General features: G+C 35.1%; 1 long non-coding RNA gene across 3 annotated transcripts; it reads left to right on the forward strand.

Annotated features, from left to right (window-relative positions):
- The first annotated feature begins 83937 nt into the window (after positions 1 to 83937).
- Positions 83938 to 243466, forward strand: LOC103097436 (uncharacterized). Of its 3 annotated transcripts, XR_008912938.1 has the most exons (6): positions 83938 to 86341; positions 87714 to 87797; positions 107549 to 107604; positions 188790 to 188844; positions 213500 to 213601; positions 243407 to 243466. It is a non-coding gene; the product is annotated as an uncharacterized LOC103097436 (long non-coding RNA). The 3 variants fall into 3 exon arrangements; XR_008912940.1 differs by lacking the exon at positions 188790 to 188844; XR_008912939.1 differs by lacking the exon at positions 87714 to 87797.
- Positions 243467 to 243793: the final 327 nt, after the last annotated feature.

Consider the following 243793-nt stretch of genomic DNA (forward strand, 5'->3'; position numbering starts at 1 on the left):
GGAAAATAAAATAAATTTGTTGACTATGGAACAGACATTCCAGGAGTACAGTAAAAGAGACTTGTAGCTTTAGAGTGGGACATTCCAGTTGAGAGGAACAGAAACAAGGGATTGGGGCAGTAAGTTATAAGAAATGGGATTTGAGTGATGAAACTGGGAAATGGGGTGATGAAACTGCAATGTGGGGGTATGACCAGGGTAGAGGTTATTATAGAGGTTATGTAATTTCTTTAAAGCCACACAGTTAGTAACTAAAATAGTAAAAATGAAGAAACTACCACTGGAACAAAGGACTAGAGCACTGTATTCACTCCCTCACCATAATAAACTCAACTTTTCTGTAAACTTAATATATAATCCACATTCGATAGTAGTAGAGTCTGGCCTCTAATGAGATAAGGATTTCTTTCCTCACACTCTTCAGCTCCTTAAACCACAACAAACCACCATCCTAGAAAAAAAATAATTAAAGCTTAGTTTGTGACTCGTGTGTATTCCGTTAGTCATTTCAGTTGTGTCTCTCCTGGCCCCATTTGGAGTTTTCATGGCAAAAGCCCTGTAATAGTTTGCCATTTTCTTCTCCTGCTCATCATGAAGAACTGATGGAAACAGAGTTAAGTGACTTTCCCAGGGTCACACACTTACTAAATGTCTGAGGCTGGATTTAAACTCAGCAATATGAATTCTTAACTCCAGGTCGTCGGCTTTATCTACTACACCAACTAGCTGCCATCTAAAGAAAATTGTACTCAATGAATGACATGAACCAAGTGTGGCGTAGGTATTGTATCCTTCCATTAAAGAAACACTAAAGGACACAAGCAACTTAGAAGGCACATTGATAGAATAACTTTAAACAGAAGGCCAATATGCCAATATCGACAGATGACAAAGCAGGTAGTAGGGCTACCAAAGAGACATTCCAAATTTCATTTCATAGCATCTTATACCATCCATTCAATTTCCATTCCATGACTTATGGTGAAATGTGCCACATACTTTGACCAGTCCTCTTGTTCACGGCTTTCTTCTCCAAGAATACGAAAGAAGTCTGCAGACACTTCTCTCCTTCCTGCCTACTAGCTCTTAGCAAAAAGGAACCAGAACATCCACAATTCAGAAATTTACAAGATCATCAACAAGTCTAAAAAAATCCGTCTTGGAATAAGATGCTCATTCACCTAAAATCAATAAAGATCTGTAAAATATCAGCAAAAAAAGAGGCAACCCAGAACCCAGGCCCAGAGTTACCTAGAAAGGACATGCCACTCATCTCCCAAGCATCCTTGGCTGCTTAGTAGCTACAGTGAGGGATAGGGCATGCACCTGCCCCTGTTCTCTGAGAAAAGCAGCTAAAAATCATCCTGACAGGATCTGAAATGGAACGGGAAGAAATCATTGAAGGTGGCTACACTCACTTTTAAATACCCACTGAGTTATCTTCTTCCTGTATAGAGTTCAATAACATGACTGCTTCATCATCTCAAAACATGAGACCATTTCATCCCTGAGCCACCACATAATCAGAAATAGCCAAAACTTACCCGGATGGCCCACACTGAGTCATTTTTCCATAAGTCAAAACCCTATAGACACTGAAAATCTATCTAAAATCTATCCTTAGTGATTAACAAGCTCTCCGTAGCATACTCCCCTCAGCCCAATGATTCTAAAGCTCTAAAAGTCATTATTCAAAACCTATTATCCATTTCTCATGGACAAAACTCTTATTCTCACTTCCTTGAATCTCTTCCCCAAACATATCACAACCCAAAGTTACTCACTCTTTCCAATGTGTTCTCTGGATTATCTGTTCCAACCAATTTACATTCATCTTTTAAAATGTTCCTTTTTCGCTCCTTCCTGACTCTCACTCAGTGGTTCCCTCATGATGCAACAAATTCCTAGCTGCCCATTCTAGGAATAGCTGTACTTTCATTCATTCTTCCTAATTCATTGGTTAAGGAGTTGGAATAATCCTTATTCCTCATTGCCATTTTCAGTATCTCAATCAAAATTTCAGTAACCTACAATAATGCATTGCTGATGGAGTTGTGAATTAATACAGCCATTCTGGAAGGCATTTTGTAATTATACCCAAAGGGCTTTAAAAAAATGCATACTCTTCAATCCAGCTGTAATACTCCTCAGTTTGTACCTCAAAGAGATAATAAGGAAAATACTTGTACAAAAATATTTTAGTCATACTCTTTTTCTGTTAGTTTTAAAATTTTTATTTAATTAATTTAGAATATTTTCCCATGGCTACATGATTCAGGTTCTTTCTCTATCCTCCTCCCTCCTACCCCCTCCCATAGCCATCAAGCAACTCTGCTGGATTTTATATGTGTCATTGATCAAGAATTATTTCCATATTATTAATATTTGCACTAGAATAATTATTTAGAGTCTACATCCCCATTCATGTCCCCATTGAACCATGTGTTCAAGCAGTTGTTTTTCTTCTTTGTCATTTCATTTTGTGGTGGCAAAAGACTGGAAAATGAGGGAGTGTCGCTTCGATTGGGGAATCACTGAACAGATTGTGGTATCTGATGGTGATGGAGTACTATTGTGCTATAAGAATTGATGATATGCAAGATTTCTATATGAACTGAGAGAACCTCAATAAACTAAAGCAGAGTGAAATAAGCAAAACCAGGAGAACATCGTACAGAGAAAGCAAAACATGCGAACAATCCAGTGTAATGGACTTTGCTACTAGTAGCAATGCAATAAGCCAGGACCGCCCTGAAGGACTTAGGTAAAAGAATGCTATCCACATTGAGAGAAAGAACTATGGGAGTAGAAATGCAAAAGCAAAACATAGGACAAAAAAAAAAGTTTCAGTTACCTGTCCTTCTCTGAGGTTTATTCATTATATATCTATCACCGTAACAAAATTCCAGTAGTTATTGTCTACCTATATTCAGGATATCGTCCTTCTTTCTTTACCTAGCATGTTGTTTGGCTCATAGCCTTTCTCTCCTCCCCATCTCCTGTTTTCATACTAGAGAATTTCAATATAAAGCAGCTGGTTTAGGCAGTGGGTAATCCCATTTGCCTCAGCTTCCTCATTTATAACATAAACTGGAGAAGTAAATGACAAACCACTCAGTATCTTTGCCAAGAAAACCCAAAAAAGACTTAGTTGTGCCAGATCTCAAACTATATTGTAACATGGCAACCATCAAAATAATCTGGCACTGTCTAAGAAATAAAGTAGTGGACCAATAGAATAGATTAGACATTTAATATGAAGTAGTAAATGACACAGTAACCTAAAGTTTGACTGACCCAAAGAGCTAAGCTTTTAGAAGAATTCACTATCTGGCAAAAACTGATGAAAAAACTGGAAAATGAAAGTAAGTATTGCCCAACATCTCACACCATATACAAATATTAAGTCAAAATGGATTTATAATGTTAGAAATAAAGGATAAAGCCATAAACAAATTAGAAGAGCATGGAACATATTTAATTTTTCACATCTATGGATAAGGGAAGAATTTATGATTTAAAAAAAGGCATAGAGAACATTATGAGACATAAAATAGGTATCCTTGACTACGTTAAAAGATTTGTGCAGAAACAAAACCAATACAACCAAGATTAGAGAGAAACAACAAACTAAGGGGGAAAAAACTTTATAGCAAGTGTCTCTGACAAAAGTCTCATTTCTTAAACATATAGAGAACTGAGTCAAATTTATAATTATATATAATGATGCATTCCCCAATTGACAAATGAACAGACAACAATTCTCAGATGAAGAAATTAAGACTTTGTTTAGTCATATGAAAAACTGCTCCAAATCACTACTAATTAGAGAAATGCAGGACTTGCTTTGGCAATATATATATACTAAAGTTAGAGAAATTGAAATTAAAATGCTCAGATACCACCTCATACCTATAAGACTGGCTAATATGACAAAGTATGTTAAATATTGGAGGGGATATTAAAATTAGAACACTAATACACTGTTGGTAGAGTTGTGAACTGATACAGCCATTATGGAGAGTAATTTGGCACCATAAAACTGGGTATACCTTTTTACCCAGCAGTGTCACTACTAGGTCTATATCTGAAAGAGATCAAAGATATAGTGGAAAGACCTACTTTACAAAAATATTTACAGCAGTTCTTTTTTTTTTTTTTGGTGGCAAAGACCTGGGAACCAAAGGGATGCCCATTGATTGAGGAATGGCTAAATAAGTTGTAGTATATTATTGTAATACAATAGTATTGTACCATAATCATAAAAAATCCTGAAAAAGCTTATATGAAATGAGGCAAAGTGAAGTGAGCAGAACCAGAAGACCATTGTATATATCAACAAGAAATAAAGTATGATGATCAACTTTGAATGATTTTAAATATTATCAGCAATCCCAGGATCCAGGATGACTCCAAGGGACCCATGATGAAAAAATACTATCCACTGCCATAAAAGGAACTGATGGAGTCTGAATGCAGATTGAAATGTGCCATTCTTCACTTTATTTCTTCCATTAATTTTTCTCTAGTGTAAGTGATATGCGTCTTCTTTAACAACATAAAGAACATGGAATAACACATGTACAGTCTACATCACAATACCTGTCATCTTGGAGAGGGAAGGAAAATGGATTTCAAAATATGTCAGAAAAGAACTATTGAGACTTCCGAGTCTAGATGGCGGCTTAGAGAAAGCTAAAGTTCAGATCTCCAGAAACCCTTCCCTACTGATCTCAAACTATAGGCTCCTAGGGCGCCGCAATTCAAAACGATCAACAGCATAGACCCTGGGAATCCTCCTCCTGGACCTGGACCTGGATCAAAAGGTACAGCCCCCCTCAAAAGCCAGAACCCGAGATCACTCAGACCTAAGGGATAGGAGCATAGAGTCCAAGGATCCGGGAAGCCGCAGCCCGGCCCGGCTCAGAGAGCAGGGTCCTCTGAAACAACAGTAACCCTCAGGACCGGCAAGACAGCCTCAGGGCCAGCTATTCTGAAGGTAACTTCCGGAAAGCAACCCGACCCAGTCGAGGGGGCACCCAAACAGCAGGGAAACAGAGAGAGCTGGGGGCAAGTGTAACCCCCTGGCCAGATCCTTCCATTCCAGTTCCAGTGAAAGTCACTGCCTTAAGGCATACTCAGTTTAACCCAGGGAAAGCTCATAGAATGGACAATGTACCCAGGACTAAAGCCTCTGAACACCAGACAGAGATAAGAAAAGCTAATCCTCCCCATTCAGAGATGGCAAACTCCACAGAAGCACAGAAGCCCCAAAATCCCAAGAAAAATAAGAAGAAAGAGGCAACTTTGGACACATTCTACGGAGCCAAAATACAAAATACAGAGGAGATAGAAGACGATACACAAGAAAATGCTCCGAAACCTTCCAAAGGAAATGGAAACTCTCCACAAACCCATGAAGAATTTGAATCAGAAATGACCAAAAAGATGGAAGCCTTCTGGGAGGAAAAGTGGGAAATAATGCAAAAGAAATTCACACATCTACAAAACCGGTGTGACCAAACTGAAAAGGAAAACCAGGCTTTAAAGGCCAGAATCAGGCAACTGGAAGACAACGATTGGGTAAAAGAGCAAGAATTAATAAAGCAAAGCCAAAATACCAAGAAATTAGAAGAGAACATAAAATATCTCACTGACAAGGTGACAGATCTGGAAAATAGAGGGAGAAGAGATAATTTAAGAATAATTGGACTTCCAGAAAAGCCAGAAATGAACCCCAAACTCGACATCGTGATACAAGATATAATCAAAGAAAATTGCCCAGAGATTCTAGAACAAGGGGGTTATACAGCCACTGACAGAGCTCACAGAACATCTTCTACACTAAACCCCCAAAAGACAACTCCCAGGAATGTAATTGCCAAATTACAAAGCTATCAAACAAAAGAAAAAATCCTACAGGAAGCCAGATAAAGACAATTTAGATATAAAGGAATGCCAATCAGGGTCACATAAGACCTTGCAAGTTCTACTCTGAATGATCGTAAGTCATGGAACATGATCTTCAGAAAGGCAAGAGAGCTGGGTCTTCAACCAAGAATCAGCTACCCAGCAAAACTGACTATATACTTCCAAGGGAAAGTATGGGCATTCAACAAAATAGAAGATTTCCAACTTTTTGCAAAGAAAAGACCAGAGCTCTGTGGAAAGTTTGATACTGAAAAACAAAGAGCAAGGAATACCTGAAAAGGTAAATATTAAGGAAAGGGAAAAAATGTTATCTTCTTCTTTTATTCAAACTCTCTTCTATAAGGACTACATTTATATCAATCTATGTATACTAACATGTGGGGAAAATATAATGTATAAATAGGGGGTAAAGAAAGACCAAATAGAATAATCTTTCTCACACAAAGATTCACATGGGAAGGGGAGGGGAAGAAAACTCCTATAAGAAGGAGATGAAGAGAGGGTTTTTTACTTAAACCTTAATCTCAGGGAAATCAACTCTGAGAGGGAAAAACATCCAGATCCATTGGGATCTTGAATTCTATCTTACCCAACAAGGGTAGGGAGAAGGGAAAACCAAGGGGGGTAAGGGGAGAGGGAGAACAAAAAGGGAGGGAAAGAGAGGGGGGAGAGGGAGGGAAAAAGGGAGGGACTAAAAAGGGAAACATCAAGGGAAGGGACAAGGGGGACTGACTCAAAGTAAATCACTGGACTAAAAGGTAGAGCCGAAGAAGAAAAGGTTAGAATTAGGGAAGGATATCAAAATGCCAAGGAGTCCACAAATGACAATCATAACTTTGAACGTGAATGGGATGAACTCACCCATAAAACGTAGACAAATAGCAGAATGGATTAGAATCCAAAACCCTACCATATGTTGTCTTCAAGAAACACACATGAGGCGGGTTGACACCCACAAGGTCAGAATTAAAGGATGGAGTAAGACCTTCTGGGCCTCAACTGACAGAAAGAAGGCAGGAGTGGTAATCATGATATCTGATAAAGCCAAAGCAAAAATAGACCAGATCAAAAGGGACAGGGAAGGTAATTATATTTTGTTAAAAGGGACTTTAGACAATGAGGAAATATCATTAATCAACATGTATGCACCAAATAATATAGCACCCAAATTTCTAATGGAGAAACTAGGCGAATTGAAGGAAGAAATAGACAGTAAAACCATATCAGTGGGAGACTTAAACCAACCATTATCAAATTTAGATAAATCAAATCAAAAAATAAATAAGAAAGAGGTAAAAGAAGTGAATGAAATCTTAGAAAAATTAGAATTAATAGACATATGGAGAAAAATAAATAGGGATAAAAAGGAATACACCTTCTTCTCAGCACCACATGGCACATTCACAAAGATTGACCATACATTATGTCACAGAAACATAGCACACAAATGCAGAAAAGCAGAAATAATGAATGCAGCCTTCTCAGATCACAAGGCAATAAAAATAATGATTAGTAATGGTACATGGAAAACCAAATCAAAAACTAATTGGAATTTAAACAATATGATACTCCAAAATAGTTTAGTTAAAGAAGAAATCATAGAAACAATTAATAATTTCATCGAGGAAAATGACAATGGCGAGACATCCTTTCAAACCTTTTGGGATGCAGCCAAAGCAGTAATCAGAGGTAAATTCATATCCATGAATGCTTATATTAACAAACTAGGGAGAGCAGAGATCAATCAATTGGAAATGCAAATGAAAAAACTCAAAAATGATCAAATTAAAAACCCCAGCAGAAAACCAAACTAGAAATTAAGGGAGAAATTAATAAAATCAAAAGTGATAGAACTATTGATTTAATAAATAAGACAAGAAGTTAGTACTTTGAAAAAACAAACAAAATAGACAAAGTACTGGTCAATCTAAAAAAAAGGAAGGAAGAAAAGCAAATTAACAGCATCAAAGATGAAAAGGGGGACATCACCTTCAATGAAGACGAAATTAAGGCAATCATTAAAAATTACTTTGCCCAATTATATGGCAATAAATACACCAATTTAGGTGACATTGATGAATATATACAAAAATACAAACTGCCTAGACTAACAGAAGAGGAAATAGAATTCTTAAATAATCCCATATCAGAAAATGAAATCCAACAAGCCATCAAAGAACTTCCTAAGAAAAATGCCCAGGGCCTGATGGATTCACCAGTGAATTCTATCAAACATTCAGAGAACAGTTAATCCCAATAATATACAAACTATTTGACATAATAAGCAAAGAGGGGGTTCTACCAAACTCCATTTATGACACAAACATGGTACTGATTCCAAAACCAGGCATGTCAAAAACAGAGAAAGAAAACTATAGACCAATCTCCCTAATGAATATAGATGCAAAAATCTTAAATAGGATACTAGCAAAAATACTCCAGCAAGTGATCAGAAGGGTCATCCACCATGATCAAGTAGGATTTATACTAGAGATGCAGGGCTGGTTCAATATTAGGAAAACCATCCACATAATTGACCACATCAACAAGCAAACCAACAAGAACCACATGATTATCTCAATAGACTCAGAAAAAGCCTTTGATAAAATACAACACCCATTCCTATTAAAAACACTAGAAAGCATAGGAATAGAAGGGTCATTCCTAAAAATAATAAACAGTATATATCTAAAACCATCAGCTAATATCATCTGCAATGGGGATAAAGTAGATGCATTCCCAATAAGATCAGGAGTGAAACAAGGATGCCCATTATCACCTCTACTATTTGACATTGTACTAGAAACACTAGCAGTAGCAATTAGGGAAGAAAAAGAAATTGAAGGCATCAAAATAGGCAAGGAGGAGACCAAGTTATCACTCTTTGCAGATGACATGATGGTCTACTTAAAGAATCCTAGAGATTCAACCAAAAAACTAATTGAAATAATCAACAACTTTAGCAAAGTTGCAGGATACAAAATAAACCCATATAAGTAATCAGCATTTCTATATATCTCCAACACAGCCCAGCAGCAAAAACTAGAAAGAGAAATCCCATTCAAAATTACCTTAGACAAAATAAAATACCTAGGAATCTACCTCCCGAGACAAACACAGGAACTATATGAACACAACTACAAAACACTCTCCACACAACTAAAACTAGACTTCATCAATTGGAAAAACATTAACTGCTCATGGATAGGACGAGCCAATATAATAAAAATGACCATCCTACCCAAACTTATTTATCTAGTTAGTGCCATACCCATTGAACTACCAAAATACTTCTTTACTGATTTAGAAAAAAACCATAACAAAATTCATTTGGAACAACAAAAGATCAAGATATCCAGGGAAATAATGAAAAAAAACCACATATGATGGGGGGCCTTGCTGTCCCTGACCTTAAACTATATTACAAAGCAGCAGTCATCAAAACAATTTGGTACTGGCTAAGAAACAGAAAGGAAGATCAGTGGAATAGACTGGGGGAAAGCAACCTCAGCAAGACAGTATACAATAAACCCAAAGATCCCAGCTTTTGGGACAAAAATCCACTATTCGATAAAAACTGCTGGGAAAATTGGTAGACAGTGTGGGAGAGACTAGGAATTGATCAATACCTCACACCCTACACCAAGATAAATTCAAAATGGGTGAGTGACTTAAACATAAAGAAGGAAACCATAAGTAAATTGGGTAAACACAGAATAGTATACAGGTCAGACCTTTGGGAGGGGAAAGACTTTAAAACCAAGCAAGACATAGAAAGAATCACAAAATGTAAAATAAATAATTTTGACTACATCAAATTAAAAAGCTTTTGCACAAACAAAACCAATTTAACTAAAATCAGAAGGGAAACAACAAACTGGGAAAAAATCTTCATAGAAACCTCTGACAAAGGTTTAATTACTCAAATTTAGAAAGAGCTAAATCAACTATACAAAAAATCAAGCCATTCTCCTATTGATAAATGAGCAAGGGACATGGATAGGCAGTTCTCAAATAAAGAAATCAAAACTATTAATAAGTACATGAAGAAGTGTTCTAAATCACTGATAATCAGAGAGATGCAAATAAAAACAACTCTGAGGTATCACCTCACACCTAGCAGATTGGCTAACATGATAGCAAAGGAAAGTAATGAATGCTGGAGGGGATGTGGCAAAGTAGGGACATTGATTCATTGCTGGTGGAGTTGTGAACTGATCCAACCATTCTGGAGGGCAATTTGGAACTATGCCCAAAGGGCGACAAAAGAATATCTACCCTTTGATCCAGCCATAGCACTGCTGGGTCTGTACCCCAAAGAGATAATGGACAAAAAGACTTGTACAAAAATATTCATAGCTGCGCTCTTTGTGGTGGCCAAAAACTGGAAAACGAGGGTATGCCCATCAATTGGGGAATGGCTGAACAAATTGTGGTATATGTTGGTGATGGAATACTATTGTGCTAAAAGGAATAATAAAATGGAGGAGTTCCATGGAGACTGGAACAACCTCCAGGAAGTGATGCAGAGCGAGAGGAGCAGAACCAGGAGAACATTGTACACAGAGACTAATACACTGTGGTATAATCGAACGTAATGGACTTCTCCATTAGTGGCGGTGTAATGTCCCTGAACAATCTGCAGGGATCTAGGAGAAAAAAAACACCATTCATAAGCAGAGGATAAACTGTGGGAGTAGAAACATCGAGGAAAAGCAACTGCCTGAATACAGCGGTTGAGGGGATATGACAGAGGAGAGACTCTAAATGAACACTCTAATGCAAATATTATCAACATAGCAATGAGTTCAAATCAAGAAAACATGTAATGCCCAGTGGATGTATGGGGGAGGGGGGAGAAAATGATCTATGTCTTTAATGAATAATGCTTGGAAATGATCAAATAAAATATTAAAAAAAGAACTATTGAAAAAGATTATAATCTTGAAAAAATATAATTAATAGAAAAAGAAGAAATAAAACAGAAAACTCAAAAAAGGATTCATGAAGTTAGCTATAGCAGAAAAATTACTAAATGACAAAACTCCTTCAAATGCCCTAAATTCCCAATTTCTTCAATGTATTCATTTCCTACTACCTATTCCTCCGCTCCACTTCAGTCAGACACACAGTAATATCATTGATCATGCCATCACACACTAATGCATCACTTCCATGTTCATGTACTTTGAAATTTATCATTATTGTCAACCTAACTTTCCTTCCTCTTCTGATCCTAAAACTGTTCTTCATCTTCAATATAACCCTCAATATTTCTTTCTAACTTTCCATTCTCTCCTAGTCCATTACCTCTACATTAATTACACTCTCCTCTCCATATCTTGACCTCTTGGTGAAGCAATTCAACTCTACATTGTCTGCTCTTTTAGTCCTTTGCCTCCTGACAACCTAATCTTAAACCTCAGGATGGGATCACTCCCAAGATCTGCTGCCTTTACTCCTTCATTCCTATGTATGTGCTGCTGAATAAAGCTGAGGAAAACCACAAAACTGTGCTGACTAGATCCACTATAAATTTGTTACATAAATTCAAATGGGTCCTTATTACTACTTCCCTGATTAATTCTGATTCCCACTCAGCACAGCATCTTTTCTAACCCTTTTCATCCTTTATCAAACCTCCAAAGGCTTGCCTCTCCCATCATTCTGTCAGCAGGAGACCTTGCCTCATATTTTACTGAAATAAAAAAAATCACAATGCTCACAACCTGGACATTTTCCTGGATTCCTCACTGACTCTCACCTCTCATATTCAAGCTGTTGCCAAAGCCTGTTGATTTTACTTTTTTAATGTCTCCCATGTATGTTCCTTCCTTTTCTTTGATACTGCCACACACTCCCCTCCCCACTTCCAGTTCAGGACCCCTTCATCTCATATTTGGAATATTAGTCTGACGGTTTGTCTGTCTGCAACAAGTCCAGTCCATCTTCCACCCAATTGTCAAAGTCATTTTCCAATAGTACAAGTCTAAACATGTCACCCGGATATTCAATAAACACCCATGGTTTGCTATCATCTGGAGGATCAAATAAAAAAATCCCCTGCTTGACTTGTAGAGTCTTTAATAACCTGCTCCCCCTGTTTTCTTGCACCTACACAGTAATGTTCCAGTGTTATTGCACCTACCCCACCTCCTCTATCCCTTTGTCCCTATGCAATCTGTGATAGGTAACACTGGCCTTTGTACTGTTCCTTAAACAAGACTCCAATCTTCCAATTCTAGGCATTTTCTCTGGCTATCTCACATATATGGAATGCTTTCATTCTTCATCTCTGCCTCCTGGCTTACTTCAAGTTCCACCTAAAATTCCATCTTCTATAGCAAGCCTTTCCCAATCCCTCTTTTAAAATCAATCCAATTATGTTTGTTACCTTAAAATACCAAGTTAAGTCCCTCCCTTCTCTCCCTCCATTACAAAAGGCATTATTTGACAAAAAAAAAAGAGATCTATGTATATATAAAACTATATCTTGCTTGCTTTTATTTATCACTTCTTTTCATTCTTTAAACAATATTTCTGTTGCTATATATTATGTTATCTTGGTTCTGCTCATTTCATTCTTTATCATTTCGTGAAGGTTTTTTCTATTTTTCCCAAAAATTAACCTGTTCCTCATTTCTTAAGTAGCAGTAGTATTCCATACAAACTATATGCAACAACTTGTTTACCCATTCCCCAATTGATAGACATCTTTTCAGTGTCTAGTTCTTTGCCACCATAAAGAGAGCTACTATAAATATTTTAGAACATAGATTATTTCCTCTTTCCTTTTAATTCTAGTGCCTTCTCTTTGTTGATTATTTACTATTTACCCTATATCTATTTTATTTATATATAGCTATTTGCATGATGACTTCCCAATTAGAGGATAACAACAACAATTTTTTTAAATCTTTCTTTATAAAAGTACTTAACCTGGCACATATTAGGTGCTTGTAAATATTTATTGACCAATGATTGGCCAAACATTTCCCTAAAATACCTGGAAGTCTCTAGGAAAGCTCCATGTATGTAGCTCCATGCATATACTTCTTGAAATTATATCTATATACCAATTCAAACCAGGTGTTGATAATGACAGTGAGGTTTATAAAATGCTTTAAAGTTCATAATGCAGTTAATATTCTATATCCTATTTGAATTTCATAATAACTCTGTGAGATTGGTACTAAAAGTATTATTATCGCACCTTTACAGATGAGAAAGCTGAAGTTCTGATATAATCAATTGATCAGTAAAAAAGTAAACACTTTACAAATATTATCTCATTGGATTCTAACAACTACCCTGTAAGATCAGGGTAGCAATTTTCCTGGTACACTGGAGGAAACTGAGACGAACAGATAGTTACTGACTTGTCCAAGGTCATATAACCAGTAAGTGTCAGAGTATGGATTTGAGCTCAGGTCTTGCAGACTCTCTCCATAGTGCCATACAGCTGTTTCAAATAATGTAATTTGCCTGAAGTCATTTGCCAATAATTACAAAACTCATATGTGCTGGTAGTAGAATTTGATCTTATTGGAAAGGTTTCTAGCTCATCCCTGTTATTTATTACAATTTATCATTTTATGGGACAGATTTTACTTTACTACTGGGATTTCTAGTGTTTTTAGGAGGAATGAGTGCCACATTTTGCCCCAAGTCTTTTCTTCCTGTATTGAGATAATCATATTTTTGGGGTGGTGGGTTGTTATTGTTATAGTCATTTATTGAGGCGAGAGATTGGCCAGCAGCCCTCGCCCACAAGAGGAAAGATTGATAGAGGTTTATCTCTGGGGGAAACAAGGATCTGAAGCTGGAGGGATGGCGAGAGAGAGAACCAGACATGGAATCATATAAATCGAGCTCCTCAGACTTAAGCTCCGGCCTTCCACTTCATAGATACATGAGACAGTGAGAAGACCACCACATAACATCATGGGCATCAGAAGTGAGCTTAGAGATCAGGAGAGACAAGCCACAGTCCTTAAACCCGTGCTATTAGCACGGACTGTTGCGGCTTAATGATAGGGATAGAGCAGCAGAGGTGAAAGATGGAGCATGGCCAGAGGTCTGATCCCTGAGAGAGAGAGAGAGATAGTAGTCAGGAAGAAAGATGAGTGGGTAAAGCTGGGCTGGGCCTGTGGGCTCCTCTATTTATTGATTGTCATATGCAAAGATACATAATGCATAATAATTAATGACATAGGGGATTATCATTGGTAGAAAGGTAAATTGTCATAAGATAAGGGTGGATCCTTCTTCAGCCTGGGGAGAACAAAGAAACCTACTTTTGGGCCCAAACTAGTTGGGATCAAAGTTCATTGCCTTACTGACCATGCGCAGGGCAGAGAATGCGCTCTTCTCAGGTCTAACTTTATGACTTAATTATCTGTCTTGAGTAAACACAGCTGTGGACTGCTACATTTATACTAATAGTTTTCCTATAATTGAATCAGCCCTGTATTCCTGGTATGAATTCCATATAGTAATAAGGTATGATCTTTGTGATATATTGCTGTAATCTCATATTTTATTTAAAATTTGCATCAATATTCATTACAAATATTGGTCTGTAGTTTTCTTTCTCTGTTTTCATTCTTCCTGTTTAAGGCATTAGCACTATATTTCTATCAGAAAAAGAATCTGGTAGGACCTCTTATTTGCCTATATTTTTTCTGAATAGTTTATGTAGTATTGGATATGATTACACTTTAAATGTTTGGTAGAATTTCCTTGTAAATCCATCTGGCCCCTGGGGATTTTTTCTTAAGGAATTCATTGATGCTTTGTTCAGTTTCCTTTTCAGAGGTGTGGTTAAGTATTCTATTTTCCCTTCTGTTAATCTGGGCAATTTTAATTTTTAAATATATTTATTTATTTTGCTTAGATTTTCAGATTTATTGGCATATAATCGTGTAAAAGAGCTCCTAATGACTTTTTAAATTTCCTCTTCATTGGTGATGCATTCACCCTTTTCACTTTTGATACTGATAATTTGGTTTACTTCTTTCTGTAAAAATCAAATTAAAGAATGGTTTATCTACTTTATTAGTTTTTTAAATAAAATCATATCCTAACCTTATTGATTTAATGTTTTTCTTACTCTCAATTTTAGTAATCTCTCCTTTGATTTTCAAGATTTCCATTTTGATGTTAAATTGGGGATTTTTAATTTTTTAGTTGCACCCCCATTTCATTAATCTGCTCTTTCTCTTTTATACTGATGTGTTTAGAGGCATTAATTTTCACCTAGGTACTGCTTAACTTGCATCTCCTAAATTTTGGTATGTTGTCTCTTTGTTTTCATTCTCTTTAATGAAGTTATTAATTGTTCCTTTGATTTGTTCTTTGATTCACTCATATTTTAAGGACTAGTTTATTTCATTTGCAATTGATTTTTAATCTTTCCACAGTTTTTATTTATTAAATGTAATTTTATTACATTTAATAATAAAGAAATTCATTTAATATTTCTATTTTCTGAATTTGGTTGTGAGGATTTCATGACATAATACACAGTCATTTTTTGTTTGGTGCCATAAAGGCTGAGGAAAAAAAAAAGGTATATTTCTTTCTATTCCCTTTCATTTTCCTGCAGAGGTCTAGCATTTCTAACCTTTCTAAAATTCCATTTACATCCTTAACTTATTTTTTGGTTAAAGTTATCTACTTCTAAGAAAGAAAGAGTGAGATCCTATCACTAATATAGTTGTACTTTTTATTTTCTCCTGTAACTCATCTACCTTCTCCTTTAAAAATATGGGTACCTCAAAAATATTTATAACTGCTCTTTTTGTGGTGCCAGAGAATTGGAAACTAAAGGAATGTCCCTCAATTAGGGAACAAATTACGGTACTTAGTAATGATGTAATATTATTGTGCTATAAGGAATGATAAACAGGATGATTTCAAAAAAGACCTGGAAATGCCTACATGAAATGATGCAGAGTGAAATAAACAGAACCAGGAGAACATTATACACAATAACTACAATATCATGAAATGATCAAATTTAATAGCCTTTGCTACTAATAGCAATACAATGATGCAAGACAATTATGAGGATTTATGAAAAAGAATGCTATCCACCTCCAGAGAAAGAACTATTGGAGTAGAAATGCAGATGCTAACATATGATTTATCACTTGTTTTGGGGGGTATATGTTTGGGGGGTTATTTTATAAGATCATTTGCTTACAAAAATGAATAATATGGAAATATATTTTGTGTGATAATACATGTATGTTCGGGATTGAATTCCTTTTCAGCTCTGGGAGGTGGGGAGGAAAGAAGAGAAGGAAACAATATGGATAATATAACTTTGGAAAACATGTGAAAATTCTATTAAAATATAAAATAAAATAAAATGTAAGTACCATACTATTTGGTGCATACATATTTAGTATTGATTTTACTTTATTATCTATGATACTTTTTATCAAGATGTAGTTTCTTTCTTATACATTTTCATCATATCTATTTTTGCTTTTGCTTTGTTTGAGATTATGATTGCTATGTTTTGTCCTAATTTCAGTATTTTAGATTCTTCTCCAGCCTCTAACATTTACTCTTTATGTGTCTTTCTGCTTCAATGTGTTTCTAATTAACAGCATATTGTAGGAGTCTGATTTTTAATCCATTCTGATATTCATTTCTGTTTTGTGAGTGAATTCATTCCATTCATATTCACAGTTAGGATTGCTGATTATTTCACTATAGCCTATTTTCCTTGTTTTTATCCTTTTCTTTTCCTCTCCTTTCACCACAAGCCTTTTGCTCATCACTACCACCTCCCCAGATACACTCACTTCTTTTCCACTCCCTTCTCTTATCCTCTTTCTCTCCTATTTCCCTGCAAGGTAAGATAGATTTCTATACTGAACCAAATATGTATATTATTCCCTCTTTAAGCAAATTCCATTGAGAGAAAGTTTTAAGCATTTGTTGCCAGACCCCCATCATCCCACCTACTGTAAAAGCTCTTTTGTGGATCTTTTAATTGACAAATTTATCCTATTTTACTTCTCCCTTCCGTGTCCCTCCCAGTATGTCACTTTTTCAACCTTCTTTTTTTTTTGTTTTGTGGATATCATCCAGTCATAGTCAATTCACAACCACACCCTATATATTTGTATACTCCTTCTAATTGTCCTAAGAGAGATTAAGTTCTTAAGGGTTACAAATATTGTCTTCCCATGTAAGAATGTAAATAATTTAAGCTTATTGGATCTTTATGCTTTCTCTTTCCTGTTTGTCTTTTTATGCTTCTCTTAAGACATATTTGAGAATCAAATTTTGTTTAGTTCTGGTTTTTTCTTCAGAAATTCTAAGTCTTCCATTTCTTTGAATATTCATTTTTTCCTTTGAAGGATTATGCTCAATTTTTCTGGGTAGGTAATTCTAGATTATAATCCTAGCTCCTTTACCTTCTGGAATATCATATTTCAAGCCTTCAAATTCCTTAATATAGTAGGTAATAAATCTTTTGTAATTCTGACTATGACTCCATAATATTTGAATTGTTTCTTTCTGGATATTTTCAATATTTTCTCCTTGGCCAAGAAGCTATGAAATTTGACTATAATATTTCTGGGAGTTTATTTGGGGATCTTTTTCAGGATGTGATTGGTGAAGTCTTACATTTTCTATTTTACCCTAAGTTTCTAAGGCCTCAAGACAGTTTTCTTTGATAATTTATTGAAATGTGATAGCTAGACTTTTTTAATCATAGCTTTCAGATATCCAAATAATTTTTAATTTTCTCTCCTCAACCTATTTCTCAGGTCAGTTATTTTTCCATTTAAATATTTTATCTTTTCCTCTTTTTCCATTATTTTGTTTTTTGTTTTGTTTCTTGATGTCTCATATAATAATTAGTTTTCACTTATTCAATTCTAATTTTGAAGGAATTATTTTGTTTGGTGGGTGGTTAACTTCTTTTCTATTTGGCCAATTCTAATTTTTAAGAAGTTATTTTCTTCTGTGAATTTTTTTACATCTTTTCCCATTTTTTGTGATTACTATTGACTCTTTTTGTAAATTATTCTCTTGCATTGCTCATTTATGTATTCCCTACCTCCCCTATTTGATTTTTTAATTTTTTTTGAGCTCATCCAGCTCTTCTTTTTGTGCTTGAGACAAACTTACATTTTGTGAGGTAGCAGTAGCATTTTGACATTGTTGTTCTCTTCTGAGTTTCTCTTTTGATATTCCCTGACACCATAATAACTTTATATGGTTAAGTTCTTTTCTTTTCTTTGTTTTAGATTCATTTTCCTTAGTCTTTTTCTTAACTTTTAACTTTATGTTAAAGTAGGGCTCTGCTTCTTGGGTTGATGGGACACTGTCCTAAGCTTTAGAAATTAGATACGATGCTTTTTTCAGAACTAATGTTAGCAACCTGTAATTTTTAGTTCTTTTAAAGTGGTATAATCTAAGTGGCTGCTGCTATCCTGCCCTGTGCTCTGGTCTGTGAGCAATCACAAGCATTCTTTTCTTCCCTAGATTAGCCACAAGTGCTGGTGTGCGAATGTTCCACTTCACCCTTGTACCACAATCTGGGCCTGTGACCCAAATCCACACATTGAAAGTATAACAGATTCTTATACCCAGTTCCTTCAGAGTGTCCCCTGTAATCTTCTGACCAGTCATCAGGCCCTTTTTCTTTGAGTTGAGAGTTCCAGAAGTTTTTGGTGCTAATTCAGTTGCCCCAAAGTCTGAACTGGTTTGGGTTCACACTGATGGGTTGCACTGGGACTCAGGGCCTTACTGCTGGTTTTCTCAGGTACTGCTTCCATTGGACTATACTCCATTCTCACCCTAGTGAGACATAACTATCCTACTGACCTTATAAGTTTTTTGAGGATATAAAATTATTTCATCCTAACCTTTTCTTGGTTTTACTACTCCATAATTTACTTTAAAGCGTTAAAGTTGCTTGAACCACCATTTGGCAGAGCTTGGGTGAGTTCCTCCCTTTACCCCACCACCTTATCTCCCCATCCCTAGGCAGTAGACTTTGAATGCCTAACTCTGATACCTCCTAATATAAAAATTAAAATTAGCCATCACTGTAAAATTAAAATTTTATATTTTAAGAAATTTATTAATAATCACTAGAAATAAAGGAATAAAAAGGTAACAAAATAAAACCACATGCCCATGGCTAATCTCAAAAACCCCACACTCCACCACAATTTCAACCTAGGAAGCAAAGAGAGTAAGACTAGGAACCCCACCAAATACATCCCCTGTCTATGTCAGCACATAAGGATAGGGAGTCAGTGGGTTCTGGGAAATGTAGTTTTTAGGATAAGAGGTTTCCAATTATACACAAATCTAAAATACTATCCAAAGTATTATTGATGAAGTAAATTTTCTCTGTTTTTTTTTCATTAAATACATATTTTTGAGCTATGATAAAAAGTAAACTCTCCATCCCCTTTGTGATCCCATAATCACATTTTCTCTTTTTCTTAACCAAAAATTGCCTTGGGGGGGGATTCTTTATTCCTTTTTCTAGAAGGGAAAAAATATCTACTTTCTCAAGGAAGTTCCTTCCTCTAGTAACCAACCCACTCCTCCACCAACCCATCCTAACTACCCCAACCCCTCTACCCAAAACCCTACCCCCACCCATGCCTCCTACCCCACCCTCTCTGCATCCTTCCCCATAGCCCCTGCACCTTCTTCCTTTGTTCCTCCATCCCACCCTGCCCAATTCATTCCCCATATTGCTCCTACCTCTCATCCTTCTGGCACTATGGACCAACAACCTCTCCCCCTCAGCTTGCCTACCCCTTCCCCTCCTCTTACCTACCCCATTGAAAATGGAGCAAGAAGACTAGGAACAGAAACAAGAGAAAATTCACAAAGAAGTTTATTCTTTTTAAGGGAAATTCCAACTTTCAATAAAAATGGGAACTTGGTATCTATAAGACACCTTTCAGTCCTGAGGATTTAAATAAATTCAAGGAAAACCTTCCCTCATTTGAGGAAGAGCCGATATTAATTATAAAAAAGATTGGAGAACATATGCAAAACTTTTGACCCCACTTAGATAGATGTGGAAAATTTATTAGAAAATTTCTGACAAACAGGGAGAAAAATGAAATCATCTCTTTGGCTAATCAGAAGTGAAGTAAGGGAGAAAATTATTGACCAACTGAAAATCCACATTGAAATCCCAATGTTGAACCAAATTATACAAAATTAAACCAGACCAGAGAAGCATTATTGACAGCCATGAGAACGTGTTCTGATAGACCAGATTCATGGTCTACATTCAAAAGCACCAAACAAGAAATAGATGAGACTCTATCCCAGTTTATGGACAGACTTATTGATGTGGGGGAACATATATATGGACTTTGATCTATCCAGAGTAAAAGACTTTAGATAAATGCATAGACAATTCATTAAGAATTGTTGTTCAGTGGTAAAAGACTACTTTAAAACTAGCTGCCCAAACTGGGACTCTATGAACCTAGAAGAATTGAGGAGAATAGCAGTCTATGTTTATAAAAGCCATACAAAAAGATGTGAGGAAAACAATAAATCAGAAGACATACATATATACATACATACAAAGACATACATACATACAAAGACATACATACATACAAACAATAAATGGAAGACATACAGAAAGAAATTGAATTTTTAAAAAGAAAACTGAAAAATCATGGAGAGACCATAACCCCTTTGTTGGAATCAACAGATAAATCAATAACATGCCTTTACTATGGAAAAAGAGGCCATGGTCTATAAGAACTGGCTACGGGAAAAAAGAAATTATAAAACTTTAGAAATAATAACTATAGAAATGACTATAATAATTATCATAGAAGTCACAATTTTAGAACTGATAGAAATAACTATAATGACTATAGGAATCAAAACTTTAGAAATCAAAATTAGAGAAATAGAAATTGGGAAAATGATAACTCAGACCAACTAACTCCACAGTAGTATAACTTAAGTGGAGCTCGTCCAAAAAATACTCAGGGTGCTACTATACCAGCACATGGAGCAGAAGATGGTGCCCCTTAGACTCTATTGTTTTTGTTGATATTAACCATTTTCAGTTTTGTCTCCCTCCAAATAGTAGCAAAAAAGAAAAAATGGACTTTTTTTAATACAATACCTCTGTGACTGATTATACCCTCTGTTGATAATGAATAATTGACTATATTGATTGTATTTAACTATTTGATTATGATAACACTTCCCTATTGATGAATCTGTTCTATTGTATTGCACTTTATTTGTGCCATACAGTATTTTATTTTTTCTTTCTCATTTTTTTGCATTTAAAGCACATATAATTGTATTGAAAAGAATTTCTTTTAACTATTTTTTATTTTTGCAATAAGCTAAGATATCCATTTGCTTAGCATAAAAGTGCATACCCAAAAAAGCTTTAGACTATGGATACCTGCCATTTATTGATACATGTTATGGGACTGTGATTTATGATTGTGTCTGATTCTAGGGGAAAAAAAGAAGCACAGATTTTATATACATATTGCCATAATAGTAGTCTCTCGGTAACCGAGAATGACGATCAAAGACACTTGTGCGTGAAGGAGATTTAAGTGGAAGAGTCAATGCACAGAGACAGTTCCACTCTCTAGGCGTTGGGAGCCTGGATCCAGTGGCACGAAAAGTCATTACACCTGGAGACTTCCTCAGCTGCATTGGATGGCCGTGTTGTCTTTTGTGCTCCAACATGCCCTAAGCACTCCACAGTGCTTTGCTGAGTCGCCATCTCAGCCATTGAACCTGCTTATTGGTTTCTTCTGCCTGTTCCGCCAAAGCAGTTTTCACATGCTGGGTGAGCACAGCCCTAGTTTGCCAGGGGTCAATGAAGACCCGATGGCTACCCTCACAAGGTTTAACCAGCTTGTCAAAGCTGTTGCCTGGGGTGTGGCCGCTGCCGCATGCTAGCAGCTACTAGGAGCCACAAGTGAGAGCTGGGTGTCAGGTGAGGGTCAGAGGCTGGAGAGCTGCCCTAGGAGGGCACAACAAGCCCTCCATACCAAAGGTACTACCCCTCTCTGAACATCCCATAAACCGCACATATTGCCATAGAAGCACAGATTTAACATGAAAAGTACCAAAAGACTTGAGCCTAGTGTGAGAGGAGGTTGCAGCGCTAGATATATGTTAAGATGCAGGACTCCTTGAACCACACTCCTTGTACAATACTTTCTATGAAAGTACCTAAAAATTGGCTAGTCTGGTTCCCCTATCCCTGAGAAATGATCAAATAATCAGACCAAGCAATGACACTTCCCTTTTTACTTTCCCTTTTTTCCTCTCAAGATATGGCAATTTCCTGTAGTACTGACTTAAAAATGGGTAAATACAACATTACTGCAATTTTTTCCCCTACAGATTTGTGGGATAAAATTACTTTAATTGGACCCTAATAGAGGGTCTGTTGTGAAGTTATTCTTTTATTCAGAAATTATATATACATATATATATATATATAGTTTTTGATATTTTGATTCTAAATTTTGAATTTTTCTTTCACTCAAAAGTTTAATTTTTTCTTCCATTTATTTATTTTTCTTTTATGTTTTTGTTTTTTTTTCCCTTTTGATAATTGATTCATGCATCCATTACTCAACCACTTTGAGTTGATATGGGTGTTGGCGAACATGCTCTTCAGGGGGGATTGTATTGTATTTTTATTTTTAAATATTAAAGATTTAAATTTTTGTTTGAGAAGATTTTCGGAAAAGAAGTTTGCTAACTCCTTGAATCCAGAGAATGAACTCTTTGAAGAAAGATCCTTGCAGAAACCTAAACTACATCAAGAAGATACGGAATGAACTTTTGGATGCAATCGATTGAATAGAAGGGAATTGAACATTTATTGTAAATGTACACTTTTATGCCAAAGGGGTCTTCCCCCTAATTTGACTTTTTGTCAATGCGCCTAGCTTTTGCTTTCTCTATTTTCTCTTTCCCTCTTATCTCTAATTATTGTAATTTCCTCTTAGAAAGCAAAATATTGTATACATCAGTAGTTAGAAGTTTTTAGGGCAACAAGATGATTATGTTAAATGATCAATGGGGAGACTAGTCTCCCAATGATCATCAGGGGGGATTGTGAAGATTGGATTTAGCTCTCACCTGATTGTAACAATGAAGGTACTTAGGTCTTCCTTTATTGTGAAGATTAAATTGTAATCCCCTGTCTATTTTTAGATTTAAATCCCCCAAAGTGTAAACCCAGTATTTAAAGTAGATCTACCAACTTTAACCACATAAAGGTATGAACCAAACACAAAAAGGTATGAACACCCATTTCATACATTAAGTGGGAGGTCTGTGACCCACATGCGAGTGGGTAGTCCTGGAGAAAAGTGTCTGCTGTGATTGGTAGATGTAAAATTTAGGGGAGGTGACACAAAAGAAAATGTCTTTAAATAGTGGAAACAGAGACACACAGGGTCAATCAGTCACCTGGATGTGGACTGGGGGACAGTCACTTGGACTTGGAATGAATTCAGTCACTCAGAGCAGGAGGGAAGACAGATATTTGAGGAGAGACTGAATGAAAGACACTTAGACTTGGAGTGAATACACTTGGCTGTGGAACTGGATCCCTGGAAGAGCTCCTGCAGGAGACCTCAGACTTCTCTCCTTTTAAAGGGTCACCATGGTGTCCCCTGACTGGTGCCTTAGAAATTCCAACTGGTTCAGAGGAAACAGGAGCTTGCTCTCTCTCTGTCTCTCTCTCTGTCTCTCTCTCTCTCTTTCTCTCTGTCTGTCTCTCTCTGTCTCTCTGTCTCTCCAATATTCTCTCTTCCTTAATATCTTCCCTCTATTGTAAAAATAAACTGCCATAAATTCCATTTTACTTTAGTAATTCATTTGGGGATTTAGAAATTAAATCTCTGGTGACCACCAATTAAATATTCAGTCCAACCATAAAATTTAACAATCATGATGATGTTCTTCAAATGTTCAACATTACAAATAAGATTCCATGGTCAGTCTTTGACACCATATTCTAATTATCCCCTCTATGTTCCTTTTTTCTGACTTACTTATTCCATTATGAATAGGTGACAGAATTAGATAACAGTGAAAATAATCAATCATGGAAAGAAACAAGTAGGACATAATTCTGAACAGAAACATCTATGAAAAATATATTACACTTTCCAAAGATTTAGAAGGCTAAAATGAATACTTTACTTCATTTGGTTCCCAAAATTTCTTATGTGAATTTTAACACTTTTCTTTTCCTTCCTGAACTAGTGGACCAGTCATTGTGAATAGTTTGTTAGTGGATTATTCCTAAACCTATAGTAGTGCTTGGGCTTATTTCTTTTTTCTTTTTTTTTATCCATGTAGGAAGCTTTGAGTGAATTATCTTCCACCACCAATGCAAATGGGAACTAAGGTACATAACTGAGGATCCAAGAGAGTTGCCTGCAGCATTGATAAGTAAAGGGATTTGTCAAGAACCAAATAGCCAGTATATGTCAGAGGCAGGACTTCACTCACATCTTCCTGACTCTGAAGGCAGCTCTCTATCTATGATGCCATCAATGAAAATGTATAGCAGCATTTTCTCACTTATATCATTTGAAAAGAAAAAAAATCCTCTAATAAAGCACCCGGTATTTATTAAAAGACAACATTCAAATATTTCCTAACATTTTAATCACTTGTCCCTTCTTCAATGCAGATGGAAGAAAGAATCTTTTCCATAAATGAGAATGTATTTTTATGATCCAAGCTTGAAATGTAACTCAGCCTATTTCTTTTCGTTCCAATAGTGCAGAAAATGGATTGAGGTTGCTGGAAATCCCATAAGAAAGTGTTGATGGAGGGCAAATTGACAAGTACATGGTTTTCTGAGTCACATTTGCTTCATAACTTACTGTTCCTTTCCCCCATACTATTTCAGAGGGGAAGGACTGAAGACTGACAAAAAAAAAATTATCAGACCCTTTTGGGAATGCTTCCTAATTGACAATTAATGAACAGTTTTCTTTAATGGCTTTTTTATAAGTGTGGCATGCTGTAGGAAAACATCCACAAAGGGAACACCATGTTTTTCTGTTTATAATTAATTTTGACTTGGTTTAGCAAATGTTTTCAGGGAACTGAAATGACCTGCTTAATTTGTGTTTGTAAACAATGAAGATAATTGCTTTATTCAGTACTGTCCAAAAGTTATTAGGAATTGCATGGCCACAGTGAAAATATGTGGTCAAATAAATAGGAATCTTGAACAAGGAAGAATTCATTGATGGTTTTAACATTCTTTTTAATTCATTACTTCTTTTTTTATTAGCCAGTATTCCATCTAATAAAAAACTAATAATTTAACCTTCTCCTAAATATATTTGATTCTTTCTCTGAACATTCTTTCAAGGGTTTCCATGGAGTAATCAAAGGGACTTTCTCCCTGATCAATACCCTAATTCCTTCAGTAAATGGGAAAGATGCCCTTTAATAATGTTGCCCTTATGGAGTTAATAACTCCCATCCATTAAGAGGATGGAGGAAGGTTATGATCTTAAATACACAAGAGGTAATTTTTGTTCTAGGCTTGGTTATCATCCTTAATCCATTTTCCTCAGGGTTTTACCCTGTTCTTGACCTTTTATACAGTTTCCTAAAGTGAAAAAGCAAGCAGACTTTTAAACAACAGAAGTATTTCTTTCTTTTTTAAATTAAATTTTTTGCTTATTTGTTTACATTAAAGTGTCCGGTTAATTCCTCCCTCCCTCCTCAGCCTTGTAACAGAAGGCATAATTTGACAAATATATATGTGTGTGTGTGTGTGTGTGTGTGTGTGTGTGTGTGTGTAACTACATCTTATGTATTTCTATATATAATTTATTTTTCTGGGGATGGAATGCACAAGTCTTTCTTTAAGCAATGTCTCTATTGCTGTATATGATATTCGATTAGTTCTACTTATTTCATTCCTCAGAGCTTCATGTTTCTCTAAAATTAATCTACTTGTCATTCCTTAAAAGTTGTGGCAAATGATTGTGATACACTATTTATTTTTTTCATTTTAACTGAAGAGTTTTAATGTGTTTCAAGTAGAGAGTAGTTTAGAATAAGGAGAACTTATTAGATAAAGATAATGAAATACAGAGTAGAGACATGATTTATCCAAGATAATACAGACAAGTGCTATAGTATACTGAGAAAAAGTAAGTTAAATTACTTGCATAACTAACACCATTTTGATTTAAACCTTTTCCTTATTTTTTTATATTCTGATTGAGTTATTTTTTGTTATTTGAAATTTTGTTTAGTAGTTTGTTTTTTTCTTTTTTAAACCCTTACTGTCTTAGTAACCACTATAAGACAGAAGGTCAATGGGTAAGCAATTAGAGTTAAGTGACTTGCCAAGGGTCACACAACTAGGAAGTGTCTGTGGTCTTATTTGAACCCAAGTCCTCCTGACTATAGGACTAGTGTTCTACTCACTGAGCCACCTCCCTATCCCTCCTAGATAATTTTTCAAAATGAAAATAAGCATTTTTGTGGTATAGTTTGGTAAACAAATCATATATGTGTGTGTTTCAAAAATATACATGATAAACATGTGTGAAAGACCAGATGAGACAGACCATGAATGAGAATATCTTATGAATAGATTAGGTTTTTTATTAAAACATATTAGGTAATTGATCATCACACCCATTAAAATCATAAAGCCAGCCAGGAGGCTCAGTCATTAGCCTGCTCCTAGCTTTCAGTCAGGACAGACTCCAGCGTTCACTTGAGGGCAGTGCTGTTTCATGGAGATTTTCCAGACAACCACTCTGGAGGGAGGTGCACAGCCTCTGGCTGGACAGACAGGACACCTAATTATGAGCACCAGAATGAAACAAACTCACTGAGACCTCTAGGAAGCATGTTGGTGGTTTGATGTATGTATTGTCAAATAAATAATTGCATGCTCTGAATTTATAAAGTTTGAAGGTATGCACTGATGAGTGTAAGTCTGACTTAGTGTTTCCATCACTCAGGTCAGCATACCCACAGGTCACTGGATTTAGCATATTCCCTTCACATTACATGTGGGCATCAGGGGAGACAATGGATAGACAACTGGACCTTCCTGGAATACAGAGGATCTGATCCAATTCAGTTTCAGACACTCACTAGCTCTGTAAATGTGGGCAAGTCACTTAACTTCTGTCTGTCTCGGTTTTTTAAAACTTTAAAATGGGGATCAATCACCCACCTTAAAAAGTCATTGTAAGAATTCAGTGATAATATTTGTAAAGCACTTAGTACATATTAGGCACTTAATCATCTTTTTTTCTTTGTTCTTCCCCTTCAACTTCCATCCAAATCTCATTCCCACATGCTCTGCCCTCTGGCCCAGACCAGAAAGCATTCTAAGAAAACCACAAAGCTTTCTGGAATCTTGGAGCACTGGCTACTTCCCAGGGTGACTGGATGGATAAGATGAGATCATATCTGTAAAGTTCTTTGCAAACCTTGAAGCTCTATATAAATACTAACTATTATTAATAGTGTTATTAAGTACTTAGAAAGCCTGGAGATGAACCCTAGTCTCCTGTCTTTCTAGTAATATAGATGAAAGTTTCAATAAGATAAATATAGGTTTGAGGCAAAGAAAATCTGAACAATTTGTTGTTGCTCAGTCATTTTTCAGATGTGTCTGCCTCTTTTTGACTCCACATGAGGTTTTCTTGTCAAAGATACTGAAGTGGTTTGCTATTTCCTTTTGCAGCTCATTTTACAGGTGAGGAAACTGAGGCAAACAGGGGCAAGTGACTTTCCCAGGTTCACAAAGCTAGGAAGTGCCTGAGGCCAGAATTGAGCTCAGGATGAGGCATCTTCTCAACTGCAGACTTTAATAGTTTTCCAAATGTGTAAATGGGGTTACCTCAGCATATACTGGGCTCCTCCTATTCACTTTAAGGGATCAGAAATCAGCCAGATGACCTCTTGGCAGGAGTGTTGTAGAGGAAATCCATTTTAAGCTAAAGGGACTCAGAGATGTTTCACTACTTTGCAATGGTGTTCTTTCTTCAGGACTCCTAAACCAACCAACATACTCTCTATATGCCCTTAATCCCATCCATTCTTGATTCCTCTTAGAGCTGGCCAATGCAATCATTCTCTTTGTCTCTCCATATCTCTGTCTCATTCCATCCCTCTCTGTGTCTCGGTCTCTATCTCCTCCTTCTCCCTTCCTTTTTCATAGCCAAACTTCCAGGAAGCAGCTGTCTGCATTGCTCACTGCCATTTCATCTCTATCTCACAAACTCCACAACCCTTTGCAATCTAGCTTTTGGCTGCATGGCTCAAGTGGACGTACTCTCTTCAAAGTTACCGATGATCTTTCCCCGAAGTGCCAAAGCTGAGGTTGTTCTTCCATTCGTCATGCTTCTCACTCTGACTGACACTGTGGACTACTACTGGATTCTCTCTTCTCTGGGTTTTTTGTGGCATTGCTTTCCCCTGGCTCTCCTGTCTTTCCTTCCTAGTCTTCTTCATTAGACCGTTATGTCCCCTAATTGTAGGAGGAACACAAGGCTCTATTCCAGGACCTCTTCTGTTCTCTATACTCTCTTGGTAACTAATTAGCAAACACACATGAATTTAATTAGCTCCAAGCAAGTAACTCATCTCTCTTCTGCTCCCTCTTACCCTACCCTCTCTCTCTGCATATACACACATATATGTATACATGAATATAAATATCTATATAGTGATTCATGTATGCACATATACATATATTAAAGTGTATATAAATAGGCATATTTATGTATATATAATAAATCTCATTTAAGCCCCAAATTATGAATGTATTTTATCCCTTTGTATATTAATTATATTAATTAAATTAAATTATGTTGTTATGTTATATTATAGTATAATATATTGTATTGTATTGTATTATATTATATTGTATTATATCATATCATATTATGTTATATTTTTATATTATCTTGTATTACATAATATTATACCATGTTATGTTATATAGTATTGTATTATATTGTCATGTCATATTAATCATATCATATATTATTTTGCTATTATATTATAGTGTATGAAACTGATAAGATATATTGTTATTTGATGTTATATTTGTTATATTATATTGATATGATATTATGTTACTTTATTTTATGTTATATCATATTACATTTGCTATATTATATTTCTATTACATTATGTTACATATTGCTGTATAATTTAGAGAAATGTTTACTGACAAATGTCTGAATTGAAAGAGGAAGGAAAAAGCAAAAATCCTTTAACTACTCAAATACACAGTCTTTATTCAAATTGGTGCAATAATAGACATTAATTCATGATCCTTCCCTCCCAACCTACCTCTCTTCCAAACCACGATTTCTTTCAAAGATAGCAACATCCTTCTACTGTAGTCACCCGGATTTATAGCCATAGACTCATCCTCGACTCTTTACTCTCCCTCCCCCAGTGAAATGCCATTTTCAAGCTGGGTAGAAGATAGATCATAGCGGGAGACTTTAGGTGGAGGATTCATTATAAAGCTGTTACAAAAGTGAGAGATGATGATCAACTAGGGTAGTGGTCATGTGAATAGAAAGAAAAGGAGGAATGTAAAAATGTGTTATGGAGTCAGCTGCCAAGTCCTGCTCATTCTAACCCATAATATGTTTTGCTTCTATCCTTTTCTTTCCACTCACAAGGCCCCCATACTAGTTGGCCTTCATCATCTCTCACTTTTGCAATAGCTTTATAATTGGTCTTCCACCTCCAGTCCTTGCTCTAAGATCCATCCTCTACACAGCTGCTAAAGTGATATTCCTAATGTATAAGTATGAAGATGTCATTTTTTTTCCTGGACAAATACCAGTATTTCCCTTTTGCCTTAGAAACAAATACAAACTTCTCTGTTTGGTTTTTAAATTACTTTACAGCCTGGTTGTAACATATTTTCTGTGCATATTCTCTTATTTTCCTTCATGTACACAAAGTCCAAAAACACTAACTTTTTATTGCTTCTGAATCATAACAATCTGTCCTCTCCACCTTGTCTTTCCATAGGCTATTTTCCTTTCTGGAATATATTCCTTCTTCACCTCTGCCTTATTAATTTCCTTCAACTCAATAGCTAAATCTTATGAAAGACTTTTCATATACTCCCCCCATTACCTACTAGAGCTTCTCATTCCTCTCAGTTACCTTGTATTTATTTATATGTTCCTATAGGTGTGCATATAAGAAGAATGGAATGAAATCGTTCCATTTCTGGTTCTTTTTATTTGTTGATCTTTAAAAAACATCGTATTAGAAAGTTCAAATAGCAGCTGAAACCATAGTTATTTACTCAACTGGTCCAAATGTTTGAAGGTCAGGCACCATAATATGAATCAGATTATAAAAGAATTAATGTGATTTAGTTGTTAGCACTACTGAATAAATGGACCAGTAAGTGCTAAGCATTTGTCATAATAGTTAGAAATAATAGATTCAGCTAGAAAATGGTCAAATCAGTGTTCCATATAGATGCATAGCAATTTACAAATGATAGATATTGAGACTGCCTACAGAGGCAAGTAAAGCTTATCAGTAAGACCCAAGTATAATTTATGAGTAAATCAGAAATTCCAGTGGCCTCTGAAGGACACGCGCCTTTCTGACTACATGATTTACTGATGGCTGAGAGATCATAGAGAGAAAGAGGTAATGTTGACATAAAGAACTTTCACAGGATACATGGAACAAATATGTGGCTTTGTGAAAATAGTCTAATTTAGAGCCAAAAGACATGTTTAAAATCTGACCCAACCTACCATTCACTACCCTCGGTCACCTTAAGGCAAATAACAACATCTCTAGGTCGATGCTTCTTTATCTTAATTTTTCTTAACTGCCCTTAATGGCACAAGATTCCTTCCAGCTAAAGATGGATATATTGCCTTGGGAATATTTATGATTATATCTTTTCATTGTTCACTCACTCATATTGTCTCACCGGTCTGGAATGGCTACCTCCTTTTCATTCCTTCTGTCTAAAGTTTTCTCATCTTTTCAGGTGCAAATTGTATTACTCCTCCAGTAACTTTTTACAATATTGATTTCACCCATTCTTTACTGTCTAGAGCACTTATTGTTTGAACTAGTGACTCGAACTTTTTTCAATGATGGAACATATTTATTTTTAATTTTAAAAACTCTCTTACTAATAACTCTCTCCACCACCACAGTCATAGGACAATCTTCTGCTTTCTCTGAGAATTATGATGTTACTGTCCAGAGCACTTATTGTTTGAACTCGTGACTCAAACTTTTTGTATTGATGGAGCATATCACTTTATTTTTTAATTTAAAAAAATAACTCTTTTACTAATAACTCTCTCCACCACCAACAGCCATAGGATAATCCCCTTCTTTCTCCAAGAATGATGATGTTAAGGGAATATAATACCTATTTCAAATCCCGTTGGTATAGGACTCTTTTTTTATTTGTAGAGATGAACATCTTGCCCTGCATACCCTTTAACAAACTCCTTTGGAACTCTCAGGGCCAGTCATCTTTGGGACCTTTAGAACTTCTTACAAGTCTTCTTCCAGACTTGTAAAGTGTTGAGCCTCTTCAGTTCAAGAGAAGATGGAAGAAGCCAACTCCCTTCCGAGTTGCTTAAGGAAAAGACTGGAAAAACATGAGAGGAGTCAGAAGTCTCCATCATTTGTTTTTTTTTTAAGTTTTGAACATTTTATTTAATTAATTAATTTAGAATATTTTCCCATGGTTACAAGATTCATGTTCTTTTCCTGCCTCCTCCCAAACCCCCTCCCATAACCAATGCACAATTCCTCTGGGTTTTACATGTATCGTTGAGAAGTCTCCATCATTTGGGGAATTTTCTCCTGGGTAAAATTCAGGACTCTTTGTGGTTTGAGCTGAGTTGCTCCCAATGGGTGTGTATTGTATTGTCTAGTACATATTCTCCTACATATACCTTCTCTGATTTCTTGTTTTGCTATGATTTGGATGAATGGTTTCTTTTTTTTTTTACTAAAGGAGTTTATTTGCCTATTTATAACACTCTAATAGTTTGATGTCCCTCCATTTTTTTACTTTATTCCATTAAAGGAAGAAATCAATAGTGTTTCACATCTCTCCTCCCCTTTAGGTCTTTAAAAATGGGAAGGTAGTTAAAATGCTTTCTTTAATAATAGTATTAACTGACATTTATTTAGCACTTATTATGTGCCAAGCACTCTAGTAAGTGTTTTAATATTATTATCTCATTCAATCTTCATGATAACCTTGAGAGATAGATGCTATTATTGGCCCTATTTTTTGCTAAATGAGGAAACTGAGGTAAATGGAGTGACTTACCCTGAGACACAAAGCAAATAGATGTCTGGGGACAAATTTTAACTCTTTTCTCCAGGATCAGAACTCTACCTAATATGTGACCTAGATGTCCCTATTTTGCTGTTTATGTTTATTGTGGAATAGTTATTTGGTTGGAAAGGGATCAAATATTCGATAGATCTTGGGATCCTCCTCCCTCAAAATGGCAAAACAATAAAAAATTAGCTTGAACCTGATCATATCCCCTATAAAAATAATATTTAAGTGAAAACATAGATAATTTCTATTCTGATAGGCCCTCTCTCTCTGGTGAGTAGAGGGCAACCTCCAGCCCCAACTCTTTTCTTTCCCTCTTGCCAGGAATGAAAATCTACCTTGGAGAAGGGGATCCTTCATTCCTTTGAGCCACATGATGACAGCTCCTTCCTATGCATGAGCTTCTCTCTATGCATGAGGTTTACCCTTTCTTTCACCCTACAGAAATATTCCTCCTTCTGGGAAGCTGGAGTTTAACTCTCCAGTTGTGGAATTCTCAAAATCAGGATTTCCCATGAGATATCATCTGGGACCCAATCAAAGAAATTCCCTGTGTTCTCTCAGGAGGGGATGTCATACATGTCCCTTTCTTTTTAAAAATAATTTCATTGTATCTTTGGGAGTTTTTTCCTATCACCAGACCAGAATTATTTCTCATATATAATCTATAAACACCTACAATATGAGCTTTATTAACAATGAAAACTAACATTTACATTTCATCTTGAGGTTTACCAAGTGATTTACATATTTCATCTCATTTAATCCTCACAACAATACTAATAGATAGGTACTATTATTATCCTTTGGGGGGGGGGAAACTAAGGCCATCACATGTTAAGTGACTTGCCCAGATTCACAAAGCTATTAAGTGTTTAAGGCATGATTTAAACTCAATGTCTTCTCAATTTCAAGTGTAATACTCCACTCATTTTACCACCTAACAACATTAACATGGAAAGTGTTAACAAATAATATCGTAAAGGGTAAAAAAAAGAAAATGAACAGGATAAAGAATGAGAAAAACTGACCAATCCATCAAAAAAAGCCCCCAAAATGTATTCAATATATCACACCTTTGGACACCCTCACCTCTGCAAAGGAGTGGAGTGGTGGTGGCTTCTCATATTTCTTCTTTAGAGCCATGCTCTTTTTCTATCTAATTTGGGGGCTGTGGTTCTTGTTTACATTGTTAAATAATTGTGTATCTTGTTTTCTTGGATTTGCCACTTCACTATGCATGCGCGCACACACACACACACACACACACACACACAGAGTTATCCCTTCCATGTTGTAGAGTTAAGGGCATGGTGTCTGCCTGAATTTTTTTCTTTTTTATGGGATATTTAGAGTATCTTGTTGTTAATTTGGGGTCAAATATGTTTTTCTGAGTTTCTAAGTTTTTTCTATGTCCTCTTCTGGCCTTCATGTGTCATCTGCAACTACCACAAAATTACTCCAAAATTCCCATTTCTTTAGACTGACTTGCGATATATTGAAACTACAATGGGGAAAGTCACAATGTGGAAGGGAGATAGATAGATAGATAGATAGATAGATAGATAGATAGATAGATAGATAGATAGATAGATAGATAGATGGATGGATGGATGGATATACCTATATATAGTGACAGAGAAAAAGTTTATATCTCTAGATAAACATTTCAGTTATTTTGTTTGTATAATTTCAAGCTGCTTTCCAAAATGCTTGTACTGATTCACAGTTCCACTGACAATGAATTAGAAGGCTTATTTTCCTATAACTTTCCCCCACCCCACCATTGACTATCCCTCTTGTAATCAGTGGGTGTTTGGTTTATTCCTGGACCATCTAGGATGGCATACCCTCATGGAAAACAATGAAGACCAGTTTGGGGGAGAATGGGAATATGTGAACATTATGTATTTGGTCCACCAAAAGACTGGAAACAGCTTTTTCCATTGGTTACGAAGCTACAACTACTTATCTTTAAAATTGCCTGACTGAGCATTTTGTGAATTCTCCTCTGAGTATGAAGGACACTTTCACTCATAGCTAATAATACCATGTAGCCAAAGAAGAGGATCTGAGGGCTACCTTACCCCACTCCCAAATAGTCCATGTGGCCGGAGACATGGGTTGGAAGTTTGGGGCTTTTTCCTTTTTTTTTTTTTTATTTTCCATTCCATTAGTCACTTGAGCCACAGGGATCAGTGAATCCAAGAATAAAACTGACAAGTTGCAGCCAGTAAAGCAGCAAAGCCCTGAGATTGAAGTATGCAAAGCACTAATTAAATTCAGAAAGGCTCTAGAATTAAGTTAATCTGAGAGACTAATCCCAATTTTGTCCCTAGAGATCAAGTTGCGCTGTGTGTGTGTGTGTGTGTGTGTGTGTGTGTGTGTGTGTGTGTGTGTGTGTGTGAATACCTGAGGTGTTGGGAAAAATGTTTACATGTTTGTTTTTGTTGTATATTTGAAGTGATTATCCTCTGTAAAAGCTAATTCATTGTTAAATGTCTAAAAGGTAGTAAGTAGGTTGTTTGTCACTCAAGAATGGGTGAGGAGGGAACATAACACTATCTGTAGGGGTTTGGTCCAACCAAGGTCTTACTCAAGTGCCAGATAAGGGGCTTACATATAAATGGCATGGTTGTCAGGAAGTGAGGCCAGGGAAAACCATGTTACACCATATTTTGTTATAATTGCCAACCTGCAGGGTGTACAGGGGAAACTTCAGGGCTGTTTTTATTCACATTTTACTTATAATTGGAAATTTAGAGAATTTATTCATAAAGTTGATAATAGTTTGCTATTCTTCATTATAATTGTAAATTCTACAGATGATTTCCAGAACCAATATATCCAGTTCCAATATCTTTCCTGAACTCCAGAAATTGCCTTTTGGAAATATAGAACTGGACATCCTATGAGCATCACAAAATCAAAATGTACAAAAAAGAATTAATTATTTTCCCAAAAAAACCTTCCTCTATTTCAAAACATTTCTATTACTATCAAGGGCACTACCAGCCTCCCTGTCAAGCTGGCTCACAATCTTAGTGTCATCCTCAATTCATCACATAAACCCTATCCCTGTATATCCAATCTGTTGTCAGTGACAGGGGCAACTCATTCCTCTTTCCTACCTAGATGCTTAAAGAAGGCAAGATATCCTAGATGCCTTTACCTAGGGAAATGCCTTAGCTGTTCCAGGTCAAGCCGTGACCTATTAATAAAAAGTCTCTTAGCATTTGTTCTTTCCTGCTCATAGGTAAAGGTATATTCGAAGTTGCTATGATATTCTGAGTTTTGAAAGGTCAAGACAGTGAGCGTCCATAAATTCAGAAGCTGCAATCTATGTCAAAGTTTGTAATCCTTTAGCACATCACCAAGCAATGGCTAGCTAGACCTAGCCATTAGTAGACTGACCTTATGGCCAAAATAGCAGTTCCTATAAGCAAAGGGAACAACTTTAGACAACAATATGGCACAGTCAGAAGTAAATTTTTTTGATGAGACAAATGGCCTGTGTCATTTCAACCCATTCTCCCTAAAGACAGAGGTAGCATGGGAAAGAGTACGCCCCACAGATGTTGCATGGAATGGTTTTACTTCTGTTCTTTGCTCTGTCTTTTCAGTAAATGTTGCTTTTGTAAAAGTTAATTGGGTAAATGATACTGGGGCTCTAACTAAGGAAAATTAACTTTAGAAAGAGTAACTGAAATGGGAGATCCAGTCAATGTTAGGAGAGAAGAAATCTACTATCCCTTAGAGGTACCCCTAGAAGTCTTAGGAGAAGATATAGCCAGCAGCCCTTTGGGAAACTCCTTGCCACTGAGTGCAGTTGTTGGTTTAAAGATCTCCAGAGACTTTAAAAGTTATTGTATGTTGCTCCTTTCCCTCTCCCCATTAGAATGTGAACTCCTAGAGAACAGGATGTTTTTGCTTTCCTTTGTTACCCCAGCACTTAGCACAGTGCGTGAACATGTAATAAAAGCTTATTGATTAATAAATTATGAAACTTGGAATCAGGAAACACTGAGTTCAAATTCTGCCTCCAACCACTTCCTAGCTGTGTGAACCTAGACAAGTCATATAACCTGTCTCAGGTTCAGCTTCCTTATCTGCAAAATGAAGGGATTAGACTAAATGGTTTCTCATATTCCTTTCAGCTCTAAATCTATATTCTAATGATCCCATGAGAAATGTACACGGAGCCAGCCCAACAATAATCTGCTGTCTTATTTTCACTGGATCACAGATTCAGGAATCCTCATCTCTTACAGCCAGCCAACCTCCAGCTTATGACCATGACAAGTGCTTAGCTAGAATGAGAATTTTGCCATTATTTGTACTGCTACCAGCCTCTCATCACTGGGGCTAATAATCCTAGTCTCAAGGAAACATGTTCCCACTTGGAGTTCTGATTAACTCAAATTTCAGATCTGGATATGGGGAAGGGCTGACCTGGCTATTGACTGAGGCAATATAAATCAATCCCACCTTAACATTCCATAATCAGGTTGGGCACACACCACAGCCCCATTTTTTTTAATTAAAAATTTTCAGTATTATTTATGTCTTGTTTTTTATATCAGAATTGTTTCTGAATCTAGCCTTCCCTACTCTGTTTTCCAGGGAGTCATCTCATCACAAAAAAATGTTGAAGATATGGGAAAAAACACTAAATAAGAATAACAAAATCACAAAACTAATCAACTCACTGAATGTGTTTGACAGTGTCCCACTTTTGCAAATGAAGGAAAATGGCTTCATTTCTGCAACTTTTCTCTAGTGCCAAGCTTGTCCATTATAATTAGAGTATTCAGTTTCTTTTTTCTATTTCCATTTATATTGTGATAATCATGGTCTACAAGTTACTGACATAGCAATTTATTACAAACTCATAAATATAAGAGCCAGTACCCCTTCTCCCACACCCTGAGGCCATTTTCCTCTAATCCACCTCCTGATCCCCTACAAGCTTGCTTTAGACAGCAATCGTGCTGTGTCTCAGAGGTGATATCTCACCTAGCATCTCTTCCCTACTAGGTGTTTCCAGGGACAACATACACATTCTTGATTGAATCAGTTGATTTCACCTTCAGCAATCTCTTTCTCACAGGCACCTGCATACTCTATTTGCAACCCCCTCCTACTTTCTTTTCCAGCTCTTCTCCAATATTTCCCAAAAAGTCTCCCTTTTTTCTCTTACTTTGTTGTTTCCTACTAAATTTCTTCCTTTTTAAAATCAAATAATAATAATATGTATATAGCATTTTATAGAGCATCTATATAGCACTGTAAGGGTTACAAAACATTTTACAAATACATCTCATTTGATCCCCATTCAAACACTGAGAGGTGAGTGTCATTATTATTCCTGTTTTACAAATGAGGAAACTGAGAGATGTTGACTCCTATGTCTAGGGTTAGTTACACTGTTAGTAAATGTTCCAGACTGAATTTGAACTTAAGCTTTCCTGACTCCAGGTCCAATTCTTAATCTACTATACTACCTAGTTGCTTAGGAGAAGATAAAAAACAAACAAACATGTATATGCATTTTACACACACATTTTGTGCTTATGAACAGACATAGCCTTCAGTAGAACTTTAAAACTAAATGGTAGAGATTCAACTTTATTAAGAAAAAGAAAAACGAAAAGATCTACACTGAAATTACACATAATAAAGCTCTTGAAAGTCCCTAGAATTCCTTTTATAAGTTCTCTGACATCTTCATCCACTCTCTTAATGTCTGCTAATTAAAAGAGCATTTCATGAAGTGCAAGCATTCAAGAGAAATTTTTAAAGAAAAAAACTTGTTTTTCAATGTTTTTGATTAGATTAATCATCAGTTTGATTAGTTTAATTAATATAGCAGTTATTAAATTCATTATATACATACAGTTATTTTTACTGCATCATTGGCTAAAGGAGCTCCTGCTGATTAGCTAATTCAACATTCAGATCTATGTTTTTAAAGAAAAAGCTATTCCTACTTGGAAAAAATTATTTATAAATCCACTTTTCAAACTTAATCCATCTCTACCTTAGGAACTGCTATTTTTAATGACACATTACCTACTCTCAATAACTTCATAGTCTAGCTATGACTGTTACTTCCTATTCATCAGTAGATGATGATTCCTCTTGAAAATATCTTGTCCCTATTTATAGCTATATATGAAAGAAAGTCACTAGCAGTGGGGAAGATCTGAAAGAGATTAATGTATTAGATGGTGCTTGAGCTTCATCTTTCTTTACATATTGATACAATTTTTAATAATAGTTTTCTGATATTTTGTAACCCATGTTCTCGCCTTCCTTCCTCCCCAAGACTGCAAGTTATACATGCGTTACCATATAATTCATATTTCCATGTTCATCATACTGTGAAAGAAGACACATATCACTTACACTAGGGAAAAGTCATGGAGGAAAAAAAGTGAAGAATATATGCTTCAAGCTGCATCCAGCTTCCATCAGTTCCCTCTATGGCGGTGGATAGACTTTTTTTTTTTTGGCATGAGTCCCAGATCCTTGCATTTCAGATAACATCCTTGAGATTCATCTTGAAGGAAGAAAGGCATTCTGAGTTTGAAATGGAGAGGGATTTCACAGGAAGTGTTCAGCACAAAGGGAGTGTGGGAGATAGAATGTTATACATGAAGAACAGAATGAAGTTCATTTGAGTGTGGGAAGAGGATTAATATATATGGTAAATCTAAAAAAAAGAAAGGTTGTTTCAAATTATTTGGGTTTTAGAAGTCAAAATTAGTAGTTAGATTGTATCTTAGGAGAAAGGTAGGTGATATAATAAATAGAACACTGGGCCTGGAGCCAGGAAAATCTGAATTCAAATCCAGTCTCAGATACTTACTAGCTATGTTACCAAGAGCACTCAACTCTTTCTACCTCAGTTTATTCTCTGTAAGATGGGAATAATAATAGCACCTTACTTCTGTCAGGTTTATACAAATAAAAAATTGTAAAACATTTTGCAGCCATTTAAATATACTAAAATTTAGTGTTTGAGAATTTTCTCATTGGAAGAGAAATGGGATCCCATTACCAAGGGTCTGGTGCCTGTGGGTAGGACAGAGGAGGCCAAACTGAAAGCAAAAAAAAAAATACATATTAATGTGTGGCCAAAGTAACTGTCATTGCAACTTCAACTTCCTGGGGTACAAATTTGTTTGTTTTAGTTTTTTTTAGTCCTGCTTAGAGGACACAACCAATCTTCTGTCACAGATGAGGATAGAAAAGAAATGCCTTTCACAGGAAAAAGAGTGGTAGAGAAAGGGGGAAATTCTTCAAGGGAGAAAATCAAGGCTTCTCGAAGAAAAATGTATAACAAAAATTTACCATGCAACTGCCAGAGTTTGTAAGAAATATGAGAAGATAGTCTCTTTTCAAGGGCAGGAGACAAGAGGAGGTGACTATATACTTTTATAATAGAGATGGAAGTCCATTTAAAGAACTCCGGAGCTGAGGTAACCATTTAAAATGAATGCAGGGGTTTCCTATTCAAGGACAGCAAATAGTTATAACAACAGTGAATGAGACCATTCACTTTCTTTTTTTTTAAACCCTTACCTTCCATCTTAGAATCAATACTGTGTATTGGCTCCAAGGCAGAAGAACAGTAAGGGCTAGGCAATGGGGGTTAAGTGACTTGCCCAGGATCTCACAACTATTTATCAGATTTGAACCTAGGACCTCCCATCTCTAGGCCTGGCTCTCAATCCATTGAGCCACCTAGTTGCCCTAAACCATTCACTTTATATCGTTCACTATATTTATTTCTCCTCACTTTCCACCATCAGACCTCCAGATGGTTTGATGATGTCTATGTTGGTAATTCATCAAGATATCATGAAATGATTGTGGTTCCTATTTCTGTGGAGTGGAGAGTTGCTTGAAGCAGTGAAACCAATTAGGAAGCCACTGGAATAGTCAAGATAAAAGGTTATGATGTACTAAAATAAGTTGGTAGCTGTATGAGAGGACAAAGGTGTCTAATACAAATAATAATGTTGAACTAGAAATGGAAACCTTTGGCAACTGATTGGATATGTATGATAAGGGAGAAGGAGTATTTGAGAAAAATCCCAAGGTTTAAAACCAGAGAGACTGGAAGGATAATGATGCCTTCAATAGAAATAAAGAAGCTTAAGTGATAGGTGGGTTTTGAAAAGAATCAATAATGAACTATGTTTCAGAAGAGAACTCTGTTGTCTTTGATATATTTCTAGGATATTAAGTTTGAAACATCCAACAGGTAGTTTAGGATTTATATCAGAAACTCAGGGAGGAAAGCAAGGATGGAAATATAGATCTTCTAGTCACATGAATAGAGATGATAACTAAATCCAAATGAGCTGATGAGGTCACTCTGAGACTATATAGAGAAAAGGTCCACCACAGAGCCGTGGATAACACCTAAATGAGGGAACATGATCTCACAAAGGAGACTAAGTAGGGTAGTCAGGTAGATTGGAAGAGAAAATGAAAGACAGTAAATTATTCAAAAAAGAAGAAAGGAGAAGAAGGAGGAGAAGGACAAGGCAAAAGAGAAGAGTATCAAGAAGGGATAGGATAAAAGGAAAGAAGAAAGCAAGGAGAATTATTTTAACTAATTTTTTAATCAAGAAAATCTGATTTCTCTTCCTCTCTTCCTCAAAATGAGAACAAAAAAAAAAACAACAAAAGCTCTATTACAAATATCTATAGTTAAGCAAGACAAATTTATCAAATGACCATGTCCAAAAGAGATAGATAGATAGATAGATAGATAGATAGATAGATAGATAGATAGATAGATAGATAGATACACATACATTTATATTGTTCAATTTATGGATGGACTGAACTTATTTAATTGGTGGTTGCCAGGGATTTAATTTCTAAATCCCAAAATGAATTACTTAAGTAAATGGAATTTATGGTAGTTTATTTTTACAATAAGAGGAAGATATAAAGGAAGAGAAAAAAGGGGAGAAAGAGAGGAAGAAATCTCTGGCTTCCTCTGAACCAGGTAGAAATTCTAAGGCACCAGTCAGGAGAAAGGAGTCTGGAGAAAAATGGGCCTTTCTCGGGGGTTCATACTTGCAGAAAGGGCAAGGAAAGAAGCCAGTCTTATTACCATGGTGACCATCTAAAAGGAAAGCAGTCTGAGGTCTCCTGCAGGAGCTTCTCCAGGGGTCCAATTCCACAGCCAACTGTCTTCACTCCAAGTCTGAGTGTCTGTCTTCCAAACTCTTCTCAAGTGTCTGTCTTCCCTCCTGTTCTGAGTGACTGAATTCACTCCAAGTCTGAGTGACTGTCCTCCAGTACAACTCCAAGTGACTGAATCATCCCTGTGTCTCTGTTTCCACTATTTAAAGACCTTTCTCTCTTGTGTCACCTCCCTTAATTTTTACGTCTACCAATCACAGCAGACACTCCTCTCCAGGACTGCCCACTCTTTCATTCCTGGGTCACAGACCTCCCACTCAATGTATGAAATGGTTGTTCATACCTTTGTGGTTAGTTCACACCTTTTTGTGCTTAAAATGGGTAGATCTACTTTAAGTACTGGCTTTACACTTAAGGGATTAAAATCTAAAAATAAACAGGGGATTACAGTTTAATCTTCACAATAAAGGAAGACCTAAGTACATTCATTGTTAAAATCAGGGTAGAGCCCAAGTCCAATCTTCACAATATGCATATACATATATGTCTGTAGATCAAAAGAGATGATATAGATGGAGAGATAATAGAGATAGAAACAGAAATTAAGACCAAGATAGAAACAGAGATAGATTTAGAGAGAGATACATGTCTCATTCTGACTCTTCTTTCACCTCTTTTTCAGAAGATTAGTAGCATGTTTCATCTTTATTCCTCTGGAATCAAGGTTGGCCAGTATGTCAACTAGAATTCCTAATTCTTTCAAAGTTGTTTACCTATACAATATTTTTGTCATTGAATAAATTGTTCTCCTTATTCTACTCAGTTCATTCTACACCCTTCCCAGATTTCTCTGAAATCATCTTTTTCATCATTTTTAAGCAGAATAGTATTCAGTAACATTTCTGTACCATGACTCATACCATCTCCAGTTGAGAGAACCCCCCCATAGATTCCCATTCTTTACCATCTTAAAAAGAGATAAAAATTATTACCTATTTGACAATAAATTCTAAGTGGATACACAACTTTAATATTATGTATCATACTTTAAAAATTCAATGAGAAATAGATAATATACTTCTCAAAGTTATTGATAGGTGATTTTAAATATATTTTAAACCCTTAAGTGTTTTAGAATTAATGCTGTGTATTGATTCCAAGGCATAAGAGTTATAAAAGCTAGGAGTTAAGTGACTTACCCCAGGTCACATAGATAGGAAGTGTCTGAGGTCATATTTGAACTCAGATCCTCCCAACTCCAGGACTGGATCTCTATCCACTGAGTCACTTAGCTACCCTCTAGGTGATGTATTTTCATCTAAACAAGATATAGAGGCCATTATGAAAGATAAAACAGATAAATTTGCTTATTTGAAACTGAAAAAATGCTTTGTAAACAAGATTAATGCAATTGACGAAGGAAGTAGCTGAATAAGAAAAATAAATCTTTATATCCAATTTCCTTTGAAAAAGAGAAAGAAAAACAGAAAACCTGTTTTTGCTTTCAGATAGTTTGAAGATTTTTATTTCTATCTTTTCTTCAATCCATTTTCCAGACCAGTTGTTTCTGCTTTTTGATACTTTAAATTGGCTCCTATTTTTCAACCTTCACTTTAAAAAAATATTTCTTGCCTCAGTCATTGTCTACAATTTGGTTTCTGATTCTCAGGGAGTTCAATGCTTGAACAAGGCTTTATACTCCTTTTGCTAAGCTATTAGTTCTCTTTCCAAAAGGTTTTATTTTCTTCCAATTTTTTTTTGTTTAAAGTTTTCATATCATGGATAAAGATATTTTAAAATGTATTTTAAAAAAACTTCTTGCCTTATTTCTACTCTTCTAGAAATTCTTGTTCAATCTATGTCTAAGCTATGGTTTTCTTTTTTTTTTTTAATTAATTAATTTAAGTTCCCAGGTATCTCCCTCCCTTCCTTCCCCACAATAGAGAAGGCATCATTTACATATATATGTGTGCCCTGCTTGTTTATATACATATATGTGTATCATATAATTATGTCATTTATTTCTATTTATCAATTCTTTCTCTAAAAGTGGACATAGAGAAGTTATTTTTCAAACAATGTTTCTATTGCTATATTGCTATATATTGCTATTCTGTTGGTTCTACTTTTTTACCCTTCATATTTTCATGTAAATGTTTGTTTTTTAAACTAACTTGCTCATAATTTTTAGAGTATAGTAATATTCCATCACAATCATATGTCAAAATTTGTCTAGCCATTCCCAAATTGATAAACACTCCCTCAATTTCCAGTTATCTGACACCACTAAGAGAGATGCTGCAATATTTTAGAACATATAGATTCTTTTTCTTCTCCCTGACCACCTTGGAAAACAGACCTAATAATGGTATTGCTATACACAGTTTTATAAGTCTTTGGGTATAATTCCAGATTGTTCTCCAAAACGGTTGGATCAGTTCACAGTTCCACCAATATTGTATATCTCTGTTCCCATTTTTCCACATCCTCTCCAATGTTTGTCATTTTGCACTATTATATTTTTTAGCCAATCTGATAAATATGAGATATCTGAGTTGTTTTTTGATTTGCACTTGTCTAATCAATAGTGATTTAGAGAATTTTTTCATATACTCATATATAGCTTTGATTTTTTTCATTCAAAAACTGTCTGTTCATATATTTTGACAATTTATCAATTGGGGAATGGTTCATATTCTTATAAATTTGACATATTTTCTACATATTTAATATAAGAGACCTCTATCAGAGAAACTATTTAAATTTTTCTCCCAATTTTCTGTTTTCCTTCTATAGCACTCCACCTCTAGCTATGGGCTAGGGGAACAGTTGGTATGTACAGATTGCCTTAGAAGAGAACATGCTCAGTCTTGAGCATGCTCAGTATTGCACATGGCTGGGAAAGCCTCTGACCCTTGACCCCAGCTTCCCCCAGGTTAGGTGGGAACACAGGTTTCTTTGTGCTCACCTGGTTAAGAGAAACCACACCTATACCTTGTCATTAACCAATGGTAATCATCCCTATGTACTGTGTATATTTGCATATAAATAGGGCCCAGCCAGCTCCGCCTCTCTCTTTTCTGCTCTTCCTCCCTTCCAGCTCACACTGATGGCTGTCCTTGCTGGAGCCTGGCCTTTCTCTAATCTTTCTCTATCATCTCTCTGACCTGTGTGGTATTAAATCTGGATCTCTGGACTGGTAAAAGCCTTCGGAAGGGTCCTTTGATCAGAGCTTGGCTGTGGCTCATTGATAATTAATAAAGACTCATTCCTGCCACCTCATATCTCTACTTCAACTCCATCATCCCCCTCGTGGTATCTAAAACTTCTATCCTTTCTCTATCTTCCTACCTTAAAGCTCCTCTCTCCCCTCTGAGGAAGCTTTACCTTCTTATCTTGGCAATATTGGTTTCATTTGTACATAAACTTTTTTCCAAACTATGTTTTTTTCTTTGCGGTTTTGCTTATAGATAGTCCTCTTACTTGTATTTTGAGTATACTTATTATCATAATAGTTTTTGTTGGAAGAATTGTCTGATTGTTTATTTTTTCCATATTCTTCTACATTTCAGAATGTTGCTTGCTTTCTTGCAATATTGAGTGTTGTGTTGTTCCAAGATCTCAGGTACAGCTAGAATCCTGTGAACCTTCAAAAGTCTTCCAAAATTTGAGGTGAAAGTCTGATTTTTCTTTCATCACTGTTCTGAGCTCTTCTAGTACCAGATGTGGGTCTAAGACTGAACAATAATAGACTAATTCTAGACTTAGCCACTAACAGATTGCCCTGGTTATTCCTTTATAGGATTTAGTTTGGGCTGGAAGGTATAACAAACTTTGCTCTCCTCCTGGGGTTTGAGACATACTAGGGCTTGAACTTGCTCCTAAATTAATGCACAGAGTAGAGCCACAGACACTTCCTTAACCCAGAATGGCACCCCATGGTCCAAGTCCCATCCTCTATCTGCACTGGATCTGTAAACTCAGAACTGGGTAGTAAAGCAAAAAGAGTTGCCAATTTGTGCCTGTTTCAGCCACTTCCTTGCTAATTCATGGAGTCCTCTTTTATGTTTGAGATTTTCTCTTGCCCTGCTGCACAGGTTTTCACAACCCTAGAATTCTCCTGGTCTATACTGTGCTCCTGACAAGACATTCATCCTCAGAATTCTCTGACTACCTTTGCAAATCTAGTTGAAAAATGTCTTGCTGTTATTTTTTTTCTCCCATCAGATTTGGTCTTGTGTGTTTTTTAAGATCTTTCTGGAAAAGGTTTTTCTGTTTTGTTTTTGGCAGAGGGGAGGGTGGTGTGAATGTACCTCAACCACTCTTTTTTTTCTATTATTCCCCAATCTTAAGCTCTGCCCCCTTGAAATGCTTTTTAAGAAAAGGGTACATTAAGCACGCCCAGGTTCAGTGATAAACTCTTAACAAATACTATCTCATTTGTTCAACACTATCAGATGCTGCAGAGAGAACTAGATGCTTAGATAAGAATGAAGGAAAGACCATCAGATATGGCAATTAAAGAATAATTGCTCACTCTGGGGAGATCAGTTTCAATTGAGTGATAAAGGTGGAATCAGATTGCAAAGAGTTCAGTGAGTGAGAGGAGAGGAAGTGAAAACAGCAAGTGTGGACAGCTTTTTCTAAGAGTTTGACTGATAAAAAGAGAAGAGATATAGTGTGGGAGTTCCAGGGGATGTTAAAATTTTATGTGTTATTTAAGAAAAGGGGAGATTAGAAATGTTTGAAGGCAGTAGGGGAGGAAGATTGACAATTAGATGGAAGGATAACTGAAAGGACAAATCCTTTGAGGAACATGGGAATGGAAGGGATCAAGGGGACCTGTAAACCTGTAGCTTTTGCAAGGATAAGGGTCACTGTCATCAGACAATGTAAGAAATGAGTTTTCAGATAAAGAGGAGGAAAAGGAACAACACAGCAAATGGCCACAATTTTCTCCAGCATTGACTTTATCCACCTTTAGTAATCTTTGTCAATTTTCTGGCTATGAGGTAAAACCTGAGAGTTGTTTTGATTCTAAATTCTCTTATTAGTGATCTGGAACAGCATTTCTTGTAAGTGATAATATGTGTGTGTGTGTGTGTGTGTATAAATATAGATATAGATGAGCTTTAGAAAGCATATTCATTTCCAAGATCTTATCCTATAATTGATAGTTTCTGTTTATATCCTAGCTGTATTAATGTTTATCATTCTAGATGATGTGGTAGATAGAATACCTGGCCTGGAGTCAGGAAAGCCTGAATTCAAATCTGGCCTTAGACACTCACTAGATGTGTGACCATGGACAAGACACTTAACTTCTTTTTTGCCTTATTTTCATCTATTAAATAAATAAAATAATGGCATCTACCAACTAGGGCTGCTGTGAGGGTCAAATGAAACAATGACTGTAAAGCTTTTAACACAGTGCTTGGCACATAGTAAGCATTATATCAATGTTACTTTTATTGCTATTAATTAAAGTGATCTTTTTTACTTTTTGTTGTTGTGATCTCCTCTGTCTCTTGTTTCATTAATAGTTCTCAATTTAACACTGTTGGTGGAGTTGTAAATTGATACAACCATTCTGGAGAACAATTTGGAACTCTACCCAAAGGGCTATAAAAACTATGCATATTCTCTCTTCTGGCAATACCACTCCTAGGCTTATATCCCAAAGAGATCTTTAAAAAGTGTGTGGGGGGAAGGATCTAAGTGTACAAAAATACCGATAGCAGCTCTTTTTGTAATGGCAAAAAAGTTGGAAATGGGAAGGATGCCCATTTTGGGGAGGAAGAGCTAAACAAGCTAAACAAGGAAGAGCTATGATTGTGATAGAATATTATTACGCTATAGGAAAGGATGAGCAGGATGTTTCACAAAGAGACTTTTTGGTGTCATTGCCCTTCCCATTTGGCATCACTGTGTATATTGTATCTATGGTCAAAACCTAATTTTTACCAAATTGGTTTCTAGTCTCCAACATTTTCTTCTCAGGGCAGTTTTTTGGCATTATTTTCTGCACTCTGGTATTTGTGTGTGTGTGTGTGTGTGTGTGTGTGTGTGTGTGTGTGAGTATTTTTTAATTTGTCCTATTTTTCTGAGAGAGAGCCATGAGCCTTAAGTTATCACAGTATATCCTTTCTTCAAGGTCAACTTCTTTGGCTTAAAAAGAATTCACATATTCTTTTAACGTTGTTGCCCAAGTGAATGTGATCAGCAAGATGTCGAAATAATTATTTTCCACAAACCTCTCCAGTATAAAATCAATACATCGACTTCCCACTCAGAGACTGCACTCACCAACTCACTGCACACTGGGAAACCTTAAGGATCTGTGCTTTAGGATTTTGCCCCCATCCCTGCCCATCCTCACCATAACACTGACTGGACTGAAGCCCCAGCCAACCCCACAAGAAATGGAAGACACTGAATATGCGAGGCCACGACACAGCTGTATACACACATATATATTCACACACAACTGTGTGAGTTTTTGATCATTCAAGGCATGCGATTCGAATGTTAATATTATGTCTTAGCTACCTACAGGTTATTGTAGTAGGAGGTTTGGAAAATTACCTGTAACTGTGTTGTTTGTCAATTTATTTGGCTTATTATGTCTATTTGTTCACTAAAAAAGCATCTGATTTAAAAGAGCAAAGCACATAAAGGTTCTCCTCCAACAAAGTGTCTCTCATGAATATTTCAAAATTATACAAGATTCCATGAAAAATGCAACAAAAGAAGTTTCAAAGGCACTCTAATCACTAATACCAAGTGAAGCGTAAAACGGAGACAAGCTAGGCAGCGGTATTTGCTACTGTCATGGAGGAGATTCAGTGGAAAATCTAAATTGAGAGAGGATTCTCTATGGATTCTGAGGTCCTCCAGAGGCTTATGTTTATAGATGACATTGTGCTGATTACATCAAGCCACAGAACATTGCAGAGCCTCCTAAAAGAGATGCATAGTCACTCCTAAGAGTGTTTTTCCCCCTCAGGAAAAATCAAGTGGATGAAGAATGTTTATTGTCCAAACCCTGATATGCAATTGAATTTATAATCTATAGAACTCATCTATCAGGGGTTGGGGTAGAGATGGGGGTTGGGTGAGGGCAGCCTGGCTTAGTGAATAATGAGCCAGTTTTGAAGCCTGGAAAAGAAAGACTCAAGTCCAGCCTCTTGCAGGTGTCACGTAGATGACTCTGGGTAAGTCCTTTAACCTCTTTCAGTGCCCAAGACCAGAGGTATCAAATGCCCAGAAAGAACCTGAGGCAAGCACATAATACTCTGAGACAAAATGTATTTGGGGAAATATTTAACAAAATACATCAAAAGGCAATAGACTATAGATAATATTAATATGCATTTTTTCTGTCAATATGCATCTGAGGAATCTCTATATATAGTTTCATGAACCCTGTTTTTATTTGAGTAGGAAACCTCCCTCAAACCACTCTCTAAGACAACTTGCAGAGAAGATGCTGATCTGGTTTAGTGACGGGAGTTAATTCACCTGGATATTTCTAATACCAATGAAATCATAGGTCCAGTACCTATCACAGTCCTCTATAACATACACACATATACTCTACACATCTATCTATGAAGCTATATTTGATGTTATAGGAATATATACATAAATGACTAGAGAATCAAATTAAAATTTAGGATGGAATCCATGTATATGTAAATAATAGATGAGTGTTATTCTAGCCCAGTTTTAATTTTTTTCTGAGGCTCTAGTGTTCTATGACTCAGTGTCACACAGCATTGGTGAACTATTATCACTAAAAAGTATGTCTTTGTTCTGGGGAAAACATTAGGATTACTAAAAAAACACATTTATAAATCATAAAGGCAGTTTAGGTCATTTTTGTATTCTTATTTAATTTAGGGCTCAATTTTCCCATTTGGAGTGGAAATCCTAAATCTGCTTTTCATCTGTCTAATATGTTCATACCTATAATATGGAGAGAGAAACAGAAACAGAGACACAAAGACAGAGAGACAAAGAGATTTCAATGCATGACCGAGTGCTTCACTTGCTTCCATTTATAGAATGAATCATTCTGATTATGATAAACTTCTGGAAACCTGAAGTGTTTCCTAATGAGATCTTTAGTGATTCAAAAGGGTTTTATACACAAGAAAAAGCAAGTTAGTGAAGACCTGATCAACAAAGTTCATAGGCTAAAGAGAAGCAGAACCAAAATCCTTCCGTGAAACCACTTGCTGTCCCACCATTACTTACCCAAAAGGGAAAAAAAAGAGTTATTTGCAGGAAAAGCAGCAGGAGACATTAGCAGAGCAATACCACAACAGAACTGTTTAGTAGGGAAAGAGGTATGATACAAAGGGAACTAAAACTCAGGAAAGGCCAGCTCTCTCCTATGGAGTTTATTCTGGGGAAAGATTAAGCCAAGGGTAGGCTTATCTTAAAGAGGGACCAAGACTCCGCAGACACAAATAGCTCTAGAGGGCCTCTGAAGTATTTGAGAAAGTCAAGGAGTGAGGAAAGAAGCCAAGGACCTGTGTCTGGGAATACAAAAAAAAAGGTTGAAAACATCAGAAGGTCAAAGGAGAAAGCCTGAATGAAAACTTTGGAAACAAGCAGAAAAACTAACAGAAATGCTCATAAAGACAGAGGAAAAATGAGTAAACATGCAAAAAGAGAGCTGGGAACAATGAACAGGTATAATAAATACTATGAAGAGAAATGAACCAAAATTCCCTGATTAAGGGGGAAAAAAAAAGAATCCTGCAGACTCCCCAGGGATTATGTAATAGTAGCCACAAATTGCAGAATACTTTAAAGGAGAAATAAAACTGTTAAAATAGGATAATAGGATTAAAATTAGGTCAGCAATCAGAGCTCTCAATGCATAATTTAAAAAAGACAAGCAGCAGGGTAGAAAAAAAAATTGAATACACAATGGAGAATCTGTCCCAAGAAGCAGTCGCTAAGAGATACAATAACAGATCTGGAACACAAAAATATAGAGTTGGGAGAACATTTGGCAAAGAAAATACAGTTTCATTTTCACTAGATAGGGATTCTGAGGTCTTCATTCCATCCATCAATGCTGACTCCAGCTGCTGACCAGAGGAGAAACCTAGCCAATTTGGTCATCTTGCCATGGGCACCACCATCTGCCCCTCACCACTAGGACCAGTCATTCTTCAAAGCCTCTAGAAATCCAAATCCCTATCTGAGAAATAATAAATTCAGTTTTGGAACAGGTCCTGGGGCAGAGATGCCCTAGTAGTTCATAGAGCTTGGGCCCCAGACTAAACCAATCCCCATCAGCTATCCAGTCATGAGTCCCTGACCAGGACAGAGATCTAGTATGAACATGTGAACATTTTGCCATCTTCCTTGATATCACCTAGTTGCACCTTTTTTTCCCACTGCAGGTGATTTATTCAACTCATGGGGAAGAACTACTCTGGACTGATTGGATGAAGAGTAAATTACCTGTAGTTCAACACTATAATGAGTTAGACCTCAGCCTGGATCCACAAGCTTGTTGATTTTCTCCCTACCAACAGACCCTTTCTCTCCTATGACATTGCTATCGCTCTAGTATAGGTTCCTAGATCCTCATACCTGGACTATTGTAATAATTGCCTGGTGGATCTGCCTGACTCAGGTCTCTCCCTACTTTAGTCCATTCTCCATGCAGCCACTAAATTCTCATCATGCCAACCTCTTATTCATTAAACTCCATTGGCTTTCATTTGCCCTCAGGCTCAAATGCAAAATCATCTTTTTGCTATTCAAAGACCCTCTTAACATAGCCCCTTCCTACCTGTCCAATTTTCTTCACACCTTACTCCCAGACAAATATTCTTCCATTCAGAGAAACTGTCCTCCTGGCTGTTCCACAAGCAAGAAATTCCATGTCTTGGCTTTAAGAATTTCCTTGAGCTATCCCTCAAGCTTGGAATGTTCTCCCTACTCAGTTCTGCCAACTGACTTCCCTTGTTTTCTTTAAGTCCCAACTAAAGTCTCATCCTCTATAGGAAGCCTTTTTCAATCTCTCTTAATTCCATGCCTTTGCTCTGTTAATTTCCTAATACTATCTAGAACTTTTGTTGTTGTTCCTGAGTCATTTCAGTGGTGATTTTCTTGACAAAGATACTTGAATAGTTTGTCATTTCCTTCTGTGGCTCATTTTACAAAATGAGGAAACTGAGGCAAACAGGGTAAAGTGACTTGCCTAGGATCACATAGTGTCTGAAACCAGATTTGAATTCAGGATGGTAAGTCTTTCTGTCCTCACTATCCCTCTAAAGCTTGTTTTGTATATTTGCATATTGCCTCTCCCATTAAATAGTAAGTTCCTTGAGGGAAGGGATAGTCTTTTGACTTTTTGGATCCCCTAGTACTTAGCCTGGCACAAAACAGGTGCTTAGCATATGTTTTTTGATTGATAATAATTCTAATAGTATCCGCATACTTCCTTAAGACTTGCAAAGTATTTTCCATTTATTTTAATAATAATTTTTCCTCTTATTACCTGTAAAAACAACTTTAACTTTTTTTAAGTTTTGAGCTTTAAATTCTCTCCCTTCTTCTGCCTTCATTCACTTCAGGCCCTCCTCACAATGGTAAGCAATCTGAGAGTAGATTTTCCATGTTTAATCACAAAACATTTTTTCCATATTAGTAATTTTTACAGAAGAGATCCCATATTTTTAAAAGAAGAAAGAAAATGTTTTAATCTGCCTTCAGACTCCATCAGTTCCGTCTCAGAGGGCAGATGGTATTTTTTATCATGAGTCCCAGGGATTGTCTTGAATTATTGCATTGCTAAGAATAACTAAGTCATTCACAGTTTCATTGAGAAATATTGCAGTCACATGTACAGTTCTTCTGGTTCTGCTCACCTCACTTTGTAGCAGTTCATTGAAACCTTTACAGATTTTCTGAAATTATCACAGTTGTCATTTCTTATAGTGCAATATCATTCCATCACTATCATATAACACAACTTATTTAACCTTTCCCCAATTAATGTTCAATCCCTCAATTTCCAATTCCTTACTACCACAAAAAAGTGCTACTATAAATATTTTTGCACTAATAGGTCCTTTACTCTTTAAAAAAATTTTTTTTGGATATAGACCTAGTAATAATATTGATAGATTAAAGGTCATGTACAGTTTTAGAGTCTTTTGAGCACAGTTTCAAATTGCTCTCCAGAATGCTTGGATCAGATCAGATCAAAACTCCACCAAAAGTATTCTATATATTATTTTATTTTATCTTCATATTCTAGATCTTGGAATCTAGGTGCTGTTGTTATTCTCATTTTATAAATAAGGAAACAGAAGCTAAGATAGAGTAAAATGACTTGCCATCATTAAACAGCTTGTCCAAGTGATATCATCCTGACTCAAAATCTAGGTCCCTATTCACTCCTCATCCTTGAGGCTTTCAATTGAGCTTCATTTTCATTGGATCAGAGTTTTAGTCATCTTCATGGCATCCAGTAATCCAGCCTCTAACAGTATAATAGTTGTTTTTGCACTAAGATTTTTCACATTCTCTTCTATTTTTTCCATTCTTTTGCTTTTGTTTTATTATTTCTTGCTGTTTTATGAAGTCATTAGCTTCCCCTTACCCTCACCCAATTCTAATTTTTAAGAATGGTCAGATTAAGAACTGAGAGGGCAAGAAGAGTTGTGGTTAGAGGGTGAGGGGTAATAGCCAGAGTAAATTAGACTTCTGAGAAGTGAAAATGTAAAAAGAGAGGGAGAGAAGGATAAACAATAAGGAAAGATAGAATGGAAGGAAATCTATGATTATTAATTATAACTTTGAAAGTGAATGGGATAAACTCACCCAAAAAAATGAAATGGATAGCAGCATGGATCAAAAACCAGAATCTGATAATATGTTGTTTAGAAATACATTTAAAATGAGAGATACACATAGATTAAAAATAAAGAATTGTAATTTATTACACTTTAGCTAATGTACACATAAAAAGAAACAGGGGTGATAATCATTATCTCAGACAACATTAAAGTTAAAATAGATTTAATTAAAAGAGATAAAGAGGGAAATTGCATTATGTTAAATGATATCATAGATAATGAAGTAATATCAATACTAAAACCTACATGCACCAAACACCATAGCATCCAGATTTTTAAAGGAAAAGCTAAATGAAATATAGGTGGAAATATATAGCAAAGCTATAAGAGTGGGGGACTTCAATTTTCCCCTCTCAAATTTAGATAAATCTAACCAAAAAAATTAATAAGAAAGAAGTCAAGGAGATGACTAGAATCTTAGGTAACCTAGATAATATAGGTATCTGGAGAAAACTGAATGGAAGTAGAAAAGAATATACCTTTTTCTCAGTAGTACATACCACCTTTACAAAAAATTGACCACCTATTTGGCCATAAAAAAAAACTTTACAGTTAGACACAGAAAAGTAGATATATTAAGTAAATCCTTTTCATGTCATAATAAAATAAAAATCATATTTAATAAGGAACAAAGAAACATAGACTAAAAACTAATTAGAGACTAAATAACCTAATCTTACAGAATGAGTAATGAAAACAATAAGTAATTTTATTAAAGAGAATAATATTAAAGAGAATAATAATGACATAATATACCAAAACCTATGAGATGAAGCAAAAGTAGTAATCTGAGGAAAATTTATATACCTAAATATTTATATCAACAAAATAGAGGAAGAAAAGGTCAATTAATTGAGTGTACAATTAAAAAAACCTAGAAAAATTATAAATTAAAAATCTGCAATTAAACAATAAATTAAAAATCCTAAAAATTGCAGCCAAAAGTGATAAAATTGATATAAGAAAACTAGTGAATTAATAATTAAAGGTAGGCATTTTATTAAAAAATAGTAAACTATCAGTTAATATGGTTTTTTAAAAAGATAAGAAAAAATCACTAGAATCAAAAATTAAAAGCATGACTATACCACTAATAAAGATTAAATCAAAAGTTATTAGAAGTTATTTTACCCAATTGTATGCCAATAAATTTAATAACTTAGATGAAATTGAAGAATATTTATAGAAATATAAACTGCCAAGATTAACATAAGAGGAAATAGAATATCTAAATAAACCTGTTTTAGAAAAAGAAGTAAAACAGGTCATAAATCTGCTTCCTAAGGAGGAAAAAAAGAATCAGTACCAGATGGTTTCATAAGTGAATTATATCAAACATTTATTTTATTATTAATAATTTTCCAGATTACATGTTGATAGAATTTTTAACATCCTTTTTCTGACATTTTAAAAGCCATGTTCTCTCCCTTCCTCCCACCCACTCCTACCTTCATATCCTCCCTACTCCCCAAGAAAGCAGCTAATATGATCTAGGTTGTACAATATGTATTTCCATGTTCATCATGCTGTAAAAGAAAACACATATCACTTACATTACATAAAAATTCATGAAGGAAATAAAAGTGAAGAATGATATTGCTTCACTCTGCATTGACTGCCATTTCCTTCTATGGTATTTATCAAACATTTAAAAAGTAAATAATTACAATATAAAATAAACTATTTTGAATAATAAACAAAGGAATCCTAATAAACTCATTTTTATGAAACAAATATGGTGCTGATACCTAAAATTATAGACCAATTTCACTAATGAATGTGTCCAAAAATCCTAAATAAACACTAGCCAGGAGATTTCAGCAATATACTACAAATATTATACATTGTGGTCAAGTGGGACTTATACCCTGAATGCAGGGATGGTTTAATATAAGAAAACAATGAGCATGATTGATTATATCAGTAACAAAATTAAAAATATCACATGATCATATCAATAGATGCAGAAAAAGTTTTTGACAAAATATAATATACATTCATATTAAAAACATTTGAAAGCAAACATATATATATATGTATGTATATATATATATATATACATACATATATATATACACCCCAAACCATCCTTAAGCCTTAGTTGTAATGGAAATAAGCAAGAAGCCTCCCCAATAAGCCTAGTCTCACTACCTCCTAGCAGCCAGGTCTCCAGTCTTTGACAAATTTTAGGACATAGCCAGTGTGGGACTCACCCTCTATCTAACCACCATCCAAAGTTCACATCCAAGGGAGTTCTCAAAACTAACAATAGGACCTGCTTTCTCATACTTGGGAGAGTTAACTTAGATTTGGAACTGTCCCTGGGGTGGTGCTATTCTAGAGTCAGGGCTAGACCCTAAATTGCCCCCTTAACCAATCCAAAAGTCCAGTGGCAAGCCACCAGGAATAACACTAAAATAACTTGGAATGACTTTTTACTAACAGCCCTGCCACCATCTGACCTTTGCCAGCAGGTCTTTTGATACAACTGATCCTAATGAAAACTTCACACCCTTCTCCAACCCTCATTCACCCAATCCTGGAATATTTAATCAAATCAGCTTTGGAGGGGCCTTTGGGACACTGCTACTCTGGAATTATAGATGAACTAGGGTTCTTAGTCTTTCTTATGTTATGGACTCTTATGTTATTGGCAGTCTGGTAACCCATCACAGAATAATATTTTTAATATTATTATTTTAATGTTATTTAATATTTTTAAATGCATAAAATAAAATAAAAATATTTCAAAGGGGAAAATATCATACAATTACAATTATAAAAATACTTTAAAAAAAAACAAGTTTCATTTCATTAATGATATTAACTATACCTTAACCTTCTGTGAACATATGAGCCTCCATCTAAAACCTAATTTCAACCAAATGCCCAGGAATGGTTTAGAAAACAAGAGCCTTGGTCCTGCTCTTCTGAGCTGGACCATCTTATAGACTTTGTGTATCAGGTCTTCACTCACTTGCTTTTTCCCGTGTGGAAAACTCTTTTAGAGTCACTATGGATCTCATTTAGGAGACACTTTAGTGTTCCAGGAGTTTGATGCAATCGGAACAATGTAACTGGCAAATGGGGACATCTGAAGCACCTCAGCATGTATTGAAGTGTTTGTTTTCTATAGAGAGATATAGGACAGACACTCCAAATGGACAATGAATAGAGTCCAGAATTGAACACATAGATGAAAGCGGACTGAATTGTTTTTGGTAAATTATAAAAATTCTTTCAATGACCCCCCCAACCTTCTACCTGAAACAAAAGCTCATCTTTTTAATGCCAACATTTTTTCAGGGTTATTGTATAACGGTGAGTCATAGAACACTACAGCTTCTGAAGAATTAAAATTGAGGACAGAATAGAACTCATCCATCCATTTTATAAACAGAGTGTCCCAGAAGTCTTAGTGCGGTTTTTAAGCCATTAAAGCTTATTAAAGGCAAATTAACACGAGTGAAAAATAATGATGAAGTGATTTCAGTGATTTTTAAGCTACTAAAGCTTAAAATTGCATTACATTAAAATCTGCACACACATGTATGGCTAACTGGCTATAAACTGGTACTGATTTCATAGGTATTGGGAAATTGCCACAGGGCAGAAACACTGCTTTATCTGCAACTGATAGTCTTAAATAGTTACCTGGAACATAAGTGACTTGTCCAGGGACAAACACTCCGTACGTGTCAGAGACAAAGCTTAAATGTATGTCTTCCTGCTTTTGAAGTGAACTATCTCTTCCCTTGGTGAGGCAGTTTATATATGCACACTGACTGATGAGCTCCAAAGCACTGTAGCACATAATGAAGTGTCAGTTTTATAGAGAGAGATATGGGACAGATAATTCCACTGTGTGTCATATCTTTTGTAGCTTGGAAGACAGGAATTCACTCTCTTGGTTTTTCCTCTGTAGAAAAAAAAAAATCTTTTGAGTACTATGCCTCTCTTTAGAAAAGTTCCGCATTGATTTCTGATGATGCAAATGGCACAATGACTTCTGTAAACACGGAGGATCTCACCACCCACAGAGTGTCCTCTCTACACTTATTCTTCCCCTGATTCTCCTCCAGCAAAGTTGAAAATACCTCTGGCTAGCTCATCTCCCTGTTTTATGCTCCACTGGATATTAATGATCAGAGTGCCTTTAAACCTTCTCTTGTTATATTTTTCAAGGAATCTCACATAATTTTGAAATATTCATGAGACACTTTGTTGGAGGTGGCCTTTTGTGGCAAGACTTTGTTTTTTTTTAATCAAATGCTTTTTAAAAAAGTCAGCAGATGTACATGAGATGAAACATAAATCGACAAATAAAATCTAAGATAATCATACAAACTTCCTAGGGCAATACACTGTGTAGGCACCAAATTTATAGCATTCATATGACAAGTGCCTATATCAAATGATTTATAGTATACATGAAAACACATACATAAAAATTCTAAGGACACAGATTTCATACATTACAAAATACAAAGCTTAAACAAGTTATGTATAGTGAAAAATAAATAATGGATAGAAAAATAGAAAAATATAGATATAGGATGTGTATCTCATGACTTTTTGTCATATATACCAAAGCACATAACAATAAGGAAAACACAAAAAAAGATACAGGTCATATTTACAATATAATAGCATATGCTATATAAAAACATATTTCCATCTGACCAGAACCATCATATGGCTAAATGAGCAACAACTTTTCAATTTCTCCAAAAGCATTTGGAGTAAGTTTGGCCACTTGCCTAATAGGTCTCTGACTTTTCCTGTGACTTTCTTAGTTTGTGGAAGGCCTAGACTCATTCTCACTGTCTCTAGACATTCTGGGTGAAACCTGTTCCTTTGGTGTCTTTAAAACCATTAGGTTTAAAAGAGATCAGTTGGAGTTGGTCTTTTCCTCTTATCTGAACAGAAACACCCTGGGTACTGAGATAGACTTCCCAATCTCAAACTCCATTTTCCTCTCATCTGAATCATTGCCTTCTGAGCTCTAGTTTCTCTGCAACTGGTTTTTTCTCAGTATGCCTAGCTAACTGCCAATTGGCCCTCATATTTATTGGGAATCCTGGTATTTTCTTAATAGGCAATAGGAAGTTGCACTGTACTGATACTTATTAAGCTTTTGATCCTCATTCATTCTCTTAAATTATTAAATCTTAAATATTCATTTTAACATTTTAATATTTATTATTTATTTATTTTGTTATACTATTCCTTAAAATTAAATATTAAATTAAATTATTAAATCATCTTCCTCACCTGTAATTTGAGGAGAATAATGGTTATACTTGCCTCTCTTATCTTACCCTTTTCCCAAATACTTATTTAATTACTGATTGAATTCCCTTAACTCTATGATTTATACTAACTTCCCAGTCACCCAGACTCTATCTCCCAACTCCATCATGTCTTTTCACTTGGAGAGTCAAAAACAGAGAGAAACAAATAGAGATTATTAAGTACTATGTTCCAGGTACTATGCTACTAAGTAGAGATGGAGATACAAATAAAAACAAACAAGACAGTCCTTCCCCTCAAGAACTGTAATTTTAATGGATGGAAGACAACTTATAAAAGGGAATTAGAAGTGGAACAGCAACATTATGTAGAGATGGTCAGGAAAGTGGCGTGGAGTCCTGGTTCTCTGTAAGATAAGGTAGATGTTTATGTATCACAACCCAGTGTCCCAGCAGCAGAATCCAAGGTTGCAGTGGAAGAAATATAGGGATGATGGCCAGATTGCAGGAGACATGATAGGGAGATGTCTGGGAATGAGGAATATAATAAGTCTTCTGTTCAGCCCACAGGCTATGGCTATCCTTGAAAGTAGTAAGATGTGGTTCTAATTTCTGTGATGTTTGCCAAAGTCAACACTTCCTTGAATAGTTTCCTCTCAAAGTCTCCATCTTAGTCAAAATATAGGCTGACCAGAGAGCCATATTCTGAGCCATATTTTTTTCTACAGCACCTAAGCAAATTAAGAAACTTTCTCTTTCTTTGATATATATGCTTGTGAGTACCAGATTAAATGATTTGTTACTGATGAGAAATTGCTGCTTACGTTTGTTTTAATTTGGTTTTGGTTTTTTTGCTGTCTCCTTTCAGAAACAAACTCCCCCCCCAAAAAAATCTATACACTGAAACTCAGACTTGCTAGCATTTATAGCCTCTGAATATTCAGATGAATTGGTAGCACTTTCCTCTGAACTCATTAGGCATAGCTTTCACACTTTTTGACATCTGCTATCATTTTTGGCCAGTAAAATGTGTTTTTACTGGTTCATGTGTCCTCTCTTGAACCAGATGTCCAATGTCATTGCATAGTCCTTTCGTGGCCATAAAGAAAATGCCTCAAGTAGCACCAAATGTTTCTTAGTACCACATGTGGATAAGTAACTATCCAATAGAGCATTCCATTGCACATCTCTAACTTCTACCATTGTCCCAACAGTAAGATGACCTCTGAGGATCAAAGCTTGAAGTCTAGAAAGTCATCCTCTATTTCTTGGCTTATATCACTTCTCTATTGACCCTCCTGGACACCCAAAGGCAACTGAGGCAAAAAATATTTGGTTTAATGCAACAGCTGTCATGATAATGGCCTATTCTCTAGTGGATATCCCAGATTCTCAGATTCCCTTTTCTGTGACAAATGACTAGGTCTTAGCTTTCTACTTATTATCTTCATAAATCTATGGGCATTACCATAACTCAACTTGCATAATTAAAAAGACAGGGTATATTCATACCCATTAATTTTCCCTTGTGATTCTAAAATCACAGTTGGATAGTTCTGCTGCCCGTGTTTGATGGGCGGTGTTCAATTTAGCTCTGGTTAATAATATGTCAGTGAATTGTTGTGGTTTATATTTGAAATTGAGTTTCATACAGATAGTCTGTAATGGCCAGCTTCAAAGTCAAGAAATCCAATTTGTGTTATGGGATAACAAGGTTTGCTGTAAATAAGTTTTTTACTATCAGGCTCAATATGTTTCTGGTGACTATTACTATCTTAATACAATATTTCTTATAAATCTTCCTGGCTAGCAGGAAGCAAAATGGGCTCTCCCGAGTTTGTATAAGTATGCTGACAGGTCCTTAAATGTTCACACTTCTCATTCCAGTAATATCCAAATGATGTTAAAGAGATTGGACTGGATTAGCCTTTCTTATTCTTCTGTTTTCTGGAAGTTGGGTTTTTTTTTTTTTGGTTTGTTTGTTTTTTCAGGTCCATAAAGCCAGGAGTGATATTATTATATGACCTAGTAAGGAGAGAGATGGGGACTGGAACTGTGATTTCTTTGGCATAGAGAACTCTCAGATGTTGCCATTCCTATCAATATGGGATAGCACATTCTGTGAAACTTAGAATATTAGAGACTTACTTAGAACACTGAGAGTCTAAAATGAATGTATGTAAAAAGCAGGACTTGAATCTTGGGCTTCCTAGTTCTAACACTGACTCCCCGTCCATTCCACAAAATTGCCTCTCAATTATTCACAAACTTTTTTTAATGCTGTCACCAAATCTTTGAAAAGACTTCAGTTCAAAAAAATGACTCAAATTTGTTGAGTTACTAAGTTCCTACATCTTACCAGGATTCATACTCACCCTCTTATGAAATATAACATGACTCATATTCTTGGAAGAAGTTCTACACAATTTAGAGATCTAAGATTTCCATCTTTCTTTTCTCCTGTTCTTCCAACAATTTCTGAAACATGATGTCACCCAGATACACCTCCAAGTACCCTGGAATGTTCCTAACAATTTTCTCCTTAAGTAATAAAAAGTAGAAGTTTCTCTCAAGGATGCATTGGGGCAGGTGTTCAAACTGGTAGAATATATCTGGGGATATGAAAGTTGTCTTCTCTTTGTCTTCATCTGTCATGAAGACTGGATAATATCAACTATGTAGGTCTAAGAATGGAAACATGGTATCTTTGTGGCACAGCCTACTTGTTGACATGGTCTAAGAACATCCAAATCTTCCTACTTTACTTTTGTACCATCAGTAGGGGCAATCTAGAGAGACTGACAATCTGAGAGGGATGTTGTTGACCAATTGGTCCTTCATATGTTTTGGAGGTTTATAAAGATAATTTTCCTGAGACAAGTTTTCAAATGCAGTCAGAACACAAATTCCTATGATGAACATCTTCCTCAAAGGATCCATTCTTCAGGTCCTAGAGAAATATTCACCTAAGTTTAATATATTTTATCCATTGTCAAGGTAGAAGTGACAGTGAATCTCTGATGCTCTCTGGGTTTGATCTTCCCATAAGAATCCACTTAGGAGGCACAAATTGTCAGGCCATCCAAGTACTGAACCCCTCCGTTTGCTGCCTATATATATTTTTGCCAATACTCTGAACAGACCGAGACCAATCAATACTGAAACACCAGGGATTCTTCCTAGGTGTGGATATACCACAGTCATCTGGTAATGATCTTGTTGATACCTATGCCTTTCTTCAAAAACTTTAAACTCACATTTTTTTTAGTCCAACTATGGATAATCATTATTTTACCTATCCTGGCCTGAGCCCTTCTGTAAGGTATCTTTGGAAAGGGTCTTCCACAGTGTAATTTGAAAGCAATTACTGCTTGAGATGCACAGGATATTCTATATCTTTAATCTTCATGGATGCCTGGCAATGAAGTCCTATGAGTTCAAAGGAAAAGGATTCTGTCTCATTGGGGCATACCTTACGGTTTTATTGTTTGTTTCTTTTTCTTTTCTGAATCTGAGGACAACTCCCTTTCTTACCCTATCCTTGTTCTCAAAGTTGGTTCAGTCTCATTCAGGTTTTGGTATACCAACTCCACATTCATCTTTGGAGTGACCTAAGGATATTTGTGACCATTTAGCTTCCAGGTGTAATAGAAAAGGTTCCTGCCTCTAAGGATATGCACAGCTGATTTCCTCCTTTCACCAACCTACTGTGAACTCTGGTTAACTAATCAATAAACAGTTCTTGAGTACCTATTGTACCAAGGTACCTTGAGTACCTTGAGTACCACAGTGCCAGGCACTGTGGTAAACACTAGGGTTTCAAAATAAGGCCAAAAAAATTCCTTTTCCCAAGGAGATTATAATATGATGGAATCTTTGGTCTTTCTGGGAAGAATAGTTCTTTAGAGCTCTCTTGATTTGCTCCTATAGCCCATATATAAAATTTTGTCTTTTATAGGGCAATAAGTCTTTCCCCCAAATAATTTGGTTGAATTAAATAGTATGCCATATCTAACCCATGGTTTGGAATCTTTCAAGTTTAATTAGGTGGTCTTTTGACTGTGTCTACCCATCATCTCACCATCACCCAGATTATTATTGTCATCAAATAACAGCATCTGCATTCCTTTCCAATCTAGAATTCACTGTAGACTCATTTCCACAGGACTTTTGTTAACTATGCCATAGAAATCTCTTCACTCTGGAAACTCACTTCATCTCTGGATTCCTTATGACATTAGGAATGCCCTCTAACCCTACAGCCTCTCCTTGTGACTTACTTCTTTCTCCCAGAACCTCACTTGTAAGAAAGAGGACCAGGTCAGCCATGTCTTCATTCCTCTCCAGACTGTATTCTTAACATAGCTCACCAGGTTTTTGTCTTCCATGCCTCTCTTTTCAAATTACTTTCTTCTTGCCTTCCCTTCCAGCTCCCCTTTATGTGTTATCTTTCATTCAACATTAGAATGTAAGCTTCCTGTCTTTATTTCTGTAATTGGAACATAAAGTATCTAAAAAAATTCTTGTTGACTGACAAAATGATTTCTAGTTTTCCTAGTTTCTTTGCATCTCTGACTACAAGTTTCCACAAAGGTTGATCCACATGCAAAATGAAAACTTAATGTTTCTCTATTTTATTCATTAAAAATATTGATGTATTTTCTCTCTGCATTAGAAACGTTTATATAAAACCCTGACTCAGGGAGGAGTATAAGGAGGCAGAGTAGAATCCTGTCAGTGGCTTACATTTGGTTCTTTCTTCATCTCCAAGGTCGTTAACTTCTTGCTATATCCATGTTTCACCAGGTCTTCTGGCAATTTCTCCTTCTGAAAGAAAATCTTCAGTTTAATTTGTCTTAATTTATTTTTTTTTTGGTTGGGGCAGGAGGTCTATTGTCTAGATTTCTACTATTGTTCTCAACTTTTATCTTTATAGAAATTTTAGAATCTATATGGTGATTTGGATAACATACAGGCCATATTCAGGGATCTTTTGGTCTCCAGTAATTAATATTTAATAATGCTTTCATATCCTTCCTCCCCTAACCCCAATCATTCATAATGCCACAAAGGATGCCCTTGATGACTCTCTCCTCACTGTCAGGAAGCACTCTTAATATTAAAAGTCCTTCATGGGAATTTAATTCTAAAACCTTGTGTCAATGCTCTAAAGACTTAATATTCATTTTGTTTATTTTAGCTTATATCATTACCACAGTGTACATAGGAATGAAAGAGATATCAATACTTAAGCTCACAACCATGCAAAGTAATAAGCAAGATGGCACAGCATTAGAATGAAATTAGAAGGATAATCCGAGGAGTAGAACTCAAAGATACCATAGAGGTCATCAGCATTAACACTTTCATTTTAAAAATAAATAAATTTGATACCCATAGAGGCTGAGTGGTTTGACCAAGGCTCTTAGGTAAAAAGGAATAAAGTGAAGATTTGAACCCAGGCTTTCAGACTGGCAAGGCCACCATTTCGCCACCATGATATACTACTTTTCTTTATGATAATATGGGAAATATAAATCTTAAAAATAGAATTATGCAAGATAATAAGGAAAAATGCATGGTTTTGTCCCAAAACTAAGGCATGATGAAACACAACTGTTATAGATAAAGAGGATGCCCAGTAGGAAACAAAGCAAAACATAAAAAAATTAAAAATTAAAAAAATGAATCACAAATTCATAATTTTATTAAGTTTTAAAATTAATTAATAAAGCACACTGTCAATAGTGTAATAAAGAGGAAGAACTTAAATAAGATAGTGAGTTTCTCTCTCTATCTATAATGATACCAGTGTGACTACTCACAAAGGAAAAAGGTAATGGAAAATGGGATTTACATTTACATCAGACATAGTCCTCTCTTGTAGCTACTTGGAGAAGTTGTGAGCACAGCCTATCCCTATTCAAAAGTAAACACCTGACTGCTCTTGGAATCCATTAAATGGCACCATAGGGCACCTAGCAGTTTTATCCTGGATAAGTCCCTTATTTCTGTTTGACTCAGATTCCTGAGCTGTGGAGAATACTAGCACCAAAAGGTTGTGAGAATGAAAAAAGATAATATTTATAACACATTTAGCACAGAGCCTGGCACAGAGTAGACAATTTCTAATACATGTTCTTTTGTTGCTTTGCCACCCTCCTCTATCCAAATCTCATTCTTATATTGTATATAAACCAAGCTATATCATTGAGAACTCTGCAGAATGATAACTACAAAGCTTTCTCTGTCTTTTAGAGAACTACTTATTACCTTCTTCCTTTTTGTGTAGCCTCTTTAGTATCACTATAGATAAGAGAGAGAGGGAAGGGGAAGGAGAGAGAGAAAGGGAACGAGGGAGACAGGCAGACAGACAAACAGAAAGAGAGAGAGAGAGAGAGAGAGAGAGAGAGAGAGAGAGAGAGAGAGAGAGAGAGAGAGAGAGAGAGAGGCAGAGAGACAGAGACAGAGACAGAGACAGAGACAGAGACAGAGAGAGAAGAGAGACAGAGAGAGAGGGAGCAGGAGAGGGAGAGGACAGGAGAGGGATAGAGAAAGATTGGAGGTGGTGGAATTCACTATCCTACTTAGGTTCCTCCCTTTTGTTACACCATTGACAATGTGATTTATTAATTAATACACCTATAAAGAATATGAAAGAGAATCTTAATAAAAAAACTGCTAGATCTGAAAAAAAAGCAATAAATATTAATGCACCCAAGATGGGTGCCTCCACCAGACTTGGATCATCTTCAGACCAGGGAATTTAATAGACAGAGTATTGAATTTGTAGTCAGCAAAAGCTAGTTGTGAATTTTATCTTTCTCCTTTACCTCATATTGTTATACTTGACTTCGCTGAACTTCAATTTCCTTAGATATTAAATATGGACAGTACCTATAATATGTTGTCATGAGGATCAAATGAAATAATGAATGTAATGTGCTTCGAAGTGATATAGAAATAAATTAATATTGGTATAAATATTAACCTGATCAAAGTCTTTTCCCCTTTCTATCTTCTTCCAACCCAGCCCCAAATCATTCATTATCTTTCTTTTCTTTTAATATTGTAATTGGAATTCTGTAAAACTGTACTTATTTTGCTTGAGATAATCACCTCTTGTTCTACTTTCCCTCTCAAATCCCCACCTCCTTCAATCTGTCCTTTCCCAATTTTATGTTTACATCATGTCCTTCTCCTATTCTGACTTTTTTAAACTGCCATTACCAAGTTGACATAAGGATGATATATATGAGATCTATCTAACTCCCAATTTTATGTTGAATAATTTTCTTGCATAGCAACTTAATTATAAAACACACACACATGTGCACATATACAGGTGTATGGGGTGCTCAGGGAGGAGTAGTATCTCTGGTATGGAGGGCTTGTCGTACCCTCCTAGGACAGCTCTCTAGCCTCTGACCCTCACCTGACACCCAGCTCTCACTTGTGGCTCCCAGTAGCTGTTAGCATGCAGCAGCGGCCACACCCCGGGCAACGACAGGCCAGCTAAACCTTGTAAGGGTAGCCATCGGGTCATCGTCGACCCCTGGTGAACCAGGGCTTTGCTCACCCAGCATGTGAAGACTGCTTCGGCTAAACAGACAGAAGAAACCAATAAGAAGGTTCAACGGCTGAGATGGCGACGCAGCAAGGCACTGTGGAGTGCTTAGGGCATGTTGGAGCACAAAAGACAACATGGCCATCCAATGCAGCTGAGGAAGTCTCCAGGTGTAACGACTTTTCGTGCCACTGGACCCAGGCTTCCAACGCCGAGAGAGTGGGACTGTCTCTGTGCATCGTCTTTTCCACTTAAATCTTCATGCACAGGTGTCTTTGTGCACACTCATCTACATCACAGATGAAAGCGCACAAAGACAATCGTCATCCTCCGTTACCTAGAGACTACTACTATATACATACATAAATATATACATCTATATATATAATCTAAATTTGTTCATCTTCTCTTAGTCTTTTTTGGTTATGTTTGTTTGTGAACATTCAAACTTTTCTCTTTTTCCTAATTGTCCATTAGAAATGATGAAATTCTGAAGGAAAAATAGTCTCTTCTTCCCCTTTTTAATGTAAACAATTATAATTTAGCCCATTTAAGAACTTCAACCATATTTACTTCTATTAAATTCTTTTTTCTCAATTTTATGGGGCAGTGAGGTGGCTCAGTGAATAAAATGAAGATAGGAGGACCCAGGTTCAAATTTAATCTCAGATACTAGTTATGTGACCCTGGGAAAATGACTTAATCCCAATTGTCTATAGCTTTTATTACTCTCCTGCCTAAGAACAGATACTCAGAATCAAATCTAAAACAGAAGGTAAGGATTTTTCAAATGTTTATCTTGACCACTATAATTTGCCATTAAAAGGCTCTTTATGCCTCAACAGGAATGTTCAGAAGTCAATGATTCTATTATCATTTCCCCCTGAAATATTAGGCTTAACATTTCAGGATATGTTATTCTACTATACAAATCATTTCTTTTTGCTTTTCAGTAAATCATGTCAAGCTTTTCCTTCCTTTTTTGTGATTGATGATTAGTACTATTTGATTCTGACTGGGGTTCCTGAATACTTGTACTATGTCTCTTTAATAGCTTGTACTATTTATTTTTCCCTTTGACTTGAGAATTTGGGGTTTGAAGACAACTTTTTTTGGTATTTAATATTTTATTTTTCTCCCTTATGATGATGTGTGTTTTCCATCTATAATCTATACTCTACTTCTAATATTTATGGGCACTTTTATTTTGTAACCTTTAAAAATATGATGTTAAGTTGTGAGGTGTTTTTTTTTTTTCCTGTGTCACCAGTCTCTGTTTTCCTGGTCAAATGTTTTTTGATGATAGATTCACTCCCATCCTCAATGTTGCAGTCATTGACTGCTATATTTCTTTTTTAGATAGTTGATTATTTGAGTTTCGTTTCCTCCATGATTTTTAAAAATTTATTTGTTCATTGATTTGCTAAAGTTTCTCAGATTTTATTTTAGACTGCTTTTTTCAGTACTTATATGTTCTTTATTTCTTTTATTTGACCTTCTATGCATTTTGTGAGTCTTATGGCTATTCTCTTCTCTTTTCTGTATTTCTTCTGAATTTTTCTCTTCCACTAGAGTTTGATCCAAGGTCTCCCCTAGATCTCTTCTCCTCACCTCTCATTTCTTTTGGAGTGGATTTTTCTGCTACTTTTAAAAATTTACATTTGATTTATTCTCTGCTTCTCACTTCCTCAAAGAGCTAAACTTCTTTCTTGTGAAAAAGTGTAAAGGTTTGGTTGAATTTGCTGCTGAGGGAATATTTTGCTAGATTACAGTAAGATATCTCATAGAGGTTTTAAGTACTATCTAGTCCTATCTTCATCTTACACTTATTTTAGGTCTACTCCTCCCTTGTCTCTGGGGTCATTGCTACAATATGGACCCCACAATCCATATCTAGAGTTAGAGGAGAGGCAGGTTTCCATAGCACTAAATGTTGTAAAAGGCCAATAGTGAAGTCTTGTTTTACTTAGTTATTTTTCTTTTGGGCACTTAGTTTTATTTCTTTCTCTTTTCTTAATTGTTTGGTAACTTCTTTGGTGTGCTTAATATTCTTTTAAAATGCTGAGGGCTTGTTACATTAAGAGATACCCTTAAACTCTTCTATCTTGCCCAATGTGAAACTCTGTTTTAAACAAAACTTTAATGAAAATATTTGGTCTTTTTTTTTCAAAAATCTTTAAATTTTAAAAAATGAATGTGAAAAAAATGACTATTAATGCTATAAATGTCTTGACATATTTTTCTTTTTAAATAATATATTTTTGGGTTAATTCTTTCAAAAGTTTAATAACATTGCCAATAATTTAGAGTGAAGGATATGTTTTATTATTTTGATTATATTTTATAATTCCAACCACCTCAATGGAAGGAGTAATGTCTTATATCTCTTCCTCCTCCCCCTACCATGGACAATATGCCTTGAGAACTTCCCTAAAGTGCTATTATTGGACTTCTAAATATTAATGAAAATGATGGAAATGAAGGCATTTTCCATGAACTTTTTTCAAAAGAAAATATATTGATTTATTCAGTTGAAGAAAAAAAATTCTACATAGTTACTGTATAAGTCAGAAGAAAAACTATAATAAATGTATGATTGGTTTCTATTGCTTTTAGCATCATGATTTCCATACTTGTACTAAAGGGCTTGGCAGAGTCAACTACAGCTATAGCCCCAGAAATAACATGGTTCCACCTAAATTCCTGTAGAACTCTCTCTTCACCCCACACACAACCACCCTTGCTAGCAGGATGATTTACTTGTCATCATGCCAGTAACATACCCTTTAGAAGTATAACAGTTATACTTTATGATAAACAGTGAGGAGAATAACTACACACATTCACAATTACAAACAGGTTGGGTTCCAAAACTTTGCAAATTGGTTGTTTGGAACTGGGAATTCATTTTTGAACAGAAACACTGTTATAAACATTGGGCAGGTTCCCAGGATTGCTCACAGAGGTCTATTTTAGCTGTACAAAGCTGAGCTATAGTATTCATAGGGTAGAGCACCTCGATGGCATTTCTAACATTGTTTCCCTAGGAAATCACCTTCTGAATTGCCCCTTTATAAAGAGCAGTCCTTCTCTAGGACCCTCTCTGCCCCAGTCCCTTGGAATGGGACTCTGCAGGTTCCAGAAACAACAGAGGTGGGTGAAAATAAAGGTCTATTTGATTCATGCCTCTGCATCTTTGTAACCTTTCCAATTACTATTTAAACTTCAACAGTAGGCTCAGCTATTATTTCTCTCCCTATGCCACACCTCTCCCCACATATATACACACACAAAAATGAAAATCTGAAATTTTCTGACTCACTAGGCAGGTAGACTATAATCATGATGTTAATAATAGTAGTAGAAATGGTAGGAAAATAATGATAATAACTCATATTTCTATAGCATACATTTTGTTTTACAAAGTACTTTCCACAACAAACCTATGAGTTATGTAGACGAAACAGAATGTCAGAAGAGAGAAATTGACTTTGTTACACAGTTAGTTAATGTCAGAACTCAGAATCAAATCCAGATTTCCCAATTCTAAATCCAGGACCTGGAATCATAGAATCTGAGAACTCAAAATGACCTCAAGGATCATCTCTAATCTACCCTGTCTCCTCAAATGAATATCCACTACCAGTCATGGGGTTTTCTTGGCAAAGATACTGGAGTAGTTTGCTCTATCTTTCTCTAGCTCATTTTACACATGAGAAAACTGTGGCAAACAGGGTCAAGTTACTTGCCCAGGTTTGCATGGCAGTGTCTAAGGTCAAATTTGAACTTACATATTCCTGTCTCCCAGTGCTCTATCAGCTGTACCACCTCGTCATGCATAAGGCACCCAATCCCACACATAGATAATCGGGGGAGAATGAATAGGCATAAGCATGTTGTACGAGGTAATATAAGAAGCCCATTCACAAAGGATCCCTTTGGAAGGACAATTCACATTTTCTAAGGATGTTATCATTATCCCCTTAGTAAGCCTTATCCTCATTAGATACAAGATGTTTCCAATAAGCCTTAATTTTTGCCTTGTTTGGCTTTTAATCTGCTAATATCTGATGGCCACAACCTGGCCTGATTAAGGAAAAGTAAAAATTATTTCAGTGTTTCTACCTCATGGAACTGACATAGCTAGTCAGGCTGATCTATGGAGAAGATTAGTTCTAGTTTTTTGTTGTTGTTGTTTGGTTGCTTTTTTACCCCATCTGGTCTGGAGAGCATATCTTTCCATAATAGCTACCTTAGAATTAGGGTTAGTCACTCTCATCTATCCCTGAAATCCTGTCTAGCTTGACACAAATGGATTTAAAACATGACAAAATGTAATCCAGAGAGGAAAGGTTAGTAATCACCATCCAAATAACCCACATTTTTGTCTTCATTATTCTTATCTGTCAACAATGTCTAAGTGCTTTAAAGCTATATTTTGACCAAAAAAGGTTCATTTCACCATATATAATGTCTGGTCAAAAGTAAGGAAGTGATGATGATGATAATGGTTCAGTAATTACAACAATGTCACCTCCCTACTCAATAAACTCCATTAGCTTCCTTTGCCTCCAGGATCAAATAAAAAATACTCAGGCATTCATAAACCCTTCCGGATATTTGTGTTGTTTTTCAGTCATTTCAGTTGTATCCAACCCTTCATGACCCCATTTGGAGTTTTCTTGGCAAAGATCCTGGAGTGGTTTGTCATTTCTTTCTCCAAAGCGTAGCCCTTTTCTAACTTTCTAGTTTTCTCAGTCCTTTTTCCTCTCCATGTGTTTATTCTTTGATGCAGTAATATGGGCATTCTGACTGTTCCATGAACAAGACATTTAATCTCAAATCTCTGGACATTTTCTCTGTCTCCATGTCTGGAATGCTCTCTCTCCTTAACTCTGCCTACTGAATTCCCTAATTTCTTTAAGTCTCAACTAACATCCCATCTTTTACAGGAAGCTTTTCCCAATCCCTCTTAATTCTATTGCCTTCCCTCTATTAATTACTTTCTATTTATCCTATATGAAGAAAGCTAGCTTTGTATGTATTTGTTTGTTTGTTGTCTCCCTCATTAAACTATGAGCTCCTTGAAGGTAGGGACTATCTTTTGCCTGCTTTCATGTCTCCAGCACTTTTCACAATGCCTAGCATACAATAAATGTTTTTTTGGTAATTTATTGATTGACATCACACAAATATCTCTTTACTGAAGCTTGCCTCAATTTACTGCCCCCTAAATTCAGTCACTAATTTTAGTCTTCTTCATACTTTTTCTGTTTCAAAACATATTCTTGGTTCCTTTATCTTTTTCCTTCCTACCCCCAAATACTTGGTCTTCCTTGGCTCATACTTAGAAGTATTAAGCATTTTTTCTCAATACAAAGAGCCATCAATTTCTATTTTTTTCTCTTAAAAAAGAGGAAAAAAATATCTCTCTGATAAATTCTTGGCTTTACAAATTGGTCTCCCATGTTTAGAATGCACTCCTTCCCTTCCTCCACCTTCAAAGCACAGCCCTGATCCCAGGTCTTAGAAGAAACTTTTTACCATTTGTTAACACTCATGTAACTCTATCTCACCCCTTGACATTACTTTATCTTGCTTTGTATATACTTTGTATTTGCTTACATGTGTTTATGTTGTATTCTTCTAATAAAATACATAACTTTCAAAAATAAGGATTGTATTTTGTTTTGTCTTGTCTTGTCTTTTTCTTTCCAAGTTTCTGGTGACAGAGTAGATAGAATGTTGGACCTAGAGTGAGGAAGACTTGAGCTCACATCTGACCACAGATACTTTACTAGTTGTGTAAACCAGCGGAAGTTGGTTAACCTTTGTCTCAGTTTCCTCAACTGTAAAATGGAGACAATAAAAGCACCTAACTCAAAAGGCACTGGAGATTCCAAGCACCTAGTACAGACCTTTGCATATTGAAAATGCTCCCTAAATGTTTATTGTATTTAACTGAACTCTCTTTTAAATTAAACTACAATCTCTTAAAAAATCATCAATGTATCTGGATATAAGGAATATTACATTTCAGGAATACCTCATAGGTCAATTCACCAGACAATGTGTTGATGAGGGATTATGGGGAGATATCCATTTCCCTTGCCAGTTGAAATTAATAAAAATGAGTAACGAAAATAATTAAAGCACATTTGAACATCAAAGGGAACAAATAATAGCGTTTCTAATAAGCAAGACTTGAAGAAGAATATGATAAATAGGAAAATAATCAATCAGAATGTCTTCATTAATTCACAGAAAAGCCAAAATCTTAGCCTTGATAACTCAAAGCAAGAGTATATTTAACATGTCAAATACTGATGGATCTCTTAATCATGAGAGTTTATGAGTTCAGATTTATTGCCTTCTCATATTTTCAAAAATATGCTCAGAAATATCAGTAAAGTGCATGTGCCACCTTTGTGAATAAATCAAAAGGAGGATCTTACAAAAGTTGATTTGCAATAGCACATCTCGATCATATAAGCAAGATAATCTGACCAAATCAATACATAGGACAAAAAGACTAGTGAAGAAATCATTCTTTGATTTTTCAGATCACAAGAGAATAACTTTGACTTATACCACTTGGCCCTAGCTCTTCCCAAATGTATTTCAAATCCCTTCCTCAGTAACACTATTTTCAACAATACAAAAAAGGATTAGAGCCTTCAAATCTCCACTAGAGGTCCCAATCCATAAGCCTATTGAATTCCTCCTGATACTGCAGTTGCAGGGTAATGAAATGTGAGCGACAGGCTATAAGGGGGTAGGGGGAAGGAAAAGAAAAATAAACAGGAAATGGAACAAGTTTTTGAAATGGAAAACTTTTACTATGCCTCAGTTTTCATGAATTTGCTACTCAGATGGCACATATGGCATATAGATATCACTGTCCCCCTTGTGTGCACTTACTGTCGTCCTTCGTGTTTCAGGGTGACACGGTTGATGCTGCCTCTGTTAGTTGACTGTTCATATGTACATATGGTACATAAACATATTTGTTCCCCTGGTGTACACTTACAATTGTCCTTCATGCTTAAGGGTGACACTCTTGATGCTGCCTCATCCGTGTGCCAGTGTAAGTGAAACAAGGAATATTGAAACACACATTAGTTCCTTTTTATTTCCATATTGAGTAGCTGAAATTTTCTGGCATTTCTCCTCACTTTCCTCCATCCCAGTAGCTATCATCAGCTTTATTTGTTCCTTTGTTGTTGTTGCTATTTTTTTTTGGTTTGGTTTTGTGTGTGTGTGTGTGTGTGTGTGTGTAGATGGGGGTGGGGGTTGTATGTATATGAGTATACATGTGTTTGGTCCAGATCTTCTGTGATTTCATCACGGTAGTAATTCTCTATGTGGAAATTCCTTCTATCAATACAGCTCTCCATTTATTCAGGAACTCAATAGTTTAAGAAAGTTACACCGGGCATTGAGAGATTAATTGACTTGTTCATAATCCCACAACTAATATTTGCTGGTCTTGGACCTCTAGCTTCCTGACTAACTCTGCTGTATCATGCTGCCCCTTTTATTGGTTATGCAGGTTTATACTATCACAATAACAAGATTACCACCAGGTTTACCAGCAGGTCATGAGATTTTTGGTGCCAGTCATTTATTAAATAGACAAAAGCATAGATAGGTTGTTTTTTGCATTGTTGGATCAAGTACCCTCAATGACATAATCTAGGAGTCACTGAAGGACCAGTAAGGACAATGAATATCTATATGGAATTCTAAAGCATACTATGTGTTTGTTTGTTTTTTTATCCCCATTTAATAGATGATAGATGAGACTCAGAGAAGTCACTCAGCTAACAGAGCAGTGAAATTAGAAACCAGGGTCCTACTGTCTCCAAGTCCAGTGCTCTATCATGCAAATTTATATTTATCATTTTAAATACATAAAGAATGTTCATAGGTGATAAGTGTTAGTGGATAGAGTCAGGGAGACCTTAATTCAAGTCCTGCCTCAGACACTTATGAACTGTATAATTTTGAACAAGTCATTTAAGCTCTCAGCCTTAGTTTCCTAGTTTCCTCATTTGAAAAATGGGGACAATAATAACTTCTTTCTTTCTGAGTTGCCATGAGAATAAAATGAGAGATGACACTTGCAAATTGTTTTGCAAACCTTAAAAGTGCTATATCAATGTTAACTATTATTGCTATTTTCACATTCATTATATAATTTCCTCCTCACTGCAACATACATGGCAAATAGTTCAAGCCAAGCAAAATCAATCAATTAATAAGCATTTATTAAATGCCTACTTTTTGCCAGGCACTGTGCTAGGTTCAGAGGAGATTTTTTTAAGAAAAAAAAATGAAGCCTCTGTCTTAAGGAGCTTATATTATATTGAGAGGATAATATGAACACATACAGGCATTATGAAAATTTTATACAAAAAAGATTCAAGGTGATTTTGGGAGGAGAGCACTAGCAGCTGAGAAGTTAGGAGAAAATCCCTCAGTAAGGTAAAGACACAAGCAGAGCCCTGAAGAAAACTACACATTCTAAGAGGTGGAGGTAAGCAAGGAATACATTCCAGACACTGGGGATATTCAATAGAAAGACATAAGGTAGAGGATAGAGTGCCAAGACTGAGGATCAGAGGACATGAAACATAAAAAAAGCCCAGTTGTTGGCTGGACCACAGGGAGACTAAAGAAGAGATGCATGAAACCTTTCCCATAGTTCTCTCAATTCCTCATTTTTGTCATTTCTTACTGTAATCTTTCATCACATTCACATATCATAGTTGCTGGGGATTTTTTTAGCCATTCCAACATTTCTCCTTGATTTAATAAAATATTTTCATTCTAGTATTATTAAAAAGATGATGATAATTAGGTATTTGGAACTGGTTGTATTCTTAATTTCTCTAGTAATGTTGGACATAGCATCACCCTCCTGTTCACCCATGTTCACAACCTAAGTGTTATCCCCACAAACTAGGTGTCATGCCACAAATTTGATCTGTTGCCAAGGTCTGTCAATTCTACCTTCTTAATATGTCTTATATATATATACTTTTTGGTCTCCTCTGAAGCTGCCATTATCCTGGCGCAGATATTCTTCACTTCACAACTGTACTTTCGCTCTCCTTCCTATTGGTGTTCTTGCTTCCTCCCCATATTGCTCCTTTCTCCACTCAGCTGTCAAACTGATCTTCCTAAAACACAGGTCTTACTATTCCCCCCTCCCCTGTCAGTAAACCCCAATCATTGTTATCTCCAGAAAAATTTTTGCTTGACCTTGTAAATCCTTCATAACCTGACTCTTCCCTATTTTTTCAGGGTTTTTACATTTTATTGGATCCCACCCAAACCTCCTATTCTCTTCTATCCAGTGACATTGGCTTCCTTGTTCCTCCTCTAAGATAATCCATCTCCCAGCTCTGGGTATTGTCCCTAGATATACCCTATGCCTGAAGTTCTCTCCTTTACTCCCCTCCCTATTCTCTTCTCTTCTCTCCTCCTCTCTGTTCTCTCTCCTCTCTTTTTCTTTTCCCCCATCCTCTTTTCTTTTCTTCTCTCTTCTATTTTCTCTCCCCTGTTCTGTCCTATTCTCCCTTCCTCTTCTCTTCTCCTTTGTTCTTTCTTCTGTTATTCTCTCCACTGTTCTTGGTTCTGTTCTATTCTCCCTCTTCTCTCTTCTCTTCTTTGTTCTCCTCTCTTCTGTTTTCCTTTTCTGCTATCTCCTCTCTTCTTCCCTTATTTCCTTTTCTCTTTCTCTTGTCCTGTTTTGATCTCCTTTCTTCTGTTTTCCACTTCTCTGTTCTCCTTTCCTCTCTTTTTTCTCTTCTTCTTTCCTCTCCTTTATTCTCCTCTCCTCTGTGCTCCTTTCCTTAGTTCTCTTCTCTTCTTCTTTCCTCTCTTCTATTCTTGCCTTTTCCCCTCTTTTCTCCTCTCATTTTCTCTTCCCTCTTCTATCTCCCTTTCCTCTGTTCTCTCCTTTTTTCCCTCTCTTCTCCTTTGTTTTCCCGTGTTTCCTCGCCTCTTATTTCTTCTCTCCTTTCCTCTTTGTTCTTTCCTCCATTCTCCCTTCCCTCTATTCTTCTTTCCTCCCTTTGTTGTCCTTCCTGGCTTCCCTAACTTTTTTTTTTTCAATGCTCAGCTAAAATCCCACTTCCTGAGAAAAAAACCCTTTTCCTATTCAATCTTAAAGCTAATGATTTTCTCCTTCACTATCTGCAGGTCATTCTGCACTCAGTTTGTTTGTACATAATTGTTTGCATATTGTCTCCTCATTAGACTTGGAGCTGGATAGCAGAGACTGTTTCATCCCCCACCCCCTTTTATGCCCCCAATGCTTAACACAGTGCCTAGCACATAGTAGGCACTTAATCAAATCAAAGCTTGTTGACTAAGTAAACAGTATCAGCATCAACTAAGAGACTGCCCTTCCAACAAAATACCAAGGGCTCCTGGGGTCCAGGTCCCTATCCTTTTTTTTTTTTCAGTCTACAAATCATTTTGTTCTACCAGGCAAATGAATGAAAGTGGGAAAGGCTTTGGAACAAAAGCTAAGTCCAGGGGCAAGCAAGGTCATCTCTTTCTCCCAATTTAGGCACATTCCTGCCTTTGGTATGTATATGTGGTAATTGAAAAGTCCTTCTTACAATGAGCTTTGAAAAGAGTCCAGTCCCCTCCTCTTACAATGAAGAAAGTGTGACCCATAGAGGTCATAACTTTTGGGCAAAGCCCGGTTGCTTTCTTAGTAACCGGGACTGAAGGAGAGCTCCCCTTTCCTGCTTTGAGTCCAAGGTTTTAAAAACTATTTTACTCCCATTTCGGAAAGTGTAGAAGTTTAACCTAGAATTAAGTATTTCATATTAATGCACAGATTTGTGATATCCTCTGGGTTTATATTGATGTCCTCTGTTGCATCAGCAGAACCTTTGAGAAGATGGGAAATTCTTCCCTAAGAACTTTCCACAGAGGCTTAGGGCACAACTAACCCTTGGTGGGGGGCTTCCTGAGCCATTGTTCTTGTTAGCCTTTGTGTTTAATTTCCTGATAGCAAAGGAAGAGGCTTTTGCCCTTTTTAAAAATTTTATAGAGGTGAGGAAATAGAAATAAAAAATAATATCTCCAAAGAGCTATGAAAAATCAGTATGAATATGACATATTGGTATCCTCCCTTGTTCCTGGTAACTCCTCTCCTTGTATCCTGAATTTAATAAGAATTGATGAAAAGAGGAGCAAGGTGATAGCAATCTGACCATTTTAAATGAAAAGTCAGAAAGCTCCATCAGCCTAATCCCAGAATTGTATCTATAACATTACATGGGCTTCAAGTTGTCTGCTTGTGTTTTTATAAATAAATTCTGTAGAGATTTCTGATGGACCGTTTTTTCCTTAAATCGAGGAATGAAGGGGTTGTTATATGTTCACAATTTTAATAAAGGGATATTGTAAGGAATTTCACAGATGATGAATGTTTCATGATTCTGGTCATCATTCTCACTTTTTTTAGAGGGGTTCCGGTGGAGGGGAAGCATTTTTAAAATGTGATTTACAGAAGAATTTTAACTCCTTTAAGTCAAAAGTAAAAAAAAAAATTTTTTTCTTCCATATTTGAATATGTTCAGATATGAAGCCTTTTGCCTGAGTAAGAAAGCCATTATTTTTCACATTTTTCAACAACTGACTATTCCTCATTTTCTACATGCTTAGTTTTCACCAGCATATGTTTTTATCCATGAAAAGAAACTGGTCATGAATTGTTAAAAGCATATGAACAAGAAATTATAATGCCTTGGAAAAGAGAAAACATCTTGGAGAATTGTCTTTGGTTAGGCTTATATTGGTCTGTATTATTACTTATGAAGCCAAAATAGCTATTGAAGATTCTTTCCCTACTTAATTGGATTATATCTTTGCCGCAGCAGGAAAGCTTCAAGGGTCTATTTTGTCGTGACAAATCCAGGCTAACCAGTGTTCTCTCAAGCATGAATTTCTCCATGTAAGTTTTCCCTTCTGGTACATCAGAACTCTCATCGGATTTATACACAGGTGTCAGAAACAAATGGAATCACATCAATTTTAAGTTGTAGCTTAAAAGAAGGGGGGAGAAATCCCTGACACAAAAATCAAATCTCTTAAAGCATTGAGAAGATGGAGGTTCTTTTTCAGACCGGAGTGTGAAATCGTTCTTTTAAAATGTCTGCCTTCTGCTTTTTTTTCCCATCCTTTCACTGGGGAAGGTGGAGGGGGGAGCCATCAATGATTAGATTAAAAGAATTGTATTAGAGTACCCAAGACAAGACATGGACATACAGGTGTCATACGCCAAGCTTCCATGTAATTATTAAGGCCTTTGAAAATAAGTAAGTTTCATAAAACAAATCTATATCACAATGATGGTGTTTTAAAATCAAATACAAACAAGCTCACAAAACTCCACTGAAATTACCTTTGCAATATGAATTTTGGCCTCTTGGTGGCGAAATTGTATTGCTGTGAATATAAAGGGAAAAAAAAAATCAAACTTAAACTTAAACTAGGCAGGATGGATGAGTCATAGAACACACTGGGGAGCCGCATTGTTGGCCTCCAGACTGCAGCTGATTGGATAGAAGTACACAGAGCTGTCTCCAGAGGAGTTAGAAGAGTACTTGGGGGCTGCAGGTCTCCATCTTCAAACAGTGGAGGGAGAATTGGGAGGGGGTGAGAGCACAAACGGAAAGTTACCAACTCTCCACCTCCGCACTGCTCTTCCCTCCTCCCTTCAGCCAATGTTCTCACAAAACTTTTAGTTAGCTGTTGTTGAAATGCCCAGAAATATGGAAAGGATGTCGGGAAAGAAATGGCTGTCTCTCTTTTGTAACTAGGATTTTTGCATCAACCCTCTTTATATACTTTAAAAGGGCTACAGATTTCAGAACATACAATGGCATTTCATTTATAGCCCTTTCAAATGACAATGGCTCAATACCGTAGATACATTACCTTTGAGTAGAAAAACAGCTAATGTTATAGAGATTTTACTTTTCAGTCATTTTGTCAAACAGTTGATTTTTTTATTTCAGCCTTCACAATTGTTTTTTTATACAAGGCAGAAAATCTTTCCAAACTGGAAGGTAATATTGTTTTCAAGAAAATATGGTGGGTTCCTCTCTACCCCTACCCTAGTTTTCTATTCTGAACCCTGTTTTCTGAACTAGACACAGAAGGAACTGACAATGTACCTTTCAGAGAGATGAAGATGGCACATACAGGGTCTCCACAGAAAATGAGCCACACTCTTTTATAAGGATTATAAGTTTCTCTATCCAGTCCAGACTGAAATAGTGCCACACAAACATCTCCTAGGGTGATGTGGCTACAATGGTTATTGATCATAATTCACATTTATACAGTGCTTTAAGATGGACCAAACACTTTGCTCAGCAAGAGTGGAGCTGTTCACTAATTAACTTTCTAGGTATTCAAGACTCTGGTGGCCAACTCTAATCTTTAATAGATATAGATAATTAGCATCTTTCTGAGTCCCTCTCCTCAATCACCCCTTATTCTCTTCACTCAGGATAAGACTTAATGTGCATCATTGCCAGTCATTCAGTTTCTACTATCTGCCTTTTTTTTTCCCTGAAGGATTTTTGGCATAAACATCATCCACCTACTTTAAAAGAAATAAACATTTCAGAATAAAAAGGGCATACCCATTCACTGTCATCTTAAATGACGTTAATAATATGCTAAGTCTTTGAACCACATACATTAACTTTTAATAAGAAGCTGAGTTAATTTTACAAAATGATATGCTTTTCACTGTTGTTTAGCAAATAGCTTGATGTAACAGGTCTGCTCGACAGCCGTGATGAAGAAACTGCCGTTGAATAGTGCAGAAAGCAACCTTTTGAAAACCATCTATCAAACAGTATTGATTGACTATAACAAGAACATGTATGTGTCAGTTAATTCCTTCCTAAAATGTTTGTTTGCAGAGATGTGGCCAAGGACATTTGTACTCCCTGGCACAATAGCTCTATGAAGAAAGTCAAATAATTCCTATAATCCTTGTTTGCAGAGCAACGGAGAAAGGACCCCAGCAACAGAGAGTCGATGGCAAGCAGTAACAGGATCATACTGAATTTGCCCAGCCAATGGAAACTGAATGTATTGGAGGGGAAATGAACACAAGCAACAACCATTGCATTTGAATCAGTTTCTCTCTCTAGTCTAAAATGCTCAGCAGAGATGTGATCCATCATCCACCACTTGATGCTCATCTAAATAGAGGGACCTTCTCAAAGGGTAGCTGTCAAGGGTCAGTGTCACCTTGAAGAAGGTCTGCTAGATAGAATGTCGACACTTGTAATAATTTGGATAATGGAATGGAAAATATGCTCATTAAATTTATTGATGATACCACATATGCGTGGGATGTCTAGCAACAGGATGGACTCGATAGAAATGAGAAATGACTATGACAAATTAGAGAAGTGGGTGAATGTAATCAGTAAAAACCGGAACAGGGATAAACAAGGGATAATTCACATAAAGTTTGCCATCATCTTATAGTTTAAGTTTCTAAAACTCTTTCAGCTGTTCAGGGAAAACCTTAATCAAACTCTCTAAGGTAATACTAGTTACCTGAGGGAGAGATAAGAGGATCAGAAGGAATCAAAGCCCAACTCCAAATCTTTGGAGTGGAAGTATGAAGAGGGCAATCAAGCTTAAACTTAACAAATAGAGAACAGGAATGGGACACTAAAGGAATCTTAGGGATATCAAGGTAACGTTCAAGAAATATTACAGTCAAACCAGTGGAGGGGTTGCTCACTAGATGCCTTTTTAGCTCCCTGCTTTCTTTTCAAAGTGTGCCTGCTGCCACTATTTTGTGGGGTTTGCTGCAGGAACCTTACAAAAGCTAGCCTTTCAAAGACTGCTTTTCCCCTCTAGGTACAATGTATGCCTGCATTTCTGAGTAAATCAATTTCTCAGTTTTAACTCATCAAAAAGCACCTTGGTTTACTATAGGTGAAAAAATATTTGTAAGAGGTTATTACATTTTTCTATTAAATTGCCCCTCCCAATTAAACTGTAGCTATTAGAAGAGTTAAGGGTAAGATTTTGAAGAAGAAAAGAAACAGTGCTCATGGCATTATCAGATACTGTAGAATTCTTTTTCAGATATGTTGGATTTCAGAATGAAATTCAGATCTGATTACATCTGAGTAAGAGGAAGAATGCCCCACCTTGAGAAGGGTATAGCTGTACCCTGATTTAGGTGAATCTCTCCTTTTCTTTTTTTGGTGGGGTGACCCAAAAGAAAGGCAGTGAGGAGAATTATGTCTTCTGTCTGCATTTTCCTTCCCTTTAATGAGTCTTATGTAGTATAGCTAAGCTAACAGCATTTCTTAAGTACTACTAAGTATAAAAACACTGTCCTAGGCACTGGAGATGCCATTATCTAAGATGGCAAGTATTTGTTTTCAAGGAGTTATGTTCTACTGAGAGGGATATATATATATATATATATAGCGTTATTAGTATATGATTAGTATAATTCAGATATGATAAAAGAGCAAATCAGACAAATTATTCTAGGAAAATTGAAAGAAGGCTAGAACACTTATGGCTGATTGAGCTCATGGAAATGAGTTGTCACCTGAAATGAAGCTTAAAGAGGACAAGTGTTCTGATAGAGATGAAGATAATATAAGTTCCAAGTGGGGATGATGGTTTATGCAAATACACTGAGTTGGGAAAATGTATGTTGAGATCACAGAACAAAAAGTAGTTTGACCAAAACCTAGAGTGAATTAGGGAAGAAGTATGAAATAAAGTTGGAAAGAGGAAACATATTGTTTTCTTTTAATTTTTTAATTTTTAATGGGTTTTTAATTGCCAGGTTAAAGAGGGAATCTAAAGGAAATAGAGTGTCAATGATATGGTCCCATGCATGTCTTAAAGCTAACTATGAGCATTATGAATTGGGTTGTGTATGGGGTTGGAGGAGCACAATTAAAAGGAGGGAAAGTAGTCATTGCAATAGTCCAGGGGATAGATGACTCCTATAACCTTGAGAGTTCTGAGTGTGCTCCTTTGCATAAATTCCTGACCCCCCTTCTGTTCTTTGGTTTGAAGAATGGGGAGCACATATATCTGCATATAGAGATCTATATTAGTGTTCACATACATACAAATTGGTTTGAGGAATGGGGAGCATCTATATCTGTATATAGAGATCTATATTAGTATTCACATGCATACAGATTGTTTTGAAAAATGGGGAGCATCTCTATCTGTGTATAGAGTTCTATATTAGTATTCAGAAACATACTGAGAGACAGACACACAAGGGTAGATGGGTTTAGGGAAAAGAATAACCACATTCCAATTACTTACCAATCATTATTTCTTGACATAGGAGCCAAAAAAAAAAAGAAAAAAATCATATCTATTTTATTTCAACCGAGAAAGCATTACGCAGGAAAAGGGTTTGACGCCCAAGGTTAAAAAAAAAAAATTTATTTGCGTCAATGCAAGAGAGGGGAAAAAAAAGCAAGAAAAGTAAAACTTTTCGTGTTGTTCTCATTGGCAGCCGCAGGGGAGCAGCAGAGACTAAGAGCGAGACAAGAGCCATCATCCATCAGTGAAACTTTTCCACTTGTGTCCTCAGGCGAGGCGGGAAAAGTTTAGAGAGTGAAAAATCAGGTCCCTGTAGAGTTTCAATCATTTATCTTCGATCTGACTTACAAATAATGCCAGAGCTCAACTCGAATTGAAGTTTTAAACTACGGATTTAGTTTTCTTCCTTTTTTTTTTCCTAACAAAGTAAACTTTTAACAGTCTCTGGCTTCTCGGCTTCTAGTTGGTTCTTTTCCTAACTCTTGGCCCTGTCTTTTCAATACAGGGATTTAGAAACGTTTTCCTGGCCATCTCTCCCACCCAAGCCCCTTACCCTCTTAAAGTATCTTCAATTGCATATCTACCGCGCCCCACCTGCCACTATCAACACTTAACTCTTTGTAGTCTGTCCATATTGTTTGCCCCTCTGTCTTCTCTCTTCTTTGCGGGGGGGAGAGAAGCGATTTTCCTCTACCTACCCTTTTAGTGTTATTAAACTTCATGTTTTCAACCAAGTAATGTGTGTTTTGAGCCTCTTCCTCCGATAGCGAGGCTGGGGGTGGGGTGGGGATTGCTCCCGCTCTCGCTCTTTGGTTCCAATGAGGCTGGGGTCTCTCTCCTGCTCGGTCGCTCTCGCTCTTTGTGTCAATGAGGCCAGGGATTTTCCCCACATTTTCGATCTTTTTCTGTATCTAGGAGACTGGGGTCTTTCACTCGCTCTCCTTTTCTCTCGGGGAAGGGGGGTGAGGTTGGGGTCTCTCCCCTGATCTCGCCGGCTTTTTCTCCCTGCCTGGGAGGCTGGGGGCTCTGCCCTCTCGCTAGATAGCTCTTGGTGCTTGAGAGGCCGGGGTCTCTCTCTATTTCCCTTTGCAAATGAGGCTGGGGTCTCTCTCCTGCTCTTGGGTTCTGTGTGACAGAGGCCGGGGTCTCTCGCTCGTTCGCTCTCGCTTTTTGTGCGTGAGGCTGGGGGTCTTCTGATTTTGTTTATTTATTTTTTTACTGCGCGTGTGAGTCTGGGGTCTCTCTTATTTTCCCGCTTTTCCTCTTTGTCCGTGTGAGATTGGGGTCTTTTTTTTTTTACCTTCTTCACCCTTTTTCGCGCTCCCGCTCCCGCTCTTTGTGCCTGTGAGGCTGGGGTCCCCTGCTTTGGCTCTTTCTCTGTGCGTGTGAGTCTGGGGTCTCTTCTTCCTGCCGTGCAGCCGTCGCTTTTTGTGCGTGAGGCTAGGGTCTCTCCTGCCAGCTCGCTCTCGCTCTTTGTGTGGGAGACTGGGGTCTTTCCTGTGCTCTCGCTTTGGCTCTTTGTTCGTGTGAGGCTGGGGTCTCTCCGAGTGAGGTTAGGGTCGCTTTCCTGCTTTTTTGCTGTTTCTCCGTGCGTGAGAGTCTGGGGTCTTTCCTGTTTTCTTGTTTTCGCGCTTTGTTCGTTTGAGGCTGGGGTCTCTCTTACTCTCGATTCTTATCTGTGCTTGTGGGGATGGGGTCTCTTGGTTTCTCGGTTTTTCTGGGCATGTGGGGTTGGGGTCTCTTGTTTTCTCTATTTCTCTCGGCGTGTGGGGATGGGGGTCTCTGCTGATCGATTTCGCTGGGTGCATGAGACTGGGGTCTTTCTCCTACTTCCCTTCTTTCTCTGAGTGTGAGTCTGGGGTCTCTGTTTTCACTCTTTACCTGGGCGTGTGAGGCTGGGGTCTCTCTCTTGCTAATTTTATGCGCCAGAGGTGGGGGCTTTCCCGGGCGCGCGTGTTTAGCGCTAGCTTTCCGTGTTTGTGAGGCTGGGGGCTCTCTCCCTGCATGTTTATGAGGTGGGGGGTCTCTCACCCTCTGTGTGTGGTGAAGCTGGGGTCTCTCTTATTTTTGTTCTTTATCTGTGTGTATGACTCTGGGGTCTTTTTGCCCGTTCTTGCGCTTTATTTTTTTGTAGCGGCTGAAGCTGAGGTGTCTTCTGTTTAAATATATGTATAATATATATATGTGTGTGTGTTTGTTTTTTTTTTCTCTTTGCTTGTGAATCTGGGGGTCTTTTCCGTTTTTAATTTTTATTTTTCCCGGTGCGTGTGAAGCTGGGGTCTCTCTCCAGTTCTCGATCTTTATCTGGACAAACGAGTCAGGGGTCTTTTCCGCTGTTTTTTCTTCCTTTCTCTGTGTGTGAGGCTAGGGTCTCTTCTGGTGCCCCCAACCCCCTCCCATCCCGTATGTGTGAAGCTGGGGTCTCCCTATTTTTCTCCCCTCTGCGTGTGAGAACGGGGTCTGTTCACTCCAGTCTTTCCCAGGGCGTGAGATTGAGGTCTCCTATATATATATTTTTTTCCTCTGTGGGTGAGGCTGGGGTCTCTCCTGCTTGCACTCTCCGTGTGTGTGTGTGCGCGCGCGGCGGGGTTGGGGTCTGTTTACCTATACATTTTTTTTTCCTTCTGTGCTTGTGAAGCCGGGGTCTGTCTCTTGCTCTCGCTCTCGTTTTTATTAGATTGTGAGGCTGGGGTCTACATCTCCTGCTTGCGTTCTTAATCTATGTGCATCAGGCTTGTGGTCTCTACTGGTTTCCTTATTTGTTTATTTTCTGTGCTTGTGAGGCCGGGGTCTCTCTTGCTTTCAACCTTTTTATTAGCTTGTGAGGTTGGGACATTTCTCCTATTTTGGATCTTTTATCTTTTCCCGTGAGGCTGGGGTCTCTTGTCAGCATACTCAATGAGCTTGAAGCTAGGGGCTCTCTCGGGGGCGCGCGCTACCTCTATGAATTTGTGAGGCCGGGACCTTTTCCCGAGTTTGTTTATGAAGCGGGGCCCTCAACCTCTTTGAGGACGGGGGCTCCGTTTCGCTTTTTCTTTGTGAGCCTAGGGGTGGGGGGATGTCTCCTTCTCTTACTCTCGCCTTTGAGCGTGCGCGTGTGCGTGCGTGCGTGCGTGCGTGAGTCTGGGGTCTCTGGCTCGTACCTTCTTTGTAATCGAGGCCCGGGACTTTCTTGGCTATGACTTTACTTTCTTTGAGTGTGAGAGCCTGGGGTCTTCTTTGATTCACTTTTCCTCACTCCTTTGGGGTGTGCGCGGGCTTGTGAAGCTGGTTGGTCCCTTCCACGCACGCTTTCCTTGGCTCTCAGTTCAAGTGAGGCTGGGGGCACCCGTGAATGTTTGGATACAGCCGCGGACTGAAAAAACCCTAGCGGGTTTTGCTAGCTGGTCTGGGTTCAACACCCTTTGAAAGTTTAATCAGAAGTGGCCATTAGACTCGCGTAACCCATTGGTTCCTTATAGAAAATGTAAAAGACCCCCAGAGAGCGGGAACAGATACTTTATAATCTTTAAATGAAGGAATCCTTTAGGAGACCGAGAAAACAAGCCTAATATGTGATCAGTGGTGGGTCCGAAGACTTCCCAAAATATAGGGGGGCAATTTTCAGGATCCCAAGTGCACTTGGGCAAACTTTCCAGTTGCCTCCCTTCTCCCCCTCAGAGAAAGTGCAAAGAAATGCAGATTAGCCCGCAGACCACCGGGACAATGCCCAATTGCCTACTGCTGCTGTCCCAACCCAAGCACTGCCCTACCTCCAAAGGTGAGTACAGGAGGCTCTTTTTTCTTTCTTTTTTTTTTTTTTTGGAGCCATTTCCTTTGTGTTTTTAGCAAGTGTATCATCCCACCAAAGAGGATGGACACTGCACTGTAATTGTTTAATGTTGTTCCATAAACATTCACTGTGTTTCCATGAATCATTTTGTCCTGAAAGTTCCATTTCCACCCTAACTACTCTGTTTTGTCTCCCCTATAAAAGTTTCTCTGAGTCCAAGCAATACTCAGAGAACTTTTGGGGTGACCAAGCATACATACATTCACATTTCACAAATGCTCATATCCTTTTTAATTCATCACATTAGTATGCATATATAATTGGAATATAAAATATCTTAGAAAACTGAGTGGGAGTCTGGTTTTGTAACCCTGAAGAAAAAAATACAAAGGATTTTTGTACTTTGATATTACTGAACCCCAATTTTCAGACAGTTGGGAGCTTTACAATTCTTGGAGGCTGCTCAGTTGTCTATTAAAATCACACACACACACAAAACAACAACTACTTTTAAGCAATATTTTTCTAATCAAAGAATACAAGTTAGTTTTATTTTTATAAAATCCCCTTTATTTTTCAGGGGCTATATGAACACATTGAGGATGAAATCTGGTCATCATAATTATTATTGTTGTTTTTTACTGCTTTAATGCAAAATATATCTTGCACAGGAAATAGAGGATCAAGGGCTGGTGAAATTCCTGAGAATTTATCAGAGGCAAAGAGAGATGCCTAGATAACAGGGATGGCCAGTGGAGAGACCATCAAGTCCAATTCATCTACACTTTTTAATTAATTTAAAGGTTTTTTTGTTTGTTTGTTTGTTTGTTTTGGAGGGGTTTTATTTCTGTAATAGTGATTTTATCAGATTCATCACTCTACCAATGCAGATGTGTAATTTCTCTGCATCTCAGTCTTAGAGAGTTGCCCCAGCTCCCTTAGAGGTGAAGCTCCTAGCAAAGTCATTTAGGCAAGTGTTGAAGCCAAGTCTTACCAACTATAAGTTGTTTTTCTAAGATGACCAATTAGATGAATGATTTCAGTTCACCTTCCTATCTTTGAGAATTAGCCAGTTTGCTTGTATACAACATCACCCTAAGACACTTATCAGTCCAGTCTAGAAGTAAAGTTTACTTCCTAGAAGTTAACAAAAAAGTCATCTTCATTTAGTGCCCAATGTAATGGTGACTCACCAAAGCTGGACTCTAACCTCAGGGGAGTCAATTGCTAGTCTTGAGCCTTACATTATTGTGTTATTACTATGTTCAGCACTTCGTGCTATTCATCAAACATTAATCTTTGGAATTAGTCTGTGAGGTTTTATTTGTTTTTAAAAGTATACCCTTCATTTGTTTCACAGACATGAAAATCAATGCTTCTACATGACATTTCTAATAGCTCAGAAGGGATCACTAAAATGGCCAGAACATGGTGACTGAGCTGGGTATGTGCTATGTTATTGTTTCCAGCAGATTTTTAAAGGACTAGTTCTCTCCAAAATACCCCAGAACTTTGGTACCTGCTGGAGAAATGAATAACTTGGGGGTGGGTGGGTGGGGGGCTTCCCCTTAGAAAACTTCTTTTACATACTTTGTATTGTCATGGATTGTGTGAGTGTGTGTGTGTGCAGACAAGAAAGTTTGAGATCCAAGCTATGTTCTGAATAGGGACAAGAAATGTGGAAGAGAAAAACACATTTTATAAAGGATAGAGGATAACAACTACCTAGATTTTAATCTTACTGAGGGCAAGGGATGGGTCATAAAAAGGCAATTCCAAGCTACAAATGAGCTGTGTTTTAAAATATTCAATTATAAATCTGTTATTTTGATAAAGAGACAGATTTTTCACCGGAAAAAAATGATGAATTGGTGTTCAAGGGCTAATCAACAAAATCCCTTTAGTCATGATGTAATGGAAATATGATATATTTATATGTGTGTGTGTATCAACTACCTGATTACCTCAAACATCAACTCTCAAAACATGTTTAACTTTGGCTTTCATGTGATATTTTAATTTAGTATAACTTTGTTATATATATATATATATGTATGTGTTTTAATATATTTATGTGTTTGATATACAAAAATCAGTTTGTCATACACTGTAAGATCTTAGAGAACAAATTTTGTAAACAGCAACAACTTGCTTATATCAAGATTACTTTTCTAATAATTTCTATTATTCAGAAATATTTCTATTATTCAGAAATATATTCTATTATTCAGGAAAATAAACAAGAAAAGGCTTATAACCAGCCCAAACAAATGAAATAGAGTTCATGCACCTTATCATGAGGAGAGTTTCAGTCCCTCTGATTAGGAACATAGAATGATAGTATAGTAAAAAAATATAGATAATCTGGCTATTCTAATAATTGAACTAATAAAAATGGAAAAAAAATTTTTATTTAAAAATTTTCCTTTCACTATACTTACACAGAAGCTTTTTCAAATGAATATATATTTAAAAATAAATGAAGATTTTTGAGGGTCTTCTTGTCAAGGACTAATAGACCATTTTAAGGGCTTTAGAAGTTGATAACTCTGGCTCTTTATCAGATCTAATTTCACTTCAGAACTGAATATTTTTTTCTTTTCTTTTTCTTAGTAAAGTAGCACTGCTGCCACTTAGTTCAGCATTTATGATTAGGACTGTGGACATGTTTACATGTGCATGCTTTTTGTTTGTTTTTGAATCACAAAAAAACAAAAGTTTGTTAACTGAGAAAAGAGGATAAAATATTTTCTGGAGATTACTGGAGCAGATTTAGTTGTAAAAGAAAGAAGGAGAAAGGTTACAAAAGTCTCCATGTGTCTCTGTGAAAAAGAAATAACTGAAGGTGAGATCAACCAAGTTATCAAGGAGAGAATGCCAGTTGTCTCAGAAAAAAAGATAGTAGGGAAAAGATGCTGGATGAGATAGTTCCTTGGTGGCTTGAAGGGGTAGGTTAGAGGAAAATGACTGCATCATGGGGTTATGGAGGCAGTATGCAACTAACTCTCCTAATACAGGAGAGTTACATATTAAAGTATGTATATCTTTTGGACCTCAATACCCCATGGTTTAATAGAAAAGAACACAATAGCTGGAGTCTGAGGCTTTTGAGTTCAATTCTCAGTTTTACCCTACTGGGTTTCATATCAAATAATTTACTCCCTTTAATACAATTTTTCCTTATTTGTAAATTGTGTTTGAAGTGGATTATTTCTAATTTCTCATCTCATCATTGTGATCCTGTAATTCCTTCAGCATTTATTTTACCTCTAAGTTTTTTCCAAAATAATATGTCTAAAACACCATTCTCCCTTATCTAACCTGATAAGGAATTTGCTGTCCATATTTTAGACCAGGAGTTCTTAGGCTAGGGTCCTAGAACATTTTTTTAATTGATGACTGGATTTCAATAAAATTAATTTTATTTGTAATTCTATATGTTTTATTTTATGCTTTTCTGAACATTTTTCTGCAAAGAGGTGCTGTTCATTAAACTGCCAAAGGGATCCCCAATACCAAAAAGATGAAAAAGCTCTGTTTTAAACAATTACACATCATCCAGGAAAATTTCTCAGATAAATTAAAGAACCAGAAGCTTCCTCTTTATCAGTATAAACCCAAGTTCCCAGAATTATTCTATCTGATTACTTCAACTATTCACTCTCAAGATATGCTTAACTTTCATATACTTTAATTTAACTTTATGTTATTATAGGTATACATGTTTTATGTATATTTCTATATGTTTGAAATATATGAATCAGTTTGTCATGAATTGTAAGATCTAAGAACAGCTTCTGGAAAGAACAACACTTTGCTCATCTCAAGATTATTTTTCCAATAATTTCTATTATCCAGGACACTGGAAAATAAACCAGAAAAGGCTTATAACCAGCCAAAACAAATGAAATAGAGTTCATACACCTTATTCATGAAGAGAGTCTCAGAGTCCCTCTGTTATAATCTTTTTAGACTTATTTAAAACATAGATCTAACAAGCTTCAGTATCTGTTTTTCCACTGTACAATATATCAGGAGCAGCAAATGAGAAGGGGGACTAGAGGGAGGCATACACCAAGAACTAATGTCTCACAATTTGACATGGTGAGAAGAGACAGAAAAACTATAAATTCAGAAGCAAGAGCTCAAAAGAAAAAACAGACTGGGGGCTATCCGGTTGGTGTAGGGGCAAGCAACCTTTCACAATTCAATTGCCCCTGAGGGCATTACTGCCTTCCTACACTGGACAACTCAATCTAATTCATTTTAACAAACATGCATGAAGTTACTGGATTCTATGCAAGGCTCTGGGTTAAGGGATGGGGAAATAAAGTGTGTGTATGTGGGAAAGTCCCCAATCCCCAAGGGGCTTATACTTAAGTAGTAGGCACTGAGAACAGTAATAATAATTTTTTAAAAATCATTACATTTAGAAAATTATTAAAGGCTATGGGAGGACAGAGTGCTCTGAGGCTTTCAAGGAAGAGGAGAACTTTTTCTATTTTGTCAAATATAGGAAGACTTCATAGAAGAAGTAGCATTTGAATTGGACCTTGAAAGAAAAGAGAGATTTTAGTAGGTAATAATGAGAGAGTCTGTTCTAGGCATGGGGAAAGCCTGTAGAAGGGATATATGCAGGACAGTTCAAAATTACATAGGAAAGCTGGAAATAGACATGATAGAATTACAGAATCACAGAATTGGAAATTTAGAAGGGATTTTTTTAGTGGCCATCTAGTCCAACTCAAATATGAAATAAATTTGTTGCTATTACTAATAGTTAACATTTATTTAGAAGCATTTAGCCTTGCAAAGCATTTCATCCAGCTTCTACTTAAAGACTTCCAAGGACTACCTAAAGACTTCCAAGCCATTATTAATGCTGCTGTTCCACTTTTTGCTCCCACACTGATTATTTGGAAATTTTCTCTCATATCAAATCTAATTGTGCCTTTGTACCTTCTACCTATTGCTCCTAATTCTGCACTTGAGGCCAATGAGAATGTCAATCTTTCCTCCAAATGATAACTTGTCATATATCTTAAGGTAGTTATCATATTTCTTCTTTTTTATGTCTTTTACTTGCTGAATATCTCCAGTTAGTTGAACTAAGCCTCATAATGAATGCTTCATCATTTTGGTTGCCTTTCTTTGGACTCTCTCAAACTTATCAATATTTTTCTTAATTTGTTGCTCACAGAAGAGAGCCCAGTACTCCAGATCAAATCTGACTAGGACATAGTACAGTGGAACTATAATCTCCCAGTCCTTGGAATTTATGCCATCATTAATGAAGACTGTTCTTGTATTAATTTTTTTGGCTACCATATCTCACTGCTGACTGACTTGTAGCTCATAGTTCACTAAAATCTAGACTTTTTTTTTTAATAAAAGGACAGTTTGCACCATGTAATCCACTAAAATCCTAGACATTTTTTAAAGGACAATTTGTACCTTATAGTCCACTAAAATCTTAAAACCTTTTTTTTAAAGAACAATTTATATATTGTAGTCCACTAAAATCACAGACTTTTTTTTTAGGACAGTTTGCACCTTGTAGTCCACTAAAATCCTAAACCTTTCCTTTTTTTTTTAAAGGACAATTTGTACTTTGTAGCCCACTAAAATCCTAGCCTTTTTTTTTTTAAGAGAACATTATGCACCTTGTAGTCCACTAAAATTTTTGACTTTTTTTAAAATGACAATTTGTACTTTGTTGTCCACTAAAATCTGAGACTTTTTTTTTTAGGACAGTTTGCACCATGTAGTCCTCTAAAATCCTAAACCTTTCCTTTTTTTTTTTTTAAGGACAATTTGTACCTTGTAGCCCACTAAAAACCTAGACCTTCCTTTTTATTTTTTTTAGGACAATTTATATATTGTAGTCCACTACCATCTGAGACTTTTTTTTTTTTTAGGACAGTTTGCACCTTGTAGTCCACTAAAATCCTAAACCTTTCCTTTTTTATTTTTAAAGGACAATTTGTACCTTATAGTCCACTAAAATCTTAAACCTTTTTAAAGAACAATTTATATATTGTAGTCCACTAAAATCTGGGACCTTTTTTTTTTTTAAAGGACAACCTGTACCTTGTATTTTACAAAAAATCTTAGACCTTTTTTTTTTTTTTAGGACAGTTTGCACCATGTAGTCCACTAAAATCCTAAACCTTTCCTTTTTTTTTTTTTAAGGACAATTTGTACCTTGTAGCCCACTAAAAACCTAGACCTTCCTTTTTTTTTTTTTAGGACAATTTATATATTGTAGTCCACTACCATCTGAGACTTTTTTTTTTTTTAGGACAGTTTGCACCTTGTAGTCCACTAAAATCCTAAACCTTTCCTTTTTTATTTTTAAAGGACAATTTGTACCTTATAGTCCACTAAAATCTTAAACCTTTTTAAAGAACAATTTATATATTGTAGTCCACTAAAATCTGGGACCTTTTTTTTTTTTTAAAGGACAACCTGTACCTTGTATTTTACAAAAAATCTTAGACCTTTTTTTTTTAAGACAATTTTCACCATGTAGTCCACTAAAATCCTAAACCTTTCCTTTTTTTTTTAAGGACAATTTGTACCTTGTAGCCCACTAAAAACCTAGACCTTTTTTTTTTTTAAGGACAATTTATATATTGTAGTCCACTACCATCTGAGACTTTTTTTTTAGGACAGTTTGCACCTTATAGTCCACTAAAATCTTAAACCTTTTTAAAGAACAATTTATATATTGTAGTAGACTAAAATCTGGGACCTTTTTAAAGGACAACCTATACCTTGTATTTTACAAAAATCTTAGACCTTTTTTTTTTTTAGGACAATTTGCACCTTGTAGTATACAAAAATCTTAGCCCTTTTTTTCCTTGTAGTCCACTAAAATCTTAGCCCCTTTTTTAAAAGGAAAATTTGCACCTTGTAGTCCACTAAAATATTAGACTTTTTTTAGAATAATTTGTACTGCAGCCTGTAGTAAACTAAAATCCTACAACTTTATTTTTAACAGCTCTTAATCAACTAAAATTCTAAACCCTTTCCCCCTCAGAACAGCTTACAGCTTGTAGTCCACCAAAATCCTCTTTTTTCTAACATGTTATTAGAATAATTTGTAGATTGAAGAGAATTAAGATGTTAGTTTTTTTTTTAAATAGCTGGAAGTCCAACAAAATATTAGAACTTTTTAATTTTGAAAACAACTTGTAGATTGTAGTCCTCTAAAATCCAAGATATTTTTTTTTCTTTTCAGAACAATTTGTAGATTCTAGTTCAATAAAATTCTAAACTGTTTTTTCAAGTAATTTTTAGTTTGTAGTTCACCAAAATCCTAGACTCATTTTCCTCCCCAAAACAACTTGTAACTTGTAATGCCTTAAATTTAAGATCATTTTCCCCCCTGAACAGTTTCAAAATACCAGACAGTTTTGTGGACTACTGTCCACAAACAAAATCCTAAACATTTTTTTAATCTTTTTTTTTTAGAATAACTTGAAAAAACACTAAAACCCTAAGTCTTTTTTATTTTCAGAACAGCTTTGCAATCCACTAGAGCTTTTATCTCCAGATCAACTTGTAGTTTATAGTCCACCAAAACTTTATAGATCTTTTTTAGAAGAATTTATGGTTTATAGTCCAAAAAAAAATCTATTTTTTTTAGAACTTGTAGCTTTCAGTCCACTAAAATCCTAGACCTAGACCCTAACTGTAGCTTGTAGTCTACTAAAATCCTAGACTTTTTAAAACCTCTTATTAGAAAAACTTGTAACTTGAAGTGTTTTTAAAATGTTAGATTTTTTAAATAGCTGATAGTCCTATAAGATCTTTGATACTTTTGTTTTGAAAACACCTTGTATCTTTTAGTGCACTGAAATCCAAGACTTTTTTTTAGAACAATTTGTAGGTTGTCGTCCACCAAAATTCTAGTCTTTTTTTTTCTCATTCAATTTGTAGATTGTAGTCCACCAAATCCTAGACCTATTTTTTTTCTTTCCAGAACAACTTGTAGGTGATAGTACATTAAAATCCTAGATATTTTTTTTACTGAACAGCTCAAAGTCCATCAAAATCCTAAACCTTTTTTTAAGAATAATTTATAATGCCCTAAAATCCTAGACTTTTTTCCCCTTCAGAATAGTTTGCAATCCACAAGACCTTTTCTCTCCAGATCAACTTATAGTTTATAGTTCACCAAAACTCTAGACCTTTTGTTCCCTAAGAACAACTTGTAGCTAGTTGTACACTAAAATCTAAAGCCATTTTTAATTTTTTTTTCAGAACAACTTGTAGCTTTTAGTCCCCTAAAATAGTAAACCTTCACCCCCTTTTTAAAGACAACCTGTAGCCACTGAATTGTCCACTGAAGACTTTTTATCACTCAGAACAATTTGTATCTTGTAGCCTCTAAAATTGGAGACTATTTTTTTTGTAGTTTGTAGATTGCAATCTACTATAATCCTAGTCTTTATTTTTTTAGGCAATTTGTTAATTTGTCTTTTAGTCCACCAAAACCACTCCCCCACCCCACCCCACTCCAGAACAATTTGTAGCTTGTAATTCAGTATAATCCTACTTTTCTTTCCCCGCAAACAACATATAACTTGGTACTAAATTAAAATCCTAGAATTTTCCCCACAACTTTATTTTTACCTTTTATTAGAATAATCTGTAGCTTGAAGTGCATTCAAATTTTAGATTTTTTTAAAATAGCTTGTAGACCAGCAATATCTTAGACCTTTGTATTTTGAAAACACCTTTTCCTTGTAGTCTACTGAAATCCAAGACATTTTTTTCTTTTCAGAACAGTTTCTAGATTGTAGTCCACCAAAATCCTAGACCTATTTTTTTTTACCAGAACAGTTTATTGCTTGTAGTGCATTAAAATCCTGCATCTGTTTTTTTTTTTTTCCTGAATAGTTTGTAGTCCAACAAAAGCCTAGATTTTTTTCCCACTAATATCTTAGACAGTTTTTTTTTTTTGGCAATTTTAGATTGTAATCCAAAAAATTCCTGGACTTTTTTCATCTTTTTTAATTAGGATAATTTATAATGCCCTAAAATCCTACACCTTTTTTTCAGAACAGTTTGAAATCTACTAGACCTTTTTTCTCCAGAACAACTTGTAGTTTATAGTTCACAAAAACTCTAGACCTTTTGTTCCCTCAGAACCACTTGTAGCTAGTTGTCCACTAGAGTCCAAAGCCATTTTTAATTTTTTTTTCAGAACAACTTGTAGCTTTTAGTCCACTAAAATCTTAGACTCTTTTTTTAAGACAACCTGTAGCCACTTAATTGCCCACCAAAATCCTAGACTTTTTATCACTCAGAACAGTTTGTAGCTTGTAGTCCACTAAAACTGGAGACAATTTTTTTCAGAACAATGTGTAGGTTATAGTCCACCATAATCCTAGACTATTTTTTTTTAACTTTTTACTTGAATTTATTTTGAAAACAACTTGTAGCTTATAGTTCACTGAAATCCAATGCTTTTTTTTTTCTTTTCAGAACTATTTGTAGATTGTAGTCCACTAAAATTCTAGTTTTTTTTTTTTTTTTTCAGGCAGTTTGTAGATTGTAGTCCACCAAAATCCTAGACCTATTTTTTTTCCAGAACAACTTGTAGCTTTACATTAAAATCCTGTGTCTGTTTTGTTTTTGTTTTTTTACTATTGTTGTAGTTCAACAAAATCCTTGACCTTTTCTCACCTTTTTTTTTTTAAATTAGAATCACTTGTAATGCACTAAGATGTTAGACTTTTTTTTTCTTTCTCAGGAAGGTTGCAATTCACTAGACCTTTTCCCACCAGAACAAATTGTAGCTTGCAGTCTACTAAAGCTCTAGAAGTTTCAATAGAAGAATTTATGGCTTATAGTCTATTACAATCCTAATTTTTTCCCCACCAAACAACTTGTAACTTGCCATCCACTATAATTCTAGATCTTTTTAATTGTTTTGAACAGTTTCTAGTCTAAAAAATCCTAGACTTAATTTTTTTTAGAATAACATATACTGCATTAAAATCCTAGACTTTCCCCCCTTCAGAATAGTTTGCAATGCAATAGACCTTTTGTTCCCTCAGAACAACTTGTTGTCCACTGAAATACTAGACTTTTTATGACTCAGAACAAGATGAAGAATACAGTCCACTAAAATTGGAGCCTTTTTTTCCCCCCAGAACAATTTGTAGGTTCAAGTCCCCTACAATCCTAGACTTTTTAAAAGGCAAATTTTTAACTTGGCTTTTAGTTCACCCAAACCACCTTTTTTTCTTTTTTTTTTCTTTCCAGAAAAACTTGTAGATTATAGTTTGGTACAATCCTAGAGCTTTTCTTTCTCCCAAACAGCATATAACTTGTAGAACATTAAAATCCTGAGTTGTTTTCCAGGACAACTTTTTTTTTACCTTTTATTATAATAACTTTTTTTACTTGAAGTGCATTAAAATGTTAGATCTTTTTTTTTTTTTCAAAATAGTTGGTACTCCAAGAAGATTTTAGACATTTTTATTTTGAAAATATCTTGTAACTTGTAGTTCACTGAAATGCAAGACATTTTTTTTTCTTTTCAGAACGATTTCTAGGTTGTAGTCCACTAAAATTCTAGACTTTTTTTTTTAGGCAATTTGTAGATTGTAGTCCACCAAACTCCTAGACCTATTTTTTTTTTTTTTGCCTTGGAACAGCTTGTAGCTTGTAGTGCATTAAAATCCTGAATCTCTTTTTATTACTGGAGAGTTTGTAGTCTAACAAAATCCTAGACCCTTTTTCATCCTTTTTAAAAAGAATAACTTGTAATGCATGAAAATTATAGACCTTTATTTTTCCCAGAAGAGCTTGCAATTCACTAGACCTTTTCTCCTCACAACTTGTAGTAGTTTGTACAATTGGATCCAATTTTTTTTTCCTGAATAACTTATAGGTTGTAGTCCACTATTATTTTATAAGCAATTTGTAACTTGGATTTTATTCCCCACAAACAACCTTTTCTTTTTTTCCTCCCCAGAACAACCTATAGCTTGTAAAGCATTAAAATCCTGGGTCTAGTTTTTTTTTAATTTGTTTGTTTGTTTGTTTTTACTGTTGTAGTCCAACAAAATCCTTGACCCTTTTTCGCTTTTTTTTTTTTAAGAATCACTAAAATACTAGACCTTTTTCTTTTTTCCCCCTCAGAACAGGTTGCAATTCACTAGACCTTTTTCACCAGAACAACTTGTAGCTTGTAGTCTACTAAAACTCTAGACCTTTTAATAGAAGAATTTATGGCTTATAGTCTATTACAATCCTAAATTTTTTCCCCACCAAACAACTTGTAGCTTGCCATCCATTACAATTCTAGATCTTTTTTTATTTTTCTGAAAATCTTCTAGTCTAAAAAATCCTTAGACTTAAAAAAAAAATTTAGAATAACTTGCAATGCATTAAAATCCTAGATTTTTTCCCCTTCAGAATAGCTTGCAATGCACTAGACCTTTTGTTCCCTCAGAACAACTTGTAGCCTGTTGTCCACTAAAATCTTAAACAATTTTTTTTTTAATTTTTCAAAACAACTTATAGCTTTTAGTCCACTAAAATCTTAGACTGCCCCTCTTTTTAAATACAACCTCTAGCCACTGAACTGTCCACTGAAATACTACACTTTTTTATGACTCAGAACAAGATGAAGATTGCAGTCCACTAAAATTGGAGCCCCTTGTTTTTCTAGAACAATTTGTAGGTTGAAGTCTCCTACAATCCTAGACTTTTTGAAGGAAATTTTTATTTTGGCTTTTAGTCCACCAAATCTACCTTTTCTTTACTTTTTTTTTCTTTTCCAGAAAAGCATGTAGGTTGTAGTTTAGTACAATCCTAGAGCTTTTCTTTTCCCCCAAACAGTATATAACTTGTAGAACATTAAAATCTGAATTATTTTCCAGGACAACTTTTTTTTTACCTTTTATTAGAATAACTTTTTTGCTTGAAGTGCATTACAATGTTAGATCTTTTTTTCCCCCCAAAATAGTTGGTACTCCAAGATCTTAGATATTTTTATTTTAAAAATATCTTGTAACTTGTAGTCCACTGAAATGCAAGACAAGTTTTTTTTTTTCTTTTCAGAACAATTTCTAGGTTGAAGTTCACTAAAATTCTAGACTTTTTTTTTCCAGGCAATTTGTAGATTATAGTCCACCAAACTCCTAGACCTATTTTTTTTTTTTCTTAGAACAACTTGTAGCTTGCAGTGCATTAAAGTCCTGAATCTCTTTTTATTATTAAACAATTTGTAGTCTAACAAAATCCTAGACCCTTTTTCATCTTTTTTAAAAAATAACTTGTAATGAACTAAAATTCTAGACTTTTTTTTTAGAAGAGCTTGCAATTCACTAAACCTTTTCTCCCCAGAACAACTTGTAGTAGTTTGTAGTCCACTTCAATTGGAGCCAAATTTGTTTTTTTTTTTTTTTCAGAATAATTTATAGATTGTAGTCCACTATTATCCTAGGCTATTTTTAGGCAATTTATACTTGGATTTTAGTTCCCCAAAATAACCTTTTTTTCTCCTCAGAATGTGTAGCTTGTAGTTCAGTACAATCCTAGAGCTTTTCTTTCCCCCCCAAACAGCATATAAGTTGTAGTACATTAAAATCCTGGAATTGTTTTGCAGGACTCCTTCCTTCCTTCCTTCCTTCCTTCCTTCCTTCCTTCCTTCCTTCCTTCCTTCCTTCCTTCCTTCCTTCCTTCCTTCCTTCCTTCCTTCCTTCCTTCCTTCCTTCCTTCCTTCCTTCCTTCCTTCCTTCCTTCCTTCCTTCCTTCCTTCCTTCCTTCCTTCCTTCCTTCCTTCCTTCCTTCCTTCCTTCCTTCCTTCCTTCCTTCCTTCCTTCCTTCCTTCCTTCCTTCCTTCCTTCCTTCCTTCCTTCCTTTCCTTTCTTTCCTTTCTTTTCCTTCAGAATAGCTTGCATTCAACTAGAACTTTTTCCCCCAGAACAATTTGGAGTTTGTAATCTACCAAAACTCTTAACCTTTTGTTTCCTCAGAACAAATTGTACCTTTTTGTTCACTAAAATCAAAGGACCTCCCCACCCTTTTAAAGACATTCTGTAGCCACTGAATAGTCCACTGAAATTCTAGGCTTTTTTTTTTAATCACCCAGAACATGTAGATTGCAGTACTCTACATTTGTAGACTATCCCCCCCCCCAAACAATGAATAGTATAGTTTGTAGTTCAGTACAATACTAGACTTTTTCTTTCCCCTCAAGGAGTATATAGCTTGTAGTACATTAAAATTCTGGAATTTTTTTCTACAACAACTTTTTTTTTTAACCTCTTATTAGAGTAACTTGTAGCTTGAAGTATATTAAAATGTTAGATTTTTTAAATAGCTGGTAGTCCAGCAAGATCTTAGACTTTTTTATTTTGCAACAGTTTGTAACCTGTAGTCCACTGAAATCCAAGACAATTTTTTTTTCTTTGCAGAACAATTTGTAGGTTGTAGTCCACTAAAATTTTAGACTTTTTTTTTTCCAGGCAGATTGTAGATTGTAGTCCACCAAAATCCTAGACCTATCCCCCTTCCCCCTCAACATCTTTTAGCTTGTAGTGCATTAAAATCTTGAATCTTTTTTTTCTGAACAGTTTGTAGTCCAACAAAATTCTATACTTTTTTTTTCGTATTTTTTTTAAAGAATCCATTGTAATGCACTAAAATGCTAGACCTTTTTTTTTCTCTCAGAACAGGTTGCAATTCACTAGACCTTTTCTCCCCATAACAACAGTCTACTACAATTAGAGCCACTTTTTTTCCAGAATAATTTATAGGTTGTAGTCCATTATAATCCTAGACTTTTAAAAAGCAATTCATAACTTGGGTTTTAGTTTCCCCCAAAACCACCTTTTTTTTTTTCCTTCCCAGAACAACTTGTAGCTTGTAGTTCAGTGCAATTCTAGAGCTTTTATTTTACCCCCCAAAATATGTAACTTGTACATTAAAATTCTGGAATTGTTTTTCAGGACAACTTTTTTTTTTTTACTTCCTAGGAAAACTTGTGGCTTAAAGTGCATTAAAATGTTAAAATCTTTTTTTTCCCCCAAAATAGCTGGTAGTCCAAGAAGATCTTAGACCTTTTTTATTTTGAAAATGCATTATAACTTGTAGTCCACTGAAATCCAAGACATTTTTTTTCTTTTCAGAACCATGTAATCTACCAAAATCCTAGACCTATTTTCCCCCCAGAACAATTTGTTGCTTGTAGTGCATTAAAATCCTGCATCTGGGTTTTTTTGTGGTTGTTGTTTTTGTTTTTACTGTTGTAGTCCAACAAAATCCTTGACCTTTTTTCATTTTTTTTTTTAGAATCACTTATAATGCACTAAAATGCTAGACCTTTTTTTTTTCTTCTCAGAACAGGTTGTAATTCACTAGACCTTTTCTCTCCAGAACAACTTGTAGCTTGTAGTCTACTAAAACTCTAGACCTTTTATAGAACTTGTGACTTTTAATTAGAATGTTTTCACCCAAACAACTTGTAGCTTGTTATTAATTAAGATTTTAAATCTTTTTTCATTTTTCTGAACAGCTTCTAGACCAACAAAATCCTAGACCTTTTTTCATCATTTTTAAGAATAACTTTTCGTGAATTAAAATCCTAGACTTTTTTTCCCTCTTCAGAATAGCTTGCAATCCACTAGACCTTTTGTTCCTTCAGAACAACTTGTAGCTTTTTGTTCACAAAATGGAAGAACCTCCCCACCCTTTTAAAGACATTCTGTAGCCACTGAATTGTCCACTGAAATTCTAGACCTTTTATCACCTAGCACAGCATGTAGATTTCAGTACACTAAATCTGTAGACTTTTTTTTTTTTCAGAACAATTAGTAGGTTGTAGTCCAGTACAATCCTAGACTTTTGCTTTTCCTCCAAGCAATATGTAGCTTGTAAGTACATTAAAATCCTGGAATTTTTTTCTACAACACCTTTTTTTTGTTTAACCTCTTATTAGAAAAACTTGTAGCTTGAAGTGCATTAAAATGTTAGATCTTTTTTTTTTTTTAATTGGCTGGTAGTCCAACAGGATCTTAGACCTTTTTATTTTGAAACTGTTTGTAACTTGTAGTCCACTGAAATCCAAGATATCTTGTTTGTTTGTTTTTAGACCAATTTGTAGGTTGTAACTGACTAAAATTCTAGACTCTTAAAAAAGACAATTTGTAGATTGTAGACAACCAAAATCCTAGACTTATTTTTCCTGTAGTTTGTAGAGTATTAAAATCCTGGCTCTCTATTTATAACTTAACAGTTTGTAGTCAAAGTCCTAGACCTTTTTTCATCTTTTTTAAAGATAACTTTTCACCCACTAAAATCCTAGACCTTTTATAAAACTTTTATTCGAATAACATGTAGTTTGAAGTGGATTAAAATGTTATTTTTTTTCCAAAATAGCTAGTAGTGCAACAAAATCTCAAACATCTTTAGTTTGAAAACAGCTTGTAGCTTATAGTCCAAATGAAATCCTTGGTCTTCCCCCAGCCCCCCACCCCCCAACAACTTGTAATTTATAGCCAACTAATACCTAGACTTTTCCCAGGCAATTTATAGTTTATGGTCCACCAAAATCCTAGACCTATTCCCCCTCCCCCCCACAACAACTTGTGAATTGTAATACACTAAAATCTTAGATCTTTTTTTTTTTAAAGAACAACTTGTAGTCCAACAAAATCCTAGACTTTTTTCATCTTTTTTTTTTAAAGAATAACTTGTAATGCATTAAAATTCTAGACTTTTTTCTTCAGAATAGCTTGCAATCCACTAGACCTTTTCTCTCCAGAACAACTTGGAACTTGTAGTCCCCTAATACCTAGACTGTCTTTTTCAGGCAATTTAGCTTATAGTCCCCCAACATTCTAGACCACTGATGGTGAACCTATGGCATGGATGCCAAAGATGGTACCCAGAGCTCTCTCTGTGGGCATGTGGCCCCCCACTACCCTCCACCCTCCCCCACAGTTCATTTTTAGAAAAGCCAAAGGACTTGAGTGGACCTGCTCCCCTCCCCCTCAACTGTGCCTGGTGACATTTTTTCACATCCCCACCCCTTGCTTAGCAGCCCAGTAGGAGTACTTTCTCCCTCCCCTGTGTGTGCAGTAAGTTTGGGGGTATGGCAGTTGGTCTGGGGGGGTGGGAGGTGGGGTCTGGCACTCGATCTCTGAAAGGTTCACCATCACCCTCCTAGACCTATTTTTTTTTTCCCCCACAAGAACTTGTGGCTTATAGTACATAAATTCCTAGATCTTTTTTTTTTTTCTGAATAGTTGGTATTCCGAAACACCCCTAGCCCTTTTTTCATCATTAAAAAAAAATAACTTGTAATGCCCTAAAATCCTAGACATTATTTTTCAGAATAGCCTCCAATCCACTAGACCTTTTCCCCCCAGAACATCTTGTAGGTTATATAGTCCACCAAAACTCTAGATTTCTTGTTCCCTCAGAACAATTTGCAGTTTGTTGTCCACTAAAACCCTAAGCTATTTTTTTTTCAGAACAACTTCTAGATTTTAGTCCACTAAAATCTTAGACTGTCTCCCTTTTTAAAGACAACTTGTAGCCACTGAATTGTCCACTGAAATTCTGGATTTTTTTTTATCATCCAGAACAACTTGTAGCTTGAAGTCCACTAAAATTGGAGACTTTTTTTTTTCAAAAATGTTTCCACCACCACCATCACCACCCCCAGCAATTTGTAGCTTGGTTTTTAGTTCACCAAAACCACCTATTTTTTTTCCAGAACAACTTATAGTTTATAGCCCACTTAACTCCTTGACCTTTTTTTCCCCAAGAATAAGTTGCAGTTTGTAGTCCACTTAAATCATAGACTCCCTCCCCAGCAATTTGTAGTTTAGAGTTCAGTTAAATCCTAGAACTTTTCTTTTCTCCAAAACAATATGTTCATTTGTAGTCCATTAAAATCCTGGAATCCCCCCCACTCCCAGAACAACTTGTAGTTTGTCCCCGAAATTCCTAGCACTTCTTTTACAGAATAACTTGCAGCTTGTAATGCACTAAAGTCCTAGATCTTTTTTTTAAGAACAATTTGTAGTCCACCAAAATTCTAGACCAATTTTTCCAGATCAACTTGTAGCTTTTAGTCCACTAAAATCCTAGACTTTTTTTTTTCATAACAACTATTCCATAAAATTCTTTCTTTTATCCTATACTGGTACAGTTGAGTTTTTGTTCCTCTTTGTGACTTTTTATTCATTGCTATTGAATTTCATATTATGTAATTCACCTTAGTTCTCTAGTTTGCAAAGATCCTTTTAAATCTTTATCTTCTACCATTATATGTTAGCTGTACCAGCTTTGTGCTATCTGCAAATTTAATGAGTTTAACATTAATCCATTTATCCAAGTCTTTGATAAAGATGTTAAATATAACAGACCAAATACAGATCCCTCAAGTACTCAGTGGAGACCTTCTACTTTAAAATTAAACTATTAACTGCTCCTTGAGTCTGACTATTCAGCAAGGTCTGAATTAATCAAATTGTACTATCATCTAATATTTATTTGTGTCTTCCCCACATAATTCTATAAACTAGCATAGAAAAGAAATTGTTCTAAAATCTAGTATTATTCCCTCCTCTATTTTGCTTAGTAATCCTGTCGAATAAGGAAGGGAGATTGGCCTGGCATAATGAATTCTTGGTAGAGCTGTGTTGGCCCTTTTGTAATCATGATTTCCTTTTCTAGATATTCACCAACCATCTATTTAATAACTCTCTTTAGAACTTTCCCCAGGAATTGAAGTCTGTAGTTTATTGGCCCTTATTTCGTATGCCATTCTCTTCCCTTTTTTGAAAATGAGGAACACATTTGCACTTTTCCTATTTTCTGGTACTTCCCTTATTTCCCAAGATTATTCAGATATCACTGGCAGTATTTTAGCCCCACCTCACCTTGGCTTTTCAGTCCTGCATTATAGAGTTCATTTGGACCAAGAGAATTTAATTCATCCAGGGCATCTAGGTATGTTCTTATCTCCCCATTTACCTTAGCTATCTACTCCTTGTTAGTCATTTTTTATTTTATCACTCCCAGCAAAAAATGATTTTCTTTGACAGAAAACATAGAAGCAAAATGACAATTGGACTGATTAGCTTTTTTTCCCCCTTTGGTTATTCTGCTATTTACCCTAGATAGTTCAAAATAACCCACTCTTATTTTTGTTGTACTTAATTTCTATTCCTTCACTATACAATGTATATATATATATATATATATATATATATATATATATATATAAATAGATAGAGATAGAGATAGAGATAGAGAAATATATAGTGCAATATAGGTAACTAGATCTGCAGGGATATATATTTATAAGGATATGTGGATGTAGAATATAAGTATATACAGAGATATACATATCTTTCTACATATAAAGTGAGAATAGAAAATGAGGTTTTCTAAGAATTTAGGATAAATGGGACAATGCTAATTGATAACAAAAAGTATACAGGGCTGGTGAGTTGCTATTTTGTTTTTATTTCCTCTGCCAAGGAAAATGACTTTTGTATTTAAAATAATTTTAAAAATAAAACCAAGCCCAGTTATTTTGTATATATACATATCTATGCTCTTGTGATATTTCCAAATCCTTTTCTGTTCCTTTTCCTGTCTAGGTGGTTGGTAGTATACTCCAATGGAAAAAAAAAAGCCACTTCTTTTTCTCCTTTCATTAACCTTCAATTAAATATTGTTATACTTTTTCTTTTCTTTCCTTGTTGAATTTCTCCAAGTGAATATACCTTATTAATAATATAATTTTCTTTTCCCTTTACCCAATTTTTCCTTATTTTTTTTCTTTTGACTCAACTATACCCATTTAGTCATCATCCAGTAATGGGATTTATCCCACAAAGTTTCAGTAGTACTTGTGGTGTCAAGTTTACCTCCTTCCATTAAGACTTCTATGTCCTCTTCTTTTTTTTTTGCCTAAACATTGGGTATTCATTTATGGATATCTGAATTCATAGTTTTTGCTCCCACCTCTTTTTTGGAATGTTTCTCCTATAAACTTTTGTGGTTCTCAGCTTGTTCCTTTTTCCTTCTTTTAGCTAGTCTCTATGGTATCTAACTGGAGGTACCTACAGAGTACTATTCTCTCTCCCCTTTATTTTTCAGTTTAAAGCCATTTTGATTTGATTTTCAGGATTTGTGGCAAATACATTATTTATTGTGTGTACTCTATTTGTGGCCAGGAATCTGTCATCCCTGCATTTTGAGTCAGGCTTCAGAAGTCCAAATCCCTTTCTCAAAGAATGGATTTTTAGCCAGCTGTTCACTTCTCAGATTAATTCTTCTCTTCTGCATCTCTTGTCTTCAGTGGGCAACAGTAAGAGAAATACAACCTCCAGCAGTCTAGTTTCTTGCCCAAGACTTTCTGATCGTTGGCAGTGTCTTTGAGATTTCTTTTGGCCGGGTCATTTTCCCTAAGTGACTAGTTGCCATCCATTTTGAGGTTCTCCGTGATGTCTTAGACTCATGCCCTGAAAAGAAAAAAAACTCTCAGTTCTTGTTATCAGGTTGAGAAATAGTTGTCTTAAGTTTCCCTGCGCAGTGAATCAGTGACTTCTGATTCTCTTTTCTTCCTTCTCTGACCCTTAGTGAATGATCTCTTATCTGATAACTTCTAGGACTGTACCATCCTTCTTTGGAGGCCAAGCAACCCTTCCTCAGAACATGTAGCTACCTCTTCTCCAGACAGAAACTGCTTTAAAGCTCTGTTTTTTTCCTTCCCTTTCTCTTCTGCACAACAGTTTTCTCTGTCTAGCATCTACACAAGGATCATCCTCATCAACCATCTCACAGCCCCCCCCCCCTTGATGTTTCCTCTCTGATTCATTTAGGAACACCTTAGCAATAGAACATGTATAAAGAGACCTTCTTTCAGTACTTTCACCTTCTTTTCTGAGAGGGTGATGAACTTAGAATGCAAAAAAATAATCATTTGTCTGTGGATAGAAAAAAAATATTGCAGAGTAGATGTGAGTTATTTCCCATATTCTCCTTAATGGTTTGAGTCTTCCAGACCTTAAAAAAAACCTTTTTAACCACATGTGGTTATTTACATCTCAACCCTAAGAACTGAGTTAGAATTTTAGAACCAATTATCACCTTTTAATAACTTGAGAGCTCCACTAAGCTTCTTTTCATTGGTTTCAATTACATATCTACCTACTCTCCTTCCCTTTAGCCTTGTGCTCAAATCAGATTTCACCCATTGAGTCTATTCACAAGCCCATTTCCTCATTTTGTTTTCCCTTGAATTATTTGATTTTTCCTTCCTTCCTTTGCCTAATTTTGCTAATTGACATCAAATTTTCTCCTTTAATCTCCCTTTTCAGGTTCTGCTTTCTAATTCTTTGTGATCTCCCATAATCCTTTTAATAACTTCTAATTTTCTTTGATCTTGTTTTTTTTTCTACACTGAAGTAGAATCCAAATCATTACTTAGGATATTAAATTTTCCTCAATTTCTCTCAGATTTCTACTCTTCAAATTCAACTTCTTACCTATCTGATCAGTCAAAATCCTTGAAGTTATCTATATAATTTTCTTTTTTCTTATTAGGCTCACATCCTTACTTATTTTGTTTCTCATTCCTTTTCTCACAACTTTCTCCCATAACATCTTATATTAGAAGGATTTTGTTTTTGGATGTCACAGAGGAGAAAGCTAAGAGCAGTGTGAATAAAGGTGAAGAATAGCCAACTAAGGATTCATGTAAGGGAAAATGGTCTGTGAGTTAGACGTATCCAAGACAGATTGCTTAATAAAATCTTGGGATCTCTGTCTTCAGAGGTCTTCAAGCAAAGTCTTGAAGTGGTCACCTTTAGAGGACAATGCTTCAGTTGTGGGATTGTACTAAATGAGGGACTTCCCCAAATCTGTGACTTTGTGAAGAAAATAGTTCTGCAATGTAGTTTGAAAAAAATATCTATATATCTTGAATGTATACATTTGAAGAAAAGTATTTTAATTAGTAGAGAAAAAAATAAATGGAGGAACTTCTGTAGGAGACTTCCACTCACTTTCACTTGTTTTATAAGCAGATAGAACTAGCTCTTTATGATGTCTACTTTCAGTTCTGATTTTATAATGCTGCTTCTTATTAATAAAGCTGTATCTAGAATAATTAGCCTCAGTCTTTAATAGCACCTTTTTTTTTAGGAGGAAGAGGAAGAGAAAGAGGAAGAGACACCAAACAAGAAAGAAACAGCACGGAGGTAAAAGATTAATGAGGGGGAAAATTGGAAGAGATATAAAGAGGTGTGAGGAGTGAACAGAAAGTTTTCATATGTCTCTGAGATGAAGTTGTTGATGATGGAAGTGAATTGAATTGTCAAAGTCAAGAGAAAAGGGGAAAGAGAAGCATCTATATGATAAAGCTAAGGAGAAAGGAAGGTTTTGGTGGAGGGATGTTGGATGAGATAGCTCCTTAAGAGGACTAGTTTGATTCATGCCCAGAGAATATGTTTCAGGAAAATTGCCTCAGGAGTAAGGGTGTGAAAGGCATGGGCAAATGTCCTTTATATCAAAGAGAAGATTACTAGCTGGCTTAATTTATATGTGGACTCTGATGCAACAGGGTTCATCTATAAAGAGCATTGAAATTGAGTTAGAGGACCTTTGTTAAATACCTAATTCAACTAATTATAAATTATGGGGCTTTGGGGAAGTTATTTAACCTTTCTGGTTTTTAATTTGCGTATCTGAAAGTGAGGACTTTGTATTAGAGGATGTCTAAAGATCCTTCCAGCTCTTAATCCATAATCTTTTGACTTCCTATTGGCACTGTCTTCACTGGAGACATTTAATAGATAATGTTGTTTTGAACCCTTGAAATGAGACCAGGCTATCAAAATATTTTCTGTGTCTTCTTTGGGTATTGTTCCAAGCTGCTCATTTTCCTTCAAAAGTTGGAATAATACTTCTGATTAAATAAAAAATTCCTTTTTTAATTTGTTAAGCATTTATATAATATTTATATGATTTGCCAACACTTGACATATGTTAAATTATAAGTACCATTAATATAACCATTTTAATAGATGAAGAAACTGAGGTCCATAGAAATTAAATGACTTCTTCGGACACATAGCTAATAAGTTTCTGTGACATGATTTGAATTCAAATCTATCTTAACTCCAGGTACAACATTCCATCCATTTCATTATCTAGCTACTTTTAATATTCCTGCTCCATATTTCAAACCTATGTTGCTTATGATACAGTCCTTCTTCATATGTTACACTTGTTTGGGATGTTATTAATTAATTAATTAATAATTAATAAAAAATTAATTAATAAAAACAGATTCTTGTTTAATCTGACTTCATGCCAGATCAGTAGTATAATACTCAAATAGAAATGAACTTCTGAGGCTGTATATCAACTTGGAGAAGCACAAATTAATATTATATGTTTTGTAATGTATTCTATTTATTTCATTAAATATTTTCCAGTTACATTTCAAGTGGTTCTGGTGGCCCTTGCCATGAATTTGAAATTTCTGTACTAGATGACTTCTGAAGTTCCTTCAAACTTCTTATTCCTGTGACTAAGAAAAAGTTGTGCATTATTTTTAAAAATAGATTTCAAATGTTCCAAGAGAAACTACTTTAATCAAGCATTAAGAGGGGAATGAAAATTAAGACATTCATGGCATTTTCAAAGGATTAGAAGTTAATGGCCCTGGCTTTTATTATTATTAGTAGTAATTTTTTCCAGATTACATGGCAATTCATAACATTACAATGTTGAATATTTTTTTCTGACAATTTGCAATGCATGTTCCAAGAAGGCAGGTAATAAAAATTGTACATATATCATCATATAATACATATTTCTCTGTTTATCATGTTGTGAAACAAGATCTCTTTCTTATACTAGAGAAAAATTCATGAAGGAAATAAAATTTCAAATTGCATTTGAACTGTTTACTGATATTCTTTTTCATCATGACTCCCTTGGAGTTGTCCTGGATCCTTGCCTTGTTAATAATAGTTGTCATTCATATTTGATCATCATATATTATTGTTGTTCCTGTGTACAACATTCTCCTGGTTCTTCTTACTTCACTTTGCAACACTTCATAGATTTTTTGATAATCATCTTGTCATTTCTTATGGCACAGGAGTATTCCATTACAATTATATACCACAAATAGTTCAACTATTCTCCAACTAATGGTCATCCTTTCAGGTCCTACTTCTTTGCTACCACCAAAAGAGCTGCTCTATTTAAGAACCTATAGTTTGTTTTCCTTTTCCCTTGATCACATTAGGAAATAAACCTAATAGTGCTATTTCTGGGTCAAAAGGTATACATAGTTTTATAACTCTTTGAATATAACTCTTAATAGCTGTCCAGAATGGTTGGATTAGCTCACAGGTCCACCAACAATGTATTAGTGTACCCATTTTTACACCCCCTCCAACATTTGTAATTTTGCTCTTTTATCATTTTAACCAATCTAATAGGTATGAAATTATATCATAGTTGTTTTGATTTGCATTCGATTCAGAACAGTCTTCATATAGTTATGTATAGCTTTGATTTCTTCTTCCATGTCTTCTCTATGATAAATTTCATCTCACAGACTTTGTTTATCACTACTCATTTGCACTGCTAATCTGCTTTATAAATGGAAGGGGAGAAATCCTTAAAGGCAGAGAACAAGGGGAAGGGAAGGGAAGAGGTTTTTGTATGTTTGTTTTTTAAACCCTTACCTTCCTTCTTAGAATTAACACTGTGTATTAGTTCCAAGGCAGAAGAGGGGTAAAGGTTAGGTACAGTGATTAAATGACTTGCCCAGGGTCACACAGCCAGGAAGTATTTGAGGTCAAATTTGAATCCAACACTTCCCATTTCTAAGTTTGACTCTCAATTCACTGAGCCACCTAGCTGCCTTGTTTGTTTACTTTTTTAGGGAACTAAAGCAAAAGAAAGACTTTTCATATGCCCACATGATAGTGTGTTTTCTGTACATTAAATTAAAGGAATTATTGAAAACTTATGCTTATGCATAATGTGCCAGTCCATAAGGGAAAGAAGGATAGTGAGGAAGAGATATTGGGGGTTTAGAGAGACAGTTTTATTCATATTCAGAGCAGCCTGGAGGAAGTAGGTTGTCAAACTTGAATTCTCAACTTTTTTGGTATTATATGCTCTTTTGACAGTCTATTAAAGCCTATGAATTATTTCTCAGAATAATGTTTTTAAAGGCAAAATCCAAAAAATAGGATTACAAATAAAAATAATGTTGAAAAAGTATCAAAATGTTAAAAACAAACAAACAAAAATCTTGTTCTTAGATCTTGGATTAAGGATCTTTCTTATAGAGGAATCATATTGAGGTTCTAAGGCAGTGTGCACTTGATTCTTTGGATTTAGGGAGACATTTAGTTGAAGACTACAGCTTTTGGACTTTACAATAAATTGATGTTGTAGCAAAAATCATTGAAACCAGAGACAGATTTGGGTTCATTTCTCAATTTGCAAATTATAGGTCTTGGAACAAATCACTTAACTTCTTTGGTTTTTATTTTCTGTGTCTATTATCTTAGGTCTTTGAAAAAGATGATTTCTAAAGTTTTTTTTTTTCACTTAAAATCAATGACCCTCTGACTCTATGTAGGAACTACTCCTTTGGGAGGTATACAATAAAGATTTGATTGAAATCATGCTAATTCTTCAATCTATCTAACATGTCTTCTCTGTTGTGATTTGTCCATGAAATTATGCTTCAAAATTTCTTGGAACTTTTTTGATTAAGTACATGCATACCTAATCTTTGAAAGTGTGTTTTTTAAAAAAAATTCTCATCAGATGTTTATATATGAAAAAGGGATTTTAAATTACCAGTCATTAAGAGGTAGATGAAGACTTTAGGGATCTTATGAAGAGGACTTATATCTTTTTTAAAATATTTTTTTCATGCCTGATTTCACTTCAGCTTTTCTTAAGTGTTCTATCTGTGACAAAATTACATCTTTAGTTCTTGGTTCAAGGGTCTCAAATATAACTACTTATTTTCCTTACAAATGAAACAAATCAAGAAGAGGGGGAAAAGTGAAGAAAAAGGATTTGATTATAGAAGAATAAAAAAAAAGAAAGAAGATTGAGATAAATGAAGTGTTTTAATATGTTCAGGAGAAAAAGGAGTTTGCTGCAATTGCAATTAACTGATTTACAAAAACAAATTATATAGAAAATGAAAAGGTAAGTTTTCACATAAAGTCTCTGAGGGGAGTCTGAAATTGTTGGGGAAAAGACTGGCATTACAGTAAGACAAAGTACCTCTGGGATAGTTTGATAATTTTCTTCTTATAATGGGAGCATAGAAACAGTGTGCAACTGGCTCTTTGTGTATTTGAGAAAATTACTAGTTGGTGAATGTAACTTGTACACCGTGTTGGAAATGAGTCCTAAAAGTCAAGGGGGAGGGAATAGAGGGAGCCGTGATGAAGTTAAAAGAGCATTTCATCAGGACTTCTTAGTCTTTGGCATTTGTTCCCATTATGGTAGAGTGGTAGAACTTGTGGGAAATCACAGAGTACCATTGACCTTCAAATTGCATATCTTAAAGAAAGAAAGAGAGAGAGAAAGTCTTTGGATGTTATTTCTAACATCTCTTATAACTATGAATTTATGATCCTGTGGTCTCTTCTGGTGCTATACACATGGGAAACATTCAGTAAATACTAGCTGAATTTAGTTGTTAATGGTGAAATTTAATCTGTCAAGATAACTTCTACATCTTATACGTGTTTTGCTTCAACATGTCATTCTCCTTTAAAACTTCCCCAAACTCCAATCCTTCAGAGCTCTGTCTGAGAACATTCTCTATTTTCCTTTTGTTGCCTACTCTTATATGACATTTTTGGGGAGTGTTTGTGGGTTTTCTATTTAGAAAGGGTTTGGATTAAATGGTCTTTGAGTTCTGTTAGGAAACTGCGAGTCTATAAAGAACAGAAAGGTGTGTGCTATTTCCCCCTAAATCTCCTATGTATTTATTTGTACTTAATGTGAATCTCTTTTAATTAACTGACCTGAAGAGGTAGCTGAAGACTAGGAAACTTCTGAAGAGGGCTTCTGTTTACTTTCAAGGACTTCTGAGATTGATGATTCTAGCTAGCTCTTTGTCATGTCTAATTTCAATTAACAAATTATGGTGTGTCTTTTCCTTGAGAGTTTCATCTCTAGTTCTGGGACTGATAGTTTTGATTACCACCACTTTTTTTTTTTCTGTGAAAAGGAACAAATTTTGAGGTAGGGATGGAGAAAAAAATTTAAAGGTAATAATTATGGAAGAGTTACAAAGAGGAAGTGAGAAATTTCCATATATGCATTGGAGAAAGATTTTTGACAGTAGAGTTAAAGAGAAGAAAAATAGAAAAGAATTCATGTTTTGATCATCCCTGAGGAAAAATGATAAGGAAGAGAATGACAAAAACAGATCCTTGAATGTTTTTTTTTTAAATCATGTCCAAAGCTAACTGGAGGGAATGGGTTAGAAGGGAACATGTATGGGTGCAGGGCAGAGCTTATATGGACCTTTGTATCTAACAACATATTATTTGGTGAGAACTTGTGAATTATGAGGAAACATGGTAAAAGGGAAAGAATGCTTTGTCTTGAACTAGAAGGAATTCAGTCCCCAGTCTCAGCACTTCTTTGTTCAATCACCTTGATCTTCAGGAAAACTGAGTTTAAATATCCATAATATGAGAAATTTGAAATTGAAGATTTTAATATTTTTTCAACTCTGTATCAACAGTCCTGTGACTCCTGATTGAATTGCCTCCAAATGGAGACATTAAAAAATCCATGTTGAATACTAATAAATATAGTTTCAACATTTTTAATATATGGTGCTTCAACCACCCATGTCATAATAAACAGTAATCTTCATAATTATTGAGTCCTTGTCCCATCGTCAAAGCTCTTCACCTGGGTATAGCTTACATTAATTTCTTTGCCTTCTCATATATTAAATTTTGGGGGTATTTTGTAGGAAGAAATCTTTTTTTAGATGGTGATTGTGCTAGATGGCATCTCTGGTTCCATTGGCTTCTGATTCTTTAAAGAAGAAAAAAGTTGCATTTTTATTGTTGTTCCTGTTGCTATTGTTGTTTTCAAAATTCCCCTTGAATATTACCACTTGAATAGCAGCTTTTTTGAATCAGCTTTATCTGAAGAGTTACACTGAGAATTGGGAAACTTCTCAAGGAGAAGTCATTTGGTAATTTTCAAGGGCTTTATACCCAAGCTTTTTATCAGATGTGTTTTCACTCAAAAACTTCTCACTATAAGCAGTTTTCTTCTATTACTCTTAATTTGTTCCATTTGTAAGGCAAATAAGTGACTCTAATCAGTACTGATAAATCAATTTATAGAAATTCATTATTATGAAAGAGAACCTGAATTAAATTATTTTAAAAATCCATTTCAAATATAAATTTATTGCTCTTTTGATCACTTTTGGTATTAGATATAAGGAAACAATTAGTAAGCACCCATGATCTGGCTTTAAATGGTGATAACACCATTTACATATCTTTCAAGATATTTTACATATATATATATATATATATATATATATATATATATAAAACATGTCTGTTTACTTTTAACATGTCATTCCATAAAACTTTCTATATCTCTCGATTAAGTACAGTTTTCTAGCACCATGCTTAAAATTTCATTATGATATTAATTTCTACTTTATATTAGTTGTCCTCTATTGGATTATAATTTTGGGGAAATGTGGAGAAGATTCTTGTTCAGGTTGGGGCTATATTAGATGGACTCTGTAGTCACTTCTCTAATTCATGAGTTTTTTAATAAAAATAGTTGTCTGTGATTTTTAAAAATTTCCCTAAATGCTTGTGTTTGGAGAAAAGCTCTTAATGACAGTAATGAAGAGGTAGGTGAAAACATTATGAAACTTCTGAAGGGAATATCTGAGAACTTTCAAAGGCTTTAGAAGTTGATGACCTTTGTCATGTCGAATTTCACCTAAAAATTAGAGTGTATCATCTCATTAATAAAGTTTAATCTCTACCATGTGGCATCAAAATCGTGATTGGGACTGCTAATTTGCTTTACAAATGGAATAAATTTAAAAAAAGAGAAAATTGTAGTTGAAGGAAGGAAATTCTATTTTTCCAAAGCTATCTATAAGAGTTAGAAAGGATAGAAAAAGAAGGAAATTGAATAAATTGTGTATCCTTCATAGAAAGGAGTTTTCTGAAGGTGGAATTAAATTATGAAAGTAAAGGGAAAAATAAAGGTGTGGAATATGCTTGTTGACTTAATGAGAGAGGAATATAGTGGGGAAGAATTTTTGCATGTCAAAAGTTGATTACATACATAGTTTTGTTGGCTTTTATAAGCAAATTATGAGGTATAGGCTTGAGTTAAGTTAGTATGTTAGTAAGTTGGATTATGGATTCCAAGTTAGTATGCAACTGTTTAATTGTCTGTATGTAAAGATTGATGAGTATGATTTTATAGACCATAGAGAAGCAAGTGTTGGATTATTTTTAGAGGCTATGGTTTCAGTTACTAGGTGTATCATTGATAATCTATTAGACTATGAGCCTCACCCCTTTTATATTTGTTACAACATATATTTATATATTTATATTTTTTAAATGAGAGTTTTGAATTAGACAATTTCTAAAGTCCATTTAAGCAATAAATTTCCTATTTTATGATGGCATACTGGTGTTATATTCACTGGAAGCCTTCATTAAATATTGGCTGAATAGAACTATTAATAATGAAATCAAACTAATCCATCAAGATATCTTTTGAATATTTTTATAGGTGTTGTTTCAGACATGCCAAATGCTCTTTCAAAACTTCTGATTAAATTTCAAAACTTCCTGATTAAAAACAGATTTCTTGCAGTGTCTTTCAAAGCTCCTCACAAGGGGGTTTCCTAAATTGTTTTACTTCCCTCTTCCTGCAGTATACTTGTTATGGATGTTGGATAGAAAATTTGTTTTTTCATACAGCAAATTGCAACCTAGCCTCTGAGGTCCACTCCAGTTAGTTCTATGTATCAGAAGATAAAGTTTTGATTTTTAAAAATTTAAATTCAATTTAATGCTTGTGCTTGAAAAGTTCATTTAAGTACCAGACAAGAATAGATAGATGGAAGAATTCAGAAAACTTCTGATGGAGATTTCTGGGTATTTTCAAGGACTTTATAGGTTAACAGACTAGGTTCTCTATCTAATTTCATTTAAGAATATATTATATGTCTTCTTGTTTATAAAAGAGCATCTTTTCTTTCAAGGAGCATATTTAACATTTGTTCTTGCAGTTCTGATAAAAACCATTTGTTTCCCTAAAAGTGGCAAAAAATTAAAGGGGAGAAAAATTGAAAGAGGGAAGAACATTTTTCCTGTTATTTCCCCCCATAAGTGTGTAGAAGAGATGGGAGAAAGAAAGAAAATGGTAGATCTAGAACATTCTGTTGTCCAGATGACAAAATCATTGATGGAGGTGAAATGGACAGAATTGTGAAAGTAACCTGAAATGAGGGAAAGGACTTCTTTACAAATTTTCCTAAAGAGAAACACAGGATTATGGATGAAGTAGAGAAGAAACATTTTCTGAGATCCTTTTAAAAGAATTTTATTTTTCATTTCCTTTCCAGAACAAGCTGGAATGAGGTAGATTTAAAAGCAATGGCCTTAATGTGTGAGGGTACAGGTACTTAGTATTCAGTTGATTTTTTTTAATATAAGAAATTTATTAATTGATGAGTGAAATTAGCATACTTTGCATATGGCAGCATGATATCGTTGGTAGAGCTTTGGATCTATAATTTTAGGGGCATTTAAGTGGCATAGTGGATAGAATGCTGGACCTGGAGTCTGGAATACCTGAGTTCAAATCCACTGCCAGACACTTACTAGCTGTGTGAAACTGGTTAGGTGACTTAACCACTGGATGCCTCAGTTTCCTCATCTGCAAAATGAAGATAATAATAGCACCTCCATCCCAGCATGGTTGTGAGCATAAAATAAGATAATAATGGTAAAGCACTTAATATAGTTCCTGACATATTTTAATTTTTTATAATCATTTTCTATGATAATCTAAGTCATTGGGTTAAAATTCTGAGCTCAATAAAATGTTAACAGCTTTGGAAAGTGACCTAACATCTTTGAACTTTATTTTTTATTTTTAAGAAGTGAAATTTTAGATGGTATCAGTTTTTATCCCCTTCTAATTACAAATTCTCTATCCTTTCATCCCTCTTGGTATTATCCACATGGGAAAAGCTAGGTAAATATTCTTTGGATTTAGCTCTCAGTAATGAAACATGTATAAACTGCCAAAGTATCTTTTATATATTATGTGTTTGCTTCAACATATCATTCTCTTGCAGCTTCCAATAACTCTCTTGATTTAATATAGAATTAATGTTTGCCCCATCCTTCAAAGTTCTATATAATATTAGTCTCTATTTCAGTTTTGTTGTCTCCTATTATATAAAGGATTCAGGAAATGTTTTAGAAGATTTTCTTGTTCAGGTGGGCATTGCACTAACAAAGTATTCTTAATGTGTGTTTGTGTGTGGGTGTGTGTATGTCCTGGACCACTTTGATAGTATGGTCAAGCCAATGGAGTCTCCTAAAAATAATATTTTCAAAATATATAAAACAAGGGGGCAGCTAAGTGTCTTAGTGGTTTGAGAGTCAAGCCAAGAGATGGCAGGTCCTGGGCTCAAATCTGGCCTCAGACACTTCCTACATATGTGACCCTGAGGAAGTCACTTAACTCCCATTGCCAAGCCCTTACCACCCTTCTGCTTTGGAACTGATTCAGAGTATTGACTCTAAGATGGAAGGTAAGGACGGTTTTTTTAATGCATAAAACAAAATATATTGGATAACATAGGAGGACAATTAAAGTACAGTTATAAAAATATGAACACCTCAGAATTTGTGAACCCCATGTTAAGAATCCAGGCTTTAGGTAGATTTGGAGGTATTATAATTTTGTAATTCTGTAAAGAAGAAAAATGTTTCTTTACATTTTTTTAAATTCTCTTAAATGGTAGCACTTGAAATACTTATTTAATTAGTAGACATTAAGAGGTAGATGAAGACGTTAAGAAACTTTTGAAGTGGACTTCTGGGCACTTTGAAGGACTCTAATGGTTGATGGACCTGGCTCTTTGTCATGTATAATTTCACTGAAGATATTATCGTGGTCATTTTCCTTGATGAAGTTTCATCTTTACCACTTGATGTCACAATCCTGATTAAGATAATTTTTCCTTCCATAGAAAGTTTGGAGGGAAAGAACCAGAGACATGTAACAGAAGAAGAATTTTAAATATTTTTTTCTAATGCTAACTGTAAAGAATTGAAAAAGAATAATATGTAGACATGAAGAAGTAGATGAAGAATTTAAGAAACTTTTTTATTATTTGAACTACTTTAGTCATTTTAGAACATTATTTCTTGGTTACAATAATTAAATTATTTCCCTCTCTACTCTCAATCCACCCTTCCTGTAGTCGACTCATAATTCCATTGGGTATTACTTGTGTCCTTGATCACAACCTATTTCCATGATGTTGGTGTTTTCATTAGAAAGTTCATTTAGAGTCTAAATCCCCAACCATATCTCTTAAAGAAGTGTAATGAAGCAGTAGTTTTTCTGTGTTTCTACTACCACTGTTTTCCTTCTGAATGTGGGTAGTATTATTTACCATAGATTCCTACAAGTTGTTCAGGATCACTGCATTGACACTAATGGAGAAGTCCATTAAGTTCGATTGTACCACAGTGTATTAGTCTCTGTGTACAATGTTCTCCTTGTTCTGCTCCTTTCACTCTACATCACTTCCTGGAGGTTGTTCCAGTCTCCATGGAATTCCTCCACTTTATTATTCCTTTGAGCAAAATAGTATTCCATCACCAACATATACCAAAATTTGTTCAGCCATTTCCCAACTGGAGGGCATCCCCTCATTTTCCAATTTTTTGCCACCATAATTAGAGCAGCTATGAGTATTTTTGTACATGTCTTTTTCCTATTATCTCTTTGGAGTACAAACCCAGCAGTGCTAAGGTTGGATCAAAGGGTAGAAAGTTTTTTACGGCCCTTTGGCCTTATTCCAGATTGCCCTCCAGAATGGTTGGATCAATTCATAACTCCACCAGCAATGAATTAATGTCCCAACTATGCCACATCCCCTCCAGCATTCCTTACTTTCCAATGCTGTCATGTTAGCCAATCTGTTAGGTGTGAGGTGATACCTTGCTTTGATTTACATCTCTCTGATTGTAATAAATTTAAAACACTTTTTCATGTGCTTATTAAGAGTTTTGATTCTTTAACTGAAAATTGCCTATTCATGTCCCTTCCCCATTTATCTATTGGAAAATGGCTTGATTTTTGGTACAATTCATTTAGTTCTTTATAAATTTGAGTAATTAGGCCTTTGTTAGAGGTTTTTGTTCTAGATATTCTTTCCCAATTTCTTCTTTCCCTTCTAGTTATGGATTCATTAGTTTTGTTTGTTCGAAATCTATTTAATTTAATGTAAACAAAATTATATATTTTACATTTCGTGATTTTTTTTCTAGCCCTTTCTTGTGTCTAAAGTCTTTCCTTTCCCAAAGATCTGACATATCTATGATTCTGTAAGAAACTTTTGAAGTGGACTTCTGGGCACATTGAAGGACTCTAAAGGTTGATGGACCTGGCTCTTTATCATGTATAATTTCACTGAAGATATTATCTTAGTCATTTTCCTTGATAAAGTTTCATCTTTACCACTTGATGTCACAATCCTGATTAAGATAATTTTTCCTTCCATAGAAAAGTTTGGAGGGAAAGAACCAGAGACATGTAAGAGAAGAAGAAATTTTAATACTTTTTCTAATGCTAACTGTGAAGAATTGAAAAAGAATATTAAAGAAGAAGGTTAATAAGGGTAATTTAATTAATAGACATGAAGAGGTAGATGAGGACTTTAGGAAACTTTTGAAGTGGACTTCTGGGCACTTTCAAGGACTCTAATGGTTGATGGACATGGCTCTTTGTCATGAATAAATTCACTGAAGTTATTATCATGGTCATTTTACTTGATGAATTTTCATCTTTACCACTTGATGTCACAATTTTGAATAAGATAATTTTATCCTTCCATAGAAATGTTTGGAGAGAAAGGACCAGAAATATGTAACAGAAGAAGAAACTTTAATATTTTTTCTAATGCTATCTGTAAAGAACTGAAAAGGAATAATATAGATGAATGTTAATAAAGTTAATGTAATTAATAGACATGAAGTGGTAGATGAAAACTTTTTAAAACTTTTTTATTATTTGAATTTATTTAGTCAACTTAGAATGTTATTTCTTGGTTACAATAATTAAACTATTTCCCTCTCTATTCTTCATCCACCCTTCCTGTAGTCTAAGCACAATTCCTTTGGGTATTACTTGTGTCCTTGATCAGAACCTATTTCCATGTTGTTGGTCTTTTCATTAGGATATTCATTTAGAGTCTACATCCCCAAGCATATCCCCACAACAAGGGTAATGAAGCAATAGTTTTTCTACTGTGTTTCTACTTCCACTGTTTTCCTTCTGAATGTGGGTAGTGTTCTTTCCCATAGATTCCTCCAAGTTGTTCAGGATCACTACTTTGCCACTAATGGAGAAGTGCATTCCATTCTATTGTACCACAGTGTATCAGTCTCTGTGTACCATGTTCTCCTGGCTCTGCTCCTCTCATTCTGCATCACTTCCTCGAGGTTGTTCCAGTCCTCATGGAATTCCTCCACTTTATTATTCCTTTGAGCACAATAGTATTCCATCATCAACATATGCCACAATTTGTTCAGCCATTCCCCAAATGAAGGGCATCCCCTCATTTTCCAATTTTTGGCCACCACAAAGAGAGCAGCTATGAATATTCTTGTACCTGTCTTTTTCCTCATTATCTCTTTGGGGTACAAACCCAGCAGTGCTATGGCTGGATCAAAGGGCAGACAGTCTTTTATCACCCTTTGGGCATAGTTCCAAATTGCCCTCCAGAATGGTTGGATCAATTCACAAGTCCACCGACAATGCATAAATGCACCAACTTTGCCACATCTCTTCCAGCATTCATTACTTTCCAATGCTGTCATGTTAGCCAATCTGCTAGGTGTGAGGTGATTGCATCTCTCTGATTGTAATAAATTTAAAACACATTTTCATGTGCTTATTAAGAGTTTTGATTTTCTTAACTGAAAATTACCTATTCATGTCCCTTCCCCATTTATCTATTGGAGAATGGCTTGATTTTTTGTACAATTCTTTTAGTTCTTTATAAATTTGAGTAATTAGACATTTGTTAGCGCATTTTGTTCTAGAGATTCTTTCCCAATTTGTTGTTTCCCTTCTAGTTTTGGATTCATTAGTTTTGTTTGTACAAAATCTTTTTAATTTAATGTAAACAAAATTATATATTTTACATTTTGTGATTTTTTTCTATCTGTTGTTTGGTTTTAAAGTCTTTCCTTTCCCAAAGATCTGACATGTGTATTATTAGGTAAAATACTTTTGAACTGGACTTCTGGGCACTTTCAAGGACTTTAAGGTTGATGGACTTGGCTCTTTGTCATGTATAATTTCACTGAAGATATTATCATGGTCATTTTCCTTGATAAAGTTTCATCTTTACCACTTGATGTCACAATCCTGATTGAGATAATTTTTCCTTCCATAGAAAAGTTTGGAAGGAAAAAACAAGAGACATGTAACAGAAGAAGAAACTTTAATATTTTTTTCTAATGCTAACTGTGAAGAATTGAAAAAAAGAATAATATAGAAGAAGGTTAATCAGGGTAATTTAACTAGTAGACATGAAGAAGTAGATGAAGATACTAAGAAACATTTGAAGTGGACTTCTGGACATTTTCAAGGACTCTAATGGTTGATGGACCTGGCTCTTTGTCATGTATAATTTCACTGAAGATATTATCATGGTCATTTTCCTTGATGAAGTTTCATCTTTACCACTTGATGTCACAATCCTGATTAAGATAATTTTTCCTTCCATAGAAAAGTTTGGAGGGAAAGAACCAGAGACACATAAGAGAAGAAGAAATTTTAATATTTTTTCTAATGCTAACTGTGAAGAATTGAAAAAGAATATAATAGAGGAAGGTTAATAAGGGTAATTAAATTAATAGACATGAAGAGGTAAATGAGGACTTTAGGAAACTTTTGAAGTGGACTTCTGGGCACTTTCAAGGACTCTAATGGTTGATGGACCTGGCTCTTTGTCATCTATAATTTCACTGAAGATATTATCATGGTCATTTTCCTTGATTAATTTTCATCTTTACCACTTGATGTCACAATCCTGAATAAGATAATTTTTTCCCTCCATAGAAAAGTTTGGAGGGAAAGAAGGAGAGATATGTATCAGAAGAAGAAACTTTAATATTTTTTCTAATGCTAACTGTAAAGAACTAAAAAAGTATAATATAGATGAAGGTTAATAAAGTTAATTTAATTAGTAGACATGAAGAGGTAGATGAAAACCTTAAGAAACTTTTTTATTATTTGAATTAATTTAGTCAATTTAGAATATTATTTTTTGGTTACAATAATTAAATTATTTCCTTCTCTACTCTTGATACCCCCTTCCTGTAGCCACACTATTTCATTGGGTGTTACTTGTGTCCTTAATCAGAACTTATTTCCATGTTGTTGGTGTTTGCCTTAGGATGTTCATTTAGAGTCTATATCCCCAACCTTGTCACCTCAACCAATGTAATCAAGCAGTTGTTTTTCTTCTGTGTTTCTATTCCCATAGTTTTCCCTCTGAATGTGGGTAGTGTTCTTTCCCATAGATTCCTCCAAGTTGTTCAGGATCACTGCATTGCCACTAATGGAGAAGTGCATTCCATTCCATTGTACCACAGTGTATCAGTCTCTGTGTACCATGTTCTCCTGGCTCTGCTCCTCTCATTCTGCATCACTTCCTGGAGGTTGTTCCAGTCTTCATGGAATTCCTCCATTTTATTATTCCTTTGAGCACAATAGTATTCCATTACCAACATATACCACAATTTGTTCAGCCATTCCCCAATTGAAGGTCATCCCCTCATTTTGCAATTTTTGGCCACCACAAAGGGAGCAGCTATGAATATTCTTGTATCTGTCTTTTTCCTCATTATCTCTTTGGGGTACAAACCCAGCAGTGCTATCTATGGCTTGATCAAAGGGCAGGCAGTCTTTTATCAGCCTTTGGACATAGTTCCAAATTGCCCTCCAGAATGGTTGGATCAATTCACAACTGCATCAGCAATGAATTAATGTCCCAACTTTGCCACATCCCCTCCAGCATTCATTAATTTCCAATGCTGTCATGTTAGACAATCTGCTAGGTTTGAGGTTATACCTCAGAATTGCTTTGATTTGTATCTCTCTGATTGTAAGAAATTTAAAACACTTATTCATGTGCTGATTAAGAATTTTGATTTTTTTAACTGAAAATTGCCTATTCATGACCCTTCCCCATTTATCTATTGGAGAATGGCTTGATTTTTTGTACAATTCTTTTAGTTCTTTATTCATTTGAGTAATTAGACATTTGTTAGAGTTTTTGTTCCTGAGATTCTTTCCCAATTTTTTTTGTTACCTTCTAGTTTTGGATTCATTAGTTTAGTTGGTACAAAATCTTTTAATTTAATGTAAACAAAATTATATATTTTATATTTCTTGATTTTTTTTCCAGCCCTTTCTTGGTTTTAAAGAATTTCCTTTCCCAAATATCTGACATGTCTATTATTCTGTAAGAAACTTTTGAAGTGGACTTCTGGGCACTTTCAAGGACTCTAATGTTTGATGGACCTGGCTCTTTGTCATGTATAATTTCACTGAAGATATTATCATGGTCATTTTCCTTGATGAAGTTTCATCTTTACCAGTTGATGTCAGAATCCTGATTAAGATAATTTTTCCTTCCATAGAAAATTTTGGAAGGAAAAAACAAGAGACATGTAACAGAAGAAGAAACTTTAATATTTTTTTCTAATGCTAACTGCGAAGAATTGAAAAAAGAATATTATAGAAGAAGGTTAATCAGGGTAATTTAACTAGTAGACATGAAGAAGTAGATGAAGATACTAAGAAACTTTTGAAGTGGACTTCTGGACATTTTCAAGGACTCTAATGGTTGATGGACCTGGCTCTTTGTCATGTATAATTTCACTGAAGATATTATCATGGTCATTTTCCTTGATGAAGTTTCATCTTTACCACTTGATGTCACAATCCTGATTAAGATAATTTTTCCTTCCATAGAAAAGTTTGGAGGGAAAGAACCAGAGACACATAAGAGAAGAAGAAATTTTAATATTTTTTCTAATGCTAACTGTGAAGAATTGAAAAAGAATATAATAGAGGAAGGTTAATAAGGGTAATTAAATTAATAGACATGAAGAGGTAAATGAGGACTTTAGGAAACTTTTGAAGTGGACTTCTGGGCACTTTCAAGGACTCTAATGGTTGATGGACCTGGCTCTTTGTCATCTATAATTTCACTGAAGATATTATCATGGTCATTTTCCTTGATTAATTTTCATCTTTACCACTTGATGTCACAATCCTGAATAAGATAATTTTTTCCCTCCATAGAAAAGTTTGGAGGGAAAGAAGGAGAGATATGTATCAGAAGAAGAAACTTTAATATTTTTTCTAATGCTAACTGTAAAGAACTAAAAATGTATAATACAGATGAAGGATAATAAAGTTAATTTAATTAGTAGACATGAAGAGGTAGATGAAAACCTTAAGAAACTTTTTTATTATTTGAATTAATTTAGTAAATTTAGAATATTATTTTTTGGTTTCAATAATTAAATTATTTCCTTCTCTACTCTTGATACCCCCTTCCTGTAACCACACTATTTCATTGGGTATTACTTGTGTCCTTAATCAGAACTTATTTCCATGTTGTTGGTGTTTGCCTTAGGATGTTCATTTAGAGTCTATATCCCCAACCTTGTCCCCTCAACCAATGTAATCAAGCAGTTGTTTTTCTTCTGTGTTTCTATTCCCATAGTTTTCCCTCTGAATGTGGGTAGTGTTCTTTCCCATAGATTCCTCCAAGTTGTTCAGGATCACTGCATTGCCACTAATGGAGAAGTGCATTCCATTCCATTGTACCACAGTGTATCAGTTTCTATGTACCATGTTCTACTGGCTCTGCTCCTCTCAGGCTTCATCACTTCCTGGAGGTTATTCCAGACTCCATGGAATTCCTGCACTTTATTATTCTTTTGAGCACAATAGTATTCCATCATCAACATATACCACAATTTGTTCAGCCATTCTCCAATTGAAGAGCATACCCTAATTTTCCAATTTTAGGCCACCATAGGGAGAGTAGCTATGAATATTCTTGTACCTGTCTTTTTCCTCATTATCTCTTTGGGGTACAAACCCAGCAGTGCTATCTATGGCTTGATCAAAGGGCAGGCAGTCTTTTATCAGCCTTTGGGCATAGTTCCAAATTGCCCTCCAGAATGGTTGGATCAATTCACAACTGCATCAGCAATGAATTAATGTCCCAACTTTGCCACATCCCCTCCAGCATTCATTACTTTCCAAGGCTGTCATGTTAGCCAATCTGCTAGGTGTGAGATGATACCTTAGAATTGCTTTGATTTGCATCACTTTGTAAGAAATTTAAAACACTTTTTAATGAGCTTATTAAGAGTTTTGATTTTCTTAACTGAAAATTACCTATTCATGTCCCTTCCCCATTTATCTATTGGAGAATGGCTTGATTTTTTGTACAAATCTTTTAGTTCTTTATAAATTTGAGTAAAAAGCATTTGTTAGAGGTTTTTGTTCTAGATATTCTTTCCCAATTTTTTGTTTCCCTTCTAGTTTTGGATTCATTAGTTTTGTTTGTACAAAATCTTTTTAATTTAATATAAACAAAATTATATATTTTTCATTTTTGATTTTTTTCTATCTGTTCCTTTGTTTTAAAGTCTTTTCTTTCCCAATGATCTATCATGTCTATTATTCTGTAAGAAACTTTGGAAGTGGACTTCTGGGCACTTTCAAGGACTCTAATGGTTGATGGATATGGCTCTTTTTCATGTATAATTTCACTGAAGATATTATCATGGTCATTTTCCTTCATGAAGTTTCATCTTTACCACTGGATATCACAATCCTAATTAAGATAATTTTTCCTTCCGTAGAAAAGTTGGGAGGGAAAAAACAAGAGACATGTAACAGAAGAAGAAACTTTAATATTTTTTTTCTAATGCTATGAAGAATTGAAAAAAGAATAATATAGAAGAAGGTTAATAAGGGTAATTTAATTAGTAGACATGAAGAGGTAGATGAAGACACTAAGAAACATTTGAAGTGGACTTCTGGACACTTTGAAGGACTCTAATGTTTGATGGACCTGGCTCTTTCTCTTGTATAATTTCACTGAAGATATTATCATGGTCATTTTCCTTGATGAAGTTTCATCTTTACCACTTGATGTCACAATTCTGATTAAGATAATTTTTCCTTCCATAGAAAAGCGTGGAAAGAACCAGAGACATGTTAGAGAAGAAGAAATTTTAATATTTTTTATAATGCTAACTGTGAAGAATTGAAAAGGAATATTATAGAAGAAGGTTAATGAGGGTACTTTAATTAATAGACATGGAGAGGTAGATGAGGACTTTAGGAAACTTTAGAAGTGGACTTCTGGGCACTTTCAAGGACTGTAATGGTTGATGGACCCAGCTCTTTGTCATCTATAATTTCATTGAAGATATTATCATGGTCATTTTTCTCGATGAATTTTCGTCTTTACCACTTGATGTCACAATCCTGAATAAGATAATTTTTTCCCTCCATAGAAAAGTTTGGAGGGAAAGAACGAGAGATATGTAACAGAAGAAGAAACATTAATATTTTTTCTAATGCTAACTGTAAAGAATTGAAATGGAATAATATAGATGAATGTTAAATTTAAGTTAATTTAATTTAAATTTAATTTAAAGTTAAATTAAAGTTAATTTAATTAGTAGAAATGTAGAGGTAGATGAAAACTTAAAAATTTTTTTATTATTTGAATTTATTTAGTTAACTTAAAATATTATTTCTTGGTTACAATAATTAAATTATTTCCCTCTTTACTCTTGATCCACCCTTCCTGTAGTTGAAGCACAATTTCATTGGGTATTACTTGTGTCCTTGATCAGAACCAATTTCCATGTTGTTGGTGTTTTCATTAGGATGTTCATTTAGAGTCTACATCCCCAACCATAACCCCTCAACAAGGGTAATGAAGCAGTAGTTTTACTACTGAGTTTCTACTTCCACTGTTTTTCTTCCGAATGTGGGTAGTGTTCTATCCCATAGATTTCTCCAAGTTGTTCAGGATCACTGCTTTGCCACTAAAGGAGAAGTGCATTCCATTCTATTGTACCACAGTGTATCAGTTTCTGTGTACCATGTTCTCCTGGCTCTGCTCCTCTCACTCTGCATCCCTTCCTGGAGGTTGTTCCAGTCTTCATGGAATTCCTCCATTTTATTATTCCTTTGAGCACAATAGTATTCCATCACCAACATATACCACAATTTGTTCAGCCACTCCCCAATTGAAGGGCATCCCCTCATTTTCCAATTTTTGGCCACCACAGGGAGAGTAGCTATGAATATTCTTGTACCTGTCTTTTTCCTCATTATCTCTTTGGGGTACAAACCAGCAGTGCTATGGCTGGATCAAAGGGCAGGCAGTCTTTTATCAGCCTTTGAACATAGTTCCAAATTGCCCTCCAGAATGGTTGGATCAATTCACAACTGCACCAGCAATGAATTAATGTTCCAACTTTGCCACATCCCCTCTAGCATTCATTACTTTCCAATGCTGTCATGTTAGACAATCTGCTAGGTGTGAGGTGATACCTCAGAATTGCTTTGATTTGTATCTCTCTGATTGTAAGAAATTTAAAACAATTTTTCATATGCTGATTAAGAGTTTTGATTTTTTTAACTGAAAATTGCCTATTCATGACCCTTCCCCATTTATCTATTGGAGAATGGCTTGATTTTTTGTACAATTCTTTTAGTTCTTTATAAATTTGAGTAGTTAGACATTTGTTAGAGGTTTTTGTTCCTGAGATTCTTTCCCAATTTTTTGTTACCTTCTAGTTTTGGATTCGTTAGTTTTTTTGGTACAAAATCTTTTTAATTTTATGTAAACAAAATTATATATTTTATATTTCTTGATTTTTTCTAGCCATTTCTTTGTTTTAAAGTCTTTCCTTTCCCAAAGATCTGACATGTCTATTATTCTGTAAGAAACTTTTGAAGTAGACTTCTGGGCACTTTCAAGGACTCTAATGTTTGATGGACCTGGCTCTTTGTCACGTATAATTTCACTGAAGATATTTTCGTGGTCATTTTCCTTGATGAAGTTTCATCTTTACCACTTGATGTCACAATCCTGATTAAGATAATTTTTCCTTCCATAAAAAAGTGTGGAAAGAACCAGAGACATGTAAGAGAAGAAGAAATTTTAATATTTTTTTCTAATGCTAACTGTGAAGAGTTGAAAAAGAATATTATAGAAGAAGGTTAATAAGGGTAATTTAATTAATAGACATGGAGAGGTAGATGAGGACTTTAGGAAACTTTTGAAGTGGACTTCTGGGCACTTTCAAGGACTCTAATGGTTGATGGACCTGGCTCTTTGTCATCTATAATTTCACTGAAGATATTATCATGGTCATTTTCCTTGATTAATTTTCATCTTTACCACTTGATGTCACAATCCTGAATAAGATAATTTTTCCCTCCATAGAAAAGTTTGGAGGGAAAGAACCAGAGTTATGTAACAGAAGAAGAAACTTAAATATTTTTTCTATTGCTAACTGTAAGGAACTAAAAAAGGATAATATAGATGAAGGTTAATAAAGTTAATTTAATTAGTAGACATAAAGAGGTAGGTGAAAACCTTAAGAAACTTTTTTATTATTTGAATTAATTTAGTCAATTTAGAATATTATTTTTTGGTTACAATAATTAAATTATTTCCTTCTCTATTCTTGATACCCCCTTCCTGTAGCCACACTATTTCATTGGGTGTTACTTGTGTCCTTAATCAGAACTTATTTCCATGTTGTTGGTGTTTGCCTTAGTATTTTCATTTAGAGTCTATATCCCCAACCATGTCCCCTCAACCAATGTAATCAAGCAGTTGTTTTTCTTCTGTGTTTCTATTCCCATAGTTTTCCCTCTGAATGTGGGTAGTGTTCTTTCCCATAGATTCCTCCAAGTTGTTCAGGATCACTGCATTGCCACTAATGGAGAAGTGCATTCCATTCCATTGTACCACAGTGTATCAGTTTCTGTGTACCATGTTCTCCTGGCTCTGCTCCTCTCACTCTGCATCACTTCCTGCAGGTTATTCCAGTCCTCATGGAATTCCTCCATTTTATTATTCCTTTGAGCACAATAGTATTCCATCATCAACATATGCCACAATTTGTTCAGCCATTCCCCAATTGAAGGGCATCCCCTCTTTTTCCAATTTTTGGCCACCACAGGGAGAGCAGCTATGAATATTCTTGTACCTGTCTTTTTCCTCATTATCTCTTTGGGGTACAAACCCAGCTGTTCTATGGCAGGATCAAAGGGTAGACAGTCTTTTATCAGCCTTTGAACATAGTTCCAAATTGCCCTCCAGAATGGTTGGATCAATTCACAACTCCACCAGCAATGCATTAATGTCCCAAGTTTGCCACATCCCCTCCAGCATTCATTACTTTCTAATGCTGTCATGTTAGACAATCTGCTAGGTTTGAGTTGATACCTCAGAATTCCTTTATTTGCATCTCTCTTATTGTAAGAAATTTAAAACACTTATTCATGTGCTGATTAAGAGTTTTGATTTTTTTAACTGAAAATTGCCTATTCATGACCCTTCCCCATTTATCTATTGGAGAATGGCTTGATTTTTTGTACAATTCTTTTAGTTCTTTATAAATTTGAGTAGTTAGACATTTGTTAGAGGTTTTTGTTCCTGAGATTCTTTCCCAATTTTTTGTTACCTTCTAGTTTTGGATTTGTTAGTTTTGTTGGTACAAAATCTTTTTAATTTAATGTAAACAAAATTATATATTTTATATTTCTTGATTTTTTCTAGCCATTTCTTGGTCTTAAAGTCTTTCCTTTCCCAAAGATCTGACATGTCTATTATTCTGTAAGAAACTTTTGTAGTGGACTTCTGGGCACTTTCAAGGACTCTAATGTTTGATGGACCTGGCTCTTTGTCACGTATAATTTCACTGAAGATATTATCATGGTCATTTTCCTTGATGAAGTTTCATCTTTACCACTTGATGTCACAATCCTGATTAAGATAATTTTTCCTTCCATAGAAAAGTGTGGAAAGAACCAGAGACATGCAAGAGAAGAAGAAATTTTAATATTTTTTTCTAATGCTAACTGTGAAGAGTTGAAAAAGAATATTATAGAAGAAGGTTAATAAGGGTAATTTAATTAATAGACATGGAGAGGTAGATGAGGACTTTAGGAAACTTTTGAAGTGGACTTCTGAGCACTTTCAAGGACTCTAATGGTTGATGGACCTGGCTCTTTGTCATCTATAATTTCACTGAAGATATTATCATGGTCATTTTCCTTGATTAATTTTCATCTTTACCACTTGATGTCACAATCCTGAATAAGATAATTTTTCCCTCCATAGAAAAGTTTGGAGGGAAAGAACCAGAGTTATGTAACAGAAGAAGAAACTTTAATTTTTTTCAATGCTATCTGTAAAGAACTGAAAAGGAATAATATAGATGAGTGTTAATAAAGTTAATGTTATTAGTAGACATGAAGTGGTAGATGAAAACTTTAAAAAACTTTTTTATTAGTTGAATTTATTTAGTCAACTTAGAATGTTATTTCTTGGTTACAATAATTAAATTATTTCCCTCCCTACTCTTGATCCACCCTTCCTGTAGCTGCAGAATTTCATTGGGTATTACTTGTGTCCTTGATCAGAACCTATTTCCATGTTGTTGGTCTTTTCATTAGGATGTTGATTTAGAATCTATATACCCAACCATGTCCCCTCAAACAATGTAATCAAGTAGTTGTTTTTCTTCTGTGTTTCTATTCCCATAATTTTCCTTATGAATGTGGGTAGTGTTCTTTCCCATAGATTCCTCCAAGTTGTTCAGGATCACTGCATTGCCACTAATGGAGAAGTGTATTCCATTCCATTTTACCACAGTGTATCAGTTTCTGTGTACTATGTTCTCCTGGTTCTGCTCCTCTCACTCTGCATCACTTCCTGGAGGTTATTCCAGTCCTCATGGAATTCCTCCATTTTATTATTCTTTTGAGCACAATAGTATTCCATCATCAACACATGCCACAATTTGTTCAGCCTTTTCCCCAATTGAAGGGCATCCCCTCATTTTAAAATTTTTTGCTATTATAGGGAGAGGAGCTATGAATATTTTTGTATATGTCTTTTTCCTTATTATCTCTTTTAGGTACAAACCCAGCAGTGCTATGGCTGGATCAAAGGGCAGACAGTCTTTTATCAGTCTTTGGGCATGATTCCAAATTGCCCTCCAGAATGGTTGGATCAATTCACAACTCTACTAGCAATGCATTATTGTACCAACTTTGGATATCCTCTCCAGCATTCATTAATTTCCAATGCTGTCAGCCAATCTTCTAGGTGTGTGGTTATACTTCAGATTTGCTTTGATTTGCATCTCTCTCATTGTAAGAAATTTAAAACACTTTTTCCCGTGCTTATTAATAGTTTTGATTTCTTTAACTGAAAATTGCCTATTTATGTCACTTCCTCATTCATCTATTGCAGATTTGCTTGGTTTTTGAGTAATTAAACCTTTGTTAGCGCATTTTGTTCTAGAGATTCTTTCCCAATTTGTTGTTTCCCTTCTAATTTTGGATTCATTAGTTTTGTTTGTACAAAACGTTTTAATTTATGGTTATTAAAATTATTGATTTTATAATTTTTATTTTTTTTGTAGCTCTTTCTTGGTTTTAAAGTCTTTCCTTTTCCAAAGATCTGACATGTATATTATTTTGTAAGAAACTTTTTCAGTGGACTTCTGGGCACTTTCAAGGACTCTAATAGTTGATGGACCTGACTCTTTAACATGTATACTTTTACTGACGATAATATCGTGGTCATTTTCCTTGATGAACTTTCATCTTCACCCCTTGGCGTCCCAATCCTGATGAAGATAATTTTTCCTTCCATGGAAATGTTTGGAGGGAAAGAACCAGAGAGATGTAACCGAAGGACCTTGAATTTTTTTTCTAAACTCACTGTGAAGAATTAAAAAAGAATCATATATAGGGAAGTTAATATGGTTAACCTAATAAATATTTTTTTGCCATTTTTAAGAAAGATTCCTGAAATAAGAATTAATTGATTTATGAAAAGAAACAATAAAGAGAGGGAAGTATACAATGTCCCTGAAGGAAAATAAGTATAATGGGGAAGATAAATTGTTAAAAAAAATGCTTCTTATATGGCCTCTTTTGTCCATATCCCAAGATAAAACAAAAGGCATAGATTAGAGAGGATTCCTCTCAGGGTGTACCTTTGGCACCTTTTTATATGTGGTTCTTTTTATTTGAGAAGGCTATTTGGTAGGTGCAACCTATGGACCATCAACCAGATAGTGTAGTGGAAAAAATTGAATTTTTCAGTGAAATCCTCTGAGATCAATCCCCAGCTGTTCAATTTTCAACCAATTGGCCATGTAGGATTCAATACCTTTGTTCTTCAATATGCCTAGGTAAAATCATGAGTTTTGGAGTAGTAGTATCCACATAGGAGGCAGAGAATAAACAAATTCAACTTTTAAAATTGAAAACTTATTTTAACATATAACATTGCAATTAGACTAATTCATCCTATCTTCAGTATTTATTTCTTCAATCATGTTATTCTCCTTCCAAATTTTTATTAACTTTCTATATTAAAGACAATATTCTTGATCTCTACTTTAAGGATAATCACAGATTCCCTACCTAGTTAGTGATACCTTTTCTGACATTACACTTGATGTGGGCAATGTATCGAGAATTTGTGTTCAAATAGCAGGCAGTTGTAGTAGATGGCATAATCAGATTTTTTTCAACAGTGCAAATTGATCCAAAGGAAATTTAAAAGTTATTCGTAGTTGTTTTTCCCCCTAAGAGTTTCTCAAATGTAGGTGTTTAAAGAGTACTTAAAATATTTTTATCTTCTGCTTTCACATTCCCAATATATTCCCCTGTTTCTCTTTTCCCCAGAACCATGCTATATAACAAAGGTTTTTTAAGGAAAAGAATAGGGATAATAGTGTAAAATCAGTAAAACTAATCAATACATTACAAAAATCTCATAGTATTTACATTAGTCCCAAACTGTGGATCTCTCCTACCTTCAAAAGTGTAGAGGAAAATATAAGGAAGGGAATTTGAGACTTTAAGAAACTTTTGAAGGAGAATTCTGGGCCACTTCTTAACCAGCTCTATTTCCTTTAGATATTGATAACACTAGCTCTTGGTCAGGTTTTAATTCACTTAGCTGTTAATCACTAATGAGTAGAACCACTTATGTGAAATGAACCTGGTTAAGAAGGGAGAGAAGTAGGTTAGTGGGAGGAATGAAGAATTTTGTTTATTTTGGTAAATTATGTATAAATGAATTTAAAAAGAGCAGAATATGAGAGTGCACATGGTAAATGAAGAGCACTGATTTATCTGTGTGTTTAAGATGTTGCTGAAAGCGTAATTGGCTGAATTCTGAAAGTCAAGAACAAAGTGTCAGGGGGAACCTATATGCATTGTTCCTGAAAGGAAAGATATAAAGGAGATATTTTGATTGAGACAGATCTTGAGAACAATTTAGTTGCTTTCCATACCAATAATGCAACAACCTTTATTGGTTCTGAAAGGCAGATTAATCTTTTTGGTTGTCAGTTTGTATATATTAAAAATGCAGACCTTCAAAACATAACTGTAAAGCCCAATCTGAGTCAATAGTTTAACATGACAACAAAGGACCAGAAAGACCCTGAGATGGAACAGGGTTTATTTACCTTTATTCTGTTTGACTCCAGAGAGCAGAAAGAAGAATTTACAGAAATGATTTAGACTTGATCTAAGGGAAAATTTTCTGGCATTTGACCCCCTGAGTATCGAATGAGCTACCTTGGTTTCTTCATCATTGAAAACTTAGAAGAATCTAGAAGACTGTGTGTCCAGCACACTTTAGCGAGAATTCTTTTAAGGGTATGGATTACCCTCAATGACCATTAAGGTCTCTGTCAGCACAGAAATTCTCAGATTAGGGATTAACTGATTTTAGAGATCTTGAAATCTACATTTAAGTTCATTTTGATCCCTGTTTGAAAACATTCATTAACAACTATCTGAATTTAGCTCTTAATGGTTAAATCAGCAACACTTTCTAACAACATATCATGGACATCTTATCTATGTATGGTTCCAAAATGGCATTCTCCTTCCAAACTTCCAATAATTTCTGGTTCTCATTAGGAGGATCAGCCCCTAAATACACATAAAACTTTATTTGACACTTCAAGTAATTCTTAAATTCCAGTTCCTTTAATTATATGATTCTTGTCTAAAGCTTAAATTCTCATCATGAGAATATTTTCTACCTACCTTTAGTTGTCTTCTCTTGGATTACATTTTTGGGGAATGTTGTAAAGAAGATTTTTGTTTTGACAAGGGTTATACTGAATGGAATCTAAGATTCTAACAACTCCATGAATCTGTGAGGAAGAAAAAGTTATGCTGGATTAAAATAATTCTTAGAAATGCTTATATTTGAAGAGAAGCCATTATTTATATATGAAGAGGTAGATGAAGACAATAGGAAACTTCTGAAGGAAACTTAACTTTTTAGGACTTTACAGGCTCACTACCCTGACTTTTTCATAGCTAATTTCACTTAAGAAATGATGGCATGTTTTTTTCTTTAATCTCAGTTGGTGTCAAAATCCTGATTAGGACCACTAATTTAGAATGGGAATAAATTAGAAAAGAGGAAGTCAAGTTAAAGGGTGAAAATACTTTTGTTCCAAAGGTATCTGTTGGAGAAAAAGAAAGAAGGTGAATTTATCCTTGATAGAAAGTTTTCTAAAAGAAGAATCATGCATTAGGAAAGAAGAAGAAGAAAAAAAAAGAGAACATGGAATGCAGCTGATGATTGCAAATAAATGATTGGTCAAAAATCATGGGAAATGATTGGGAAGAATGTCCAAAGTTCTTCACAAGTACAGTTTTATTGTCTTTTCTGATAATTTATTAGTTAATGGACATTGACTCCTTTGGTGTTCACTCTTCACATGGCTTACAGGGGCAAATTCTAAAAATATGGGTTTGGGGTCACATGACAATGTTATTAGTTGGTGAACACAACTTTTGGACCAGGTAAAAGCAAGTGTTGGATATTTTTTCAAAAGCTCTGTTTTCATTTCCTCACTATCTCACTGATAATCTTTTAGACTCTAGTCTTTCACCTCTTTGGTCCTCACTATTCATATTTTTAAAATGATGGTTTTTTATTAGACAATTTCTGAAGCCATTTCTAGTACTAAATCTTTGATTATCTGATGTCTTTTTGATACTGTGTGAATTTGAGGCATGAATTACTTTCTGAATAGAACTATTGGTATTGAAATCAGACCCATCCATCAAGACAGTTTTTGAGTTTTGAGTTGTTGTTTCAGTCGTATTATCTTTCTTCATATCTTCCAATAACTCTCCTGACTTGACAAATAATTCTTACTCCATCTGCAGTGCTTTGTATAAGAATATTCTCTATCCTAATATGGTTTCCACATCTTTGATGATACCTTCAGGAAATGTTTTAGAGGTTTTTCTTATTCAGGTGGCCGTTGTCCCAGATCAGAGTTTCATAGTTTTCTTTGTATAATAAACCCCTTTGGCAATATGTTAAATTCATGTGCTCCTTTATAGAATAATGATTTTAAATGCATAATGTAAGATACCTATGATTTCAAAAGAAAATAGTTATATTGAAATATATTTATCAAAACATGAGAAATATCTCTCCAGGTTAAGAATTTTAGCCTTAGGTGGCACCTGAGGCATATTCTGCCTATGAGTCTGCGAAGAAGAAAAAATAAATTTCTTTCTATTAAAATATTATCTTAAATATTATCACTTGAGGAGATGTTCTTTGAATTAGCAGACATGAAGAGGTAGATAAAGGCTTTAGGAAACTTTTGAAGTGGACTTGTGGACACTTTCAACAACTTTTGTGGATGATGACTGTGGCTCTTTGTCATGTCTAATTTCACTTAAGAAATTATGGTGTCTGTTTTTTCTTGATAAGGTTTCATCTCTACCACTTGGTGTCAGAGTTCTGATTAGTACTACTAATTGGCTTCGCAAATGGAACAATTTTAAAATGAGACAAGAAATAGAGTTAAAGGGACAAATACTTTTGCTTCAAAGTTATCTGTCAAAAAGTTGGGAACTAGAGAAAAGAAGGAAAGTGAATAGTGTGTGTTCTTATTAAAAAGTTTTCTGAAAGTACAATTAAATTATATGAAAAAGGAGTAAAAAGGTGAAAGTATAGTGTTGTCCCTGACATCCTGATGAGATAGATATGATGAGGGGAAAGAGATTTGATTTGAAAAACACCTCACAGGTCACTTTATTATTTTCCTGAGAAAACTATCAGGGATGGGTTAGAGTGGCATATTCTAAGGATATGCATTTGGAGCTAATATGCAGTGAGTTCATTGTTTGCATGGTTGGGTTATTTGCCACTGAATATAACTTGATGAAGCATGATTTAATGCTAGGGGTCTTACTCTGGTCTCTGGGGACTTTTATATCTATCTCTGTCTTTCTATCTATCTATCTATCTGTCTGTCTGTCTGTCTGTCTGTCTATCTATCTATCTATCTATCTATCTGTCTGTCTGTCTGTCTATCTATTATCTACTTATATGTCTTTCAGCTCTCTCTCTTTCTGTATACACATATATGTTAATATGCCATGTTGTTGTTTTTTAATCATTTCATATTTGTTATGACTTGGAGATATTCTTGGCAAAAAAAAACACAACTGGAATGGTTTGCATTTTTCTCTAGCTCACAGGTGAAGAAACTGAGGCAAACAAGGTTAAATGGTTTACCTAGGGTCACACAGCTAATAAGTGTCAGTGGTCATATTTGAATGGTTTTCCTGAGTCCAGGCTCAGCATTCTATCCATGATGCTACCTAGCTACTCTGTTGATACTTCTGGGTCAATATAATTAGTTTTCTGTGTGTTCCTCTATTTTTATTTTATGAATTAAAAACTACTATTTGGACAATTGAACCTTAGATTTCACCAATATGCCAAAGGGAACTATGACACAAAGAAATTTCAAAATCCTTGCTGTAGTGGAATTAGAATTGTACCTTTGATCAGAGAACCTGCTTTCATTTGCTAACTCTGAAATCTCTGGGACCATTAAGTTTCTCTTTGGTCTCTACTATTAGTTGTAGAAAAAAATGAGGGCTTTGGACTAACTAATTTCCCAATTAGTTCTCCATTTTAAATCTCTAATCTTGCAACTTCTAATTGGTGCTATTGACATGATAATTATTCAATAAATAATTTCTGAATTGAATCTTTAATATTTAAATCAGATTTATTCACCCAGATTTATTTTAGATCTTCTTCATGTCTTGCTTCAGTCATGCAATTCTTTTGCCCAACATCCAACATCCCTTTGAGTTTTTTCTCTATCCATCAAAGCTGTTTTCAGAGGTGTTGCCCACATTGTTGATTCTCCTTAAAAGTTTATATACACACACACACACATATATACAAATATACATATATAAATATATATATATATATATATATATATATAGAGAGAGAGAGAGAGAGAGAGAGAGAGGTAGGAGAGAAAGACTGGTTTAGACAGGATTATTGTACAGTTAGAGGTTAGATTAAATGGATTTTGAGGTCACTTTTTTTTGAGGTCACTTTCAACTTCTCAGTTATATGAAGAAGAAAAAAAAAGGTATGCATTTTTTAAAAGTTCCCTGAATTATTGTACTTGAAAAGAAGCTGTTAATTAATAGACATGAAGAGGTAGATGAAGGGTTTAAGAAACTTCTGAAGGGGACTTCTGAGAACTTTCAAGGACATTAGCGGTTGATGGCTGTGGCTCTTTGTCATGTCTGATATCAATTAAGCAATTATGGTGTGTGTTTTCCTTGATAAAGTTTCATCTCTACCACTTGGTGTCATAGTTTTTTTTAGGACTACTAATTTGCTTTGTAAATGAATAAATGGAAAAAAAAAGAGAGAAGAGTGGAATTAGAAGGGGAAAATACTTTTTTTGTTCCAGAGGTATTTATGGAAAAGTTAAAAAGGATAGTAAAAAAAATACCCAAGTGAATAAATTCTAATAATCTACCCTTCATAGCAATAGTTTTTCAACAGTGGAAATGAACTATTAATGTGAAGAGAAAAGTTGAAGTTGGAAAAGTTGAAGTTGTGGCATGTGCTGGATGTTCTAATGACAAAGGAATACTGTGGGGAAGAAGTTTGGTATGCCTTAAGTTCCTCACAGGCGCAACTTTGGTGGCTTCCTATAGGGGCTAAGTTCTGAGAGTTTGGATTTGGTGTCATTGTATAACCAGTTAATTCTCTGTATGGGAAGGTTATTTGTCAGTGACTGCAATTTACCATGAAGAAATGTGTTGGATATTTTGTCAGAGATGATAACTGGTAATTGGTTAGGCCACAATCAGTCACCTCTTTTCTTTATGCTATTCATAATTTTTTAAATGAAGGCTTTGGATTAGATAATTTCTAAATCCTTTCAAACAGTAAAATCCTCAATTCTATGATATGTTCTTAATGCTATCCACATTTAAGGCATGCATGTAGTACTCACTGAATAGAAATATTAGTTCTGAAATCAGACCTATCCATCAAAATATTTTTGACTCTTCTATTGATATTGCTTCAGTTATTCTACTTGAAAACTTTCAATAACTCTCCTAATTAAAAATATAATTTTTGCCCCTTCATGAAAGCTCTGCATGAGATCATTCTCTATTTTCTATGGTTGACACTTCTAAGATGACACTTATAGGGAATATTTTAGAGTTTTTTTTTTCTTGTTCAAATGGAATAATACTAGCTCAAATGTTCTTAATCTTTTTGTTATAGACCCTTTTGGCAATTTGATGAAGCTCATATAACCCTTCTCAGAATAGCAGTTTTTTAGAAATGCATGGAAGTACAATATTACAAAAGGCAGGAAATATAGTGAAAACGAATATGCTGAAAAAACAATTTATGAACCCCAAGTTAAAAACCCAAGTATTAAGTGGCCTCTGAGGTATCTTCTAGCTGTGAGTCTGTGAAAAAATACTTTGTAATTATTTTTTTTGAAATTCTGTTGTATGGTAACACTTGAGCAGATGCTCTTTTAATTAGCAGACATGAAGAGGACAGATGAAGACTTTAGGAAACTTCTGAAGTGGACTTGTGGGCACTTTCAAGGACTTTAGTGGTTGATGGACCTGGCTCTTTGTCATGTCTAATTTCACTTAAGAAATTATGATGTGTGTTTTCCTTGATAAAGTTTCATCTCTACCACTTGGTGTCAGAATTCTGATTAGGTCTACTAATTTGCTTTGCAAATGGAACAAATTAAAAATGAGAGAAGAAAATGGAATTAAAGGGGAAAATACTTCAGTTTCCAAGATACCTGTGGAAGAGTTGGAAGGGAAAGAAAAGAAGGAAAGTGAATAGGGTATAGTTATGTTTTTGATAGAAATTTTCTAAAAGTAGAATAAAATTAAATAAAAGAGAACTAAAGAGGCACTAATGAGAAAGATGATTGTAGGAAAGAGATTTGGTTTGAAAAATGTCCTTATAGGCTATTTTGTTGTTTTCCTGAACAAGTTGAAACGGATAGGTTAGAGTGGCAGATTCTAAGGATGAGGATTTGGATTTAGTGTTTAAAAAGCTCATTGTCTGCAGATTGGGTTATCAGTTGCTGAATAAAATTAGAATACACATGATGTAATGTTTCTGGGGTCTAAAGATCTCTCTCTCTCTCTCTCTCTCTCTCTCTCTCTCTCTCTCTCTCTCTCTCTCTCTCTCTCTCTCTCTCTCTCTCTCTCCCTAATTATGCCTTTATATGCTTGCAACTAGTTCAATATGATTGGTTTCCTGGGCATTCTATATTTTTTATTTTATTAATTAAAGGATATTATTCTCAGAAAAATGTGTTTAGGTTTCACCAGAGTGCCAAAGGGATCCATGACATAAAATATTTCAAAATTGCTGGTATAATACGATCAGAATTGTACATTTGATCAGAAGCCTTGATTTTTTTTTGCTAGGTTTAAATTTGAAAAGTGTGGGATCATGGGGAAATCATTTATCCTCTTCCATATACATTATGCAGTTCTAGACTAAGGACTAAATAATTTCCCTATTAGTTCTTTGTTCTAAATCTCTAATCTTGAAACTATTTATTGGTATAAGCCACATAAGAATCATTAAGTAATTACTAAATTAAATCTTTAATATTGAAATCAGATTTATTCATCAATAGATATATTGAGTCTTCTACTTGTGTTACTCTAGTTGTGCAATTCTCCTGCCGAACAACTAACATCCCTGTGATTTAGGACATGTTTTTTGCTTCTGTACATCAAAAACTATTCCCAAGGATGCTCCCCACATTGTTCATTGCCTTTCTTAATCTGTACTTAATGGGTCTATGTCAGCAGGGATTATTAGATAGGTAGAGATTGGAGTAGATGAACTTTAAGGTCACTTTCTACACGCTTCTTTTTAAAACTTCCCTTAAATGTTTAAACTTGAAAAGAAAGTGTTAATTATATAGGCATTGGTAGGTAAAGATGCTAGGAAACTTCTGAAGGAGACTTCTCAAAACTTTCAAGGGCTTTAGAGGTTGATGACCCTGGCTCTTTGTCATGTCTAATTTCTCTTAAGAAATTATGGCATTTTTTCATCTCTACCACTTAATGTCAAAGTCCTGATTACGACTACTAATTTGCTGTGCAAATGGAATAAATTAAAAGGGAAAGAAGAAATAGAGTTGAAAGAGAAAAATACTTTTGTTCCAAAGGTATCCATGGAGGAATTGCACAAGATAGAAAAAGAAAGTAAATGAAGTATAATATGTGTGTTTATCTTGTCAAAATTGTTTTCTGAAAGTGAAAATTAATTATTAAATGAAATGGAAAAGTGAAGATGTAGGATACACCTTCATAAGAAAGGATATGATATTGGAGAAAAAGTTTAGGATGTCAAAATTTCTCACAGGACAATTCTTTATTGCTTTCCTGAGCAAACTGTAGGATGTGGGTTAGAGGGGAAAATACTAAAGGTATGAATTTGAAGTCAGTTTTTCACTAGTTAATTATCTGTATAGGAAGGTTTTTACTTGAGGTGTGCAAATTGTGGACTCTGAAGAAACCAGTATTAGATACTTTATCAAATGTTCTAATGAGTTTCCTGGTGGTTTCACTAATAATCTATTAGATATGGTCATTAACCCCTTTGGTGTTCACTATTCATATGTTTAAGATGAAGATTTTTTTATTAGACAATTTCTAAGTTCTTTTTTAAAACAAAATCTCTGATTCTATGATGCTTTTTAGACCAGTACACATTGGATGCATTCCTACTTCCTGAATAAAATGATTATATTTTATAAGTCAAATTCATTAAAATATTTTTGAGTTTTCTACATGTGTGCCTTCAGTCATATAATTTAGTTATCTCCTTTACAATTTCCAATAATTTTCCTGATTAAAAACAGAATTTTTGTCTCATCCTATAAAACTCCACATGTGATCATTCTCTATAGAGAGCTTCCTATTATTAACACTATGTAAACCTTGCAATTTTGGTATGATTGCCTAATCTTAGATGACACTTTTAGGAATGTTTTAGTGTTTTCTTGTTTAGTTGCACTAGGGTAGGGTTTCTTAACCTTTTTATCATGGACCCTTTTTGCATTTGGTGAAGCCTATGGATAGACAAATAGTGTCTTAAAGTTCATAAAATAAAACATATAATATTATAAAGGAAATTATTTGTAAAAAACATGCTTTTCAAAATATGAAAAAAAATTGGAGACACTAAGTTAAGAACCTCACCATTAGGTGGCCTCCAAGGTATCTTTTGAATCTCTGAGTCTGTAAAGAAGGGAAAAAAAGTTCATTATTCAAAAAAAAATTCTCTTGAAGAGTAGCCCTTGAGGAGATGCTCTTTTAATTAATAGGCATGGAAGGTAGATGAAGACTTTAAGAAACTTCTGAAGGGGACTTTGGGGAACTTTCAAGGGTTTTAGAAGTTGATGGATCTGGCTCTTTGTCATGTTTAATTTCGCTTAAGAAATTATGGTGCACATTTTTCTTGATAAAAGTTTTCTCTTTACCACTCAGTATGACAGCCCTGATTAAGACCACTAATTTGTTTTGCAAATGGAAATAATTAAAAAATGAGAGAAGATGTGGACTTGAAAGAGGAAAATACTTTTGTCTCCAAGGTATTTATTGAAGATTTGAGAATGTAGGAAAAAAGTAGGAAGACAAATAAAGTACATTAAAATGTTCTTTATAGAATTAAGTTTTTCAAAATTGGAGTTTAATTATGAACGGAAAGTGAAAAGGTGAAGGTGTAGCATTGGTCCCAATGCAGTAATTGGAAATAATGTTGGTAGGGAAGATATTTGGGATGGAATAAACTCTTCACAGGTCACATCATTCTTACTTTCATAAGGAAGTTGTAGGAGATGAATTAAAAGAGAAAGTCCTAAGGTATAGATTTGGAAGTTATATGTAACTAGTTTGTTGTTTGTGGAAAGGTTATTAAATGATAGGTACAACATGAAGAAGGAATAAATCAGGGGTACTTAGTTGAGGAGATAGGGACTCATTAAAAATTTGAGTTTAATTGAGTTTAAGTTGTAGTTTTTGAGTAATTGAGTTTAAAAAAAGTTTAATTCATTATAATTTGTTTCCTTTGTTATCTTATATATTTTATGCATTAAAAACCATTATTCTTAGAAGGAGTCCATAAATGTCACCAGACTGGGAAACAAAGTTTTAGAATCCTTGATATAGTAGAAGGAGAGTTGTATCTTCCACCAGGGGCCTTGATTTCATTTATTAGTTCTACACCTTAAAAGGCAATGGGACTATCTTGAAATCTTACCTTTTTTCCTCCTTCACTTAGCAGTTCTAGAAAATTGGACTAGATAATTTCTCAAGTTCTTCTCAGCTCTAAACCTTAAGTTTAACTCTCTATGTGTGTGAAGGTGAAAAGTGTACATTTTTAACAAATTACTCTTGAATGCATGTGATTGAAGAGAAAGACTTTCATTTGACTGACATAAATAAGTAGGTGAAGATTTCATGCAACTTCTGATGGAGACTTCAGAAAACTTTCTAGGACTTAATAAGTGGATGGTCTTATCTCTTTAAAAATTTGATTTCATTTGAGAACTTGTTTTTTTTCTTCTCTTTGATAAAGATACATTTATTGATACTTGTTTTGAAGACTTGATCAGGACCAGTTATTTGCTTTTTAAATGATATTAATTAATTAGCTAATTAGTTAACAGAATATTTTTATAAGCCAGATAAAAGGAGAGAGACCAGAAGACAGTTTTTTTTTTCTTTTTAAAACACCACTATATGTGGAGTTTAGGGTTTTGCACATGATTTTTTATATATTTATTTAGTTAAAAGTGTTTTGTTGGTATTGGTTGTTATGAAGCACATAATTAAAAAAATTAAAACATCACTATAATTCTTTATTAGATAAGTGGCCAAAGGTAATAAACATGAAGATTTCTGAGGAAAACACTCCAAGCTATTAAGAGTCAGATTTTTAAAAAAACTGCTAAAAATCACTGATAATTAGCAAAATCTCAATTAAAGCAACTTTGAATCTGTCTTGTACTCATTATATTGGCAAAAGTGACAATTATAGAAAAATTATCAGTGCTGAAGGGGCTGTGGAAAAGCAGTTACATTAACAAACTATTAATTCATCTGTAAACCTGACCAGCAGCTTTGGAAAGCAATTTGAAACTGTGTCCCAAAAGTTATTATACTGTTCTCACCCTTTTACCCAGTGATGGCATTACTACATGTACACCCAGAAATATCAAAAAGAAGAAACAGACTCATGTGTACAAAAAAATTATAGCAATTCTGTTTGTGGTAGCAAAGGATGAGAAATTAAGAGGACACACACATCATTTGGGGAATGGATGAACAAATTATGATATATGAATGTTATGTAATGTTTTGGGGTTATAAAATAATGAAAATGTCAATTTCAGAGAAGCCTAGGTAGATTTTTTTAATGAAGGGACAGAGAATGACGTGAATAAAAGCAGTATAATAATTTATGCCAAAGTAACAAAATTGCATAGTGAATTTTGAATGATTTAAGATCTCTGATCACACTGACTAACCACAATTCCATAGGACACAGAATGAAGAATACTACTCACCTCTCCTGACAGAAGTAGTAGACTTATGGTACATATTGAAACATATTTTTTAGACATTGCTAATATGGAAATATATTTTTCTTCATTATATTTACTTGTTACAAGGATAGGTGTGGGAGATGGAGAAAGTGAATTTTCATTAATTAAAACAAAATATAAAAATAATATAAAATTTTGAAAAATAAAGTAAACGTGGAAGAGTTTAAAAAGAGAAAAGTAGAAAGATGTTGATGTAAAAATGTGAGAAACAGGCTGACAAAGGTAGAATCGAAAGTTTTGGAAGTTGAGGAGAAAAAGGAAAAAGGGTGGCTTGAATATGAAGTGTTCCTGAAAGGAAAGGTAAATTTTGGGCAAGAAAACCTGGTGAAATAGCTCTTCGCAGGGACAGTCTGGTTGCTTTGCAGAAAAATTAGAGAAGTTGGGATTTTTATATTATATTATATTATATTATATTATATTATATTATATTATATTATATTATATTATTATATTATATTAATTAGAGAAGTTGGCCTTATGGTGTAGAGGAATGGTCAGCAATATACAACTAGATTATTCCAATATATAGGAGGACTGTGATTGTTTTAGAAGAAAGAGCTACTGTCAAAGAAAATGGTTTCAATTCTAATCTCTGTCACTTGTAACCTGTGAGACATTGGGAAGTCACAGCATCTTAAGGCTTTCTTTGAGTGACTAAATAATGAAGTTTTTGTACTCCATGACTTCTATGTTCCATTTCAATTTAAAATTTATGATCCTTTAGTTACTGTTGTGGTATTCAAAAAGGGAACATTTAGGGAAAATTTGTTGAATTTAGCTGTTCAGGGCAAAATCTGGCTAACATATTAATATATTTTCTAATCTTCTGTGTCTTTAATATTATGTTCTTGTTCTTTAAAACTTCCATTAGTTCTTCCAATTAAGCATCAAGTTTTCATCACATCTTTGAAAATTTTGTGAACATTTCCCATCTTACTTTTGTTACCTACTCATAAGTAATACTTTTGGGGGATATTTTAGGCAAATCATTCCAAACTTAAATAAAACATGGACTGCATTTTGACTGAAAACTCGCAAATTAACATTTTCTGTGTTGTACTTAAAAAAAATATTTTTCAATTACATTTTAATCTGGTTGGGTTTCCCTGGCCAAGTCTGACATCTGTGTTGTCCAGTTTTCTTGTTCAGATAGGCATTGCCTAGATACCTGACAAGGTATTTTCTGGCAAGGTGAGTTGGTGAGCAAAATCATTGTTCATTAAAAGAAAAAAATTTATTTTGAATGCTTACACTTAAGGAGTGAGGTTAGAGGCACCAGGTATTGCCCCATCCGCTTCCCTCTCCATATCACTTTTAAGTGTACACCCATGCATGTATATCTGTAGCTATATAAATATAGATTTGGATATTTGGTGAAGGTAACATCTAGATCAAGAGGTAATATATATATAATTTTTAAAGGGTTGAGTCTAGAGCCAGAGATAATGAATTCCTTTCAAAGGGTTTTCATTCAGAACATTTTGAAATGTAGGGAACATCTTTGTTCATTAGTATTCATAGTTTAAATTAAATTAAATTAAAGTCCTTTCCAGGTCTAAATCTCAGATAATTTTTTTAATTCATGCTAGTTAAGTAAGACATTTAGTAAACTGAGTTCTTAGTTTTAAAATCATCTCAAGATGTCTTCTAAATTTTAGGTATCTAGGAAGTGTGAGTACAGGAGTTAGAGTCAGAAAGACCAGAATTCAAATTCTTCCTCATATTCCTTACTATCTGTGTGATTCTAGGCAAGTCACTTTAACTTCTCCGTGGCTCAGCTCCCTCATCTATAAAATGGGTGCAAGAATAGAACTTTACAGAGTTTTTGTATCAAATGAGCTAACATATGTGAAGCTCTTTGGATACTTTATATACTTTAAAACTGCTAAATACTTATGATATTAATAATGATGGTGATAATCATGATCATGATGGTCATCATCATTATTTTTCTGAGTTCTACATCTTCATTTTATGTTGCTTCAATAATGTCTTTTTCAAAATTTCTATTTATTTACAGGATTTTTGATTCAGTATTCAATGCTCTTTAGAGGGGTGTTCAATCAATTTCTGGTTTTGCCTCTTTTCCTTTCATTCCTCTTTTTTGTGGATATTGAAGAAGAGATAATTTTTTTCATGTAGGACTTGGAGTAGATGGACTCTCAAGTCTATTTCATTGCTCTGTGAAGAAGAAAAAGTTGGTCATTATAAAAGTTTGTTTTGATTGTTCTTTAAAAGTAGCTCTTTTAATTAGCAGGCATAAAGAAATAAATAAAAACCTTGGGGAACTTCTCAAGAAGACCTCTGGGCACTTTCAAGGGTTTGAAAAATTGATGGCTCTGGTCCTTGATCAAGTCTAATTTAATTTATGAACTTAAAGTATGCCATGTCTTTGATGAAGATGCATCTCTATTACTTAGTTAGGCAATGCTGATTAGAATATACATTTCTTTTACAAATGGAACAAATTAGAATAGAGAAGAAAAGTAGTTGGATGGGGAATTAAAGATTTTTTTTTTGAGAAATATCTATGGAAGAGTTAGAAGAAAGAAGAAGGGGTAGAATGGCTAAAGAGCCAATGGAAAAAAGAAGTTGCAGAAGGTGGAACTCATTGAATTCTGAAAATTGATAAACAAAGGAAAAAGGCTACATGACAATTTTGTCCCTTAGAGAAAAAGCAGGTTTTGGGGAAGAGATAGTGACTTAGATAACTTTTCACATGCACAATTTGATTTCTTTCCCAAGTAAGTGAGAGTTTTGAGTAGGAAGATTCTGGGATTCAGATGGAGGTAGTGTGCAATTGACTATCTCTAGATAAGGGAACCTTCTTGAATGATGAGTTCAATTTGCAGACTCAGAACATAGCATTGTAGACTGGGAAGAGTTAGTTCTTCTAAGTTGAATTCCCATCTCTGCCTCTTACAGACTGTGAGACCTCTGAGAAGTTATGTGACTGCTTTGCTGATCTATTTGCATATTTTAAAAATGTTTTATACTAAATACTTTCTAAAATCCCTTTCAGTTTTAAATTTGTGACCTATTTCCACTATCCCCATGGAAGACCTTCCATAATTTCTGGCTGAATTTAACTTTTAATAGTGATTTCAAATGAATTCATCAAGATAGTACCTGTTTCTTATATGTGCCATGTTTCACTTTGTCATTCTCTTTTGAAAGATGAGAGAGTGTCATTTTCTTAAATGTCCTGGAAATATGAAAAGAAAGTGGTGTGGGGTAGGGAGAGTGGCTTCAATTGCTTTATTTCTTCACATCAATGATCTTGAGCTGGAAAGAACTACAAAATCACAGTTGAATATCACAGGAGAATGCAGTCCTATCCTCTCATTTTATACTGGGAGAAAACAGAAGCTTAAAAGAATAAAAGTGACTTGCCTAAGGTCATATGGATAATAATAATCAGAAGGCCTTCTGACTCCAAAATCTGAATTTTTTCTACCATTCTACAAATAGCTCATATGTCCTGAACAATTTTGGGGACTTGCTTTAGAATGGAATGATCTTGGGCTAAAGAGGTTGAAGCAGTGTGTTTGCTTGCTTTTATATATAAGGGAAAGCTAGTGGTGCCTGGACTGGGGTGCCTCAGAGGTTTTCTTCAACTAGCTGATACTGTGAATTCCTTTTTAAAAAAATGTTTGGAGTTTTTTTTTTAATTTTCTTAAATGCTGGCTGGCACTAGAAGAATAGCTATCTTAATCTTTGAAATGAAGAAGTAGGAAACGTCTGAGGGGAACTTCAGGGCACTTTTGAAGTCCTTACTGTCATTTAGGAAATATCCACTGAATTTAATTCTAGATATTCCAATCAAACAAATTCATCAATTGTTCTTTTCTATTCTTATGGTTTCAACCATGTCTTTCCTGAGCTTCTTATAGTTCTGAAAAAAATACAAGATTCTTGTCCAGAGTTTTCACAAAGGTTTTCCCTATGTTACTTCTGCTATTTCTATGTATATTTACAATTTGGGGGAGTGGTTAGATAAGTGAAATTCTTGTCGAAACTGATATTCTTAGTGTCTTCTAAGGTCCCTTCTACTGCTGTTTTAGAGAAAAAAATGTGAAATGTGTGGCTTATTTTTCCTTTATTTTTTTTCTTCATACTTGAAAAATCTTTACTTTTCAGAACACACAAGATTAAGGATGTAATGACTTCTGACCACCCCAAGTAGATGAAATAAAGATCATGCATCATAGTGGAGAAGTTGATTACTCCTCTCATAGTCTCTTTACTCTGATTTTAAATATAGATCAAACAATATATCGCCTATCTGGTTTTTTCCAATAAATTTTCCCAATAGATTAGAATCAGCAAATTAGAGGTTGAACTACTGGCAGGCATATAGCAAGAAATAACATCTCAGAGTTGATATGGCGGGGAGAAGCAGACAAACTATTAATTTAGAAATAAGAACTCAAATAGAATAGCAATCTTGGGGCATCTAGTACAGACAGTAAGCAGATTTTCTTTCTCTTTTGGGCCCAGAGACCCTCATCATGTGGAACTCTTTATTATTTAGAATTAGAACCATTAAATAAAAGTGTATTAAGTCCCTCTTGTATGCCACACTTTGTGCTAAATTCTAGAGACAAATGGATGGGGGAAAAGCTTCTTGGCACCAAGGAGGTGACAATTTAGTAGGTGCCATGGAAACAATTACCAAATAACCCTATAACATAAGAAAAACTGATTTTTGTGCCTAGGAAAAGTCAAACTGACTGCTGAGATTTTGAAGACAGAGAGGGTTATTTCCAGCTGGGTGAATAGGAAAGGTTCAGAGATGAGTAGCATTTGAAGTGAGCCTTGAAGGATAAGAAGCATTTTAATAGGAAGATATATGTATGGGGTAAAAAGGAAGTATTGATTACCTGGAAGATCACATACTGTCTGAAGATGTCAGAATGATATGGAGGATCAGCAATTAGAATTGTTTTGGTTGTTCCCAGTGGACAAAGCTAGAAACAATGTTTAGAAGTTGTAGTGAGGCTTATTTATGCTTCATTTAAGGAAACAAAAATTCTCCTCGGATTACCTTGGGAAGTAGTAAGATCTCCTTTGTAAAGCCTTGAAGAGCACATTGTTTGTTGAGAATGTTGTAGAAAGGATTTATGTTCCCAAATGATTCAAAATAGAAGGCTTCTCAGGGTCCTCCCAACTCTGAGATTTTGAGAGTCTCTGACACAATGAATACAATAAAGTTTCATATTGTCTCATAAATTGCCTAAACTTCAAGAAAACCTCTTTTAATGAATAGATAGAAAGAGGTAGATGAAGATGAAGGAATCAGGAAATATTTGATGGGCACTTACAGAGGCTTTACAGATTAATGTCTTTGGCATATTGTCATGTGTAATGTTGCTTCAAAATTTGTAGTTTCTCTTGTCCCTGTTAATTGCTATAATTTGGTTTTGCATTCCAGATTTGAATCACATTTTTATTGTTCTCCTAATAGTTAGTGCCATCATGTAATTTGGTATTTTTGCAATATTTACTTTCATGCAAACATGATGTAATTCCATTTCTACCCCAAATCCATAGTAGAATTTAAGGGCCTTTAGGGCAGGATCAGTCTCACTTTTCTTTATTTGTATCCCTAGTGCCTTATTAAGTACTTGTCTGTTGACAGATTGAAAAATTGGGAGGCAGATATGTAGGTTAGGGAAAGAAGAAAGATTTTGCAGAGATAATTGGTGAAGTGTTGGAATAGAGAAGAGGATGGAGAGAGGGGTTACAGACTTCTGCAGTGTCCATGTAAGAAAGCTTACTGAAGATAGGATTAATTGAATTTTGAAAGATAAGGCAAAAAAAAAGGAAAGAAAAGAATACATGGTAACACTGAAGGGAAAAATGTGGTGGGGAAATTATTTGGACTTAAAACATTCACATGTACCATGGTGTTCCTATCTTAAATTAAACTAGAATGAATGGGTTAGAAGACTGACCCCAAGGTATAGAAATGGAAACAGTATGTCACTGGCTCTTTGTATAGAAAGGATTTGTTAGTTGATATGCATATAACTGACAGGATAATGAGATTAATCATGGGGACCATGAGGCAGTATGGGGTAGCTGAACAAATACTGGATATAGAATCAGAGAACCTGGGAGCAATTTCCTGCCTCTTGAATTTACACTATTTCAATCTTGAAGTATGAATGAATGAAAGCAGCATTTTAAAAGTATTTATTACATGTCATGATGTTTTTAGTCATGTAGTTAGATTCCTTTAATGAGAATGAAAATGGCATCAAGGTCGGCTACCGTACTGGTAGTAAATTATTCAACTTGAAAAGGCTACACACCAAGACTAAAGTGGAGGGAGAGTTGGTACACAATTTTCTGTTCACAGAAAGTTTTCTGCATTCAATGCAGCCTCTGTGATTGAGACGCAACAGAGTAGCTGCCTGTAAGAATTTTGGACTGATATATGCACTCAGGGATATGAATTTTCCTCTGAGTACTGCTTTGGCTGCATCCCATAAGATTTGAAAGGATGGACTGATGGTTCCACCCCCCCCCCAACAAAAAAACAAAAACAAACAGCTTCTCCACTAGCCAGGACTGCACCATCCCTGTGTGGAACCATTGGTTACAACAAATGGAGAAATTTCTAAAGCTGTGAAAAAGTTCACTTAACTCAGCACTATACTTTTCCTGGGATGTTCACACAAATGATGAGATTGATGCATGCATTGCAAGAACCAACTCAGTCTTTGGGAGCCTTTGAAGGAATCTGTGGGACAGAAAAGAAATTAGACTACCTATTGCCCTGAAGATCTTTGAGATCCTTGTGCTGACCTTATTGTTGTATGCCTTGAAACCTGGATGGTATATCATGCCATGGCAGAAAACTGAATCCCTTCTATTTGAATGATCTTAAGAAGATTCTAAAGATGACCTGGCAAGATAAGATACTGGACACCCAGGTCCTTTATTGTGCTGAATTGCCAAGCTTTTAGATTCTACTGCAGAGAGTACAGCTCTGACCAGCTGGCCATCTTTGCCAAATGTATTCTGGCCTAAAAGTCTTTTGTAGAGAAGCTTCACAAGGCAAGAGTTCATGTGGTAGTTGAAATAAATGATACAGGGGTGCTCTTGAGGTATCTTCAAAGAGCTTTTGTATTTTGTGAGACATGGGAAATCCTGGCACAGGACCATCCTGCATGATGTACCTATATCAAAGAAGTCTCTGTGCTCTATGAGCAAAGTAGAAATTGCAGTAGCTCTAAAAAAATGGGAGATGTGCAAATTTAGAGAATCTCTAGTCCACATATTCATGTGAACTTTTTATATCTGACCTGTGGTAGAGTCTTCTGAGCTTGTATTGCTTGACACCAACATAGTAATATCATTTTGGTCCTTTTCAAACACAAAGGGCAATAGCCAACGAACTCTAAGTCAAGCACTGGACTGAGTCCTAAGGATATAAATACAAAAGAAAGACAGTTCCTGACTTTAAAAGTTAAAAGAACTTGATTGACATGCTTTTTCCAGGATCAATGATAGTATCAATCAGAATACTGCTCACAGAGCATGAGGTGCGAAACACACGAAGGATGGAATAGTGTCAGATGTGTGTGAGATCACAAAAGATCAAAAGATGTGGATGAAGTGTGCCCCTTGTCTGGCCAGGCAGATATAGTCAGTTTTTGTCAGTGAACAACAAATGCCAGTCAGGGTGCTGAGTGAAGGTTTAGTTAAAACATTGGTGGCATCCTAGATTCCTCACTTGCCTTCATCTCACATATCCAGTCTCAATCCTTTTGCCTTTCCCATCAGGGATAAAACTGGATTGCCCTTTTGCTAAATAAGACAGTGAAAAGTATATTGAATTTAGAGTCAAGATTCTGGGTACGAATCACTACTTAGCTGTGACCTTGAGCCTTGGTTTTTGTTGAGTTAAATGATTGTTAAACCCATTTTTATGATTTTATGATTCTATGACTTTATGATCCTGCTAGTCCCTTAATAAGCATTCAATTAATATTTGTGGAAATGAACTCAATGTTGAGATCAGGCTAATATATAAAGTGTTTTCTGTATGTCTGATATCAATCATATAATTCTCCTTCCTTCCATTACTCTTATATGTACAAACTTCTTGCCCTGAATTCATATATGACTTAACTAATAAAAAAATTAGCCCTTACTACATGGCAAGTGCTGTGCTAAACACTAGGGAGCATAAATGGAAAAACCAACAAATAAAAACAAACAACACAGTCCAGTTGCGGGGGAGACAAGGCATAAAAGAAATTTTAGCTGCAGAAATTTTAGAAAAACTTGGAAATACTAAGGGTACAGAGGTGGTGTGGATGACAAGGCTAATGCCTATGTAAGTAGATCATATAATAGTGCCAGGGTATAGTAGTACCCAGAGGTAGGGTGGATGGCAAGGTCCAGGGCAATTGAGGAGGATATGTTAAGGTAGATGGTCTGGTGATGCTCTGTTTTAAGTTGGGTAGGTATTCAGTCAGCACAGTCAGAGGGGGAAGAATACATCTAGTGGTAGCAAGCTTATTTTCTTGCACAAAACCCAATATCTCATGGTGAACTGCCTATTTTTCAAGCAGGATGTCCTACAGGCATCCCAAAATCAACGTGTCTAAAACAGAAGTAGTTATATTTGTCTCCAAGCAAATTCCTCAACCCTATTTCCTTTTTCTTGCTAAGGGCTCCACAATTCTTTCAGTCAACTGTGGAATTATCGGCAACTCTTCACTTTTACTCATCCCAGATATCCAATGAGTTGACAAATATTGTAATTTTTTTCCCACATCTTGTCTGAAATATGTCTCCTCTTCACTCATACAACTATAAGCATAGTTCATGCTTGTATGTCACCCCTATCTTAGAGATTTTAAAATTTATTTATGTTCTTTCCTGTGGTTATTTAGAGTGAGTTTCCCCCATTGTTTTCCCTAATTTTCCATTTCTTTTTTTACTTCTTACATAACAAGGAAAAATATGAGAAAGATGGAAGGAAATTGTTCTGGCACGACTTAAGGAATGCATCTTTATAATTGGAACTAAAATTCAGACTACCTATTTCACAAGTTAGTTTTTAAGTGATTTGCAGCATTGCTACTTGTTAGGGATGTTTAGAACACTTCTCTCCTTCCTGTTGCTCTGGTTCAGAATCTTAGAGTCATCCTCAAAAATCTTCTTTTGCTTTCCAGCCCAATCCTATCTGTGCCTTTCCCACCACTTTTCACTAAGCTATTGCACACTATGTCTTGCTTGGATCAGTTAACTTCTCCATTCATTTGGCCACCACTTGAGTTTAGAGCTCCATTACCTCTTTCCTTGACCATTGATGACAATTACTTGTTAATTGGATTCCCTAGTTTTATTTTTTTTTCTAATTGATCCTCAATACAGCTACCAAATAATCTTTCTAAAGCTCAAATTTGACCATAGTGCTTCTCATCTGAAGATTGAAAGGCTCTCTAAGTTTGACTCTAGGATGGAGTACAAATGTATCAGATTGTCATTTAATGCTCTTAATCTTCCTCTAGTTTATCTTTCAAGAGTGATTTTAAATTATACATTTCCAACTAATATTCTAGCACAATTGTCCTACTCACTATTCTCCAAACTTGGTATTTCATATCCTGTTTTTATTGTTATAAGCCATCCTGCATGGCTACAATGAACTTCCTCTTCATTTCTTAGACTTTTTAGCTTTTTTTCAGGGCTCAATTCAGGTACCAGTTTCGATTGGAAGACTTTCCTTGTCCAAATTAGGTCATATTTATCTCTCTATTCACATGCTATTTCCCCCCACTATCTACAAAAATTCTTAACTTTTTTTGTGTTATGGACTTCTTTTGCAATCTGGTAAAGTCTATGAATGGACCTCTTATCAGCCATTTTTTGAATGCATAAAATGAAATATATAGAATTTCAAAAGGAAACAAATTATATTGAAATTAAGTTATCAAAATGTACATTTAAAAAAAATTCACAGTCTCAAGGTTAAGAATTCCTTATAGGAGAATGTAATCACCTTGAAGTCAAAGATATGTTTATGTTGGCAGGCTTTTTGTTCTTATATGCCTAATACCTAATCCTGTGCCTTGCAGAAAATAAGTGTTTAATTAATGGTTATTAAATAAGTAATTATGTTATGATAATTTCTATTTAGGTAAACATTGGAATAGATTTATTTTTGAGATCTTTTATTTTTATTACAATGCTCCCAAGTATATTTATTTCTTGTCCACCTCCCCAGCTGCCAGAAACTTTTTACTTCGGACATAATAACAGAGCACTAGAGGTAAGACCCAACTTATGGTAGTGGCAGCTTTTCACACTTGCAGAAGAACACTCAACTTCGTATCAATGAAGTGGGAAGCAAGAAAGTAACTAAGTAGACCAGGGGTGAAATATTGACCAAGTATGGGATAATAGGTAGTGATGATGAACCCAAGTGTCTGAGGAGCTATTATATGGAAGATGGATTAGATTTATTCTGATTGGTTTTAGAGAGCTATACTAAGAGTAATGGTAGAAGTTTCAGAGAGGTAGATTTCAGTTTTTTGTAAGAAAAAATCCTAAACATTAAAGTTCTCAAGAAGTATAAAGATTTACCATTTAAACTTCTTTACTTGTTTTTTTATTCTGCATAACAAACACCAAATAAAACAAACATATCCCCAAGCAGAGTAGAATAAAAAAAATGATAGAATATGAAACATCTAGTGTCTATTCTATTATGTGCAGCTTGCTTTTCCTTTTACATATGTAATAATAATAAACTTGACTTTCAAAGCTCTCCTGCTTGTCTGTGATTTCTCCTTGCTTTCTTTTTGCTCTATTTTGCATCTTGAAAGAATGCTTAAATTACACACTTTTCTAACTTTTCTTTTCCTTCCTTCCTTCCTTCCTTCCTTCCTTCCTTCCTTCCTTCCTTCCTTCCTTCCTTCCTTCCTTCATTCCTTCCTTCCTTCCTTTCTTCCTTTCTTCCTTTCTTCCCTTGTTCCTATTCCCCATGTACCACTCCCCCAAAGGAAAAAAAGTGAATTGCAAACAAAGCTCTTTTAACCAATATGCCCAGTCAAAACATTTCTAGATTGGTAGTGTCTGAAAATGTATATCTCTTTCTTCTTACTTAATTCTTCACCTTTCTATTAGTGGTTGGCAAGGATCAATATTCTTAAATCTTTTAAAGTGGTTTGTCTTTATATTGTTATTTTATTTAATTATTTTCCTGAGTCTACTCACTTCACTCAAATCTCCAAGTTGAAACTTTGGTATTTTCCTTTTCATTGAATTTATTTAAGCAGAGTCTGGGTGACCTCTTGTCAGGTGGATTAAAGTGGACATTTTTGGTTGTGAACTGAGATAGCCACTGAGATCTCTTCCTAAAATTCTTGAATTCTTTGAATTTTCACTACGTCATCTGGCAAATTATTCCATTTTGGAATAGCACTTATTAGAAGGTATTTTTTCTCCATTAGCTAAGGACAAAATCCATTTCTCTGTAATTTTCACCATCACTACTAGGAAAAAATTAGGTTCAGATGTCTGACTATGCTGTCTTTGTGAATCTGGGCGACTCAAGCATTATAAAGTAGTAAGCAATCATTTGACATTTGGGATATTTAAATGAAGGACAAACAGATAGACTAATTAGCATAATTCCCTCCATCCCTTTAAGAAACTGAAAAATTATATATAACTACACATTTAATATTTGAGATAATTTGTGAATGTTCATATCCAGAGAATGAATTAAAAATGGAAACATAAAAGACATAATCTATAGACATTATTTGTTTGCTGCATGATGCCTTCTGTGGTATGGAAAGGAAAAAAGGGATTCAGATACCCAGAAATAAATTCTAAAAGAAAACAAAAATAAACTGAAAATATAAGAGGAGATAGATAAGAGTAACAAACTGGAAATAAATAGAAATAATCTCAAAAATGATTTTTGGTGTACAAGAGTAGGTCCAAAGATTGTCCTGTCTCATGTCAAACTTGTAGAATCCCAAATTTCTTTCAAAACATGGCTCTAGGGTCAACTCTCATTGGTCTTTTCCTGATTCTCTTCTTTGTATCTCTCTCTCTCTCTCTCTCTCTCTCTCTCTCTCTCTCTCTCTCTCTCTCTCTCTCTCTCTCTCTCTCTCTCTCTCTCTCTCTCCCCTTCTCTCTCCCTTCCCAAATTACTTTTGATACATTCTATATTTACTTATATATGTCTATGTTGCAGTCTTCCTATAGGAGTTATACAAATTGAGGGCAGAATCTGCTTCTGGTTTTTTTTCCTATGTTTGCATCCCTAGTAGGTAGCACAGTTTCATTCCCCAAATATGGGCTTACCAAATGTTTATTGAATTAAATTGAAATAGTATGTGAAGTATGGGCTTGTGTGTATTCATGAGCAACAAACACTCTTCAATGATCCTTATCCATTCATAAAGTTTTAAACTATATTTTTTACTCAATACATTTTTGAACTATTGTGACATGCAAAGCATTATACTAGGCTTTTGGTAGGATGTAAGGTCCTTGAGAACAGGGACTAATTGATGTTGTTTCTTTAAGTCCCTAGTGTTTATCACATAGTAAACCCTTAAATGCTTGCATTACTAATATATATCATAAAAAGTATATAGAATGAATATACTAATATGTGCATATATATTCTAATAAACTATTATATTATTTTCTAAACTGAATTGGATACAGAAAAACCAACATCATAATCTTTGGCCTTTGGGAACTTGTAGTCTAGCAAAAATTAATATATATCAGTTTTCTCACTGACGACAAAGTTTTCTTCTTCCTCAACTTTTTTATGTGCTTTGCACCTTGATTCAATCTTCTGAGTAAGTGGCTCTGATGAATGGTGTCTATAGAGACAGAGCCCCGCAGACAATTATCAGCTATCTGAAGGAGTGTCTGTTCTCATTCTTTATAACTAGGAACAACAGCTTAATAAAACAGTGCCCAAAGATGACACCTACAATCCTTTCATAGTCAATAATGGATTAGACTCCCAATCCATCATTTCTAAAAGTGCATCTTTATATTCTCTTCCTTTGATATTTTCCAGGTGAAACATGGCTCTTAGAAGTCATTTCTCTTATTTTTTTTCCTTTCTGCATAGTTGAGAGAAAACTTTCACAAATAAATTGAATAGCTGGGCCCTCATATCAGTAATCAGTTCATAACTGTGAACTTGAAAAGCTTCTTTTATATGATGTTGGATATTAATTCCCAAAACTTATTTACGGTTCATAGCACTAGAGATGCCAGTTCTATTCATCATCCTTGTTCCTCCTGTTGGTTTGCATACTGCCAATCACTCAAATGGCTAGGCATATGAACAGGAGCTTCGTTGATATCAGACTGGGCTGGGAGATAGTAGGATGAGGGCTTATATCCAGTTGCGAACTTTAGGGGACTACAAATTATTGTCTAGGTGGATGGATAGGTCTAATAGAGAGATAATCTTAAAGCATCCACAGCACTCCAAATCTGAATTGGCTCCAGCCCCTCAGAGGTTCACGCCGTCAGGTGAAATCAGTCAAAAGGGCATCCTGTTTTGATATCTTCTCTCATACTTACTAGGGCTTACATTAAACTCAAGCTGACTTGCCGTAAGGATCGCGATAATTTTACCTCTGAAAGGGTTGGGAGCAAGGTCAGCTTCAGAGGTTAGAGAATGGGCCTGATGCCCACAGTTTTCCTGTGGTTTTAGGCACAGAAAGAAACCTTCACATTCATTTAGTTCCAGCTGTAAATTGCAATGAAATCTTGTAGGTAATCCAGGCAACTTTAGCCCTATCACCATTCATTCATTGATCCAGTGAACATTTATTAAGCCCTTAGTATGTGCTAAGCATTGGGAAAGATACAAAGGTTAGATCAGCTGTAATCTCTGCACTCACATAGCTTGCAGTCCCGAAAAGCAGCTTGGAAAAATGGATAGCAAGGCTGGATCTGTGGTGAAGAAAACCTTGTTTTGAATCTTTCTCTGACACCTGCTCTGTGATCATGGCCAACTTACCTTCTTGGAGTTGGTTTCCCAGTTTCAACTCTAAGGAGTTCTGAGACGGAAATGAGATAATGCACTAAAGTGGTAGGCGCTTTTAGGTGGTATGTGTCAGTTATTTTATTATTACTTCTGGGTTTGCATATTTTACCTGAAGATTGTTGTTTTGGTATTAAATCTTTCATTTGGGGAAATGGGATAAGGAAGGATCTAACGGAGATGGATCAAATACCAATTGATGAAAAATCACTGAGTCAACCAGCATTTTGTAAGTTCTTACCATGTACCAGACACTATGTTAGGCTCTGGGGATAAAATGACAAAAAATTTTAAAAATATAGATGCAAAGTTTTAAAAAAAGTACAGATATAGATTACACAGTAAAAGGAGAGATGTCATGTATAAAAATACATACATACAGAATAGAAGGAAAATAATAGTAGAAGGGCACTTCAGTTAGTGTTCCAGGGCCTAGAAGAGAATGTGAGAGAAACCTTCTATGCCTGGGAGTCACAATAATTGACTGCAGGTATCCTATAAAAGTAAGAAAAAGAGGGGCAGGTCGGTGGCTCAGTGGATAGGAAACCAGACCCTGAGGGAGGAGATCTTCAGTTCAAATTTGGCTTCAGTCATATCTTGGCTTTGTGATACTGGGCAAGTCAGTTAACCCCAGTTGCCTAATCCTTACCGCTATAATTTCTTTCTTTTTTTTTTTTTTTGAACCCTTACCTTCCATCTTGGAGTCAATATTGTATATTGGCTCCCAGGCAGAAGAGTGGTGGCAATGGGGGTCAAGTGACTTGCCCAGGGTCACACAGCTGGGAAGTGTCTGAGTCCAGATTAGAACCTTGGACCTCCCATCTCTATGCCAGGCTCTCAACACACTGAGCTACCAAGCTGCCCCCACCACTATCATTTCTAAGAGAGAAGGTAAGTATTTTTATAAAAACAAAATAGGGAAGAGTTCAGAGTTGTTGTCAAAAATACAACTGTTAATATTTTTGTGACATCAAATCACCATTGCCTAGCCTTCAGGTCCTCTTTGTGCTTAAGACCTTAACAGATCTATTAGGCTGAAAATGAACAAGGATTAATGTACACTAATACCTTGGGGTCAGGTACTTTCAACTACAAAAAGACAGGATGTGAGAGATCATAGAGTTAAATAAAGTTCATGTTCACAAGATCTGGGGATTTAGTATAATTCAAACTGAAAATCATCAACTCTTGATTTATTTTGTACTCTAAGGTGAAGATGAAATACACGAAAAGAACCTTGTCATTCAGAGGGAAGGAGATAATAGTTCTGTTGTATTTAATGGGTAGATCACACCAGAAGTACTGTTTTCAGTTTCAGGGGCTTCATTGTTAGAAAGACATTGACAAGACGGAGATTAGATGGGTAACTACATGTTTGAAACCATAACTTAAAAAAAATTAGCTGAAGGAAGTAAGGAAATTTAGCCTGAAGAAGTAAACACTTGAGGAGGAAGGTTTACACTTCAACCAACTGGTATTTTCATATCATATGTTAAAAATAGGTAGATATCGACTCATTTCCTCCCCTTCATTACTGTGCAGTGCTATGACAGCAGAAACCCCCTCTCTCAAATGATAGATCTTGGCTTCTCCAGGTGTAAGTACAGTATATTATCTTGAACTAGGCTTAAAAATAGTGTAAACTTAAGCCTGACTACCTACTTATCAGTTATATTGTAGATGGACTTTATGCTTAAGTCAGGATTGGGTTAGTTTGCCTCTCATTTCCCTCTGAAGTCTGATTTTATGAACCTTTTGTTAAACTTGAATGCAAGTGTTTGTGGTGTATTATAAAGACTTTAAGGTGAGTCTCTACTCACGAGTTTCACTAATTTAATGGATCTGTGATTGGGCATTCTTTCTAATGATAGTAAGACTATGCTTTTTCCATCCTGTTCAATTTTAGTCTATGTTCTCCCACAGATCCTCTGTGGTGACTCTCTGCAACATCTGGAGACCTTTCTTTTGGGTCTGCACACTTCCTCCCTTATTGTTTGCACTCACTGCAGTGATTGGTCCACTTCCTTTTTCAGTCATACATTGCTTACATGATATTTTTTTATGCGACTTTTTGCATGCAAGTCATTTTTGGTAATGTACTGCATCCCACTGTGAATACAGCCTAACTAACTGCATAAATGAAAAGCTATCTGGTTTGGGTAGTTTTCCTATGTATAATAGCATACCATTAGGATCTGGTGCTAATTTGGGCTCAGGAATTTCTGGGGCTCTTACTTTACCTCATATAGCATTCCTTGAAATTCTTAAAACTTTGTTTTCTATTCATACTTGGTAATAGCAGAATTTCAGGTGATCATCTTTGACTTAGGAAATACTATTTTCCTCCTAATCCCTCAAAGGCTAAATGTTTTAAAGGCACAATGCAAGTCTTATGCTCTATGAGGCAAAGAAAGAAAGAAACAGCCATTTTGTTGAAGGATGATACATAGAGAAAATTAACATCACCAGGGATGATATTATTCTACAATTTTACATTTAAAGGATTTTTACTTTGCAAATGTGCTTACAGGCTTTAGTGATGCAAGCATAATTATGCATTGAAATACATGGAAATTAAATGAGCTTTCACAAACTATAATAATGAAGTTATTTCACTTTTGAGAATAGAATTTGTAACCCATGACCCATTACCAGATCTTTGGGCTTATAGGGACTGGATTTAGTCTTGAATGTTTCTCATTAATAAGCCTATGGCCCATGCCTTCAACAAAGTTTTCTGCCAGAAACACTGAAATTTGTCTTCTATTTTTGTCCATTCAGGATTTTCAAGGAAACAAAAACATCAATCGATAAATCATTCAACAAGTGTTTATTAAATATCTACTCAGTTACTTAAGATTTAAAGACAAAAGTGAAACAATCCTTGTCTACATCATAGATGCTCAAACCATAATGGGGAAAGTAGTGTATCTACAATCTATAAATATATACAAAACATATGCAAAGCAGATACTAGGTATCTTTGGATTGGGGGGTGGTAAGGAAAGTCCTCATGCTGTAGGAGATGCTTGAGCTGAGTCTTTAAGGAAATAAAAAGTTTCTAAGATGTGGGAGTATAGTGGGAGAACATTCTGAGCCTGAGGGCAAACTAAAGCAAAAGCAGGGACTTTGGAGATGAAGTATTATTCGTGATGAATACAAAGCATGCCACTTTGACCATACCATAGAGTCTCTGAATTGTGGGGAATAATACATAATGAGTCTGGAAAGGTAGAAATGGGATATGTGAGGAAGAATTTTAAATGCCAAACAGAGGAATAAGAAAGTGGAGGCAACAGATTTAGACAACTGCTTTCTACAATTTGAGCCATAAAAGAAGGGATGTATAGGATAATAATTTGAGAAATGGCAGTCCTTTTTTTTTAAGAATGGAAGGGATCTTGACTGGCATGTTGCATGGTATATATAGATCCAGAGCCTTATTCACTGAGGCTCCTGGTTGCCTATAGATTTTAGGACCAACCAAAAAAGCTTTGTTATCCTCTCCTACCCACTGTGCAAGAACTTTCTTGTTCAGCTTCCATTTTTATGTATCTTTAATGGATTGACTAATATTCAGTTCCCATCAGGATATATATATATATATATACATATATATATATATATATGTGTGTGCATATATATATATATATAATATTGAGGTAGAAGGGTGCTATCATATTCATTAAAATGTCCCACAAATTCCAAGTTTCCTTTTAATACAATTGTAGTCTCTAATAATTTCAACAACCTCCGAGTTGTTATTTTGTACTTCCCCTCTACTAGTTTTGCCACCAGGAAAAACTAGGGAAATTTTCTCCAATGACCAAGGAGGAAATGGACATATTTCATTTCTTCAAACACCTACATTCAGGTTTTCTTATCGAAGTTCAATTAACAGGTGTACAACTGGGGTCTATTAAAAAAAAAGTTTGAGTCTAACTGTCTAAATGATGTAAGATGCCTATTAACCTGTGGTATGTAAGTGAAAAAAGAAGTCTAGATTCTCTTATAGTGTCTCCTCTAGTCTCCCCATAACCTCCTAAAGGTCATTTTCCATGGCAGGGGAAATATTCTGCCTTGCAGGTAGTGCTCCTGGATTGCTGACTTGCTCTTTGATGACTAGAGCAGTCCAACTAATTACCTCTCTTGGTAGTGCTGTAGGAGGTAAGAACAGTGAGAGGAATTATTCCCCATCTCAAGTACCCTTTTTTCCCCTCTCTGTTATGCCTTTCCTTCTTCTTCCCTCCAGACAATGAAGTTAGAAGGAAAAGATGAATGAGTATCTTCTATAGACCAGGTCTTCCCATCCAAGTGGAGAGTATTGAAAATTCTCTGAGTGAAATTAACTTCAGCAACCCCTTCCTCTCCAAAGTTTCTGGGGGCTAAGTGATTTAGGAAGTTAGAATGCATCTGAATCCTCCAGAAAGTTGCAGAGTCTTTCAAAGGATTTCCACCGTGGAACTTAGCCGTGGGTGCTTAAGAGGTTTATACTCCAGATGAGCCTATAAAACTCAAAAGTTTAAAGAAGAAGAAGTAGTGGCAGAAAGAAAGTGACTGCTGATATAGACATAGATGGGTCTGCAGAGGAAGAGCTGCACTGTGGATTATATCCTTTTAAACCCTCAATGCCCCTTTATTCTATGGATGTAATTTGCCAGAGTTAAGGGAGAAAATTTGAGAGAGAAGTGAATGACTTTCACCGCACAGGCAAAATTGCTTTTCATTTAAGTAAGCATACACGTAGAAGTGCTTCTGAACTTAAAGTCCCCCAAACCTCATTTGGGGCAATTTTGGATAATGCTTTTTACATCAGGCTAGGGATGCCACTCCTGGGCTAACATTGTATCTATGTGGTATGCTATTGATTCTGGCAGCAGAATGCAAATGGAGCTTTCTATCTTTATGGAGGTTAAATATACATGTTAAATACAACTCCCAGAACTTCTGGGAATGCTGTTAGATAATGTTCCCAGTAATAAGTAGAACTCAGTACATTTTAAAAGAGAAGTATCATGTAGTTTGAGAATAAATGCATTAGTAAATTTAATGTACATATGTGTGTGTGTGTGTGTGTGTGTGTTGCAGTGGAAAGCAGAATGTCTGAAACCCTCGTAACCGAAGGGGAAAAAAATAGGAAAAGTTATGGTCGTGTGTGTTTTTCTGGTCAAAGTATGGACCCATGAGAAATATTTCTCCTGACTATGTGACTTGCTGTAGCAACATCAAACATTTATTACCTTTATTTATTTATTAATTAATTAATTCATTTATTTATTTATTACATTTATTACAAACAGCATCCACAAACATTTATTACCTCTTAAGGGATTGATGCTATGGGAAAATTGAAAAAAGTATGGAATTTCTGCATTCCTTCCTGAAACTTTGTCTAGTTGGACTTACTCTTTCAGGCTGGCATAGTGAAGACATATTTTACTTCTCTTTTTCTGAAGACATGTTTTACCTTTTTCTTAGTGGCCTATGCAGAAACTAGCATGTAGGTCTTGGTGAGTCTACAGAATCAGAAGCTTCCTGAAATTGCTGATTTTTAGGATTGAATGAGACTTAAGTAGTCAGTCATCTAGGCCACTTAATCCCTACAAAATAAGACCCCACACTATGACCTACCCAAGAAGTGGACATTCATTTTCTTGGAAGATCTCCAACAAAAGGGAAATCTACCTGCCTCCCCAGGTGGCAGCATATTTATTCCACTTGGGCTACCTCTAATTGTTAAAAGAACAATTCTGACTTTCTCCTTGCCAGCCAGTTTTTTGCTTGGCTTGATGAAAGAATTTCTGGGGCAGCTGATTCTGTCTCATCCTCAGAAAGTGCATTCTTGTGGAGAAAAGAAAGAATTGGAGGTCATATATGGTGCTAATGAAAAATGTGAGATGCCAGATAATGAAAAGAGAATGAAAGACAAGTCAGAGTTTTGTCAAAAATAATAAGTAACATTTATATATCATTTTAAAGTTTGAAAAGCACTTTATATGTATTATGGTTTTTGATCTTCACAACAATCTTATGAGGTAAATATTTCAGATATTATCTCTACTTTAAAGATAAGGAAAATAAACCTTATAGAGGAGAATGACTTGCTCTTAGACACAGTTCATATCAGAAAGAGGATATGAATTCCTATCTTTCTGACTACAATTTTGATATTCTTTCTTTTCCAGTGCTTCTATTCTCACATCTGGCAATATAATTTTGGGGGCAGTTAGGTGGTACAGTGGATAGAATGTCAGACTTGGAGTCAGGAGGAATAATCTTCCTGAGTTAAAATCTGACTTCAGACACTAACTAGCTTTGTGACCCTAAACAAATCACCGAACTATGTTTGCCTCAATTTCCTCATCTGCATACTGAACTGGAGAAGGAAATGGCAAACTATTCCAGTATTCTTGCCTTGAAAACCCCACCTGGGGTCACAAAGAACTGGACACGACCCAAGAAAAACAATATTATTTTTGCTTAGTTTATAGTCAAAAAGGAGGAAATATGTATTTTTTAAAGCTGGAATGATTTGAAATGAATAGCATCACCTTTTTGTGGCAAACAAAAAACTCAGTGAAAAAAGACACCTAAGATTTGAATTAATTACGCTTATGTTGACAGAGAGTGATGTTTATAAAGCATGAGTTTTGGTGGTAAACACATTTCTGTTTATGGTTTCAACTTAGAGACTTTTCCTTATAAAGTTCTTGCTTCTCAGTCCTGAGCTCATTCCCCAGTGTAGTGCTCCAGATGGCTTCAAATATGCGACAAAGTAATTGAAACACTTGCATAAGGAAAGTATCATTTGAGAATTGCATATTAGCTTCTACTTCCCAGTAAAAAATATACCATGAGGGTATTGTATCTTCCCTAGTTGGTCTGGCTACTGCTATTCTTATGGGGTTTCAGTAATATGCTCTCAGACACGAATCTATAGATTAGCCTGAAGTGAACTGTCATCTGTGACCACCAATCCCAGTATCTTGCCCCGCTGAGAACCCAACTGAAATCTCTCCCCTTAACATACATACACAATGACAAGCAGAGACCTGCAAAAAGAATTCTAACTTCCTAGAGGCTTAAAAAGGCTAGACTCATTTTCCGTGCACCAGTGCTCAGGACGCTGTCATAAGACTAGGAAAATAGGGAGAAGCTATCAGATTATTCAGGGATTGAGTCCTAGGTTAGAATGCATACAAAAATGAAATCCTTAGCACATTTTCATCAGTCACGGCTTCGTCAATAACCTTCTAACAAACTAGAGAGAAATCACGTTCTATAGTCGGCTTTTTGTGCTAAGTTTCACAGTTATTGCCACATAGCTACTTATGGATGTAAAGGGTATTTCCGTTGTGGAATAGCTACAGATGTGAAATGTGCAGATATTGGGTGACCAATTCCCCAGATCCAACACTGGGACTGCTGAATACCTGAATCTAATCTGCAGCCATTTGAGATCAACAGCAGATGTGACACTTCTTACTTTTAGTAGGATACCTTTGTTTTGTTTTGCTTTGTTTTCAATTAAAAGGAGAATGTCTTTCTTACTAGAAATAAATTCCAAAATAGTCCTATGTTTCTTTATTAGTTTCTTGCTACAATTTTCTGAGACTAAATAATTCTATTAATTTGTTAGTTATTGGCATGGCTAAAATTAGGGGAAATGTTTAGCAAAAAATTAGGAATAGAAACCCCCTTCTATACAAAATGTGAAATGGCTTCAATGTTGTTCTTCTCTGATGTGGAGTTCTACATTTCATTTAGCCTGTGAACAATTTAGTAAAAATAAATTTTAATCTAGAGTGAACCTTTTCCATCATAACTTCAAAATGAAATATTTAAGAAATCTACATTTTCATGAAGCATATGACAGTAACCCATAGTGATTAATTTCTATTAGTCTCTGGCATACAAAAATCTCATTGTGTACCAAGAGTTGTACTAATCTCATGGAAATCAGCAAATGTCACCTACTGCTTTAAAGTTCACTAAGCACTTTACTTAAATATTTTCTCATAAGTCTCATAACCAGAAAAAAATTGTATATTTGCCATAATTTAAAAGAACTCCTATTGCTCATGGGAGAATTCTTTGTTTCTGATGAGCCTTTTACCTTCTGGGAATTAATGTGCTTTCACATACTATCTTGAAACTAATTTTTTTTTCCTCATTGGGAATTTATGTTTTCAGAGACACTTTCAGGGAAGAAAAAAATCTGGAAGTATGAAAACAAGCTCTCTACTCTTTACCTCACTGGAAATATGAATATGGTTAAAAATACTGGCTTTGAAGTCAGAGAACCTAGGTTTTAACCTGTCTCTGATACTTAGTACCAGTGTATCCTTGACAAGTCACCTAAACTATGTGTGGTCTCAGTTTCCATATTTGTAAAATGAAGGTGTGGAACTGATAGATTTTGAGGTACCATTGATTTCTAGATCTATGATCCTAAGAGACTATGGCCATAGAGAGAACAATTATTTTGAAAACATGTATGAAAAACATATGAAAATATATAATACTTCTTTATTTAACCAAAATTTTAAATGACTAAACTCTTTTCACTTCCACCCAAATAAATTTTATTTTGCTTTAATTGTTTTTTAATAAATTTTTTAAAATTTTCAGATAAATTTTGCCATCTCTCTCTCTCTCATCTGTCCTCTAATGAGAAAGTAAGGAAAAACAAAACACATTTACAAATATGTATCCTCATAGCCTGCACTGTTAAAGTGATTTTATTTTATGAGACTTGGCATCTGGGAATAATTTAAGACTCTAGCTTGAGCCTTTTATACTATGGCAATGGAGGAAGCAGTGCCATTTTGAGGAAGAATAAAAACTTTATATATATATATATATATATATATTTATTTATTTATTTTTTCAGTATTTTTCTACTCTTTCATATGGAACAATTTTTGCTGAATTGTCTGTTCAGAGATTTAAGTGGTTACTTAGAAAGTTCTGAAATACTTTTTGACTATGTTTTGAATATGAATAATTGTAGAATGCCAGAATAATATGCATATCACAATTGTTTATGGAATGGAACATATTTTCTGATTATAGGCAGAAAATGAGAATTCAGTTACTAGCCATAAGCTAAGGTAGGATTGATTGCAGAGGGTTCCCAGAGTTGAATCAGAAAGATAAGGGGAGAGAGGAGAAAGGACAGCTTTCAGAACTGCATCAACTAAGCTTGAAATTGGAAGTGATGAATATTGGAGTTGCTGTTGAGTAGCAAGGATAAGTCCAGCTGAACAGAGGAACAGCTTGCAAGCAGGGAACCAGTACATTGACAAGTTTGTTTAAAACATCGGTCTGGTAAGGTGGTGGTCAGGCACAGCATGGATGGACTCAACTTAGCAGTGAAAGCACCTGTTCATCACAGAAGCTACATTCATTCAGGAACTTTATAGACAGAAATGACACATCAAAACCTGCAGTTCAGAGTTTTGTGTTACCCTGAGCACATGGCTCTCCCTCTTCCACTTTACCTCTCTTGTGCTATATAAGGTTGGTGTAAATATGTCTTCACTCTTCCTCACATATAATGAGTACATTGGTGGGAGAAAGTGACTCTGGTCTACGTGTAAATATTTGTGTATTTTATAATTCCTGAACTTGTTTTTATCAAAGGAATACCTGTATGATATTATTTCTTTTCCTTAAGTGTTGAGAAAATGATTATATGTAAGATGTAAAATATCATTTTTTTTTATCAACAGCACATTAGATTGTGGAATGATGACCCTACTTTAGGATATAGAAGACCTTAGCTCTTCTTCTCTCCCCATGCAACCTACTAAAGATCTAAAAATTTACTAAAAGAATAATTATGAAGAAAAAAATTATGGAAAAAGAGCAATGAGAATCAACAGTTTAGGACTACCTGCACGCATATTCATACACAAAAAACACATACACACATACACAAAAAACCAAGACTACCAAAATCCTGTGGAAGTAAGAAGTAGAGATGAATATACAGTAGATGGAAGGTAAAGTGAAATATATTCCATAGCAGGTAAAAGGGCAAGGCCAGAGACCAGTAGTACAAGGGGGCAAGCCAGGGGACTCATCCCCATCTGAGGCAGGAAATGAGGTAAAAATAGCATTTAGAAACCCTGTGTTCAACTTAGCAAACAAGAAACCATGGCCACTGCAGCATTTAAGTAGCCCAGGATTAAACCAGAGCATGTAACAAGGCAAAACATTTCCTGTAGAAGAGATGGTCCTAGTTTTATCCATCAAACTCAGGATCAAGTAGGGCTCAGCTGTGTATGACCAAATCGCAGATTCCTAATCCAGACAGAGAGGTTGCAGAGTGAGTAAATAAACAACAATGTTGAACACTATGAAGAAATACCTTACAATGAAACACACCCAAGGAATAGACCCATAAGAATAGAATTAATCCATAATAATACAACTGAAGTCTAAAGAAAAAGGATGTCTTAGTTGTCAAAACTACAAGAATACCTTAAAGAAATGAAACAAACAAAAAACAACAACATAAAATAGCTAGGAAGGAAATAAATGACAATTAATACTTTGGAACAGATGGTAGTAAACCTTACCTAAGAATTGAGCTCTCTTAAAAAATTAGAACAAGATAAATAGAAAGCATATTCTAAGAAATAGCAATGGAAAATTAAAACAAAATCAAAAGATTTTTTAAAAAGAAGAAAATAATAAGATTTATAGTATTAAAAATAAGTGATCTAGAAAATAGTTCAAGGAGAGATTTAAGAATTATCAGATTGTCTTAAATCATGACAGAAAAATGCTTAATTGCTATATTTCATGAAATTTCATTCCATATTTCAAAAGTCATGGATGAAAATTACTCAAATTTCTTAGAAACTGAAGGCAAAATGAGAAGAGTCCCCTAGTCACCTCCTAAAAGAAATATCCCTCAACAGAAAAGAAAGCCCATCAGTAGGGACTTAAGATCTAGTGGTAGGTAAGGGGAATATATTCTTCCTCAGTTTTATTATTGAGAACCTGACAGAGTTTGAGTGTCACCTTGTGATAGTAATCTTTCTTTGGAGACTAGAACTCAGAATGTGAAAATCAGTGCACAAAAACTTGAAAATCGAGCTACTACTGTGTGCCTGGTTACTCCATGTCACAGATAAATGCCACAGATCTAAATACCAAGATTTTCATTGAGGATGTTACCTGAAGCAATAGTTTACTCTTGAACTTTCTTTAAAATATGAAGGAAAACCAATTGTGTTTTAAAAATAATAGCCTCTTTTACGTAGAAGGGAGATTTGAGATGAGCAAGTCCATTTTACAGATGGGAAAGGTTACAAGATAAAGTTATTTTTCAGTAACATAATTTTGATGGGAATGCAAGTCCTCACAACAACCCAAAGCCCTTTTTATTGTACTGAGATAATTTTTTAATTGGACCATTACAAATTGGGCCATAGAAAACAAAGTCATTGTGTAACCCCTTTCTAAATGGGCAATTTTTTATGCTGATTATTTGCTAGGTGATCTTTCCTACAACAACAAAAAAAAAGAAAACTGATGAAACATCATATCACAGCCTTTCTGTTTGAATTCTATCACATAAGTTTGGAGGAAAGCCATGAAAATGAAAAAAAAATGTTAATCCAAACTTGGTGTTGACCCTATGGTTCTTTATTAAAAAACATATTCTTAAAATTTGATTTTATAGCTGTCCTACAGAAGCCAGGCTTTTACCCATTTTTGCTCTGGGTAGAATTAGAGAATAGACATTTGCTAAAAGCATAAGCCTATTTTCTGGAAATTTCCTTTGAATGTAACTAATGCATCCACTTACTCTAATGCTATGTTTAGTTGTTCCCTGCCACCATCCAGATGTTATTCTCGTTTTTATTTGGTATGTGCTCACCCTTTCAGAGCTAGACTGTTCCAGGAAACTGCTCGTCAGCCTCTCGGTGTCTACTTCTCAAAGCAAGGAGCGTATATTTCCATGGTATTAGTTCATTTTTGATGGAAAGTTATATTTTTCCTTCATAATGGTTCAAATGAAAGATTTTAAATATTGACTTTTAAACTAAATAAGGGGAGGGGGTGAAGATGAAGCCCAGAAGAATCTTATAGAACTAGGGTTTAAAAAAGAAACTGAGAAGTTAAGATAACCACTTAGCACCAGCAAAGAGGCAAGGAAAGAAAAATGTATTATTTCATAGGATTTTATAAGTGAAGGAACATTTTCTGGTCTTCTGGTCCAGTTCCGTCATTTTATATATTGGGAAACTGAGTCTGAGAAATTCTTGCATGTCACACCTGACTCAGTCTGACTTGTAGGACATGTTTAAGATTGGAATAAAGGGAACCACTTATAGACCATGTTAAGAGTTAACCAAAGGAGAAATACTTAGTCACAACATTGAAAGGAGACCTAGTCTAGGAACATACAGCTACCCTTTTCTCAATCCAGAACTTGATCTGGTCAGCACAGCATGGTGACTCACAGAGTGCTGGTACATCTATCAAATTGAAAGGTCTCTGACTTTTTGTGCACTAGCTTTTTTTCATGCTCTTAAGACTTCTGGGAAGCCACAGCAAAGACTTAATTAAGCTTTCGGACAGGACCAATGGAGCCTCTAGGAAAGTGTTCCTACCTTTTAGGTAGATATTGCTTCTGCCATAAAGAGGTTAAGGCACTTGCCCAATATCACACAAATTATTAAAAGCACAAACAGGACTAGATTGTTCTGAAGCTGCTTTCATTTTTTCCCCTCGTATTTATTTGTTTTTGTCCCCCACACCCATATTCTATTTGATGGGATCAATCCAGGATAAGACCTTCACTCAAACAAGCCTGGCTTATTGCTATTTACCAGGGTTTTAGCTCCAATTTTTTTTACTATGCCTTAAAGTGGTTACTTCGTAAATGTTTCTTGAATAAATGGAAAAATTAATGAATAAATGTTCTTCTTTTCATTTTTTGTTCCTATAGGCTCAAACTGGTCAAAGTAGAAATAGATGTTTAAAGGTATAGGATTTCTATGGATTTTTGAGGCAGAGAAAAAGGGAGTTCTTCAGCTTTTCAGATCTCAGCATCAATGAAATAGATGGACATTGTCTAGTCTCATCTAGGCTACATAGGAATAAGGGCACATTTTAAAACATCTAGAAGTCTTCCAACCCGTACTTCAGGATTCCTGTGATGAGGAAATAATTGAAAGAGCCCTTTTAACTATTTAGTAGCTTTACTTTGTAGTCATGGAATTTTCCATTGCTACAACTTCTAAAAAAATGTTCTTAATCTTGTGCTGGAATTAGTTTCCATGTAACTTCTACCCTTTGGATCTAGTTATGGAACTGCCAAACAAATCTAGATCCTCTTTATATTCATATACTCCAAGGACCCTTTGAAATCATTGTTTTGAAAGTTCCCTCCATGCCTTCCTATCCATTTTGTTTGATTCTTGACTATAATTTTGCAAAAGTTTAGTGAGGGCCAACCAACATGCTAGATAGAGGCAGCTCAGTCAGAAAAAACCCGAGTTCAAATCTGGTTTCAGACACTTAACTAGCTGTGTGACCCTGTATAATTCACTTAACCCTATCTGTCTCCATTTCCTCATGAGTAAAGTGAGCTGGAGAAGGAAATAGTCAACTACTTTCAGTATCTTTGCCAACAAAACCCGAAATAAGGTAACAAAGATTTAGGTACAACTGAACAACAACAAAAAAGTAGAACAAAGAAGATCATATAAGAATTTCATAATGTTAAGAGAAGATGGGCTGGTCACATGATGAAGATAAGGAATAGCATGTGAATTAACCAGCTGCTTAGAGGAAGTAACAAGTATTTATCAGTCATCTCCTATGTATAAAGCACTGTGCTACATGTTTTACAAATTTCTCATTTGATCCTCACAACAACTCTGAGAAGCAAATATGATTATTATCCCCATTTTATAGATGAGTAAACTGAGTCTAGCAGAAGCTAAGTGACTTGTCCAGGGCTACACAGCCATTAAGTATGTGAGACTGGATTTGAACTAAAATCCTCCTTATTCTAGGCTCAGTGCTCTATCCACTACAACATCTAGCTGCCCAGTTTGGCAAGCATACATATTTCTATTGTGCGTCTTGCCTGATGCTTATTGTCAGAGGGTCACTGGACAGGATTATTTCTGTTATGTCTTTCAGAGTATCTTGAATGAACAGATGAGAAACACTGTGCTGTAGAATAGAGTGTTAAGTAGCATTTTATTTTCCTGAATAAAATGCTTTTTTCATAGTCGACAAACAAGAAAACTTAGATTTTATATTTTTTATGTATTTCTGTTAATTGTGAGGTAATAAGAATGTGGTTCATTGGTGAATGAAGGCTTGAAAAATCCTGCATGTTTCCTGAATGTTATTGCCCGTATTGAGCATGACCTCAGTTTCTGTATACATGCCCTGTATACATATAAAAAATAAGGATTTTTTTAAATATGGGAGAATAGATACATAAGCTGATAATTGTCAATGTTCTTTTAATCTGCCTAATCAAGTACTTCCATTAATGATGGAAACTTCATTCCTTCTTCCCAAATCTTCTCTTTAATAAATTTAACATCTCTAGTTTCCCCAACCTATCTTTCTAACACACTGGGATAATTGCAGATCTCACTATGCTTGTTGCCTTTCCCTGGATATATGCCAATGAACCACCATCCTTCCTAAAATGTGGCACTTAGGACTAAACATAATAAAGAAGATATGTTTAGACCAGGACACAATATCGTGTGATAATCACCTCTCTCAATGCAGATATTCCATCTCATTGAATGAAACCTTAAATTATATTAGCTTTTGGAGTAGCTACCTAACAATTTTGATTCTTATTGAGCTTTCAGGCCTTTAACATCATTTTCCTCAAAATACTAATTAGATATATAGTTCTTAGTTATACCTGACTAATGGGGCCAGTTTCTACCAGTTTTCCCTCCATTATACCCTAACTGCAATATGGGATAGGCTATTTTTTCTGAGCTGAATAAATAGTCAGAAGTCATCTACTCCAAACCCTTCATTTATAAATAAAGAAATTGAAGCCCCCAAAGATTAAGTGATTTGCTAAAGGTCAGACAGATATAAGTGGTGGAGATGAGATTCAGACCTAGTCCCTTTGACTCCAAATCTCAAGGATTTTCTCACTGTACTATATTAGCTTTATGAGCTTTCTCTTTGGAATAAAAGCAAAGAGGAGAAAGTCTGTGCCCAGAGATAATTTGTAGTGAAGTTAGTGGAAAACAGTCAAATGAAGTTGAGTAGACCCAGGTTAAATGTACCCATTGCACAATAGAATTCATATCACATGAGAATTATTAATAATTTCATGAAACAGGGCCATATCTATATTTTATTGGGAAAGCATCATTTGTTAGCTTAAGTAAAATCCCATGCCTTCATTTCAGCTTTCATTTTGTGAAGCTACTTATTAAGCCTTAATCAATATTCAAAGCATAAAATTTATACTTTTTTTCACTTGTTGGCAGGCGCTAATGACTTTAATGAAAGCAGAAGACTGCCTAAATAAACAAATGGTTAGCGCCAACACTAAAAGTTTACTTCAGGATCCCTGTTGAATCTATAATAATTTTCCCAGGACTGTTGATATTTTCCTATATTTAGTGTTTGGTTATGAAACATCAGATGCAGAGAAATTGTATCAGAAATTGAGTCTTAGTGGTATGTAGAAATTCTTTTAAGAGTTAAGGAAATATTTCTGGATGGAAAAATCAGTTACACAGGACAGATTAGAACTTAAACCTTTGAGGTACACTTTTTATATACCTATTAGTGATTAGATAGGAGAAAAGGATGATAAATAACTGAAATTTTAAAAAAGAAAATTAAATGGTAAACTGTCAATTTTAAAGCACTACATGTTGAGCTTTCTCACTAACAATGGACAAATTCAAGTTGCCTTCAATATTTCTATAAAATATTATTAAAGAAGTAGTAGTACCTTTGGAGGACTCAGTGAGGTATAGATGTGTTCCCTAAAGATAGAATAAAATGATGAAAATTAAGCCCCAAGCATATAATCGCCATGTATATCATGTAGCAGTAATGGCATGGTAGAAAAGAAATCATTTATAATCTTCTTTCTGTGCTTAGGTGTTTTATGTAACATGTTACTATGACAACAAGTCCTGAAAGAAAGAAAAAAAGAAAGAAAAGGAAAAAAAGGTGGGGTGAATCCTACCTCCACGTGAACTGAGAGGAAATAGATTAATTACTTAACTTAAATTCTACTTAGTTCTATCTATAATAGGGAAGTATGCTGCATATTAGTGTCTAGCCTTCTTACCCACAATTAATGTATGTGTCATGGCTTGGCAATGAGTCACTCAGTTGCAAATACATTTGTGGTGGTTCTTTCAGGTAACAAATGAAGTCTATTGATTTTTATTCTTCTTGACATTTGGATTAATTTAATTACACTGTCCTAGCATGACTCTAAATTCTTTTCATTAAAAAAAAGTCTCAATAATTCTAGATAGTTTTGTGTATACCATGCCTATCTAGCCTTTCTTGGAGAGGCTGCATGATGCAGGGGGAAAGATGCTGAATTTGAAGTAAAAAAAATTGGGGCTTGAATCCCAGCTCCTTATTTGACCTTGTGAAAGACACATTATTTCTCTAACCCTTAGCATCCTCCCTTGTAAAATGAGAGGGTGGAGACAGGTGACCTCTAATGTCCCTTTCAGTTTGACATCTTAACATTGATACAATACAATACTATCTTAGTAGTAAGATACAATACTATCTTAATAGTAACCCTTGAATAGATAAAAAAGGGATACAGTGGACTTATTCTTTTGCTTGTTACCCTCAATGCTTTGGCATTAGAGAAGCAGAAATGATGTGTGTAAAGAATTATGAGAGAGAGTTAAGAATCGAGCAAATATAGGCATCCAGAGAACCATAACCCTCAAATGTAAATTATATTTTGACAAATCCAATGAAACTCTTCACAACCTTTCATCACTGGTAAATGAATAAACTAGAGTGAAGAAAACAAAAAAGGAAAAGGAATTTGAAAGAGAAAAAATAAAGCTTATCTTCTCTCTCTCTCTCTCTCTCTCTCTCTCTCTCTCTCTCTCTCTCTCTCTCTCTCTCTCAGCTTTCTCTCACCCCTTCTTTTTCTCTGTCCCCACATCTAGATATTTTCCTCTTAAGGCTAAATACTCTAGTCATTTACAGAAAAGGAGTTCACTGATCTTTTCAAATATCTGTTTGCTTGCTAATCAGCAAATATAATTGGTGTATATATGACTAAGAGTCTTCCCTTTCTATCCAGTCTTTGCCCAGATATTAATCCTGGTTCTAACCACAGGTGAGGTAGTATAGTGAGAAAGAAATTGCTTCAGAATCAAAGGACATATTTTTGAATCCTGACTATGCTACTTATTACTTAGTTAAATTTGGAATAGGCCCTTCACATTCTTAGACCTGTTTTCTCATTCTAAAATGGGATATTTGGGTTAAATGATTTCTAAGATCTTTGCTAGATCTAAATCTTGTGATCTTATAACCACTGTAGTCACTACTAATTGTCATCCTACAGTAACTGACTGCTAAAGTCTTTAGATGTTTAATCTTTAAACGTAGTTACTTGTTAAACATTTATAAGTCCATATAAGTATTTAAGATAATACCCAGAAAGTAGAATATCTAAAATTATACTATTAATCCAATACATAATTGATGAGAAATGAAGGACAGATGAATAGATTTTAATAGAATGAAAACTAGATTGGAAAGTAGTAGATGACTTCTAGCTACTCAGATAGAGATGGCTTGGTATCTAAAAGTAGTTCACATACTAAAAAAAATCACAAGTCCTTTAAATATTGAAATTTCATGTAATTTTGTCTAGATGTGAGGACACATATTTTTTAAGGCCTCCGTTGGTCTCCAGGTTTTTCAGTCTGACAAGAAAGACAAGACATGTAAACATAAAAGCAATGGACTCATATTGAATTAGTTACATATGTATGGACTAGCCTTTAAGAATTAGTTCTTTTTACCCAGCAACAAAAGTCAATTTCTTTGCATTGGACATGTTAACATTCAGCTTCTTAATGCAGCTGCGAATTTTTAACAGAGGGTTAGATAGAGTTGGTGGCAAAATTCTTTGTATTAAGAAATGTGAGATACTACATGGGACACATGGAAAGAATTCCTGCCATGAAAGGATTGACCCAGAGAGTGTGTGTGTATATAGTGTATAAATATATATGTACATATTATATATACATTTATATAACATGCATACATATATATAAAGAGAGTAATCCAGTCAAGACATTTTTAAAAAGATATTTTCTTTCCCCAATTACATGTAATAACAATTTAATGTATGTTTTCCAAAATTATAAGATCCAAATTGTCTCCTTCTTTCTCCTCTCTCCCTTCTTTTTGTGATGGTAGGCAATTTGATCAGGGTCATACATTTATTATCATGTAAAACATACTTCCATATTGGTAATTGTTGTAAGAGAATACTCATATAAAACCCAAACCCCCAAAATAAAAACATAAATAAACTAATGTGAAAAACAGTATGCTTTAATCTGTATTACAACTTTCCACAGTTTTTTTTTTCCCTATGGAGGTGGATAGAATTCTTTGTCCATAAGCCCTTCAGAATTATCCAGGATCATTGTATTGATGAGAGTAGCTAAGTCACTCACAGTTGATCATCACATAATAGTGCTATTACCTGTGTACATTTTTCCCAGATTTTGCTTATTTCACTTTACAAGAGTTCATATTGATCTTTCCAGTTTTTTCTGAAATCATCCTGGTCTTTGATTCTTTTTTTTCCCTCCAGTAGTATTCCACCACCATCACATACCACAATTTGTTTAGCCATTCATCAATTGATGGACATTTCAATTTCCACCTTGTAACCACCACAAAAACAGCTGTTATAGATATTTTTGTACTAGTAGGTCCTTTCCCCCATTTTTATGATAACTTTAGGATACAGACTTATGCATAGATTTATGGTCCCTTGGGCAAAGTTCCAAATTGTCTTCCAGAATAGTTCAATTAGTTCACAACTCCACCAACAACATACTGTAATTGTGACCCAATTTTGCCTCATCCCTTCCAACATTTATCACTTTCCTTTACTGCCATATTAGCCAATATGATAAGTGTGAGGTGGTACTTTAAGAGTTGTTTTAATTTGCATTTGTCTAATCAAGTGTGATTTAGAACATGTTTTCATATGATATTGATGGCTTTGAATCTTCATCTAAAAACTACTTGTTCATATCCTTTGACCGTTTGTCAGTTGGAGAATGACTAGTATTCTTATGATTGACTTAATTCTCTATAAATTTGAGATATTAGATCTTTATTAGAGAATGTTTTTTTTTTGTAAAAATGTTTCCCACTGTATTTCTCTTCTAATTTTGTTTAAATTGGTTTTGTTTGTGCAAGCCCTTTTAAATTTTATATAATCAAAATTATTCATTTTTCATCTTGTAATGATTTCTCTCTTATTTTGTCATAAAATTTTCTCTTCTCTATAGACCTGCAAGGTAAACTATTATATTTCCCCCTAGTTTACTTATATTATCACCCTTTATGTCTAAATCATATACATGTTTTGACCCATTTGTTATAGGGTGTGAGCAATTGGTCTTTACTAAATTTCTGGCATAGTCTTTTCCAGTTTTCCCAGTAGATTTTATCAAACAGTAAGTTCTTTCTTATCCCCAAATCTGGGGTCTTTGGATTTATCAAAACTAGATTGCTAAGGTTATCTATCCCTGTATATTGTGTATCTAATCTCTTCCATTAATCCCCCATTCTGTTTCTTAGCTATTATAGAATATTTGAGTGATTATTCCTTTATAGTACAGTTTGAAATCTGGTACTGCTAGGCCACCTTCCTTCACATTTATTTTTCAAGTCCTTTGATATTCTTGATCTTTTGTTCTTTCAGATGCATTCAACACATTTAATAAGGATATGTTGTACTGAGTCATAGTTTTGCTATATATCATCTATATGAACTTGGGCAAGTCACAGCATTATCGATTTTTAATTTGATATTTTTTGAATAAAGGATCAACAGATAACCTGCAAGTCTCATTCTAGCTCTAAACTTCTGTCATTCTCCGTTCATAATGCCATTTTTTGAGTTGAAGAGATCAACTTTTGTTGTTATTGTTTTGCATGATCTAACCTGAAATTTTTGTTTAAAATTTTATCAGGGCTTGGAGCTAAAAAAACAAATGAAATATTTTTTGCCATGACTATTCCTGCTCAAGGAAGTTGTCAAGGGTCCACTGTGGTTTTATAGAATTTAACTTTAGACCAAGAGAAGATTGAATTCTGTTCACTGATACAATTTATAGTGTTCTTTCAAATATTAAGTAAAAAAAAATCAGACATTGATGTTTATTTCTTTTCCTCTATCTCAAATATAAATTCTTAGAAACAAAATAAAACGCTTTAGTGCTAAGTGAATTCTCTATTAAAATCAAAAGGTACTGAGGAGTCTTCTGGGAAAATAACATCTGAAGATTCGGGGCATTTTTGAAATTTATATTAGAAACATAATTATAAATCCTCTACTTCCAACTATCAATTGACATTTCTGGTGTTTTACTGTGCTCCAGGTTGCATGCAAAATTCTCTTTTGTTGTTGTTGTTATTGTTGTTGTTTTGTTTACTGGTACATGTATTAATAAGTCTTAATTTTAAACAAAAGGGAGCACTGGTAGACTTGGTGCATTAATATTCAGGATGATGTAGGGAATAAGCCACTTTAAGTGGTTACTGTAATTGTTATTTCCCTATATTGCCTGCTTCCTAACCAGTAAAATAAACGTTGAACAATTATTGCTATCCAAAAAAAAAAGTGGAAATAGTTATCTCTAGAAGTAGTGTGTTTTCCCTTAGTAGATGTCTTTAAGATAAAGTTTGAATTAGTTACTTGTCAAAGGTGTTGTAGAAGGAAATATTGTTCAGGTGTCTTCTGGCTAGATGGTCCTTCCAGTTCAGAGATCCATTGTTTAAGTGCATTAGATACAAGTTTGGTTTGGTTTTCTTTCATCTTTTTTAAAATGTCTTTTAACTTCTCATCTCTGAAAACTGATTCTTTTAATTAGTAAACATGAAGTAGCTGAAGACTTTAGGTAATTTCTGAAAAAAATTTCTGGGTACATTCAAGGGTTTCAGAGGTATCCACCTGACCTTGTCATGTGTAATTTGATTTCAAAACTCTCATGGATAAATTTGGCTAACTAGTCAGTCGTGATTAAGACATTCCTACTGCTTCTCCCCCCGCTCCTTTAACTCACCACTCAGGAAGGAGAATAAGAAAGGTGAATGAAGGAAGGAAAGGGAATTTTTGGGAGGTTATGGGAAGGTGTTGGATAATAACATCAACAGCAACAATAAAAATAAAAATGGCAACAATAACAACTATGATAATAGCTACCATTTATATGGTACTTCAGGGTGTGCAAACCACTTTACAAACATTATCTAGCTTTCCCCTTCATAATAACCCTGGGAAATAGGTGCTATTATTACCCTCATTTTGCAGAAGAGAAAACTGAGACCAACAGTGGTTAAAAGATTTGTCTAGAATTGCACAGATACTAAGTATATGAAGCCAAATTTGAAATCAGAACTCCCCAACTCTAGGGATATAGATATAGATATAGATATAGATATATATAGATAGATATAGAGTGATATAGCTAGCTCCCCTGAAGTGCAACTTATTTGCTGTTAAGGAAACTGCATTTGAGGGCAGTGGTCTCAGGGTATGGATTTGAAGTCATGTTTAATTTTCTTTTGTATATGTAAGATAGTAATAAGTTGGTATGGGTGATTTGTGAAAAAGGAGGAAGCGTGGCATTTTCTCTGGCTTGTATCTCTAGTTAGGAAGTATTTTCCCTCCTTATATCTACTTCCTGGAAGTCCTAATATACATCCCATCTTCTTCAGGAAGCATTTCCCATGCTCTCTTAATTCAATCCTTTTATTTTTTCTGTTTATTCTTCATATGACTTGTTTGTACATATGTTTCGTTATAGTCTATTCAATTAAGTTGTGAGTTCTTGAGGTAACGGATTGTCTTTAGACATTTTTTTTGTATCTGAGTGCTTAGCATAGTGCCAGACTTTTAGTAGATACTTAATCAATGTTTATTTTTGACTGCTTGCTTCAACCTTACCACTTCTCTTCAGACTTCCAGTAACTCTCTCCATTAAGTACAAACTTATCTACTTGTACTAGATCATTTTTCAAAACTCTGTTTTCTACATGACTCCTGTTGTCATCTCTTAGACAGAAACTCACAGTATATGGAATGGGCAAGACACAGTAAGGAGTCCAGGTGACTCCTAGGTTGAGAGCTTGAAGGATTAGGTGAATGGCATTGCTCTCTATAGAAATTGGGCAGGTAAGAGATAGAAAGGCTTTAGAGGGAAAAATAAAGGACATTAGCAGAACATTGCATGGCCAAGTTTCAAAATAAACAGAAAATGAGATGTTGAAAAAGGTGAAGGTGGACACAGTTGGGACAATTAATTGAATGTAGTTCCTTGGTGTATAGAAGCCTGCTAGTATAGTATCATGATTTCTTTCATGAATATAACTGAATGGAAGTTGGTTCATGTCTGCTTTAATTTAATTTGTATAAATAAATTAATACTTATGGGCCTGTGAGTCTATTGGTGTGGGAATTCTTTCTACTAAGGCACATTACAAACTATCTATAACTTATAGTCTTAAGAGTGTTTGTTGCCTAAGCCTCAGCTAAATTAAGTAACTTGCCTGAATTCACATAACTAGTGAGATTAGGGGCAGGGTTTGTATACAGATCTCCTGGAATCCCAAGTCTAATGCTCTATCCTTTCTACCACATTGCCTCTCTTACATGCATAAATAATGGTTCAGTGAGTTGCTTTTTGATGAATTTTTGTCTTCTGCATTTCTTCCTATATTTCTGCCTTTCATGAGAGAGAAGCAGAGAGAGAGAGAAAGAGAGAGAGAGAGAGAGAGAGAGAGAGAGAGAGAGAGAGAGAGAGAGAGAGAGAGAGAGAGAGAGAGAGAGAGAGAGAGAGAGAAGGAGGGGGAGAGGGAGATTGATAGAGAGATTCAGGATTATTCACCAACACATTGGGAAAAATCTACTGTTGTATAGCAATGTTCATTGCCTCTGAAAAGGATCAGAATTTCGTATTTTTGCATGCCTCTCTTTTGGAGCCAGTTTTGTTCTTTAATGTTTCAAAACATTCAGTTTCTATTATTTTTTGGTAATTCTTTCTTGAAGAATTGAATTGAAGTCAGTGTATATAGGTTTCCCTGGATCTGCTTATTTCACTTTCATTTCATCTAAGTTTGTTCATGAATCTGTATGTTCATCTTCTCATCCTTTCTTTCAGAGCCTTAATATTCCATTATATTCATATATCATAGCCTTTTATGCATTAGAAAGTTAATGGGCACCTATTTATTTCTAGTTGGTTTTTTTTTGACACCACAGTTGGTACTGCTATCATCTTATGGTTATACATGGATCTTCCCTTTTTGTTAATGACCTCACTTTGATACACACTTATTAGTGAAAGCTTTGTGCCACATGGTATGGACATGTAATCACTTAATTTGCATGGTTCCAAATGATCATGCCATTTCACAATTAAACCAACAGTGCATTTGTGTGCCACTGTTCCCATAACTTGTCCAATATTAATTTGTCTCCTTTTTTGTGATTCATACCAGTTTGCTTGGTGCAAAGCAAAACTTTATATCTAGTATTGTTTTGTTTGAATTTTACATTATTAGTTATTTGAAGCATTTTTTCATATGCTTTAAAAATTAAATTATTCATCTGTCACATTAAAATCTACAAGTATCCCTCTCTCCTTCTTCCCCTTCCTGCACTAGAGAAGGCCTCATTTGACAAAAAGATTTTTGTATATGTAAAACTCTGTCCTATTTATCTGTTTATAAGTTTTTTCTTCAGTTAAACATATATAATTATTCTTTAAACAGTATTTCTGTTGCTGTATATAATGTTTTGGGTTCTGCTTGTTTCACTATTCATCATTTCAAGTACATCTTTACATGTTTTTATAAAATTAACCTGTCTTTCTTTTCTTGTTCTTTTTTTTGTAAACCCTTATGTCTTTGAATCAATATTGTGTATTGGTTCCAAGGCAGAAGAATGGTAAGGACTAGGCAATGGGGATTAAGTAACTTTCTCAGGGTTTCACAGCTAGGTAATGTCTGAATTCAAATTTGAAACCAGGACCTCCCATTGCAAGGGCTGGCTTTCAATCCACTGAGCCACCCAGCTGCCCCTATGTCATTTTTTTATGGTGTGCATTACATTATAGTCATATGCCACAACCTGTTTAAACATGTTTTTGAATATTTTTTCAGTTCATTTGAGAATTGTATATTTGTATCTACCAGTTTTCCTTTAGGAAATAACATTTTGTCATATCTTTTTGTTAATTGTTTATATTTCTTGTATCTAAAACTCATATCAAAGATATTTGATGCAAAGAATTTTTCCCAGTTGACTGCTTCCCTTTTCATTGTAGATGTGTTAATTTGTTTGTACTTTTCAGTATCATATAATCAAAATTATATTTCTAGGGGTCCTTTTGTAATTGACTTTGTCATATATTTGATTAAAATTAATCCTCTAAACCTACAGTTGTGAAACTTGTTCACTTTTTCCATTTTTTATGTTGTGAACCTGAATGTTCAGGTCATATATATACATTTTCAATTTATTAAGGCAGATGGTGTAAAATGTTTGTTTAAGCCTAGTTTCTTCCAGATTTACTTTTATTTCTAGTATTTCTGACAAATAGAGAGTTCTTACTTAACTCATTTATGTCTGGGGTTCATTGAATGTTGAGTTCAATTATTTCTTGTCTAACCTATACCACTGATAAACATTTCTATTTTTTTAGTGGGTACCAAATGATTTTAAAGGTCACTGCTTATCCAGGATAATGCAGCTAGGAAGTATCTGGGACCAGCCCTCCAAATGAATTTTGCTACTATTTTGACTAGTTTTGTACAGAAAGAAGAACCCTTTACTGGTTTGACTAATGGAGCACTAAATTTGTAAATTAATTTCAGCAGTATTGTCACTTCATTACTTGGCATGGATCATACATATATTAAGTCAACAAGCATTTAAAAAATCTCCTTTGTACCAGACCCTGTGCTAAGTACCAGGGATACAAAGAAAAGCAAAAACAGTTCAAGGAGCTGAAAAATCTATTGGGGAAAAATTGCAAAAACAACTACATATAAATAAGAGAGTATAGAAGGTAAATTATAGATATCTCTGATTAGAATGTATGGGCATTAAGTGGATCCAGGAAAGTTTAGTACTGAGTATTGTAAAAATTAAATTAGTCTCTAGTAATAAAAATATTGTATATTATGAGGTTTATTAAGGATTATTAGAAATCAAGGAATAAAGAAGATACAAAATAACACTTGCCAACATTGTGTAATGGTAAAAAATTTGGCCTGATGTAAAAAAAAAATAGTTCAAATTTTGGCTTTGCTTCACTCTGGGTAACCTTCAGTGAATCATTTTAAATCCATTTGTACCTCAGTTTCTTCATCTGTTAAATGAAGATATGAAGAAATCTCACTGCAGTTTTTCTTGTGCTATATAAAGGCATCATTTGCTGATATAGAAATAGGAAAGAAGTAGAAATATAATATTAAATATAAAAATAGAGATATAAGTAGAAATGAGATAACATATATAAAAGACTATGAATCTTAAAATGTTTTGTAAAAAGTTATTACAATTGCTGTTAATGTTATTGCTCTTGTTATTATTGTTAAAAATAAATTTTGATCTGTGCCTCTGATGATCTTCTGACTTAACCTATTAGCCTATGAAATAACACATCAAGAGTTCTAAATCCAGTGCAAATGATTTTGGAAACTTTGCTTTCAAGTGTATATAAATATATATATATATATATATATATATATACACACACACATACACACACAAATATATATATATATTTCAGTTTTGATAGGTAACTGAAGTATAAAATAATGTATATGTGTGCTTGTATGTATATGTGTCTCAGAAGATAGGTAGATTGTAAAATTCTGGGATTATAGTAGGTTTCAATTTACATTTCTTGAAATTCTTCAATCCTGGTTAGAGTGAAGAACTTAGAGGTGAACCCCTCCTTAAATGAACTACAAAAACAGCAATGAAATTTTATTTTTCATTTTCTATTCTGTAAAAGTCAGAGGATTATTCTGAGTGGGAAAAAGAAGACTGTAATATTGTTCCCCCCTTCATTTGTCTCCCCTTAATGCCAAAATTGAATGTAATGCTTTCCTTAGAAACAGCAAAATTCTATATGGCCATAATACCCTCTGAAAATATTTCTTAAGGCCTTAGGGAGTTTTATTTGTTTGTTTTGAAGGAAGAACTGTCATCAGTTGCTTCCAAAGGACAGTTTACTCCCTGAAAACACACTAGATATATTTTTGTACCTGCACAGTGCCTGGCACATAGCGCCTATATGATAAATGCTTGCTGACTTGCTTTGACTCAGCCTCATTTTCCTGATTGGTAAATGGAGAACATTGAACTGAATGACCTCTAAGTTGAAAAGCCTGATTCCCAGAATCTAAAGTTCTTTGACATTTTAGGCAGCGTAGTTTTTAATTCCACATATTACTCCTTCCGAAAACCCTAATTACCTGGTGGTTAACACAGCTTCCCAAAGTTCTTAAATTACCATCAGCCAGTAGCCAAGGCACTAGAAATTCATTTGCAGGTACATGTGAATATTACATCTATACTTGAAGTCTGCGGTGTATATAGGTGAGGAGAGCAATGAGAAAGGAAAGAAAAGAGAACAGACGGCAGGGGGAAAGAGGGATAAAGGAAGTACATTTAATTAGCTTTCTCATCTATCCTAGCTGAGGACCCCATGTTCTCCCCAGCAAAATTAAAACCTCATACGTCCCCTTCCCATGCTTTCCATTCAGCTGTTTATCCATTAGTGGTAATGGAGCTGAAATAATAAGCCACTGACATATAATGCACACACACGTTCTCGCACACGCGCACACACATACATACCCCCCCTCCACCTCTCAACACCCACTCTTACTCTTCCAGCAACCTACAGGAAATATACACAGACATCCCACATAGATAAATGCACACTCCCACACACCTCTAAAGCAGATACACAAAGCCACTATCCAGTAGAGGCTGAATAAATAAGTAAATGGGAATTTGCTTCAGTTTCAAAGGGACAGCTTTACCATAGCTGCTTCATTTTGTTGTTGGGGAAGACAGATGTCTTCCTAGAGTTTGTTGGAAAAAGTGTCTATGTGGAAGTAGTTAGACAGGCTGGTGCCCACTGGATTTCTAAGACTTTGGTCATGCAATTTGTAATGCTTCCAAATATGCCCTGTGGCAACTTCACAGTGCATTCCCTTCTGATCAGAGAGCTCAATTATTCTAATTGATGTGTTCATCTAAATACATTTGACTGGCACCCTTAGATGATTTTTCTTTCTGGATCCTACCTCCATGATATCTCTCACAACTGTCTTCTCCTTTCGACTCCTAACCCCAACACTCTAGTTTGAGCAATCATTTCCTCTCACCTGGACTATTATAGTAATCTCCTAACTGGTCTCCCTGCCCCTGATCTCTTCCCTTCACCATCCATCTTTACAACACAGCGGCCAAAATCCTCTTTCTAATGCCCAGTTGTGATAGTTTTACTTCTATGCTCAAAAGCTTTCACTGGCTCCCCTTTCTCTCCTGAATGTCATCTTAGCTTCCACAATCCGGCTTTAAATTATGTGCCCAATTTCATTTTTTACTTCCTTTCATGTAGTTTTTACTACCGTCAAACTGAGCCATCGCTATTTTTCAGTCTCATCCTTCTGTCTACTGCCTCTATTTCTTTGTAGGGGCCACTCCTTGCCTATGTCTAGATTGAATGCCCTCTTCATCCAAACTAAAAAAAAAACAATTAATCCACAAATGTGCATGAAGCATTAGGAGTCAGACATTTACTTTCTTGAAGGTATATCTATGAGTCTATTAGCTCCTTAGGTTCTGCCTGCCCCGGCTCTCTTTTTATGTGTTTTTATTGCTCAGTTGTGTCCAACTCTTCATGACTCCATTTGGGGCTTCTTGGAAAAAGTACTAGAATGATTTGCGTTTTCCTTATTTAGGTCATTTTACAGATGAATCGAAGAGGGTTAAGTGACTTGCCCAGTGTCACACTGAATCTAGCATTTGCAAGTTTAGCAGCCATATAGAAGCCTCTATATAATTTTTATACATAACCTCTGCCTGTCACACAGTAACATGACAGAAAAGAACATTGTTATTATGAATGAATACACAATTTTTCTACATTCTATCTCTAAGAAATGATGACAGTAAACATTCAATAAATCTTCCAGTGAAAGGTGAAACAATAAGAATTAGCAAACTCGAAATAACTATTCTTAACAAAATCTGTTAAAGTCCCAAATAACAAAATCCTAACTCATTTTAGCTATTCTATCTACCTAGATGCTAAGCTATGAATGGGTTATAGGAAAATGGTTTAGGTAAGGGATTCACATGAACAGAGTTTTACAAAACAAATCATGTAACAATTTTCAAATCATCTCAACAATTCCACTAACAATAAGAATATGCAAATGTCCTATTTCCTAAACTGAAGCTAGATTTGAAGTCAGGAATATTTTGCCTTAGTTCTTCTAGCTGGAGACTGAAACAACTGAACAATAACAAAATAATTCAGGAACTGAATGGAAAGAGAAGGTGTTTCAATCATGAGAAGGAACCTCTGCAGAGACAGGCTAACTCTCTTCACTGTATTGTCTGTGGGTATACACGCCATAAGAGAGGACTCTCTTAGGTGTTTTCTGTGCTTGCTAACTGATGTTGACAAAATTTCCAAACTCACAAAAATGTTGAGACAACATTGTTAAGCAATGAATGTTTATTATACCCTTATTTTGTATATGGAACTGTTCTAGGTGCTAGGGACAAAAGGGAAAAAAGGAGGGTGGGAGGAGGAAGACTAAATCCTCCCAGCAAGTAGTGTACATTCCACTGGATTTTAGGAAATAATTCATTTAATTTTGTTACTTGACTTCTTTACATTTTGCAGTCATTTTCCAGCAGTGTCTTACTCTTCATATCTCCATTTGGAGGTTGTTTGTTTTTTTGACTTGTTTTGTTTTGTTTTGTTTTGTTTTGTTTTTTTGCAAAAATTGGAGTGGTTTGCCATTTCATTCATCAACTCATTTTACAAATGAGGAAATTAAGGCAAATAAGATTAAATTACTTCCCCAGGGTCACACAACTTCTAAGTGTCTAAAGCTAGATTTGAATTTAAGTCTTCCTGACTCTAGGACTGGTACTCTATCCACTGTGCCACCTAGCTGACCTATTTTTATTTAGTTGTAATGAAAAATGTTATTACTCTTTTTGCTACTTGCGAAAGCTTAGTTCACCAAATGGCTCTCCAGTATGTGATTTTTGTTATAACCACAGGAGCTCATGAAACATTGACTATTAAGGTACAGAGGGGGATGAAATCTGTTTAAATGAAAGAGGGATATATTCATGCTGACAAAATCACAGATCTTTGAAAGTAAATTCATTTCTAACAACAACCACTACTTACATATAATGCCATAAGTTTTATGAAATTATTTCTATACTTTATATCACTTCTCTTGAAACCATCATTATTCCTATTTAATTTATAAGAGGAAATGGAGAATAAAATATGTTAAAACATTCACCAAGGGTCCCACAGCTAGAGTTTATGAGGCAGGATCCACCTGGAATCCCAGGTTATAACAGACTCCAAATTTTATAATAACTTTTAATGTAACAAAATTTATATTTCTGAGGGGGAATCTATAATCCCATCTGGCCTCTGGTATAGTTGTCATATTACTATTACATTAAAAAAGATTCAACTTGATAGAAATATATTTCCCTGAAAATAGAACATGTCCACAGCAATACGATTTGTACAGCACAGCCATGAATATGTAACTGCATGCATTGACCTTTAAACATCTTCCCCCTGGTAACTTGATATCCTTATTTCATTAGCCACTCTTATTCTTCCCATACAATGTAATGTTCTGATAAACAATTCAGAAATAATTAGTGTATTAGTTAATAAGCTTTCCCATGTCTCATACTGGGAGAAGTTAATTGTTCTGGGTATCAAAAATGCTCAGGCTTCTTCTTTTAAAATATGAAGTTAATCCTTTTATTAAATAAGTTATTATTGATTTATGTTTGTTGTTGTTTTTGCATCACCTAAATTCCCCCTCTGTATCCCCTTTTCCTTCCATTAATCTATGTTATGAATAAAATATAAAAATAAAAAATAAACAAAAAGAAGAGATTTGAAAAAAAAACAAAAGAAGTAAAACCAGCCAATATATAAATAAAATTGGAAAATATATGTAGTGCTTCACACTATGGATTTCTTACCTCTGCAAAGGAGTTGAGGGTGGTGTTAGAAAGATATTGTCTTAATCTAGATTAAGTTTCAGTAGTAGCTGTGAGTTTATTGTGTTTCTTTTTATGATTTACTTATTGTAGATTGAATATCTGCAAACAATGTCACTCACTGCATCAGAAAAAAGAAATTCTAAAGGTAAGGGACCCATAAATTCAACCTTAATAGATTCTTTTTGTCTCAGAACCATCTTAATGGAAGTTAGTGAATGCTGGATTGGACCTAATTGTCAAAGTTGCTTAGAAAACAATCAGTTCTGAGATAGCGGAAGAACAGTCTGACAATATTAACCTGAGCACTGAACTTCCTTTTCTGAGGTCTTTCCTGAAACAGAAAGTCAAATATTTAACTGCCAATGATCTGTAGCAGAAGCAGGAAGGTTAGTAAACAAGGCAATGAAATATAGTTGTTGCTATTCATTAGGAGAAAGGGAGAATCTAGGAGCATAATAGCCAGAAAGGTCTTACTAATAGAGAAACAATGTCATTGGGGAAATATTGGCTAGGTAGTAGCAAAGTTTGTTACATTTTAGATTCAGTTTTACACAGAATTTGATCTGAATTGTTTTCTTGGCTCCAGTTTAGAAAGGATGGCTGTTAATATATAATAGCTTGAGAATTACCTGTTGAATGGTTGCCTATCTTTTGGACCTAGAGCTGGGAATCTCTGAGATCAAGACCTGCCTCATACACTAATTAGCTGTGTAATCCCAGATAAGTCATTGAACCTCTACCTGTTTCATTTTCTTCATCTGAAAAATGGGGATAATAATAGCACCTACCTCTCAAGGTTGTTGTGAGGTTATTCAAAAGCCATCGAAACAATAATAAAACTATACAAATGCTAACTCTTATTGGTAATAATAAAGCATAATTTAGATTCTAACTTTCTGCTGACCTTAGTGCTCCCCATATCTTCTTGTTGGTCTTAGTCATTTCAGTTGTATCTGACTCTTCATGAGCCCATTTGGGGTTTACTTGGCAAAGATACTGGAGCAGTTTGCTATTTCCTTCTCCAGCTCATTTTACCAATGAGGAAATTGGGACAAACTACATTAAGTGACTTGCTTGGGTCACATAGCTATGTAAGTGTCTAAAGGAGAATTTAAACTCAAGAAGTTACTAAATCAAAACTTACTTAATTGAATTAACTAGAGTATGAATATGAATGGGCAACATCTTAACTGAGTATTGTCATCTAACTAATTAAATGGTTTCAATGTCTAAAGTAACTGGATTTCATTGACAAATTTTGATCCTTTGATGACTTCCAATGAATCCAGTAGAATCCAGTAACTATTCATGAGTTGAAACTAGACCTTTTTTTCTTCCAACATGTAGAATTTTCAGTAAGTTCTATAATTTAAAGGAATTAAATATCAATGGAGAATTGTTGAAGTTGTATAGTATTCAGGGATTCCTTTTTTATGTTTTTGTATTTCTTCAGACTTTTTTTGACCAACATTTTCCTTTATTCTTAAAACACACATATATAATTATTTAATATTCGTGTTTTTATTTTAATAAAGGTTTATATTTTAAATTTCCTCATTTTATATTGTGCTTTTTGTTATGAAATGAGACAGTATTGGAATAAGTGTACTACTCTCTCCCACGATCTCATTTGAATTCTGGTGCATATATATCTCTCTATGAGTCACAGTGCTTTCTAGTTAAATTTGTTATTTGCCTACCAGCCCAGCCTTTTAAACAGCCTCTCTCTTGTTAAGGGCCACTAATGCTATGAAATGTTTGCTAATATGTGTTAATTTGTCCAATTGCAGAAAGGCACCACTTTCCTAAATATGAAAAACATTTAGTGCCATTTAAAATAATTATGATTATTAGTTCTCACATCTACTTTGGAAGGAGGAATGGACTAATTCTGATACTTTTTACTGCTTTTCAGTCATCAAAGCAAGGTTTCCAAAGCTTGAGTATTACATAAGTGACTTTTAAAGTACTCCTTGCTTAGTCCATTCTGTTTCTCAGTAGTTAGATATAATCCGAAAATTTTAATACCAGTAGACTTTTATAAAAGTGTGTCAACACTGAAGTTTTGTTTTTGTTTTCCAATGGCTTTAGGTATCTCTCCACATTTGGTCATATTATCTGTTCATTTATAGGTGAGAATTGCTGTGCCTGACTCTTTGTGACCCCATTTGAGGTTTCATTGGCAGAGATACTGAGGTGGTTTGCCATTCCCTTCTCCAGCTCATTTTACAGATGTGGAAATTGAGGAAAACAGGTCTGAGGGACTTGTCCAGGCTCATAGAACTAGTTGGTGTCTGAGGTGTCTGAGGCCAGATTTGAACTCATCCAGATGAGTTCTCCAGACTCCTGGCCCAACACTCTATCCACTGTGACACTTAGCTACACCTATCTGCATGTGAGAACATTGATTTTATCAAATATTCTTTAAAAACATTAGCTTGAATAGAGATTGAAATCTAACATGAGCCTGAAGACATAATAAATACATGGTGAACTAGAGTGGATTGTATCTTTGGTTGGAAACTTGTATTTGTATAATCTCTGAGGTTTCTTCCAATGTTTTTCTGCTATTCTTAGTGTCTTTACAAATTCTACAGTCTCCTTGTTAAGGAAGCCTCTTAACCTTGAAGGAGCAATGCTTTCAGAAGCAGAAGATTTGGCAAAGTAATTTTCTTGAGGTACATATTTGACCATGTAGCTAGCTTATTCGGTCAACACCAGTGGCTTTCTTTTACTTTCAGTATCAAAAATAACTTCCTCTATTTAGTTTTTAAAGCCTTATACAATTGCCCCAACCTATCTTAGCAGCCTCACTGGACATTACTCCCCTTTTACTAATTCTGTGATTCAGTCAAACTGTCCTTCTCTCTATTTCTTACACTACACTCTCATCTCCCTTTTCCATGCCTTTGTACTTGTCTCCCATGCTTAAAATTTACTTGCTCCTTACTTCTATGCCATAGAATTCTCATCCTTTATAAGAACCATCTTTCTGAAACCTTTCCTGTCTCCTCAAACCTTTCAAGCTCCTTTATGTTTAACTATTTTATATATTTATTTATTTTATGTATATATTTATATACACTTAAGTATGTACATATATGCATGTATATGTATATATATGCATATTTGTGTAGTTGTTTCCCACAGTAGAATGTAAATTCTGTGGGAGTAAAGATTGATTCATTCTTTGTACTCGTTTTTCTAATGGCTACCATGGTGTTTCTTACATATATAAATGTTTGTTAATTGATTAATTCAATCCAAACTTTGCCATGTGACATTAGGTATGCCACTTAATTTCTTTGATCTTCATTTTCCTTACTTGTAAAAGAAAGGTGTTGAATTAGATAATGTCTAATGTCCTTTGAAATTCCAAACCTAAAGTCCTATAAAATCATTTTCATTTTGTTGGGAAAAAGTAGTGCTAGAACTGTACAAACAATTTCTACACTGAAGAATAAGAGACCTGTGTTTTAGTTGTTTTTACTTTTTAAAAATTCTTAGTGATATAGATTACACTCAACAAAGCACAATCATAAAAGAATTTACATAATTCTCTCATGTTTAGATATTGTGAGGAATTATGAGTCATTAGATCACCCTCCACCTGTTGGCCAATCCAAAAAAATGTTTTGAAAAGTGGCAAGGCCACTGAAATGTTCTGATAAACCCTCCACTTTTAAAAGTTGTGGTGTGGATGTCCAAGTTCCAATAAGTTCATTCAAAATTAACTCGATTACTCTATTGTTATACCTCATACTTCATTTCTTTTTTCATTCCAATCCTATCCCATACTTATCTATATTTAAAAAAAACATTTCTTTAGATTTGAGACCATGGTCTTTAATTTTGAAGACAAAATAATTATGATGAATCCATTGAGTGGTAAAATGGTGATGAATCTCTTCTGTATTTGACAGAAAAAAAACCACTTCTTTTCCCTCTTCTTAGATTGAGCACAATGTCTAAAGAAGTACCCACTATAAAGAAATCAGAATTATTACTGTAAGAGGTACTGGCCAGAGTATGTTCATCATTGCATAAGCAGACAGGAAGAATGGAAGTAGAAATGAAGTACACTTGAAATTGAAACTTAGGGAGGAAAAAAAAAAACACTAGTAGCTCAGGACTATCAGATGAAAAAGGAACCCAATAAAGTACAATATGCTTTTCTCTAAAATCATCAATTTCCATTCTTGTGTTCTACTTTTTTAAGCATCTTTTTCCTCTCTAATTTTCCTCTGGATGATTGACTCTCAAAGGAGCTGCATTCATTGAGCACATGAATTTATCACATCTATAGTTTAAATGCAGAATATTGAACTATCTCCCTGCACCTTGAGCATAAGTATTTTCTTTATCAAGAGTAAGTTTCATGCTTCTGCAAGTGTTGATAGAAACACATTTTATTTCCATTAGTTCATTTTCATTAAGCACCATCAGCCTTTTATGGATTATGAAGACTACATGGCATTTTGAGGGGTCATGTTTCCTAGTTTTAGAAGCATATCTATGGACAATATTCTTAAATATGGTAAGCTTGATCTGAATTGTTTCTAGATTCTTGTAAATAATCTTTTCCCCTACATTAGCTGCTCTAGAAACATATTCCCTCAAGAAAATGTTTGATTTTTTGTTACCAAAAGGCTCTGATTTCTGGTTTCTAAACATTTCTCCTCAGATAATTATCTCCAAATATTGTTATTCAAGCAGATCATCAGCAAATAATTATTGAACATAAATTTTACATGTGTTAGTGAACTAATAATATATTAGGTACTTCATGAAACATGTAAAATTTTTGACCTAAGGGGATAACATAAACAACATTAAATTTTTTACTTTGTTAATGATACAAACAAATTCTCATTAATATTTTTAGTGATGGCAATATGATTGCATAAGCTTCATTATTTTTTATAATCTTGAATAAAATCTTAATTTTGGAAAATTTTGATTGTTGACAGTGATTTTAAAGTCTGACTTTAAGCTCACTTTATTTCCTTACTTGATTTTAATAGTTATCATAATAAAAAAAATCTCCCCAAAATTTGTAGATTCAAAAGGAAGATGTACATCATTGATAGGGCTAAGTAAATCATTATATTTGCCATCCATATCTATCTTCTGATTATGTAAAAAATTTTATTGAAATTTGGCTAGGTGTCTGTGTGTGTGTATGTGTATATGTAGGGAGTCAAAGAAAATGAGGAATTGAGGATAACTTCTAGTTTGCAAACCTGAGTTGATGGAAGGAGAGTGGAATGGGAAAATTGGGGGATCGATTTAAGGGGAAAGATAATGAGTTTGATTTTGGACATGATTGAATTTAAGATATCTGTCTATTGGATATTAATTTAAGATGTCTCAAAGGCAGTTGAACATATGAGACTGGAGGTCAGTATAAAAGGTTGTATATAGCTGGGTAAGTAGATTTGAGATTCATCAGCAAAGAGATACATCACCAAGTGATATAGTAGAGAGGGAGAAAAGAAGAAGGCCTAGAATAGAGTCCTGTGGGATACCTCTTGTGAGAGGGCACAATCTGAATAAGGATAAAACAAAGGAGACTTTTAAGGAACTATCTGATAGGTAGGAGAGAATCCAGGAGAATGGTATCCTGAAAATCCAGAGAGAAAAGAATCTATAGTAGAATAGGATGATTGACAGTGCCAAGAACTGTAGTGAGGTTAAGAAGAATAAGAACTTGGAAAGGTCCATTGGATTTGGCAATCTAGAGATCACTGATAAATTTAGAGAGAAGCTTTAGAGGAATGATAAAGTTAGCCACACTGTAGAGTTAAGAATAAAGTGAAAGGAGAAGTGAAGGGACCTATTGTAGATTGCTTTTTTCAAGGAGTTTACTTTCAAAAGGTAGAAGAAACATAAGAAAATAGTGATGTTGAAAGAATAAATTGAAGACTATTCAAAGTATGGAGGATGCATGAACATGTTTGTAGGGATTAGGGAACCAGCCAGTTGAACAGGGAGAGATTAAAGATAAGTGAGAGAACAAGGATGATAGAAAGGTCATTTTACTGCATGAAATGGGATGGGGCATTATTATGCATGCATGTGGAATAGTTTTGCTTTGGCAAAAAGGACCACCTCTTCATGTGAGACAAAGGTGAATGAAGAAATAGTGGCAAAGCTTTTGAGAGATATAAGATGAGTAGGAAGGGAGAAGAGGGACCTTTGGTAAATGGTCTTCTTTTTCAAGAAAACACAAGGCAATATTTGCAGCTTGGGAAGGTGGGGTGAGTAGAAAGAAGCATGGAAAGTTTAAGGAAGGATAAGAAGTTTTGGAAGAGCCATTGTGGTAAGTGAGATAATGTATCAATCAGGTAGATATACAAATATTTCCTAGCAACAGTGAGGGCTAAATTGAGGTCATATGACACATATTTATAATGCATCCAGTCAGAACAATTGTGTGATTTTTCTCTACTTCTAATCAGAAGCATTTGTGTACGAGCAAAAATAGCAGATGATGAGAATGATCAAAGGTTATAGCTTGGTTGGACACAGTGAGGAAAATAATGAGAAAAAGAACTCAAGAGAAGAGGACAGTATAGAGCTTAACTGGATTGTGGAGTCAGTTTGGGGAAAGGAGACTAGCATGACTTATGTATGGTTGATAGCCTAGGAGAAAGCTGAATGTTGAGAGATTGGAAGATCATAGTGTACAACAAGAGCAAAGTGTGGGATTGAAAGGCAAAGGGGGAGATGACTAACTAGCTGGCACAACTTTTACTGGATATAGGCAGAGGGAAGAGGAGCAGCATAGGCAGGTGTTGAATGCAAATACATGGAACAACTATGCTACCTTTTCAAATCTTATATTTTTTTCCTATACCATTATGTATTTACTTGCAATATTCTCTGAGATGCAAACACCCCCTATTGGTGACCAGTATCCTAAGGCATTTGCTGATAAATGTTTGAGATTTCCACATATTAGTGATCTTAGTAGAAATCTTTTGAAGAAAGAAAAATTGATTGAATCAAATCTAAGGAGCTCTGGAAGGCCTAATTCAGAGCAGATAGGTCGATACCTATTTTGCTTTTTGGTAAGGATGACCTTTATTCTCTATAAGCTTCAGTTTTTTCATTTGTAAAAAAAAATGAGAATGACAACTTAGATATATACCTTACAGAGTTATTGGGAAGAAAGTACTTTACACATTTTAAAGGAATTAAAAAGAAATTATTGTCTTGAGTTGTCTTGAAAAATAAGTTCATTAAGAAGTCATGCTAGGGTCACCTCATTTTCTTTTTTGACAAGGTTACTCAAAGTGAGTCATCAAGGTATCATGGCTATGGATTTAGGAAGACCTGAATGCAATTACTGCTTTTGACACAGGCTAACTATCTAACTATGGGGCTTGATCTCTCAGTCCCCAGGCAACACTGTAAGGCTATCAGTTATTATTGAGTTGTCCAGCTTTTCTCAAGGATGAAATCATAGGTCTGGAGGAAAATTAAAATACAGTCAGACTCTGTAGGAGGGAATCAATGAAGTTCACCAAGGTTTTGTTGAGTATCTACTTTAAGAAAGGAATTCTACTACTGGTTACTGTCTTAAGGCAACTAAGCATATTCAAATTGTCCAGAATATGTGTAAAACTCAAGTATTTATCAGCAAATGCCAAAGGACACTGGTCACTAACATGGGATGTTTGCGTCTCAGAGAGTATTGCTAGCAAATCCATAATTATATAGGAAAAATAGATTTGAAAAGAGCAATACAGCTGTTCAATGCATTTGCAGTCAATACCTGCCTATGCTGCTCCTCTTCCCTCTGCCTATATACTCCCACACACATCCATAAACATAGACAAAATTAATACAGAGAAAATACATAGTATATATGTAGTTTAGTAGGGACAACACCAACTCTTAGTGATGGGAGATTAGGAAAGGCATCAAAAACTGCTTGAAAGGAAATGAATAATACTAGGAAATACCATAGAAATAGTCTCACTGGATTTCAGGAAGATCTTTAAACAATCTTTGTGCCTCAGATTAAGAGCTAATCTTGACTAGAGGATAGGACAGTGAAACATGTTTTCAACTGAATTAATTTAAAAGAGTCAAATAGTAGGACTTAATCATAGCCCGGGGAAGGATCCAATGGAGTGGTGGAGAACATTGTTTTTTTGTCCCCAGGCCATTTACAATTTTATCAGTTATTTAATTGAAGATATAGAAAGTATGTTCTATGTAAATTTGCAAATGCTTCAAAACTGGAGCAGATAGCTAATATGTTAGAAAACAGACTTAAGATCCCCAAAGACTTAGAAATTTTGAAATAGGGCTAGGTCTAAAAAATTAATTTAACAAGGATAAGTATGAAATCTTATCCTTGGGTTCAACAAACTAACTGTCTAAACCTATGATGGGGCAAATGTGACTTTTCAAATACATATAAAAATATGTTAATACTTAGAATTGGTAGTTCTTCAAAAAACTAATTTAAATTTTGGTTATTTTAATGTAAATATGGAGTCATGAGTGAGGAAGTTGCTATATTTCATCCTAATGAAACCATAGCTGGATTGTTTTTAGGTCTGGTTTCCACATTTTAAAAAGCAAGTTGGATCATCTTTATAGAAATAAAAATAGTAATGGTGAGAGAAATGAAAATATGCAATATACGAACCTGGCTGAAGGAATTTAGCAGGTTTAATCTGGAGAAGAAAACATTTTTTTGGGGGGGAGGGATGCTACAGATATGTTCACATTTGAAAATATTTTCATATGGAAAGGGGATGAAATTTTTTCTGTGTAGCCTTTGATTTTCTGCAAACCAAGGCCAATGGGGTAAAGTTATAGGAAAGCAAACTTGTATTCCATGTAAGGAAAACATTTTCAAACAACTAGAACTCACCAAAAAATGTGAGGGATTAGAGAGTTTAGGGGCCCTGGAAGTCTTTCAGTAGAGTCTTAGGATGACTTAAATGGATATTGGAATAGTTAGAGTACTTGCAAAGGTAATTCTATGATAATGACGATATAAATCAGATATTATTTTTATTATCATCCTATATTAATCAATTAGAACACATAGACAATCTATCTCAAGTTGTTCAGAGAAATTGAGGAAGGCTTTTAGAATCTGGAATAGATACCCAATGGCAAATTTATGGGAGAGCATGGACAAGAGTCACCAGTCTCCAGGCATTGATATTGTGTAATCCTACATTGTTGTAGGGACCATCTACATCCATGATATCATAGATACATTTATGGTATTCTGTAGGAACTCTGGAGATTATCATTCTCATAGAGAAGAGATTCTTATCCTGGGAGTCTATGGTAGATGTTCAGGAGGTCCATAGACTTGGGGGGGGGGGTGAAATTATATCTTTATTGGAATATAACTTGAGTTCCTTTATAGTCATATAGTCATATATATTTTATTGTATGCAATTAAAAACATTCTTCTGGGAAGGGATCTGTCCATTTCAGAAGACTGCTGAAAGGGTTCATAATAAAAATCTAAGAAGCAATATAATGTATAGAGAGTCAGACTTGAATTCTGGTAGGTCTGGTTTCAAGTTTTGCTCTTGACAAATTATACCTATGATCATGGTAAGAAGTTAAACTTCTTAATACCTAAGGAAGCTCTCCAAGACTTTAATTTAAATTATAGGGAAATTGTGAGTCTCAGACACTGGAGAGAGTTTCCATTTGGGGAGTTTCCTACAATGATAAAATTTAAAATCTAGACCAAATCAATAATGTCTAATGAAGAATAGACTTCCATATCTACACTTTTTTTTAAACTTTATTTTTGCATTGGGTGTATAGCGATGTTTTTTTCTCATTATAGTGTTATTATAATCAGGAAAGAAGAACAGTGAGCTAAAATAGTGTGAAGGCATAAATTGTTGCCATTGGTCCTGAATTGTACACATAACAAATACCAAGAGAGTCTCTGCTGGCTCAGACAATTTTCTGTTAAGGTAGAAGAATTAATAAGGATGGAGTAAACTCTCTGTAATGGATTGATGAGCCTGTGGGTGTTATGTGTTTCTTGGTGCCTTTCCCTGTGTCCTATGTGTCTCTAGGAAAGTTTTATGTACCTTGGGTCCTGGGTACCAAAATTACTGAAGAGTTTGGTGTGGTACAGTGATGAGAGACTGCACTCATGGTCTTTTAATTTTCCTGTGTTTAGTGAATCATTTAATTTTCCTGTACTTGAGTTTCCTTAGCTGCAAAATGAGTGGTTTTAATCTCTTATAAATCTAAGTTTATGATAAGATTATTATTATTATTAAAGTATTTCATGGATGTCTGCCATGGAATACTGCTCTGGCATAAATTCACATATGTATAAGCATACATATAAACATATTGACAAATCCAGAAATACTGCCAAACCAGACATGTTTGTTAGGAAGCTAATATTACCCCGGAAATAGCCGATGCCTTGAAACTCAGACAGATTCATTTCACATTGAATCATCCCAGGATTAAGACTTGCATTCAAACAAATGTTTAATTTAATGTAAGGTCAAACCAAGGATGACTTATTAAATGTGCATGATGAAAAAATTGTAGAAACCAAAGTGAAGGCTTTTGAAAAAACATTGCAAACTGCCAATCCGATAAATATTTTTAATGAAACTTTATTTTGTTAAAGTCTTTACATTCATAAAACATTTTAAAATGTACATAGTGCTTTTGTCACAACAACCCTTTGAGGTGGGTAGTATATATCTATATCTACATATAGACATAGACAGATGGGCTTCATGAGTCAAGTTATGACTTCTTAGTCAGTCATATTCTCCAAACCTAAGGGTTTGGTAAACTCATAATGTTTAGCTCCAGAGACCCACCTGTCCCTTTCTATCACATTCTACTCATATCATTGATGAGCAATTCTCTTTTCCTTGTCCCCATTTGTGTGCTTTTGGATGTAGAGATACTAAATCCTGGGATCATCTGACATTTCCATAATGGTAAATCCCAGCAGAATTTTGAACCACATCTTAGCAAAAGGCTCAGAAACACCTATATGGTGAAGTTTTTTAAAAATAAACTCTTACTTTCTGTCCTATGTCCATTCTATGAGAGAAGAACAATAAGAGCTAGGCAAATGAAATTAATTGACTTGCCTAGGACCACACAGCTATGAAATATCTCAGGCCAGATTTGAACCTACGTCCTCTGGTTTCCTGGACTGGTTCTTTATCCACTGTGTTATCCAGATGCCCCCCTAGTGAATTTTTAAAGATGAAGAAAATAAGTCTGTGAGATGATAAAGTACTTGCCTGAGTCCAGACAGGTAAGTGCTAGGGCCAGGATGAGAACCCTGCATCTTCTGATTTTTAAATGTAGTATTCTTTCCATTCCTTTTCTAAACCAACATCTTTTTATTAATCTATAAGGGTGGAGGAAAGGAGAGAGTAAGGATGGTGATACAAAGAAAATATCATATATGTGTCAAAGGGAGATAAAATGAATTTTACTGTGAAATAAATGTGATTTGAATTGAAAAAAAAAACTATACAAAGAATAAAGTTGGCTTTTGAAAACTAGGTTCCTCTTCTGCTTTCTAAGATGGAATGTAGGGTTTTAAAAAAAAACAAGGGACCCCAAAATATTTTAAAATATCAAACTGAATCATATTCAGGGTGAAAGGAAATGGAGATTCAACCATGATTCTTTTTTCACAGCAGGAAACAAAATTATTTCCTCTTACAACTTGAGGAATTCTGTTCTCCATATTTATTAAGGCTTATATATATTTATCAATGCTCTCTTTGGCATGTATGTTTTAGGTGATTATCATTGAAAAACACAACAAAAAAAGTGATAAATTCAGCTTTTTTCCCATTGAAATAATGGGAAAGCTTATTAGATTCTTTTGGTCAGAATCTCAGGTCTGGCTTCCAAAAAATGGATTTATGAAATTATGAAATTTAAGAAAGTTAAAAAATGAGTACTGGAATATAGTGTTATGGTTCAAGTCCAAATGATTGTTATTCTTTATCTATTGTTCTTTAGGCTGATAATAACACTTGATATTTTTGACCAGGGATTCTTTGGATGACAATTGGAGAATTATATTGGTTTCACTAGATTCATTTCAGCCCCCCATCAGAGTAACTTGTAGAAATGTGCTTATTGAGATTAAAAAGCAAGAAATGAGAAGGATTTTCCAAACTTATTTTTGATAGAGAAAAAGGCAGATCCTCTAGAGAAATACTTCTTGTCATCTACTTTTGAAGACTGTATTTTATGTCACTCTGCATTTATTTATTCACGCATTACATGCCATCTTCCTGTAATAGGAGACTAATTCTTCATTATGGCTTCTTTGGAAGAAGCTTTCTACATCTGAAGCAAACTTGTGCTCTTTTTAAAAACCAACTGAAAATCAGGTAGGTGGCTCAATAGAGAACCAGGCCTGAAGAGAGGAGTAACTGGGTTCAAATCTGGCCTCAGATACTTCCTAGATATGTGACTCAAGGCAAGCCACTGAACCCCAATTTATCTAGCCATTACCACTCTTCTGCCTTGAAAGAGATGCTTAGAATTGAATCTTAAGACAAAAGTAAAAAAAAGTAACAATTAAAGCAACAACAAAATATTTATAAATTTGTCTTATACACAGAGAAAAGAAAATTTGCTGGGGATAAATAAAGAAGGTCTCTTATACTTGACTCAGCTCAGAGTGACAACCCGATTCCATAACTCCTGATAAGTGTCTACACTTATGTCTACACCATAACAACAGCCAAGACTCAATTGTTGCAAACCTCAATCAATGGCTATGTTACACTGGTGTTCAGGATGTCTTTAATCCAATTTTGTGAGCAAAGTAGATGGGTCTGGAGAATATGGCCCTGATTTTTTATCCTTGGGAGCAACATAGCTATCAGAATATTTCACTATTAAATCTTAATTAAAACTAAGGAAATAGGCAGAATTATAGAGACGGCTGCTAATGAATTAATGTCTTCAGCAAGTCAGTCCTGCCATACATTATGTGTCCTTGTCCGTAAAACAAGATGGCGCTAAAATGAACCTCCGTGAGTCATCTTGGCAATTTATGATAGCAAATGAAATTGTATTTTACCTAAATTTTTGATATAAAAGAAACTTCAATAAGAGGGAGTTTTGCATTGACTTTTCCCACTCCACAATGTGGTATCAAACATTAGTTTTCAGACATTCTAATAATTAATGTATTCTAGGGTTTTGGACCTTTGGGAACTCATTTGCTTAATTTATACATACAAGGGTAAATTATATTACTTTTTGTTCCTAATTATATGCCTCCCAAGGCATTCTATCATTTTTTAATCATAAGGTTTCCATGAACCTCAAGTAAATTCCCACTTGTGGTCATTTGAGTTTAGAAATAGAAGCTAAAGTGACTGAAATGGACAACCCTTTGAGGCTCTGTTCTAAAGGTCCAGTAAGGCATTAGAAACAAAAACATATTTTGAAGACTTTATCATCATTGAATGAGAATTTGAATCTTACAGCTATAGATATGTGGGACTCAAAATTCCTTTGGGAATTTCCTAATCTTAAGGATCTGTTTTCCCCAAAAGTATTTTTAAAAAAGTTTTCCATTAACCTTCATTCTTAAACCAAATCCAAAGCATTTATTTAAATTTAGAATTTACAAGGTCTCTATTCTTTATTTTACTTTTTAATAAATTTATTTTTGACTTGATAGGCAAGAAAAAAGAAAAAGAAAGAATAAGTTGTTTTTCTTTTAAAAGAAAAAGTTATCACAAACTATAATTGTTAATATCTATATAATGCTTTAAAGTTTGCAAAGCACTTCATCAGTAATATTATCTCATTTTATCTTCACTGAAATCCTGGGAATTGGGTCCCTGCTGTTATTATCACCATTTTTACAGATGGGGAAACTATGGTAGAAGGAGAGAGGAATTGACTGATCCAGGGTCACACGGCTAGGAAATGTAAGAGGCTAGATTTGAATTCCGGCATATCTGATTCCAGATCCAATCCTTTATCCTCTGATCTGTATATATTATTGAAAGACATGGATTGTCCACTGATTATTGGTCATTCTCACTCATGATCAGCCTATATTTTCCCCATGTAGTCAATGCATTTCTTTGGGGTCATATTTACACCACTCTTACTTTGTAACTCCTTGCTTGTAATATGTTAAATGTAGTTCCTTGTCTAACTTTTACTACTTAAAAGAAGAGAAGAAGCACACACACACACACACACACACACACACACACACACACACGTCCATTTACATTTATGTTCCCAGTGCTAGTCTAGGGCACACTTCTCATTTGGCTTTCATAAGAGATTTTAAAAAGGACTGATTGTCCAAGTATAAGGTAGTCCCTGTAAATCATCTTGAGGGACAATATATTTTGTGATCAGAGATGAAACGATCTAAATAGTCACTCATATTACAGATAAAAAAACTGAGACCCAGAGAGATTAAATCCCCTGTTTCATAAATGTCAAACTCATAACCTGCAAAAATCATGCGTGAGGCCAAACCAGATTAAAATGTAATTGAGAAATATGGAACAAAATAAATAAAAATACAACATAGATAATGTTAATTTGTGGTTTTCCAAGTCAATAGGCAGCCTGTAGGAATAAATTTCTACTTGAGTTTGACTGGTACCATCCTGAAATGAGGATCGCTTTCTTAGGGAAGACAGTAAAGAAAATGATCTTGTAAAGAATAGTCACACATCTAGCAATTTTCTGTCCCTTGTTTGCCTCAGACACCCTGTTTCCTTAAGCCTTGTTACCCCTGGCTCAGTATTGGGTTGTTGCAATAATTATAGGTGATATCATGAATTTAAATGATTATAGAAGTCATCAGGTTCAGTTCCCTAATTTTGGGTCATCCATTGGTGATCACTCACTCTCACTGATGATCATTCTGCCTTTCCTGCCAATCATTTATTTCTTTAATGACATATTTACTCCACTTTTCTTTATAATTGATTGCTCATAATGTTATTGTCAAATCAAACCTGATGTACATCTCTCTTCCTTGTCCTTTCTTTGAGTCTCAGTTGAAGTTCTTCAGAGGCTGGCATTTTATCATTTGCCATCACACAATAGCATCATTGGAAGAATATTAGCATGAAAAAGTTGGATCTTTGTTCAAGAAAGAACCATGGTACCAATAAAAGATACTTGCAATTTTTGACTACCCAATCTGATATCCTGTTTAATTGTTGACTCAGCTTCCTGTCCATTTTTAGTAGCCACCTAACATATTCCTGTCCAGATGGATATATGCTATAGCTGTTTAATTTAGCTACAGACTAAAATCTGAACAATACACATTTTTCATGGTATAATAAATATAATAATAATAGATAGAGTGCTGGGGTTAGAATTAAAATGCCCTGAGTTCAAATCTTCTCTCCATTACTTACTGTGTGGCCCTGGGAAAATCCCAACTACTCAAAGCTGTAATTTTTAGCTAGTTATTTTGAATAAATGATTCTGTGTTAATGTGCTAGTGAAAGACAGATTGTTCTTCAGTGAATTTGAACTGAATTTTTGTTCCTTAGCTTTTATGAGTGAGATCAATACTTTCAGAGTTGTGGGAATATTTTATTTATTATTATTATTATTTTGAATTTTCTTTCTTCTGTCTAGCCTTAGCCATGGTTTTAAGATGTGTATATGACAAATTTAACACTTGTTAAGGGCTCTAGTCTCTTCAAGATAATAATTAGCTACTCTGATAAACTAACATGTGCTAATATGACACTTGGGCAGAGGTTAGAATGCCCCTGATGCCAAGTAATGGAAATTTCTACATGTGCCATCTGGAGACAATGTTTCTATCTCTGTTATGGAAATCAAAGAAGAGGTTACTTCAGTGATAAATATTTTAAGTTATTTAGAAAAGGAGGTGGGGGAACTCAAAGATAGGTCATTGGAGAAGACTTAGGGGTCCTCAAAGTATCCCACATATCACTAGATCTGTTTCCCCACCTGGGCTGTTCTGTCATACTACAATCTGTTCTGTAGTCCTCATTTGAACCCCAGGATTCATTTTGAAACTGCCTGAAGCAATAATTTATAATCTTGTAGGAACTGTGACAGCCAACTGTTTGATTTTTTTTTTAAGGCGGGCACGCATCTTCTTAACATTGCTCTGTGGAGTATGTTTCTTTTCCATTAAAGTTACTGAGGCATTTCCAGATTTCAGTGATTTGCCATTCTGTCAGTGTAGGGGATCTGTCCAGCAATGCAGATCTTGACCTCTATATGCAATATACATGTATTGAAAATGGACTTCATGGCTTGCTGAGGTTAAAAATATTCATCATCACTAGCCACTTTTCTTCTAATGAGCTTCTCCAAACTTTTCAAGGCAGGACCCACTCTTTAGACCCATACTGGCAAAGGTGTGGCATGCATGCCCCAGCATGCTGGAGGGGGCTGCTCTGTCCCCCATCTCTACCACACCTGAGGACAATTTTCACATGCCCCAAACTTCTGTTCAGCAACCCAAAGTGAGCACTTCTTCCCTCCACTTTCTGGGTTATTGTGGAGGGCTCACAGGAAGGTTGAAGTTGCAATTTGGGCACACAATCTCTAAATTGCATTCACCAATACTGCCCTAGACCATTTGCAGGAAATGTCTTCGTTCACATTTACCCAACATCATGTCTAGAATCCACATCATTAGAGGACATCTGAGAGGGACTTTAGCAAGAAGTTTGCACTAACTGATTCAGAAGAATATTTTTATACCATTTATAATACTTGGAAACACCCCATACTTCACTTTAATACTTATATATTAAGTAATACATAAATATATTATATATACATAGTAATATTACTTTTCATTAATTTATTAATAATGCAAATATTATATTAAATAATAAGAAACTTCATGTTTCAGACAAACAAATTTGGGAATCATCAGATTAACAGGAGTTCTTAATCTTGGTCTTCATGAGCTTGCTTTTAAAATATTTTGCTAATTATATTTCAGTATAATTGGTTTTCTTTGTAATTCCATGGACTTGATTGTATACTTTTTTAAAGAAGGCATTCCCAGACTATATAAGATTGCCAGAGAAGTCCATGACACATAAAATGAATTGGAACATAAATTAAGAGAAGCTTTCCAAAGATACCCATCTGCAGAGGTTCACTCTATACTTCCATCTGCTCTACCACTTTCCTGCCCACAGTAATGTTAATTCAATTCTTTGAGGAAACAGCAGATCATAGGTTTGAAAAAGAGTTTAGAGATCTTTTGTAATCACAGGATCATCATCTTTTAGAGTTGAAAGGAACCTCAGAGATCATCTAATTCAAGGTCATGCAACTTTATCAAAACCCAACATTCATAGTAAATAAGTAGCAGGTTTGACATTAGAACCTTTATCATCTGACTTGAGAGCTGTTTCTCTTTTGATGATAAGGCATTTCCTATTAGGAATATGAGTGCAGTGTATCCGACAGTATTTCATACCCATTGGATTAACTTAAATAAAACCTTTATTACATCTTTCCTTATGAAAAAAATAAAAACACTGATCTTATTTATAACTTTTAGCTTCTTTATGAGGAGAAACTAGTCAACCACATATCTAGGACAATCAATCCTAATGAATAGTTTACCCACTAAAGAATTGACATCTCTGACAAAATGTTTTTCTTTGATCTGATGATAAAACATATGGCTTATTTTCTTTTTCTCCTCTGCTCTCCCCTCCGTTCTCTGTCTGAATGGGGGTTTTACACAGTAGTGTCTGTGGTTTCCTTCATCTTCAGAGACGATGGAATGGACATACCATCAATAAAGCATATGCTCCTTTCAGCAGTGATGATGGATTTGTTCTGATCCATCCATCCTCTCATGCCTAATCCCCTTAGTGACAAATGGCATGCATTTGCAAGATGTATGGCTAGTGAATAGTCTGCAGCCAAAGAACAGACTGAAACTCAGTGGCCTGCATAAGAAGTGTGCATTGGTTTAGTAGAAAGAGCATAGACTGGAGTCAGAGCATGTGGGTTCTTGTCCCCATTTGGTTGATTATTAAATGTTTAACTTTCAGCAATTCCTTTAACCTCTCCTGGCCTCAGTTTCCTTATCTACAAAATGAGTGTTTGACTAAAGAGCCACTGCGATGCCTTCCAGCTCTCAGTCTATGTTTCATAACCCAGTATTTTAATTGCAAGGAGATAAGCAAATTACATTTAATAATTGCTGCATATTTGAAACAAATATATTTTAGTATTCCTCTCCACCACACCCCGTGCGAATCAGTGATTTTTCTTCCCTTCTGAGAAACACACCCTTCAATGGTACTCAAATACATTTAAATGCCTTAGCAGAGAATATATGACTAAATATAATGGATATAGTTATCACGATGATTGCAAGGTTCTGCTCTGTGGTAAACATAATTAACATTGTCAAAATTGTATTCCCTATTTCAGTGTTCCAATAAGGACAGTATCCCTTAGTGATAGCTTGTATGGAGGCACTAAGGGAATAAGCAATCTTAGAATAGCATTGGAGGTGTTGAAATAGCTGGTTTCAATTTTATGCATATGGACATTTTTGTTTATTCCAAATGCACTCAACAACAAATTACTGACAGTACCATGGAGAACAACACGATAGAAGAGATAAAGTGCTGGCCTTGGGAGTCAGAAATACCTGCAGATCCTATCTCTGACATTTATTAGTTACCCATGAGCAAGTCCTTTTAACCTTTTTGAGACTCCAATAGACTTCTCTTTGCACTCAAAATTACAAACCAGTTGCCATGTGCATTGATAGAGTTCTCCCACATGAAATTTCTGATCTTAGACTTATTGAATAGAAGGGATATCCTAATTTAAGACCAAATCTTCCCTTTTCCTCCAAAACACAAGTATGATCACTTAACTTCTACATCATGAATCTGGCTTCCCCTTTCCTACCAGAAAAACCATAAATTCCTAACATTTAAAACCCTTCCAAATAATGGACACAACTTAAATTTATTTTTCTGATCTTATACTACTCACTTACATACATGCTAAGCTTCAGTAAAACAGAGGGAAGGGAATAAGAATTTTCTTTAGAATCAACTATGTGCCAAGCTCTGTGCTGACTACTTTTTAAAATTTTGACCTCTTTTAATTCTCATAACAATCTACAAAATCCATGCTTTTATTATTAATATTTTATAATGAAGGAAACTGGGGCAAAAGGTACTAAATGGCTTGTCCAGGTTCAGACAGATAGTAAGTATATGAGGGCTTTACTTGTTCAAACCTTATTTATTCTTCAGGGTTTACCTTATATGGCACCTCCTCCATGAAACTCTTTAAATGTAATTTTAAATGTACATTAATTTTATTTATTACAAAAACCTTCTTTGTCTTCACTCTGCAACTTGCCTAAGTTGGATGTTCTGTTTATGAATGGTTCTAGTACTTTGTACCTCTCTTGTGATCCATATCCCATTGTACCATTGTTGTAGTAATTTATTTTGGCAACTTCTCTCTTTAATGTGAATAATTATAGTTGTTTAAAAGGCAATGTGGTAGAATGAAAGGAGCACCTGATGCAGAGTATGAGGACATGGATTTGAGTCTTGGCTTTGTGACCTCAGGAAGTCATTTTACCTTGCTGAGTCTCATCTTTAAAAAAAAGAGATAATACATGCACAATCTATCTCATTTTGTAAAAAAATGTATAAATTAAATCTCTATCAGTCAATTAATAATAATTTATTGAGTGTTTTCTGCACTGTGCTGAGCTTTGAGGATGTGAAGAAAAGTAAATAACAATTCTTTCTCTGAAGGAGCTCCCGTTCTAATGGGGGAGAAAACATGAAAACAACCATGTACAAACAAGCTATAGGAACTCTGAATTATCATCATATATGGATCAAATTCCTGATGCCTAACGTCCCCTCTAGCTTTGTCCGTGGTCCTTTGAGATTCATGTTTTATTCATCTTTTTAATAATCCATTGTGGCTTTCACACAGTAGGAGCTCAACAGGTGCTAGTTGAATAAAAGATTGAATTGAAATTGAATTAAGTGGATGGATAGATAGATGGATGAATGAACCTTGATTAGCCTCTCTTCTTTTGCATGTGATGCTACAGCTTCTTCACGTGTACACATTTGTTCTCTAGGATGTCACTTTGCAGTGGTTGGTATGAGACTCTGTAACTGTTCTCAAATCATTTCACATTTCATGTGGGCTTATCTCCCCCAACTATATTGTAAGTTCCTCAGGGAGAGGGATTTCTTTTGTTCCCTCCATAATTCTTAACACAGGGCTGTGCACGCATTAGGCATTCAGTGAATGCCTGTTGATTGACTGGTCTGGGCTCCAGTTGACTCAGAATGACCCCCCGGAGGCTAGATAATTCCTAGAAGACATCAGCACCTGGCTCCTAATGTCAGAAGCTTTGGGGAGCTCAAGGAAGGCAGCCTAGCAATCTTGATGCTTTGGAGCCTTATTAATCTTGTCAGCCTTCTAATTCACATGATGAATGTCTGACCACTTCTGATGAAAACAAAACACAGAAGTTGATTCCTTTTTAAAAGGCTAAAACTCTTCTGGGACATCTAGGCGGAGGTGTGTACAGATGCAGCCTTATTAGATCTGGGGGTGGTGGTTCTGTTTTCCTTAGAAATTCTAATTATCCTCTGTTCTAAGGCTATTTGAAAGTGAGATTGGCAATCAAAAAGTTACCTAAAGGTACTGTCTAGTTAAACTTTCCAAATGTCTTCTCCAGGCTACACTTTCTCAGAAATGCCTCCAGTGGCATTTCCTGTGATGTCCAAAAGTTATCTCTTCTCTCTAACTAGCCTTTCACAAATAATGTGATCTAGTTGACTTATAGGAATTCTATAGTGACAGCAGAAGATGTGCTCTGGTGCTGTTGTTTAAGAAATCATTTGCGTAAGCATATTATTTGCTTCAGGGCACCTGCCAGTATGGATATTTCTGAAATAATCTGTGTGTTGTCCAAAATGAAGACACAGAAAGTTTGCAGGGAAATAATGAGGATGAATTTTTTCAGCCAGAGTTTCTGAGAAGGGAAAGTAAGGGTGAGCACCATAAGAATACTAATAGCGCACAATTATACAGTGGTTTATGGTTACAAAACACATCGCCTATATTATCTCAATTGATCCGCACAACCACCTTGTGAGACAGACAGCCTGAATATTATCTTCATTTTTTTTTTTGCAGAAGAGTCCAAGGACTAGAGAAGTTTGTAACTTTCTCAAAGCTACACAGTTAGAATTTGCAAGGCTTAGGACTTGAACCCACCGTATATTTTGATAAGTCCAGTGTTCTTTTTTTAATACTCCTTATTGCCTTAGGTATAAAACTGGGCTGAAAATAAGGATGGAATTTGACAGTAAAGGGAGATGTAAAGCTGATTGTTTTAAATTAATCAATGCAAGTCATTCAAAAAAACAGGGGGGGGGAGTCTTAATTTAGAAATATGGGATCTGAACAATCCATTTTGGGTGCCAAATAGAATGCTGAATTTTGGGCCAATAGATTTGGATTCATTCCTAATATTATCTAGATTTGTAACAACAAGCAAGTGTCTTCACATCTCTCAGCCTCAGTTTCCTCATCTTCAAAATGGAGATATTAGAGAATAGGTTTAGGGCAAAAATATCTTGAAGACTAACTATTTGGATGCTCAGCCTGAGATCTATGGAAACATTTTAGAAGATGTTTTTTTTTTAAATATTTAACACTATTTCAAAATAAATAGTTTCCTATGCAAACTGATTATATTTTATATGACTTTATAAAACAAATTTGTATAAATGAAATTTTATTTTTCCATTTAACATATTATTCAAGGAAGGTGTCCATAGACTTCAAACACTCCCTAAACCTATAATTAAACCAATCCCCTCATTTTACAGATGAGAAACGGAGGCCCAGAAGGGCCAGACTAGTTTTCCAGGGAAGCAAAGCAAATGAGAGATAGGGTTGGAGTCTTGGCCATCTCACTCCAAATCCCATTCTCTTTCCTCTAGTAATTCATGGGACTGTTGTGAGCAAAGCACTTTCTAAACTTCAAGGTGATATATAAATGGGTGGTATCATTATTCCCTGTGCTAGATGGAGAGATGCAAATAGCAAAGGAATCATCCTATGAGGTCTCTTGTGGATTCTTAGCTGAAAGTTAGATGGGGACTACCATGAATATAAATTGCCTAAAGGTGAATTGCTACTGGGGATTATGGTTCATGCATTTGTGTGAATTTTGAGCACTAAACCTGAATAGACTCCTGACTCCATTAAGGCCTCTTGTATTCAGCTGAAGTTATAAGTACATGTCACTGCCATGCTTCCTGCTGTTTACCTTATTAGGCCACAAGTAAAGATTTTTCCCCCTAAGAGTGGCCTTTTAGACACATTTATAGGATCACCCCCTGGTTACCATTTGTTATTACCACTATCATTACACTGCCATTTCTTGTTACCCTTTGTTGACATTTTCAATTTAATTAAACAAATATATATTGAGTTGTCTGCTACATGCAAGGCACTGTCTATGAGCTGGCAATACAAAAATGAGTAAAGGAAAGCAATTTAAATAAATTTCTAAATTCAATTTTTTTAATTAATAAAAATCTTTTTCTTATTCATCCCAAGTCCCTTCCCCCACTGGGGAAAAAAAAGCCTACCAGAAATATGCATAGCTAAAGAAAACAAATTCCTGTAGAGACCCTTCCCCCCACCCCTCTCTGTCAAGTAAGCCCACTTGATCATAATCCCCCTGGAATATTGTAGTCCATTATTGCATTGATTAATGTTCTTAAGACTTTCACATTTGTCTTGTATTGTTGTTGTAATTGTATACATTGTTCTCCTCATTCTGTTACCCTTACTCTCTGAATCAGTGATTCAGATCTGTCTAGGTTTGTCTGAAACTTTGCCTTTCATAAATTATTTTAGCATAATAATATTCCTTTGCATTCATATCCTATAATTTGTTCAACCATTCCCCAATTGATGGGAACTCTTTTAGTTTCCAGTTCTTTATCTCCACAAAAAAAGGGAACTGAACAAGATGACTTCTAAGATCTCACACAGTGATTGAGATTTTCTCATCTCATTGGTGATCTTTCAAAGGACAGTCTAATTTAAAAAGTGAGGGTCACACACATTTCACATAGAGTTACAGAGAGACTTGGTAAGGAAGTGAAAGCAGTGAATATAAAAGTGTCTTTTGGAAAGCATCAGTAAGTTAGTTGGGCAAAAATGTTAAGGGGCAGCATAATCTAGAGAAAACTTTCTTAGGATGAGAAGATAACATTTATGGGAAGCAGGAGGGCCAGCAGGTGGGAAAAGAGAGACTTAATATTTAGGAGGGAAGGAAGATAACTGATGGAGCAAGACCTCAGGATGGTATGAGGTCATCAGGTCAAGAGGACAAGTTAGTGTTGACTAGGAAGAGATAGACTTTTTCCTCAATAACAGGAACTGAAGAAGAGAGAAGAAAGGTGATGGAATTTTGATGGAGAGGAAGGAAGGTTAAGAGTACATATAAGAAGTGAAATCAGTCTTCTCAAGTGGGAAAGTGATGTCAATACTTCATGATGGCAGGGAGAGGAGGATAGATATAGCTATGAATGGAGGATGTTTAAAAAAAGCACTTGGGAGAATTGAAGAGAGTGGCAAATGGTTGATAAAAAGATTGTTGAGCAGCAAAAAGTACCTAATTGAGTTTAGAAAGGGCACATTTGTTGTGCCAATCAACAATGTTCAATGAGTGACTTTCTCTAGAAATTCTCAGCACTTTGGGTTTAGAATTAACTCTTTTGACATTCAGAGCCCTTTATTACTTAACCCTTTTTGCCTTTTCAGTGTTCTTACATTTTATTCTCCACCACATTAATGTGAAAGAAAATAAAAAAAAAATTAGAAGAAAAATATCTTGAAGAAGGAACATCACAAAATGATGACATGTTAAGTGTGACTGAGCATGACTGTGGCTGAAGTAAAGTAGAAATGAAGTTTAGTTGGCATTGAGCATTTTAAAGAAGTCTTAGGATAGACTATTAGATGTATTATTAATGATCCTGTTAAGTCACAAAATATTCTGGCAAGATTTGGGTGAAGAGGAAAACTATAAGGCTACATTTTGAATTCCTTCATACTAGAAAGTATGATCAAGGTTTAGAGATAATGATGATGAGGCTTAGTAGAGGCTATTATAATTGGATAGCCTGAAGATTATTAATGGTGAAAGAACAATGGTCTTGAAACAGCAGTGGAGAGCAAAGAATTTGCCTCCTTCTTTGTCCTATATTGTAGGGCAGACAAGGGAAAATGAAAAAAATTGGAAGTGAAATGCTATCAACATGATAAAGCTAGGTTTCAATTAATGTTAGAAGAGCAATCAAACATTCAAGGAATAATTTGATGACATGAAGATGTTTATTCACATTACAACAGTCCAAAAGGATTATTCAAGAGAAAGATAAGAAATAAAATGGGAAAAAGGAGGCTGGGTTGGATTAAGATGAGTATGAACAGAAGGTAATAAGGAAGAAGAGTTTGTCCCTCAGGTAATCATTCTGGATTAAGAAAATAGGATTTTGGAAGGCCCTCTATAAGTATGGGAAGAGTATGCTTAAGAAATTTAGCTAATAAAAAGATATAGAAATAATGTATTTAGTTATGCCATGTGTTCTGAAAACATGAATTTGTTCTAACATAATTGTTATAATAGAAAATATTTTGAGCACAACAAATTTCAAATTAGCTTCTATGCAATTCTTCTGTAGGATAAAGCAAGAACTTAGAAAATTTCACCACCTCATAGTGATCCACAAGCTGCAACCTACCTTCCAAAGGCCGCTTCCAGAAAACTTTAAGTCATCCTCAAGGTAAAGTGCAATATTTATTGTATATCTTTTGGTGTAGTAGGAGATGTGCACAGAGAAAGGATAGGCCTCCTCACCTTCTTCTCCCTCTTCTACTGGGTCCTCTAACCCCTACACCCAGAGTTACCATCTTTCAGTGCCCAGTTTGCTTATACACCCAAAAGATCAATCTGAGCACTAAAGGTCACAAAAGTGACCATTATTTATTATAGTATATACATATTTCTTAATGATTTAACATGTATAAAGCTTATTACCATTTTTATTAGGTTCCTATCTCTTTTTGTGCCACTGTTAAAAGTTTTGACTATTCTGCTTCTAATCCTATTTTCCCAATAAGCTCTGTAGTTTTGATTACATGATTTTGCATAGGATGGCATTTTGGGAGGACATATATGTTCTTTATTGCAGAATTTACTCTAGCCCTGAAATTCCAAGTAAAATGAAAATATGTCAAAATACTGGCTTGATTTACATGCTTCAACAAAGTTCCATTAATGGGTGATTTGGGACATTATCATCACTTTACAACTTCTAGTGGTGATGAATGGCAAAGGGATGGTGTTGTGTGTGTGTGTGTGTGTGTGTGTGTGTGTGTGTGTGAGAGAGAGAGAGAGAGAGAGAGAGAGAGAGAGAGAGAGAGAGAGAGAATTTCTTATTTTTAAATTAATTTGCACCAAAGGAATTTAAATAGAACATGTATGTTATTACAGTAAACAGCCATCAGTGCCTTGCTTCTTATTTAGTTATTGTTCAGTCATTTTTCAGTCCTTTCTGAAGCACTGTGAAAACTCCATTTAGGGTTTTCTTGGTAAAGATAGTGGAGTAGTTTGCCATTTCCTTCTCCAGCTCATTTTAAAGATGAAAAAGCTGAAGCAAACAGATTTAAGTTAGGGTCAAATAGCTAATAAGTGTCTGAGGCCAGATTTGAACTCTTCAAGAGTAGTGTTCCAGACTCCAGGCCTGGCACTCTATACGATGTACCACCTAGATATCTGATTTGCATCTTATCAAGTTTATTTCCTTAGACCCTCCCAAATAATGACCAAAATCAGCTTTGAGCAGATAGTGTTAGCAAGTGACATTCAAGATAGATGGGAGTCTGGGAGTATAGTTGGAAGTAAAGAGCCTAAATAAGCATTTCTTAAAGGGGAATCCAAAGAGTCTGTCCGAGAGATTTAAAGTTGACTTGGAAGTTAGTGGCCAGAAGGCATAAAAAGGGACAAAGAAAGAATAGAAACCAAAAGGACTTTTTGCCCATACTAAAGGGATCAGTCAAGATTTAGCAGCCCTTGATGTATTAGGAAAGGAAGGGATAAGAGTAATAGTTTAGATATTTAGTTAAGGAGGAAAAAATGTCTTTGACTCATGATGAAAAGGTGAACCTGGACCTAAGCATTTTAAAGAAGATAAAGAAAACTTAAGGCTTAAAGAGATCCATATATCTTATTACTCCTCATGCTAGTAGAGACCTAGTAGAGTAAAGCGTAGGAGGCAATTCCAGATTCCCCACACAGCTCTTGAAAGGACTCAGTGTAATGCTGCTGTTTAATGATGGCTTAGCTGAATTACCAAAGATGTGAGCCAGTATGGGTGTACTTGAGAAAGGAAAAGGGTGGGTCCAGCTCAACATTCAATAACTGAATTTACTTAATATTTATGTAAATTACTATTGATAATTACTGGCATTTCTATGATTTGCTTTTTCATGAAAATTCAATGAAATTGTCTGGTAGAAGAAATATTATAACTTCCTCCTCTCCCCATACAAGTTACTAATTTTTCCTAAAAAGGTATTGAGACCTTTCCTGAGATTGGTAGGTGAATCTAGGGGTTTTGGACACTTTGGACAGTTGTTATTACTCCCTTATGACTTGAGAACCTCCAGGGTCACTCTGATGCTTGGCTAGTGGATCATAAAGAGTAAGTGAGAGGACAGTTCACTCAGGTGAATCAACTCCAGATGCCCTTAATGCCTATCTTTTTCCTGACATGGTTAAGTAAATATCTTTTTATTAATTGTTGAAAATCCATTGAATGCATCATTTTGTTCTTGTATGGAACTGTAACGCTTAGGAGACTGTTATGAGTCAAACCTAGTCAAGAACAGGTTGGTAGTATAAATATTATCACACCCATTTTATAGATGAACAAATTGGGGCTCAGAGATTTAGTGACAAGATCAAATGAGTGGCAGAACCAGGATAGGAAATTTAATCTTCCTGATTTCAAGCCAGTGCCCTTTCCACTAAATCATACATGTGCAAGGTCTCTGCCCTTGAGATATTTATAATCTGGGTAGCAGAAAAAATAACCATATTTTTAACATGTAGCTATTGTTGGGGGCTTTCTTATTTCCTCTGTGTGTAGTCAATTTGTGTAATCTGCCAGTGCCTTGACGAGCTGTTCTGGAAGCCTCTGGAAATGTGGGTTATGATTCTTTGGTAAAAGACTCTTCACAAGTTGTTGGGAAAAGGGCTTCAGGAGGGAAAACTGAGGTGGTACAGAGAGTCCCTATCAAGTTAAAGTCTAATTCATAATTCATGTTCCCTTCTCCCTAGTCACTAACAAGCTAGAATCAGTTTCTAGTGTGATAAAGCTCTAGAGAGAGCTTTCTGAGGAACCATGGTTAGATCCTTCTGTATGAGTTACACAAAGATCTTGCTCATGACAGGCACTAGGGAAACAGAGATGGAGTTTCATAGAATGAAGGATATCTTGTTATGAAGGAAAGAAGGAAGGAAGGAAAGAAGGAAAGAAAGAAGGAAGGGAGATGTGGAGGGAGGGAGGGAAGGAGGAAAGAAAGAGGAGGAATGTTAAAAGAAGAAAGAGAAGAAAAGAGTAAGGGAAAGAAAGAGAGGAAGAAGCAAAGAACAAAGGAAAGAAGACAAAGGGAGAAGGAAAGGAAAGGAAAAAGAAAGAAAAGAAAGGGAAGAAAGAAAGGAAGGAAGGAAAGAAGGAAGGAAGGAGGAAGGAAGAAAAAAGAAAGAAGAAAATTACATAACAATATTCAAAATGGCTTATTGAATATTGTTTTTGGAGACAGAAGGCTTAAGTTCAAATTTTAACTATTCTTCTTGCTATTTGTTTAATATTAAGCAAATCATTTTATCCTTTCTAAACTGTAAAATAAGGGGATTGAACTCTACAAATTTCTTTTCTCCTGGGACTTTCTACATGTACAGAACAAAGTGAGTTTTGTATATGATGAGCCCCATTAAAGAAAAATATTTGGTCAAGTACTTCACAATCATTTGTAAATTCATTCAAGATCAAATTAGATAGGATAAAAGCTATTTTGCAAACCTTAAAACTCTTTCTAGATACTAGCTATCATTGTTTCTTCAGTGCTCCCATATTTTATTCAATGCTAGAGCTTCTAGTTCTTCAAGAAAGAGCTATAACTACCAGCCAGGATAGGAATTCTTAGGCTTCTTTTAATTGTGTGGGATCACAGGTTTGGGAGAATTGAATTTTGAAGATGGCTTTTTGGACTCATTTAACAAATGAGTGCCACTTTTATGAAGGTAGCAAATGGCAAGGTTGATATTTGAACCTTGAGCTTCTGGTTCCAAATTCCATGCAGTTTCAAGCATAATATATTTTCTTCATTATCCAGGGCATTTAGGGGGCAATTTAATAACTTGAATAGCTGAGAAAGGACACAACAACCAAAATGTGACATGTCTTTGTATCTTAAGTCTTTAGCATGGTATGTGTATTAGCTAATCATTGAATGGATCAACAGAGGACAATGAAGTAGAATCTTTGGGACTGACTTAGCAGGTGCCACATCTCAAAGATGATTTTATTATCAGAACCCTCCTTGCTAAGATTATATGTGACCCAGAGGAATACTCATTCTGGGATCTTCAGAACTTCATATTCCTCTGAATTACAAATTTATGAAGAATTAAATGATGGCTTCTTACTTTTTCATAATCAAAAAAACTTACTTTTTCATATACAAAAATCTTATTCTTATAATTGTGCTTGAAAATGGGAAATGGGTTTGGGCCTCTTGGTTTTTCTAAGTGTGATGATGTCCCCAAAGTTCTAGTTAAGGATCTGAGCAGAGGATGGTACTTCTCCAAAATTAGATAGAGTCCTTCAAACCATGCTGGTCCAAGTTTTATGTTTGAAATAAACAATATACTTTTATGTGTTGGAATTAGTCACCAAAAGCACAGAATAACAGCATCAGAAGGCACTTCAGAAGCCATAGAGTCCTCCCAATGTCTGAACAAGAATCACATTTATAAGTGGATATCAACTATTTCCTTGAAGACTTCAAGTGTGGGAAACCAAGGCAACCCATTCTGCTTTTAGATAGAACTAATTGCTAGGAACTTTTCCCTTTGTATTAAACTAAAATTTGCTTCTGTAATTTCTTCCCAGTGCTCCAACATCTACCCTCTGGGACAAAGCAGTGAGAATAAAATCCCTATTCCATTGTGACAGCCATTCAAGTAGTTGAAGAAAATAGTCAATACTTTTTTCTTTTCAGTTTATTCTCTGGTTTCTTTTCAGATCATATACTTCTTTCATGTCTTTTCAGGCTAAATCTCTTCATTCCTTTAATCCAGTATCTTTAACCTAGACTCTCTGAAGATAAAAACAAATATATATTTACATACATATATATTTCAGCATGATTTCTTTCCTTTGCATTATTTACCTATTTTATTTTACACATTTAAAAATGACTGCTAAAGGGGTCCACCCATGACACATCCAAAGGTCATATAGTAACTTAGAAAATCTATAGCTAGAATACTCGTGTCTTCTTCTAGTCCACAGCTTAATTGATCTTTGTGTTGAAGAATTTAAAGATTCCCCCATCATCTTGATCACTGCCCTTTGGATATTCTTTTAATTTGTCAGGATCCTTTCTAAAATGTGACATGTAAAATTGAATATAGGTACCCAGATGAAATCTGACCAGGGAGGGATCTAACAGTATTATCACCTACATTATTCTGGACATTATATTAAGGCTTTTTTTTAAAAAAACATTTTTAGCTTTGGTGAAAACAAAATATATGAATTGGCAAGGATGAGTAAGGAGAACAATTCAAGTGGGGAAGGATATGAGTGACTCAGTGGAAGTGATCATTTGTGACCTGTTCCTTAGAAGTGCAAAGCAGATTAGTTTGGTAGGTCTATATCAAGAGATACATAAGAAAGATGAGATTGGGAAGGCAGGGCAAAGTGGTGGATGGTATTTTGTGAATGCTTGGGGTGAGGCATTTAAGATTGATTTCATAGCTTATATGGAACTATTGATCTACTCTTTTTTTCCCCATTGACTCATCATGCTCAAATGGTTTAGGTTGTGTCTGTGGGAAAAAATATTGAGGAAAGACTTGTGAGGACATTCAGGGATTCCAACTTCAACTCTTCTTAACTTCTTAGATCTTAACCTTAGAATGTGGGATTTTGGTTATGGCATTTATATCTTTCCTTTTTCAGCACACACACAAATATATATTTGGTTTGAGTCAACTTGACCATATACAGTTACTTTAATTATTATTTCATGGAAAGCAGAATGGTATAGTTGATAGAGTGCTGATATTTGAGGTCAAGATCTGGATTTTTGTTCTTCCTCAAATATATACTAGCTGTGTGACCTTAGACAAAGTCATTGATTTCAACTTCAGTTTACTCATCTATAAAATGAAGATAATATTAACATCTCACAAAGCTGTTGTGAGGATCAAATAAGATAATATGTTTAAAACACTTTTTAAAATATTAAAGTACTATATTAATATTAGCCATTATTGTTAAACACCAAGAAAGTAACATACCACACTTTTACTTTCCAATTTAACTATGAAGAAAACTGTGGTAAAACAAGACTGATGAACTATTATTTCTCCCTTCCCCAAACCCCCTGCCATCACTTGACGTTTGCCTGTGAAGTGTGATAATTTATTAGGTTTTGCAGCACTTCAGAGGCTTACCTTTTTTCCCTCAACTCTTAGATCACAGAATTTTTAAATGAATTATTTCAGAAAAACATTTTTGTGTTTTTTAAAAGCTCCATTAAAAAGAAATATGAGTCAGAAAATAAATGTTAATTAATTTAGCATTATTTTCACTTACAAATGGGTTTATAAATTAAAGAGGAAAATGGCTATAGCAAAAAAGATGTAGGAAGAGTGTTATTTCTGAGCCGAAGATGCATTAGGAACACATCATAGACCATTGTACTTAAGATTGGCTTCAGTGAAGCACTAAAGATGAGTGCATGTGGCTTAGAGTCTAGATTTGTTTATTAATGGTTGGAAAACAGCATTAAAAACATTGTTTATGAATAAGTACAGAAAGCCAGTAGGAAACTTGAAAGATAAAAAAAGTTTGATTTGAAATTGGCACCCCAAATTTTATACTTTTCAAACCAAGTCACATTTTAGCTACTGTCTCCTGGTGAGACAATTGTCTTTAATAAACCTTCTACTAATTTCTCAATAAGTGGAAAATGAGATTTATGTCCTCAGGTCAAATAATATTGCTCTCAGAAAATCCTTATGAACCTGGGGAAAAATAATATATGTCTTTTCAACCCTAATATAAATGCTTTTAAATGAATATGATAGCATAAAATAGCTGTTCTGTTAAAAAAAGTAGCCATGATATGTGTTCCTAGTCAAATCTGTTATTAACTTTTATGAGAACAGGATCCTGTGACTACTTGAATTGACAATCCTGTGTTTTCTGTTTCCATCTTTGTTCAAATATCTAGAATATGAGTCTGTTTCATTTCTGTGAGTTATCCATGGGGCCAGGGATCTAATCTGCTGGTCAGCTAGTCTGTCTATTATCTGACATCCTTTCTGTATTCTTGTAGCATCTTTTCTCATGATAGACTTCAATATAACTGCCAGAGATGACCTTTTTATGCAGTTTCTCATTTGGCATGCTATAGGTACACAAAGAGACTCTAGGAAAGGCAGTTTGTGATCACATATTGTATTTAACTTTCTACCACCCCAGAGCAGGGGGAAGAAACATCTGTTTGAAGAGTGAAGAAAGTTACTTCAATTTTTTCAACCATACCTTATTCCAAAAGGAAATTCCATGCATTTCTGGAATTACCTATAAATATTAACAGAAATGATTAGTGAATACTTGTAGAAAAGATAATCTTGTAGATAATCAAATAATTGATTATTATTATGAAAGTAATAATCAATAACTTGTAGAAAAGATAATCATCTACAACAACTAGAATATTCCATGAGTCAATAATCAATTTCATAGTATAGTTCTTCATAGACTGCCAATGCCTGGCTTAAAGTGCCATTAACAAGATTCTATTATTTTAATAAATGAAAACTTGAGAAACTAGAAAATAGATTACTTTCATATTTCAAAAGTAAGGCATTTATAAGCAGATTAATATGGTAGATAAAGAGCTAGTGTTCAAGCCTTGAAGACCTAGGTTCCTAGTCATCTAACTTATACTGGTTGTGTGACCTTGATCTTGGAAAAATCATGTGAACTTTCAGTATTTTTGGCAACTCTCTAAGATTATAAGTTGCATGAAAGATACCAATCCTCACTGGTAGAAAATTAGAGAATTCCCTCATGTGAGAATTTCTTGTAGCACCATAATCACAGGTACTTCAAAAGTTCTGTGATTTCATTAGTTAGTAACTATGTCCATTGCTAATGATAACAAACCACTCTATACCTTTGTAAATGATCCTTCTAAGAGTTGCTGTGGTCAATATATTATATTGTCTTTAATCACTGACTGCCTGATGATGAACCTCTTTGAATTGAGCTAACCTATTCCTTAGAATACAAAACAGATTTATTCTGTGCATAAACAGTTTTGATGTTATTTTGGAAACATCTGGCTTGTTGTGCAGAACCCCATGTTAAATACTTGAAAGGGTGTAGAGAGGATTTGTACTATAAATATATATATATATATATGTGTGTGTGTGTGTATATATATATATATATATATATATATGTATACTGATGAGTTTGAATCTGTGTCATTGGAGAGAAAACTCATATCAATAACATCATAGATTTTGGGAGGATATTGGATCATGACCTATTCAGCATTTGGGGCAATAGCTATTTGAGCCCCAGGAGTTACTTTCATAGCATAAGTAAAGTATAAGAGCAAGTCTTCAGTGAAATATTAAAAGGCTAAATGTTACAAAGTTGTTTGTTTTCTGCTGTGCTAATTCAGTACTTTGATGGTGCTGAAATTGTGGTTAATGATACCTATGGGGAATACTGGAAAGAGTCCTAGAGGAAACATTAACTAAGAGAGAAAGAATATTAATAATATCAGAATAAAATGCCTCAAAGTTTCTTCTCAGTGACCTTTTGGGTAAAAAAAAATGCCGTTCTTCCAATTTTAGAGATGAAGAAACAACAAACTTTAGGGACTTCTTATTTGTTTTCTGGAGAGGAAGAAATACAACATCCTCTACACTCTGTCTCCAGTCTGCCCAGTCTCAAGTCACAGGACTCTCTTTTAAGCACTCAGCCATACTGGAGACTCATCATCTTATTTCTCTGTGCTTTTCTACATTTCCCATGGTTGGAATTCACTTTCCTCAATATTATATTAAAGCCTGTCACCACATCCTCTAGAAAATAAATTCTTAACTTGCAGTTTGTGAACTTGGGGATCTTTTTAAAAAATTGTAAATTTTATTTCAGTACAATTGTTTTTGTGTGTATTGTCCTATGTATGTATTTTATTTTTTCAAAAGCATTAAATTGAGAAAGACTTCATAGGCTTCAAAGAAGTCCCCAATAAAAAAATAATTAAGAACATTTCTCTGTGAAATCTTCTCTTACTCATGCTTTTTTCCCCCACTCAGTGCTTTCTTCCTTTAGTTTTTCCAGGATATCATCTATGAAGGTATCACTTCTTACCATCTACTTACCTTCTGTTGTATTCATTTGTATTGTATGTGTATTCTTTTCCTCCTACTGGTACAGTTTAAGTTTCTTGAGAATTCAGAGATAGTACCCTTAAAAATATGTTTCTATCTTCTGCACTTATCAGTGTCTTAGGAATGGTCTGCCTAAACTAGTGAATATATATGAATTGGAGAAATGTGTGTAAGGTCTCACTCAGTGAAGAAAGGGCATAGATAGAAATTGAACAGTTTTCCAAGACTTTTCCATTGAAAAAACCAGAAAGATTCCTATACTAGTCTCAGGGCTACCTGGGCAAGTGTGACCTCAGTCAAATCACTGGTCTTCAATTTTACATTGGTGATATGGGGATCTTAGATGAGTTTATTTCTCAGTTCCAGTTCTGAACTTCTAATTTGATGACTCAGATGCTGGTGTTTTTCATTGCTATTAGTGATACAACTTCAAAAAAAAAAGACATTAATGAGCCTGTATGAAGTCATAACTGCCAAAAGGGGCTGAATCTCTGATTACTTCCTCCCACAGCATATCTCTCAAAATGGAGACATTTTTTTAGGTTGCAAAACAATCTTTTCCAAAAATACTTTTATTTTTTACCAATTACATGTTATATCAAATTTCCACATTTTTTCCTAAGTTATATGTTTGAAATTATCTCCTTCTCTCCCTTTCCTTCCTCCTCCCAGTACTGGTAGGCAATTCAGTCTGGGTTATACCTGTATAATACTATCTTTTGTCCTCTCTTGCCACACTTCAATTGCCACCTATCATATTTAATTTTTAATCAGTTATTTTGGTCATGTCCAGCTTTCCACCACCTTTTTTTGGAGTTTCCTTGAAAAGATAATGGGATGGTTTGTCATTTCCTTCTCCATCTAATTGTACAGATAAGGAAACTGAGCCAAACAGGGTTAAATGACTTGCATAGGGTCACACAGCTAGTAAGTATCTGAGGTCAAATTTGAACCTAGAATGAGAAGTGTTCCTGATTCCAGCCTTGGCACTCTGTCCACTGTGTCACCTAGCTGCCTGCTATATTGAATAGAGTCATGTAATAATAGGATCCTACCTGAAATTTTATCTTCCTTAAAGTAGAAAAAACACTGTTGGAGTGTAGGTAAGCCTTAACTTGCTAATTTATTCATTCGCTTTCATCATATTTCTCTTCCTCAATAATATAGCCAATCTAAGATTACTTATAGTTAAGGATTTGATTTTTCACCCAATATTATTTTAGAATGTTTGGGAATATAGGGATGCACACATCATATTATTTCTCTTATTTCTATTTTTTCCCCCAAGAGTTTGTAAAACAAGTTGTCTGTTATTTCTCACAAGGGACAAGAACACATTCTTTGCTGGTGTTTTCATATTCTTGGTTTTCTAGACAATGTTTTGCATACACAAATCATTCTCCTCAATGAGAAATTTGTATGCATGTGGGTAGCTTTTGCTCTAAATTAACAAAGGCAGTCTGAATTCTAACACTCCCAAGCAATACTTCTTGGCTGAATATTGAATACTTACCATAAAATCAATTACACTACAGTGAGGAAACAACCTTTCTTTCTCTGCTTAATAAGACTATGGTGATGGGTGGTTAAATTTGGCATCATTATGAGGGAAAGTAAATGCATTCATATTCCCATATCCCATTGGAAAAAAAAAAAGGTCAACGAATATCAATTCCTTGTGCCATTTGATGAGTCCTTGGCTGCAAGTTTGACATTTTCAGAGGCAAACTGACTCTTGGGCGATGAGGACAGAATTACTAAGTGTTAAGTAATCAACTCATACTCTGATTCGGACTTTAATGCAGGGCACCTTCCATAATAGGAGTGAACACCTTTTGTAAGCATATTCCTCCTGGTTTTATGTCTCACTTATATTACTAATCAGAGGATCATTGAACAAAGTTAACTATTGGGTTGCATCTATCAAGATGCAATGATAACTGACATTTATATAGTGCATTCAGGTTTGCAATGTGTTTTCGTCACAGTATACCTTTGACAGAAGCATGTATTTATTAAAAGGAAATGGTCTCTGACAGGTATAACTTGTCTGTGGTCACTCAGCTAGTCAGTGCCTGAGACTCCTCCACCATATTGTCTTTCTAACCTGTCTGTGTTTTTGTTTGTTTATTTTTTTAACTGAAGCTGTGATTTCACAGACCTAGGGAGGAATTCTCTTTCCTAATGCAGATTAGCACTGCTAGATGACTTATAGTCTTAAAGAATTACCTAGATCACTGAAATGTTAAGTGCCTTGCCTGGGGTCACACAACAAATATGGGTCAGAGGCAGGACTTGAACTCATCCTCTTGACCATCTCTCTGTTCACTATGCAGCACCGCCACATTCTGATATGATCTTAACAAAGAAAGTGCCCAGAAGAGGCCATTAAACTCCATTTTACTTTGTTGAATTAATATTTGACCGACAAAAACTAAACATAGCAGGATTATGTATTTCTTATACTTCTTAGTTATAGAACAAAAAGATATGGTTTGCTGATATAGGGGAGAAACGGGGTAAAGTAGGAAGCATCTAGAATATGGGATCAAAGGACCTGGCCTCACATTTCAACTTTCTTACTCATTAGTTTGTGACAGTGGGCACTGGGTCTTTGGATGCTCACTAGAAAAGACAATGACTGGGAGTGAGAAATGGAGTCACAAACAAGTTTTAATAAGACACGGAGGCAGATGATGGGGCAGAGGAATGGAGGATGGAATGGTGAAGGAAAACAGGTAGCATTGGGAAGAGAATGGGGAGAGGAAGAAGCAAAATGATCACTTACCTAACCATAGAGTTGAGACTACTAAGCAGCATGGACCCCATGGAGACATGATTGATGGGAGTGTTTGGGGGAAGAGGGATTTGAAGTCTCATTTTACTAGGGTTTCCATTGGAAACAGACCACCTTGTGCCCTTGGAGTTATTTATTAACATATACAAATAATCTCAAAGGTATTAGTAAAATTTCCAAGTGATCATCTTAAAGTTATCAGCACCTTTTTTTGATGTTCTGCTAGTCTGGAATTTGTCTGAAATTTATACGTTAGAGGACCAGAACTCTGATGGCAGCATGTAGATGACTTCTGCTTACTTGTCACATATTGCCAGGTTATATATTATATTTAATAAATGATATATTTGTAAATTATGCTCTTTTGGTCTTTGGAATGGTTTGTATGTGACTTCCAGGTTCCATTTTACTAACTACTTACAAACTTACTGCGCTGACTAGAAGAGGGTAGGGGTGAACAGGGGGATCAGAAAAAGATACAGTTTTAACATAGTGATATTAGTGTCTCAAAAGAATTATTGCCATTTTAAGCGTTAATGACAAACTTTTATCTGCTTTTCTACATTCATAAAACCACCACACTAATACTAAATTAAGCCTGTTTTACTACTGACTTGGACTACTGGAGTGACCTAATGATTTTTCTTCATCCAATCTCACTCTTTCTCAGTCTGTCCTCCTTATAGTTGCCAAGTCAGTGTTCCTAAAATATATTATTGGCCATGCTTTGGGATAAAATATAAACTCCTCTGTTTAGAAACTGAGGCTCACCTCAGTCTGGCTTCAATCTATCATTCTCTGCTGATTATGTACTCTATTTTCCAGTCAAACTAATATATATTTCTACATATACAATAACCCATCTCCCATCTCCATGCATTTGTATAATCTGTTTCCATTCCTGGAATGGATGATCTTCTCAACTCTGCCTCTTTGATTCTTCAGCCCCTTTCAATTTGCTTCTGGACTTTTCTAATCCTCCCAGTTATTTAAACTTCCTCACTCAGTAATTACTTGATATTTACTTTTTATGTATTTTGTATTTACTTATCTCTGTACTTTCTATATTTCTCCATCCCTCATTGATATGCTTTGATATCATCAGAGCCTAGGGCCAGTAATTATGCACAAAGGAGATGCATAATTATTTTTAAATTGAAAATATATTGTGGATAGCTCAGGAAGACAGTCACTGATAAACTATATTGTTCTTTGCTATCAATTAATGTACTGTGCCTCAGTTTAGTAATCTATAAAAGAGGTATAATAAGAGCACCTATAGTCTCTGAAGTTCCAAATACTTTTCAAACCTTAAATTGCTACATAAATGTTAGTTCTCATTATGATTCTGTCTGTGAAAGCCTGACTGCATGTTCTCTTTTCATGTTTTCATCAAAGATACCCTTGGTGCATGGATAGACCGTTCTTAAAAAGATTTTCTTGAGATGAGAAAGTAAGCATATGGATTGTTAGTTGCTGATGTCTTCGAAGTCATTTTTTTGCGGGAGGAGCATGAGTGGTAAAAGCACTATCTTTGATCTTTTCATTCTTTTAGAATCTTCTCTTCTTTGAGATATTGTGAAACTCTATCCTTTGGTGCCTTTAAAATTATGATACCTCCAGCACAAATTTCTTTTCTATCTATATTGTCAGGTCCAACTATTCCTTTCAGATTTATTTTTTTCAGTTAGGTTGTTATTTCCTCACAGAAAACCTGTGTTTTGAATTATATAATTCAAAAGTGGTTAATACATTAACTCATCTGTGACAATGGATTACAATAAAAATGCCAGCAGATTTGTTTCATTTTACATCCATTTGTTGTCCTTTCTGTTTCACTTATAAATTCTCTTGGAATAACCTGACATTAACTGGATCATAAGGGCACAGAATTTTTGGATCATAAATCTCAAATCAAGGTTTCTTCAGCTTTCTGATAGCACCTCATTGAATGTTGTAATCGTACAACATTGTTCCTCTTACCTTTTAGACAAAATATATTTTCCGTAGGCGCTTTAGTTTCCTACAACAATATTATCAGGACTCATAATAATCATCTCCACTATTTCTCAAGTGTGTTTTGCTCTTTGAGTGCTTTTGGTTGCATAGGTGGGCAAATACTGAAAGCATTCAGACCCTTAGTAATTGAATAATTCTGAGCAGATTCAGATTAGTCCTTTTGTTCCCAGATGGGTGAAAGAAAAAAAAAGCCTGAAGGTACATGCTGTACATGGAAACTTAGAGTGGTAATTTCTAGGAGAGAAAACCATGAGGACAGATAAGAGTTTAGAGTTAAAGAGATAAGAAAATATCTGAAAAGACACGCACTCATTGCTAGCTGAATGTCAGAAATTTTCTCTCTAGACATGAGACCTCATTGATGTAGATTCAGATGAAGGGAGATGGGATGAAAAACATGAAGCCTGTGTTGGGGTAGAATCATGATTGTATTACTATTGAGAAAACTTCAAAGATTGTGTTGGTCCATGTGAACCCAGACCTATGATGTGGAAGTTGATTAAAGGTGGTATTTGGTTGTGATGGCTCTTTGGTACATTCATCACAACAATATATTAAAGGGAATTTAACCATCCATTAAATATTCCTCCTAGTATTCGTGTATTATTTTAACAACATAAAGGGTTTTATGACCTGATATATGTACCATATTTCTTTTTGTTCTACAGGAATGGGGCAGGCTATAAATATTCCATAAGGATGGAAGAGATTTTTGGGAAGGCAGTGTTAAAGGGACTCTATTAGGTAGCAAAAGAAGGTCAGTATTGATATAGTTTGATTTAGCAAAAGGTGAAAGACAATGAGATGGGCTGTATATAGGACAGAGGTCAAAGAGCAGGTTCTCAGACATGGTGTCAGGAACGGATCATATTCCAGAGGGTTTTCCCAAATATCATATAGAGCAATATAGTTAACATCAAAGAGTCACTGGGCTCCAAGGTCGCATGAAAAATCAATAATCTAAGACCAAAGTAAATGTGAGCAAGATTGGATGAGGGGAAGGTTAGTGGGAAGAGTTTGACCTTGAACAAAGCTTCCTGTGATTTGCCATTCTCAGTAATGAGTTCCTCTGACCTTTTAAGCTGTGCTCCATGGGGCTTGCATAGACCCACGATTGCTGAGAGAACCCATTACTGTAATGCAGCTCTCACTTGCTTCCATCACCTCCTAAAGGTGAGGCAGCTTTGTCAGGCTAGCAGTGGGCAGAAAGTTTCCAACATTTCCATTTAATGTTTCCTCCACTCCAACATGAGGCAATGGAGGGACCATTCTTAACTTAACTTCAGACTTATAGTCAGAAGACCTAGGTTTCAATCCTGGATTTACTTAGTAACTTTGATACTTACTAAGATCCTGGTCATGTTATCCCAATTTTCTTAACCTCAGATATAAAATCTCACCAAATTGGTGAATGATGTCTATTTTTTAATCCAGAGATGTTTATTCAAAGGTAAAAAAAAGTTCCTAGTTCTCAAGGAGTTCACATTTTAATATGGGAAATAACATCAAATGACATATATATATATATATATATATATATATATATACACATGAGACATACACCTATATATTTATAGTGTAAATAAAGGAAAATATTAGAGGCAGTCAGTGAGTGGGAGGTGGATAATAGGGATAAGAGGGAGCAAGAAAAACCTGTTGCAGAAGATGGGATTTGAACTGAATCTTGAAAGAGGTCAAGAAAGCCATGAAGTAGAAGTAGAGAGAGAGAACATTCTTGGAGAAAAGTCAACAGATTTGGTAGATGGAGGACCATGTGCAACCAAAAAATGACAAGAAGGGTTGGATTGTAGAATGTTATGGAGAAGAGTAAATCAAAAGAAGAACAGGAAGGTAGGAAGAGTCCAGGTGGTAAAGGACTTTAAAATCCAAACAAAGGATTTCCTATTTGATCCTAGAGATAATAGGAAGCCTTTAGATTTTATTAAATAGGAGAATAATATGGTCAAACCTGCCTTGTAGGAAGATAACTTTGGCATCTGAGTAGAAGATGGACTGAAATGGGAAAATAATTGAGGCAAGGAGTTTGGTTATTTATAATGGTCAAAGCATGAGGTGCTGAGGGGCTGGCACGAGAATGAAGTGAGTAAAAGGATACATATAGAGGAGATGTCATGAAGGTAAAAACAACATGACCGAATATGGTGGATGGTGAGTGCCACAAAGGAGTCTAGCATGCCACTAAGAAAACCTACAGAAATGTAATCCGTTAACAAGCAACTTACAAAATCACCAAATGTTTATTGTTTATGAGATGAATTTTCTAGTGTCAGAACTAGGTTATTTTTTTCCTTCAAGAGATGATGAGATTAGCCCATATCTCCTGTGTCCTGAAAAAAAAAACCCTCACTTTATGCTTCCATCTCTGCTAACTAATATCCTATGTCTCATTTGACCATTGTATCAAAAATCCTTGAAAAGGCCATCTACCATAGGTGTATCTCCACTTTCTCTCCTCTCACTTTCTTAACTTCTTATAATTTGGCTTTGGACCTTATTGTTTTATCAAAACTGCTCTCTACAAAGTTTTGATATATATATATATATATATATATATATATATATATATGTATATATATATATATATATATATATATATTTCCTGTACCAGCTAAGTAAAATTCCATGCTTTGGAGCCAATCGATGAGAACAGTGTGGTTCTGTGGTTCAGTGGAAAAATCAGGGGGTTTATAATCAGAAGAAATGAAGTTATATACCAGCTCTGCAACCTGTATGAATTTAGATAGGTAACTTTAGCTCTCTGGATCTCTATGGTTCCTTCTAATCAATGTCTGTGGGTATGAATTTATGAATGTACTCATAGGGCTCATGTAGAAATATGTTACTGGACTATATCATCATGGCATGTAAGTAATACAGGGTTATTGAAAGTTCCTTCATCAGGACTCAACCTTTGGCATATCTCACTACGGACTAAAAAGTTTTGGGTCTAGACTGCATGTGGAGGGTCTGAGAAAACACAAAACTAAAATGTGAAAACCCTGTCACCAGTTAAGTTGCAGGGCAATGGATTCTTTAGATTCTGCAACTCAAAAGACTATTTCATTCATTCATTCATTCATTCATTCATTCATCCATCCAACAAACAATTTTTGAACACTTCTTGTGAATGGCATACTCTGCCAAGAGAAGCCTTAATTTCAAGATATGAAACAGTCCTTGATTTTGTGTAGTTTACAATCTGGTTATGGGGCTAAGACACATAGTCCATTGAAAATCTGGTCTAATTGAGGTAGGTACTCCTTTTAATGCAGATTGCCCTACAGCCATGCCTGCTCATCTCATCTGACCTTGTCTATGCTGAAGACCATTTCTTAAAACAAAGAAGGGTTGAGAATATCACATATATCCTCCAAATAAAAACCAAACATGAATACTTCACATACCAAAGTTCTCACAGTTCTATTACTCCTACTTACTATGCCACAGAAGGAAGCCAATTATTCCAAGAGGGCTTTATACTTAGTTTTATTACAGCTGTCAAAATGTCATAGAAGTCATAGAATTATCCCATTCACAAAAGTGATGATAAAGATGAAAGGCAGTTTCATGGAAGAATAAGCATATTAGCATAAGATTTAGAGAATATCACCTGCTAAAGAGGTAACTTTGGCATCATGGAAAGAGCACTAAATCGGGAGTCAAATACCCCAGATCTAGGCTGGATTTCACAACTAACTAGCGGTGTATTAATCAGCGGTCTCTTGATGACCTCCCTGTTCCTGTGCCCTTTCTGGAAAATGTATCTTTTGGACTAAATGATCCCTAAGGTTGTTCTTTCTGGCTCTATAATTCGTTAAAATAGTAGGAGTGAATTTCAGATAAATAAAGAAACCATTTAGATAACAGATAGCCTTTCTGATAAAAATGTGTTTCCAATAAAACATAACTTTAAAAAAAATAGATGTGCAGGAGAGGATTGTCATGTCATAGAGTATAAATTCCTTGAGGAAGAGGTGCTATCTCATTTTTTTGTTTTTGTATCCCTAGGACTGAACACCCAGACTCATTCAGAGAGTTGATGCTCATTAAATGTTTGTTGAATTAAATTGGGCTACATAAATCAATTTGTTAACATCACAATATTATTGCTTTTATTTTATTTTCCTTTTGAGGGTGTAGCATTATGAATAGAGTAGGGATTGTAACTAGATAACATGGGGCCCACGGAAATTTAGACTTCATAATGAAAATGGGGAGTCTGAACATAATTTCTGGCCTTTTTGCTGGGAGCAGAAGAAGCATAAGTATTTTGAGTTTATGAAGGAGAAAAAAAATCACCACCTGTGTTCAGCTAGATTTACCCTTATGCAATTGCAAGTAATTGTCTTCCTAGTGTAGTTCCCAGCTAGCTAGTAGTCAAGAAAAGGACCTTTTGTGAATTATCATCCAGAAATGTTAACTCATAAAATTGGGTTGAAGAAGGACATCATAAATATATAGTAATAATAATATCTTTATCTGAAAAAAATTTTATACATTTCAAATCACAGTAACCTTTTATCTTCCCAATAGAATCTGGTGGGTGATGTAAGCGATGCAGACATTTTTTATCCCCTTTTGTCTGACTGCTTCTTCCCAATCTCCTTTGATGTATCATCAGCCATCTGCTGTCCCCTAAGTGTGGATGCTCCCCTAGGATCTGACCTGGGCCTTCTTATGTTTTTTCTCTACATTGTCTGTTGGTGATCTCATCTGTTCCAAAGGGTTCAAATTATTATCTCCATGCAGATGACTCTTAAACCTATATATCCAGCCCTAATCTCTCCCCGAACTTTAGCCCTCCTTTGACAACTGCCTGCTGGACATCTCAAATTTAAAATGTCAAAAATGGACATGCTAATATATTGGAAAGAGCACCAGCTTTGGAGTCAGGAGAGGAATCAGTTCAAATCTCACCTTTGATATTTGCTAGTTGTATAACCACATCATTTCTGTGAGCCTCAGTTTCTTTTCCACCAATATATCTCTTAACTGTTAGATACTGTAGCTTTTTTTTTTGCAGTCCTCATATTCTTTGTATTTTTTTTTTGTAGCCTTTGACACTGATAACCAGCCTCCCTTACTAGATTATCTTTCCTCCTTTGTCTTCTGGGACCACCTTCCTGTCTTTCTTTTTCCTTCTGATTCTTTAGTCTTAGTTTTTGCTGATTTGCTTGATGAAATGTAGAATATATATGTGTATATACATAACACATATATATGGAATATGTATATATATAATTATATACACACATATTTCCTGTCCCTAAAGAACTGACTTTTTTTAACCCACGGACCCTCTTCTATCTATAATGTCTCTTTTATGGTTATGTCATTCATTCCCAAGGGTTCAATTATTGTCTCTATTCAACTAAATTCAACAAGCATTTATAAAACAAATAATGTGTGCAAGACACTTTACTAGCACTAGAAATACACAAATAAAAATGGAAGCATTCCTGCCTTTTAAGGAACTTACATTTTCCTGAAGGTAAACAACATGTATCTGGATAAGTAAATTTTTTTTAAATTGTGGAGGTTGAAGTACTAAACACTAGGGAATTGGAAAGGGGAGAGAGCCATATAGGTGGTAGTACCCAAAGTAAGCCTTGAAGGGGATTTAAGGGTTCTGAGAGGTAGACATAAGGAAGAAAAAATATCCCATTAATGAAAATAGAAATAGGAAATGTAGTGTTGTACATTTAGAATAAGACACAAAACAGTTTGGTTGAAATGGAATATTTATGGTATATAATGCAAAATAAATCTGAAAAGATAAACTAGAGCCAGATTTTAATGAGCTTTAAATGTCAAACAGAAGACTTTGCATTTTATCCTAGAGGTAGGAGGGAGCCACTGAAATTTCTTGAGCAGGAGATTGACATAATCAGACACAGTTTTGGGATACCTATTTGTCACATTTATTGAAGATGGAATAGAGAGAGGAAAGATTTGAAGTGGGGAAACCAGTTAGAAAGTGATAGCAATAATAGACTAGGTGAGAGCTAATGAGACCCTGAATGAGGTTGGTGGACATGTAAGTAGACATAAGAGAATGGACAAAGACAAAGGAGTTATTGTAGACATGGGATTGACAGGATTTCTCCATTTGTTTGGCTTTGAGAGCTGTGTAAAAGTAAAATAGATACCTCTCCAAAGCTGAAACTAAGGTGACTGGAAGAACCTTCAACAAAAATAAGAAAGTTAGAAAGAGCAAAATATTGAAGGGACAATGAGTTCCGAGTTCTCTTTGGAACACAATTCTGAATTGCCTGCTGGACCTTCAGGTGGAAGAATACAGCAGTCATTTGAGGAGGTGAGACTTGAATTCAAGAGAGAGACATGGGTTAGAGCTGAATTTTGGGGATTTTCTGCCCCTAATATAAAACACAAGCTTCTCAACTAAGAATTGAAGACACTCTATAATCTAGCTCTAAATTACCTTTGCAACTTGATTTTATATCATTATCTTTCATACACTCCATATTTCAGTCAAACTGGACACGGAGCTAACCACCCCCTCCCACCCGCCCCTTTACCATCATTATCCTCCATGCCTAGAATATGTTCCCACTTCACCTTCGGTGCATCTCAGAATCATTATATTCCTTTATAATAATACATAGATACAGAGCCTGGCTCCCTTCCACAGAGGCAAGAGTTGGTCTTAATATAATGTGATGCACATATTTTGAAGGAAAAGTTAAAGCAGTTTAACTTTTTCCCCCTAAAGAAAAATGCTGTTTGAATTCTAAGTATTTGGATGGTTGTGTTCACCTCCTCTAGTTACATATTCTGAAGACAATAAAATTGAAGTAATGCAGACTAACTGGGGAAAGACAGTTCTGAATTATTTAACCTTTCAAAGTATAGAATATTTTTATAAAAAATAAAGACTTGCAATTGTGAAACTTTTGAGAATAGAAAGTTTAATAGGCTAATGGTGGGGAAGGGGTCAGTATGCAGAGGCCTTGGCAGGTAAATCAGTAATGATTATTTGTAATCAGTTATCAGGTACTGCTCTGTTTTTTTTCCATAGGTAAAATAAATACTGCTAAAATGCTTGGAAATGGCTTTCCCCCCCAGCAAGTTAAATAGTGCTCTTGCAATCTTGCTTACATTATTAATTTGCCTGGTAACCTCCTTTGTCTAGGATAATGTAAAGGCAAACATAAGCCTATTCCATGTTAAAAGGCCCGGAAATTCTTATATAGTGACACCCAGGTAAGGAAGTGTTATGATACAGTTTATTTAAGTGGGAAATGGTAAGTTTAATGGCTGTTTCAAGATAACATTTCAAAATGATGTTTTGATGAATCTGTGACTACTACTTGTTCCTCAGTGATCTGGGTTGTATTCCTTGCTTGCTTGCAGTAGATCTGTGATCTCACTGAGGGGCCACTTACTTCAGCAATGCAAAATGGCAGAAATGGTGCTAGATCTAGAGTCAAAGTGTCCTGGGTGTCAACTTCTTCTCTGCCATTTGTGTCCCATTGGATCTTAAGCCAGATTACTTCTGTAGACTTTAGTTGTCCTATCTGGAAAATGAAAGGGTGGAAGACATCCTTCCTTTCTAAAGAAAGGAGCCAGTTTTTATATCCCCATTTAATTCCTGAGTTCTTAGCTGGTTCTAAATCAATGATCAAAGAAGTACTCAGTTTGAGAGTTGGTAGAGAATCTCATTGTCCATCTAGTCCAACCCATAGATGAAAACAAGCCCCTCTATATCATACATGCAAATGGTCCTTCAAGCTCTGAATAGTTCCAAAAAGTATTTACCTACACTTTCTTAAAAGAGCTCATTCCAACTTCATTTTTTCTTAATAACAAGCCAAAATCTGCCCCTTTGCAACATGATACTCATTCCTGTTCTCTGAGTCCAAAAACCCAAACTTTAATCCCTTCCTTCACATGACAGCCCTTCACACAGATTGTAATCATGTCCCTCCTGGATTTTCTTTTTGTTTCTTTTTTTTGTCCTGTTTTTCCATCTCAAACATCCTCTTTCTAGTTTTTTAAGATGGTACTTATGAGACATAAACTAACAGACTTTCACCATGCTGAATGCCTTCTTCTGAATACAACCAGCAATACTTAAGATGTGGTCTGATATACAAAGACAAAGTAAATAGGAATCATCCCCTCCTTATTCTTGAAAGGCACAGAGAAAGGCAGATACACAGAGGCAGAGAGAGAGAATGAGGAAAGAGAGACAGAAAGGGATGGACACAAAGAATGGGAGCAAAAGGGAGAGATAGAGGGAAAGGGGGACAGAAAGGGAGAGAGGAAAGGAGAAAGAGAGAAAAAGAAAGAAAGAGACAGATAGACAGAAATAAACAGAGATACAGAGACAGAAACACAAAGAGAAATGGGGGCAGCCAGATAGCAACATAGATGGACAGAGAAATTCAGTAGAGGTCTCTCCTTGGAAAGAATACTTTAATTCAGGTGTTGCCACTGACCCTTTCATTTTTAGCAAACCATTTTACCTCAATGTTCTAGGCAACTCTAAAACTATAAACTGTAGAGAAGATGGGGGCAAATACTAGTAAAAGAAAAAGTTACCTCACTTTGAAATTCTCTATACCAATAAAATTCAAAAGTTCAGGTCCTATCTCTATGTATCTCTTAGTATAACCCAAAAACTAATTAGGTTTTTTTCCTTGGATACTGTATCACAGTATTGACTCATGGGATACACCATCCATTGCAACCAGATCCTTTTCAGAACTGCTGATCATATAAACCATTCTTTAACAACAATGACATAATAGAGTACCTATAAAACATTCCCTCCTCAAACCCAAGTTCATCCAACCTCTTTTTTATGCTGACTCTTGTCCATGTCTTTCTGTATATTCTCCACAAGGGGTCTCACTAATATCTCTGGGGATTCCTTTTGGATGTCTTGATGTTAGAGAGATGCTAGTAGAGTATCAAAAGTTCTTGGTGATTATCCTCTTTTACACTTGCTATGTTACCAGCTCACTTCCTTTATTCATCCATCCTTTTTTTAATTATTTCTTTTTTCTTTCTTTTTTAAACATTATTTTATTTGGTCATTTCCAAACATTATTCACTGGAAACAAAAATCATTTTCTTTTCCTTCCCCCCCAACCCCCAACTTTCCCTCTCCCATAGCCGACACACAATTCCACTGGTTATCACATGTCTTCCTGTTTCTAACCCATTTCCATGTTGTTGGTATTTGCATTAGGATGTTCATTTAGAGTCTCTCCTCAGTCCTATCACCTCCACCCCTGTAGTCAGGCAGTTGCTTTTCCTCGTTGTTTTTACTCCCACAGTTTATCCTCTGCTTGTGGATAGTATTTTTTACATCCCTGCAGATTGTTCAGGGACATTGCATTGCCGCTAATGGAGAAGTCCATCACCTTCAATTGTATCACAGTGTATCAGTCTCTGTGTATAATGATTTCCTGGTTCTGCTGCTTTCACTCTGCATCACTTCTTGGAGGTTGTTCCAGTCTCCATGGAATTCCTCTACTTTATTATTCCTTTTAGCACAATAGTATTCCATCACCAACATATACCACAGTTTGTTCAGTCATTCTTCAATTGATGGGCATCCCCTCGTTTTCCAATTTTTGGCCACCACAAAGAGCGCAGCTATGAATATTCTTGTACAAGTCTTTTTCCTTATTATCTCTTTGGGGTACAAACCCAGCAGTGCTATGGCTGGATCAAAGGGCAGACAGTCTTTTATCACCCTTTGGGCATAGTTCCAAATTGCCCTCCAGAATGGCTGGATCAATTCACAACTCTACCAGCAATGAATTAGTGGCCCTACTTTGCCACATCCCCTCCAGCATTCATTACTTTCTATAGCTGTCATGTTAGCCAATCTGCTAGGTGTGGGGTGATACCTCAAAGTTGTTTTGATTTGCATCTCTCTGATTATAAGAGATGTAGAGCACTTTTTAATGTGCTTATTAATAGTTTTGATTTCTTTGGCTGAGAACTGCCTGTTCATGTCCCTTGCCAATTTATCAATTGGAGAATGGCTTGATTTTTTGTACAATAGATTTAGTTCTTTGTATATTTGAGTAATTAAACCTTTGTCAGAGGTTTTTATGAAGATTGTTTCCCAATTTGTTGCTTCCCTTCTGATTTTAGTTACATTGGTTTTGTTTGTACAAAAACTTTTTAATTTGATGTATTCCAGATTATTTATTTTGAATTTTGTAACTCTTTCTAAGTCTTGCTTGGTTTTGAAGTCTTTCCCTTCCCAAAGATCTGACATATGTACTATTCTGTGTTCGCCTAATTTTCTTATAGTTTCCTTCTTTATGTTCAAGTCATTCACCCATTTTGAATTTATCTTGGTGTAGGGTGTGAAGTGTTGATCTAAACCTAATCTTTCCCACACTGTCCTCCAATTGCTGGAATCTTTGGGTTTGTCATATACTGTCTTGCTGAGATCACTTATCCCGAGTCTACTCCACTGATCCTCCTTTCTGTCTCTTAGCCAGTACCAAATTGTTCTGATGACCACTGCTTTATAATATAGTCTGAGATCTGGGACTGCAAGGCCCCCTTCCTTTGTATTTTTTTTTCATTATTTCCCTGGATATCCTTGATCTTTTGTTCTTCCAAATGAACTTTGTTATGGTTTTTTCTAAATCAGTGAAGAAGTATTTTGGAAGTTCAATGGGTATGGCACTAAATAGATAAATAAGTTTGGGTAGGATGGTCATTTTTATTATATTGGCTCGTCCTATCCATGAGCAGTTAATGTTTTTCCATTTGCTCAAGTCTAGTTTTAGTTGTGTGGCAAGTGTTTTGTAGTTGTGTTCATATAGTTCCTGTGTTTGTCTTGGGAGGTTGATTCCTAGGTATTTTATTTTGTCTAAGGTGATTTTGAATGGGATTTATCTTTCTAGTTCTTGCTGCTGAGCTGTGCTGGAATTATATAGAAATGCTGATTACTTATATGGGTTTATTTTGTATCCTGCAACTTTGCTAAAGTTGTTGATTATTTCAATTAGCTTTTTAGTTGATTCTCTAGGATTCTTTAAATAGACCATCATATCATCTGCAAAGAGAGATAGCTTGGTCTCTTCATTGCCAATTTTAATACCTTCAATTTCTTTTTCTTCTCTAATTGCTAGAGTTAGTGTTTCTAATACAATGTCAAATAATAGAAGTGATAATGGGCATCCTTGTTTCACTCCTGATCTTAATGGGAATGGATTTAGTTTATCCCCATTGTAGATGATATTAATTGATGGTTTTAGATACATACTGTTTATTATTTTTAGGAATTGCCCTTCTATTCCTATGCTTTCCAGTGTTTTTAATAGGAATGGGAGTTGTATTTTATCAAAGGCTTTTTCTGCATCTATTGAAATAATCATGTGATTTTTGTTGGTTTGCTTGTTGATGTGGTCAATTATGTGGATGGTTTTCCTAATATTGAACCAGCCCTGCATCCCTGGTATGAATCCTACTTGATCATAGTGAATGATTCTTCTGATCACTTGCTGGAGACTTTTTGCTGGTATCCTATTTAAGATTTTTGCATCTATATTCATTAGGGAGATTGGTCTATAATTTTCTTTCTCTGTTTTTGGCCTGCCTTTCTTTGGAATTAGTACCATGTTTGTGTCATAAAAGGAGTTTGGTAGAACTCCCTCTTTGCTTATTATGTCAAATAGTTTGTATAGTATTGGGGTTAGCTGTTCTTTGAATGTTTGATAGAATTCACTGGTGAATCCATCAGGCCCTGGGGATTTTTTCTTAGGAAGTTCTTTGATGGTCTGTTGGATTTCTTTTTCTGATATGGGATTATTTAAGAAATCTATTTCTTCTTCTGTTAGTCTAGGCACTTTATATTTTTGTAAATATTCATCCATATCACCTAGGTTGGTATATTTATTGCCATATAGTTGGGCAAAAGAGTTTTTAACGATTGCCTTAATTTCCTCTTCATTGGAGGTGCTGTCCGCCTTTTCATCCTCGATGCTGTTAATTTGCCTTTCTTCTTTCCTTTTTTAAATGAGTTTGACCAGTACTTTGTCTATTTTGTCTGTCTTTTCAAAGTACCAGGTTCTAGTCTTGTTTATTAGCTCAATATTTCTATCACTTTCGTCTAGTTTGGTTTTCTTCTGGGGGGTTTTAATTTGTTCGTTCTCAAGTTTTTTGATTTGCATTTCCAATTCCTTGATCTCTGTCCTCCCTAATTTGTTAATATATGCACTTAGGGATATGAATTTTCCTCTAAGTACTGCCTTGGCTGCACCCCATTAGCTTTGAAAGGATGTCTTGCCCTTGTCATTTTCCTCAACGAAATTATTAATTGTTTCTATGATTTCTTCTCTAACTAACCGATTTTGGAGTATCATATTATTTAATTTCCAATTAATTTTTGATTTGGCTCTCCATGTACACTTACTAATCAATATTTTTATTGCCTTGTGATCTGAAAAGGCTGCATTTATTATTTCTGTTTTTCTGCATTTGAGTGCCATGTTTCTGTGACCTAGTGTATGATCTATTTTTGTGAATGTGCCATGTGGTGCTGAAAAGAAGTTTTATTCCTTTTTGTCCCTATTTATTTTTCTCCATATGTCTATTAACTCTAATTTTTCTAAGATTTCATTCACCTCTTTTACTTCTTTCTTGTTTATTTTTTGGTTTGATTTATCTAAATTTGATAGTGGTTGGTTCAAGTCTCCCACTAATATGGTTTTCCTGTCTATTTCCTCCTTCAATTCTCCTAGTTTCTCCATTAAAAATTTGAGTGCTATACCATCTGGTGCATACATGTTGATTAGTGATATTTCCTCATTGTCTATACTCCCTTTTAACAGAATATATTTACCTTCCCTATCCCTTTTGATCAGGTCTATTTTTGCTTTAGCTTTGTCAGATATCATGATTGCAATGCCTGCCTTTTTTCTATCAGTTGAGGCCCCAAAGGTCTTACTCCAACCTTTAATTCTAACCTTGTGAGTATCAACCCACCTCATGTGTGTTTCTTGAAGACAACAAATGGTAGGGTTTGGGGTTCTAATCCAATCTGCTATTTGCTACATTTTATGGGTGAGTTTATCCCATTCACGTTCAAAGTTATGATTGTCATTTGTGGATTCGCTGGCATTTTGATATCTTCCCCTAGTTCTGACCTTTCTTCTTTAGCTATCTCCTTTTGAACCAGTGATTTACTTTAGGTCAGTCCCCCTAGTCCCCTCCCTTGAGATGCTTCACTTTCTAGCCCCTCCATTTTTGTACTCCCTTCCCCCACCCCCTCCTTAATTTTCCTTTCTTTCTTGCCCTGTTGGATAAGATAGAATTCAGTGTCCCACTGGATCTAGATGTTCTTCTCTCTCAGATTTGATTTCACTGAGAGTAAGGTTTAAGTAATTTCACTTCATGCTCTCTTCCTCTCCTTCTCATATGAGAGTTCTTCCCCTCCCCTTCCCATGTGTATCTTTATATGGGAAAGATTATTCTATTAAGTCCCCCCTATTTCTTGAAGTAAATCTTAGTATCATCAATGGTTCCCCCCTCCCTTTTCCTTTCTTTGCCCCCCCTTTCACTAAATTGTCTTAATGCCCCAATCTTTCCCTATGCATGTTTCTTCTAACTATTCTTATGATGCATACAATTTTTGAGAGTTACACAAAACCTTTTCCCCACATATTAATATATATAATTTGATGTAAATGTAGTCCTTATAGAAGAGAGTTTTCTTAAAGAAAAACATAAGGTTTATCTCCTTTTCCCTTTCTTTCATATTTACCTTTTCATGTTTCTCTTGCTTTCTGTGCTTGGATATCAAATTTTCCACTAAGTTCTGGTCTTTTCTTAGCAAATGCTTGGAAGTCTTCTATTTTGTTGAATGCCCATACTTTCCCCTGGATGTATATGGTCAGTTTTGCTGGGTAGTTGATTCTTGATTGGAGACCCAGTTCTCTTGCCTTTCTAAATATTATGTTCCATGCTTTGCGGTCTCTTAGTGTGTTAGCAGCTAAGTCATGTGTGATCCTTATGGGAGCCCCCCTATATCTGAAGCTCCTCTTCTTGGCTTCTTGTAGGATTTTCTCCTTTTCTTGGAAACTCTTGAATTTGGCAATTACATTCCTGGGGGTTGTCTTTTGGGGATTTAGTATAGAGGGTGTTCTGTGAATCCTTTCTATTTCTATTTTGCCCCCTTTCTCTAGAACGTGTGGGCAATTTTCTTCTATAATCTCCTGTAGAATAACATCGAGTTTATTGTTTATCTCTGGTTTTTCTGGGAGACTGATAATTCCGAGGTTGTCTCTTCTTCCTCTGTTTTCCAAGTCTGTGACCTTTTCAGTGAGATATTTTATGTTTTCTTCTAATTCATTAATTTTTTGGCTTTGCTTTATTGATCCTTGCTGTTTTATGATCTCTCTTTCTTTGAGTTGCTTAATTCTGGTCGTTAGGGACTGGTTTTGCTTTTCAGCTTTGTCTGCCCTTCTATTGGAGAGCTTCCAGCTCTTTTTTCCAATTGAGCAGTCTTATCTGTCAGACTGCTGATCTCTTTCTCCCATTTTTCTTTCCAGAAGGTTTCCATCTTTTGGGTAAGCTCCAGTTTGAGATCTTCCAGAGCTTGTTGATAGTTTTCATTTTGGGAGGCATGTTCTGATTTTTTTTTATTTCATTCTCTTCTTTTCCTTAGGTAATCCCACCATAAAAGTTTTCAATAGTCACCTTTTTCTCTTTCTTCCTGGAGGCTTGATTTTGGGCCATATGAGCCATCCCTTTGGTGGTTTTATTCCCCTTTCCTTTTTGGTCTGGTGTCTGGGTGATATGGGCGGGTTTTCTGTGAATTTAGGTTGCCTCAGACTAGTTCTTCCCCGCCTCCGAGGTTTCTTAGAGCACGGGCCCCTGTTCTCAGCCCAACCACCAAGGTGATCAGGTCCACCCAGATAATCAATGCGTGGTCTGCCCCTGGTGTTTAGCTCCGCTCAGATGCTCAGTGCAAGCACCCCGAGTACAGCTCCCATGCTCAGCGCAGGACTCTCCCGTGAAACTGCCCTGAGACATTGTTTCCTGGCAGTCCCCAGATCCCAAGGACCCTGGAGTGCCCCCCCCCAGACAGAGAAGTTCCCCACTCACTCGCTGTCCCAGTGAGCGCTCAGGTAGCTCACTCTGGTTTGGTGGGGGAGGTGGGGTGAGGGAAGGGCGGTTCAGTTCACGTTTCTGTGCAAGCTTTTCCTCCTTGTTATTATAGTGTGGAAATGTTCAAACCCCACGTACCTTTGCCTCTGTGGAGTACTGGGGAGTACTGGGGTGTCCTTCTGTTCCTCCAGAGGTGATTTTTATGCTCCTTTGATGTAGTCTATTTCATTCGGTGCCGAGGAGAGGAAGGGTGTGGTGTCTAGATTGCAGCCATGTTTACCCAGAAGTCCATGCATCCTTTTTTAATGATACTCTTATTATTTCTTCAGTGCAATATTTGACAGTAATTCAAACCTATCATATACTTCTCCCTTGCCTTTTGAGTGACCAACAAGTTGAAATGTTTGGAGATGGAGGCATTCACCATCACCAGAAAATATGATATTAAAATAATAGTCTTTCATTTCAGTGTGAAACTTAATGTCATTAGAAGCATGTCACAGCTTAGCAAAAATGTCCACTCCCTATTTAAGTTTATCCCACATATTGGTCATCCTCAGTCTCTGTCCAAGTTGTATGTACTTATAGATAAGCTCTTCATTTAACTTAATATAATAATCTAGTCAAGAGGCATTCTTTATCCATCTGGGTTTTTTCTGCAAATATTATAGCAAAAACTTTGAAATAAGTCAATTCATTTTGGAGGCTTTTCATCTATAGGGCTTAATATGTACCAATACAATGTATCCACAAATAGGAACATCTGGAGGAGCCCACTGTGCATAAGAACTCCAACCTTCATTTGGAATTGATTCTAGACATCATTTATGATAACAAAAATACTGTCAAAATTCAGTTATCTGTTTTATATTGATAATCATAAAGTCATAAGTTGATATTATTTCCATTTTCTCCACATTTTTCCAGGATCTTGTACGATTATTGCACATCCATGGGAGATTCAAGTTGGTGAGAGATTCTTTAAGGTTGTTATTTACACTTTTAAATCATTTTTTAAAATTAACCATTATTAAACAACAAACACTGCGGTATTCTAAATACACCTGACTCTAAAGATGTAGTCTTCTGCAGAAGGAAGCTTGTGAAAGCTTGTTAGTCCTCTTCACATATCTTCATCAAGATTATCTTTGATGTATGGTGTATATGTAGATTATTCTCATAAAGTTTTTGTAGAGATGGGAAAGTAGATTTATGTGTCTCTAATTTATTTTTATTTGCCTTTAAGGTTGTAACAAGCTTCATGATTTTTTCATATGTTTGTATACTTTGCATTGAAAACATAGCTAAAAGATA

Source organism: Monodelphis domestica, chromosome 6, assembly GCF_027887165.1.
Source record: "Monodelphis domestica isolate mMonDom1 chromosome 6, mMonDom1.pri, whole genome shotgun sequence".
Lineage (NCBI taxonomy): Eukaryota > Metazoa > Chordata > Mammalia > Didelphimorphia > Didelphidae > Monodelphis > Monodelphis domestica.